Source organism: Python bivittatus, unplaced genomic scaffold, assembly GCF_059951505.1.
Source record: "Python bivittatus isolate LINGU-HERP-01145 unplaced genomic scaffold, Pbiv_v1 ctg000670_np1212, whole genome shotgun sequence".
In the NCBI taxonomy this organism is placed as follows: domain Eukaryota; kingdom Metazoa; phylum Chordata; class Lepidosauria; order Squamata; family Pythonidae; genus Python; species Python bivittatus.
Window position 1 is genome coordinate 11,569,829 of NW_028277094.1, and position 279,930 is coordinate 11,849,758.

The 279,930-nt window shown below is 46.7% G+C and overlaps 6 protein-coding genes across 18 annotated transcripts; 4 read left to right on the forward strand and 2 right to left on the reverse strand.

The window, feature by feature from the left end:
* The first annotated feature begins 25,402 nt into the window (after window positions 1–25,402).
* HS6ST2 (heparan sulfate 6-O-sulfotransferase 2) lies at window positions 25,403–116,064 on the forward strand. The gene is made up of 2 exons (XM_088151562.1): window positions 25,403–26,196; window positions 111,359–116,064. The coding sequence occupies exons 1-2, from the start codon at window positions 25,661–25,663 to the stop codon at window positions 112,056–112,058; spliced, it is 1,236 nt and encodes a 411-aa protein (XP_088007688.1). The 5' UTR covers window positions 25,403–25,660; the 3' UTR covers window positions 112,059–116,064.
* Window positions 116,065–129,235: 13,171 nt separating this feature from the next.
* On the forward strand, window positions 129,236–193,526 carry MBNL3 (muscleblind like splicing regulator 3). Of its 8 annotated transcripts, none has more exons than XM_088151736.1 (10): window positions 129,237–129,590; window positions 149,465–150,715; window positions 168,859–169,023; window positions 169,785–169,985; window positions 170,564–170,800; window positions 173,537–173,590; window positions 177,436–177,586; window positions 180,850–180,944; window positions 183,037–183,106; window positions 184,500–193,526. In XM_088151736.1, exons 2-9 carry the CDS (start codon window positions 150,542–150,544, stop codon window positions 183,091–183,093), a joined length of 1,134 nt encoding a protein of 377 aa, XP_088007862.1. In that variant the 5' UTR covers window positions 129,237–129,590; window positions 149,465–150,541; the 3' UTR covers window positions 183,094–183,106; window positions 184,500–193,526. The 8 variants fall into 8 exon arrangements, with proteins under 8 accessions (XP_088007869.1, XP_088007862.1, XP_088007870.1 ...); XM_088151741.1 differs by lacking the exon at window positions 129,237–129,590 and adding an exon at window positions 130,498–130,516; XM_088151740.1 differs by lacking the exon at window positions 129,237–129,590 and adding an exon at window positions 132,830–132,848.
* Window positions 193,527–199,676: 6,150 nt separating this feature from the next.
* Window positions 199,677–205,136, forward strand: RAP2C (RAP2C, member of RAS oncogene family). The gene is made up of 3 exons (XM_088151630.1): window positions 199,677–200,162; window positions 200,686–201,003; window positions 202,643–205,136. Exons 1-2 carry the CDS (start codon window positions 199,890–199,892, stop codon window positions 200,962–200,964), a joined length of 552 nt encoding a protein of 183 aa, XP_088007756.1. The 5' UTR covers window positions 199,677–199,889; the 3' UTR covers window positions 200,965–201,003; window positions 202,643–205,136.
* A 9,925-nt stretch (window positions 205,137–215,061) lies between these two features.
* On the forward strand, window positions 215,062–227,373 carry FRMD7 (FERM domain containing 7). 3 transcript variants are annotated; one of them, XM_007422396.3, is made up of 11 exons: window positions 215,062–215,280; window positions 215,775–215,817; window positions 217,010–217,088; window positions 218,148–218,245; window positions 218,554–218,668; window positions 219,680–219,827; window positions 220,862–220,957; window positions 222,141–222,304; window positions 223,480–223,548; window positions 225,057–225,132; window positions 225,952–227,373. In XM_007422396.3, the coding sequence occupies exons 3-11, from the start codon at window positions 217,036–217,038 to the stop codon at window positions 226,984–226,986; spliced, it is 1,854 nt and encodes a 617-aa protein (XP_007422458.2). In that variant the 5' UTR covers window positions 215,062–215,280; window positions 215,775–215,817; window positions 217,010–217,035; the 3' UTR covers window positions 226,987–227,373. The 3 variants fall into 3 exon arrangements, with proteins under 3 accessions (XP_007422458.2, XP_088007814.1, XP_088007813.1); XM_088151688.1 differs by having other exon boundaries at window positions 215,775–217,088; XM_088151687.1 differs by having other exon boundaries at window positions 215,775–218,245.
* Window positions 227,374–228,426: 1,053 nt separating this feature from the next.
* STK26 (serine/threonine kinase 26) lies at window positions 228,427–251,715 on the reverse strand. The gene is made up of 12 exons (XM_088151776.1): window positions 251,575–251,715; window positions 251,165–251,272; window positions 241,492–241,722; window positions 236,855–236,911; window positions 234,855–234,963; window positions 234,606–234,763; window positions 233,653–233,838; window positions 232,576–232,724; window positions 232,266–232,359; window positions 231,130–231,192; window positions 230,910–231,046; window positions 228,427–230,618 (listed from the first exon to the last, which is right to left on the reverse strand). Exons 2-12 carry the CDS (start codon window positions 251,204–251,206, stop codon window positions 230,597–230,599), a joined length of 1,248 nt encoding a protein of 415 aa, XP_088007902.1. The 5' UTR covers window positions 251,207–251,272; window positions 251,575–251,715; the 3' UTR covers window positions 228,427–230,596.
* A 7,142-nt stretch (window positions 251,716–258,857) lies between these two features.
* On the reverse strand, window positions 258,858–273,122 carry LOC103062434 (interleukin-13 receptor subunit alpha-1). Of its 4 annotated transcripts, XM_088151568.1 has the most exons (11): window positions 272,827–273,122; window positions 269,870–270,018; window positions 268,201–268,361; window positions 267,314–267,452; window positions 266,516–266,636; window positions 264,884–265,062; window positions 264,092–264,228; window positions 262,787–262,934; window positions 260,827–260,926; window positions 260,484–260,615; window positions 258,858–259,823 (listed from the first exon to the last, which is right to left on the reverse strand). In XM_088151568.1, the coding sequence occupies exons 2-11, from the start codon at window positions 269,931–269,933 to the stop codon at window positions 259,733–259,735; spliced, it is 1,272 nt and encodes a 423-aa protein (XP_088007694.1). In that variant the 5' UTR covers window positions 269,934–270,018; window positions 272,827–273,122; the 3' UTR covers window positions 258,858–259,732. The 4 variants fall into 4 exon arrangements, with proteins under 4 accessions (XP_088007694.1, XP_088007693.1, XP_088007692.1 ...); XM_088151567.1 differs by lacking the exon at window positions 269,870–270,018 and having other exon boundaries at window positions 264,899–265,062; XM_088151566.1 differs by lacking the exon at window positions 269,870–270,018 and having other exon boundaries at window positions 272,827–273,117.
* Between the last annotated feature and the right edge of the window lie 6,808 nt (window positions 273,123–279,930).

A 279,930-nucleotide genomic window follows, 5' to 3' on the forward strand; every position in this document is an offset into this window, starting at 1 on the left:
CGGGGTTCCATGGGGGCAATGACGCACCCAGCAAAAGTGCTGGTTTTTCAGGAACAGAGCCAAATTGGGGGGGGGGGGTTGTTGTTGCAAAAGGGCCCTTGACAAGGAGAGGTTTTGCCCCCCGAAAAGGGCCCTAACCCATCCTATTATGATCCCCATGAGAGGAGGCATAAAGCTATCAAAGCTGGACCTACGGCGAGGACTGCTTTAAATTGGGTTGTCTAAAAGGGGTGTTTGTGTGATAAGAGATTCTCTCTCTGTGCCCCCCCCCCCGTTTTTCCTTAAATCCCTCAGAGCATCCCTTTGAAAACCAGGTAGGTGCCCAAAGCTGATAGGCTGAGGGGGAACAGGGCTGACCATCAGATCGGTGGCAAATGCCCCGTGAACAGTCATTATGTCTTTTTATTCCTCCTTATCTTGCCCTGGCCACGTATTAGGGAAACGGCTCTCCCTTGAATAGGAGAGGGAAAAAGATACCCAGAGCGCCACGCTGGGACGCGTGCCCCCCCGCCCCCAAATCGCTCCTGATATCTTGATCGCCTCTGCTTCGTCCTCCTGCGCCTCTTCCTGGCACATCAGCGATGTCCCCGGCACACGTCGTCGCGGGCGCGTTTGTGGAAAGGACAATTTTGACTCATCTCTTCACATTTTAATAGTGGAAAATAAATTTTGCATAATAATCCCGCTCCACTCTGCTGCCTGTAATCGTTATCGGCCCATCTCTGACGGATGGCGCTATTTGTTTCTGATGATTTACGTGCCCTGACATCTTTTTGTAATGAGCTTGCCAGTACAAACTCATCCATGATATTCTAGGCTACACTAATCTATCACGGGCCGACCTTACCACCGTCGGGGTCATGGATTCAATCAGTAAAATGTTTCAGGGTGTAATTAATTACATTTGCTCTCGGCCCCCTCCCCCCACTCTACAACCGTTCCCTTAAAACTTGATGAAAGCCATATTTTTTTTTTTAAATCTCACCCGTAACATTTCTTCAATATGTATAGGGTTTTGCTTAAGATAATCAATCAGGCGCATTTTTTATTTATTTTGGCATTGGTGGGTTTGTACGGCTCACGACTGATAAACAATAAACAAATGCTTATTGGATAGTATAATTTAATAGTTTAATTAGCTCCGGGATGAGCAGTGCATGTTGGGAAAGGGCCCTCATCTCTTAAATCAGGGTTCCTCAACCTTGGCAACTTTAAGACAGGTGGACTTCAACTCCCAGAATTCCCCAGCCAGCAGCAAACGTGTCAGAAGAATTGGTTTGGTGTTCCTAAGCTCCCGCCTGCTCTCTGGGTCCTTCCTGCAGATCAGATCAGGCCTGAGACGCCGAGGTGCGAAGCAATGAACTAAATGCTCTTTGATGGAAAACCTATAACAGTTAAGGGAATCAATTTCACTTTGGGTGTAACAGATAGATTGCTTCAACAACGCCGCCTGTGTCATTAAAACCCCCGTGATGAGTTGAGTCCCACGTTGCAGGGGGGGGGAGCTGACTTGCAAGCTCTCTTGGATGTGGTTTAAAAGGGCTCCAACTTGCGAGGGTGCCACGTGGCGGCTGGGGAACCCAAGGTGCCAGCCAATACCCAACCTCTCTGCCCCACTTGGCTGTCATTTGTTCTGATCCTCTGAATGAATAAAGAAAAGGGAATTTGGCCTGCTGTAAATCAACCTCCATCATTATCTCTTTCCAAGAGCGCTGCATCGTCTTACTTAGAAAACAGACTTGGCAGGCAGCCGTCATCTCCTTCGGTGCCTTCTTTAGCCACCTGCCTGGAGGAGAAGCCAACGGATAGCTGAAGAGAGATGGGGCCGTTCTGGAGGGGCAGAGCAACTTTGCCCGTTTGCCTTTTGGTGAAGAGGTGTGGGCAACAACCACCATGCCTGCCCTTTTAGGAATGGGGGAGGCCTTCCCTGCAGTCCTTGTTTGAGGACACGTGTCCCCTTCCCTCTGAATGCCCAGTGATGTTGTCAGCTCTTGCCTTAAACTCTAGCCAGCTAAGGGTTACAGAGAGAGGGAACAGAATGCAGACTTGGTGCATTGAACAGTTTCATACAGGGAAGAATTCAACAGATAGAGCTTGATGTGGTGGTGAATTGTATTGTCTGCATGAGGCTACAGTGATGAAGAAGAATCAGGTCTTGGTTTGAGGTTATTAATGGGATGCCAAGCCAACCCCCTGCCTGGGCATCACTGTGCATCTGGGTCTCGAGGTGCTTATATTCTGCCCAGAGTTTCCCAGAGACCCTTAAAAAACCCCAACACCAAGATTATCTATATCCCTGTGCATTTGGACCAGAACAGCTGTAGAGCTCAATTCCACAGCAGTCGCTCTTCATGAAGGTCAACATAAATTACAGCTCAGAGCTGCTTTTTGGATTTTATAGAAGAACTGGGTATTGAACCTAAGGCTCAAGGGTTCTCTATCTGATTTGCTGAAGGCTGAAGATTAGCCTCCCCCTACTCCTCGTTTCTGGGAATATTAAAAGCCAAGAACTAAGATTTAGGACTGATTGGCAGCGACATCATTTTTCTAATACTTAGGAAAAAGAGAAGGAAAGAAATCTCTGAAACTGCAAGAGGGGTGCTGTAGCTCTCACTAGATCAGCAAACTTTAATGAAACATGAAAGGAGAAGCGAAGGGGGGAGGGAGGCCCTTGATCCAAGATTTGAACACTGAGCAGCTTTGCAAGTGTCAATCAGAAAGGAAGGATTTAGTGGTATTTAATGTTGCAATGCAAAACCAACCAACCCACCCAAATCTGCTTGGGTTGGAGGCATGGCTGCAACAATGGCAAATACCCCAAAGCATACAGAAATCCGGGCGTGGGATTCCACTCAGAGAAAGAGAGATCAAACTTGGACAATAATAAACAACATAGTTTGTATTTATAGTACTGAAATGAAACATATCATCACCTGGTTTGCATGAGATAGCTTGCTTGGCCACGTTTGGGTGGATTCACAAAACTCACCAGGCCATAAACTAAGGTTTACAAACTAGAATGGGTGGATTTGCATGACATGCTGAGCCATATCATGTTATTGCCACTGCTCCGGCTCCAGAAAGCGAGATGCAAAGCTGCCCAGCCGGCATTCCACTTAAAGGACCAGCTAAATCAGCTGAAGCTCAGGGGCTGGGAGGGAGGTGGGATCAAGAGTTCCCTCTAGTGGGGAATGGCTTTCCCCACATCCTGCGGAGTGTAGCAATTCCACCTGTAAACTAGTTTCAAAGCAGTTCCTCTTGTGCAGCTGTTAAGCCTGCTGATGGGATGCAGAGCTGATCCAAGACTGAACAGCCATGGTGGGAACATTATGTGACTTTCAGTGTGCAAGAATTCAGCCTTTCTCGCATGATGTGAGGCATAAACAGGCAAATGGATTTACAGTCCCAGTTCCGATGTTTCTTGTTTTCAATGTTTCCTGTCAAAAGAACCCTTCTGTCTAAATGACAGTCGTGCTCCTTTATCCTTCACGGCAGTTTGGTTTTGGGGTAGGGAACCAGATTATGAAGCAGGAGGAAGGCTGCTCCACGCTTGGAAAGGAAGCCAACAGGAAATGCCAGGTCTGTAGGTAAGATGAGGAAGCTGAAACAGCAGTTACATGTTGCTGCCCAGAAACCATGTTGTTGTATCTAAGAGGTCACCGGGAACCATTATCTGAGATGGAAGAATGTGATTTTGAGATGAACCCCCAAGACGTGAAGTTGTTCTTGGATAAGCCATGGGGAGAATGATCAAGGCATGGAAGAGAGAGAAGGCTGGATCTGCAAACCTGAAGATGTTCCCGCCCTTGGAAGTAAGTGGTGGAGGTCCTAGGTGCTCCTCAAGGACATTTCCCAGGCATGTGAGCAAAGGCCCTCCGCTCCGGATCCTGATTATCTGCATATTACAGCATCTGGCCCAGGTGGCTTTTTTTCCAATTGCCTTGCTCTAGGTACACTAAGAATTCACCAGGGGGAAATCACCCTTAGAGTAGATTTCTCCTCCTTTAAAGGATTTCAGAAATGCTCTTTCGGGACATCTGAAGGTCTGCCCATTTATTTTGCTTAGAGCAAAAAAGGGTACAGCAAACAGTAGCGGGGGCAGGGGGGAGACCTTAACGGTTTTCTTTTGCAATTACTACAACGAGCAGCGATAGGCAGGGCTAGCTGGAAGGGGGCAACAATGACTTTAATTGAGTTGCAATTGTTTATGGCCAAAGGGATGGCTTCAAACTTTTGAAATTTTTAAAGATCTGTGTAGCAAAGAAATCTGACAAAATTTGCTAAGCCGTTTTATTTCCCCCCTATTTATGGGCTTGCTTGCAGAAGCAAAGGTTTCTGATAGCCCTGGTCTCCTAGAATTGTCCTGTACGTAAAGAATGCAAGGAAGGAACATCACGTGCACACAAGGTTTTTGCAGCACTCTCCAAAATTGGCTCTGGATCGATGTGGTTTCGCGCTGTCATCAGTGCTTGGCAGTTAAGCTGATTTCTTTCCAGCTCCACCACAGTGTATGTGAAATTGCCCCCATAGCAGCTTTTGGGTTTAGAATGTTACAATTCTGCACAGTGTGTGGGCAGATCATTTTCCCACGCCCCGTCTCTTAGCTGCGGAGTTCAGCCTCTCCCCATCTTTGCAGAGATTCAGCCACTGAGGTATTATGCTGAGGCCATTTCACAGGTCTTTTAAGTGCCACAGAGGAGTGGTGTTTCGCCAGCTTTTCAGCCCTCTCTTTCATAGCAATCTTCTTTTCCATTGGGGAGGGGTTGGATTTTTACAGCTCTGGGATGATATAACTGGGGGGGGGGGCAGTCTGAATTTATTTATCTGTCTTTTGTTTATGGGTCATCTGGGGAGAACCCCTTGGCTTTCTCACAGTCTCTCAAGGTTTTGTGGCTCGTGCACATGAGGATGGGCACTGGGTGGCATTGAAATGCTTGACAGACTTAGAAGAATGGAAAAGGAGGTTGTCTGGAAGCGCCTGAAGATGCCCTGAGCAAAACAGCAAAATCAGACTCCTCAGAAGGCAGCCTGTTGGAAATTTGCAGCCTAAAGGCACATTTGAAATCAGCCTTTCTTTCCCGGGAGGGAGTATTTTCAACCATGGTTTTATCTTGCAAAAAAGAAGACAAGCATCCGATTATCTTTGGATTCCTGAGGCTCAAAATATCAAGCAGCCCAACCCAGAAGAGACTACGGTTCCCCTCAAGAGGCAGTTCGGATTTTGGCTGTGCAAGAAAGAAGCCCTCTGGTTTCACAGGCCTCCTGTTATTGCTTAGTTTTTACCTTGGCTCAGCCCGTTGTGGTCTGCAGCTGGTGGCTTGGCATCTTGTGCCAGGTGATCCCGTGAAGACTGGCTCGAACTGTGGCTTCGTAGGATGTATGAATCCAACCCAGAGTGGTGTTTTTACTTATGTTGACCACCAAGAGGCAGTCTGTGGCCAGTTTAATGCTACACGGGGACTTGTCAGGTGTACGTAGCCAGATCTGTGTCTGGGTCTCAATCTTCTAGAGATCATACTGCCTCCTGATGATCGATATAAGTAAAAACTCCACGGGATATACACGGTGTAAAAACAGAGTCATGGGGGGAGTGGAAGTCATGCAAGCCCTTGTAGACGGGGATGTGACTTAATACAACATCTGTATCTCTCTGCTCTGTTTAAAGGAAGGTGGGCTGTATATGCCATAGTGACAGAACCTAATCCAGCAAAACTTTAGCTCAGTCTTTCATTCTTCTTTCCATACAATCAGTGACAATGTCCTATTTCTTCTGCTGGTGCCACCGCAGAAGACGGCAGATGATCAGAAATCACTTGATACCAACTTAAAACACCGTTGGCGCTTCTGCTAAGTCACCCATCTGGCTTCAGAGGTCAAGGAAATTCCCTCACAGGTATGACATTCAAGGTTCACAAAGTTTGCCCGTAACAGCCCAGCTCTGGCTAGTCTAATTACACTTTGACAGAGCAATTAGGAGAAATTAGATACCTTTCCTTTCTTTTTTTTCCAACATGGTGCCATTTGTCCAGCATGGAAAAGCTACAAAGGTCATTTTCCAGCCAAGAATGTGTGAAGAATGTTGATCAGGATCGTTGGAGGAAGTGGAACTGGATAGCTTGGGGAGGAAGGGTTGAACCTGATCCTTCTTAGGGCTGGGAGACACATGGGGCACAATGTTCTTTTGTCTCCCGTCCATGCACAGTTTTTCTCATGGCACCTGATGTCCAGGTGATGTTTGTCTCTGTTGTTTTTGGTCCATTGACATCAATGAATCAGTCAGAAGAGAATGTGTGGGGAAATCCAAAATACGTATCTCTCGGGATTCTACCTTACTAGAAGGCAGACAAAATATCCTAACCCTAACAGAAGCTTGAAAGTGGCAAATTTCTAAGAAAAAGTTGGGCTCCCCTTTGCGGGATCATAGAATCCTGGGGTTGGAAGGCACCTCAGAGGTCTTCTAGTCCAACCCCCTGCCCAGGGCAGGAACCCTCATCCCATTCTGGACAAATGGCCGTCCAGTCTTTTCTTGAAAGCCTCCAAGGGTGGAGCACCCACCACTCCAAGAGGCTGCTCCATTGCTTCATAGTGCATGTCTTTAAGGAAAGGCTGGGGTGACCTAGAGTGGTGACGATGCTGGCCTAGAAACCAGGAGATGGTGAGTTCTAGCCCTCCCTTAGCCATGAAAGCTGGCTGGGTGACTTTGGGCCAATCCCTCTCTCTCAGCCCAACCCACCTCACAGGGTTGTGGTGGCGGGGAAAGTAGAGGAGGGAGCATTGGGTATGTCTCCTTGAGTTGTACAAAATCAAGGTGGGATAAAAATCTAACCAATAAATAATAGAGTCCTGCATCAAGCAGGAGAAGGAAGTTCTGCCCTTGGTTTCTGCAAACAAGGCTTCAGACGTGGTGGACGTCTGCCTAACTCTTCAGATCTGGTGTCACACTGGTCCCTGTATGCTGATGCTGGGAGCCTTAAGTGCTTTTTCCAAATGAAAGCTTGGAAGGTGCGAATTGGTTGTGTTTACCAACTGCTGTTTTTGAAATTGCTTCTCAATTGGACACCCTCTCCCCATTGTACTTAGCAAATGTCAGGTTAGATATTGTTTGTGGAGAAATTATCTTGCTCTTTTAGCAGAAAGGTTAGTTTAAGCTCATCAAGAAAATTAATTGCTAGTTTAGCCCTAACAGTGGAAAACGTTTCAGCTCGGAGCTGGGGGCAGCTGCCTGGCTGTAACTCTTTTCCTGGGTCCTCTTGGCTGGTTGTCTATCAATGCGCCAGCCAAGGACTTTGACACAAGAAGGCCCGTGAAATGGAAATTCTCCCTCCATAGATCAGGTCTCTGCCTCGAGTGAGAACAGCCATTGTGAAAAATCTGCTGGTGTCCTCAAAGGAGAGGAAGATGTGAAGCTGCCTGGCCATTGACCAAGCATCCATGGCTGGGTCAGGGTTGAGCAGAACGCCAACGCTGCAATTTTGCTCCCAGCTGGAAGCATTGATTGGGTGTCTTACTCCATTTAGACTATCTGAGCAGAAGAGCACTCAAGGCAGCTAGCAAAATGTTAAGAATGCCATTGAGAAAGATTGAAAGATCAGAACGTAGGCACTGGACTTACTGGAAGATTGTTTGGAGGGGGTTAGAAATGTTTGATTGTGATGTAGACCAGAGGTCCCCAAATGTTGGCCAGAGGGTGGAGAGCATCTTCTGTGTGGGAGGGAGTCTTGCCCATTCAGAACGTATCTGCTGCAACCAGTCTGAGGCAGGACCTCCACCAGGAACCCCAGGCATCTTCTGGCATCACCCAACCATTGTGGAACTGATTTAACAATCACCCTGTCCTCATTATAGTTATTTCAGCACAACGATGGTTGGATGACTCTAGAAAACACTGGAAAACCAAGAGGAAGATCTTGCCTCAGACAGACTAGCGAGAGGGCTGCCCCCCACCTTTAATGTTAGCCCTTTGAGATAGTCTAGACAAAAAGCACATCAGTGAACATTTGCTCTATCTTTATTGTAAGGTTACATTAGCAGAATCTTGCAAGTCTGAAAATATTCCTTCCCATCTTTCCTTTTGCTCTCCAGAAAACTAGGGAGGGTCCCTTCTGAAATGCTTCCCATGCCCCTCACTCTCCTGTGGATTGAGATAACTCTTGTATGACGGTTGCCTAGCCTGCAGCTCTTCCCCCTGTCTCCCAAGGTCATTCCCACAGACCATTACAGTACACCTCCAGGAGACCACCCACCTCTTCTCTTCACCCGTTCTCTTTTTCCTGGGCAGGTGTGCATGCTTCCAAACAAGACGCTGAGCTACAACAAGCCACCGTAGTTGTTTTCCAAGGCCTGGAGAATCTGGTAGCTTGGTCTGAAATGTCCTGGCTTTATAGTTATTAAGAGGACATGGGTGTGCTGAGAGCACAGTGGTGAATGGCATAAGTGAGTAATGCTTCAGGTGCCCACAGTGTAACTTTACCATCTATTCATTCATTCATTCATTCATTCATTCATTCATTCATTCATTCATTCATTCATTCATTCATTTATCTGATTTTATTATAGCTGTCCACTCCCATAGACTCTAGGCAGCTTACAAATACAAATACCGAACAATTCGAGTGGTTAAAATGTCCCCCTCCTCTACCCTGCTGAAGGAAGCCAGGTCTTTTGTAACAACTTGGAGGGAAGAAAGTGCGGCACATCTCTCCGGTACAAGCTGCAATCTCTTTTTCCCAGGCCTTTTCAGCTTCCTGAGTTATTGATCATGCAAATTAATTAAGCAGATTCTAACATCGATCCGAGTGGCACTCGGTGTTTGCAATTTGAAGTGCTTTTGCTAAAAACAACTCTTTCTCATCAATATCCAAGCCGGCTTATTATTCTCCAGAGCCAAAGCATTGTCCAGGTATTTAATGACCTTTCGGGACACGCTCGTACCGAATCCCTCGTGTGCTCCAAAGCCTCCAGCGAGGTGTTCCTAGCAGAGAATTCTTGCTTTGCTGTCGTAGCTGACTTGAAGCGAAGGCACTCGGGCTAGTGGAGCAAAATGCTGAGAAGGAAAAACATTAGTCCGGACACATGTTGCGGTTTGCTTTGGATGTCATTCAGCCTGGCCATTAAGTATGTCACTGCGCACACCTTGCAGATTATTACGAAGAGACAAATCCGTCTCAATCTGCCCACCAAGACGTGTTTTCATTCCTAAACTGGTTTCACCCGACCTGATCTATGACCAGAACTACAATGACGCATGGAAATTTGTACTGAAGCCAGCAAGGGGGTCTGCAGGGGGTGGTCAAAAAAGGTCAAGATGGCAACCACAGCCGTGCAATCAAAGCCCTACCCCTTTTTCACAGGGACCGTGACACACTGAAAAGGGGTGGGGCTCTGATTGCCCGGTTGTGGCGGCCATCTTGGCCTTTTCAACCTTCCCCTGAAAGTCAGCATTTTAAAACATTTGGTCTCTAAATGGCCCACATTTTCCTTAATGCATTTGATCTCAGTTGCAATTTTAAATGGATCTGAAATTCTAGCTTATTTTGCTGATCATCATGAAGAGGAACTCATGAGGTCAAATCCCATCTCAGGGTGCAGAGATTGTAATCCTTAAAGCACCTCTTGTGTCCCCCAATTCTCTTGTGGGTGTTTCAGCAAGCCTTGCTTCAAGTTCAGCCACAATGATGCATGTTGAAGGTGTTCGTGGCAACTGCCAAGGTGGTAGAGCTACGCGCTGGACCAAGCGTGCAGTACATGTAAGAAGGCGCAGATCTTTCATCTTGCAGTAGTAGCTGCCATCTTGACTTGACCACCCTTGTGGACATCCCTGGTGATTCAGCTGAATCTCAGAACTGAACTGGCTTTCCAGAATGAATCATAAAATTGAACTGGGTGCCCCCAACCTGATTGGACAATTCAGCCAGGCTTTCAGGGAAGTGCAAAAAGTCCTTTTTCCCAATCAGCTACAAAGATCGGATTGAGCCATTGAAGATGGCAAGTCGAAGGGTTGAATGGAGTGGACTCAATTCTCCAAACAGAATTTGATAGAATTCAGGATTTGCACGGGATTGGAGCCCATATGCACACCGCAACAGGAGATTCCTTGCTCTTGGGACCAACCCAAGGCCGAATGAACCAAGGATGAAAACAGTTTGCCTGGTGCTTCGGGTGTGATGGGCAACATAAGCCTCGGCCTCAAAGAATTTGCACTATGGCCTCTAGTCCAGGATCTCAAGGTTGTTGTAGTTCCAGTAAATTCCCTGCCTTTAGCTCTCTTTCATCTTCTGCAGTCTGTTTTAATTAGCAAGTCCATCCTTTTCTTCCTTACAGATGCACGATTTTCAGATGACTTGCTGCAGTTGTGTCCTGCTTTGCTAATTCCTTGGGAAGATGTAGCTCTTGTCCTCTCCCTGTCAGGAGCCGAAAGGGAATCCAGCTTCTCTTCTCTGATTCTCACCATCACTGCCCTTGGATCGATACTGCCACATTTATTAAGTTCTCCTTGCTCCACTTTCAGACGGAGGCCCCAGTTTTCACCTGCTCTGTCTCACCTTCACAGGAGAATGGTGTAGCCTTGCCAATTATTGCCTAGATAGCTTTATAAACTCGTTTCCCTCCACGTATACTTTAGCAGGAGGGATAACTCATAGGAGAACAGGTTCACCTTCCTTTGAGCAATGACACTTAAAGACGCTGCAGATCTGGGGATAGCCGGACACTCGCCAGACTCGCATAAAATCTGGTGCCTTCCGTTTTTTGCATCTGTGTCACCCCTCCATTTCTCATGGTGGGGGGAGAAAATCCACATTTCTAAGCCATTGCACCCTCTGACACGTACAATTTGTCTGCGTGTCCCTTAGGACTGAAGAATAAATGGGAGATGACTTTATTATCTTATAAATGAGATGTAAAACCAAGGTCTTGACCACTGGTGATCATTAAAAATCTCATGGCACTTGATGTTAAATGGAGCACAGCCATTTAGCCTGATGTCCTGGCTGCGTTCCAGTTTGGGTAATTCTAATTATATTCCAGATTTCGAAGTCTCCTCTCTACTCTAAAAGAGATGGTGGCTGAAACCTCATTTCTAGTTGCTGAACTGCTTTCCCCAACCAGGTGCCCTTTAGGTGTGTAGGACATCAGCTTCTGGATTCCAGATCAGTAGGTTGTGAGGAATGGGAGTTGCAATCAGCATCTCTGGAGGAAAAGTCGGGGAGGGATGGGGAGCATGCAAAAAAACCCCACAAACCAAGGAAAATAATCCATACCCGCTCTTCTTTCCTTCAGCAGCTTTTTGGGGGGAGGAAGCAGCAGAGAATAAAAAGAGAGATTCTGTAGGAAGTCAGTTCCATATACTGTATGAGGTCTTTCTTTTTCACACTGAATCATGTTGAGTCACTTGTGTCCTGGGCTGGGCTGGGCTGGGCTGGGCTGGGCTGGGCTGGGCTGGGCTGGGCTGGGCTGGGCTGGGCTGGGCTGGGCTGGGCTGGGCTGGGCGACCACCAGAAACCTGAGACCTGTGGTTGAGAACATCCTGGAGTAAGGTGGTGGCAGGTCATTTTGGGTTTGCAGCCAAAAAGACCTATATGGAGGTGTTTGCTGGAAACGTTTATTTTGTTTGTTTTATACGGCTCCAAGAAACTTGGAGTGACTTGCAATGGAAAGAAACAGGAAAATTAGCAATTAAAATTAGAATGAGAATACAACACAACATAATAAACATTCAGAACAGAGGAAAGAACAATAAGGGATCAACAGGGTAACCAAATAACAGAAAGAAGAGTAAGAGCAGAACTGAATGAAGCCAACCCACGCATATCTCAATCAAGACCTTTCATTCTGCATGGGCTCATCCCACCCAATGCCTGGGAGAAGAACCACATTTTTAAGGCTTTATGGAAGGGTAGAAAGGTTGGGGTAGGTATATGTGCATGTGCGTGTGGGAGATAAACCCACCCTTCCAGCCTTCCTAGGACAGCCTTGCCAAATGATCTTCTTCTCTTCCTCTTCCTCCGCCTGGTGAAGAATTCCGCCAGGTGACCTTGCTGAAGGGCTCATGATGTCCTCCAGGTTTCCTTGGAGAGAAAGGGCCCACCAGAATCTCGGTGCTGCTGATAAGGAAGAAGCCTGTTATGTTTTCAGCAGGGGCTTTTCTGGGGGAAAAGATCCACTGGGTTTTCTTATGCAGCACTCAGCAGGGCCAGCCAAGGTACCTTTCTTCTTGAATTAAATGTGATGAGTCTGAGTAGGGAGGAAGAGATGATGAATGGGCTGGCGGAGATGTCACTGTGGAAAACACACTTCTTATGGCCACTTATCTCAATGACATAAGAGGACTCAAAGGCGGGATAGAAAATAAATGGAAAGAGAAGCTTGTGTAAAAGAGTTGTCACTCAAGGAACTCGTGGTGGTTCTGGACAGGAAGATGCTTCCTTTAAACATCTCTGAAGATTAATAATTTGAAAGAAGAAGGTGGCTCTCCAACTCAAAAAGGGTCTGCTTTTGCAAGCCAGGAGCGCCTCTTCGGGCTCTTTGTTGAAACGGGTTGTGTTATTAGCGCCAATCAGATTTCACATTCAAGCCAACAAAAACAGAGAATCAATAAAAGTGCCCCTTCAAGAAGCAGACAAGCCAGCTTGAGAAATGGGAGTGGCACATACCAGGCCCTTCCTGAAGAAGAGCAGGGATGGGCTACGTCTGCCAGGACACCTCCATGACTCTCCTGGGAGGGGATTCTAGGCTGGTGGGGCGGGGGCCATCTCAGGTCCTGGATGGGCTGGCTTCTCTTTCTCGGAGCCAGTTTCAGGATTGTTCCCTTCTAACAGCAACTTGCCTGGGAGTGCTGACAATTGCTTTGAAACCACAGATGAGTCCTCGCATTCCCACCGAGTGGGAGAACGCAAAGATGATGGGATAGGGACATGCTTAGAGGACAAGGCTGGGTTGGAGCCTGAGATGTCTAGCAAAAAAAAAAAAAAAAAGTTTAAAACCTTATTTGGCTGCGATGCTTCCTAAATGTCCATGGAACAATCTCTTTGTCTCAGGCCTCACGTCTAAGTGCCTTAGAAAACAAAACAGCGAAGGAGGCTCTCTCAGCCTTGGCTTCCTACCCTCACTGGTCTTTTCCAACTGCTGACACCTTACCCAGAGGTTGGGGATAATGGGTGTTGGAGTAAGACAAACCCAGGGATTTCTTACAGTGCAATAGAAATGCAATCAAGCAGTAAATCTGTTGGGAGGGATAAACTTGGATAGCTCAGCCAGATCTAGAATAGGGCAGTCCCAAGCTGATTCTGAGATCTTGCCCAACCTGGGATCTTGAAGGCTGGTTTCCTAGAACAGTAGCCTAATTTCTCCACATGGACTCTTGAGTGTCTTGCCAGGCCCTCCTGGGGGTGTGCATTGTTTGTGTTAGCCAGTGATCCCAGGAAATTCTTCTCAAAGGGTAATCACGTTTGTACATCTATAAAGTAGGTCACCTGTCTTTTTTCTTCCTCACTCCGAATGGGGTGCGTGTCTCCTTTCATAAATCACCCGCTTTTAGTGCATCCTGAGAGATAATAAGAAAATGGCTCCTTCGGCTCAAAGGGGAAAATAATTGCTCCCTGCGTGTCAGGGCTCTGCCCATTCTTCTCAACAAAACGTCCATCCCCGTTTGCTGCTGTGCAAGTTTGCTCCGGCACGACTTGATGGGAAGAGCAACAAAGAGGCAGCTGTTTTGAACAAAACCAGGAGGGGAACAAGCACAATCTCTTGCTCTATTCCTCTCCGTTGGATCCCCATGTCATGAGGTTTAAGATTAACCTTGCCCATTCCCAGGGCTGTTCTGCTGAAGCCTTATTTCCGGCCAAGGGGCCGCTGGGATGACGTTCTTGCAGAGGTAATTGATGGAAAGGCTTAACCCCTCTGTGGCTGGGTGCCCCCTCAGCCACTGGGCATCCCACTGCTTTCGTGTCCACGTGAGCTGGAAATCTGGAGGAGTGAACAGGCACTCTGCGGATGTCTCTTCTCTGTTTAATTCTGCAGATTTGTGACCAGGAAATGTAAAGAGCCCCCATGGTGATTGAGAAGAGGATAAGTAGACCATAGATCAACAGTGATCCTGTTTGACATCTGACAGATTTCAGTTCAAAAAGGAGTGCTGCTTTTTGGAGGTTCCTCCAGGGAAGTTGAGTTATTTGGCCTTGTATCCAAAGTGGGAATGATGTAGCGGACACTCCACTCATTTATATGTGTGTGTGTGTGTGTGTGTGTGTGTGTAATGAAGGCATGGTTTGAAAACATATGGTACAGACACCCCATAGTAAATAAATCTTAGCAAAGATGAAAAAGTCAGATGCATAAATATATAAAATAACATGGATAAATCACCTTAAGAGAAACAAATGATGTGAGTGTCTAGTTTTTGGGGTGTCCAGGACTGCTAGTGTGCATCATATACTCAAAAATCTTGATGCATGGAATATATTAGAATCATATCAGGCCTGCCCTAGTTGTTGCATTTTAGTAACACATCAATAATGCAAAGAGGTTTAAAAAATGCACATGAATCAGTACATGAGAAAGCTATGCGAAATTGGGCATACTCTTAGTCCAGAATTGATGTAAAAGATTCTCTTAGTTAAAGCAGAATCCAGGAGGCAAACAGGTGACATCCCCTCTTCTTGGTTGGAAGCAAATGTTGGTGCAATTGCTTTGGCTACGCCCTCCATGGGTATCATGCAGCAAGAGTGGCTTGTTTGAGCCATCTCATCTGAAATGGCTTCTTGTTCTGCCTTGCATCAAAGTGTATGCAATCACACATTTCTTAGACTCTAAGGGGCCACACCATTGGCTGGGGCATCTGACTTCCACGGGGTGTCAATGCTCTGTAGCAATCCTAGATGGGTTCTAAAGTGACAGTTGCAAACTTGGCCGCTTTGCACATGGATGTGTTTTATGCAAAGGTGTAGCCAAGGACAAGCGAGGGGTGCAACTGCAATGGACACAATGGGGAAGAGCAATTCTTCCTCAAGTATATATTATATTGTGCTTCTATGCCATTGCTGCTGGAAAGGGTCCAGCTGCTATCGGTACTTTCTTTTTTCTTTGCTCTATTTATATCTGGTGTTCTTCCAAGGTGCTCAGGGTGCTGTGTGTGGCTTTTTCCTCCTTCCCAGATTTTATTCTCACAACCACCCCATGAGGGAGACTAGGCTGGGTGATTGGCCCAAGATCACCAGATGTGAAGCAATGGTTGGATGAAGGCCGCGCTCGGGGAGATAAGCATTCCCTTAGCCCCCAACAGGAGCATGGGAAGTTTAAGAAGATGAGACTGGCACTACCCTAAGGAATTCACAGTGTTGTGGCTTGCTGGCTTGGGAAGTTAGATTCAGTCTGGAGAGATTTCTGTCTTGAGGTGGAAGCTAATAAACGCAACACAACTGTATCTGCACTGTCTCGGGGAGTTCTTTGGGCTGAACCTGACACCAGATGAACTTCATGCCCAAGGGACTTTCTAGATCTTATCCAATGCTAACTAGGAATGGAAATTCTGTAGCTTTCCAGATGCTACTGGACTAGAACTCCCATCACTCTTGAACAAAAGCAAGGGGTGGAGTCGGAAGGAAGAGTGGACTCATTCTCTGTGGCTCCAGAAGCCAGGATCAGATGCTGGAACTTCAGGAAAGTGATTCAGGTTAGATATTAGGAGGAATTTCCTGACCCTAAGAGCTGCCAACAAGTGGATGCTCCACGACCAGATGCTTCATCAAGTGGCATGCTCCCCTTCCCTGGAGGTCTTCTGATGGCCATTTGCTTGAAATGCTTCAGCAGATCCTGCACTGAGCAGAGGCTGGCTTAGATGACCTCTGAGGAGCCTTCAACACTGTGGTTCTATGGATGCAGATTGTAGTTCAGACACAGCTGAAGAGCCAAGCTTCTGCTTTCTTGGCTCTAATCACTGGACCACAGGGCTGTAGGATTGGGTAGCCCATGACTGAAACCTGTTGTTTGGGATGTATCTTTAAACAAGTTGATTCTTCTTTTTCTTTGTAGGAGAAGAACCCCTTGGGCTACAGAGCAGGCCTCACCACTGGGGGTGGGGACACTGGATAATGGCAATAGTCCCTCTGTCGAGAGCCTATTCTGACCCACGTGTTTGACGTAATCCAGGAAGGGAGACAAGAAAACTAAACACCCATGGCGTTCTTCTCTAGTATTGCACAGTGGGGACTTTGATGTTGCTGCAGAATTAGAAAGAGCGAAGGTGGGGTCTTTGTCTTCATCCAAACCCACCCTGCCTGCTCTGCAGGAAACAAGTTGGAGCAGAATTTGCCTTGTGTGCCTCCCAGTTCCTGGTTAAGGGCTCGCTTGGCTACCTGTCTGGAAAATGAAGCCATGTGAAGGCTTGGGAACTTACCTTATGTGCGGTTCTAAAAATGAATTATTGCTCATGGTTTTGCTTCTGGGATATGGGACTTGTTTGGCTGTGGAAAGCGATGCTCTCTTCCTCTGGCAAACAAGATGAGAAAGTTGCTTGGTCTCCCTGGTATTTCAGATTCAGTTTTCCCACTCCAGGCAGGGTGGAGGTGGAAATGAAGCTCTCCAGCCCCTCACCGCCCCCAGTTTCCAGTCTCTGGTTCTCTTCCCCTATGAATCAACAACCTTGATAAACCTCTTTACCATGAGTCGAGAAAGAAAAGAGCAGAGAAGCACGTGCTCCTGAAATGCATGGAAATAAGGTCTTCCGTGAGCAAGGAGTGGGTTGGGGAAGTGTTTGGTTCAGCCGGGGCACAGATTTCACAGTTTCTTTAATTACTAAGGTCCAGGAACAGTCCTTCAGTTGATGCTCCACCCAGCTGCAATTGCCTGCTACGTTTGGGGTAAACCAATGTTTGGGCTGAGGTCCCCCTAGGCCTTTGAGTATCCTGCCCTGGGCTGCCCTCTGAACGTATGCAGGGCCAGGACGGCACGTCCCTGGATTGAAAGGCCTTGGCGCTGAACAAAATCAATACCGTTGATTAACTACAGCTAGACTCATTACTGGCCCATGGATTGAGAATAATGTTCCCCTTCTGTCACATTAGAAGTTGGAATTTGGCAGGGAAAAAAAGGGGGGGAACATGAAGTTCTCTCCCAAGTGGCCCATGGAAGGGGGGGCAGCATCTTAGTAAGACAAAGAGGGGGAGAAGAGTCCCTTTGTCTGCTATTTTTGTGGGTAGGGGGAATGTTGTAGACGTGGCCACTGGACTTATCTGGAAATGCAATGCTCTTCTTTGGTCCCATTAGGAAGAATGATGCTGTCCAGTCTTCAGATGGTCAAGGACAGTCTTGCCCAGAGGTAGAGAGTCAGGAAGATGACCCTGATGGAGATATGCGGGAACTGCTACCTAGGTAAAAAGAGCTAAAGCCCTTTTAAAGTCCAGAATGTCCAGATAACCTTCAGAAGTGGCTCAGAGAGACACCTCCCTAATTCACATAAGTATAAGAAGGGGAGGAGATACAGCAAGATTCTGCTGTTAGAGCCAATCCCAATTAAAGTAGCTTTAGCCCCCATGGAGTTGATTTCATGATCTGATCAGTGGGGCTGACATCAGAGCAGGGATGCCCGCAGGGTGAGGTCAAAAAAGTCAGGATTGTGGCCACAATGATGTGGTCGAGTATCCCTGATCCAGAGAATCGTAAATAACATCTGCCTAAAGAGAAGCCCCAGGCTTTCTCCACCCCTGGCATCATAACGCTGGAGGCACTTTTTTCTAATCCTTGCAAGCTGGTTCCTTACATGAAGGACACGGTGGCTGGAGGTTCCGTCAAGAGTGCCCCAAAGAGATGCTGGGCACGATGAGCGACTCAGTCCTGGATGGACAGTTGATCATCTGCAGAGCAAAGATGTTACCGGAGACCTCCGGGGTGCACCTCCATTTCCAGGCCCTCCCTCGGTACCAAGTGGTTGAAATAAACTCCAGTTTTGGAAACAGGAACAAAACTGTGCATTTTTTTCAGCAGATTGCGCTCAACCGTTTGTGTGTCCTTGTGTGCTTTGAAATCCAGGCATTTCTTGAGAGTGTGCCAGATGGTACGAACGAAGGCGCGGCCAACTTCTCTGTTTGCAGACGAGTTAAATTAATTAACAGTAATCTCTTTCAAATGGATGCCAGAGTTCTATCAGCCACGTTCGCAGCAGAGTTTTCAGGACCTAATAATGTTTGGGGAGAAATTAATTCCACACCCGCCCCGTGCCAGGAAGGTGGGAGGGATGTTTTTCTCGTCCTGCCTCCCAAGATGCCAGCTGAGCTGTGCGGCTTTCAGATGCCCAGCCGAGGGAGGGGGCCATGGGAGCACGCCGTCCAGCGGCAGCGCTGGCTCCTGAAATCCATCGGTACTTGGCAGAAACGCAGCGGCTGGTAGCCAGATCTGCTGCAGAACAGTCACGGTGAAGAAGTACTGCTAATTAAAACCCCAAGGACACTGCCAACCCTCCCGAGTCGCTGGAATGTGGTTTGGTTTAGCGGGTTGTCTGAATGCAGTCAGTGGTGATTTACTCAACAAACCCTGATTAACCGAACCATGGTTCACGGGGTGAATTCTGCTGAGACCCGCTCTATGTCTCCCAACGGTTCCAACTCTCCTTGGTTTCACAGCCGCACCGCCACACTGCTTGCAGTGTGTGTTCAATGCTCTGATCTATGAATGGCTCTGCTTTCTGAACTAGCTGAGTAACGGAAGATAAGGTTTGGGTTGCAAACTGGCTATCCTAAATAAGTTTTAAGAGGCTGAGAATGGGGGGGTGGGTTTCGCTTCTGTCCCTCCCCTACTTCATTCCCAGATCTTTTCCTTGCAGTTTGCCCAGGATTTGGAAGGCAAAGTATTTGAATTGATCTCAATTGCTGGTGACTTCCGTTGCCTTCTACTGAGATGATGGCTGTGTGACAGTCTAGCCTGCAGCCCTGGGGTATCCCATCCAAGTGCTGACCTGGGTCAGCCCTGCTTAGTTTCTGAGCCCAGTCCTGATTCAGCCACGTTTTGGGGCAACGTCTGCCCTAGAAAGCCGACCATTTCAGCATGTAGCAACGTGCTATGCTCTGGCCAAGGCACCGGGTGAGAAACTGTGTTTTTGTGGCTGAATTACAGCTCCCCTCGCCCTTCCCCACTGGTCGTGCTGACTGGAAGGACCAGGAGTCGTGGTTCAGCCAGTCTAGAGAGCCCTATCCGTCTCTACTCCCGGGAGACCAATCCTCAGTTTGATGGCGTTTTCATTATGTTCATTGCCGCCTGCAGGTTTTTCAGCCTGCATTTGACAGATCACCTTATGGTGTCCTTTCCTGTTCATGTGTTGGGAGTCGGTTGTTTACTTGGACTTTTCCCTCGCCCTCCCAGCCCAAAGAGCAAATATTGCTGCTGGAGACGAAGCAGTCTCAGAGATGATTAGTTGTTTGGAAAATGCAAATAGATGCTCCACCGAGACATCGTTGGGCCTGTTAAAGGTTGCTCCAGGCATCCGGCCTGGCCTCTTTCTAACTCAGGATCAGAGGAATCCAGCAAGCCTTTCCTCCACCTGCCTCTTGGCTCCTGCTTGGCTTTTAACAATAATATGGTTCTTTAGGGGTTCCCAAGAGAGTGGGCGATGTTATAAGCTTCTGCAGTGGGCTCCTTCCCACCACTTCTAAAGGACTATTTTTGCTTTTGCTTCAAAACAAAAACAAGGAGCAAAAATATCTGGATTTTCATAATTCATGAAATCTCTATCTATTTCAGTCTTCAGATGTTAAAAATGGATGCAAATGTTCTCGTGATGTGTGGAATCCCTGAGGGGTGTATGAGTGAAAATGAGATGTGCAGTTCCTGCCAAAGGCTATTTGAGGAAAACGCTGGATTTCACTTGGTTTCAGAGGAGATTCTGATCCTCCAGGGCCAGTCCCCTCAATCCACAAGGTTTGTGCCATGCGGGTTTTGTAGTGTCAAAGTTGTTTAAAGGAACAGTCAGGCTGGACGCGCACGCATGATCATTGTGCTTTATTGAATAAGCCACAGCTGGCTGGATTTGCACATCCTGCAGAACTGTAATCCATGACCTGCAAACCACAATGTTGGGTTCACATTGCCCACTGAGCTGAAGTCAGACAGAGTACCATGTGGCTTATCCGTGCTGTGTGAACCGGCTGCCATAAATATATCTAAATGTGCATCTGGTTCAAATGAAGCATCTGGGTTTGAAGGTTTTCCCATTCCACCTTCCCCTGGCAGAGGGGGCAAAAATACAGGGTGGCAGCCCACAGGGAAGTCCCCGACCCTCCCCCCCCACATTCTCCCCCAGACAAACTGGAAAGATGCAACCTCCTGATTCTGTCCCTACCATATTTTATGACTGTTTTAACAGCTTGCTTCTCGGATATGATGAAATTACTGCTGAACGGAGTTCTCCGTTATGCAAGGCTGGCGGTTCTTTGTGCTACTTTGCTAAGAGGGCATTTTTATCTCCAAGTAGGCCAGGCGAACATGGCTGAGGTTGCTTGCTGCAGTGAGGAAGAACTTGACCTTCCAGAGTTGGGGCCTTCTTGTTTAAACGATGGTTAAGTTTGGGGCCCGGAGCTCTAGAGCGTTCTGGGATGGCATCCAGCAAGGGAGGAGGTGTTGAGATGCCACAGGAGGCACCTTTGGGGCAGAGCAAGATTAGAGAAAGAAATGCCTCTACAAAACTCTCCTCTAGAGTAAAGAGGATGACCTTGGCAGAGAGGGGCAAGGTCCATTATCAAGGCAACATGTAGATAAACATTGCTTAAGTCCAAGATGAGGGAGGATTATGAAGACAGCCCCCCGCAACACGTATGAAGATAAAATAGGGAGGAAGGGAAGCACATTCAGACTTGCAAGGTTCTGTCGCTACAGCTGTTCAGATAAAAGGAGCTTTAGATCTATACGGTGTCTGTTTCTTGATCTGGTCTACCTCATTGGGGTGACATCTACAAAGTCTTTTTTATGAATGCTTGCACAAGGTGAACTTAAGCCTAAATTTTGCTGCAGAAGGTGCACCCTGGGGAGAAGAGGGTCGCTCTTCTCATAGCCTAGACTGGTTCCTTGTCTCCTGCAATCAGGTTCCATTTTTGAAAGCTGCTCTAAAGGGGCTTGAGGACCTCTTAATAATCCTAGCCGCTCCCCCATAATCCTTCAGATATGTTGAACCTCAACCTGGTGTCCTCCACGTGTATGGTCTTCAGGGCCCCAAATCCTGCTGCCTGGTTGGCCCAGGGGATTGTGGGACCTGAAGCTGAAGACATCTGGAGGTCACCCACTTGGGGAAAGATACGCGGAGCAATGTTAAAGCCTGTATTTCTGCTTGGTGAAACAAATGATTGGCAGGCACGCAGATGAAAATCTTGATTTCCCACCTCCTCCTTGGCCCTGGAGACAGAATGGTCATTCCCGGAGCCAGGAGGAGAATGGAAACCATGCATCCTTCGGTCCTGGCTGCCTCATTCAAGGAGCGACGGTGATGGTTCAGCATTTCTGCGGCCAATTTCATGCTGCCATTAAGAGCAGAGACTGACACGATCTCCTCATCTATTCAGGACTTGACAGAAGTCCAGGCTGCTTGGCGTCCCTCCAAATGCCAGCCCATCATTGGGCCCTCTCACGGAGAGGGCAGCATTCTCAGTTCAGAATGTAAAGAGTTGCCAGAGCAGATGTGCGGGAGGAGCTGTTTTTTGCAGAGTCTCCTGAAAATGGAGGGAGGGAGGGAGGGAGGGAGGAGGAGGAGGAGGAGGAGGAGGAGGAGGAGGTTTTTCTTCACTAGCATGCTGGGTTCCACCAAGGACAGTAGGACTCAATCACGGCTTGAAAACAGTCATTCCCATTGCTGCCTCCCAGCAACTGGAGTTTGGTGATGTGTGGCTTTTAAAACGGGAAGTTCTCCATCCATGGAAGGATTGTCCGGCCCCTCCTTTGCGAAGGGATGCAGAAAGCCCTAGGTTAGTGTTTCTCAACCTGGGCAAGTTCAAGATGTGTGGGCTTCAATTCCCAGAATTCCCCAGCCAGCATTCTGTGAAGAAGGGAGTTGAAGTCCACACATCTGGAAGTTGCCAAGGTTGGGAAACACTGCCCTAGGTTCACAACACCGCATTACTAAGACATCTAGCAGACATCGTACCAGGGGGCAGGGAGTTCCACCCGCCAGCATAGAGTGAAGAAGCATTTTCTTCTCTTCGTCCCAAACCGATTGCCCAAATGGGTAACCTGAAGGCCCTGAATTCTGGTTTTGGAGAGGTGGAGAAAAGCAACCGAGAGCCCGCCTTGCAGCCTTGTCCCCTTTTACTGAGATGGCTTGACCCAAACTGGCAACTCCTGCCCTTCCCTTGGGTGTCCAAATCAAAGAACTTAAAAAACAAAAAACAAAACCTACGATGATTTATCCACGCATCTGTAGAATCCAGGGGCAGTGCAGACCAGGGTGCAAATTTTGGAGCTCCGTGGGAAAGAAAGAGACAGAGAGAGGCATCCTTTTGTCTCAAGACCTGGAGGCTGCAGGTTTGAGGAGCAGGAGGGCAGCAAGAAGACGCAAGCGGCGAAACTTTTAGCGCAGAAGGTCCACCTCCTTATGCAGCAGGGCTCTGCTTGTCCTTGATAGAGAGCGGAGAGGCCTGTCCTTTCGGGGCAATCCCGTGGCCCCCTCAGTACGCCTGTCCTATAGAGCAGATATTCTTAGGTTGAGTTAAACCAGCTTCTGGAGGTTTGCTTTCCTCTCTGTCTCCCTCTCCCTCTGCAATCTGCCTGCGTTAGGCAGCCAACCGCGGACTGATGCATCGCGAGGGATTATTAGTCATCTCCTCTTGTGTTATTGCATCTGTGAGGAGTCCCCCCGGGTCACTGAATTCTGATGTCTCACTTTCTTCAGGCGCCCGGTTCCTCAGACGGGAAAAGAGCTGCTTCGACAAAGCCCGGTTTGGAGGTCCATCGTCCCACGGGCCAAGCAACGGTCGACCTTCGCGGTTCCGCCTGGAAGGAAAACCCTTCACCCAGCCGTGCTGCATTTCCTGGCGGGGGGGTGTCAGAATAGTTGCACCCTCAGTGACTGGTGGGGTCTCCATGATGATACCTTTGAGAACTTACCTTGGCACTTCGGCCTTTGTGCAATCCCGCCGGATTACTGGGTTTCTGTTTTTCTTCATCCACTCACCTTTTAATTGGAGACATTCTTTCTATACTGTTCTAATTTACCTTTTGTATTTTAATTATTGATTGTAACCTCGTGGAGGTTTGTAATCATGGGAAGCCTCACACAATAGGACATGACGAACTGGGCACGCGCATGCAATTAGTTCCCCTGTTGTGCAACAACAGGGTTTTTGAGCCAGGGTTATTGATTAAGCCATTGTTTATTCAAAGCTAAATGTTGGCAGGGCTAACCCAGCTCAGAACAACAAGGTGAGAAAGTTGCTGGCCCCTGGTGGGCAAGATCCTTTGTCAATTTTACTGCACAAGGACATATACTCACCCTTTACTTCACTATCAAAGCCATTTTATTTCTCTGTCACCTCATCTTCCAAAAACCGTGCCTAATTTTTGTCATTTTTCCTCCTTTTTTCTATCTATCTATCTATCTATCTATCTATCTATCTATCTATCTACCTACCTACCTACCTACCTACCTACCTACCTACCTACCTACCTACCACATTGGGATTTACTACATAAAGATCTCTTGATCCACTAAAATATTAGATCCACTAAAACTGAACAGCCTTGGAATGCCATAAATATATGGTGCATTGTATTTCTTAGGCAGGGGTTCTCTAGTATGTTAGTAGGGTTATTTTTTTTAATGACTTGTTGAATAAACCACAGGTTAGTCCAAATGCGATGCCCCAGGAGCCAAGTTATGGCTTAGCGTAAAAGGTGGAAATGGCAAGTTCTTTTTTGAAAGCATCCTTCTGTACTTCAGGCGGGGTAGATCTGACTTCCAGAAGGATACATGTTAAGGAGACTAGTAATTTTTGAGTTTCGGTGTGGAGATGGTGTTTGTCCCTGGTGGTCCCCATTCTGTGGAACAGTCTCCCCCAGAATGTGCTCCTAGAAGTCAACTAAAACAGCTTTGCCTGTGGCCCTTCAAATTCTCCTTGGCTGTAGGGAGTTTGAATTTTTACCAGTTTTTTCCTCAACTTCAACAACTTTAAGGTGAGTGGACTTCAACTCCCAGAACTCCCCAGCCAGCTATGCTGGCTGGGGAATTCTGGGAGTTGAAGTCCACTCACCTTAAAGTTGTTGAAGTTGAGGAACACTGTTTTTAGGCAGTGTGGGGGTTTTCCTTCATGGACCACGAGGAGGCAAGATATGATTGGTGTTGCCCTGTGTTGGGGCTCATCAGATGTGCAATCTTTGGGGGGGATTTCAAACTCTCTACTGGGAGCTGAATTCAGGGTGGTGAGCTTGTGGGGCGCTTTGTCCCCTCTTCCCTCCCCAACCCCCCTTCCTTTTGCACATCTCCTAAGGCCGGAACGCCTTTCCTCTTCACAGACATGACCCCCCTTGGCCAGGCAACTGGAAAGGCCGGTACTCTGTATTTGGGCTGGCTCTGCACGGGTGGAGTGAGAGATTTCAGGAGGGGGGAGGGGGGACATTGGTGCTTCTGTGCACAGCTAGAAGAGAAAGAGCACCCGTGATCTTGGGCCCTCCTGAGGGCATCAAGAGGGGGCAAGAGCTGGGAGCTTTCAGCCTTCAGCCGGGGAAAGAGGGTCTTCCCCAGGGGGCTTTCACTGGGCACCGGCATTGATGGAGGAGCAGAAATCCGCCACCCAGAGGGAGCCCCCCTCCCCACAAGGGCCATTGCTGGGGAAGGGGCAGGGAGGGGAGCGCCTCTCACCTTTCGCCCCGCTTGAGGGCTCCCCGGAAGCACCTCTGGGCCCTTTGGGCGAGGCAAGGCAGGGCCGGGCCCCCGTCGGGGTCCAGCGGAGCTCCTCTGCAGGGCTCACAAGGGAACCGCGGCGCGCAGAGCCGCGCTGCGCCTCCCGGCCATGCTGACGACGCGTCCCGCTGGAGCCCCTGCCCAGCAGCCGCGCCCCCCCCGGGTTCCCGGAGCCCCCCGCGTGGGGAGCGGGGCGAGGCGCTGCTCCCACGGAGCCTTCCGCTCCGCGCCCAGCTCGGCCGAAGAACCCAGCGGGGCCGAGGGCCGGGCGGGGGCAGCGCGCCTGGCCAGGGAGGGCGGCAGGCGGGGAGGGGGCAACGGGCAGCGGGACAGCGCAGACGCCCCCCGCCCCCCCCCGCGGCGGCTCAGCTCGGGGTGAGGCGCGAGCGCCGGGGACGGACCCGGGAGCCTGCCCGGCGCGGGCGAGGCGGCGCGGCGCGGTGCGGTGCGCTCGCAGGACAAAGGCTCCGGCGGGGAGGCGGGCCTGGGCGGGGTCTGGCCGCGGAGGGCGGGCCGGGGGCGGGCGCTGGAGCCGCAGCGGGCGGGCCGAGCGGCTGAGTCGTCGCGGGCAGCGGCGGGGCTGGCCTCGGGCCGCGCTCGGCGGACTGCGCTCCTTCGCCCGCGCGCTCCGGCCAGGCGCCGCGGGGCTGCTCCCTCGCCGCGCCGCGGGGCCTGCCCGGGCGGCATGGAGCGGGCGGCGGCGGCGGCGGCGGCGGGGCGGCTGGGCGGCGGCGGGCGCGGCGGCGGCGGCGGGCGGTGACCGGGCCGGCCGGCGGCGATGCGCCCGCCCTGGCCATGGAGGAGCGCTGGCACCGCGTGCTGGCGGCGCTGGTGATGCTGCTGCTGTTCGGCGGGCTGGTGCTGCAGTACGTCTGCCCGGGCAGCCAGTGCCGGCTGCGGCCGCGCCTGGCCGGCGGGGCCGCCTCGCCCGCGGCGCCGGCGGGCGCGGGCGGCGCGGACCCGTACCGGGCCGAGGACGAGAGCCCCGCGCGCTTCGTGCCGCGCCGGAACTTCTCGGCCGCCGAGCTGCTGCGCCGCGCGGCCTTCCGCATCGCCGGCGACGACCTGATCGTCTTCCTGCACATCCAGAAGACGGGCGGCACCACCTTCGGGCGGCACCTGGTGCGCAACCTGCAGCTGGAGCAGCCCTGCGAGTGCCGCGCGGGCCAGAAGAAGTGCACCTGCCTGCGGCCGGGCAAGCGCGAGACCTGGCTCTTCTCGCGCTTCTCCACCGGCTGGAGCTGCGGGCTGCACGCCGACTGGACCGAGCTCACCAACTGCGTGCCGGCCGTGGTGGACAGCAAGCGGGACGCGCGCCTGCGGCCCACCAGGTAGCCGGCGCCCCGGAGGGCGGGTGAGCGGGCGAGCGGGCGGGCGGGGAGCAGGCTGCGCCCCGGCCTCGGCCGCGCCCCCTGCAGCCAGAGGCGAGCAGCGAGCTCCGCGGCCGCCGGCGAGCCCTGGCGGCTTCCTCGCGGCGCCCCTCCCTGTCCTCCCGTTAAGCCACTGCTTTTACCCGCCCGCCCTGCCTGCCTCGATCTCCTCGCACAGTCTCCACGCGCTCCCCTCGGACCCTCTTCAGGGAGCCCCGCGCCCGCCTCGCCGCCCGGCCCGGGAGAGGCTGAGGGGTCCGGCGGTTCTGGGTCGGGGAGCGGGGCGCCGCTGCCCGAGGGCCAAACTCGGCTCCTCATTTTTGGAGGCCTTGTCCCTTGGGGAGCCCCCGCCGCCCGCCGCCCGCCGCCCCCCCCCCCGGTGATTCCGCTTCCTTGGGGAGAATCTGGGACGAGCGTGCGGAATTTGGGAGCTCTTTCGGTGGGCTTCGCGTGGAAGTTTGCGGGTGGATTTCCCTGGCGGGCGCCTTCAGGCCAGCGCAGAATCGGCTGCCGAATGGAGTCGGAAGCACAGCAATGCCCGGTACCGGAGCATCCTGGTGGCCGCGCTGCCCTGCATTTGGCAGGGAAAAGGCAAAGTTCGTCCTTTGCTTGGCCTCAGACAATAGCCGGGAAGAGAGAGGAGTTCCTGCTCTTAACCCAGCCCGCTCCGAAGCTGCTCGGAAGGGCTTTCCTGTTGCACAGGGAGGTGGACGTAGAAAAGAGCCACCTTTCCCCGTTCACCAGCATTGCTCTTCTTGAGCGACTCCAGTCGTGGAAGGCCGGCAGCAGAACGCCTGCGAATGCCTCCCAATAATAATTTAATGTTATGCCTGTTTGTAGAGTCGGCGCCCGGCTGGGTGCTTCCTTGTCACCGAGCATCCTCAGATCCCGTTTTGGCAGAAAAGCTAATTTAGCCAAATGTGCTACCAGGAGGTTTTTCTTCCCAGCCCCGGGATGCCGTTTCAGCCTTTCTGAGGTGAGAAAGGACTGGATCGGCTGCGGTCTGGGAATCTGGATTTGAACCTCCACGGCTGAGAGCTGACCAGGCCTTTGGGGAGGAGGTGAAAAGGAAAAAGGGTTACTGTGCTGGAAGCAGGGCAGAGATGCATGGAAGGGGATATCTGGAATGCAGCAGAAGGCGTCAGGGTGCATACTGGCCAAGTTGTCCATCTTAGGAAGAATGGTGGCAAAAGGCCTGTGTTTAAGGGATCAGCCCAAGATGGAAGGGATTGTGTGTTTGTTTAGTTTCTGACCTGTATTGATTGAGTGCAGTCTTGCTGCTTTTGATAGCCTTGAATGATGGATCTCAGCTAACTGGTGATGTTTCCCCAGATTTTCTTGGTCAACTCTTCCCCATTTCTTTGAGGTTACTGCGCCTAAAGTGGTGGCATTGGAACGAAAGATTAGCCATGACTCACGCACGACTGTATACAATGCCTTTGACTCTTTTTCAAGTAATTTTGCTATAAGAAATGAAGGGGTTCCTGTGGGACTGGAGGTTCCGTTTTATTCATTTTAAAAAATTGTTGCTGCTTTTCAGAGTAAAGGCCTTGTCTCCAGTGGGTAAAACAGGACAAGCAAGGAGTAATTCAAAACTAAAAGGGTCAGACAGCAACTATACCACCTCCCCAAAGTATTAAAAACTGGGGAACGATTGCATCAAAACACCCACTCAAAAGAAAATTGCGGACATTGAGGTAGCTATGAGGAATTCTTTAGCAGAGGGGGATAATGAAAGCGTTGAGGTGACATATTCCAGGAACATGTTTCCTTGGGGGGTTTCTGGGTCCGTAATTTGCAAGATAGGAAGGCCATTGCTTAAGAAAAGAAATAACATTGTCCATCTTTGTGGATGGAAACCGTTGAAAAAGAGAACTAATCCCATTGCTTCCAAATTCTACGAAAAAGTTTTTAAAACTTCTCCACCTAGGGTGCAAGCTTTTGGGTACTGCGGTGTTTCTCAACCTTTGCAACTTTCAGATGGGTGGACTTCAGCTCCCAGAATTCCCTAGCCAGCATGGCTGGCTAGGGAATTCTGGGAGTTGAAGTCCACCCATCTGAAAGTTGCCGAGGTTGGGAAACACTGGGATACTGTATATCATCGCTGAGACATTGTTAGAAAGTGGAAAACAGCAGAAAGAGGAATGCTTGTGATGGATGGAAATGTGGTCTGGACCATCCGGTCACGTTAAACACAGATCCATGCGAAGCCAGGGATGAGTCCGCCTTCCTAAAATTTATTTCCCGTCGGATAAAACCAAACTGCCATCTATGGAAAAAGCTTAGAATTGCGACAGCCCGTCTCCTTCCAGAGACAGGTCTCTTGTCTTTCTATCTGTTCCAGCCTTCCTTTGTCTTCTGTAGCCTTTCTGGCATTTTGGTTTCTTCAACCTGGAATTTTATTTGGATTGCAAATCCTTCAGGACAGAAGGCAGCTTATGACAACTCAATGCAGGGTCCTCAAGCCTTTTCTGTTCAAAGCCTGTGCAGAATTGATGGGCAGATAGGCTGCAGCCAACCGTGCAAGACACTTTTTAAAATATATATATATACTCGAGCTATTTTCACCCTCTCCTTCTTTAAATCTTGGTTTACCTGCTGGAGACTTCAGCGGACACGTTGCAAAAGGGCTTGTATTTCTGGGCATAGTTTAGCTGCAAAAATCAGTGTTGCGTGTATTATGCCAAAGGATGACTAAGAGCTGTTCCTGTTCATTCTCCTAACAATCTTGCAGAGTAGGCCACTTATTCCCATAATTGGAGAATTGGGTGATGAGGCCCTGAGGAGGAACTGTAGCCCTGTGGAGAAGACTCCATTCCCAGGACAAGGCTGAGTCTTGATTCCTAAAAATACTAAGCTACACTGTGATTTATTTACTTTGGACTACATAGGCTGCCATTGTGGCTTATAAACCTTGGTTTATGGTTTAATATGTTGCATGGACCCAGCCAGCAATAGCTTCTTCAACAAACTGTAATTAAAACAAATGATGGCTTAGGAAAATGTGTGATCCCAGTCGTGCTCTCACCTGGCATTAGGTTGTTCCTAAGTAATTGTGTAACCCAATTAAAGGGGGCACCTCAAACTTCCTGGATTTGCTCCTTGCTGTTAATGGATGCTTGAAAATCACCGCATGCATAGTCCCCATGGGCGATAAGAGTTCTGCCTCCAGGCAATCTTTTCCATGTGCAGGCCGTGTTGGTTGGTGCTGTGATCAGAATATTGGAGTAAGATAGATGAGGACTTTGCTGGGCTGTGGAAGCTCCCTGGGTGATTTTGATCCAGTTACTCAAAGCCTAACCTACCTCACAGGGTTGTTGTGAGTATAAAATAGGTGAGGGGAAACCCAGGACTGTGCTTTGAGCTCTGGGGTGGGAAAGACTGTGTCTAAACGAAATAGTATTGCCTGTTAAAGGGACCACATGGGGGTAGGGGGATCTCTTAAACTCAAATGACTGTTAAATATTTGTTGTTGTTTAGTCGTTAAGTCGTGTCCGACTCTTCGTGACCCCATGAACCATATTGCACCAGGCCTTCCTGTCCTTCACTGCCTCCCTGAGTTTGCTCAGTTTCATGCTCATTGCTTCAGTGATGCTATCTAACCATCTCATCCTCTGCCGTCCTCTTCTCCTTTTGCCTTCAATCTTTCCCAGCATCAGGGTCTTCTCCAAAGAGATCTCTCTTCGCATTAGGTGGCCAAAATATCTGAGCTTGAGCTTCATTATCGATCCTTCCAATGAGCAATCAGGGTTGATTTCCTTTAAGATTGACTGGTTTGACCTCCTAGCAGTCCAGGGGACTCTCAAGAGTCTTCTCCAGCACCACAGTTCAAAGGCATCAATTCTTCGGCGCTCGGCCTTTTTTATGGTCCAGCTCTCACAGCCATACATTACTACTGGATGTTAAATATGCATGCATGTAATTGACACAACTTACATTATTTGCACAACTGTGCAATTGACATCATTTGCTGCCAAGGACATAAACCTGTCAATTACATCCTTATGCACATGACATAAATTGCAAATTATTTTGGAAAGACTTTAGAAACATTGGATTTGTCTCTTCGTTCAGGGGTAACACCTGAATGGAGATTGGGCCCATTGTGTCTGGGCCTGCTCAGTAAATGTGAGTAAAATATACATTGGAGTATAAAGGCATTAACAAATGAACTGGGGAGGACTTCTGTTAGTTTACAGGATTGGTTCTGATGTGCTGGGGTTAGAGTTACTGGTTTGTAAATTATGGTTTATTCAATTTATTAACGTGGCTTGATTGTTGCCCAGTTCTTACAGGTTCTAGCCACCTTGTGCAGGAACCCAGCTGTTTGGGGTTTATGCAGACCATGGCTTAATGTAAGGTATAACTCCAGCCCTGGTTTATGACATCTGGACTAAGCAGAAGCCAGTTTCCAGCTGCGCTGAACTTTGTAAGAATGTTCCTACCTCTTAAGAAGCATAAGAGGAAAAAAATAAGTTTCATGGCCTTTCTTCCCTTTTTGTATTACGATTTAATACAATAATTGCACAGCCACTTAATAGCGATGGTGGCACTTTCTCTGAAACCCTGTCTACTTGACAAGCAATTATTGTGATTGCAGCTTGTGTGTGCTAAAAAAGGGAACATGGGTGTGAACAAGCATTTGCTCTCCCTCCTCCTCACACCTGTTGGCTGCACTTCTCTCGGTTTTCTTGCTGTTGTCAATTTTAACCACCAGCAGCTGGGTAGGGGCTAGTCAAATGTCTTTTCTAGGAGTTCAGGTAGAGAAGAAAACTTTTCTCAGTGCGCCTGGCCCCAGGCAGCCTCCTGCTTGTCATGTTTGCGAGAGGTGCAAAGCTGTGCGCCTGTTGCTTGGCAAGATAGGGAGACTCTTGTGCGGAGGTGTGTTAACTGGGAGATGAGCTGGAGTGTGGGCGGTCTGTCCGAGAAGCTCCTTTTTTGAGACTGAGGACAATCTCTTCTCTGTAGGGGCCTGATCTGTTTTTATTTATTTTGTAAATGGTCACAGACCGTAGGCGAGAGGGGAAAACAGGAAGGTCTGCAAGAAGTAAAAAAATATAATGAGTAAGCAAGGAGTAAAGTGTTATGGGTCTGCTTGTATGATGCACTGAACCACCACCTAGATAAATGTATGTTGTGTGAACTTGGGCCATGGGGTTGGTTTCTTGTGCAGTATGTTGGCTAAGTGGATAAACCATGATTCAGTTGGCCATGGTAAAGAGCACTGTGTCAAACCCCCCTCCCTATGACAACCCTATATTTGGACTGGTAGTCCATACTGTTGGATTTACCAGCAGCATGCGATGCTATAAACTCAATTCTGTAAACTATAGTTACTGGTTTTGAGTAGTTTACAAATTCCAAACCAAGCAAATGACATACTGGCTGGGTTTTCCATCATGCTAATCTTTTCTAGCCCAGCTGTGTGGATTTTAACTGCCAGAATTCTCAACAATATCCATGCTGACTGGGGGATTCTGGGAGTTGAAGTCCATGCAGCTGGAAGTTGTCGTGGTTAAGAGACACTTATGTTTCTTTGGGCTCAGTGCAGCCTTCTCCAGCCTAGGGTCTTCCATATGTGCTGGACTTCAACTCCCAGAATCCTTAGCTAGCAGGGCCATTGGCCGGCTGGGACTTTGGGTGTTGGAGCCCAACGCATCTAGGAGGCCCCACCATGTGGAAGGTGGGGGTGGAGTGTTCTGGTTGAACCCGTCAGCGTGCTTTGTGAATGCAGCTCCTGCTGGCAGAGGAAGCAGATCGCCAAGTTCGCTTTCCCTTTGCTTGTTGCAAAGGAGGAGCCATTTTGGAGCAGCTTCACCGGTGGAAACTTCACCCACGTGGCGCTTTTTGGAGCACTTGGGAATTCTCTCCCTGCAGCAGACGTCTGCCTGGGTATCTTAAGCACTAACAAGCCCCTGGGGGGTTATTAGGGGAGAACAGATTAGAGGGGAAAAAAGCAACTTTCTTGGGTAATGGGATTGCAGAAACCGCAATGCTTTTTTGGCAGAGTGCAGAAAATGGTGTTTTGCTTTAAAAGACCCACCCCGGCAGGGGATCTGAGGAATCCCAAAAACCCCTCCCCGAGTTGGCTTCGTTGTTATGGAAAGCACATCCCTAACGTCTGTAGTGATGAGTCCCGGAGCCACAGGATAAAGCGGGAAGAGACCCTCCTGTCCTGAGCAGTGGTGCCAGCTCCCTGGAGACAGACAGGAGTGTGTCACACGCAGTACATGGGTGCTTGCAAGATTCCCTGCAGAGTTTCCTGCAGGAAACTCTTGTCTTTGGGTTGTTCCTTGTTTTTTAATGTTTTGAACAATTTGTAAACTGCCCAGAGCCCCTGGGAGTCAGGCAGCATCTAAATGCAATATTACTATCGTTATGGCTATTATTGCACCATTCACAAGGATGCCTTTGTGTTGGCAAAGCATTATGGCTACAGTGACCATATTTTCTTGGAAAAAAATAAAGGAGAAACTGGGAAAAGGGGCCAATCTGAAAGAGGTCCGTAAGGATAAACAAGTTTTAATGGTTTACGTTTATCGCTTTGAGAATTCAAGAGCAAAACCAATAGATCTAAAGGACAGCTTTCTGAAATAACGGATGTTTGGTCACTGTAATTACGATGCATCTGAAGGGTACCAGATTGGGGCAAAAGGACTACTGAAACCATCCTGAGATATCAGCCCACCTGGCCTCAGGAGCCAATCGGGGCTTGTCTGGTCAGCTGACCACAACAGCCAATGACAGCTTGTCTGTCTCTATATATGCTGCTGCTCCAAGCTCAGGTCTTCAGTCTTGTGGCCTCCTTGTGGGAGAAGCGTCTGGTTTCAGAAACCTAACCGCTCCTTATTCTTAAGTTTCTGATTAGTATTTTTTTACAGTGCTTCCTCTGATTCTGGATCTTTTCTTCCTACCACCCGTTTATGGTGGGAAGGGGAATATTTGTGGTGGTACCCACCTTCAATATCTTTTACTGTCTTGTGCTGCAGTGGAGGCATATCTAGAATTATAATTTGGATTTGCCAATATATTTCACTGGTTCCTAATCTTCTGAACCTCTTACTAGCCAGAAGTAGTCATGGATTAGAACCGCTGCATCATCTCACTTTTACAGTTGTTGCAATTATAATACTGTAGACTTTTTCCAGGGGTGACTTGTAGAGGTCCCATGAAGGGGGTAGACCTCAACAGGAAGGAAAGAGTTGGGAGATCTTTTTTGGGGGGGATGACTGGAGAGTGAGCAAAGGAGGAAGGATCAGGGACTGTACTTTTTGAGGTGTTGTACCCCCAAGTTTTGACTTGGAACAACTTTTTCCCCCTTGGTGCTCCCAAATGAGACCACACCCACAAGTCCTACCTCGCCAACTTCAGATTTATTTAACTATGGTCAGCAACCAGCAAGCTTAAACACCACAACAGCAGTCTCTGAAACAATGACTGGAAATAGCTAAAACAGTATAATGATCACCTAAAATATTTAGATTTAAAACCAGAGCGAGAGAGAAATTGAGTAAAACAGACTAAGACAATATAAAACAAAAATAGGATGAAGTAGAAATGTCATCTTGTTTCACTGTTTACCTTTTCTGCTTTTGGATTCTGTTTGTTTTTTTTGTAATTTTTGTAACAAAAAGGAAGACAAAAATAGAAATGCAATCAAATCAAAGAGCAGAGAATGCCATCACTCCAAGCTTAGGACATTTTATGTCGTCTTATGGAAATTGCAGCAGATAGAAACTTAGCAACTCTATTGCTGATGGTCAGGTTAGGGTTAAATAAAATGTGGAGTCCTGCCTAGTGTTGGGAATTGGCCAGGATGGCTAGAAATTGGGGTCACAACGGGACGGAGGGATTCTGTTTTAAAATGTCTCGCGCCAGAGCTAGAAGCATTGGGTTACCGGTGCCGCGTGACCTTTGCTGAATTGCTGAATGGGGCAGATGGTTTTCAGATATAAATCTGTAAGTGGGTGCTATTCCTTCGCTGCTGCAGTGTTGTGTTTGCTTGTGATAGATGCAGATGAGCTGTGAATATTTCTCATTTCATTGCCGGGGTGGAATTTGCTGCCCTCAGCAAAAAGGGTCCCCATCTGCTTCGCCTGCTCCTCCTTCTTTTTCCACTTGAGTGAAGAGAGGAATTGGAAAGATGGTGAGGAAGAAGGCTGGATTCTCAGAAAAGGGCCCTTGTGAGCATTGGGGGACTAGCTCCAGTTTGGGGGGTCCCATCGAGCCCACTGCTGCATCACAAGAAGGCCTGTGTCCATTCAATGCATTCAGGATTGGTTGGCTGAATTGTGTTGGTCATTAAATGAAGCGCCGCGGATAGGCTCACACAACACACTGAGTGAAATCATCTGCTGGGACGATGGGTTGTATGAACCAGGGCAAGATGGTGGTTCGGTAGCTGGGCTGTGTTAACTCTGGGCCTTGCAATAGCTATCCACTAACAGGGGCACTCCAGGAAATACTGCAGATTCAGATCTAGCTACCCAGCTTCTTCTGGATGGAACCGCATTTTCTTTTTATTTGGAATCTGGTCGCAGCACTGCCTCTTTAGCGAAACGTTGAAAAGAAACTGAGGACAATAAGGCAAAGCCCTGGAAGGGGAGTACTGATTTAGGGCAGCGTTTTTCAGACGTGGCCGTTTTCAGATGGGTGGACTTCACCTCCCAGAATTCCCCAGTCAGCATGGCTGGGGAGTTCTGGGAGCTGAAGTCCATCCATCTTGGCCAGGTTTGAAAAACACTGGTTTAGGGAAAGACGCCCTGCTCGGTGAGCCAAGCTAGTGTGCATTTTTCATTCTGTTTCATGTCATCCCATCCGTTATCCCTGCAATCCATATTTAGCGGTGGGTAATTTCTACTTGTAAGCAAACCTTTGCGTGGTGCAGCTGAAGCCATTTCTCTCTGCATTGCGCAGCATTCGTTTTGCCTTCCTGGGATGTTATCCCTTTTAAAACGGTGCTGTAAAGGATGGCTTGCGATGGTCCTGAAATCCATCTACAGGAGATTCATATTTATAGCTTGCAATCTGTCCTGGGCTTGGCATCGTGTTCTATTAAATTATCAACCATCAGTGGAACACAGGTGAATAATGGGCGGGTGCTTCTATTTGAAAGAAAATAAAATATGGGTGATGGTGGGAAAGGCTCTGCAGATTTGGTGCGCCGAGCCTCATTTGCTCCTCGTGCATTTAAATGGGAATTGCCAAGACTCATGTTCTTCACTGAGGTAAATGGCTGCATGAGGAGAATATTAGTAAACTTGATTGCTTTTTAAATTTGACGGCCCGAGTGGCTTCAAGATGCCGAGGAGAATTGCTCTCTCCCTTGCAAGCAGCCCTGTCCCCAATGAATCACTTGGATGTACTTTCCTGAAAGAAAGTGGAGTAGCTTAAATGCGCGGTGCACTGATTTACATCCAATGGAGGAGGCCTTTTTTGCTGTCCCTAGTTGATTCTGGAGTAGGAAAGCTGGCCCTCGAAGGAACTCCCGATGGTTTTGCACGGACATGGCCAAGTTAACATAATCTGGGGCTGGAATTACACATGCCGCCCCCTCTACCCAGCCAGAAGGCTGGTGCTAAGCCTGCGGAAACTTCTACCAGCAGCTTCTACAAGTAGGATTAAATGCTCTGAGATAAGTAGAAACTGGAAGCTTTCCAAAAGTGTGTGTGTGTGTGTGGTGCACGCATGTTTTTTACGTGAGCAAAGCAAGCGTTCATTGTTTTAGAAGAGAAATAAACGGCTGGCAGCCGAGGAACTCAGGACCTGGATCATCTGTTTGGCTCCCAGGGTTTTAGGATTTTCTTTTTACATCTGATGGTGACATTTTGAGGGGATGTTCCGTTCCGACTTTCCTCTTTCCTGGCCTTTTCAGACTGCCCTGATAATTTATTGGCTCTCTTCCCTCCTCCCTCATAAATCTTGCAAGGCCAAATTTGTATTTCATGTGGGCGTTGGATGCCTCCCATTGCAGAATTGTTAATGAGCCAATTACAGGCCCAGATGTCCGAGAGGATCTGGGATGCGATTCAGACTGCATTCCCTTTCGGGCATCTGGTTTTGAAGACGTAGGGTAGCGTAGGTGTGCTCTAGCAGTATTTGTGTGTCTGAGAGCACTAATCCAATGGGATTAAGCTGCTTTGTTCATCTCGGTGCAGTAAAAGGCTGGCAAACACCTGGTTGAGGAAACAGCCCAAGAATGGACAGGACCCCTCTTGTGCGCATTGCAGAATTCACTCGGGGGTCGAACAGAGAAGTTTCCCTGAGCTTGGGGCTTGCGAGGCACCAGGATCCCAAGGAACCTGCAGTCCCACCACAGACTCAGGTCATTTGTACCTCCATAATGCCTTCATTGGCATGGGGGGTATTGTTTGCTCCTGCGTGTTCACAGATGATGTTGGGAACATTGGTTCCCCATGGTGCGAGAGCTGATTTGCTGCTTGTTTGAGGCTGGTTTCACTCTTCCCCCGAGCCTGACCCACCACCTCCGAGGGCTGGGGATGAGGAAGGGCAGTGCAGTGCAAGAAGGAAGGGGCTCTTGCGTTAATGAACCTGCGTCTTTTTTGTTCTGTCGGGGTCCTGTCGTCCTCTGTTAACACCATCTGTCCTTACCCCGAAAGGGACGAGGTTGAAAGGCATTGTCTTGCTCTCGTTCTGAAACAGCCCCAGGATTCGTGTGGTTGCACACTTTAATCTTGAATAAGGATCTTGGCACTTGGGTGACATTCTGGATTGGATTGTTGTGGGTTGATTCTGTGAATCGGAAGGGTGTGATTTGGCAGGATCGGTGCATGTTGAAAGGAACGTCTCTTGTTTGTCACTCTCCTGGGTGTGCACTTGCTCGCGGTCTGTGTGTGGTTTGACTTTTCCTGTTTATAAGTTTGACCTTTCTTTATCTTCCTTTCTTAGTTGATAAGTCCTTTATTACTGCATAAGATTTGCTGCTTATTATTTGGGTAGAAACGCATGACGTGGGTGTCTGGAAGAGGCAGCAAATCCAAATGGGCTGTTCTCCAAATCCCCCACTAGAGGAAAAGGAAGCATTTATAGAACGTCTCCTTTTTAAAAAAAAACAAAACTATGCTTCATTTAAAAATGGGGATGCATTTTTTTTTAAATACAATTTTCTCCTTGGCTATCCCAGCTTAAAAAGTCTAGATAAAAATCCAGGGCTGATATCACACTCAGGAGATGTTGCCAGCAGAATTTGTACGTAGAGAAGGGTTGCAAAACCATCCTTTTCATCTTTCAGCATCAACTGGATTGTGGTTAATTGGTGATGGGCGAGTTGAACCCATTTGTTAAAGGCATTGCAGCAGACACATAGCAGAGAATCAGCAGTTGGCAGTTTTGGGCTAAAGACTGGTGCCTGGAGGGAACCATCTGCTCTTCTCCCAACTCATGAAGAAAGTGGTTTGCATGCAGAAAAAGCAGAAGTGAGTTTCAAGGAGGTGGGAGAAAGGGTGTGACCCCGAACCGCACCTCTGACCAGTCAAATGCTTTGATAGCTTGGTCTTCTGTACGGTGAAACGTGTCGTGAAACGTGTTGGGGCAGCAGCCTCCTAGATTCCCAGTGTCCACAGCCAAGGACGTGTAGTCATGGCAAAGCTTCTTGGGGGGCACCTCATTGGGGAAGGCTTTCTTAGAACCACAGTAAAACAGGAGGGGGTTTGGGAATTTGCCCCAAGTTGGTGCCACCCTCTTTCAACCTTGCTAAAAATGTGCGCCGAAACAAGCTAAGAAGGTGAGGCTTAACCAGCACTTCGTTCAATACTGGACGGGAGACAGTTAATGGACACGCTGCCTCCAGGTGTTGGCCCTGCTGGCTGGGGATGATGGTGTTGAAATCCAGCACCTCTGGAGGAGGAGATTTATATAATTATTTAATGGGTGCACGGGGCTGTCCAGCTCAAACATTGTGACTCTGCGCAGCATACCATGACAACAAACAATAAACAAAAAAAAAAAGCCAGTACAAAATATTTTTTAAAAAAGCTATAAAATATGCCATGGTGACTGTAGGTTGGGGAAGGAGACTTTAAATCTAGTTCCTTGGAAGCTCACGTTTGGTGCCTTGAATATATGTAAGTGCAGGGTGGTGGAGGAGGAGCAGAAGGAGGAGGAATAGAAACTTGAGCTTCTGCAAAAAGAGAAGACGGTCCAAAGGGATCCGCAGCCAGTTTACCTAAACAAGTAAATCACACCATTATGCAGTGTTCCCCCTCTTTCCCCTTTTTCAAAATTGCTGAAGTGTGATTGAATTAATGGGCCCAGCTGTTCCTTTCTTTTCAGAAGAAGGTGGCTGAGGTCCTCAATGTATGCGAGGTGTGTTTATGCACATGGACGGATCATTTGAGGAGGCCCCGGCTGCTGCTGCCACCTTTGGGGACTGGAGCTGGCGGTTTGAGGTTAAGGCCCAGGAATGTCGAGTATTTACCTCGCCTTGGGCTGGACAGGAGCTGCACACACAAACACATGGCTAAACTCCATGCTGGCGATCCGAAAACAGGACGTGGGGCCCCTAGGAATGGAAAGCATGCTTCCACCCCGAGCGGTGTGGGTTTGGGGCAGGACAGACGCCAAGCTTTCTCAAAAGATTTCATTCTGAACACCAGCCAGGAGGAACAGGCTGCTTGCTCTGGGAACAGTGATCCGTCGGGATGATGGATGACTGCAGCTTTCGCACGTGGTTTGTCTCCTGGCAGGCATCCAGGAGGAACGTAAGAGGATCGGAAGCAGGAGCCCTGGTTGCCTCTGGGACTGGCCGCTGGGATTCCAAGAGCATGCTGGTGTCGCCGAGACTCGAGGGTGGATGTTTGGGGCACTGGAACCTTTGTGAGTGCGCACCCGAGGGTTAATTCGCCCATACTTGAAAAGAGTGTTGACTCGGGGCACAGGTGAAAGAGCCTCCTGGGTTGGTTTTTAGTTTCGAGATAGGATGGGCTGCCCCAGTTTTCCCTGACATGATGCCCTCCAGATGTTAGGTCTCCAACATCGCTGGAAACACCATATTGGGGAAAGCAGGGAGGCTGCAGGGAAGGTCTTTGCATTGACCCCGTCATTGGGATAACTGCCAGGTAGGTCTGCGCAAGCAAGCACGTGGCATAGCCCAAAGCTCATTTGTTTCTGTTCCAGTGGGAGTGGAGATATTGTTCTCCAGGCTAGAAGTGACATTCACTGTGGCAATTTGGGCAAGTAAGTCATGGGCTATCTTGGGGAAAGGTGGTGAGTCCTAAGCCGTTGGATAAAATAGTTATCCTGGAATCAAAAGTATTTAAAAGAATTCTGGGACTTTTTAATCAGGTACACTCCAGAGAGAATCTCAGTCAGATCTTGTATCTATCTAATTTAGTCTTGCCTGCATCTCTTCAGAGTTTTGGAACAACCTTCCTTAGTCCTACTTGGAGATGTCAGAAATGATTCATCGGTGGATCTCCTTTATGGAAGATCTCTATTCCATTAGTAGACTAGGTGCTGGAGTTTCTGCCTTTTCTGTTGTAATCCAATTGGATTGTGGCCTTGAGGGGTAGCAACGGCTCCCTAAAATCCTCAGGATTACCAATATGTTTTTCCTACTCCTCCAATTAAACATCCAAATAACACATCTTTATTTTTCTGCAATGCTTTCTGTGATGTACTTTCCAGACTAGTCTTTGCCTGCTGGCTTGTAGAACTCATTTGCAAGCCAACACAACCAGCTGTCATATCACTGTAAATGATGGGAGTTGTGGTTCAGCACATTGGGAGGGCAGCTAGAGTGGGGGCAAGCTCTTCTAAATGAACCAGTGCAGGAGGGGTGTTCGCTTGAACCTCTGATGACTATTTGAATACCGTGAGCATTCCTGTTTTCTAGCCGTGCATGTGAGAGAAGATAGAACTTCATGCTTCTTCAGTTTTTGTCAATAATATTGAATTTTTAAAAATATAGCAAGTCCTGTTGTGCATGGACATGAAGCATCAGGATCAGCAATGGATCCAAATGGCTGTTGGTGAGTCTGATGCTAGGAAAACCGGGGAAGCAGATGGTTTTGGTAGAACTAGCTTGGCCACGTGAGCTGCCTTGTGTCCCATCTGTTGCCCAGAAGAGGACTACAGCCTGGGGTCCTGTCATCCCAGAAAAAGGCATGGAAGAGTGATGTTTATAAGAAAGCAGATTCCAGCTGGACGTTAGCAAAACTTTCCTAAGAGAATGAGCAGTTTGGCAACAGAGCTGGTGACCTGGAGAAGTGGGCGGTGGGCTCTCTTTTGCTGGATGTATCCAGCTGTGGGTGGACTGATGTCACTCAGGGATGCTTTGAGAGAGATGCCTAGACAGTATAGAGAAGGGTTGGATTTGTTGGTCTCAGTGGCCCCTCTGTGAACGTGGGCTTTCTTTTATGTCAAGGACTGCATTGGAGGCCCAAATGCAAGCCTTGATGGGGCTCCACCTTCCTCTCTGCTTTTCTAAAGTACCCTGTTTGATGGCAGCTTGGTACTGTGTTCGGTGCAAGGACTCAAAATATGAGATCTCCAAGCCCATGGTCGTGATCCATAATTTCTAGCCTTTTCTCCAGCATGGTCTCTTCAGGAGCCACTTTTTAAGATGCTGGGTACAGGATCCAGAACTTAGCAGAACGTCCTTGGGGACCAGCAGCTTACTGTAGACCTCTTCCTGGGGAAGCTGCAGAGGAAAGGTTGCCTTGGGTCTTCTGGGTATGGAACGGAAGCAGCTGAACTGGTGGTGTGTCTCCTGTAATTTTTGCTCTGTGTTTTTCTTAATTAAGTTACATCAGCCTGCCTAGTTACTCATTTGTGACTTCATTCTTGGAAAGGTCCTTCTCTTTCTTTTTCTTCCTCTCCACTTTTCCAGATGGTGACTCTTCTTGTCTTCATTTAGAAGCACTTCTTTGGCAACAGAGCAGCAGGCTGATTCTTAAAAATAATATTAACAGTGACAAAACGGGAGGGATATTGGGCTTCCGCCTCGGTTTCATGCCTTCCTTTTCTTTCTGTTTCCTGCCTACTCGCTTGGATTTGCATTTTTTTTTTGCATTCAGAAAGGAAACTCTAAAAAGAAGGCTAAATTGTAGCCCCAGTTTTTGTTGACAAAATAAGGAGGGGAAATTTGGCATACTTCACAGACTCCATTTGTAGTGACGCAGCCTAGCGTTCCATTCATTTACTTTTGGATGTACGGAGCAAAGGGAAATGAGCAAAACTGATGGATCGGGGCGTGGGAAGAATGCCGAGAACTTTAGTAGTTCTCTGAAGAATTTGTAATTTCAGTCATCTGTTTCTGGTCCCCTCGGTCAGCCTTGGGCCTTTTCCATCGCTAGCCCCCCAGTTATGAAGTGTTCTTCGTGGAAGGTCTCCCTTTGGGGCCCTCGTTGGGGGTCTTTTTTGAACACCTGTAAAGACCTTTCACGCCTTTTATCATTTTGTCTAAATCCTTAATTCTGTTTTGGTTAAGCGGGGCTTGATTTTTCTTCTTCTGTTCTAATGATACAGTTAGTTGTTAAGGCTGCATGGGGGGCATCGCCAGTCTTCAAATGCCCACGCATTAGAGGATGTTCTCTTTCACTCCCTTTATCCCAGCCCTGCCTGGTCTCCAGGTGGGAACTTCTTGTGGCCAGGAAAGGTCCCCCCCCCACCCCCAGCCTTCCCTTTTTGCCCCCCCCCCCCAGTGTGGCTAAATCCGGAACGGCATGTGCGCGCACACTCTCACCCTCGCTGGAGGCACATGTCGGAGAGGGAGGCCGGAGGACCTGGCACTGTGAGGCTAGACACCAACCTGGCAATTTTACGCTGCTGTTTGCTCATTTTAAAAAGCAAGTAATTGGTAATAACGAGTCTCCCCACCTCTCTTGCTGTTTGTCCACCGTCACTGATTTCCACAGAGCAGTTGGCGGGCAAGAGGTGTGCCGCCGGTTGCAGAGCAGCCCCGGGTGAACTTTATTAAATAACTGCACTTTTTATGGCCGCCTACATTTTCCAGATTGCCTTCTCGGGGGCTGGCTTCAGGTTTTACGGCTGTTGCCGTGATGACTTCTTGCGGCACAAGGAGCCGGCTGTGGACTCCAGGTGGATCTGTCTTTGTAGGAAAGCACCGGCTTTCGGAATAAATTTAGGAATTCTGCTTCTTGGGTTTAAGCCGCCCCTTTCTGTGAAAGCCGGACAAGGTTTAGGGCTGGAGCACCTGGGCTGTTCCAGTCTGCAGGCGCGGTTGAAGTCCAGGCATCGGGAAAAGTTGCTTGGTGGCTTTGCTGATGGATGAAGCTTAATTGCTAAATGCTCAGTCATTTCCTGTGAAATATAATTATGTGCACTAATATTTCACACCCATGCTCTCCATTAAGCTGGAGAAAGGGGGAGGCTGTGATGCATATTAAAAAAATATTTTTGGCATTTCCTCCGCTTATGGTGTCCCGCGGGGAGTGCCATTTGTTTATTTGTGATAAAAATACAAACGCTTATCTTTCAATAACTCTACTGGGGTAGCTCATCATAAATACGTTAAAACGCAGAGCAAGATAATTGCTGCATATGAGAAACAGCATAGCCTGAAGATGATCGCTCAGAATAAAATAAATCAACAAAATTGAATTTGGTGATGTTTCCCTATTGGAAAGGGTACCACATCTTGAAAACAGTTGAACATCTGGGACCTGGTTCACACATAGAGCATCCTGGTTTGTTTGATCAGGGTTTATCAAATAAACTGGCTGACTGGGTTTGTACAGTACACAGACCCGTAAGGCATGAGTTACAGGTAGGTGAGGTAGCCTCAGGACATCTCCAAAGAAGTCCTTTCTACCAGCAGCACCTTGGAAGATATTATTTATGTACAAATATGTTTTTTTATTGTATTTTAAATAATATTTTTTGTTTTTACCGTAAACTGCCCAGAGTTACTTCCTAGTGAGATGGGCGATGACCAAATTTGAAATATAAATAAATAAATATAAATAAAAATCACTTTGGGCAAAGAGTTGAATAGGATTGGAGCCAGATCACAAACAGAATAGAATCAACATTGAAAATGGCAAGGTTGTTCTGGAACAGCTGGATCGAAACCCTCCCTGCTAACTCTTGTGGGAACTTTCATCCCCTGTTAGCTTTCGGGGGGAGGAGTTGATTTTAAAATCCTTTGGGATCAGGGAAGACTGTCCTGAAATGAAAGTTGACCGGAAAGATTCAGCAGGCTTGGTAAGAAATCCACCCCTGTGGGACATAGCTGGATATTCTGTGGTGGAAGAGGACAGCAGGTGGGCCTGGATCTGCATACACAAGAAGACAGATGAGCAATTGCAGTCATTTGGAGGGTTGCATTATTCTTGGTCCAGCCCAAAACCAAACTCTGGACTTCGATGTCACCTGGAATTATGTATGTAGTGATATGTGTGGGTGTTTTAAGAGCATATAAGGTCGATGATAATGAAGCAGCACAGAGAGTTTTTCTCATTAACACCAATAAGCTTAATATTACATTTTGATGGGGACACAAGTAATTAAATGGATACTCTGAGTATATTAAAAAAAAAAAAAAGTTAATGAGCTGAGTGTGATAATGGGATATGCATGTTTTTCCAGTGTGGTGTTTGCTAAGGATGGTGAAACCAGGTAGAGGAAGGTATCAAGGCAAATACAGGACGCAGAACTACAGCTCCCATCATTCTGAGTTATCACGCTGGTTGTGGCTGATGAGAGTTGTAAACTATGACATTTGAGAGTACCAGATTGGAGAAAGCTGAGTTATAGTGGCTAGGAGAATCTGTTCTTTCTGCGGGAAGAAAAAGTGGTTTTCTGCAGGATGAACTGGATTTCCCCTCTTTTTCAACATGATCCTATTCACTTCTGCCAGCTTTCCTCAAGCTCTTTCCAGATGTAGTTGAACTACAACTCCCAGAATTCTTAGCTAGTGTGGCTACCAGCAGCCACTGGTCATGTGGGCTCTACTCAGTTTTGGAATCCCGGGTAGAGGGTGGCTAGTTGAGTTTGCCCCACTGACATTTAGTGAGTGGTTAGACTAGGAGGACCCATGGATGCCAATGTGGGTGTGATGGACCTTCCTTGCCTGCTCCATCAGGCCCCCTCTCATGCAGCTGCTTGTGCTGACCACCCCCCCTTTGAAGGGATGTCCTCCTTCACTCTAGAGCAGTGTTTCTCAACCTTGGTGACTTTAAGATGGGTGGACTTCAACTCCCAGAACTCTCCAGCCAGCCAGGTGGAATTGAAGTCCACCTACTGCTTTAGAGATTGAATGAAGAAGGACACAGATTGCCCCTTTTCCAACTAATGAATTTTCTCAAGTTTCATGAGCTCCTGTCTTTTAGTAAAATGCATTAGTTGGAAAAGATGCTAATGGAGTCTTTCTGATTTTGGAATACCATGGACCAGCAGAGAGAATGAAGACATGGTGTGTATAGGTCTCTGTTAAGGAAGAACAGAGCTGAGGACAAAAGCACATTGCTTTTCCTTTTGTGTTTTCTGCCTTGAAAACGGATGCAGACTGACATCCTGCAGGGCAGAACTAATGCAGATGGTCTGTCCTAAATAACCGATGGAGAATTCGGCCTGGTCAGGTGAAGATCTTATTCGGGAGATTATTCAACAAGAGGAGCATTTGGGTCCGTGGCATGGTATACCTTTAAATTAGCATCCTGTGTGGGATTCAGTCAGGATGTTTGGAAATGTTTCAGATAAGGACCTCTTGGCACAAGTTCTTTGTCTGCTTTCTCACAACAAGCATGGAGCTTGTTCCTCAAGAGCTTTTGTTGTCTTCTCTGGGCAATGTCCGGTTTGCTGGAAAGTTGAATTACGTGAAGTATTTGTTGCTGAAACTCATATCTCTTTTCTGGTCTCCCTTGCATCCAGCTGAGTCTTCCCTCAGTGCTGCTGTTAATCACTCTTGGCCCAAATCTCAGCGGTGCTCTGCCCTTTCTGATGTTCCTTGGTTTCTGCCATGGATGCTTTCTGGAAGCCGTCTGCCTCCAGGGCCCATTAACCATGTCTCCTCATTAAAATTTGATTAGGTCACAAGGGTGTGTGTGTGCGCGAGATGTTTACCCAACCTCCACATGGTCTCCTTTTTGTTCATGTGGGAAAATGCCCCCCTTGTTCCTTTTGGCTGGCGTAGCATCAGATGGGAGTGCAAAACTTTGCAGGAAGCATTGACTTGGCATCATTAGGCATGTCTCAGACAAAGGTGGCTGCTGAGAGTTCGTTTTTGCTCTGGTCCTGCTTGCTCCCCTTCCTCCTGGCGCACCCCTCCCTCCCTCTCTCCCTAGCCCCCCATTCCAGCGTTGATCCAAATGATCTTCTGAGGCCTTTTTCAGCATTGCGATTCTAAAACAAATTAGGTGCTGATGCAGAGAGAATAAGCCAGCTGCAATTAGCTGTAGAGAAATTGGAGAGAACTATCGCTTTTTATCTGCAGTTTTCTTGCTATCCCATTTTGCTAATTCTATTTAATCCTGAAAAATGGTTGCATTTTTTTTCCACTAATGACTATGTACCAGGATATTGTTAAAAGCAAAGAATATAATTGCATTTGGAAGGTTATTCTCAGCCAAGTGGCTGTTTCTCACATTCTCTGTCTCAGGCCGGGAGTATTTGAAACAAGCGAACATTTATCTTCCTCCTTTTCTGAGCTTAAGGACAGCTTATGTACACTGCAATAAAAATGGGCAAGACCTGACTGAATGCAAAGCGTAGGGTAAAGGCAGAACATTTCCATCTGTGCTTCGTGACTCAGCCAGCGAGAAAGGAAATGGCCCTTTAGGGCTGTGTTACCTTCGTGTCAATCCGCAGAAGCCGCCTGGAATAACACCCTTTCAAAAGGGCCTTGGAGGAAGAGTGGATCATGACCTTCAGAGGTGGCCTTTCCAGAGCCTTGGATGACAGCAGTGAATTTAACACTTTATTTATTTATAATGTAGATTCATCGGGCTGCCCAGCTGACAGCAGCCCTGGGCAGTGGCCCAACTCAGTTTTTGTATTGCCATTTATTACTCAGTTTCTGTGGGATCAGGCACTTCTCCCGGTTTTAACTTCACATCATTCTTGTGAGGGTGGGCTAGGTTTGGGAAGCAAGACCTTCCCCAATCCTACCCAGAGATGATCGGATCTAAGTGGGGACTTGAAGCTGGTGTCCTCAGCCCAGCCTGCACAGGACATCTTTGTCCCCCGCCGTCGGACAGTGGCCAGGTTCACACAACACCTTTATCAAGTCTGTTCAAAACCTACCCTGCAACTGTTAAGCTGGATTTGTTTTAAACTTGATTGATTTGTTTGTTTCTGTCTTGGCATGTTGTATGAAGGATTTGTTTGTAGTCGAAAGTATTCTGCAAATGCAAAGAAATGGGTTGGTTCAGTGATCAGATCTGTTGAGTAAGCTCACCAATGGCTTGATGTTTTTATTGAGTTATCCACCATCACCCTCAGTCTTTTTTCTTGGGTGTGGTCTGTGCCAACGTAGCCCCCACTTACCAGGTGAAGTGCAGGACTGCATCTCCCACTAGAGCTGGCCCAACAACTTCAGCCGAGTCTGGAGAAGCGGTGGGTTGTCCCCTGTTTTCAGAACATTTGGGGGGCTTAGCTTAGGAGCACTGTTTTTCCATGATGGAGCCAGCCCTCCAGAATGGTCTCCTGTTGAAGGTCCACTTGTCTCCAGCATGATCAGATGTCCAGAAGAAATTGAAAACAGAGCTTGTCTGGAGGGCTTTTGGAGTCTGATGCTATGTATTATTCTGGGATGTTTTAATGTATTAATAAGATTTTTTTTTCGGTGAAATTATTGTGTTTGCTATTATGGTGAGCCACCAAGATTCTTCTATGATTGTGGCAGGATAAATTTTTTTAATATAGCTACATTTTTTTCCCCATATGAGTCTCTTGCTCCTCAGTTATGTTGAATTGCATCCTCCTGTTCTCCTGGCTTGAAAGGCACCTTTCAGAAGGCGATGCTGTTCGAAATCTTCCATTTTTCACAGAGGAATTGTCAGTGATGAGGGAAGGAAGGAATTGGCACGCTCTTCTTTGTGTTTCTTCTTCATTTGGGGGCCATGACGAAAGAGCAGTAAATTTTCAGCAGTGAGTGAAAGCGGTGATCGCTGGAAGAAAATGGGGAGCTAAAGTGAACATTTGTTTAATTACTGTATGCATTCAACTGTTTGCTGAAGGAAAAATGGATGCTTTCATGCAGAAAGAAAAGTATTATCTCCTTTTCAACACAGTGAAGTTATTAATTAAGCAGTAAATCGCCTGTGCCATGAGCACAATCACCGTGCATAAGATGGCTGATGGAAATGTGTGAGAGGACCAGAAAGTGTACCTTGAAGGGGAAAAGCTTGTAGCAAGCACAGAGGGAGGATAGGAAACGCACAGAGATGCTCTTGAGAATCATCTGCTGGGAAGGACCCAGGCAGGAAGAAAAATGTCTCTGTCTCATGTCCAACCCTTGAGAGGTTAAAAAGCCATGACAGGAAGGATGAGTGTTCTCCAACTCTTGGGAATGCAGTTCTCATAATCTAGAAGACACCACTTGGGAATAATTTGAATATAATGTTGGAGGTCTGTAACTTAATTTGCTCTTGAATCAGCCCAAGGAAAATTTGAATAAAGTAGATGGTCTTAGGCACTCTTTGGTGTGCACTCTGACTGGTAGGTCTCCACTCCATGTTACCTCTAGCCACTGGGCATCATTCCAGAATAATTTATTCAAACTCTGAAGTATTTGTGGGGATCCTATGCTGTAGGAAGAGTCGCTGCTGTGATATATTGGCCCTTGAACCTGTTTTGGTTCTCACTTCTGATTCAAAATTCACTCTCTTTGGGGGGTTTGTTTGGAACAGTTTTCTGAAAACTGTTCCAAGGAAGCCCCACCAGACTTGAAATGTGTTTGTCCAACCTGTCCAGGAATGAAGCTTGAAAAAAAATTGATTCACCAGTCCCACCTGAAATGAAGTCTAGTGCTGGATGCTGGAGTGGTGTTTGTGTGTAGTCTTATATTAGGTTAGCTATGGTGGAAGTTCATGCTTGTCAGTAAAGTTTAGTTCCAGACACCTTGAGAGAAATCAATATCTCTAGCTGGAAACATCTGTAACGGGAAAGAGTTGGTGCATTTTTTGTTTCTATGGAATTGTTGCGAGATTGGGGCAAAGAAACCCTTGGGTTTAAGGGAAGATTATTTGCTAATGTTGTGTTTTTTCTGTATCTGAGTGAACTGAAAACTGATCCTGGAGTTATAGCATGTGGACCAAATGTCTCTGTAGGGTTTCATTTGCCCCTATTTAGAAATAGAAGCTCTAACGCCCAACTTGGTTTCCTCAGACCCTGTGAAATTCATTAATATGTTCTTGTTATATAGCTTTTTCTTTTGGTGAGTATAGCAGCTGTATTTCTAGATTTTTTCATATTCCTGCGTGGCATGAGTATCGAGGATGATGACAATGACGACAATCTCCTGGTGGTTTTTTGTCTGTCAATCTGAGTCTTGTTTTCACTAGCTTCCTTTTCACAAAGATTCTACTAGGTGTTGGTCCTCATAATATTGGATAGTAAGTCTTGAAGATTGAACTCTTAACAACCATGCCTGGTTCACCAACTTGTAGTGTTCTAGGAAACTCTGTCTCCCATCATGTTCAGCGAGGGATCCCTGGCTATTTGTAGGGGTCCACCTTTCCCACAACAGCCTTCCTAAAGACACAACTCTTAATTTCCTTCTTCTTGATATTGACTGCAGACTGTTCAGTGTGAAGCCTTGTTCCTCCTTCAGCCTGCTTCCAATATAGAAATACTTTCATTACCATGAGTATAACCAATATATATCTTGTCAAGGCAACAGTAATTTCTTCCCAGAAGTGTTTATACAGTTCTGTCCTGGGGACATTAGATTAAATCCCAAATCAGGCAAAGTGTTTTATTATCCTGGGTGGCACCCCTCGCCCTCCCTGGGAAGAGCCAGGGGCTGCATTCGCTGAAGGCAGATTGTTACAGAATTAAGACATTGTTGTCCTTGGTATTCTTGTGATATCTTTCTTGACAACAGGGAGGGAATGATGCTCAGTGATTGCGAGTCAGCAATATCCTTGGGTGTTGGTTTTAAAGCTGGGCTTTGATTTAAGGTTTATCTAAGCCCCGCAACAGTGTTTGGAAAAACAGCTGCTTCAAGTTGGGATGAAGGGTACATTCTGATGAGTCTCCTTGTGATTGTCTTTTCAATGCACATCCAACTTTTGAACGAAGAAGACCATTTTTGTTCAACTGGCTGATCCCACTGATTTGTAATTCTGAGCTGCGTTACCACCCACACCTCCCCAACTCAGCGTAAGTAGAAAGAATGTTCCCAATTACACTTTTAGGAGTATAGACTTTTCCGCTTTGCATGCTCCAGAGCACAGGAATGTGATTAATGTGGAAAAATTGTCAAACAGCATTAATCATAGTTGATTTTGTATTGATTTTTCTCCCTTGCCCAAGATTTTGTCAGCTGCGTTTGTTCTCCTGGTGAACTCTTGCGCAACAAATAAAATAGGCCCAAAGGTGGAGAGAATAAATATCATAAATATATAGGATTTCAAAGTAAATAAATTGGAAACAGGTCTTTGTGAGTGAAAACAGAGAGACTCATGTGGGTGTACATAAGGTAAGACTATAGCACACGCCATACTGGCTTAGTTCTTTGACCCATAACAGCTTAGAAACATGATTGCTTAATCGGATCAAAGATCTGCTGTGGCCTTCCCCAACCTGATGTTCTCCAGATGTGGCCAATTCTGGGAGTTCTTGTCCCAAACTGGGGAAGCCTCTCACAGTTTCGCCGATATATTGTTTGCAGGGGACTTGTGTATGACAGAAAGGTGGCACCTTCTTTCGGCTAATGTTTTCTATTGGAGGCTACTGCCTTTGAATCTGAAAATAATATTTAATCATCATGACTAGTGGGCAGTGATAACCTTCTCCTTCTTTTTCTTGCATTTATCAAACCGCCTTTTAAAGCCATCCAAGTACTTGGCCGTGACTCCATCTTGTGGAAGCTAATTGTACAGTTTGATAGCTTGAGATGTTGGGGATTGGTGGCGGTGTTGCACCCTTAATCACCTAAGGCAATGTTTGAAAGGGAGACCGTGAGTTTGAATGTTAAAAGAAAGGGGGAATAAACTCTTTTTCCTGCATCATTTTTATATAGCTCCACTTTGTCCTTCTTTTATGGTCCTTTTTTCTGAAGTTCAGAATCCTCAAAAAGGGTAAAAATGTCCTTGTAGGGTAGCAGCTCCTGTTCCTTGTTTGTTTTGGTGGCTCTGCCTCTTTTCTACTTCTACAGTGTCCTTTCAAAGTACAATAAACAGAATTGTAAATGGTATACCAAGCATGGCCATATCATAGGTTTGATTAAACCAGTGTGATACTGGTACATTTTTTTTTTCCAATTCATTTTCTAATTATTCCTAGCATGGAATTTTTGCAGCAGGCCAGTTTTTTCATTGGCCTACTCATCACAATTCCAAACTGCTTTTCCTGATGGGTCAGCTTCAATCCAAATCCAATCCAATCCAATCCAATCATAAGTGTGTGAAGATCCCTCTTCCCCCATCACTATAAGCTTGCTTTACATAGTAACCTCACTTCGTTTTTCAACACTTGGTTCATGGTTGGCACCTTATTCATGATTTGAACTCTTGGATGGTGGAGAACAAGTCATCTTCCTAGTAACTTATTTTCAGGTTCTCAGAGAATGCTCTCCTATCTCCTTTTAAGGCTAAGATACTCAGTCTCTTTCCTTTGGATTGCTGTTCAGTTCATCAGTTTTCTTTTTAAAGCGTGACATCCAGAACTGGGCATTATACTCAAGGTGGATCTGGCCAGTGCATAATAGAATGGACCTATTATCTTCTGTCACTTGGGAGCTCTGTTGCCATGGCTGCAACTGTTGTTTCCCATCTTCTTGCATCGGTTTCCTGTGCCACATTCAGCTTGCGATCAGCTACAATTACAAGATTCTTTATCACGTCCCTAGAAACGTGGCCATTTCACTATTGACTTGTTTAAGTAATTTATAAACTTGCTTTATATAGAATTCAGCCTGTAAGGCCACGTAGACCCAAACTGACATCCCGTGATTGGCAGTGGTCTGTAGGCATCCTTGGGGGGGAAGGGTGGACAGATGACAACACATGCGTGACAATGTCATTATGCAAACGCCGTGACTTATGAACTTGTATCACCTATGGGAATGTAAGTCCCTAACGTTGGCATTCGCGTGATTATGCCATTGTGGGTGCGCCATTTTGTTATTGTTGTGGGGTATACTGCTGCAGAGTTTGTGGCAGAGGCCTTGCCCATCTTGGCATTTTTTAAATGGCAGCATGGGGGGCTTAATTTAATGGAATGCAAAGCATGGGGTCAACCACCCCAGCTGGGTTTTGATAAAAAGCAAAGGAAAAAGTAGAAAGATATGTGTCGTCATAGCAAAGTGGCTGAGTCCTGTTCTACCCTTCTTTCAGACTCCAACATATTTAACTTGAAGATCTTTACAGTCTGGCTGTCTTCACTCATGAGAAGTAGTTGGGGACAATCTCCTAATGGATTTCCTCAAACTTCCCCCAGAAGACAATCAGATGTTACATCTATATTCACCCAGGGTGGTGCTGGTCAAGAAATAAATAAAACAATGTGAATAAACTGCTTATGAAGGAAAGACAATGAAAACTCTGTTTTCCAAAGGTTAAGATGCAGTAGGAAGTACCTGTGTGTTGCTGAAGTTATTAGTCCTGTGTGCAGTGCAGAGCAGGCGGTATTTGGAAAGGCCACAGTAACCTTTTTGAGGGTGGCACATGCTAAAAAGAATATATTTCCACAAGGTTTTTGCATGCAAAAAAAGAAAAGGGGAATCCCCATCTTGGTTTAAAAAAGTAATACTGGAAAAATACCATAGATCTCTTTAGAGGGGGTCAGGCCTGTTTCCACAATGTATTGAACGTCACGTACATTTTCTGTAGGGTGAAGAACAATGACCAGCCGCTGTCTGTTAATAATGAAGGAAAAATCAATTAAAGAACAAACAAAAAGGATCAGATACTGCAGTGTGGGAGCGCAGATGCTGCATTTTTAAATTATGCAAATAGTGAGAATTGGTATATTTTAGGAGAGCGATTTTGCATAGGGCGTTCTAATTTTAAAAAGGGAGAATTTGAAGCTTCCAAACAGCATTGGGGGGGGGGGAATTAGATAGATAAGATTTAGAAGATGAGATGGTTCATGGGGATCAGAAACCTGAAAGGGCCAAAAATGCAAACTGGTGGGGAGACATCAGGTGCATCTTTAAGATCTATTTCCTTTACTTTATGGGACCTGAGCCTTTGGGAGCCTTGATCTCTTGGTTCCCAGGATCAAAATTTTGGTTTTGCAGCAAGGACCCTCTGAGGACACCCCCCCCCCCATCTCTGTGGTTCTTATAAGGTCCTCTTGCCCCTAATTTTTGCAGAATGTGCTTTTTTCGCCATTGGTGATCATGTTAGTGGTGGACTGGAGCTCTCCATCCTGAGGGTCCTTCCTGCCTCCCACTCTTCAGGATCTGACAAGCCCATCTCAGCTTTGGCTTTCTTGAAAAACAGTCATCGCTTTAATTATGCATGTGGCACAACGGGAAGCATCTTGGGGGCTCAGCCCAGCTCCGCTCCGAAATCTGACCGCCACAGGAAGTCTGAGGCCCCAAGAGAGGAGGCTGCGTGCTCCTCCTGGCCACCACCTCCTGGGCAGCTTATCTTTCCTGGCTGCTCTCTGGAGGCATCGTTTGCCGGCTCTGTGTTGAAACGCCCGTTAAGGCTCTGATAGCCATCAGAGAGGAGAGGAACTGAGCGTCAGGCATCCGACAGGGTGTCAAACTTGTCACTTCCCAGCCAATTCTCCCCTGTCCTTCCCCGCCCGCCTGGCGTGACCCCCTTCCCCGACAAGGTTAGTTGCTGACTGTCAAGGATGCAGCTGGGGACCTCAGCAGCGCCGCACGCACGGAAGGGAAAGGTTGGTGCTTGTGAAAAATGCAAAGGTTGAGTCGAAACACAGGCAAGCGCCCTGTTTTCCATTGTTTTCTGCTCAGAACTGTCACAAAACATCAGAGAGTAGCAAAGTAGGGGACAGAGTCAGGTTGATTGTCCTGAAGTCGTCACCATCACTTTGATGTCTCCGGGGGTCTTCTGTTTTACCCTCTTTTGTCCGAGAGTGGTGTGTCTTGGGGTGTTTTCTGTGTGCTGCACTTTTCCCCCTGCATTGGAGAAATGCTCCCAAATGTGGTGACCTCCTGAATGAGAAATGGTCTGTTGCCATTTCAAGGTTTCTCTCTGGTTTTTCTCCGTGCTAGACTGGTCTTCGGTTATTGCCCACTTTTTGTGTTTTCGCAACCCTTTACCCTCTTCCGCCTGGATTAATTACATTTTTATACCATTCAGTAACAGGAGTCCTTTAATCATATGGTTTTTTTGATGTGTATCCTTCCTGCCTTCATCTCCCACATCTTCTTTATCCATCCCCACCACCAGAGCACTGGTCGTTCTTGCTGTGTGCGTCTTAAAAAGCTGAGTATTTATTTCTCACAAAATCATAGGCCCCAAACAACTTTCCCCTCCGTGGGGATTGGGGGTGGGGTGGGGGGGGAGAGTTGTGATTGGCACAAAACTACAACTCCGTTGCCCTCCTTCTGTTTCCACGCAGGGAGCCTTCATATTTGCAATACTGCTTTGAGCGCCGCTTGGCAGGCATGGAGTTGTCATCTTCGGCTGCCAGCCGCCTACTTGGAGAGGTGACAGTTTTAGCTCGAGAAGGGCTGTTTGTCTGCATTGTCTGCTGAAATAATAGGGAAGATCACAAACCCACCTGCCGATCTTACCAGCCAGATGAGGGTTACATTGGAGAGGCAGTGTGTGAGTGTGTTTGTACACACACGAATGAGAGGTGGCTGGATACTCATTGTACAGTACTCTGCTTGAGAGAGTTCCATGTGCCAATGGAATGGAGAAACGTGAGCAGTGCCATTGAAAAGAGAGAGAGAAGTCTTAAAGGAATGGTGGTGAGAGGGTATGATAAGAGGAGTACCAGGTTTGATGTAGCGGGGTGTCAAATGGATCATTGAACAAATCAATCTAGAGCTCTTACTTGAGCCACAAATGACCAAGCTAAAATGATAATGCTTTGAAGACATTATGGGGAGACCCAGCTCTCTGGAGAAGGCTCTAATGGTAGGAAAGGTGGAAGGAAAGAGAAGAAGTGGACAACCAGCAGCAAGGTGGAGGGGCTCAGTGACAGTGGCGATGGGTGCATTGTTGGAAGACCTGAAGGACCAGGTTGGCTGCTAAGAGCCAACACTGACTTGATGGCACATAATGAATCAATCTGGAATAATATCACCCTAGTGAAAAAAGGCCCATCTTGCACCACTTCAAACTATAATTTGAAAAAATAGCTGTCCTGCAGAATTAATGGACTTTGATTTTCGGAATCCCCAGGCAGATTTGTCCATGCCAACTGGAAATTTTGCCTCACTGCATCCCAATTATTTAGAGAAGGTACCAGGTTGGGAAAGGTGGGTCTTCATTCCCCAAGGTAGTGACCACCTCTTTTGGGCCATCTTTTCTGCCCATTTCATAAGCTGTTTCATGATAGAATGACAGGAAACGCCTTACACTGAGCCTGCTTGTGTGTCAGATCCAGCAGCGTCCGCTGTTGGAAGGATGGGGGTGTAGTCTAACATTTGGAAGGTACCAAAGTTGGTCTTCACGATGTCAGGCAGCCTCTGACCCTTTTAAGAGGAGATGCTGGGAATTCAGACTGGGACTTGCTGCAGTTGCTCACCAAGGAGGCGAGACAAGCCTGAACTATCTGGGGCCTGTATTCCTTGAAGGAAGGAAAGGCATTAATGTAAGTTGCCCCTGCCCCTTGCCCCATGATATTCTGTCTGAGACTGGCTTGATCCAGGTTGTATTATCTGAAAATAACCAAGAATATATCAATTCTGTCCAATTGGGACTTGCTTTGGCAGTAAAATACCCTTCCCTAACCTGATCTCCTACAGAAGTGATGGACTTCAAACGCCATGATCTCCAGCCAGCAAGTCCCACCATGCGACCGTTTCTTCTGACAGTGGTAACAGGAAGAGCAGTAAGCAGAGCAATGAACAGATACCAATGCCCCATCTTCCCAAAAGCAGCAAGCCATCCCTCCTCTGCGTTGAAAAAATATGAGGAAATTGAGTTGTGCTGCTCTGAATTGCCTATATATAGATGTTTCATTTGAAAGTAGAGCACTTGCTGGAATTCTTATGTTGTATCCTTGATCTTCTTTCTAATACATACTCTTGATTGGAGCCCTCCCATTCTTCTTCCTTGGATTAACTGTTTCCGGTCTAGACTCTAGGGAAGGAAATCTGACGTGATAAGAATGAAAGGGTGTTGCAAAGAAGGCCTCTAAGTTTAGTTCTGTGTGCCATTTCCTGACTTCATTCCACTGATACCTTTGAGAAGGAATGAAGTAGTTTTTATGGAGACTGTGTGTTGTGGGGGTTGGATATGTTTATTATCTCTAAAAAATCGACTAGGGCTTGAAGGCTCCTGCGTTGTATTCACTTCACACGCCAGGCTGGTATAACCATTAGCACTGCCCATGGAAACAGAAGCAGTTCGATAATCATTATTGATACTGCCTCCTATTTATTATGTCATAACCATAAACTTCTACAGTAATTATAGGAAAGTGCTTTCAAGGGTTTCTTCTCCAGCCATTCATTAATGCCAGAAGAAGCTTCTTAGTCATGAAGTACAAGCTGCAGTGAAGGGCCTAGAAAGGAAAATGCTTCCACAAGAGTAGCAAAAAGTCCAGAACTGGGGAGACCAGAAAGTGAGTGTATTGCTGGTTTAGAGGTATGCTTCCTTGTTTCACATCTGCATCTCCAGGCACCCCATCTGCTCCTCAGGTGTATTCAGCAGCTTATGCAACTAATGAATCTTGATCCCCCACCCCCGGTCTATTTTGAATGGAGAAGAGAATCGCGGAGTGCGCTGCTTAAAAATAAGAATGATAAATCCTGGAAACAGGATTAAACTCTGCAGTACAGCTTTTACATAAGAATGTGAGGTTTTAGCATTCTGCGAAAACAGAAGTTGGAAGATGCCATTTAGGGTGTAGCCTTCAATCTTCTTCTCGTACAAAGCCACATCTCTGACAGACAGCTATCTGGCCTCTCTGTGAACACATCCAACAAAGAAAGAGCTTCCATCTTTGGTTCCACCGCTGTGGCAGAGGTATCAGAGATAGGCGAGGACAGCTGTGAAAAGCAACTCTCTCTCCTCTGGAAGATAGTCCTTGTTGTGTCCTGTTCTCCAAATATGGCCACCTGTGGAGGCAGTCATTGGGTTTCAGGAGAAGAAAATGCAGATTGCCTTCTCCAAGATGTCAAGCAACCCTTCCCTCAACCCGGTGTCCTCAAAATGGGTTGGGCTTCTTTGTTCATGGTAGCTGGGAAGTATGGAAGTCCCACACATTGATTGTGCTTGTTTCCCACCTTTGGAAGTGCAGCAACAGGCTGGTGGAAAGAAAGAGCAGAGCAAGCTGCAAGGAACGAATCAGGAGAATCGCGTCGGCTTCATCAGCATCCTACTTCTGCCTGGAACATCTCCCTGCGAGGAAGATTCTAAATGTTTTGCTTTTCTTAAGGGAGAGAAACACGCATAGACAAGGGATGGGTGGTATAAATAATTTACCAAGCTGTTATACGCTGTAAATAACAAGCCTCCTGAATAATGAATTAGTCCAAGTACTGATTCATACGTAAATTGCTCTTGTCAAGCAGAACTACTGCTACTACTTTTTTTTTATATATATAAACTTCACAGCCTTTGAGGACCTGATCACAAGTATAATTAAATTATCTTTTGGCAGGTAAACATAAAGATGCCCTCAAGTTGAGCTCGACTGCTGGTTGACTCTGAAGAGAGGTCTTTGCATGTTCTTGGCAACAGTACAGAAGTGGCTTTCCACTGCCGCCACCTCAGATTCTCTTTTGACTTGGTTTCCCATCCAAGGACCAATCCAGGCTGATGCTGCTTAGCTTCCCAGTCCCAACACAGTCAGCCTGACGTTCTACCTGCTAGTATGAATGCTTGAAAAGATGGGCTGGGATCAACTTGGTGGGCTAGCACATATTCTTATGCATGTAGCTATACCTTTAGGGGAGAAAAATAAGAACTGCTTGACAGGAAAAGAAATTGGCTCCATTTTGGTTATCTCTGCCTTCCTTGGCTGGTCATATATGCTTTCGAAGAGGTGCCCTATCAGTTGAATGCAATATGCAAAGTTAGGAGTATTGCCTAGCTTAAAAAAAAAAAAATCAGTGTTGGCTCATTTATTTTAATTTGCATACATTTAACTGAAGACCTTAATGAAAGAAAACCAGCACCTCCTATTTGGAGATGATGTATGCATAGGCCACCACAGATTTCATTTTAGAAGAGACATTGCATCCTTTAAAAATAGGGATGAGGGGAGAACGTGTCTTTGAGGGCAGCTCTCTGCAGTTTTTTGGAAGCTCTTGTGTAAAGAAGAACAAATGTAAAAAAACCCCACAGGGACTTTGGTTCTGTGGCTGGTGTTGTCAGCAGGTTGATCTGAGCCATGCTGGGGGCTCATTTGGTTTAGCTTGCTAGTCCGCTGTCCGTCCACACCTCGGTCAGCACCTGTCCTTTGGGCTCTTTTCAATGGTGGGGAGAAACGGTCTTGCAAGCATCAACCTGGGAGGGGTCATGAGGGATGCGGTATTCAGCCTCCCATTCTCGGCACTTCCTCTCTGACCCTGGAGAGAACTCTGCTCCAAGTAGGTTGCCCCTTGTATTTTTGGAGTGTATCTCTGAGTTCGTTCATTGCACTAGCTTCTATTTTAACCATGGCTTGTTTAATAAGTCTAAGCCATGTCATCTAAACAAGCTTGCTGAGCCCAAACCAGAGTAAGCCAGATCAGATGTCTTGTGAAACAGCTCTGTGGTCAGGTCCAGGGATACGCTGGTAGGACGGTCATTCCTGGTCTTTTGGGAAAGCTTCATCTCCAGCCTGTGCTGCTGGTTTAGAGGCTTGGCTGTTGGGCACTGATGAGCAAACCTAGGCTGTTAATTCCTGCGTAATAAGAAAAACCTTATTGCATTTTTTAATCTGGTCCCCAGGAGCCTCAGAAACAGGGAGTAGCAGCCGAAGAGACTTCACCCAAAGTCCTTGGCTTCAGCTTGTTAGCGTCTGAATCTGCTTGCTAGGCCAGGCCACATAGCCAACTTGCCTCGTGATTAGGTGCCCCTCTTGAGAAGTACCACGAGCTGAACAGTGGCCTGAATTTAGGCCTCGGTACCCACTGGGCAACCAGTTTTCATTGTCTTCTCCCTCCTGCCCCAAGAAGAGGCATTTTGACCCAGCTGGAGCAGTTGGTGAATGGAAGGGGGTCCGGAAAGTGGAAAAGCAAGCGTTCCCAAGATTTCTTCTCTTCTTTCTCCTTCCTCCTCCTCCTTTATGGCACTTCTGATAATAAATAATGCATCTCGCCTCCTTTGAATGTGCTTGAGGCACGGCAGGGAAAAAATATCTGTGTCTTCAAGGACAGGAATTTGAAAAGCAGCTTTTGAGTATGAAGCAGAACTGTTGCCCGCTGAGGGTTATTTGCTTCCCCCTGCCCCCTCCCCACATACCCCTCACAGTCATGATAGCCAATTCTTCGCACCTGTGGTGGTTCTGCCACTTTTTCATCTCTGCCAAGAGCGTGGAGGGTGAGTTCAGAAGCACCGTCTGGTCCTCCCTGCACTCCTGGCCCCTCTCTCTGTGAAAGCCAGACCTTAAGAGAGATGGAGGCGGTTGCTAGGCAACGGAGATGGGACCATCAGCATCCCCAAGGTTCAGAGACAGGTGTTGGGTTTCTCAGATGGTTTGCAGGTCCAGCTTTCAGGAGCTTGATCCATGATTTGATGGGAGCAATTTTTGGAGCTCCCAGGGAGTGAGACGGTTGCCTCATATCCATCATTTTATCATATTGCATTTCTAGGAGTGGAAGCAGGCAGAAATCCTATAGGAAGGTTATGCGTTGATTGGTGGATCAAAGATCAACAGAAAAAGAAAATACAGTACACAGTGAAAAAATGAACCTACCTATATTACACTGATTAAAATGAAAGGGGGGGGGAGTAATAAAAAACAAAAAAGATTCATCTGATATGCATTTAGTATCAATATGGAATTAATTAAGTTCTTAAAAGAGTCGTTAAATCTAGATCATATAGACACCTATTGTTTCGTCTTCTCATTTTGAAAACTCTTTATATTCTAAAAATGAGAAGATGAAGCAATATGGTTCCACGTAGCATATAATATCCTATCTCCATAGAAGGATCACTTTCATTAAGGTAGGATTAATGAAAGACCCTGAAAACGTGGTTTGGCCAACAGGTCTGGGGACGGCAGAGCCAGCACAGGGGTCGTGTTCCGTGGTGGGGTTAGATGCGATTGCCTCGGCTACGACTTCTATGAATTTTTTACGATTGGTTCTTTATATGCTTTTATATTGTTTTTCCCCTTTTTAAATTGTTGTATTGTTCGTTTTTGTTGTTTTTACATTCCTTTTAATTGTTTGTAGGCTGCCCGGAGTCATATATATGAGATGGGTGGCTATATAAATTTGAACAACAAACAAACACATTTTTTGTGTGCGTGTCCGTCCGTCCGTCCGTCCGTCTGTCTGTCGCCTCAGAAGTAAATTAAATTTTGCAAGACAGGCGCCAGCATCCTTTACAAGTAAAACCGTTTCTGACTACAGATGTTCGGGCTGCTGTTTCTGGCACCGAACTCCGTCCGCCATTGATTTTAACCCGCAGATTTGTGTCTCTTTCAATCACCCGAAAAACGCTTAGCTAATTGACTGCTTTTTTTTCTGGGAGGGAAAACAAATACAATCTGTTCATTAATAAAAAGGGGGGGAGTGGCGTAGCACGGGGAAGCTTCCTGTTTTTTAAAATAGAAAGCAAAGACTCCTCTGGTGAGAAGATGTAAATTCACTTTCTGAGCAAGAATGGAGCGATAAAATCAACCTGTCAGAAATCCTTAAGAGCTACAAAGAATAATCCTTTGGATTTAAGAGATACTGGCCTGCTTCTTTCAACCTTGAAATACCCCTCTTTATCTGGGCCCTCTTGCTTAAGCCCAGATTTATCTCTCATATCAGCCTAAAGTTCCCTGGAAGTTAGTGCTTTGCACCATTCATATGCATGAGAAGAAAAGTACTCACCGCTATCAAGCGGCTTCCTTCATGGAGTAGCTTCGACATTTGTTTAATCGGCACAACGCGCCTCTTACGTTTCAGGGCTGAACATGCAGCCCCACAATGACTCCAGATGGGCAAGCAGGTCTTCTCTGCAACTTGTCTCTGGGTCTCGGTTCCTCTTAGCGTTATCATTTATCTTTAGCAAAACCGTCTTCCCGCTTTTGAGTCCTCTGTGATCCGGTTTAGGAGTCTGCTCGACTTCCGTCTTAGCTCTTTCAGAGCTAACTGTAAAGCGGCAGCTCTCTGGGTGAAGGGAGAACTCCTTTGTGATGTAAAGCAGGGTTCCTCAACCTCAGCAACTTTAAGATGGGTGGACTTCAACTCCCAGAATTCCCCAGCCAGCATGGCTGGGTGGGGAATTCTGGGAGTTGAAGTCCACCCATCTTAAAGTTGCTGAGGTTGAGGAACCCTGATGTAAAGGGTCAAACCCATCATGATGTTCTTTTGTGCTTCCTGGTAATTGGAGACAAACGGACGTTGGGTGTCATCCAACACGTTCTTGGCATTCTTAGTATTTTACATTATTCACCAAAGCTCAGCAAAACAGATAGAAAAGCCAGGTTATTTTTTTCCCAAGCTTGGACAAAACTTTTGGAGGAATCAGTTTTAATAAGTATCTGGATATGTAGAGGTCTCCTTGTTGTCTAGGCTTCTTGGGACAGCTAAGATTCTCTTTCCTTGGCTCTTCCATATGCATGCATTTAATGTGGCTTGTGACTCCTCAACCCCACCCCCAATTCAACACTCTTGGGTTTTTCGTTGCTTGTATTCCTTGCTTGTAATCACTGGAAATTATAGCCAGATGTATCTAGTAGCGTTGCATTCCTGCTCTTTGTTTATGCTCATTTCTACTCAGGGACCAGATCTGCTGTATCCAATCAATTTAATTTTTTCTCCCTCAACAGCATCATGAATTTCTAATACTCTGGAGTTTCATTACTTTGTGCAGAATGTGAAATCCAACGCTATCCTTTTTTCTGAACTTTGATGCTCCTGGATATAGTTTTTACTTATTATTCTTTTTCCTTTGGGGACCGTTTTAGGGGCGTTTTTCTCTATTTTTGCTTTATTTTACAGGAAAAGAAAGAAAAGGAGTCATCTTGCAAATGGTGCTAGTATTGAAGCCAACGATTCAGAAATATATTTATTTAAAATACTTATAACTTTTCTTTCCCAGCTTGTCTCTCGGACTCTTAAGGGGCCTGCCCTTCATTCCCCGACTTTTGGAAAAGTATACGAGTTTGAAATTAAAAGCACAGGCAGGAAACAAGAGACGATGTTTGTTTGTTTGTTTGTTTATATTTTAAACATAAGCCACAGCAGTGTCTGTTGAAAGCCAACCTGTAAGGGAATGTAGCGATAACCTTGAGGGAAGGAATGGATGAGTCATTCAGGGAGGAAAAATGACAGCTCATTCCCGGGAAAGAGGAAGGGGTGAGAAAGAAAGTCAGCATCGCCCTGCCTTGATTCTGCTTGGTATCTAATGGGGCAGAGAGAAACTGACAGCCTTTCAAGATTCTGCTATTACATTCGAATTCTTGCAGTGTCTGTTTCCCGACCTGCCCTACCATGCAGGGCTAACATCACCCTTGAAAGCCCCTCTTTTTTCCCCATGCAACCCACTGTCCCAGGGCTGAGTTGTCATTTCTGTTCCCTGAACAGCTCTCACGTTCCTTCATCTCTCCGTTCCCTTACACAGCCAGGATAACGGTGGGCCCTGTCTGTTTCTCAGCCTGGCGCTGCAGATGTCTACTACATTGTCCTATTCAAAAAAGTAGGTCTAATACAGGATTTCTCAAGCTTGGCAACTTTAAGACGTGTGGACTTCAACTCCCAGAATTCCCCAGCCAGCATATGCTGGCTGGGGAATTCTGGGAGTTGAAGTCCACACGTCTTAAAGTTGCCAAGCTTGAGAAACCCTGATCTGTGCATTCATTGTTGGAGTGGTGTAGAATAGAGACATACAGATGTGTGTGTCTGTGCACACATACATCTAAAATCTGGGTTAAACGTTTGTTGGCTATATTTACAGATTCTTGCAAGGTTGATGAGTGGCTGTTTTTGGTAAATAGCAGTGCTGTATTTTCTTATAACCCTTTGGTTGGTCATAGGGGGAAGCAAAATACTTTTGGTCGGACCCAACCATGCTTATCTTCAAAAGGAGCTCTGGAGAGAAGGTTGGGTTCAGTGTAGCTGTAGGAAAGTGCCCAAGACTGGCTGGGGAGAGACATTGTGCTAAGCCTGAATGCAATTTGCTGAACCTTTAAGATGTCTGGCACGCTGGCTGGGGAATTCCAGGAGTTGAAGTCCTGACGTCTTAAAATTCCCAAGGTTAAGGAACACTGGCTTAGTGTGTTGTGTGATCCCACTGATCCCCCACCTTTTGGTGTATTCCAATATTTCAAGATGGTTTGTACAGTTGAGAGGGATAAGTGAAGCAAGACAATGGTGGATTACTGAACCAACTATAGATAAGGGTTTATTGTGAAATATCTTTCCCAGCTATCCCTGATGAACCCAGGTCTTGAATTTAGCACCATCAGCTTTGTGCTAATGACCGTTGCTGGGTCCAGATGAACGGTTGTATCTCCTACAAGATTGTTTCCTAAGTTCCTTATCTGACAGGTGAATCAGTTAAATCAGTTTGCTGAATGAAGACTGTTAATCAAAGGCCCCCCGGGGATTAGCCAGCCTTTTTTCCAAGCTTATTCTAAGCAGTTGTCTTTGCGGTAAAAGGAATGATTAAAACTGCAGCTGCTGCATTAGAAGAAGTTTGGGGATGTGAGACGAGTGGTCATAAAACCAGGGTCCTTCGATTGGGTTTCTCCAACTTGTGTCCCCACCTTGCACTTGCGTTTGACAATATGCTGCTGTTTGTTGTTTGGGTGGTATGGCGTGTTGTGCAGCCGGTCCATTGGTGATTTGGTGTATTGCACAAGCTCTCCGAATGGGGTAGCACAGTAGTCCAATTAAGCACGTTGAGTGAATCCAGAGCAAAGCTTGTCCCTTGCGGGGTCCCAGAATCTTGTTGAATTCCAGCAGAGTCGTGCCAACAGCTGCCTTGTTCAATATCTTAGGTTGGGCCTCTTCTTTATTTGCCAGCCATTTTTTTCAGCCTGAGGTTAAAATAAAATAAAAGTGGCACCTCCTCCTGCTGAGATAACAAATAATAATAAAAGAAAGAAGTGAATGCTGGCTCCCACTGGCATCCTCCCCTCCCATTCACTCACCTGTCCTGCCTTTGCAGTCCGTTTTAAGTACACTGCTGGCTTCCTCTTAAGCAAACCTGCCATATGTTAAGCCAAGATGTTGCTGTGCACAAACCAACCCTCTAGAACTCTCCTTTTGCTGAACAGGTTTGCATTCTTCAAAAGGTAGATGGCGAGACACGCTTTCATTGTTCCCAAAACTGCCTCTGTTCATTTGCTGTTCTTTCTTCCTCTTTTTGCACCAGCCTTGACATTTAGTTTCGGAGCGTGCCTGCATTCCTTCTTTCCCTCCTTGGGAATGCGCAGCCCTTTTACAGCATGACTTGCTGCTTCAAATGCGTTTCTTGCATTTGCCCTACAGTGACAAGCGTTGGGGAGAAATTCAGTCTTTGATCAGCCAAGATGTTGTACATTGTTGGCTCCTTGCTGTTTCCATCATCAAAGGCGTCTACAGCCTTTTCCTGATCTCCCTTACAATTCCTTGGGGGAGCCGGCTAGTCAACTTCTTACTGGCTTTCTTCAGCGACGGTTTCCTCCAAGCACCATGACATAGCAGCGGACCAGAGAGAGAGCCCCTTCTGATTAACGTGCATGCCTAACGTTACGTATTTGTCAAAACTCGGGATCTGAATCTGCAAATCTTAGTTTCCTCCTTTGGAAGGCCCTGACTAGATCAACGGAGTCGTATTTCGGCCACCTTCACCTTGGAAGTGATAGGAGGAGAAGGGCTGGTTGATTTTTGCTTCTTTTTGTGCCATAATAAAGCCACTTAAGATGTCAGCTTCCAACTTCCAGCTCCTTAAACACAGCTTCCGAATCGTTTAAGTATTTTTGGGAGGTCTACCAAAATAGAGCTCCAAACAGCGCAAAGGATCGTGTGTCTCTAAGCTTGTTCACTTGGAGTGCTAACACGAGAATACCCCCCCGACATGATAATAACCCCCCCCCAGGACAAACAGGTTCAGGTACCTATAAAATTGTTGTGGCTCTGTTTGACATCTTGGCTAGAAGATGAAGGCAGTGATAGCATCAGTGCAGTTTTAAGCTGTTGTTAATATCAAATTTATTCTGGCCGGCCACTCCAAAAGACTCTGGACAACTTAAAAATATTAAAATACACAACTAAAACAGTTAAAAATACAGCAGCAGAATGCAACAGCCCAGACAAAAACAGTCATAACAACAACAGAACACAACTGGGGCTCTGCAGCAGACCAACCCCAGGCCTGGGAATTACATGATTGCCTACATAAGCTTGAGAAACAAGAAAGCTTTTTCCAAAACATGACAATCAATCACTCTTTCTTTCTCCCCATCAACTATTTTCAAAATTAGTAGGTATGACTATTGCATTAGGCCAATGATCCAGTTGAAAAAAAAATATGTGTAAGTGTTGAACTCCATTCAATGGATTGATTATAGAAGTATAAAGACCAGATTTCTTCAGTCTTACACGATTGTTCCCAGAATTACTCTAGGCCATAGAGGTACAGGTTGGGAAAGACTGGTGAATAGATGGATGATGACCTCTACTCAGGTGGAAGGAGTGTGCCCCTCCAGGTCCCATTGGACCTCTAAATAGAGTTCGACACTGTCGACCATAGTATCCTGCTGAGTACCTGCAGACATTGGGGGTTGGTAATGGTTATGGTGGTCCTGCTTCTTCCTGAGTGAGTGGACTGCTTGATATATAGGTGTAGGTAGTGTCAGCTCCTTGTTTACTCTAGTGTGAGGTACCTCAAGGGTTGGACCTCTCGCCCATGGTGTTTGATATTGTCAGGTTCAGCCCAAAGAACTCCACGAGACAGTGCAAATACAGTTCTGTTGCATTTATTAGCTTCCACCTCAAGACAGAAATCTCTCCAGATTGAACCTAAGTTCCCAAGCCAGCAAGCCACAACACCATGAATTCCTTAGGGAGGTGCCAGTCTCATCTTCTTAAACCTCCCACGCTCCTGTCAGGGGCTAAGGAAACGCTTATCTCCCCGAGCGTGGCCTTCATAACACCATTCCATCACAGATATCTACATGAAACTGTTGGGAGAGATCATCTACCACTTTGAGGTTAGGTGTCACCAATGATCCTCAACTGTATGTTTTCACTCCATTGAGGTCTGGAGGCTGTGAAAGAGTCAAAACAAACTTCAATTAAATCTCTGCAAGACAGTCTTCCTGTTCACAGATGACCCATCTGTCATGAACAGGATGCAACGTACAGGATTTCCCTCCAAAGAATGCTTCTCATTGCTGTAGCAGAAAAGTGAGAAACTGTTTGCCTGCTAGCAATTAATGTGAGAGGGCTAGTCCATTTCTAGGTTTGAATCGAACGGCAGTGGCGGCCATATTTGGGTGGTGTCGCTTTCAGAGGGCTGTTATAGGATGGGTCCCTCCCCCACCTCTTTGTGAAGGAAAGGAGGAATGCCTGGGAGGAGAATCAATTATGTATTTAAAGAAAGTCTGGAGTGATATGCCTAATGCATGTCATTCCGTTTTAGGCATGCATTTGCAGGAGGTAGGTGCGGTCCCAGGAACCAAAATTGGCTGTTTCAGTGGAGGAGTGTTTCGCAGCTTGTCTCCACGCATTTTGTAATTCAGGTTGTATCTGAATCCTGCCCTGTCCCCAGGATCAGGATCTCAACAAAGCTCTGCAGAAAACTCCGAGTAAGATGAACTCTGGGTCTCCCCAGGACTCTGGCCATTTCCCTTTAGATAAACCCAGCCTGAGGATATCATTGGAGCACCTGGGGAAGAGCTTCACTAGCTCCCATGGTTCCTTAACCATACAGGATTCCAAAAATGTCATTGGCTCCTTAAGCCTCACCTCAGCAGCAAGCAAGGGGAGCGCTCAAGGCTCGTCCTCCCCACAGGGACAGTCGTTCTCTTGTTGAGTCCTACAGGGAGTTCTTGGTGGTGCCCTTTTTTGCTGGAGCTCAGATCTGATTTGTCTCTCTACCACTTTTGATGAGCCTGCATCTGGCATCCTTCTGGTCCTCATCTCCTCGACCCCATCCCACCCTAAGGAACTCTTGTCATGGGGACAATCAGGAGTTTGGGAGGGCAGAGTAAGATACGCAGAACTGTGTTTGTATTTGGGGAGGTCAGGATTCAGTACTCTACTCCGAGTCCCACTGCATGATCTCTGGCCAGTTCTGCACTCCCAGCTGAACCTACCTCACATTATTCGGAGGGTCACGTGTTAGGAACAGAAGACTGCAGGTCCTCAGCTTCTCGGAGTCAGAATAGGAGAGAGAGCGCAGATGCACCATCCACAGGTTAGAATCATAGCGTTGCTCCTGTTCCAACTAGGGAACAAAGGATAAAATAATACCCACTTATTGACATGGTGCCCTGCCTTTGAATTAGATTTCTTCTGCAAGCAAATAAGAAGTTCGCAAGAGGACTTTTTCTCAAGGTTGCTGCAGGATTGCAACTCCATGTCTGCAGCAGTCCTGATCATTATTAGCCCTCACCCCCACAGGGGCTGTCTGCAAAAGCCAACCAACCCTCTGCGTTAACTGCGAGGAGCTTTTTGAGGTGTCCAGGGGCTTTCGGCAAGAAAGGATTACATTGTTCACCTGGTGAAATAGATGTGCTAAATTGCTTTTGGGGGAAATGAAGGGAAAAGCAGCACTCGAGCAAAAGAAATAGATGCCAGACAAGCCAGTGTGAGTTAAGAGGGATGTGAGGGGAAAGAATATATTCGACAGTATTTCTTCCTTCAGCCACTCCCGCCTATACTGCCTTTTTCATGTATCTCCATGTGGCCATATCTGGCATTTTATCATTGGAACCTCAAGACTGGTGCCTTGACAAGAAGTCCATGTTTCAGCCAGGAAAATCTACCCACTGAAATGTGAGGGAATCAAACAAAAGTCAAGAAGCCATCTTCTAAAGCCAAGGATCATCAACTGGCATGTCTGGTGGGAAGAGTCCATCTTAAAAAAGAAATGCCTATAGTGTTGAATTGGCTAACAGTTACATGTGGGCGCTCGTATTGTTGCAGTGCAATCCATCATACGGGCTCTTATTTGGGTTCAGCTGCATTATCCAGAGGTGGTGGATGTTCCAAAGTTGGTTAAGGGATTGGAGTAGGACCTGGGAGGTTCTTGAGGTTCAAGCTGATGCCCAGCCTCGGAAGAGCAGTGGGTGACTTCCAGCTAGTTGCTCTCTCTCGTTTGCAGGATTGCCGTGGGGATACGGCTATGGGGAGGGGTTCTATGGAAGGCACCTTGACTCATGCAGGACAGGCAGAACAGAAATCTAACAAATCAGTAAGTGACAAAATGAGGCCTCCATCAGTTTTGTATCAGGCATCATTTTTTTGAACCCAAAAATAATTTTGCATGTTTGACCACTCTTACTCAGTTAGATACATCGCCTTAGTCAAAGGGAGAGAAAATTCTCTCTCAAAGAGAAATGAAAATTCTCACACAGCAAAATAGGGCAGCGCTGCACTTACTTCAAGAGAACATCCTGCTCTTCCTTTCGCAGCAGCCTCCTGGTTTTCCACGCTTCTAAGGAAGATCTTGAGACCTTCCCCAGGAGGCTTTTCAGAACAAGAGGGAGAAGCAGCCAGAGGGCTAGGAATAATGGAGAAAAACTGGGAGTGGGGAGAAAAGGCCCTTCTAGCTTGCAACCATCAAATAAGCTCAAAAGAACCCTGAAAATTAAGTTTAAAAAAAAAAAAAGTTCCTTTCTTGGGGGAAAAACTTGGAGGAAATTGAAAGACAGGTTTGAATACTATGTTCCACTGAAGATCAGATGTTCCTCAATTTGCCAGGTATACTGGGGGGAAAAGCACTAATTATGCCAGAGTTTAATCACCAGAGCCCCCCAGCTCTAAAATCATGTCTTCCCATTGGACGTGGGCCAGTGTTTCTCAACCTGGGCAACTTTAAGATGCGTGGGCTTCAAGTCCCAGAATTCCCAGCCAGAATTCTGGGAGTTGAAGTCCACACATAAGTTGCCAAGGTTGAAGAACCCGGACTTAGACTCTCAGATCCAGAAATTATCCAGGGGTAGCCTGTCAGAAGCCTGGAGGAGGAACTTCTCTTTCTTCGAACTCCGGCGTCGTGATTTGTTTTCCTTCCCCCGGGTGCCGAGAAGGCTAAATGCACCGGGCTGTCCAGTAATGGGATCTCGTTGGCAACGTGCCACAGCAAATGCGTAGGAAGGACGGAGTGGAGAAACAGGCTGATCACATTTCCAGGAAATGTTTTTGCCCCTGTCGTCAGTAGTTCCTGACGTGGTCTGATCTGGAAGCAGAGGCAGGCCTGAAACCCGAGTGGCTCACGGATGCTTTTGTCCCGGGGGTCTTCGCTTCGTCGGTTGGAGCTGACGCCCTGCTTGGTCGTCCCACTGTCTCCCTGCTGCAGGAGACCAGTGGGTCCCGCTTCACGGCTGTGGCCGGCCTGGCATGGGGGGTCTTTTCAGAGCTGAAAACTCACTCTTTCCCCTGCCTGGACTGGAGGCACTTAAGAGAACAAAGGTGCCAGAACGTATGTCTGAAGTTTATTTATTTATTTAATTTATATGCTGCTCATCTTCCCCAGAGGGTGACTCTGGGCGGCTCACAATTAAAACCAAACCTCAAAAACAGTGAAAAATATAAATACCCACGTTAATTTAGTTAAAAAATCAAACTATATAGAAAGACTCTATGCATAAAAAGTATAAAACATTCAAGATGACCGGGGGGGCGGTAGAATCAACTACCCCACGAGTCAGTTACAATGGTGCGAGCCCCCATCCGGCCCCCAGGCCGTCTGGCGTAGCCAGGACTTCACGCTCTTCCCGAAGGCCGTGAGAGTGGGGGCGCACCACACCTCGCGTGGTAGGTGGTTCCACAGAGCGGGGGCCACGGCAGAAAAGGACCCCTCCTAGACCCCGCCAGTCGAAATTCCCTGACTGGTGGGGTCCGCAGCGTGCCCCCTCTGCCGGACCGAGCGGGAAGGGTGGATGTAACGGGCGAGACGGCTCCTCGGGTAACCTGGACCTGCGCCATGAAGGCCTTTAAAGGTGATCACCAACACCTTGAACTGGACCCGGAAGCAAATGGGCAGTTGATGCAGCTCGCGTAACAGAGAGGTTATATGGGCCGGAAGGTGATGCTTTGGAAGGGAAAGCCGAAAGCTGAACTTGACCGCCCGCAAGGATTGAATATGAGGTTAACACCCATCATTTAATTAAACGTAAGTCAGAGACTAGATTCTCACACTTTGGCTTTGGCTTTCTAAATTCTGCCAGATGTGGTTTGTAAACGATGTATAGCTTAGTATGTTGTCTGTGCCTTGATAGGTGTGACTTTTTCAGTGAATCATGCTTTAATGCAATGTGACCTTCAATTCAGCTTGAGAATTTGTTTCTGGGGAGGGTACTAGAGTTGCTTCTGGTCACAAGTAAACTCTTTTCTGTTGCTGAATTTGTCCATATTTCAGTCACAGAGATGGACCCACAACTTTGGGGGATGGACTGGTGAGCAAGCCAAACCTTGTGGCCAACATGCCCTGTTCCTTGACACGTTGTGAGTCTGTATGTGATGTTGGTGACAGTCTTTTCCTCCTCTTGGAGCTCCCGGTGTCCAAAAGATAGTCTAGTTGCCACGACCTCCACTTTGGAACTGCAAGGTGGGGCTGGAAACCTTTCTCACAGCTGACCTACATGTCTGAGCATAGCAGCAATTTTGAGATTATTAGCACTTCATTTGGACAGGAAGGCTGCCCTTTCTCTCGACCTGCTCACCGTGACTATTATGGATCCTTGTAGATTCTCTCTATTTGTATATACTGGCTGTCATCTGGTACTGTCCAGATGTGTTGGGACAGTAGTTTCTGAAAGCTTCCCAACACATCTGGAGGGCATCAGACTGGGGAAAACTGATAAATTCCTTACAAATTCTGTATCTCATTCTAAGGTCAAGCTCATATAATTTATGAGATTCTGATGGTCTGGAGTAGACGTATTCCTGCTTACTTCTTAGCTGTGGTTTGTATTATTATCTTGGCACAAACTATGATGAATGGACATGAGTTTTTCTAGGAACTATAGTATTTCAAGGGTGGTTCCCATCTTTGGCTTGTGGTCTGCATTAGTTGTGGTTTACATGGCACAGAAATGCTCAAAGTGCTTATTGCTGAAAAGCAGGGTCAGTTGTGTCGTTCTGGAGCAGGAAGGAGGAAATGAAACACTCCACTTTTGAGCTTCTGATGATTGCTTATAGCTTCATGCTCTATCTGAAGCTCAGTAGATGACAATGACAGTCATGTCAAAGAAAAGCTCACGGTGTAGCTCAATAGGGCCACAGTTGCAAAGTGTGTTCAAAAGAAGTTATGCAGCCCAACTGAATTATCAAAAATTTGAGTAGCTTTGAAATCAAAACAAGAAAATCAAGCTGGAAGAACCTTAGAGACTTAATTAAGCAGTCTGAAATGTTTGTTTTTATTGATACCCATAATTGGACGCTGTGTGAGAGATGCTGTCAGAGGTCCTTTTTTCTCACCAGATAAATTGTATTACCCCAGCTGTAAAGCACAAAGTGTTCTCTGTGTATGCTTGTTCATCAAGGGGGAGAGTATTTTAACAAATAGAGAACGTTTGGCCCCAGACTTGCTTGTGGAAACAAAGAGGGGAAAGGAGGTTGGAAACATAAAATTAAAATGGCAGGTATTACAGTGTGCAACCCTTGGCAAGATGGGCCATTCATATTGTGGCATACTAATGAACAAGAAGCTCTGTGCTTTGTGACGAATAATCAAGCCGCCTCTGTGAGAAGATGCGTCATTGAAGCACGGAGTGTACGTACATGGGCTGCTTAAATCAGATTGCTTCAGCACCTTAAAGTGCTTTCCACTGGAGGGGCATTTAATGGCCTGCGTGCTCACTGAAGACAAGTAAATTGTCCCCTCTCTGACCCCCAGCGATACACCTGATGGACCACACCTTGGAATTTGTTTTGGCTTTTATGAAATGTGACTAAGAAATATCCCGGATTACATTCTTTGGGATCACACCATGCTGACCTTAATCTTGGATTGATGACTAAACTATGATTGACTGGATTAGCCCAATACTTTATGCCATAAAGTAGAGTTTACAAACAAAGATGGCTAGTTTGTAAGCATGCCAGGCCAGAATAAACAAAGCAAATGATGGCTTAGGGTGCTGTGTGAACCCAGCCATTGTCTGCTTGGCAGTGACTCACTGGGAGTTTAAGCAGAGATCTTTCCCAGTCTACCTGATTCTTCTCAATGGAGATGTGCTGGGTGGACCCCTGGACATGGTAAAGTTTGACTGAAGAATAACGGGAGCGTTTTATCCTTCCCATAGTTGAGACCTGGGGCCGTCCAGCAAGAAACAGGAGCAAGTTACAGCATGGATTTGATCCCGTATAGCTCTTCTGGTATATTATTGTTGGAACAAATTTATTTCTAGTGGTACATTATACATTATGGTTGCTTCCCCCAGCCTTGGCACACCTTGAACATGTTGGATTGTAAACCCCATAATTCCAATACTAGTTTGGGCGGGATGGACTCATGGCATGTTTTAGCTTTCTGGAAGAAGTCATCCAGTCCATGAGTTGTGAGCAGCATCAAGACTGTGAAGTTGGACCCCCTCCACAGAGGGCCGAATCCACATATTCCCAATAGAACATCGTCTAGCTTCTAGCAATTGGGAGCCGCTCTGCCTTGAATCATCATTTCTTTAGGAATGGTTTATTGGCAGAAAGTCGCTCTCTAGGATTTTGTCCTTCTTAAGGGCAGACAGTAGGGCACAGGGTGGAAGGTCGGTCTGTCGCTTAGAGACTTCCCTTTGCCCTCTGAAGGGACAGCTCCTTGTGCAGAGAAGGACACAACTGTCAGCTCCACTCACGCTCCCGTTATGCTCTCCCTCTGATCCACTGTGATTGTCCTCCTTTCCCCGCCTCTCTGAGGGACTCCGTACGTGATGTCTCCAAGGGCTTAAGCGTCATTTGGGTTAGAGCATCAGAAAACCTGTTAGGTTTCTCTCAAACAAAGAAGAGCATGTTTTTCTGCAGCTTGAGAAAGGGTGCTTTCTTGTTCTGCAGGCAGAGTTAACCTGTAGAGCAAGCTTTCATCACGGAGATGGGAAAGACACCAGCCTGCCTTGCTTACCACTTTGCAATGGTGCTTCTAAGTTAGCTTAGTCCCCGACCGTTCTGGTTCTTCTGTTGCTTTTTTTTTTTTTTTTAATTCTAGTACAAACCAAGATGTTTCTCTCGGTCTCTCCTCTGCCTCTCTTTCTTTGTCTGTTCCCCTCTCGTCCTCCTGAATGGGCTGAGGGTGTGCACTGGCTTTGGACTTTTAAACTTGCATATCGTGGTATTTATAGCCCACCTTATTTTGTGTGCTAGGAAGGAAATGACTTTCCAAATAAATATGTTTCTTTCTTTTGAAATTACATCCTTAGTTTTCTTTGGACCATCAATTCACTGCAGAGAAAGTTCATAAAATAACCAAAGGCAATAGAAACAATTCAGATTCTCATTGAAACAGTTCAGAAGGGTAAAAATCAATTCTATAAGAGAAAACCAAGGGTTAGATAAAATGGGTGAGACAGTCCTGTAGACCTTCTAAATTTGTCCTTCATACTTGTTTGAAGTTAGGGTGGGGAGTCTAAGGAGGAGGCATTTTAAGCCCCTGAGCTTAACACCTGAAAATAGTTTGGGGGTTCCTGTGTGGAACCTGTCCACTGTGTTCTGGGGGTTCAGCAGCCTTAAATTAAAATTCTTTAATTATGGTAATACATAGGAGAAGATGGCATGGTACAAAGTAAATGGCATCAGCTTTTTCTCTCTCTTTTTTTTTTAGGAATGCCTCATAATTATAAAAAAAAAAAAGTGGGTTAGAAAGAGGCAAAAACAAGCCGGTTTGGTGGAATGCAGCTTGGAGGGCTTGAGATGGTGTGAGGAACAGTCTCAGCAGTTTGTTTTCAGGTAAATGGGAGTCTTTGTGACTGACCACGTCCACAGGGTGTCCATTTTGTCAGAATGTTTTCTCCCATACCGGTCACTCTGTCAGTGCTCACGTCCTGCTCTTGGACTTCCAGACCTCTTCCGATGTAATGATAAGGGAGAAAGACCTTGAGGAACAGGGCGAAGAGACCCTGCCTGGGGAACGGTCAGATAAGAGAGGGCATAGCCCGGAGCTGCATAACGGGTGGAGAAAGAGGCTCAGAAGGGACCCTCCCCAACTTCTCAGGCTGTAAAAGAGGCAGAGATTTGTACTTTCAGACTGGCCAGATTCTGTTAAGGGAGCCTTACAGTAAAGTAGAATTAGCTCATCTGGTCGTGTTTCCTGTCTGGTCTACCAGGGAAGGCTGACATCAATCTTGCTTCTCCACACTGCCTTTGTTTCCAGCATTTGTGCACTGGGCAGCATTAAAAGTCCCCCACTGTTAAAAGACATGCATGTTTTTAATCAAATACCACCCAGTTGGAATCCCACAAGCCACAGACCAACGTGCTGCATTCAGACACGCTTCCTTTCTCACATGCTACGTCTCTTTCAGACGGTGGGCCTTGCCTCCCCCCACCCCCGTTTCTCCTACCCTTTTCAGAACCGTCTCACCACTTTTCCTCGTCCTCCAGAATAACAGCATTTTAAAAACACAGACCGGCAATACTTTGCAGCAGGTGGCTTCTGCTGCAGACATCAAGTGCTGCCTTTTTTTTCCAGAACGTGAACATTTTTGACAAGGTATATTTGAATTTAATGCAGAGAAGTTGCTTCCCACCTGTTCTAATATGACGTCTGTCTTCAACCTTAGAAGAGGCAACGAAATGAGCGAGACGTGTCAAGCTGATTCTCATGATGAGCTGATCCCCTGGGCTGATCCCACTTCTGTTTGAGTCTCTCTTCTGAAAGCAATTTTTCTCTCTCTCTCCTGATTATTTTACATGCCGTTTTGAGCGGGGGAGAATAATGTGTCAGCAGTGAATCAAAAGCCATCTTCCCAAAGATGTCTTCTTCAGGCATTTCTCCTGGAGAATTTATTGATTTACTTCCTTGCAATATTTGCACGCTGCTCATCCCCAAAGTAGGTGTGGTGAGGTGAGAATATTTAATCTGATGCAGTGTTTCTCAACCTTGGCAGCTTGAAGATGCGTGGACTTCAACTCCCAGAATTCCCCAGCCAGCATGGCTGGCTGGGGAATTCTGGGAGTTGAAGTCCACACATCTTCAAGTTGTCAAGGTTGAGAAACACTGATCTGATATGTGTTTTTTTCTGGTCTGCTAACAAGAGAATGAATCCTGAGATTTGAAAATGTTGCCTTCTCTCTTGTAACGCAAATAGAAAACAAGAAACGTAATAATTTTTAACTAGTCAACGAAAGAGAAGGGGCTGCCATGGATGACTTTAAATGATGTAGATTAGATTTAGAGCTGATGGTAGGATTTTCTAAAACACCAGGGATGCAGGAATCTAGTTTGAGTCTTGGCCCAGCATAACCTTGCCTTCCTTCATCTGGAAATCCCTAGAGAGGTTCAGCTACTATTCCCATCATCCACAGCCAGCTAGAGCGAAGCATTGCAGCATGGCTAAAAAGCAGCAGATAGCTAGACTCCAAGCTCGCTCTCAGTGGGAACAACATCTCACGAATAAAGGACGCTGTCTACACGCTGGTTTCCTTCTCATATATTTTGGATGGATCCTGTCCCCCTTTTTTGCTGCTCTAGAACTTGAATCGCTAAGATAATGGGCCACGAGCTCTACCCTCATTTTGAGGGCCACCTCCCTTGAGTCCAAAGGTGTGGATCCTAACTCTTGCAAAGGCTCAAGATGTTGAATAGTTTCTGGGGATACTGTAATGTGTGATGCACCCAGGAGTTAATACCGGATCCTGGGAAGATTGGTTTTTGATGCTAAATCAGGTAATTGGAAAAGTCCCGTGCCAAGACGCCATTTCCAGGGCCTGGGAGAAAGCAGTTGTCCATGTATTTCTTCTGCCTGGGAGAAGTGGAGCATGGAAAGTGGACATTTCCTCTAGCTTCCTCTTCCTTTTCAAGTTTCAAGGAGGACTACAATTTGGGGGCAGGCTTGTTCTGGGGATGGGGTAAGAAGGGGGCCCTGGCTGTAAGTCTCCCACTATTTGAGTGCCACCATTTCCCTGTTTTTCTCCAGTGCAACAGCACGAAAGCTTTCCATTGCCTGCAAAGAAAGACGTTTATACTTTTCCAAAATGGAAACACTCGAAGCCCCAATTGCACAAGCCAGCTGAAGAAGGACCAGGCTTTTGCTGTGAAACCACACAAATGTTTGTTTAGCCCCGTGCTCTCTTTACGCCCGTCAGGAAAAGGGGATTGCTCGGCAGGATCAGACTCTCAGTTGCTCGGCGGCTGGCTCTGCTTTAAGATCGTTGACCGGGGAATGTTTTTCTTCCTTTCTTTCCCCCCAGCCTTGTTCCTGCAGAACAAGATAAGGAAATGAGTTTTTGTTGAGCAGCGGTGGCAGAGAGAGGCAACAGCATGTGCTTGGCAGTCCGAAGCAGCCGAACAAAAGGATGCTCTGGGGAGAGGTTATGCGCTAAATTTAGCAAAGGAGCTGGAGGCAAGGACATAGCCAGCCAGGGACAGGCCAGCATTGGCTGGGGAGATGGGGGTGGGTGGGAGATGAAATGCAGAGCGTCCCTCTGTTCATGGCAGATTCCTCGGAAGTGACAGAACTCAGCCAAGTTTCCAAGAAGAGGCCACCTCTGGTTTCCCAAATCAGCAAGAAAAATCAGAGAAGGCAGGTGAGGTGTTCTCTGATGGAGAAACCTGTGTCCTCCAGCACAAGGTCGCTTAATAGGCCAATCACGTTTCTAGCCCTCATGAAAATCAGTGGGACTTGGAGGCATCGTAAAGCAATTCATTGTTCCCTACGCTGGTTAGTCTTCACGGTGCCTTTGAACTTCCTTGGAGTTGCTTCAAAGAACCAACAGAGCTGCTCCTTTTCGATAGCTTGAAAGGAAATGGCTGTGTGGGTTAGTCAGCCTGGGGTCCACCAGATGTTCTGCCCCACAGCTCCCACAATCCCTTGCCTGTGGCTAGGCTACCTGAGCTGAAGTCCAAGACAGTTGGAGGATCTCAGGTAGCCTTCCGTGAGTCTAGGGGAATCTGTGAAGTCAAAGGGAACACAGCAATCCACCTTCCATTGCTCCATGATGGGAGATGAATAAATTGCGCAAAATTAATCTCACAGAGAAAATGTATGCAATAATCCAAACTTTTCAGCACCAGATGAATTCTTTTGTTTTCCCTAGCCCTTTGTTAGATAAGATCCATGTTTCCCTATTTATCCCTGACTACTGCTTCTTTTTAAATTTTATTTTTCTAGTTTCGGCGAGTTTAGTCCCAGAAAGTTGTTCATCATTTTGTGTACATCTTATGTTATCTATTTGACATTGTGGATTTGTTTTATTATTATTGGGAAGTGGCTGTCATTCATCATGCAAATCAGGATATACAGCAGTTATTTTTGGAGGCCTTGAATAATTTCATTAGATAGCAATACAACGGTATTGCGCGCTTTCTCAGCGCAGGTTGCAAAACTAAGTCCTCTTTGTGTATTGCGGAATCTTCACCATCCAACACTGGCTAAAAGTGTCGGTGCACCGCACGGGGTGAACACGGATCTGGCTCAAGTTTTGAAAGAAGGGAGAATTTTCAGACTGCAGCTGTGCCGTAAGTCTCTCCGGGAGGCTAAGATAGATAGCCAAAGCCTCATAAAGCAGAGAAAAGATTTTCTCCTAGATAAATGCTGTGAAATATTTATCACTGTCTCTTTCCATGTCGTCCTACAGTGCTGGCTATTTTGATGTGTTTCTCGGGCGTCAGAGCATTCCTGGTCTGCCATCCTGAGATATGCTATGCAGACAAATTCCAGGGTATAACCAGCGGGGAGCTGGGGGTTCGTGCAGCATCTCGAATGAAGGGAAGAAGCTCCCTTCAGATGACTATAGACCTGGGTCAGTTCTCCAGTAAAACGAGGAGCTCGGGTAGTAAGGCTGTGCTCTGTTTAAGAGTGAGAACCAAGGTAGACATCTTCTAGGCGGACATTTTGTCTGGCCAGCCTGGGTCTCTGTAGCGCCCCTGATCTAGGCGGTCTGTTGTGTAACACACACACACCCAAATTATCCAGGGGGGAGTTGTTCCTTGTAGCGACCTCCTTAAAGCTTCTTTCCAGGCCCAAATAACCACGGGGTTGATGACTGAAGAGCAAAAACGGCAGTGGCTTCCCAACGTGCTATGAACTTGACAGGTTCGGGAAATCAACAGCTGCATCTTCCTGTTTCTTCCATGTTGGACTTCCAAACGTTGGGTTCATGAGATGGGTCCTTCCCAGGCATGGTGCTCCCCCTCTGGAGCGCAAGCACCCTTGGCTGCTTTCATGCTTACAGCTGCCCGTGTTTTGTCAGCTTTAAGCCATGGCCTCAGAGTTCTGTTTTTGCTGCAAATGTTTGTTGCTGCTTTGGTGATCAGCAAAGCAAAACGTGTGACTTTTTCTTAAAAGATGGGATTATAAATGACTAAGCCTCCCATTTAGAGATTTAATAGTAAGTATCACGTTGCTAAGCTAATCTACGTAAAGTGGATTGCATACTTAGTATTTTTATTTGCTGCTTTAACCAGATAAGTCCCAATAAGGATGGGATCAGGGAATTCAAGAACTGTTGAAAATCTGAAGTTTGACTTTCTTTCTCAAGTTTTCTGACCTTTAAATGCTGCTATTTTCCTTTATCCATCATGCGTGAGCTCTTTGAATCTGACCCCATGAAAATTGGTTTGTCCATTGAACATGCAAATAAATTACCTTCCGTGGGCTGAAATTTGAATTGACATTTTGGCTGGGGATAAAGTCTCTCTTTAATTATGTAGAAGGGCCAGAAAACTATTAGTAACCTTGAAACAGAGTGATTAAAAGTGAAGTTTTCCTTACAGCAGGAATTAATTTTAATCAGTTTTTCCCAGCCAGGTTTACCAGCATTAATACAGTAGAGAAATGCTGAATGGCGAACTGTTGATCAACATAGCCAAGATTAATTTTGGGGCATAAAATAATTCCTGCAGACAAAGATATTTACCACAGCAGTAGCTGTTTTCACACACACACAAACACACTCACATCGCCAATGGTCAAGTGTAGACATGAGTGTGGAACATATTAGAACTAATCAAGGCTAATTATTCTTCCGCGGAATCTTTGCTGTGACTACCGTCTAAACCCTACTTGGAGAAACCAAGAGATTCAGAAGAGTGGAAGGGATGAGAGAGGGTTGTTTATGATCCCCATATCCTTTTAACTTACAGCACCAATATAAGAATGGCAGAATTGATACCTGGAATTTGCTATTGACACCCTGTCAGCTTGGATAGGCAGAAGACTTAAACTCTCTAAGGAAGTAAAATAGGAAGAGAACCAAGCAGGTTAATGTTAAATATCGAGACAAAGGTAATGTCAGCTTGTATACTTGGAGAACATAGAGCTGATGGAGAAGAAATGAAGGTGATGGGTAATTTTGCTTTCTTGGGCTGAAGAATAAAGATCAAAAAGGAAAGAGGAGATTAATCCTAGTGAAGAAGGCAGTGCCAGCCTTAGACGAGATTGGGGAAGATAAGGACATTTCAATGACAGTAAAAACCAGGATAATTAAAGCAATGGTTTTTCCAGTGATACTATACAGCTGTGAAAGTTAGACACAGAGAAAGAAGGGGAGGTAGAAGATAGATGGCCCTGAATTAAGAATTTGATAATGCTTGCTAACAGTATCATGGACTGGGTAAAGACCAATAGATCCATTTTGCACCTGGTAAAGGAAAGATCCTCTTGAGGCAATGATCAGCAAGCAAAAATGCACATATTTTGGACATGCAGTGGACTGGACAATGGGCTAGAAAAAGGGCTGATGTGCGGGAAGGTTGAGCGAAGTAGAGGAAGGAGTCAACAGAGACGTTGCATGGACAGGCCAAAAGGGCAGGCGGTTGTCCATACCCTGATCAGAATCTGAAGTTGACTTGGAGGCCAGTGACTGATCGGAATAAATGATCTCATCAGTGAGCCATTGGCCAGCCTGTTGATTCTGAGCGTAATTCAGTACTAGAAAAATAACTGAAAACCCTGTGAGGTCTCAAAGTGAAGAATGGCCTCTTCCTGTGGGCACTTGCCCACAACCTCCCTGGCAAAACCTGATTTTGTTAGGGATGTTTAAGGTTGTAGAAGCCTTTGACCATTGCTGGTGAAATGTTCTTCTGAAACAATCTAATTCAAATGAATTACTATTTATTGCAGATATTGGGGGAAAGAGAATTGAGATCACTTGTATTTCTGATTTACTGACATTTTTTAACGTCGTCATGAATATTTGATTGTGGGCAGTTTTATTCTCCCCTTTCTCCTTTTTCTGTAGGTCGGAGTTCTGCTTTGTATTTTTACCACCCTGACCAACTTGGAAGCTTATTGAGATGCTGAGCTCGAAGCGTTTAGCCGGCTCATCCTGTGATTGCTATTTTGGTTTTATATGAATTTCAATGATTTGGTTTCACTGTTAGCGCTGCTTTTACTATTTAAAAAAAAACAAAAAACCGGGCAGGTATCTCATTTAAATAAGTCGTGGCTCTCTGCATCTGCACGTGCTTTCTGTGATTCTGACTTTTGGGGGAGCAGGTTGTGGATCTTCTGAGCCCAGATTCCCAACTATGTTGGGGAAAAAAGCATTTCCAGGAAGCCCAGCTCTGCGGAAAGACCGACTCTAATTCCAGGGTCTCCAAATGCAGGCTGCTAGCGTTGAGGACCCCTTGCTACTGGGGGGTAGGAAGGCCCCGGAAGGGCCGGTGGTCCTCTCCCCTCTTCCCGTGCTCCACGCACCCTTGTCTGCAGAGCACACAGGATGCGCATAGGTGATATTTAAGCTGACGCTTCTTCTGACCCGCCTCTTTCCATTCCCGTCCCTGCAAAGCAGAAGTGATAAATGCATCATTTGAGAATGCTCACTTGCAAAATGGCTTGCCGGTGGTTTCTGTTTGTGACTCACCTCCATTTTTCACGCTGGGCTCCCCGGTGCTATAGTGCCTTCTTTGCCCAGATTTATTGGACTGTGAATTTTTCAGAGCCTTTTTCCGAGTGAGCGGCTGTGCGTTTTGCTTTTGGCTTAGGGTTTTTGGTTCGTTTTAAGAACAGAACAAGCCAGCCCCTCAGTGTCAAACCCTCCCCCAGTATAAACTCCCCGGCTTTTTGGGCTGTGATTTCCTGCTGATTGATGGGAAGAGAAATGTTTATTTGGAACCTTAATTAAGTCGTTCTACAGGGTGAAGCGTGTGCCGTCTCTTAGCTGCATGTGGCTTTTGGGCACCACAGTGGGAACGCCAGTCCCCAAAATAAAGGATGAGAGCGAGAATTTAAAAAGCCCCAAATGTGATTGCATTTACTTTTTAAAAATACAGTTAATCTGATTTCTTTCCAGTCATGTATTAGATTATTTCCCGCTTCTGTCACATTCGAAGTGACAATTTAATCAAAGTTTTGAGGGTTCTGCGGGTTGTATTTCTGCATGAAGGAATCTGGGATTCTGGAGAGGAGGGTGATATCTAACTATGATGGCCTGCTTTGGTGCCTTCCCATCTTTAACGGGCATTTACAAAGGCTCTGTGCCACCCACGAACACCTTGGCAATTTAGTGGTGGATAATCTCATCCAAGACTCTCACATTCCAAGCTCTTAATTTCCCTTGAACATCAGATTTAGGTTAGTAACCTCAGACCCCCTCCTAAGAAACCTGGGTTTCACTGTCATCAACCAAGCAAGAAGTAGTATTAGAAATGGATGTTTAAGATAAGCATGGCTTGCCAATGGTTAATTTTTTGCATGGTGAGAAGCAAAAAAGGATTACAGAAAGGAAAATGGTAGAAACCTGGTTTAGAAGAGCAGGGAGACCTCCTTACCTGGAGCAGCTTTTAAACCATGGTTGTAATATTTTGGTTAATCCTGACGTAATTCAGTGATTGAGGCTGCGGGCACCACAGTTAGAAATATTGCAGGGAAAGTATTTTGAAGTTTTATATCTCTACCTGCGTCGGGTGCTGATGCTCTGATGGGTAACGAACACCATTTGCTTGAGATGATTCCTTCTCTCTCTTTTTTCCCCCAGTCATCAAATCTGCTCAATTTCTAAGGGGAATTTCAAAGGGAAATCTCAATTGGTTCTTTTCCTGAATGAATGTGGAGCAAATTTCCCCCCTTGGAACGAAACCAAGGACTCATCAATGTCTCTGGTGTTCATCTCCAAAATCAAGCAGTGGGCTCAGATGAAATGAATATGGGCAGAAGCTTGTATTCAATTTGGGAGCAGCCAGACTAGTGGTTGACGGGGGTCAAAAAAGTCACGGTGACAGTTGGGACGATGTGACGAAAGCCGCCGTCTTGGATCATTTTGACACCTACCGCCAGGTAGCCCTGAGCATGGCACGCTCAACCCTGGAGTTCCTATTGTTCCCTGAGAACACAGATTAAATTACTTAATCGCAGGTCATCATATTTCTGCCCTCATCCAGACAGCCTGCTTGGGCCAGGACGTGTTTCATCGCTGCTACCCGCAGGAGGCTTCGTCCTCCATGCACAGCCTTGGCTTAATTTTTGGCTGCCGGTTTTCCTGCTCTCTTTCGTTCCTTTCCCAGCACCGTCCGCCTTGCAGAATTCCTCCACACTGGACTTCTTCGATCCTTTCAAAATGGCATTTTCCTCCCCCCCCCTTTTTTATGTTGTTCATGAAGGTGATCTTCAGTTAGAAAGGTCCCGGGGCCTTGTGTGATTTTGGGGGCGCGCTGGGGGGAAAGGCTGTCGATTCCTGTAGCTCTTCTGGGCTTGCAGAAACTTTTTACAAACTTTCCGCGTTGATCCACCTGTGCGGGGAACGGATTCTCTCTTCCCATTAAGGCAAAACACTCTGAACGTGGAGTTGTTTTCCCACATGCGCCTCTTGTCACTGGTTGCCTAAAATGACCCTTCCCTGGGTAATAAAGCAAAACAGTTTATCAGACGCCTGACAGCTTGGAGAAATGCGGGCTGTAAGTTCAGCAGCAGTAAAAGACGGTGATTAACAACATCTCTCTTGTCCTTAATTTCTTAATTTAAAAAAGAAACGCATTGGCAGGGTTTGAGCACTGTCTGAAATTGCTGCTGAGGCTCTTATGGCAAAGGGGTGAGCAGGGTCAATAAAAACGGGGCATTTCGGCCGTTCCAGCGTGGAGAGAGAAGCAGGCTGCGTTCGCCGGTTGCATTAAGCTTTAGTGAGCTTGTCTGCTTTGGGCTAAGCCAGAAGCATGAACCATGGTTTCTCAAGCATGATTGATGACTTTGCGTGACGTGCTCCAGCTTACTCAACCCACAGTTAAAACAAACCATGGTCGATACAACATATCAGCTTAACCAAAGTAGCAGGAGAGGTAAAATGAGGTGTTGTTTGGACCGCAAAACAGGCTGCGTTTGTCTCGGTTAAGTTGGCTCGGCAGCCTCATTTCAGGTCTGGGTCCAGGATGGAGCTTCAGTTTGTGCCAGTTCGGCCCGTTACTGCCTGACGAGCGTGCTGAAGGGGAGCACGTGCAAAATGCATGCTTAGGAGAAAAGAGCTGCTTGGCAGGAGAACCAGAACTCCCTTTTAGCCCATCCCCAGCCCTTTAAAAGCAATCAGCTCTTTTCATCCAGGCATGAAATGTTGCTTTGTTTTTCTGAGAAGCTGGGAAATTGCCTTTGCTCAGAGCATTTCGTAGTCTTCGATGCTTTGTGTTTGTGTGAATATTTGTGATTGTTAAATGTTCGCTTCATTCCAGTCTGTTTTGTTTTTTTAAAGAAAAGTACCAACCAGGGATGGTCAAAAAAGTCAAGATGGCCACCACAATGGTATGATCAAAGGTCCGCCCATGTGATGCACGTAAAGAAATGGATTAGGGCCACCTTCCTTCCCTCCTTCCTCACAGTTAACTTTGATCCTTCCTTCCTTCCTTCCTTCCTTCCTTCCTTCCTTCCTTCCTTCCTTCCTCCACTAAATGCTGTGGGCAGCTTTAAATATACCACCCCCAAAATTGAGAGCTCATGAAATGCATTTATCTCCTTGCTTGCGCGAGCCCACCTTCATATCCAGGAATAATTTTTCCAAGTATTTGCAGTTGGGAGGGTGAGACCGTTGGCTAAATGTGTGTTTAGGGGTGATAAATAAAACGCTGTTTTACTGGCTCTTCTTTTTTTTAGAGCACTTGGTTACGGAGGGTTCACACACGCTACACCAAACCGTAGAGGGGCTGAAATAAAATGCTTATGGTCTAGTTTTAACTTCTATCGGGAAGAGAGGGTTATCAGGATTTTACAAGCCACCGTTCAAGCAGCGGAGAAGGGAGAGATTAAAACGAAGCCAAGATTTATGCAGGCTAGATATCAGGAACGCCCGCCGACTTATGCGGGACTGCCGCTGTTAGAGCAGCTTACACCCACGTAAGAGATCACAGGACACTGTGATCCTCTGAGGACACTGAGTGTGCTGATCCCTTGTCTTTCTATTTAAGGGGAAATTTCTCACGGTGATGTAAGCGCTCAAGTTGAAAATGCAGCAGGATTTGGCCAACTTTTCTTGGGAAAAAATAGGACTTGCTTTTGAGCCATGCAGAGCTCCTCCTTCCAATTTACGGACGCAGATGTTTTAACTGCCCCCATGAAGGGTCTGTGTCCTGCCCATTTAACCAGGCAGTTCTCCACCTCTTGGCTAAAGGTCTTTTTCAGCATTTACTTCTGATCGTTTAACCAAAAAGATTAGGAATTGGTCCCTGCCTCTAAGGTCTGACTCCTTTCTTCGCCTTCTAATTGGTCCCATACCTCCAGAGGAATTAAATCATGGGGGGGTTAAGGACAAATGCAGTTGTTGGCCAGACCCACAATTTGTTTGAAGCTGTAATGAAGTTTGGGACATTAATGCTGTGAGTGAACCTGCTCGTTGTGGTCTGGAAACGGTGACGTGGGGTTAAGCGGTAAGCGTGGCCTAGCACTTCTGATGTCTAAAGATGACATAGTGTTATACATAAGCTAGGTTAGTCTGGCTTCTTCAAGAAACCATGGTTAAAGCATGGTTTAGTGCAATATGTGAATTGCACTGAACTAGCTGTCATTTTGTAAGTTTGATTCTTATTTTATCTTTTCCTATAAAACTTGGGATAAGTCTTAAACACGTTCCTGTTGTATTTCATCTGGATCTACTTGGTTAGACCTTCTACAGGTGAAACTCGAAAAATTAGAATATCGTGCAAATGTTCATTTATGTCAGTAAGGCAACTCAAAAGGTGAAACCAATATATGAGATAGACACATTACATGCAAAGTGAGATATGTCAAGCCTTACTTTGGTATAATTGTGATGATTATGACGTAAGCTTATGAAAACCCCAAATTCACAATCTCAGAAAATTAGAATATTGCATGACATCAATAACACAAGGATTGGAAATAGAACAATATCGGACCTCTGCAAAGTATAAGCATGCATATGTATTCAGTACTTGGTTTGGGCCCCTGTTGCAGCAATGACTGCCGCAATGCGGTGTGGCATGGATGCTATCAGCCTGTGGCACTGCTGAGGTGTTATGGAAGACCAGGATGCTTCAATAGCGGCCTTCAGCTCCGCTGCATTGTTCGGTCTCATGTCCCTCATCTTTCTCTTGGCAATGCCCCATAGATTCTCTAAGGGGTTCAGGTCAGGCAAGTTTGCTGGCCAATCAAGCACAGTAATCCCATGGTCACTGAACCAGGTTTTGGTACTTTTGGCAGTGTGGGCAGGTGCCAAGTCCTGCTGGAAAATGAAGTCAGCATCCCCACAAAGCTCGTCTGCGGAAGGAAGCATGAAGTGCTCCAATATCTCCTGGTAGACGGCTGTGTTGACCCTGGACTTAATGAAGCACAGTGGACCAACACCAGCAGATGACATGGCTCCCCAAATCAACACAGACTGTGGAAACTTCACACTGGACTTCAAGCATCGTGCATTGTGTGCCTCTCCATTCTTCCTCCAGACTCTGGGTCCTTGGTTCCCAAATGAGATGCAAAAGTTGCTCTCATCAGAAAAGAGGACTTTGGACCACTGGGCAACAGACCAGTTCTCTTTTTCTGTAGCCCAGGTAAGACGCTTCTGACGTTGTTTGTTGTTCAGGAGCGGCTTGACAAGAGGAATACGACATTTGAAGCCCATGTCCAGGATCCGTCTGTGTGTGGTGGCTCTTGATGCACTAACTCCAGCCTCAGTCCACTCCTTGTGAAAGTCCCCAACACTTTTGAATGGCCTTTTCCTGACAATCCTCTCCAGGCTGCGGTCATCCCTGCTGCTTGTGCACCTTTTTCTACCACACTTTTCCCTTCCACATAACCTTCTATTGATGTGCTTTGATACAGCACTTTGGGAGCATCCAACTTCTTTTGCAATTACCTTTTGGGGCTTTCCCTCCTTATGGAGGGTGTCAATGATGGTTTTCTGCACAACTGTCAGGTCAGCAGTCTTTCCCATGCTTGTGATTCCTACTGAACCAGCCTGAGAGACCATTTAAAGGCTCGGGAACCCTTTGCAGGTGTTATGGATTCATTAGCTGATTAGAGTGGGACACTTTGAGCCTAGAATATTGAACCTTTTCACACTATTCTAATTTTCTGAGATTGTGAATTTGGGGTTTTCATAAGCTGTACACCATAATCATCACAATTATACCAAAGTAAGGCTTGACATATCTCGCTTTGCATGTAATGCGTCTATCTCATATATTGGTTTCACCTTTTGAGTTGCCTTACTGACATAAATGAACATTTGCATGATATTCTAATTTTTCGAGTTTCACCTGTAAATAATAGTAAAATCGTACTTTTTAAAATGTTCACATTCACGTCCCTTCCTCCCTCCCTCCCTCTCCCTTAAATTTCTGGCTGGATGAAAACATGTGTTCCTTCCCCAATGAAAACTGTGTTTGGACAATCCATCTTAAGGTAAGCAGACAAAAGAACGCTTAGCTTTGGGAGATGTTTCCTGATTTTATCATTTGAGGCCATATTTATAGGGATGAGTAATTACAGTCTATGATGATGGTAGATAATTCAGAAATTGCTGCTGTGAAATAACCCAGTCCTTTGATCAAGCATTAAACATTTCACATAAGGCCCCCATTCAGAAGCACCATCTTCAGTTCTAACCCCCCCTTCTCAGTTCTGCTCTTCCAACATCCTTCATTCCCCACAAAGTGCAGAGTTTGACATGTGATATTATTACTATTGTTATTATGTTTGCTTCGGATAACGTTGGAATAGTGAGATGCTTGGAAATTACCCACCTTGCAGAGCTCTAATAAATCAGCAGAAAATATATTGAAGTCTCAAGCCAAGTATTGGGTACCAGGCAGAAATAGCAATTCAACTGCATTATCACTGGAGAACAAAGGAGCTAAAATTGTACTGAGGTGGGAGCCAAATGGTAGTTTTGTTCCAGATCTTTTTTTGTCTTTCTAGCACTTCTCAAATTAGCCTGAATTTTGCTGCAGATTGAAAGGAATAGGGAGAAGGTCTTGACAGCATCAGTGTGGCACGAATTGCTGAGAACTCACATCTCGCCCTGGATTTTTTGGGTTGGCTTTCTTGCAAATGATCATGGTTAAGGTTCCGTGTTGAGCAGTGTTAATGTTAATTGGGGTTTGGTTTTAACCATGTTTAGGGCTCTTGGTTAAGAGAACGTTACAGTTAATTAACATTAGCCATCTTTCATGCCACTGCTAAAATAGCCCTAAGCCCTGATTATGGCGTTCACTTTTAGTTGTAGTTAGGCAGTACAGGCACACTTAAGCCACATTCACATATTGCACGGAGTCATCGGATATTGAAAAAGCTACCATGGCTGGATTCACAGCATCTACTGAGCCATCAGCTAGACATGCCCGTGACTATGTTTGCCCATCAGCCAAAACGAAGCAACCACAGTATGGCTTAGCCCTGTGATATATGAACCCAATATGTCGCTCAGTGGCCATTATTCTTGTTCTCTGTTTCTAAGCAGAGTCATGAGAGATTTAAGAGCTCCTATCTAAACAAGAAAGGTTAGAGCAGAGCTAGGTTGAGGACTTGACTATATGATGTTGGCCAGAAATAATTTCACAGTAAGAAGATATGCACAGAGGAGGGAGAAACAAGCTGGAGGAAATGGATAACTCCAGGCTTGTTTTTTTAGCGCCCAAAAGATATGAGCAGACAGGTATCGTGTGCTGCAGTTCACTGCTGTTTTAAAATGCGTGCCCACAGCTGCTTTGGGTTCACTGTGGGCACCAGGATGGATGAAGCTCCGGTGCCTTTGACAAATGTAGTGGAAGAAGCTCTCTGAGTAGGCAAGCACGGCCTTGGGAATGGGGTAAAAATTACACTTGCGGAAGTTTCTCCTCCTGAGCTAGGAAGAATGAGGGAGCCTGAAGTTGGAGAAGACCTGGTGGTCTAAGCGTGCCAGCATTCTGCTTCCACGGAAATCAACCAGATGCCTCCAGGAACCCAGCCAGCAAGATGCAGGGGTGGAGGAATTTGTTGTCATTTTTCAGCAGCAGAAAGTTGATGGTATGCTGGAAGTTCCATATAACTTTGGGCGGGACCTACTAAGTTCAACAGAAGTGTCTAATCTTCCTTGAAGCTGGCTTAATCATTACTTTTCCAACTCCAGGAGGAAGGGAGATTCTAGTTCGTTTTTGTTTGCCTTGATCAACTTGAATGTCATTGTTATCCTAGGAGGATGATCTCCAGTGCCTGTGGTCCCTGTTGTGTTTCAGCCTTGGGGTGGCCAAGTTGGACTCTTAAAATTGCAGGGTTTTTTTAAGGAAGGAAATGAACTGAAATGAGGAAACCACTGCTTTGTTTACCCCTGTTGTTCTGCACATGAGTTGTCTTAAAAGGCACCAAACTACGATTATCTCTCTTCTTTCATACTTATCCATTTGCATAACAACTCACTGTTCAAGTCCTATCAGTGCCTAGGAAGGATTTATTTAGCTGCCTGGAATATAAATTTGAAAAATAAATAAAATAAATAAATATATCTTCCTGTTACATAAAATAAACAATAGAAGTAGGAGCCGTCTCAGGGGCCGAGCGATATTTCCGGCAGGCGTGCGTAATTAACCACTGGGCTAATTGTTCAGCACTAGAAACTCATTTTCCTTTGTATGGTTTTGGAAAACGAGTGATTGTCTTGGGGCATTTAGTCCCGTCACCCAGAGCCAAGGAAGGCAGACCTGCAGTTCAGCCGTGAGCAGGGGAGTTGGCTGCGATTGCATCAGGCCTCCCGGGGAAGAAAAGGCAGGGGACAAGGAGGGACGGACGATGGAAGGTGCCTTGTGACCTCTTCATTGCGGGCCTTCATGGATTCCGTCCTGTAGAAGTTTTCACAGTTTCAGGTTCCCACATCACCCCAGGCTGGGACTGCAGTGACATCTTAAACATCAGAACAGCCCTTCAAGGACATTTTTTGTTAGCTTTGATGGCGGGAAATCAATATCTTCTGTCCTGATCTCAATGGAATTTCTGTGTATCCACAGTGGAAAAACTAGACTGACCTAGAACCTGATGAAGGTCAGTAGGTCATCTCCCACACTTACTCTAACCATTGTTTGCTGAATAAGTCTCAAGTGATTGGGTTGACACAGCCACTGAGCCCTGAACAAACCTTTCCCCATCAGTGTTGGACAATTTTTAGAATCCTAGGGACAGGCTGGCTGGGCATTCTGGGATTTGGTGCCCAGCGCATCTGGTGGGCATCGGGTTAGGAAGATTGGCTCCAAGTTGGAGAATGCCACCATAAACCATAGTGTTCAAGCCATGGTGACTGTATTCAGATCATGCTCAGGGGTTCTTAGTTGCCTCCTTGCCGCTGTGGGGAAGGACCAGCATCCCCCGTGGGAGACCACCTTTGCCTGCTGAAAGCCTCTGGAACCTGGGGAGGCACAGCTGTCTCTTCCTGATCCAGACGCCTTGGCTCCCCTCTGATCTCGGGGCGCAGAGATGTGGCATCTCAGCACAAAACCCTTAAAGCTGAATCAGCAAAAGAGAAAGGCAAGTTTAAAAAAAAAAAAAAAAGTTGGGGAAAAGACTGGGAACCTTGAAGGGACTGCCTCCCTTTCATTTAGGAAGCAGATTGATTTAATATTGAATGAACTGAGCGTCTTATTCGAATGCTCGAGCAGGTTGCAGACATGCATAAATCATTTTTGGGTTTGGGACTTTTTGCTGTGAGCGTCTTTGAGCACGATCTTCGCCCTCCTAATAAAAATACGAACTGTTGAAAGGGGTTTAATCGACCCTACTGCCTTGCAGTTGGGTCACCCATCCAAGGAATAACAGGCCTGACCCAGCATAGCTTCTGAGTCAGACAAACATCTGAGTCAGATGTTGTATCAACATCAATTCAACAAAATAAAAGGTATAATTAAAAATTAAATAAGCCAATAGGACTACTCCCCATGTATTTACTCATTTCTCCTTCTGTTGAATTAACAATCATATTGAGGCTTCTTTGCTGGTCTCCCGTTTTCTTTCTTCAAAATTTAATCAAACAATTTCCACTTTAACTAAATCCTGAAATCCCTTGATTGTTTCTTTTCTTTTTTTCCCCCCAAAATCAAATGTATCAGGCATGCTGGGAAAGATTTTTAGCTCTTCGTCTTTCACGCGGCTTCTTTTGTTGGAATGGTGAAGGCTGTGATCTAATTTGTCCTCATCTCAGATCGGGTTGAGAGACGTAGCCTCTCCATTATGGTAAAATGTGGATTTAAACTGGGGTGCCCTTACTGAAATTGCAGTGAGATACCCGTCATCAGATCGTCGGTAACGATGGTTCAGCCTTGCTGGCACTTTGAGGTAACTTTTGGAGCCCAAATATTTGACACTGCCTCCCTTCCTTTATGGAATTAGCGGTGCATCAAATGACAATTTTGCCCACATCTTCGTCGATCTCTTAAGCAGGATTCCTCCCACCCCATTTAAAATAAAACCCAAACTCCAGTGAAGGAGAAAAAAAATCAGTTGCAACGGTGGAGATGGCTTTCCTTTTTAATCTTGCAAACCATTTGCTCCCTTAGTTTTAAATAACAACAGAGTCGTGGGTGCCCCCCCCCCGAAACAAAAGCCAAAGGTTTCCTTTCTGTGCTGTTTCTCTCTGTCTCCCTGACATTGCTTTGAGGGCCCTTTAACGGGACAGCAGTCATGGCCCAGAGTTTTCCTGGGGCTATTTCATTACGCTGTTGACGTGAGTCGTTAATCCTTTCCTTTCCTGGGAGATGAAGGTCAGGGCCTGGTGGGGTCCTTATGTGCCAAAACCCAGAGCTTCCTCTCAGCTGGCTGCCTCCTCTGGGCCGGCCGGCTGGTTATCCTTGTTTGCTTGCACAAACGTTTCGGAAGGTCTGCCCATCTGGAGGTGCCCAGCTGTTGCTCGGCAATTGGGAACCGATGGATCAAAAAGCAAGAATGGAAGAGTAGGGGGACCACAGGCACGGTGGAGAGAACACGAGACCGTGGGATCCTGTGCCACGTCTTTAGAGATGCCAATCCAAATGTGCTTGTTTACCTAAATCTGCCTTCTATCTTGGATGAAGCTAAATTTCAGCTTCTTCCCCTAAGAAGTCTTGGACACATGAACTGGGACCCGTGAGAGTTGTAGTCCCAATAAATTGGGGGACCTCACCACCAGGCAATACTGCTGACATTGATGCCAGCACCCTGCTGCTTGAGTGTGGTTCTGATGCTGCCTTCCCCACCTACCTTCCAGATGTGTGGTGGTGGTAGTGGTCTAATAATAATATTATTTTATTGAAGTTTTTGATAAACATAGTAAAAACTAATGCAAAATAAATGAGAAGAAAAAAGTCATACATGCTAATACTGCTTTTATTATACGGTTGTAGTGACAGAATCTTGCAAGGCTGAATGTGCTTCCCCCCTCCCTCCCTTTATCTTCATGAAAACTAGGGAGGGGCTTGTCCGAGACACTTTCTCAGGTTACAGTTCTGGCCCAGACTCGGGTTTCTTTTATCTGACTCTTGTCTTGGTTGCGGCTCTTCCTCCTGTTCCTCAGGGCAGTGCCTTCTTCCCATTACACTAACTGGCATGGCCATCATGGAGTCTTCCAGGCATCAAAGTCTGCCCAGATAGCTTGAGCAGCCATGGTTCCATCTTGCCATATTTTGGCTTGATGGCCAACTTTGCTGGAATTTAGTTGATACAAGCGTTGCATGATTCTGTAAAATGGCTTGGAGAAATGAACATGAAAACTATAGTTCCAAGTCAAGGATATCGCTGGCAGGACTTGCTTTTTTAATCTTTTTTGCCACAGACGTTAGCAGGGGATGGAGAGATAGGGGGACTTGTGCTTATGAGCTCAGCTTAATTTATGCTCTCACCAAGCTCTGTTTAGACTAAGCTCCCACAAAGAGCAAATTCAGGGTGCATTAATTAGGTGAGATTGAACTGTACTTGCCATCACCAGGAAGATCTGGCGACTTCTTGTAGGCACTCAGAGTAATGGAAGGGTCTACAGCCTGCCTGTCTGGGGAGCACATTTGCTCTGTGATCCATCAAGGAAAAAGATAAACAAGCAGGCTTTTAGGTCTGGCTGAGGGAACCCCTTCTAGCTCATTCCAACAGTAAAAAATGTGTTTAATTTACTTCGCTTCTGTCCCATGTTTCCATAGGGCTCTGGGTCCAGCAGTCAGTCCGAAGCTACACTGAGAAAAGGAAGGTCTTGACAGTGTAAGACAAAGTTGGGGTCTCTTTCATTATAAATTCTTCCCTTTTCTTTTGCTCAAGGGAAAGTGGTGGGGTTTTATTTGCTGCTGCTGTTCCTCCTCCTTTTGCGTCCGTGCGACTTTAAACTTGAAGTTCCCTCAGTTGACTTGGGAAGATGTTGGCCGCCAGGAGTGGTAGAAGAGGAAGCTGATAGTTTGATCCCTGCAAAATGCTTGCCAAACTCCTGTTGTGTGGCCATAAAAGGTATCAAGAAACAGGAATTAAGGAGCAAAATGTTTTTACAAGGCGGAATAACTCTCATAGGTTAGATTAACGGGAAGAGCAATACTTCAGCATACACTTGGCTGAACCTGTGTTCTTTCTGAGTCTCAACACGGTTTTGTAATTAAATGAAAAACCAAGATGGCTGTTAACCTCGGCTTCGGAGGTCACCCCCATTGGCCTGAAAGAAATAAAGAAACCTTGCTTAGAGGCTGCTTGGAAGGAGAGGTTCGCCAGGAGCAGCAGAAAGAAATACAGCTTCAAGGTAATGCAAATTTGGTTTTCGTTGCTGTATCTCGTGTGCATCCAGATGATGTATTTTCCTGTTTTATTGGTCTTTGTTGCAATAAATAAACCCGGGAGGTCAAATATATTCAGGGCCTATAAATATGGATTGGACTGAAGAAAGATGCTTTCCAAGTCCACTGTCCTTGTGGAGAAATTTATGAGGATCACATTTTCTGGAGCTGATTTCATGTGGTCATGGATATAGGCTATGCTAAGAAGTAGGGTCTGACAAGTGGAGGCCTGGGGAGGAATTGAAGGAAAAGACTGAGTGCTTGGCTCACGGGGGGTTCCTTTGGCTGAACAAGTGGTGATTTGCAAACCAGAGTCCTTTGGTTGAGATGACTGGTCCCTTGAAACCCATGAAGGAATTGGATTGGACTTTGTCGAAGAGAAGTCATTTGCCTGGAAGACTGATCTGGTGGAGATGTATTGAGGATATGTTGTGGGTGGTTCCACAGAACGATTGGCATGGAAGAAGAGCTTGCAGATCCCCAATATGGTGGTCATGGTAGGCATGACCAAGTTACAAAAGGTCCCTTCACCAGAAAGCAGTGTGGGTGAGATCCTCTCTACCATCTCAGCTGCCTTTGTATATATATATTTTTTCTTTGAGTAGGCACTTTTCCAAACAAAGCCACCCTGCCATTTTTATTTTCTGATAACGCCCTGAGGACATATGTGGGGGGAAATCATGAGGACTGAGAGAGGCTAGTGCTGTGCTTTGCAGCATGACAGCTTTCTGCTCATATTTTTAATTAAAATCTAGAATCTTTTGGGACATCTCTTTACATTCTAATATAGCTTTCCCTTGGTCAGAGGACCAGGCTGGGGCAAACTGTTAGCAGGAGCTGTGTGCTTCCAAGCTGTGGGCCAAGAAAATTAAAATCAGATGGAGCAGGGCAAGCTGTCCATGATGTCATACTACCACCATGTCCTGAAAAGGTAAGAAGAGTCATGCTGGCGGTCCAACCTTTGTCATCCCCACAGTTGTCAGCCAGATGTCTCTGGGATGAAGACCATCCATGGTGAGGCCAAGGACCTTCTCTTGCCATTGCTACACAACATCTATTAATTCCGCATCACACTGCTTCTAAATTTGGCTCTGGCAAATTTGTGGAGGAACTTTTCCATAAAATTGTTTAATTCTCTTTTAACACTGTCTCAGCCGATGGCTCTCTTAAGTCATGTGGTGGTGAATTCTATAAATTAAATAAATGGTTGATAAATAAATTTGCTCCATGCATAAATAAATCCCTGCCAGATTTAGGCTCGTAGCTAGGAATTTGTGATGGTGTCCTTTTATCTGTTTACAGAATAAGGCAAACCAATCATTTATTTCGGATGTGTGTGTGCACGAATATATGCTGGGGGAAGGGATTGGCTATGAAGAGGCAGCTCCAGAAATGCCATCGGCATGTAACAGCTTTTTGTGGCTTCAGCCTTGGCTCATTTTTTTTTCACAAGCAATTAATGAATTAACCAATTAATCATGTCAATTAATTGGTGCCTTCAGCTCTGATCCAGATGTCTGTCTGTTTGAGGGCATGGGCTGAGGCACAAAAAATCCGTTCTCAGAAGTGTGGGTGGATATGGATGGTTTTCACATTCACTGTATAATTAACACTGAGAGTGTATCAGTGGGGTGCGTTCCTCTCCCCACCACCCAGCTGCAAGGACAGTGATGGCATTGCTTGGACAACTAGCCTTTGGGATTTGAGTTTTCAGCTGTCCAGGACCTGCCCTCGCTTTTCTCCTGCCCGTTTGTTGGTGCAAGGCTGCGAAAGATCAAGTGAAGGCAATTTTAACACAGACTGGGTTCACACTTCACATTCAGCTCCTGTGCAGTTTCCTTGCTTGCGGCTTTGTGTGCTGTGGGAACCCCACTGTGGTGAGTCAATGAACCAAACTGAAATGAACCATCATGCCTTAGGTATCAGAATGCTCTATACAGTCCAACTTGCATTAAGGTCTCAGAGCAGAGAGATACAGATGTTGCATTATGTCATGCCCCCATGTACAAAGTTTACATGACTTCCACCCTCCTGTTGGAGGTGTGTGGGAGGTGGGATTTCTCTGTTGTTACACAGCGTATGCTGTGTGTTTTCAGTTCCATTGATCACCAGGAAGGCACCACATGAGCAGCTTCGTCCTCTTTGGGATTCATCAGATGTAGGTAGCCAGATGTTAGAGGGGTTGAGCCCCATTGAATAATATCTGGATACCCACCTCTGATGAATCCCAAAGAGGATGAAATCAGCTACCCGGTGCCTTGTCACACCCTAGTGTGATATGTAATATACAGCCTAAATTTAATTCATGGACTATCCTGTTAGAAGATTAGTGTGTGGGTGTGTTTGGCCAGCTGTTGAGGCCAAGGAACTGGAAGAAGCTTTGTCTGGGTAGACCTGCCCCCGTGCCTTTTTCCATTGTAAGCCTGAGCAGCTGCTTGTAGATTCACCATCTATGTGAACTCCTGATCTAGCAGCCTTGGAAGGTCATCCAAGAGGGACACCTAAGTTGCTTTTCATCTAGCTCCAAACCTTTTGGGTTGGTGTGATGAACCCCTAAATCCTTTGCCTTGTAGCCCCCTCTCCAGGGGCATATTTGAGGGTTCTGGTATCTGTCACAGCTTCATCAATACACGGAGTTACATTTTGGGTATTTGCTGCTAGAGAAGAAATTAAGGTAAAGCACGTGGGCTGGATGGAGGAATTCATCCATATGCACCAGCCTGGAAATAACTATCTGAAGGAGTCTGTCCCCTTTTGCTTAATTATGGGATACTTTGAAGTTTGAGACTGATGTAACCTTTCCACAGTGGGGTTCCAAACTTTGGATAATAAATTAAGCAGCCTCCCCACTTCCCTTTTTAGCATTCTGCCCAACTTCGGTTCTGTTGGTGATGGAGTGTTAGATTAGCACCTTCAGTCTCTCTGGTGTTATGAGAGTATGGTGTTATTAAATCACTTATAAATGGAACATTGTAAATGAAGGGAGGAAGGTAGCTTAGCGCTGAGTTTGTGCACCCCACAGAATGCTGTGTGGTCTTCTGCCCCCTAATTAATACCCAGCCCCATAGAGGGTCTGACTTTCCTCTTCCCGCTATTTGACCAACAGGTGTCTGGCCTGAATGCACTGGGTTTTCCATAAAGAAATAAAAAAGGATGGAAAGGCTGCCATCTTGACCTCCAAAATCTGGCTGGCTGAAGATGGGGGAAAGTTAAGCTGGGGGGAGGGCATAGGTGGGGAAGGGAACTAATGTATGTATGTAGGTCTTTAGTTATAAAACGTGTATACCGCTTCAGCCATAGACTCTTAGCAGGCTATAAGTATTGCACTGAAGCCATCATTGTAAATTAAAACCAATGCCTGTTGCATGAACAGAACAGTTGTGAAAATGAGGGGTGGGGCGGGAGAAATTACCCAAACACATTCATTTAACACCCATTCCCTGAAGCTCCTGTCTGGTATATTAATTGCCCTGTTGAATATTAACAGGGAGGGAACTATCCTGACTTCTTAAGTTAGTCCTCTTTTGTTAAGCCTCGGTAGTCTTAATGTGCCCCATTTGGGAGGAGGAAACCATCAACCCTCCCAAGGGGACAGAAGCTGCAGGAGTCCCCTGTTGTAATCTTGTGACCCTCTGAGACAAAGGGCACAGCGTGACCCCCGGCCAAAACAGCTCCCCTCCCCCCCGCCAGCATGGAGGAGACCCGCAGGGCCGCCAGGTCCAAGAGCGGGTGGGCCATCTTGGCCATGATTTTCAGGGGGCAGTTGCGGTCCCCCCGTCTCAGTGCCGCAGCCCTTCTGTTGAAGAGGGTTCCTCTGGATAGGGAGTGAACAGTACAGCAGATAAAATTATATGAGGCATACAGCCATCGACAGCCACGTATTATACTTCAGAGGAAGATGGTGCGTTTTTCTTTCTGGTTTCGGCTCAGCTGTGTTGCCAGAGGTGCGAGAAAACATCCGTTTTTAATTGTTGTTTTGAAGGACTTTTGGAGGTGGTGTCTTGTCCCTAAAGCTTAGCGGGTTTTTCTCTGCTGACCGTTTGGCCCAGAGACTTTGGAGAGCTTTGGTTTCCCCGAGTATTTTAGAGAGTGCATCGGGTTTACTTTTCACCACAACAGGCCTCCAGTTGTGAATTTTTATTCTGCCAGATCATTTTCAGTAAATGGGACTTCAGGCTCAATTAAAGCTGTTGGCAGTAATTTTTTGCTACCTGCTCCAGAGCGTTGCTCTCGTGGTGCTTGTAGGAATTTACCAAATCCGGAGGCAAGAGAAGAGCCATGGAAACCTGTGGCTTTGCCTTCTGTTGTTCTCGCTTCACCCAGTCCCATCTTTCTTGGACCCTGTTCCCATAAGACGGAGCTGCTTAAGGTAGTGTGGGCAGCACACAGTCGCGCAAACTGGGTCGCGTCTGGCCTCTTCTGATCCAGGTGCACCAACCCCCTCTAGACAAAGAGTCTGTCAAGGTGGGGTCCACTTTGATATGCTAGCTTTCCACCTTTGGGGATCAGGAGCAGGGCTGTCCTCTGAGCCTACCGCCTCTGCCGGCATGTGCTGTCCGAATGGGACCACTTAGACCGAACTTTCCTGCTTTTGCTGAGCACCAGGCCGAAGGGCCCAAGGCTTCAGGATTGGTCCCACGTGCTTCTCTTCTCTTCTCTTCTCTTCTCTTCTCTTCTCTTCTCTTCTCTTCTCTTCTCTTCTCTTCTCTTCTCTTCTCTTCTCTTCTCTTCTCTTCTCTTCTCTTCTCTTCTCTTCTCTTCCTAAACGGAGCATTCAGGAAGAAATGCACTCAAACACGGGGAGAGTGACAGCTGCAGCGGTGCACCAGTATTAATTAACTCATCCTGCCAAGGGCATCTATTGATTTGTTTTTACAGAACTGTGATGAGCCCTGATTAGGATTCCACGGAGGGAGCCCACCGCCCCGGCCCTCCGAAGGGGGAAGCAGCCCGTCACGAGGAGCTGATGGCGCGGCGTCTCTCCTTGGAAGGGAAGCGCGCACTTGGCTAGCTGATGGATTTCTTGTTTGTACATCGCTGACAGCACAGCGTTGTGGAGTGTTTATTTGTCAGTCTTTTTTAATTTGTGCCCCCCCCCCTTGTAGAACAATGAGTACTGAGTTGTTTTTAATTTTCCACCCACCATCCTCCTCGGTGTTTGCTCCCATTCCAGCTGGCATGGAAAGGGGTCTGTGTTTTCCTAATAGGAAAGGGATGTTTCTGGGGTGTAGCTGCTCAGATGGAGATTCAGAGCAGAGAGAGTGACCGGATGTGGACTGAGCTTCCTGCCACCTCACCTTGAGTCTGGGCTGCCACACGGAACCTCCATGGCCAGGAGCAGTGTGTCACTGACTTCTCAATGCTGGGGAGCCACAGCAGAAGTGGGATGCTTCTTCAAGCCCTCTCAGAGAGGTTCCAAGGGGATCTTGGGCAGGGCGAAATGGTTACCCAGGTCACCTTCCATTCTTATTCTGCAGACCTCGACAGGTGTGACCTCTTCTGAGCTAGAAAAAGATCTTCGCTTTTGTCTTGAAGATCTGAGCTGAAATAGGACATGGGTCTCCAGACGAGGCCCTCTACCCTTTCATGTCAAAGTTCAGATCCCATCTGTAGTTGCCAGGTAGAACCTCCATGTCAAGAGGAAGTCTGGGACTCAGGAGAAAATGCCAGGGAAACGTGGAGGAAATTGCCGTCAGCAGGAGGTTCTTAATGTGGTGTTCAGTCACGTTCCTGCATGTGGGGATGTGCTCTGATGGTTTGGACTGGCCATTCAAAAGCTCTTTTGAGATGGTGTAAAAGTTCTGACTCTGGTGGTGGAGCAGTGATGGCCTTTGTGGTCTCTAGCAAGCATGTGTGCTTAAATCAACAACTCAGCTTGACCTGGGATGAAAAACTTCCTGTTGTGGACAGTTGATTTTCATGAAGGTGCAGAGTTTAAGGAAGCTGCTAAGTTGGCCCAACAGGTTTTTGTTATGGGCTGATGCATTCCCAGAAGATGTTTCGAGTGAGCAGTTGCCTTCACAAGATGATGATGATGATGATGATGATGATGATGATGATGATGATGATGATATACTTTATTAAATGTATATGCCACCTGACTCCCAGCGACCCTGGGCAGCACATGCATTTAAAAATTATTAAGCTAAGCAATTACTTCTTTTGGACTTTTATATACCTGTTGGTCAAGGTGGATGCAGCTTTCAGCAGGGACACTGTCCCCCTTCAAGGTGGACCAGACTAGGAAACCGAAGTCATGCAAGTCAGTCCTACTTTTATGATAAGGTTAAAGTGGCAGAATCTTGCAGGTCTGAATGTGCTTCCCCATCCCTCCCTCTGTCTTCGCAAGAACTAGGGAGGGGCTTGTCTGAGACGCTTTCTTGGGTTACAGCTCTGGCCCGGACTCAGGTTTCTTTTCTCTGATTATTGTCTTGGTTGTGGCTCTTCCTCCTGTTCCTCAAGGTTATTCCTTCTTCCCATCACAGAAGGAAGATAACATTTGTTTTCCTACATGTCATTTAAAGATTGGGCCAGTGGTTATTGCATTTAGCAAAAGGGAAATGGCTCCTTTAAAATGAAACATGTGCAGAGTATTGTACCATCACATACCTTTGGTGTCAATTTTGGGATTCTTTAGTAAGATCAGATTGTACCTCCAGGTTTCTGGACTACATGTTGCATGTGCTGGACTGGACTAAAACATCAATTTTGGGAGTTGGAGGCTGACTTTCAATGACTGCATTTTAAGGATAATCTTAGGAGAGCTTAACAACTTGAAGCTTTTATCGCTACAGTCTTGGGAGGAGGGGGTTATACTTATTGACTCTGCACCTGGAGGGGTCTTTGCCCCTTTCTTGCTTCGTTGTGTTACCTGATTGTTTTCTGTGGCTTGTGCTAGCAGTTATGTTATATGACACAACCCTTGTGTCATCTAGAAGAAATCACGCATGGGAACAGTGTAAGCAGAGAATGAAGAAACGGGGGTTACAAAGCCCGTGATGCAGTGCAGTGATAGACGAAGTAAGTGAAACAGTACAAATGAGAGCAACGCAAAGCAGCACAAAAACATCCCAGTTTGAGTCCTATCAAGTGCAAAATAGAGATTAGTTGGATCGTGCATAAACAACACAATAAACTCATACAGTACACACGAACACACCCCACTTTTGTCCATATTCTACTCCTACTTGGAGATAAATTTATGAGCAGACGTTTAGTGGTTTCTCCTTGCATCCAGAATGTTTCCACCGTGTTCTCTTAAGGTACCTGTAATTATGTTGTCTCCTTCTGCCTTTGCTTTTAAATTATCTCTCTGCTTCAACAAAGAAGAGCAGCAGCCGGCACTAATAAAATAATGCTATCTGTTGTGACCTCAACTATTTTTGGCAAAGCATTCATTTCCCCTCCCCACCAGAGAGTAGGGAGAAAAGCAACCTTGTGAATCATCCCATGGAGAATTTGGTTGCTGCCTTGATGGATCTCTAGGAGTACCTCTTGAGATCTTCTCAGCTAAAGGAAAAGGAAGATGAGGGCTTCCTGGGAAGAGGAGGTTGGGCACAAGCCGTCCTCTCAGTTGCAGCTCGGGTAAATACGGAATCCCTAAAGGGCTGCTATACAGTAAGAATGTTTTGTGTTGAGCTTCTCTTGCTGGGAGGTGAAACAACGTCATGCTCTGAGTAAGTTCTTGCCTGAGCTTATCCATGATACCGCTTGAGTTCAAGACTCCGTTGTGTTCAAGAACCTCTTGTGCCTAGAGTTCAGTGTGCTTTTCTTGCACACGTCCCAGCTTCCACCCTTTACTGTGCAATGGCATATGTAGCATTTTGAATCTGCGGTGTAATTGGTGTGCTGTCATCCATAGGAGCTGCACCTTGTCATGGGTTGCTTGACAGAGAAGAACTTTAACTGGAGTTAAGAGAATGCATGTTTTAGAAATTTAGGAATGTAGGAAGAGGCCACATAATGCTCAGATGATACAAATCATATTTGCGGTGCACGTTCTACACATTTGTTGCACACCTGTTGTGTGGAAGAAGGTCAAAGCCCATGTTTGTATGTTCAGTCTAGTGCGGAGACAAGATGGGGAAAAGGCAATTGTGTTTTGAAGGCTACAGCTACAAATGTCACCTGAATGTTGACTTATAGTGTATGATATCCTCTGATTGGCTGCAGTTGTGGTTTTATTTGTGCGGTAGACCATCAGAAACAATGTATGAGGAAAAAATAGAATTGCTATGCTGGGGGAAATTGTTGAGAATACTTTGGGCTGCAAGAAGAATAAATAATTCAGTGCTCGATGGAGAAAAACATGTTGCTCAGTGGACAATAATGAGGCCAAAGTGTAGGTATTTGGGATGCATAATATGAAAGCAAGAGTCATTGAGAAGACCCTGATGCTTGGAAAAATCAGAGACCCCCCCCCCAAAAAAATGGTTGTCAGAAGAGAAGTTGAGTAGATACTATCACTGATGACAGTCTCAGAAGTTTATCAAAACTCAAGACGTTGTTGACTGACACACTGGTCCCTGGCAAACTGATGTCTGTCAAATCTCTGAGAGTCAGAAGCAGTTGAAGAGTTGCCAGCAATGCAAACAAGACTCAAGATTCCTGCTGCAAAATGTGTGAAAGGCCCTAAGATGAACCCTAGGAGACTGTTCTCTCTTTTAAGAGCGCTTAATAGGCTTGGAAGATGCCTTTCCCCAACAGAGAGTGTGAGAGAGAAGATTGGATGGATGGATGGATGGATGGATGGATGGATGGATGGATGGATGGATGGATGGATGGAATATCTTTTTAATTTTAATGGACATTCTTTTAACATGGTTGCATCCCCCAACTACTCCTTAGGAACAGAATGAGGGTTGGGAGAACCACTCAAAAGATGCTGTTCTTGATCATCAGTAAGCAGTAAAATTTGTCAAGAGAACGATAGCTGTGTTGTTGGAATTCAGGGCACCATCTGTTTCTTTTGCTTGCTTGCAGTAACATTTATACTCGATAATTAAAATGTCAGGTGTTCATCCCCACCCCACTCCAGCTCAGGGAATTGCATGGCTTCTTAAAAAGTTCATTTGGCGAGAAGGACCCACTGAACGAGAACATTCCATTTTTCAAAGGTGGTTTACGAGCATAGGAAACTGATTCCAGTCAAATCTTTTGGTCCCTCCAGGCCTTGAGGTTCACACCTAGGTGGCATAATTGCACTGCACCCGAGAACAATGTGCCGGGACTGTTTTCCAAACAGTAGGCTGAGCTAAGGCTAAGACCGAAATGCAATTATAGATTTCATTTAGATTTCATTAAAATTAAATATGGGTGGTGATTCCTTTCCAGTCATGTATTTAATAAGTCTCTCCTTTAGTCACATTAAAAGTTGTAATTTAGAAACAATGCTGATGTCCATGGGAGCTGTGCACCCAATGCTTTCAGGGGCCAGCACACCCCTGAAGACTCAAATGGCACACTTCTGTCTTGCATGAACACAAAATTAGGTCTCTCCTCCATGGATTTTTCCACCCCACTTAAAACTGGACTTGAAGGGGAAGGGGTAGTATGGAGCACACAAGGTTGGTCACATCACATCTGTCGGCACCTCCTTAAAGAAGCTGCCTGGTTTTCTGAGAACATGGATTTCATAATTTGCCTCCATGTTAGCTGAATGGGACTGAAGAATGGGACACTCCTGCAAACAGCAGTTCTCCTCTTTTACCAATGCACAACTTTGGGGGAGAGACATCTGGGGTAGAGAAGTAGAAGGGGATGCTCCCAGCCCCCAAAAATCAGCTGAATAATGCTGATAATCAGTGGGGTAGCAATGTTGCAGCCCGATTGCCCTTATCTTGTGCAGAGAAGTCTTCCATGCATTGGTCCTGAATCTCTTCTCATCTAATTTCAAGGCATGATCCAAGGAATAAATTTCTCTTATTGTTCCTCCCCATGCCTGATTTGATCCAACTTCCAGCCAGTCTTCTCTTTCTTGCCTTTGCCCTAGAGAGATGGTCTCCCATTGGCCTGAACAGCTGATCCTATACTTCTGAACTAGAACCTTAAAAAAGGCATTGCTAACAAATCTAACAAGGGTCTTTTGAAAGTCAGCGAGCTCCACATCGAAAGCCCTGCAGTCTGTTGAATTTCTCTCCATGGAATGACATTCCAGACACCCCAGGACAACTGGGTCTGTGCATAGATCTCATGAGCACTCAGTTTGCAGCCTTCAGTCCTGCAAGAGGGTTTGATGGGTGGCAGGTGCCCTGATGGCCCTGATTGCTCCATTGAGACAAACCATCTCGGTTTCAAGGTTCCAAGTTCTGGTGCCGATTTGCAAGCGAAGGGTTTTGCGCCTCAGCGAAGGTCTATAGTAGAGGACTTGTGATCGATGATCTCAGCTAGCTTGCGTTTGAAATATGGAGCTGGGAAGCAACTGAAACAGACTAAATCAATCTGGAGTCTCTGAAATGTGTATCTCCTATTTTAAAGACATCTGAGGGTCATTTTCAGATGCTCCAAGGCAGAATATTCCTCTGAGTTTTCCTCCCTTTCTTACGTTATGCCTTTCTTCCCTGGTTTTTATCCCCTTAAATTAACATCCAATCAATGGAAATGTAGTCTCCCCAAATTCCTAGAATTAGAAGAGAGACAGAGGCCATGGAGACCTTCTCCGTACAGGAATCCGGATGAAAGCATCACTTCAAGCTAAAGCAGACCCTTCTTGTGATTCTGTTGGGAACAGATGAGTTTTAGCACCTTGAATGAAAAGTATTGATCCAGCTGACCATTTCCAATGGGGAACCCGCTTTTTAATAGGGCGACTTTGATGCGTAGGGCTGGGACTACAACCACTCCGACTCCCCTCCCTGCAGGCCCTGAGGATCTTTGGATTAGGAATTCATAAAGAGAGCCCTCCCTGATCCAGTAGGGCTTCCTCCCAGGCACACCCTTAGATTTGGTCTTCTGAACTCTGGAGGGGTAGAACCCCCCCCATGCCCTAAAATGGGGGGGGACTAGAGAAGAAAAGAGGACCCCAGCTTGCAAAAAGAAATGATTTGCTTCTTCCTGGCTAGCAAAGGTCTCCCCTATATCCAGGGGATCCCCAACAAATCCCAGGTGCGTCGGGAAGAGGATGGGTCCTCCGCAGAAGCCCAGCTCTCTTGCCAAAGACCGCCTCCAGAGCGGGGCTGTTGTGCCGCACGGAAAAACTGCCCTTTGAAATATTCTAATTGTCGGCTATAACGTTCCCGTTTCCTCCCCAAGGGGGACCGGCGACTTTAGATCATTAACACCACAAGCCTCTGCAGTTCTTGCCAAACTGCGAGTGACTTAATCAGGATGCGGGTTGTCTCCCTGCCCTGTTTTAATTTTATTGCGCTGATTAAGTTTCCTTAGCTAATATGTGTTGCTTTTCCAATTCAATTAAATCAGAATCCCCTTCCATTACGTGGGAATACCAGAGGGCTGTGCGGTGGGTTACAGCGATACTCCTTTTCTTCCCCCCCTTTCAATTGATACCAGCTCCCTCGTCGCCTACCCTCGCTGCACTAAATCAAATCAATGGAAGCTTAAATTAAAATTACTGGAGGCTGGCACTGCTGATTGCTCTGTCCGTTTTTTTGTTTTTTGCCACAAGGCGGTGAAGATATTAGTATTTAATGCATTAATTATGACTGCCAAATTCTCTAATAATGTTCCCTGCAAGAGGGGTCTCTGGTCTCCTTTTCCGTTGGCAGGGACAAAGAAACTTTTGCAGAGCTTGCCCAGGGTGACTTCGCCTGGCACGGAGAGGTTTGGGTGACCCCCTTGGGAGCACGCCTTGCTCCAGCATTTGGGAATGGTCAGTATCTTCATGAGCTTCGTGGCTACCTCGCCCCAGAGGTTGGCTTCTTGGAGACTCTTTAGCCGCTGTTGTTGGTCTAAACCAGGGTTTCTCAACCTCAGCAACTTTAAGATGGGTGGACTTCAACTCCCAGAATTCCCCAGCCAGCAGGAAGGGAGAGGCAGGGCAGAGCAGGATGGTTTGATTAAAGGGAATATAAACGTAAACTGAAATACAGCTAGTACGTTGACTGCACATCTATGTCATAATGATGTCCCCTCCCTTCTGTCGCAGGAAAGGTGGTAGTAGATGGGCAGCTTGGAGAAGGCGCTTACAGGCTGCACCCAAAGCCTGGGGGGACGGGGGACCTCAGGCATTGCAGGCTTTGTACTTCTGGTCTCAAGAAAGTGGGTCCTTCTTTCTGACCCGAGGTGGTTAAAGACAAACTTTTTCACTAAAGGATTTGATTTTTGTAAGAGTATAATGTACATCTGAGCCTTCATGTTACAGCAGCGGGTAAGAGCCATGCAAATTTTAGTGGCGCGGCTTCAGTCGTGTTTTACAGATGACTGTAATTTCCCGTCTGTTGACACTCCAAATTTTTCTCCTAGAGCAAACTTTTCAGTTGGCGGAATAGATTCTCCTCGGCAATACATCACCCCGCCTGCTGTTTTCCCTCACCAGGCCTCTCTGCCTTGCACGTGCACCAAATGAAATCCTTTATGTGTTGTATTATTAAAGAATGAGGCATTAGGCGCCTTGGGCGGGGGCCTGGGCTCTCAACAACGCAAAAGAGCTGCGCACCTCATTCTGGCAGCTGCTGCTGTGGCCGACGCAAGACCCACTCTCTGCAGTCCGCACGCTGCTGAAATATCCGATTGCAATCTGAAGGCTGTTCCTGGAACGGCTTTTAAGGTTGCATCTATGAGCTTTGCAGGTTTTGGGGGTGCGCATCCTCTTGGCGTTGATTTCTTTTTTCCTCCTTGCAAGGCTTTATGCACCCGTTGGTCACCCGCTTCATTTCAAGTGGATGGAACCGCCCCTCCTGGGCCCGAATCTCTGGCCCGAGTGGGAGGGGCTAATGCTGTGGCTCCGCCCCATGCCAGTATTAGCTCAGAGGCCACCAGTTTACCGTCAAACCCACCACTGGTATTACCTGGCTTAGGCTATCGCGAAGTGTGGCGGAGAGGACATTCCCTGATGGAAAAACGGCAGTTTGTGCAAAATGCAGCACCAGGAGGGTTAAACGTGACTCGATGTACAGTTGACAGTCTTGGAATAGCTTTGCTGCCAATTGAAAGCTCCGGTTTTTATTAAAATGCCCAGTGCTCTCACCTGTAATTAACTTTTGAACGCTTAACATTCTTAGGCTGTGCTTAGATATTAACTTTTCTCTCTCTTCATTTTTTCCCTCTTTAAAATTTAAACAGGAGAAGGAATGCTGCTGCATTGTAGGATCTTAAAATAGCAACAAGCATTTCAATAAAAACGATCTCCTGCTTTGAATTTGCTTGCATATCCCATTTAAAGCATGCTAAGCTGTGCTTTTTTTTTTATTCCTTCCCTTAATCAAATATTTGAAAAACTTCTAAGAAGAGAGGAGAGGGAGAGGATATATTCTGCAAACGTTTAATTAACGTTTCCAAGAGTGTCCATTTCTGCATACCAAAGGATGTCTTCAAAACTTTCTCACTGTTGTAGGGAAGGGTGAAGCGTGTTGGGTACGAGAAATTCCTAATGTCTCTCAAAATAATTTGGGATCACCATCTTAAACTGTGGAACGACCTAAGCCGTTGGTTTCATGGCCAGTTCATTTGCGGCAGTTGCCCACTGATGTTTAAACTGGACCCAGGTAGCAGAGTTGAAATTCTAAGAGGTATTTTAATTTATTGGATGTTAACAGGAGGATCTGCTCAAAGACCCAGAGGTGTTTATATGTGATAAAAGGCCTCTATTTGACACTGGGGAGAAAAGTGGTTTCTTTTTCTCTCCTGAATGGGGCATGACTTCAAACAGGAACTTGACAAGTCTCCCATATCACTCATGTAGTGATGGAGGAAATACAGGATGCAGATCCCTTCGTCGTCTTGATTCCATCACCGTGGCCTTGAAATAGCCACGGGTTTGCATGCAAGTTGCTTTAGCAACGCTGTCTCCACCGGGTGCAGTAAGCCCACAGTGCTGTGCTTGAGGGGTGGCCCAAAACAGCCTTTGACAAGAGGGCTTTCTGAAAGAGGTACCTTCTGTTTCGCCACACTGGAGATCATGAAGGGAACCTTTGGGTGAACCACTTCTTTTATCCATCAATTCGGAATACACGGAAACAAATGCTGATTTACAATTTGCATTGTTCGTGTTCTGAACCAAAAGCTCCATTCACTGAATCACTTACACGACCACGCGTATCGACCCAGCTCCATGTTCCGCTGGTTAGCCTAGGTTTGACTCCCTGAAGATGCCCACCTTTCATGATACCCCCATTCTGTATGATGGTTCCGAAGCACTACAGTTCCTAAGCGTGTGCTATAACTTCTAACGAGGGTTGATCAGTCCAACCTTGGTAGTTTTCTCATAGCTCTTGTGACTTCTCCATTTGAGTGTCATCACCTCATCTCATCTCTCTTGTTTTGAGAATGATCTCTTGCTATGTCATCTTAGAAATCTGTATTCTGGTAGTTTTCGAAATGCAGCATAAGCTGACATCTTCCAAAACCAACGCTTTTGCTTCTGTGACTTCTTTGGAGTGGGTCTATATCTTCACAGAAATACGTGGCATAAGGGTTGGTGTATGTGTGTGCATTTTTTATTCTTGAATTTACATCTTGCCTTTCTGTTTATTTCTATATTCAAAATGGCTTGCAGCAATTTTTAAAAATGCAAAACATAAAAACATAACAAAATTAAGAGAATTAAAATCCCTGTTACTGAGAGAGCCCACAATTTTAGCAAGCAGCCCCCTGGGATCTTTTATGTGGTGAACCACCTGGTCAGTTCTCTTTCCTGCCCCCAGGATAGGCGAGCTCTGTTGAAGAGGGATGAGATTTGTTCTCCTCAAGCAACTTTAGGCGGGTGCCTGTATTTGGAATTTCAGGAGCCTGCTGTGATCTGCTGCCCAAAATAATTGCCCAGTTGGATGGGGCCAGTTACAGAATCACTTATTTGCGTTAAATTAGCAGAAGACAAATGGAGAGGTTGCTTCTTGCTGGGCTTATCAACATGATGTCCATCATTCCTGGTTTTTCTTCTGGGCAAATGGGCACCTCCGAAGAGCTGAGTGACAGCCACCCATTGCCTTGAGTTCCTAGAAACTCCTGGGGGTCCAGAGCCATTCTTGGAAATAAAGATGATGTTGGATGCTTTGCAGAGCACCAGCTCCCCATGTATTGCTTTTAATTAAAGGGATCATCCGTTCAGGTGGGGCGTGGAAAGGTTCCTTGGAGCCCACATTGCCTGAACAACCAACATGGCTGAAAAAATGTACAGCTCCTCTTTCAAACAAGCAGAAGTCACTGCTGTGTCTTGCTTGGGTTTATTCTTTTTGTCAACCAGGACAAAAAAAATTCCTTTAGCAGCCAGTTCCCACATACATGCAGCATCAAAGGAGAGGAGTTTTAAGGACTCAGCTTGCCCTTTCCCAGCTGATAAGGAAGGTTCAATCAGCCTAAACCGTCTCTGGATGATTAGGACTACAATGGCCCATTATCCACCACAATGGTTGCCCATGCTGGCTGAGAAGGGTGGGAATTGTGGTCCTGCTGACCTGGCGGGTTGGGCAAAACTGGAATAAATGAACAGCATTCACAGCTCCCTTTCTCTTTCTTACCATGAAATGCCCTTGAACGATTCTAAAATTGCTAATAAAAAAAGCAGACGCCTGGGAAAAACTTGGCAGCTTGGCATTTTCTTCTAAGCAATCAGCCATCTCGCTTGCCTTTGCTGCAGATTATTCCCCGGCCTCTCTCGCTTCTCCGTATCAGCCGATTCCCCAAAGCGCCACTATCCTTCCATCTGCAGGCGTCAGGAACACCAAATCTCTGCTCTGCGTTTCGCGTTTCCTTGCACCAACCTCCGGGTTGGAAAAGCCGTCTGCGGCTTCTGTTCTCGCTGGCCTCAGCCCGCCCGCGGTGCCATCCCCTGAAGGAGCGCCACTGTTTTGCTGGAAAAGTTTCTGGGCTCTGCAGATGTGGCTTCGCTGCGTCTCAAGGAAGAGAGGAAATCTGTCTCATCTTTCCTTGCAGCTGTATTCCTGGGTATCTAGATAAAGGACTTGGGGTAGCAGAGTGGGGACTTGGGGAACTCTGGCTGTCGAACAGCTCACTGAGCGTGTCGCATCTTTATTTATGAAGTGGTAGGTTCCCTCCTCAAGAAAATCTTCCACCGCTTGCACTGAAGGCTGTATTCATCATCAAGCACACCCAGGTGACATTCAAGGTTCCACTGCTTGGGGGTCACTTCCAAGAGGGCCCTGCTGCTCCAAAAGTCATAGGAAGCTTCCTTCTACCTATTAAATGATAGAAGTTCTCCAGGTTCTTCACCAACATTTTTCCATCTGCACTACCAACATCGCAATGGTGTCAGCCAGGTCAAGACATAGACCCTGCAGGGATTCTAGGAACGTGACTTTAGGAATTCTAGGAATGTGATCTTGAAAGCCTCTCTGAAACCTTCACTGCCCCCTTTTGTAAGGTCAAAAAGGTCAAGGCAGGACAGTTACGAGCCTCTTTTTCACTCCATCTGCCATTTGCCTCCCCCACTTTCTTCTAAGGCCAGAGCTACCTTCCGCTGCAGACGGAGAGTCCCAGGATCCAAAGCGGGACCTTCAACATATATGGCATCCTACCATTGTAGAGTTGGACACAAGGATCATCTCGTCCAACCCTTTGCAAGGCAACTGATTCAAACGTACTCCAGAGGTGGCTGTCCAGCCTCTTCTTAAAAATCTCCAGAGGTGGAGAACCCAACCCACAACCTCCACAGATGGATTGTTCCACCCTGACATGCAGAGTGACACAGGGGTGTCTGCAGAGTGAGATCCAAAAGTCAAGGTGGCCATGATGGCATGATCAAACTCAGCCTGTTTATGGGCATCACATAAAAAACAGGTGGCGTTTTGATTGTACCATTGCAGCTGCCTTCTTGACTTTTTTGACTGCACCCTATGGGCATACACGTTGTGTAATTGGTGTGATTGTGCATAGGATGGCGTTGTTGAGTTTGCTGGACTGCTGCGCTGAGAGGGTGCCTGTTGGGTACTTGGTTTGGCTCTCTACCTCTCATTTTACAGATTGTGTGAAAGAGTCGATCAGCCAGTACAATCTTGTTATCCCCTTTTTGTTCTGCTTGAGTGCTGCTTTATTTCTACCACTCAAAAATGTACTCTAAAATCTCTTCAGTTAAAAGGAAAGTGAAATCTTGCTCCTCCCTGCAGATTTTCAGTCCATATAGGGAAAAACAAAAGAAAGCAACTTGATTTGCGTGGGATTTGACTCGCAGCTGCTTCCATCAGGGATCTCATAAATCTCTGTAATCTGCTTTGGGCACTCTCCAACCCTCCGTGCTAGGCTTTGTGCGTTTCAGTTTCTCTTCTCTTTTAGGGGTGTCTTATCAGCCTGCTTGGGCTATTGGCTCCACATTTTAGCAGAAGCTTCGTGGAGTTTACTGTTTCCTTCTGTTAAAGACTGTTGGACTGTGTTGTTTTTTTTCCATGGAGCAGCGACACCTGGCGGTGTGCACTAGCAAAGGGAGCGATGGGGGGATTAAAAAAGAATTTTAATTTTTACAGAGTTTTGCAGTTGTATTTTTGGGGAGGGGTGAAGTTCTTTGGGCCTTGGTTGGTCTGATACTTGTCTGAACTCTTCTGTAGCAGTTCCTTTAAGCATCTCTCCCTCGTTTGCTGCCCATTCAGTAGCTCAGCCTCAAATAGACAGACAGACAGACAGACAGACAGACATTTAGCTGAAATAGCCACACATTGTGATGGGTCTTTATGCAGCTTCTTTTGGGTCTTTCTGTTGTTTCTCTTGAGTCATATGTCTCAGACACCTGTCTGAGGGGATGATGCAGATTTGATGCAAACCTGGCACTCGGGATGGGTTGGAGTACAACTTCTATCAACCTTGGCCAAGCATGGTCATGGGGATTGTGGCAGGTTATGTCCAATGACTATTGTAGTTTGTTCATGAGCCTCTTTGGGCTTCCTGTTGGGAAGATCTTTTTTTTTCCCATCAGCAACTTGAAAGAATGCAAAGGAACTTTAGTTTGTCTACTTGCTGTTGCACAACACATCAACTCTTGAGATTGAGGCAGTACATAAATTTAATAAATAAATAAAATGTATCTGAATTGGGCAGTGATTGGACTCAAATCTTCCTAACTGCGGTTGCTAATAAATGAACATACACTGGAGTCCTTCTTTCCTTAAAGGTGCTCTGTTGTTCTTTTCCTCCTGCAGGAATTTCTACTACATTACCATTTTGAGGGACCCGGTTTCCCGGTATTTGAGCGAATGGAGGCATGTCCAAAGAGGAGCCACCTGGAAGGCCTCGTTGCACGTCTGCGACGGAAGGTCACCCACTTCCGAGGAACTGCCTAGTTGCTACTCGGGGGATGACTGGTCAGGCTGCTCTCTGCAAGAGTTCATGGACTGTCCATACAACTTGGCCAACAACCGTCAAGTCCGCATGCTGGCAGACCTGAGTTTGGTGGGATGCTACAACTTGTCCGTCATGCCAGAAGAGCAACGGAACAAAGTCCTCCTGGACAGCGCCAAGGAAAACCTCAAGCGGATGGCCTTTTTCGGCTTGACGGAATTCCAGCGGAAGACCCAGTATCTCTTTGAGAAGACCTTCAACATGAACTTCATCTCACCATTCACCCAGTACAACAGCACAAGGGCCTCCAGCGTTGACATTGATGAGGCCACCCAGCAGCGAATCGAGGCCCTCAATTTTTTAGACATGAACCTGTATGATTATGCAAAAGACCTTTTCCTGCAGCGGTACCAGTTCACAAGACAGAAGGAGCACCAAGAGGCCCGCCGGAAACGGCAGGAGCAGCGGAAAATCTGGCGGGCCAAGCAGGGCCGCAGCAGAGAGCAGGACGGCCGAAACGCAACCACAGATTACATTGGGAACGTGGAGCAGTGGCGGTAATAAGGGCTCTCGGTGTCCCGAGTGGAAAGGCAGAGCCGGACAAGAAGATGCTGCTTCTCCAAGAGATGCGGGGAGAGGGGTTGAGTGCGGGCGGCCTTTTGCATTCAGTGTTGTGCTGTAGGTGGGTTAACCTTTTAATCTCCGTGTTGTCTCAGATCTGTCCCTGTCAAGAAAGGAAGAAAGGTTGGCCTCTTGGGCTGCACGGCCAGCCATCCTTCTCGTCGCAAACGATCACTCAGCAGAATCAAAGCTGAAACGGTGAAGGCTGTGCCACAAGGAGAAGGTGTATTTTCTGAGGTGGGGGCGACACAGGGGAGCCATCCCTGCATTTTTGTAAAGTGGCCTGAGGCTCTGGTATTTTTTTATATTCCATCCAGGTCTCAGATATCAGAAACAGCATGGGCAGTGGGCAGGCTGAATGTCTAGTATTAGATTGGGACCTGCGTAGCTCTCTGTGGCTGTGAGTCTGTCATCCAGTTATTCATTTGAGCCTTGTACCTTTAATGAGGGAGGCAAACAGCTCCATTTAATACTAGACATTTCAAAGAGGGCTGTTGTAGATAAGACCTGTGCCTCTTGGGCGCAGCCTACAGGCTCCCTATTTCTTCCTGCCGTGGAGGGGGTGGGGACTTCCCTTAAGCCCCACCCCAGACATCCAGCCCACCCGGGCGGTTCCAGAAGGGGCTGCCTCTGGCCATTCAGAGAGTGGCCAATTGCGGCCAAAGTGGGTCCTGGTGAGGACTACCTGTCTGGGTCAGCGTTTCCACTCACTGTCATGTCATGTTGCATCAAGTCTATTTCTGCTTCTAAGGTCTGTTATAACATTGGGGATTGATTCAACACCCTCATTTCCCCAACTGTGGAAATTCAAGACATAATTGTCACCCTCCCCAAGTGATTTTCAGGTGGCTTCTACATGACCAGATGAACGTCCCAAAAAGAATGTTTCAGACCCTTTTTAAGAGTTTGGCCTCATCAACATATTTTTGAAAGGCTGCAAACGGTCTCTTCCAAAGACCAGCTGAGTTGAAGAGTACAGGAAAGGTTTGGAGAGGAAGCTGTTGATGGGTGTCTTGTGTAAGTTGGCTTTTAGCGAAGATAGGAAGATTTTGTCTATAAATATTTAATCTTTTTTTTTTATCTGACTACTGCTGTTGATGGATCTCAAGCTTGTTTTATTTCAGACTAGCAGAAGAGAGAGAAAGCCCCAATGATTTGCTGAACATTGGCACCAGAAAACGCAACTGTAGGCTTCTTTGAGGAGGCTGCATTTTAATGTATTTTGAAAGTATAGGGGTATATTTTAACATTTTGGAAAGAGAGATGGTTTTCCACGCCCTCTGTCCATTTTAATAATAATTCTTGCGATTTGTGTATGCTTTTAGAAGGGTGCCATAGCTTTTATCCTGGAAAAGTTCTCCCGTTTGTGAATTGTTATGGCAGATACTGTTTCCCAGTAGAAGCACTATTCATCGGAGGGGACAATGTTAATTTGTTTTGCTTTCAGAACACTTTTTATGACACAGCATGACATTTGAGCATTTTTGGGGATGGCTTCCAGAGATCATCAGATTTGAAAAGTGACGTATTTCTTGAACTTGGGACCAGTTCAACAAGGCATACCTTTGCAGTTGCGTACCTGGCATGCAAGGAGAATGCCAATTGAAAGGGGCTGCTTCCCTCAGGATCCCACTCGCAAAGAGAACCCTGGTCTTGAGAATATATCCTCTACTCTTGTAGCTCCCATTGAGGGTGCTTGTTCTGATCTAGGTTGCAAAATCCCAGGAGGGGATGGATCGGGTCTCCTTGCTGCTGTGAGAACCATTTGCTGGCTGTGCCTTGAGGATACACCGACGCAACCCTGCATTTGTCAACCCAATACCCATCGAATGTGGGGTGTAAGAAATTGCATGTCCCCATACATCTGACAACAAGGGAGAGACAGACACCTGCGTGTTGTGTCAGATGGCACCCAGCAATTTTTGAGTAAAGGAATTAAGTTTTTCTGGTTATGCTGGTATGGCGATAGTTATCTTGTTGGAAAGGAAGGAAGATAGAAGTCTTGAAAAACAAACTAAGTTAGGCTGATAAACCAAGGAAGGTGTCAGCAGAGCCATTGTGCTCTGGACATTTAGTCAAGGCTATTCTTAAATATCGTAAATATTCTTAAATGTCCAGCTCCATAAAGGGTCATTTCCAGTTGTCTAAAATGAGTGGTCATCTTGAATTATAAACTCATTTGTCTTGAGCTTTCTATAGCTCGCCAATCCTCTCCATTCTTGATTATTTTACCGTCCCAGACAGTAGGCCAATATATGTCGGTGAGAAAAGGATGCTAACCTTCCTTGTGTTCTGGCTGAAGATGGTGGGAGTTGTAGTCTTCAACACTGGAAGGCGCAGGTTTGGAAAGCTTGCCTTATGCTGTGGGCTGTCTGAGCTCCCTTCCTGCTGCTGCAGTTGTGTAATTCCAGGCATCAGATTTTAGAATCGGATTAGGCACCCCAGGGCCAGCAAACGATTGCAGCTGGTAGCTGGCTTTCTTTCCTTTTATCCTTGGCCCCTTTCTGAGAAACAGCCCTTCCTGTCCTGTGTGTAATGTCCATGTCTGGTATTTGCAACGTGGCACTGATGGAGACCAGCACAAGATTCCCAAGGCAAGAATCCCAAGCCTACAGCGTTAGCTCTCCGTGACATATGGGTATCTAGAATAGGGACGGAAGCTGCAGTACTCCAGATTTTTTGAAACGGGCCTGGCATCCGCTGAGGACTTCTGTTCCTTAGTCCCACCAAGGGAAGCTCCAGTCTGGCACTTTCTGTCTCTCTCTCTCTCCCTGATGCTAGAAAATAACCCAGAAATTGGAGGGCCAGGTGATTTGACGCACTTGGACAGTGTGAATCTCTATGCAAAACTCTTGTGAAGATTGCAGTGAAAAATAGTATGTGCTTTGAAGCTTTTCTATCTTAATGAGGACAGGGGTTCATTTCAGTTGTATGTACTTCGTTGCTGTAGGAGTTAACAATATGTAACTTTCCTTCTGAACTCTGGGGAGTGGAGACACTTGGAGATGGTTTCCTTGTTTCAGGCATATTCAGTGTTAACCAGGCTTTTTTTTTTTTCCTTGAACAATTAGTCTTTTAAAATCTGGGACACTACATTAATAAACCTTTATGCAAAAGACATAATTTTGAGTCTCTCTGTTTGGCAGGCCAATTCATAGATGCCTGCTCAGAGGTGGGCATAGGATGGCCTGTATCAGTTCGTCCCTCCAGATGTGCTGGGACTGAAGTTCTCAGAATTCTGTCCCATTTGACACATCTGGAGGTCACAAAGTTAGGAAGAAACCAATATAGAATTTTAGACTAAGTTATCTAAAGTTTCTTGCAGTAGGCATTCCTTTGGAGCAGTGCTCCTCAACCTTGGCAACTTTTAAGATATGTGGGCTTCAACTCCCAGAATTCCCCAGCCAGCAGGGGAACTCTGGGGGTTGAAGTCCACATATCTTAAAGTTGCTAAGGTCGAGAAACACTGCTTTAGAGCCCTAAACCTTTAATAGTTCAAGAGAAGGTGGGTGGGGCATGTCCTAGTAATATGCAAAAAAAGAAGTGTTGCATAGTGTTTTTAAATGGAACTAAATAAAATGCCATTCTAGCATCTAGCATTGGGTTTAACAGGGAGAAGTACTCCGCGGCCAACACAGTCCTGTGCCCTTGAACAGTTCTTTCTAAAGAGATGCAATTTTGTCCTTATGCTGTGGTGTGCATGGTTTACAGCAACAACAAAAAACCCTTTTCTTTGTGTATACTGTTTGTTGTATATAGGGGGTGGTATGCATATAAGGATATGATTTTATCATAACCATATTAATTCTTCTGGTTTCCAGTATAGGCCGCTGTGTTACTCTATAGGTTTACAACTGCAAAAGTGGGAAGGGGGGGAGCCAAATTCAACTGACTTGGATGGTGTAATTTATTAATAGAGTTGATAAAATAAACTTTAATTACTGTCTTTGACTGTGGGCTGATTATTGAAAGTGCTTTGGCTGGATCTTTCGGCCCCACTCTGATGTCGCAGAGCATGTCTTTGTTTGCTGGACCAGCTCTGTCAACAGCCACAGCAAATCTAGGCAGCTAAAACCACAAAGAAGAATGCAGAGCAAATCATCACAAACAGCAGTAAAGTTTCTGACATGCATCTTGGGGAAACAGCACAACCAGCTGCAGACTAGATAAAACAGGATCCCAAACCACAAGGCTCCAAGGGTTAGGCAGCGATTCCAGGAATAATCTTTATTCTAGTAAGGGAGAAAACAGAAAATTAAAGCTTGGCCAAATTTATCTCTGTCCCGTCTTACGGTAAACAAAATTAAGGTGGGGTTATTCTGAGTTTCTTCCTCATGCCTCTGTTTCCCAGGACTGTGTCACCTTTAACAGCTTGTGTATTCCTTCCCTCTCTCCAAGGTCAGCTCTAAATCCCCAAGTTGGCGCCATTCAGACTTGGGGGGGGGGTGTTCCAATGGGCAGGAGCAGCCCCAGAGAAGGCCCACAAGATGCTCCACTGACCGGATCCAGAGTATGCCAACTTGGCCACATCTGACTGCACTAGTTTCCTTCCTTCCTTCCTTCCTTCCTTCCTTCCTTCCTTCCTTCCTTCCTTCCTTCCTTCCTTCCTTCCATCCATCCATCCATCCATCCATCCATCCATTGTTTTTATTGCTTGTATCTTTATCATTCTTAGCTGCCACAAGATGGGCGGCCCTATCAGTCTTTTAACACATAAGGAAATGCACTGGATGAGATCTGGGACCTTCTGCGTGTTAGACAGCTTCCAGGTGCAGGAGTGTGCATCTTCTTCCTGAACCAAAGGCGGTGGCTATTCTTGAGTAGTGTTTTAGGGGAGCATGTTCACCAAAAGCGGGCAACCAAGAGAAAAGTAGCTCCCATTTCATCACATTTTCATTTAAGCCCCCAACTGAAATTACATTAAATAGAATCAAAACGGATTACTCACTGTGTTTCAATCTTTTCCCCCTTCCCTTACAGCAAACGTTAGATTGATATGCTGAGGAGGAAAAAAAATCCAAGGATATTCCCTTTATACACCCTCTTCTTCAGTATATTCGTTAGCTGGGATCACTGGAGTTTTAATGAGTACATTGATCTTGGAGAAGCAGCAGTTTTGAGATCCACCTGCTAAGGATCCTGAGGCTGAACTGCCACGGAGAAAGAGTGATCCTCAGGGAGCAGGATGACATTAAAGGATCCTTGAGGGTTATTGGGAGAAGGAAGGGAGCTGAGGGACAGCAGCTATTCCAGGTGTGGTTCCTTGGATGCTCTTGATGACCATTTCAGGGTACCATCAAAGGGACCGTCTCAATATACCCTCTCTTTGTTACATCCAGAAACGATGCGTCCCACAAGTCTTGCTGCCTGGAAACATTCTGGGCATGGCAGTCCTGCACATCTGGAGAGCAGCTGTTAAATGAAGCTGCCAGTATCTCTGTGGCCACAAGGGGGCAGGACACTTCTGATCCTAGATAAGACGATCACGCATGCTGTGTGTTTATTTTCTCCAGAGGGAGAGAAAGTCAGTCAACCTCTCCATCTGGATGCACTTGCAAAGAGCTGCACGGGGTCTTGAAAAATTAATCCATGTGATGCCAGCCTGCCTTTAAAAGGGAGGGGGGGCTGAAGATGTTCTGAGCATCACTGATGTCTGACTTCTTCCAGCACTAATAAGCAGCCAGGAATCTCCTTGAGAAGTGAGGAGGGATACGTTGAGATTTCTGTTGAACCAACTTTTATGGAGGTTGAGGGGGAAGATTTCTGCAGCCAACGAGAGCATTCCAGAAGCCAGTTCAACAGAGATTCATAAAGGTCATCCAGGTAGGATGCAGTATCCAGGGGAACAACCCTCTAGTCCAGTGTTTCTCTGGACTGGGGGATTCTGGGAATTGAAGTCCACACATCTTCAGGTTGCCCAGGTTGAGAAACACTGCTAATCATTAGACAGAATAGATTATAGAAAAAAGAGAGTTATGTTGCAACCATAGAGTAAGAGGTAAATTTATAATTGTACTTACACCTGCTGTAAAGAAGATTGGAAGCTACTTCTTGGTATCTTTTCTATTTTTACTTTTTCTTTTCTTTTTTTTTACTTTTTTGCACTTTTAGCTTTCTCTTTTCTTTTCCCCACTTTATATTAGTTTGTATTAGTTTTTATCTTTTGTTTTAATTTAATAAAATTATAGTTAAAAAAAGAGAGATTAAAAAACACTGCTCTAATCTATTACCCCCGAGTGGTTCTGCAAAAAAACAGGCCAGAAATTTAATTCCATGGGACGGTGACCTGTGTGTCACGGCCCTGATGCGGTGAAAAAAAGGCTTTTCAGTGCATCTTCTTGGTGACCAGGGAAGGACACCACAGACTCAAGGCCATTGAGGGAATTATTCCTCCGGGCCCTGACTTTAGACCAAGGCCATTACCAAAGATATTCCGCCCCCCTGAGATCCCGGCATGAAATTGAGAATAGGGGGGAGAAGGTTTTTTTTTTTAAGTCTCCAAATAATGAACACTAGGTTCAGCTCATTTGATGAGCCTTAAGGGGCTGGGGGGGCAAACCCATGTAATTTCTTAGGACATTTATTTGACTTAAGGCATGTCATATGTGCATATTTTTAAGGTACTGTATATAAAAATGCTTAAGGCATCAATTTTTTTTGCTTAGAAATATTTCCTTTGGTTGCTTTTTTGGCAAACTGAAAAATCCCCATGTATCTTTCCCTGCTCTAAAGTGTTTTTTTAAATACAAATGTGTGTGTGTGTGTGTCAGAGAGCGATGACAACAGTTCCCCATTTGAGCAGAGAATGCACCCCCCCACACACCCCTGCAGCCACATGAAACAGCCTGCAGGGGGCAGTACGGCCAAGAAAATGTGGTTTAGTTTCCTATATGGCACTCCCCCCCCCCCCATTAGTCTGATTCTAATCCGATTGTCCAAAAGACGCATTAAGCCTCCAGCTGCTTTCAGAATTGCCAGCCCCTCAGCTGAGGCTCTGTCTTTTTGAAAATGTCCCTGTGTTCTTTTCACATGAATTTTGAAATCCAGAAAAGAATTGCCAGACCTACTACAGCTTCCTCTGCTGAAAGTCCTGGGTTCTGCTTTCAGCCCCCCCCCTCCAAAGGCCTCTGTGGGACGGGATGGAGGGGGATCTGGGCTCCTGCCACATCCCAGCCTTTCCCAGCACCTGGAGGCCATCCAGCTGTTCCTCCCCATTCTGCTCACCTGCTTCCCAACACAAAGCTGGAAACGGGGCTGGGGGACGAGCAACACGGGGAAACGTGCGTGGCTTCCGAAGGAGCAGCAAGGGGAGGAATTCAACCCTTTTCCCAAAGTTTCTGAGTAGCCAGAATATGGCTTAGCTGCCTGGGATGCGCTGCCCCTCAGTTACAGCTACTGTGTTCAGCGCATGGTTTTCTGTGAACGGCCTCATGCTAATGCATTGATCGATGGGAGAGTTTGTTCCCCTGTCCTCCAGGAGCTCAAGGCAGCATTGAGATCGCTCCCCCCTTCAGTTTTTCTCACGCCGCAACCCTGTGAGGTAGGTTGAGCTGCAGGACAATGAGGACATCAGCCGTGAGCTTCCATGGCCAAGGGGCATTTGAATCTGGTCTTCCCTTGATCCCTACGGGAATGGGCAATAACGGGTAACCCTTGAATTACAGTACAAGTAGACTTTCAATAGCACTCACTTTTCCGCATCCGTCCTTTGGGATGATTCAGAGGAATGGCGTGGATCCTCTCCTCAGCCCATGGATGGAACTGGGATGGAGCTGCAGATCTGCAAGACAACCGCCACAGTCTGAAGTATGTGTCTGGTGGGAGGGGGTCTCATGTTTAAATGGGGTCCTTTGCAAGCAGAGGTTAGGTTCCCCATATGCATGGGGCCCACCACTTTCCTGCAAAGAAATTTAAGAGGTCTGTTGAGCGTAGTGTCTCCCTTACCTCTGCCAGAGACCTTCGTGAAACCCGTTCCCTTGTCCGCTCTGAGTGCACTGGCGTTCAGCGGAAGGCGAAAGGGATGACTGCCGGTGGAAGAGAATACTGTACCTCATGAAGAAGGGACTACTCCTGAGTAGGGACTCTGATGGCTGGCAGGTAGAGCTCGGAGTACTCAGTTGCCCAAGTTTTCTATGTAGACTGCAGCAAGTAGGCATTTGTGTTCCAGGGCTTAGTTTTTATTGCCTGTTTCTCCAAGCCAGTGCAGCTTATGCGATATAGGTAGTCCTTGTTTAGCGACTGCAGTTACGACCATGATGAGAAAGTAACTTTGCGACCAATCCTCACATTTACGACCTTTGCTGGTCTGTAAAGCAAAGGAGAGCTGAAGTCAGTTCGTAAGCCCAGTCAAGATTACAGTTAGCGACTGCTTCGCTTAATGACCAAGTTGCTAGTCCCAATTGTGGTCAGTAAACAAGGACTGCCTGTACCAGCATCCAGATAGCCAACCAAAGGCTTCTGAGAACCCTGCAAGCTGGCTGGGTGAGCCCTTCCCACCACTTGCATAACAAAAGGCATTTAACAAGCACACAGCCACTGCTGTTGTGCGATAGTGGCTCAAAGCCGTGGACGGGCCTCTGCCCGCGGAGCATGCATCAGGAGCACAACTGTCAGGGGGGTCTCTGACCGTTCCTCTCAATCCAGCGAAGGGCAAAGCATCCTCCAGGTGGCTTTTTCAGGACCGGCTCCAGATGCAGCGGCCCGTGCTGCTGCTCAGCCGGTCTCTCTTGGCAGCCTGCCCTCACGGAGAGGACAAACGTGTTCTGCATAGCTGGCAGCCTGGTTGCCGCTAAAGTCAGCCTTGGGCATTGCATTGCCCTCACCCCCCCAAGGCCTACTTGCATTTCCCAAGGTGCTTGGCTTGCACCCGCTCTCCCTCTCGGTGCAAAAGCCCCACATCTCACCCTGGGCAGGGGAGGTGGTCGGGCAAGTCAGATGAGGGTGGGGGGGTCCTTCATGGGTTTTTGTAAGACCCATATTAGCCTAAAGACACACAAACTGCTTGCGTGGATAAAGAGAGCTTTTGCACAGTTGTTACTCTAGTTGTAGCCCTTCCTGGTGAGGTCATCTTTTGCTCACTTAGGACCCTTGAAACATTGTGTGCGCTAAGCAGCACCTTGAGCAAAATCCTGCTGGGAAGCTCTTCGTGGGGAGGAGTTGGGAGCATTTTACTTTAGCCTCTTGGATATCTCTGCCCTCCAACCTCTGGGAGGGGAGAGATGATTAGGCTTTCCAAAGTTTTTATTATTTCCTTTTTCAACCCCATAGCTTATACGTCCCAATTCATCTATTGCGGGAGTGTTTAACCCATGCTCTCAGGAAAGAAGGAAACAGTTAACAAGTAAGTGCATCTCAATAAGAATGATACGCTAAAAGCTACAAAAATCACAAAAAGCAGCATAATCCCAGGCTGCAGGGTTTAAAATCATTATATGGAAAAGCTCCTCAAAATCCTATGGTTTCTGGCATCGAAAGGACAAGACATTAGAAGGCCTCGGAGGAGCCCGCAAGACTCCTTGGACGGGCTATGATTATTCAGTGAAGTAAACGTGGGAGCTGCAGTTCTCTAAATGCTAGAGGTGCAAACTGGGATCCTCCCCAGTCACCAGAACCAGGCACGGGAGGAGACTGGGAGCCTGTGCCATTGACGCAGCAGACGGATTGTTGGGTGGAAGACCGGTTTCCAGCATCCTGCCCGCGCTGCCTTTTCTAAGCCATCTTCCCCAGCAGCCCCCACGACTGCATCCTGCAGGTGTCTAGCTTAGCATTAGGCAGGGGGTGGTTTGCTGAGGCTCTGCAGAAAGTGGCGTGGATGGATGGCGCCACGCCTTGCCCTGCCCGGCCCTCCCCTCGTGAGCAGAACAGCAGAACCAGTTGGGCAGAGTCGAGGTCCTACTGCCAAAAGCTCTTCCATCATTTTAGGCGTGAATACTTAGCCCGGTGAATGCGCACGTGCGTGCCCTGAGCAGGGTCCCAGACGCCGGGCGAGGCTAAGCCGTGAAACTTCCCTTCAAGGGGAAAATCCTGTTCGATCCTAACCCTGTCGAGGGTATCAAATTTTTGGATTCCATGTGGCGCGGAGTCTCTCCCTCCTCTGGCCTGTATTGGAAACACCTTCCTTGCAACGTCCTCATTGAAGGTCCAATCAAATGTGGTCTTGGCTTTCTGCCTTCGGGCAGTTCTCACAATCATCCAAACTCGGTGTTGCTGGCAAGGTGGCTTTTCTCACGTTCAAAGCCCCCAGGCCAAAATTAGCTGCCCTCCTCATGGCTCTCAGCAGGGCAAAATGACGCATGTCAGTTGAGCTGTATGAGCAACGCCCCTGGAGTTGGAATTCAAGGTGGGTTCGGAGAGGCACCTGAAGGAACAGCTAGTTGGTGATTCATGCAAGCCTGCAATGATTCATCTAAACCAGTGTTTCTCAACCTTGGCAACTTTAAGATGTGTGGAGTGCAACTCCCAGAATTCCCCAGCCAGCCATTCTGGCTGGGGGATTCTGGGACTTGCACTCCACACATCTTAAAGTTGCCAAGGCTGAGAAACACTCATCTAAATATTAAAATGACTACCTTAATCAAAGATACATGCTTAGTTTTACCTCTTTCTAGGGATTTGCACACCTGAGTGAACTTTTAGAAAACTTGCAAAATTTCAGATAGGCAATCCATATAACCAAGTAGATGTGAAGCAAAGCCAAAAGGCCAACCATCGGTTAAGGCAGCCGAGGAATTTGAATCTCTTCTGCAGCTCTTCAGATGTGCTCACAGTTGCAGCTTCCAATGCAGGCTCTACTGACCAAAGCAAACCTTTCCCCGTGGATCAACTATGCAGGTCCCGGAATAACCTAGTTCCAAATCGTACAGGCCTTTAGAATCTGAGATAGCCCTTTGGGGGGGATCCGTTTTAAACAAAATGATGTCATGCAAGTGGAGAAGGGGATCTTGAGGTGAGAACCTGAAGATCTTGAAATGAAAAATAATCCATGCATGGATCACCGGAAACTGCTTTCAAGGACCACAACTGAAAATAGTTAAATCTGAGGTGGTGAAGGGGAAGTTGGTTGATTGATAGATAATGTGTAATTAAGTCATTTTTGACTCCTAGTGACCGCACAGATAGGGAAATAGATGGGTTAGATGTCTACAGAAGTCACTATGTTTGCCCGCTGCGAGGCCCTTCTAGCATGCCCCTAGAGCTTCACTTCTCTGCCCCATTTCTCTATTGAAAAGGGGGTAATTAATTAAACACTGCGCTTGTTGACTCCGGACTGTGCCAGGTCTCGGCCCTTCTCAACTTGAGAAATCCATTCTCTGAGATCTGATGAAGGGGTTTGGATGTTTTCATTGGGTTTCTCAGATTGGATTTGCAAAGCAACCTAAATTGTTCTTTGTTGTTGTTGTTCAGTCGTTTAGTCGTGTCCGACTCTTCGTGACCCCATGAACCATATTGCGCCAGGCCTTCCTGTCCTTCACTGCCTCCCTGAGTTGGCTCAGTTTCATGCTCATGGCTTCAGTGTCCTAATAGTCAGCTAAGTCCCCGTGGAGGATCTGGACAAAATGAAGCTGCGATAAGGCCGCGGATGCCCTGATCAGGCGTTCTTTCACAGCAGTGAAACGTGGGATGTTAAGCCTTGCAGTTTTGGAAATCAGTTTTGGGCAGGCAAAGGAGGTGGGTAATTTCCACAGAGCTGAGGGTGAGAAAGCAGATGGGCAGCACTGAGCCTCGGTGAAGTAAGTTAGCGAAAGAAGAGAAAGAAGGCCCGTTTTATTTACTTACTGATTCACATACTTAGTAGGGCTTGTATGTTGCCCTGATCTAAACGCGCAGCAAGTAACTTAATGCTTTCCTTGGTTCTGGGAATTGAAGTCCACGCTTCCTAAAGTTGCTGAGGTTGAGAAACACTGGGCCCACACATCGCTCACACATGATGGGGTTTCTTTGTCTTCAGCTTAGTGTCTTGTGGGAAACTCACTGTGCAGATTGGGAACCACGGTTTATGGCTTAGTGCAGTAGGTCTGACCCTCCCCCAACAAGCCATGGTTTTAGAAATGGTTGTCAAGCAAGGACACGTGAAGTCAACCGTTGTTTCTGGAACTCCAGTATAAAACAAGCAATTTTAAACGGCAGAAGGCAGGGCTGGTAACAGTGCCCGGTTAGGGAAGGTGCTTGCTTTTATTTTTTGCATTCAACACAAACGGCAGAGTGCAATCCTGTCTCGCTGAGCACTCGCGCTGTTAAAGCAGAGAGACTTGGGGTACATAATATGCAGAAAAGGCAAAACTGAAGGCATGCATTGCTATTAAACGCAGGCGCTACAGCCAAGGAATGCCAGATGTGCTCTGCTATGTCATGCAGGTCTTTTTCAGCGTACCTCCTGCTTTGCCAGGGAAGTCAGTTAGCTGAAGCTGCTCTTTGCTGGATAAAGGAGGGAGAAGCTTCCATTACCATCAAGCAGGGTTGGGCGGCTCTAGCTTCCCTCCCCTCCCGTCCCCCCCAGCACCTGACTGTCTGGATTTGTGTGATGACTGATGGCTCCTGGTAAGGGAGCAGACTTTGCCGCAAGATGTTATGGCACCGACCTTAATTCCGCTGTTCTAAGCCATCGTCCAAGCCCTCGCCTAGCAAACTCCATTGCTTCCCCTCCCCGGGTTGTGCCTCCTTCCTCTGTCGCGCAGAGGCCAGCCAGCTGTTCCTCGCGGAAGAGGCTTCACTACCGTTTCACGTGGCAGTGAATTCTGTAGGACAAGCCTGGTTTTGTGGAAGAAGTAATTTCTGCCCCTCCCAGGCTTGCTATTGCCAGCCCATTCAGTGCCTGCCAGGGAGTGAAGTTGGGGTTCTGTCTGTGCTTGGGAAAATGCTTGGGTTTCTGCCTGGCTGCAGAAACACTTCCCACCCCAAGCTTGTGCTTCCTCTCAAAGGGTTGTAGAAGTTTACAGCCCCAGAAACCTGAGAGATGGGCTCGTGCCTGCATTCATTCACTCGCAAAGTTACTCCCAAGCACCCAAGCCGGCGTTCCAGAATGGAGCCCCACCCTGCGCGTTCAAGGACCTGCCGACATCCAGAGGCAGCCTCACCCCACCCGGGCCCTTCGCTGAGAAAAGCGAGTGCCAAGACAGAGCGTGGGTGGGGGTGTGGGAGGAAAGGCGATAAGCAAACGGCCTGCAGACGGGGAAGCGGAGGCACGTCTGGAGACTGGTGGCTATTGCAAGCAGGCGAGAGGACTACTCAGCCAACTGCCAGGAGCCCAAATTGTGGGGAGCAGCATAGCCTGCCTGGAGCTTGGCTTAGGAGCAACTAGAAGAGGAACGACCCCACTGAAGCAGCCCCTCATCCCAACTAGGGTAAGAACGTTTGGAGGGAGGCAAAGGTGGTCTGCCACTTTACAGACTTTATAGACTATATATTTATACAGACTTTATACACTTTATAGACCTTTGCTTGAACTAAGCAATAAAGGACTGAGTATTAAAGACGTATTTACATGGCTACATCACCTTGCAAGTCCTGGAGGGGTGGAGAGCAACCGTCTGTGCTGGGGAAGGTGTGTGCTGCAATAAAGCATTGTGTACAGCTTTGGTGGTGTGTCCAGTCCTTGGAAAGCAAAGCACCCTCACCATGCCCCCCACTTCCCAAGCTCTAGAAGTGGGAAACTAAATCCATCTTCCTTTTGCGCCTTCCAATTGGCACCACACGGTGTGGCGTTTGACCGTTTAAGCAAGTCTTTTCCATTCCAGGTTCAATCGGCCTGTGGCAGAATTGATTTCCTTTTTCTTTCCCCTCTCCTAGCATGACCTATTTTGTCTCTGTAATGGATCTGGAATCCAATTGCTCTTTCTACGGACCAGAAAGTTTTTCCCCCCTGCACGGGTGTGTTTGTATATTTAAGATCTGTGTGCCGTAAAACTCACTTATGTTACAGTTTTACTTTAGAAGTTACTTGTGTGATGCAACTTGTATAATGTACAATTTGTACGTATATGTGTATGCCTATGGAATATTCTATCTCTCGCCACGTACACACCCACACACGCAAGTTGCATGATGCATAGGCCATTAATGATAAAAAGGGATAGATGTTAGGCATCTCTTAAGAAACAGCTAAAGAGTGGGTAGGAGGCCACGCCCCACCCTTCTGGACAGAGAGACACCCGCTGCACCGGGACATAGGTGCCCCTTTTGAAATGCATTGATACCATGCCCGGTGTCTCCCCCTTGTGCACAGCAGCCTTCCTCTTGCAGAACCAGGGTGATGCGCAGTTCCTTTGTAATAATTTGCATTCAGGGCTCGATACAGATTCAGTGAGACTGCCAGAACAATCCCATCACAGTGACCACCATTTGCATCTTTCCCCAATCGGCTCTCTCTCTCTGCCTCTCTGCAAAACTTGCTGGCATTGGTGGCCCACTTTAAACAACAGCTTGCAGCCTTTCCAGCCCTCCATTACCTCCTAGTTACACACCGACTCCCTCATGGATGGCAGTTCCAGACTAAACAGCCGGGGTCCAAAGCAGCTGTTAAAACCAAGCGACACCCACATTAAGAGTGTCTCTGGGGGAAGAGTCCAGGTGAGGCTCCCAACTCAGGGTCCTTGTATAGAGGCCACCTTAAAACTGGCTGCCTTCATGGGAACTGGAGCAAAGTGCCAAGGGGTGCCAAGAACAGGAGAGGGGCAAAGGCATGGCAAGCCTCCCCGTGCCCTCCCTGCTAATTAGAGCTCAGCCCGTCCTTGCAGGAGAGCTCACCTGCATCTCCCCTGAGTTGAACTGAGCCTGTACAATTCTATGCAACAGCCCTCTGAGTCGCAGGTAAACAAAATGTTCCCTGGAGACCTGGGTCCCGTTGCTACCAACTCAGGGCCCACATAACTGTCGAAGGCCAAGTTGCCATGATGGCAAGCTCCCCAAGGCTTCGATGGCTTCCTCGGCAAGTTGCTTCCTGGGCTGATTTGTGTGCCGTTTATTCAAACCCACCGTGTTTTATGCAGCGGAGGAGATTCTGTGGCAGTTTATGAAAATAGAAAATAGCACCTGCAGGGAAAAGGCAACCGATGAACAATCAATAGGCCAGCCTTCTTATTTTTCACCAAGGCGTATATAAATATGCACATACATATAAAAACCTCCACAGTGGTCCACTTTTCCCAGCAGGGTCTCTTGTAGGTCACACGGGGGCTCAAACTCCTTGAGCTGTTGAGCTGCAGTAAAAAGGCTCCGGCCAACGCCTGGCTTATTTCTTACCCTCGATTAACTATTTACCGACAAACCTGGAGAACGAACAAAGCACAGCCCCACAAGACGTGGGGCTGATTTACCTGAGCTACTGGAACTTTATGAACGGGATGAATAAATCTGGCTCTGCTTGACCACAATGAACAGCTGCAAGGGGAAATGCCAGGAATGCTCTTAATTTCTCGGGCCCCGAACGGGGAACAGCTGGCTCTGAAATGGTCTGTCCCAGGATGACCTCTGCTTCTGCGGAACGGATGACATGCCTCCTTCCTTCAGGCCTTTCGGCTGCAGTCCTGCCGTATTTGAGCCCAGCCTTGCTTCTTTTCACACAAAGGAGATCCTTTGAAACGGATCAGTCTTCTGGGGAATCAGCCCCCGTGGGAAGGAACGAGCAGGACCCACTGAAGCTGGGCGAAGGCACCACGCAAAGCCTGTCTGGGAGGTCTGTCCACTCAGCCAGTCAAGGGTGCCTGCAAGGTGTGGTCAGAGTCAAGATGGCGGCCACAAGGGTGCAGTCAAAGCTCCCCCTGCATCGCACCTCAAAGTCTGGTGGACTGCACCGTTGTGGCCGCCATTTTGACTTTTTTTACCATACCCTGCAGCCAGGGAACTCCGGGCAATGACACTGCCTTTTCTCTCATATACAAAGCTCACCAACACAAAGAGAAATTTAATCTGCTCACTAGCCCAAAGAGCTACCATATTTACTAAAGAACACCCCCCCTTTATTGCTTAAAGGGGATCTCCAACTCCCTAAATGGCGGCCATTTAGTGGCCATTTCCCAAATGTTTGGATTGCATTTCGGGCCTAAACCTGTTGCTTGAAAAAAGCCTGTTAACAGCGGGAAAAGAGAAAAGAGGTGGCCTTATATAAACATCTGGATGCACTTTGAGATGCTATCTGTACGTTTCAATCGGTTGTTCTCCAATTTGGGGGAAAAAAGGGTAATGGTCTTTCCTAGCAAATAAAAGTTCAGACCCTTGCTAAAAAAAACCACGATGGAAATCTAGTTTGCACAATAGATATGGGGGAATTTCAGGTCACTTATTGAGGAAGATACGGTAGATCAGTGTTTCTCACCCTCAGCGGCTTTAAGATGGGTGGACCAACTCGCAGAATTCTCTAGCCAGGCATGCTGGCTGGGGAATTCTGGGAGTTGAAGTCCACCCATCTTAATGCCGCTGAGGGTAAGAAACGCTGCTGTAGATAAACGCCTCAGACTAAACAGGTCGGGCGAAATTCCCCCGCCTTTTTCTCCTTCAAGGGGAGGAAAGGAAAAGGCCCTCTGACGCTTCTTTCGAAGGAGAAGAAGGGGCGAAAGGACCCTGGGCCGGGCGCAGGGCCCCCCCTCCCTGAAGGGCAGCCGGCCGAAAAAGGTGCGTGGCGTCCGCAGCTTCCCGAAAGCCCCCGTTAGGGGCGGGGCGTCCGCCCCTCACCGCGATGACGCCAGAATGACGGAGGGCCGCGCGCGCGTCTCCAAGCGAGGGCGAGGTTGCCGGGTAACGCCGCTCCTGGCGCGCGCTGGCATCCGCCGGCTTTGGGGCGGGGGGGTAGATGCCTGCGGGCTTCTCTGCTCCCCCCCCCGCGAACACGTCAGGGGGCAAATCCTCTCCGTCGCCCACCGCCGCGGTATAAGCCAAGCCCCGGGTGCCCTGGGGGCTGGCGCCCCCCCCCCCCCGCGGCGCTCCGTCCTCTCCCCGGGCCCGGCTGGACCGGCGGCTGCTTTTGCGCGGGGAAGACCCCCGCCCCCACCCCGCCCGGAGACCACGGAGGAGGGTCCGCCTGAGGCGGGCGGCGCGATGGCGCGGGGGCGCTTGGCTCCGGGGGGGCGCGTTGCTATGGCAGCACCGCGCCCCCCACCCGCGCCCCCGCGGTTGGCAGCCTCTCCGGCCGGGCCCTGAAGGGGCGGCCCGGCCGGAGAGCCGCCGCCGCCCGGCCCCCGCCTCCCCGCGCTGGAGTTCCCCGCCCGGCCGCGGGGCGCGCTTTGATTCGCTGCGGCGCTCGGGCAGGCGGCTCTGCGGCTTCCCCGCGTCCCGCCTCGCTCGGCCTGCCTCGCCTCGCCTCGCTGCGCCGCGCCTCCTCGGAAGATGGCGGCCTGCAGGAGCCCCTCATGCTAGGCGAGCGCCCGCAGCCCCAGCCCGCCGCCCGCGCGTCCAGGGGCCGCGAGCGCTGCCCCCCCGTCGCGGCGCCCCCCCGCCGGCAGCAGCAGCAGCAGCCGCAGCAGCAGCGGAGAGCCGCGCAAGGTACAGGCGCGAGGGCGCTGGCCTGGCCCGGCCCGGCCGGGGGCGGGGGGAGGGCTGGCAGGGCCGTGCGGGGCGCTCGGTCGCGTCGCCCTCCCTCGCGGGCAGCCCGATCGGAGGCCGCGGGCCCGAGCCGGGCGCGGGCGCGCGGCGGGGCCCGAGGAGGCCCGGCCCGCGGCGCCCCAAGACATGCGCACTCCCCGCCGCCGCCGCCGGTCTGCCTGGAGACAAAGGGCCTGGGACGCGGCGGCCGGGGGCCCGGCCCCCGTGCGCGGGGAGGGCGGGAAGGCGCCCCTCGGAGAGGCCGCGGAGGGCCGGGCGGCGGCGGCGGCGGCGGCTGCTGAATCATGGCGGGACGGAGGGGTGGCGGCGGCGGCGGGCCGTGGGCGCGCGGCGGGAGGGAGCCTCGGTCCTCGGGGCGACTTTGTCCTCGGGGCTTTCCTGCCAGGAGGGACGGAGGGGCCCGGCCTGTGCTCGGGAGGGAAGGAGGGACCTGGCCTCTGCACCTGCTCAGAGGCACGTTCCCCTGCCGGCTCTCCGCCCGGGAGCTGGAGCTGGAAGGAGGCCGCTGAGGGTCTCCCCCGTGCCGGGCCCTGCGGGGCTGGGTCATCGAGGCCGGTGTTTCTCCACCCGGGGCCCTTTCCGACGTGTGGACTTCATCTCCCAAGATTCCCCCGCCAGCATGGAATCCTGGGAGGTGGAGTCCGCGTGTCTGAAAGGGGCCCGGGCTGGGAAACAGCGGCCTCGATGACCCAGCGCTGGCTTCCTCCAGCTGCATTAGATGGGCGCAAATAGGTGGGGGGCAGGAGAGCCCAGATGGGCGGAAAGAAGCAGCTGCAAAGGCGCGGCGTAGCAAAAGGAGGCTTCTGCCAAGGTCGCCCCCAGGAATCAAGCAGGGGGTTTCTGCGTCTCTAGGAGTTTGATCCTGGGTTAGTTCGGCTTCCTTGTGGTTTATCAAACGGGACTTGGGGAAGGAGAGTCTTTTCTCTGCTTATTTTAGGGAGGTGGGATGCGGCCGTTCTCCCCCCCCCCCCGCACAGACGTTTCTGGACTGCTTGTGTCCCTCCTTCAGTTTTATACCCCGCTTTTTGTTTTTGATCGGTTGCCTTGACCAGGTGGTTTACTCAACTGAAAAAATAAACAGTGGAACAACAATACAGAATAAAATTTCCTTTCAGTAGAAACCACAGTTGGGATGGTAAGCTGGTGACAGTGTGAGCTTGTTCAGTAAATCCGTGGGGAGGGGGAGAGCAAACTAAAGCTCTTAAAAATATACATCTCCACTGTGCACATTCAGAAAGCTTAAAATAAGCTCTCTGGGCCCAGGGAAGGTTTTATGGAGGAGGTGGCCCCACTTTAATTACCCTCCCACCCCATTTCTGATGGGACGAGTCTGCATGAAGTGCTTTCTCAGCATTTCAGTGGCAGAACTGGGGGATGGGATGCCCTTCATGGTGGCTGTTGCAAGGAAAGTGCTGGGAAGTCCCTCATTGAAAGCCATTTCCCCCCCAGTACAATTCATTGAGTTTTTTTTTATGTAAAAGAGTTGTAGTGGTGCAGATATTCCAGCAGCTGAACTGTTTTCACTGGGGCACGGATCTATCTCCATGCATGTTAGGGTGGAGCCTCTCCGAGGCTTTTTCTCACAGCCTCGTGGTGCCCCAGAGGGGAGGCGTCTCTCTTCGCTGATAACAGGGAAGTTTGCAGCTGGTTGTTGCCATAACTGAACTTTCTCCATTTGAAAAACCAGCTCTTGCACAGTCCAGGACCATCTTGAGGTGTCTGGAGGGCATCAGGTGTCAGTCATTGAAGGTGTTACACTACAGTTTTTCTCATCCAGCATGACACTGTGGGAATTGTAGTTAGCCACATCTGGCACTGTGGGAATTGTAGTTGGCCACATCTGGAAGTCACCACATGGAGAAGACTAGATCAGCACCCTTGAGTTAGATTGATCAAAGGCACAACTGGTGAAGGCCACCTTGGGTTGGATTGGGGGGGTGCCTGTATTTCAGACTTGTCTTTCATGCTGGACAGTGCCAAGACAAACTCTTTTTGATTTCAGTTAACTGACATCCAGTCTTAGTTAAAAATTGAGCATTCTTCTTCTGTCCTGCTTAAAAAAAATAGCAATGTTTGAAGATCTCTGGGAGTTGTAGAATAGGCTTTTGGCCAGATACAGCCCTGAGATCTCAGGTTGAACGTCTCTGGAACAAATGGATAAATTGTTCTGGTTTCTTATGGGTTGCTTTAATAAACTGTAGGAGGAAGATTGGAAAAACAGCAGTTCTAGTTGAGATATAAAATTAACTGTTATCTTGAAGGAAGTCATTAAGTGTGAGTGGGTTTTCCATATGCCCTTGCTCAGTATCCAGCATAAATTTATGGGATGCGCACCACTGGGTTCATCTGAACAGAAAAGCAGAGGGTAGACCAGCAGATTTTCAGGTGGCTGTGTAGACGTTAATGTGAAGCTTGGATGTCTGTGAAACAGAGCTGAAAATGTCACTTGACAGAGTGAAGGTGGGAAGCTTAGCCTTCCGTCTGGCTTGGCTTTGTGCATTGCCACATAGGTCAAAGGTGATTGATTGTAGGATGTTTTCAGGAAGCTTTTTGGGAAGTTAAAAACAAGTTAGGCAGCTCTTGTGTTAACTTACAAAGTGGGATGCGGAAGTCCCATTCTGATTGATTGGGGCCTGGTTTTATTTCCCCTGGATGGTAGAGCCCTCAAGGGCCAGCGATGCGGCTTCCAGAGCCTGTCAGCAGTCAGTTGCTGATGAAGGCCGAGGCAGACAAATTTCTCCTTGAGCTCTTGCGTCCTTTGCTTTCAGTTTGGTCAGAGCTTGCAAGATGAGCTGACGGTCATAGCTGCATTACATCTGGGGAGATAGTTGCTAGATGCAACATAGTCAGAATTTGGAAAAAACTGAACAGGGATTATCACTGCATACGACTCCTAAACCCAGAAGCTTCAGGTGAGGAGAGGACCCAGAATTGTGCAGAAAAAGATCATTCCGATCTGTACACATTTGGACCAAGACTGCACCTAGTCTGGGGTCTTAGATTTAAGCACCATTCTTCTGACATGTTTATGAGTCGGGCACAAAGCTACAGGCCTGCGACTGGCTTTTAGGGAAGCGAATATTGATTTATTAAATTTCGAAACAGATGCAAGTCTTTCTGAGTGAGAAACAATCTGTCTTTGTGGAAGAAGACATATCACCTTAAGAGGCATTTCCACCCACATGGGAAAAAGGAATGGTGAGTTGCATCTTTCAGTCCAGACAGTCACATAAACAAACAGCATTTGAATATACTTTTACCAGGGTATGTAAACTTGAGAATCAAAAGCCACAATTAAAAACCATTCTTGGCATCAGTTGCCTTCTGAACTATTCAAACCAGTTCTGCTGATAGTAAAAATTCATTCTGAGTTCCTTAGCCTCTGTGGTGAATTGTTGCACTAAGTGAATCTCTCCCAAAATCGACATTCTGGAATGCTGAAGGTAGAGTTTGTAAAACTGATACCTGTTAGAAGTTCTACTGTGCCCCATTCAGGTGAGAAGGGGAGTGTATAAGAGGATTATTGTGCCCTTTGGCCATGCATATTGTGGGCAAAATATTCAACTGTATCTTCAACACACTTTTCACATCAGCAAGAAAAAAACGAGAAGAATGCTTTATAACTTTGGATATAATTGCAATCTATATCTAATAGTTTTTTGTCAGTTTAATGTTCTGGATCTAGCTTATTAGCATCACTGTGATCATGTATCAACAGCAGGCATTGTTAGAGGCTTTATAGAGCTTTGTAAACAATTAGGTTGTGTGTGTGTCTTGTGGCTATATGGGTTGGGAATACATGAAGGTTGGATTTAGAGATGGTATTTGAAACTGGTTTAGTCGAATCTCTGAATCAGTCTCTAGAATCGGAAAGATGAATCAAGTGTCCCAAATTGTTCTTTGTGAGTCAATCCATTACAGAAGAAGTGCTTTCAACTCACATATATGTGACATGCTGTGCAAAAAATGAAAAAAAGGACACATCTCTGTTCTTGAGCTGTTCCTGATGGGCAAAACGCATCAACTTTTCTTTGCCTGGCTGTCGTTATTTTAACTGACAGTGTATTCCTCTTTTGTCAACCTGCAACATCTTTAAAACATACAAGAGAAGACAGAGATGCTGAGAAAGATTCCCCAAAGAGGCAGAACCAATTTTGTAAATCCATAAGGCACATATTAGACTCGTCTGGGTGAACAGTTTAAGCCTGTTTCAATGGGAAGGAAAAGAAATTGCCAGTAAAGTTAATATCTGCTTGGCCCTCTCCAGATCTTTTAGGATCACAATTCTCCCATGCTTGTAGGTCCCTTCCTGATGTGCTGGGACTCCAGTCCCCACCATCCTCAGCCACGGTGGTAGAAAACACACCTGGAGGGCTCCATTGGGGAAATTGATGCAGAACGCGACTCGACCCACCCCTGGCTTGACTTTCTGTTAGCGTCACAAGTCACTTGGTGGGGTGGGGGGCTTCTGTTCCTGGTGAACAATTCACATGGGGAGTGGGGCACTCCATGCCCTGAGGACTAAACTGGGGCCGAATGCACATGGGGTGTGTGTGCGATCCAGTGATTTATCGTGTCCTGTGCAGCGCTGCAAGCAGGAGCAGTCAGATTTGGGTTCATTTCTGCAAACAGCCGCGTGATCAAAGGGCGGCTGGCAGGTTTTCCTAAGGGAGGGCCTTTTCTCTCTCCTCTTTAAAAAGGAGTTGGGAATTTTGGCGGCCCTCCCAACCAATTCTGGCTGCCGTTTGCCCAATGCCATTTATTGTTCTGCTTTTGGCATCCCCTTTCCCCCCAAAGCCAGTTCACCACCCACTGCCAAAGCTGCCGAGGCTGAAACCTTGGACTGTGTCAAGAGTATGAGGCCCAAGAAAGGGTTCGTTTCGTGGAGATGCAAACCAGTGAAGAGGAGCAGCATTCTGACGGAAGGAGAAGGGAATCGAATTTGGAAGGATGAGGTAGAAGGGGGGCATCTTTCTTTTTCTTTTCCGGGTTCAGATCTGGCACGTAGAAGAAACTTCTTTCTCTGTGGCAAAAAGTCAGGAGGAATCTGGGAGCACCTTTTCTGACTTGTGCGTGTTAGTAAAAATGCATGTGCCTTTTGATAAAATTTGAGAGTTGGAGAAGGTGCTCCCAGGGCAGTCCTGATTTTTTGACCACCATATTCTAACCTGGCTGTCCTCCAAGTTTTTTTGAGTGGGATTCTGACTTTCGGTGATGTCCGGCCTGGAGCACCAAGCCCTGGCACAGAATGGATGCATCATAGGCCAAATGTCCTGTTGTGTGGAATTGCACAGTTGGCATGAGCAGATGTGGGGCTTGGGAGGGGTTTTGCAAATGTCCCTTTTTCCCCCCACTTTCTGCCATTGCTTGGAAGCGATTCATCTTGTCCCTTCTCTAAGAAAAGCCAGAATCAAATTCCTCTTGCAATTTTCCTGGATTTGGAAATTAAAAAGAATAATTAATATGCATATGCAGACACCAAATGCAGCAGCTTCTCGCTGGGCTGCGGGGAACAAAAGCAGCTAGTGACAGGAAATGCTGGTTTGGTGAACTTGTTTGCAACATGCAAGACTGGAGCTGGTTAATTTCTTTTTTTTTTTACTTCCTGTTCACAGTCTGTTTAGATCAGTAGTAGTTGTGTTTTTCCATGTAGCCATTCTGTGAATGTTCTTCTGTTCAGGCAAGCATAAATCTGACCATTTGGTACAGTATGTTCCTTACTACTACTTTCTTTTCTTTTTTTTTTAAATAGATAGCCTCCGACTTTAATTGGGAAAAATGTCGGCCCGCTATTTATGGCCAGAAGTTTTCTCCCCTTTTTTTTTCTTTGAAACGCCCTTGCTGTTGGACAGCAGGAATTGTGCAAAGCGCAGAGTAGAACAATTTGTATTCAGTCATGTGGAATCACATGGGCTTGGGTGCAGGCCTGGCGAAAGCATCCTTGAGGATTCGTTTTTATCTGCAGATTTTTTTGCATGTAAGGCTTGGATGAGTGGTGCAGTAGAAATACACATTGTGGGTACATCACCCAGTCACAACTGTGCATCATCTATGCATATACGTTTGTATGAAAATACAGTTCTTGACAGAAAAAATAAGCTTCAGCTTTCACTAGTAGAAGAGGCTTATAAAATACCAAACTGGGGGTTTGTTTTGGAAAAAAGCTTCCATGCAGTCCAAATATATTTACTGGTTTCTGCAAACATGTATCCATCCATACAGGCACAGGTCTCGTCATGATAGACACAGGTTGATTAATCCTGGTTTCTTAAAGAGCCATAATGGCTAGCTTGGCTTGTTTATAGCCCAGAAGGCCACCAAAGGCCTTTCGAAGTGGTTTATCAGTTTGTAATTCTTAATGTGGCCAAAGGGAAAAATCATTAAATACTAGGGCTGTGCAGTGCTTCAGATCAGATTCCAAAAAGGTGGTAGAGATGTGAATGTAGACTCTGTCAGCAATTCTCTAGAGCAACCACATCTTTTGTGTAGCTGCCCTCTCCAGCTGCCACATGACCCTGCGAAAAGACATGGCTGCTTTCAAGAGTTGCAGACAACTACTGCATATGAACCTATACTCTTCAAAGTGGCTTTTTGCAATCAGAGTAGACTTGTTTGCACATCCTCTTAAATATTGGTTTTTTTTAATTCACGATATTTAATTTTAATTAAATGGAAATAAAATTAAACCCTTTCCTGGTTCCTGACCTCCACTCTTTGAACTGCAGTGCCACCCAAATGGTAGTGCAGCCTTGAAAAAGGGGTTGTTCCCTGCATGGTTTCCAAATTGCAGTGATGGAGTTTGCATACTCTGCTAATCAAGACCTGGCTACGTGATCTGGCCTGGGGGTCTCGGGGGACCAGGGAGATTTTGCGATAGCTCCCTTATTAATATTATCCTCTCCTGTTTTGTGTGCTTTTATAGTTATTTTCACTTGTGATTGTTTTTTATGTGTTATTTTTAATTGTTATGCACCACCCAGAGTCACTTTTATGTGAGATGGATGGCTATATAAATACAATAAATAAATTAACTAACTAAAACTGAACCAATTATGTCTTAGTGGAATTATGGCTCAGCCAGATCCCTCTTAAGGCAGGGAGCCCTTCCTTCTTTCCTTCCTGCCTGCCTGCAAGACTTTTTTGAGCTTTTGTCTCCTCCCTCAACTGGTAAAACTGTCCCCATTATCCCACCTCCAGGCTGAAAAAATAGCCCTATGTTAATTTTGGCCTATGCCTTACTTGTTGGAACATTTTCACAGTGAACTAAAAGTGCCACTTAACCTCTGTTTGAGCAGGTGGTAAGCATTTAATGCAGGCTGTACCTAAGAAGCAGTATGCTGGATTAGACCAGAGCCTCTCTAACCTAGTCTCCTGTTGCCCCAGTGGTTACAGGACTAAACCAGAGGCAAGAGTCAAATCTTCTTGCTCAGAGACTAGTGTCAAGAGGCCTAAAGTTTTCTGGATAGAGATAATAGAGGCCATAGTCAACTCTTAGCGACCACCTAGGTAGATTTTCTCCAGGAGGATTTGTCCCCAGCCTTGTCCTTCAGGTCTTCCAACGTGCACTCATCACCACTGCAGGCATCCCCCCCCCCCGTGTGAAAGGTATGGCACCCAACGTGTCTTTGCCTCCATTTCAACCCATGAGCCATCCGCCCTTCTTTCCAGTAGTACCTAGCTGATAGGAAATAAAATTAAAAGAACAAAACCATTTTTTAAAAAATCATGAGCTAAAAGCCACCCTGAATACGTCATTGACTCTCTGTGGCTGGTAGATTTCAGAGGGAACCATATTTTAGTCTACATGTCAGTTTTGTGGCTGTGGATCGGATGAAAACAACACCCCAAGTTTCTCTGTCACTTCTGCCCCAGAAAAAGATCTGGTATCCAGGCAGTCTTTCAAGGGACAGTATTTCCAAGATTGTCAACCACTGAACACAAATTATATAGGGCAAATAGTCTGAGAAAATCCAAAAAGGATTTCAGTGCCACCTTCTGTCCTCTGGGTTACAGGCAAAAGATGTTAACAAGAAGGTCAGTGTTACCTCTCTAATTCCATAAGTTGTGGCTGGAGTAGAAGGTTTGTTCAGAAAGGTTAGAGAGCTTTCTGAATCAGGCAATAGATTTGCGCTCCCAAAGAAGAGAGGTACATTCAGCCTTGCACAAGCTTGCAGCTGTCAAGATCGTGTAACTAGCAAGCCTTGGCTTCTCAGGATGATGAGACAGACCAAAGTTTTTGTGAGAAATGGAAATCGGGTTTTTCGAATGTCAGAGAAAGGGTCTGGTTCCCCATGTTGGGTAGGGCTTGATAGAACATTAGGATCAGGAACAATATGTGACGTGTAAATTTTTTAAAAAAATTTTATCCCACCTTTATTGTTTTTATAAATAATGCGAGGTGGCAAACTTACTGAACACTCTTTCCTCCTCCTATTTTCCCCACAACAACAACCCTGTGAGGTGGGCTGGGCTGGGAGAGTGACTGGCCCAAGGTCACCCCTCTGCCTTTCATGCTTAAGACGGGACTAGAACTCACAGCCTCCTGCTTTCTAGCCTGGTGCCTTCACCACTAGTCCAAACTGGCTCTATTATTTATCTTTGATTTAGAACATTTATATCCTTCTTCATCCTGGAAGGTTTCAGAGTGGCATACAGAAGATGAAAAACTAAGCTACCTGACCCTTAGACATCTAGAGGAATCTGAAAGTGCCTTTTCCAACTAACAGATTTTATTAAAAGGCCTAAGCTTTTGTGAGCTCCTTCTGATTCCTGACATGGCTCTCCCATTGCATCTAAGGACACAACGCTGAAGGAGAAGGACAGCTAGACAAAGGCACCCCGTTCATCAGTTTGTGTGACTCTGCTGTACTTCTCTGTGAGGCAGCTGGGGCTGCTGACCTCCAGGAGAAGGGGCAAAATGCTCTTCAAAAATGGCTGGCCATCGTGGAGGAGAAGGTTCCATGCACCATAAAAAGTAGGGTTGGGGCCCTGTGCAGCCTGGACTCCAATTGGGTGCTTGTACCCTAGCTGGGGAGCTGTTGGTCCATCGACAGCTGTGCAGATCTCAACCATATGCCAAGGTAATCCAGCAGTTGCAGGCATTCTCTCGCTGTGGGAGAAGTTGGCATGGTTTCTCTGCCCTTAGGGTAAAGGGTTACATCTTGGCTAAAAGGCCAAGGGAGACCAGTTTAGGGCAGCCAGCCCAGGGGTGAAACACATGTGGCAGTCTTTCTGATTCAACTGAAAGGCAGCTGATGTGTGTACCTCCAGCTGGATTCACAGGGAACCAAATGCATGCTCAGAGAAAGAGCAATGGACATCATATAAACGGGATTGTAAAAAGGTGTTTTTTTTTTTTTTTGCGAGACAGAAAACATTCCAAGCTGAATTGGAAATTTGTGACCTTACCAAGAAGCCCCTCTCCTGTCCTTTTGTGCCTGTGAATGTGGCCCTATACTGGCTGTGACCGCCAGCCCTTCCTTCGCCCTGACCTTGGTGTCTGTGGCGGCCCCCACCCATCAGAGATGGAAAAAGTGCCCCTCACTCTCTACCTCTGTCTGCTAGGCAGGGCTGTTGCTGAAGGTTGGACGGGGGGAAAGCTGAGGGAGGGGCTTATCAGTACATCAGAACCCCAACAAGCCCACCTTTTCCTTCCTTGAAGACTCATAGGAAATAGTTACTTTGCCAGATGTTGCATCTGGGTCAACTGCTTACAAATCTCTGAGTGGCTCCATTTTCTGTTTCTGTATTTTTTTTTTAAAGGTCAATACTGTAGTGTTTCTCAACCTTAGCAACTATAAGATGTGTGGACTGGCTGGGGAATTCTGGGAGTTGAAGTCCACACACCTTAAAGATGCCAAGGTTGAGAAACTGCTGTAGTGGGTGAAGAGTTCTGCAGTGCTGGTCATGGACAAATCTTTTCAGAGAGATTTGCCTGTCATGGGTGCAGGTGCAACACCTGTGTGAACACACAGGTGAGCTGCTCCAAGAACCGGGGTGTTGTTGATCCTGGCAAATACAGTTAAATATGCCTGACTCCCATTGCACTGGCTTTGCATTCCAAAGGTGGAATAGAGGGGTGTAGGGGGAAATCCTGAAATCAAATAATAAAAATAATAGTATGAGGTAGTATAATTTCTCTCTTTGTACAGTGCCTAGTAGATGATCAACATTAGCTCTTGCAGATGGTGGCAAAGCAAATTTCCTGTCTATTCCCCTTACCAAAGTGACGGTGCTTATTATTTTTGCCCTATGTGAAAACAGTTTTAGTACTTATTTATCACACTCATGCATGTTTATTTTCTGCTTGTTTAGCCTGGTCCTGAAAGTGGTTTATATATCAACAAGTTCCAGAAGGCAGAGAAAATCAGGTTAAATAAATGTACATGCAGACCCTCCAGGAAATAAAGCAGAGAACTGACCAGGTTAGCCAAAAGATGACACAGCCAGATCCAGAACCCCAAGTGGACCTTTCTAAAAATGGGGGGAAATTGTTCAAAAAGTTATCTGAAATCTGGGGGAGAAAGTGAGTGCTTTTGCAGGTAGACCTATAAAGGGGGTGGCTCTAAGAAATAAAATGAAAAGGTTGCCTACGAGGCTGGAATAGAGATCCTGCAGAGCTTGTTAGCCACGATGATGCAGCTAAAACAAGGTTCCCTTTTAGAAAACAGGATTCAGGAAATGGTGAGCAAGCACACTTCCCCAACCTGGCTCCTCTCAGAAGAACTGGAACAAGAGCTTCCATGATTTTTTTAAAAGCGTCAATTCATACAGGATTTTTAAAGCAGAAAACCTATATTCTCTATGTACATTTTTTAAAGACTTTTAACACGTGTGTTTTCTTTTAAAGGAAGAGCTTTCATCTTCTCCAACTTTATCTGAAGTGGGAGCACTCCAGTGCAGTCTTAAAAGTCTGGAGGGCTAGAAACAGGCATGGCAGAAGTTGAAAGGGGCTGTTTACTGCTGCTTCCTAGCAAGATTGGGGTTCCTGGCCTTGGGAAAAGCTGATTTTGGAGGCCAGAAGGGGAAATTTGAGGTTGGATTTCCCACTCTGACATAGACAGGGACGTTCCCCCCAAAGCTTTAGGGACAAAAGGGCCTCATACCTTTGCTGTGGGCCTAATTTTAGATTTTTAGGGTCTTTCATGAAATGGTAATGCTCTGGGAAAGCATATCTAAGGAGAGCTTATCTAACTAGCATCTTGCACACCCTCTCTGAGTACCCTCTTAGCCTCCTCGAATGGTTTGATTCCTCCCCATTTTCTCCTTTTTGTCTCCAGCTCTGGATACAAAGGTACTCGCTGTGGAATGGATTCCAAGCATGGCCTAAACAGGGAATTCTATATAGCTGGAGAAAACCCATGGAAAAATATACCCCTGCACGCAAGTTGAAACTTGTGCAGTGTGTCTTCTGCAGCAGATCAAGCAAGGTCTCAGTAACCTTGGCAGCTGCACGAGGCAGCCGCCGTTGCATAAGAACAAATTGTGTTTAGTATACTAGAGAAATTGCTCAGGAACGAATAGGCTTCCCTTTTGCCCCGGCTTATTTTATCTGCAGCATGAAATTTGCAAATTGTAAATGCCACTGTGGGGAGAAGTCCCATCAGATACCGCACCCTCCTCTCTGCTTCTCCCCAAGGACAGCAAGACCTGAATGTAAAAACAAAACAAAAATAAACTACACCAAATGAAATAATTGACAAAAACGCCCCAGGATGTAGTGTTTTCTCCTGTTGTGTCAGGTGGTTGGTTGTAAATTCTCTGGACTAGGGACCGCTCACTTTTCACACTGTAAAAAACAGAGTATCTTTGGTGCTGCAGAAGCAGTGGTTTAGCGTGAATCACTGCAGGCCCCGTAGAGGCATTCCTCAGTATAAGTGTTGGTGCAGAAAGATTCTCAAATTTTTCTCCCCCTTTCAAAGAATTTCCCCTTTAACTAAAGAGATTTTGAGCAGCTCTGCTTCATCTACCTAGGCCAGAAACCCCATCCCAAAGACATTTTTCCAAGCTCTGTTCCAGCATTTTTCAGTATTCAGAAATATTTTTTTCCTCCCATTATTTTTATGTGCCTGTGAAATGTCATTAGCAGGCTTTCCAAAAAGCTCTCTGAAAAACAAATGTTTGGATTTCATCTGATAAGGAAAGGTCTGCATTTCAGGGAGGAAGCGATAAGAGAATGAGCTGGTCGAAAAGGGCTGGAGGTTGAAGGACCCTGGCCACATTTTTCAGGATACTGTCCTGCTTTTGTTATGGACCACCATCATCCAGTAAACCCTAATTTATAGCAACAATGCCATTTTGCAAGAAAAAAAGAACATTCGGCTCTTGAATGAGACATTCTGTCCTAGGGCTAGATAAATAGATTTGCCTAAAAGCTAGTGCTGTTTCATTCTCCCCCCACCCTCCAAGTTGCCAGGGTGATTTCTTTAGAAAGCTTCCCCACCCCCCCACCCCAATTTTTTACCAGGCACCAGGTGACAGCAGTTCCAAACTTAATGAGATTAGTTGCATCTCCATCAATTAGCAGCAAAGCAAAGCATTACCTGCTAGCTCAGTAAGAACAAAACCAAGGTTTTGCCATTTTAGCGGCAAAATGCCTCAAAAATAGTAAATTAGAGATGTCAGCAGAGAAAGTGCAGCCAGCTGGTCGTGGGGGAGAAGCTTCTGGGATGTGGTGGATTGTTCTGTCTGCCACTGTTTGCTGGACTTTGGTGCTGAGGTGGTTGTTCTCCTTATGGCCCATCGGCACTGGCTATCATGCAAACTGGAACTAGTTTGTGGACTGCAGATGGGATGTGTCAAAGGGGGTTGAGCCTGTAACTTTTTCCACCAATGGAAATCCAGTGACATCATCCAAACTTAGAAGGAGCTCTGAGGCTGGATCTGACTAACAGCCTTTCTGACTAGTCTAGCCCTCTGTGTTCCACATTGGCCATCCCAATGTATTTGGGAAGCTCACAAACATATCAGCAGAGTGATTGCATTCTTCCAATTTGCGTTGCTCCATAGAAGCAGCTGCTCAAGTGTTGGAAGATGTGACTTTGGAGATAGCACAAAGCCATCAAGACTAATAATGTTGATAGCCATTTATGGAATTGGTCTGTTCCCTTTTAGGTCCGTGACATACACTACTTCCACTTCTCCCAGTCTAGTGTCCTCCTAAAATGCTGGGATCAAAGCTTGCAGACTTCTCAGAGGGTATTCTTGGTGTTGTGATTTCTACATCTGGTGGGTACCAGATGTGCTTAATTCATAGGGATGCTGCACAGAGAACCCAGTTCATGTGTCTCTTTTTCCACTTTTAGAACCTTTGTTGATGGCATCACTCATGAGACTGTTATAATGACACTGTCTTTCTCAGGATGTTTCTTTTGGGGTTAAAACTTGACCAGATAAGGATTGAAGTCTTAGGCCCAGTATCACCAAATTGTAATCAAAAGGCATATACATGTGTCCAAAACATGAATGTTCAAGAATCCAGCATTTATACATTGCTCCTTAGCCTTTCTTATACAAACTCTATGCCATGTAATTAACCTAGATAACAATAATGAATTGAAGGCTGGGACAAATACTGAGATCTTGTTAAACATCTCTCTCCCCATCCCCCATCCCAAATTAATCTTGTGCTGCCCTGTAGGGATGCAGAATATTCATTGGAGAGCAAGACCAGAAATGGGCTGGGTTGGCTTTGAGTTATACGCCAGGGGCACCTTCCAAAAAGGAGGTAGGACCAGCTCCAAAGCTAAATTGGATTTCTTTCCTATCTTGTTTAATGCCCTCCCCACTTACCAGTGAAACCTGGCAATTTGGTAAGTGTTAGAGGTCTCTGGGGGCTCGGCCCATCGCTTTGTGGAAAGAGATCTATCCCTGGAGAGTCATACTTCTGCCTGGAGGAGAAGACTAGATGGTACATCATTTCCCCTTGCAGGTTGCTCTGCCACCCAATATTTCTGAGCTTCTGGGAATTGAGTCAGGGATGCCAGTCCCCTCAAGGCTGTGCCCATTCCCAGAACTCTGCTTTCTCCTGGGTGGGACAGACGCTGCTGCCCAACATCTGTCCTCGCTCTGTCTCTGCTGGAATCTCCTTTCCATGCCTTTGTCTCCCCTCCCCCAACAGTTTTCAGCTTTCCGATGTTCACAAATGCAGTCATAAACAAGTGTCGCAATTGTGGCATTTCCTACAGGATGGAAATTCTGTCTTTGGGCTGGCTGCCGCCCGCTTGCAGCTCTACCACTCAGGACAGCCTGCTCCCGAGTTCTTGTTTTTGGAGCTTTTAAAACAGTCATAAATTGGGGCCATTTTTGTTCTGCTGAATGCTCCGTTGTCCGGTGATTGTTTGAGTGTTTATGTTACAGCGAGGTTGCTTTCCTCTTACAGCCAGGCTATAATTCCTCCTTCATGATGAGCACACCAGAAATTGAGTTGGGTGGGCCAGGAGCCTCCTTGCGAATTTGAAATGTGGGGCTGCCCTTAGGGGAAAAAGAGTGAGTTTGGAAATGTGCCTCGGTTAGACCTGTGATGAGGACTGTTAGAAGGAGCAGGCCACCCCCTTGTGCTGCACCACTTGCAGCAGCTCTGTTTCTGGTACGGGGGCAAATGCGACTCCTCCAGATGGCCTCCGTGGGACCCTACATTCAGTAACACTTCATTGAACTATTACAATGGCCCCAAATTGCAAAATCATGGCATTTTGGTGCTCTCATCTGGAATGTTGCAAGATTTTGAGGGTTTGGTAAGTTTTTAATTTTCAATTATTATTAACTATTTTGGTGGTTGCACCAGTGGCCCCAGATCGGAGGGTGGGAATTTTTGTGCTAGCCCATAATTTAAGGTCATATGCATGGATGGGAATTCATCCTCTCTTTCTCTCGGGCAGTCAGGGGAGGGATGGGCCAGCATTTTGTTTTGTTTTAGCAGATTGTGGGTTTATTTCATTCAAGGGAGACGGTGGTTTAAAATTAAAGCCAGGTCAGTTTCTAAACAAACTAACTTCAGAGCCTTGGCTCTCTTGTAGTTTGTTTTTATTTTCCAGCAGGGTTCTTGGTAGCACTTAACAGCAGGCCAGGAATCTGCTATATTGAAATAAATGGTGTCCTCGTGGCTGTGCCAGCAGCCAAGAGGGTCCGTGGGGCAGCGCTTTCCCTTGGAACGTCCTCCTTGTGGCTGAAACGCTTGGCCAGGCCAGGCCAGGCCAGACCTGTGGGTCGGGCAAAAGTCACTCCAATCTGAATGGCATCTTGCAACCAGAGACGCAAAGATTTCTGAAACGGGTGCACGGGTGAAAATTAAACAGTCAGCAGTTGCATTTTAACAGATGCACATTTGCTGGGGTCTCCTGACCCAATCCCAGCTGATCCCCACATTTCAAATAAACTAAGTAAATACATCTCTCCAATATGTTCCTGGATGGCAGGTTGTGCACCTGTACATTTACCATGTGTGGGGGGGGTTCTCTGCAAAGTCCGAGAGCCTGGGTGCTGTTTGGAGGACTACGACTGCAGAAAGTCACCGGATTCTTGGGGACGGTCTGCTGCAGTGCAGGGGAAGAGCCGTAGGGTGTGGCTGTGGCCTCCAATGTGGGTCGAGGGTGTTGCACTAGAGCTGATTCCCTGCCATCCTGGCCATGCCTTTGACATCCTTTGGCTGTGTTCCTTGAACCATACTTTCAGGCACATGCATCTTTGGGGCAGGAGCCAGGTTAAACAACCAAAGTGCTTTTCTTTAAAAAAAAAAAAAACTCGTAGGTTGCCAAAACTTTACCTTTTAAATTAAGTAAACTTTCCTCAGAGAGGGGAAGTGTTTGGGTACAAAGTGTTCACGGAGAAGTATTCCAAGTGTCTATCCGGCCTGTGAAGTGTTTGTGTTAACAGAGTGGCTCCTTCGGTTTTAAGCAGGAATGTGTTTTCTGGAAATAAGGAGAAGAGAGGAAAGAGGGCTGTTACCATGTCCTGCAGATGCTTATACATGATCTCTGTTTGCCCGTCAGTTGCTGGGCACTATCCCAAGCTTCTGGCTCTCCTGCATGCCAGAAGCTTAGATTTGCCAAAACTGCATCATTCCTTGCCCTTCATCCTCTCTTGTGGAGATTCCTCAAAATGTAGGAGGTTAATCTTGGGTAGAGAAGGAAAGAAAGATTAACTTGGCACAATATATTCATTACTGAGTTGATTTTTTTTAACCACCCTTCCTTTGTTGACTTCTGAATGGTGCACACGGATGTGACTTAGGCCTTCCCCTTCACCACAGCCCTGTGAGGTTGATTGGAGTATGTAGTGAATATAGAGGACAGAAGAAAGATTTGCTACCAAGGCAACAATTAGGTAAAGGAGGCTTGAGCCCAGCCAAGAAAGTGGTTTGTGAAAATGACCCAAACAGCCGTCCCCCCTTAATTCACATTTTTATTTTAATAAAGGAAGGGAAGCTCATCTAGATTAAAAGATTGGTGTCAGCCCAGACTAAGGTAGCCCAGACTAAGAGACAGACACTCTGTAGACCTAAAACTGCTTTTATTAGAACAGTTGTAGTAACAGAATCTTGCAAGTCCGAATGTGCTTCCCTTCCTCCCTCTTTTATCTTCATGTGAATTGGGTGGCGTACAATAAAACCAATGTTGGGATCCTGATGTCATGTCCATTACTGATGGGTGTACTAACCCCACTGCTGCTGGTCACCATGGCACGGCCACCCAGCATGGTTAGTTTATTGGGCTCTTTAAAAAGATGGCTCTCCCTCCCCCATATTTCCATATATCTTAGTAATACAGGCTTTGTATTTGCTTATAGCCCCCCCCATCTCTAAGTGGCCCATTTTGACTGCCCAGGTACCAGCCTCCAGCTGCACAAAGGCTGAGTAATTAAACAGGCCAAATGTCAGCTTAAAAGCAAAGGTTTTCCCAAGGTAATCAGAGAAAAGTGAGGCCAAGCTGTCTAAGTTAGGCAACTAATACACAGTGGGTTTCTTAAATATTTCAGCAGCAAGCCATCTAGAGCAAACGTCCTTGGCTTGGTGCCCTCTGGATGTATGAAGAGACAGCATCCATGATCCTGAGTTGAAGCTGCTGGCTGGGAACCATAGGTGTTGTGAAGGGGCCTGTCGCTTTGTAGAAGGCTGGAAGAAGGCCTTCACCCATGGATTCTGATTCAAATGAAAAGCCTACTCTCAATAAAAGCTGCCCAGTTCTTGCTTTGGTTTAGATGGGTGTGATTCCTAGAAGAATTCCACCTTGTTCCAACCCACCCAGCAGCCTGTTGCGACTTGTTTGCAGGGCTGCGCCCACTTTTTTCCCAACTCTCCACCCCTCTTCTCATGTACTTGTTGGAAAGAAGTACTACAGGAACCTTCAACATGATGAATTGTGCTTTTCTGTCCCTCTCCCATAAGAGATCATCCATCAGGGTGACTGAGTGTCTCCAAACCAGGCCTGAACCCAGATTGAAAAGGGTATAATTGGGTTCTCCAGAACATGTGCAGCTGCACAGACACACCTTCTCCCCGCAAAACAGAGTATTTAGGATTGGGCAGTAATTGACATAGTCCTCTGGATCTGGCGAGGATTTCTTCAAGAGGGGACAGGTTGCTGCCTTCTTTAAGGCTGGTGATATCACTCCGTCCCACAAAGATGTATTCACACCTCCATAGATTCATCCAGTCACCATCCTCAGGTTGCTGGAATAAGCCAAGGTGAGGAAGAGGCTGAAGAGCATAGGGTAGGTCAGACAACTACAAGCATTTGGTCCAAATCTTGAAAGGGATTGATCTGGTTACGCCAGATGGTGCATTAGATACATCAATATGTATTGCATCATCTGGTCAGCATGAAGTTGAGCCATTTTATCTTCAGAGGGCCTCGCCAATCTATCACAGCAGGTCTGTGAGAAGGTCAACATAATGGTGGTGGGGAGCAGGTAACAGGTCTTTGACTGTTGCAGTTGGCTACTTGAGGATGCAGTAGAGACCTCAAACTATCTTTGCAGGCATAGCTGTGAGCACTTCATTTGACTGGCATCGTACTGAACTTTCCCTGCTGTGCTCCAGCTGTCTTTTGGCTTCTCACTGTCCTGAGCTCCCCAGAGGACCTGGGAGAAGCTAGGGCTCCAGAGCAATGAATAAGACCCTCAAGGTGATCTTACCAGTGCCCTGTTTTGCTTCCCCAATGATATAAGTACCTCTAGCTTCTGGAAATTGCATTCAACAATCCATCAGATTCCAAAACACTCCAAGGGTGGACTGTGTTAATGGTTCCCTCACTCCCAAGGGAGGGGAAAGACACCACGAAACCAAACTTCACTCTTGGCCATGTCCGTCGGGGCTCCTCTTAGGCTGTGCCTTGTCATCATGATTGGGAACTAGGGCAGTCCAGTAGCAGTAACTATTGAATGCCAGATGCTGAGAACAAACAAGTTAGGCTAATGTTGCTGGTTTTGTTGATGGATCTCCTAGAGACATTTGGTGAGGAGCAGAACTGCAACATGGGTACAGGTGAACTCGCTTCTAGCCAGGATTGCCATAACTGAGAATTCTGGAGGGCTGAAATCAGTGCATCAGGATGCTACCCATGATTGGGAAATAGATCGATCCTCGGGTCAGTTTATCCAAGCTTTTCTGAAGTGCTCTGTTTGGCGGTCAGGGAGAAGAATTGCAGACAACGGCCTCCCCCTTTAGAAACAACACTGTTTCCTCCCTCTGAAGTTGCACGTGTTGCATTGAGAGGAAAACCTGACTCATGGTTGTATGGCAAAAAAGCCAGAGCTGGAGAAGAGATTGTTGCTGCAAAGTTCAGTGGTTACAAGGGTGAATTTTCTGAGAAGAAAAGAAACATCCCCCTTTCTCTTCCGGTCAAGGCTGAAATTTCCGTGTGCTGTTGTGCTGGTTTTTCCAGGAAAGGGAAAAAGAAAACACTTGCTGAAGGAAGGACCTTGTCACTTATCCTAAAACTTAGCTTCTGTGTCAGCAAGAAGGGGTTAAATGTGAAATAGAGGCTAGCTTGCATAATGGTTATCAAGGGCTCTCCCCCCATGCCTTCTTGAGGCCACACAATCCAGGCCCTCCGTAAACAAGCAGGAGCGCAGAAGCCAGCAGCCACTCGCCAGGAGAACGGCCGTTGCTTTTTCCTTTGTCTATCTGGACCCCTGGCATCATGACTTCCCCACCCAATTTTTTTGTCAAGCTCCAATCTGTGGCCATTCTTCTCCCGCCGCCCTGCCCCCCAACCACTCTGGAGTATAAGTTTGGATTTGGTGGGTGACGGGAGGGTCAAGAGAGCAACGGAGCCATTTCCAGCATGTCTGCAGAGCCAAGGAGGGGTGATGGGTGATGACACCCATTCCATGTGCCAGAAGCATGTTCAGATAGAGACCAGGCAATCCAGAGACACCTCACAGTGCACCAGGGGTGTTCATTGGGACAGCAGGCAGAGGCATTTTCCATACACTGGCACAGAGGAGGGAGGGAGGGGGAGGCGAGCATGAACCAGCTGGGGAAACGAGAGCCAATGTGTGCCAGGATGAGATGAATATGGAACAAGGTCCTCTATTGGTTGTCTGCCCAGACGTTTGGTTGCAAGGAGAAATGTAATTGGCTGCTTCCTCTTACCATGTGCAGCTTCTTGTAGGAAATGCCCTTCTTTTCTCTCTCTCCTTTTTTGCAATAAAAAAAAAAAGACCAATATCAGACAATGGCTGACTTCAGTTTGCTGCTGTATCAGGGATGGAGAGGTTCTGTTAAACTGAATGTCCAGGGGCTTCTCCGGGTGAGATTTGGGTGTGTGAGGATCCCTCATGACTGAGCTGGTATTTCTTCTTTTTTTCTACAGGTTGCTGAAAAGTGCCTTCTTTGAAACTGGCATCGCTACAGCTGCTTCGACCCCTGACTTGGACTTTTCCTCACTTGCATTCCAAAGGGGATAGAGAGTGTGCACGATCCACGCACTCCGTGTATCTCTTCCTCCTTTTTCCTTTTTTTTGAAAGAAGCCCAACGTTGCTTGCGGCGCATCTTGGCCAGCAGTTCGACAGCCACCTTTCTTTTTCCTTCCCTTTTTCCACTTGGTTTGCTCAGCCATCTTTGTGCCCCCCTTCCCAAATATGTAACAAACTTGATTCTGGAAAAGAAAAGAAAAGAAAAAAGAAAAACACAAAACAAACAGAAGGAAATAAAAAACATTTCTTCCACCGGTATTAATACTTGCAGCTTTGTAAATGTTTCAGGCACAGGATGAAAGGATAGAAACTTGCTAAAGATTTCTTCTCTGCCAAGAAACAAAACCATTCTGCTCAGTCTGTACCGCCGCAGCTGTATTTTCTTGGATTGGTTTGGTTTTGTGAAGATAGTTGAAACCCGTAACTTGAGAGCACAGAAACCTTTGAGGAGGGAGTAATAGAGGAATGCAAGTTGTTTTGAAATAATTTTGGCAGTGGCACAAAACATTACACACACACACACACACACACACAAATATATATATATATACACACACATATATATACATATATATATATATATATACACACACATATATATATAAAAACATATATAAATATATAACATTTCTATTTTAACTTTGACAATTGCACTTTTAGGAGCTGGCCTCTAATTTGATTTTTTAGTTAATTCTGATGAGATTTCTATTTTATGATTGGCTAAAAGTTTAACCTTTTCTTTTCGACAAGCATAATTTGAGTTTGATGAAACCTAAGTGCTGACGAATAGAAATTTTACCAAAGCAACAAGTTATTTCTTCACATTTTTAACTTGAATTTCCTTTTGATAAAGAAATCCCCCCACGTTTTCCCCCCTCTTCAAAAAAAAAAAATCATTAGTATTCACCTGAAGAACTTTGTGTTTCCCTCTTCCTCCCCTTTTTACCCCCTTTTGGGGGCAGTTTTTTTTAATATGGCTCTGAACGTTTCTTTGGTTCGTGATACAAAATGGCTGACATTGGAAGTCTGTCGGGAATTTCAGCGAGGAACCTGCTCTCGTTCTGACACGGAGTGCAAGTTTGCTCATCCTTCCCGGAGCTGCCACGTGGAAAACGGACGCGTTATTGCCTGCTTTGATTCCCTAAAGGTAAGGATGGTCTAACACCTGTTTTGCTGGGGTGTCAGCTGTACTCTGGAAGCTGAAAAGTAAAAAAATCTCCTGGTGCACAACCAGTTCTTTCCCCAACTTTGGGGAGCTCAGAGATGAACCGTGCAGGTTGTGCGTGCATGCAAATCCCCAACCCAGTTTTTATTCTCAATAAGGACAAGTAAGGACCAGAGGGTTTGGAATGCAGCATATGCAAATATGAAGGGTGCATATTTGTAAGCGTGTGCATGGAATCTCACATTAAGGGCCCAAAACTGCAGGGGCAAGCATGTTGTACAGGCTGTCACGAAGTGGGCATGAAAATCGCAAATACTGGCTTAGCAGAATGGGTCTTCCTAAATGCCCTCCGCGTGTCTCATTGCTTAAAAAAAACCTCTACTTTCAAAATGCAGCCATGGGCTCCTTTTTTTTTTTTTTTTAATTTATTATCAAACTTGTATGCTGCCCATCTCCCCCAACGGGTGACTCTGGGTGGCTCACAATAATAAAAAAGAAAAAACACAAGTCCCTCCAACCATGGATAAAATCTATAAATAATTAAAAAACATATATTAAAAATGCCCTAAAACCTCCTATAATTTTTAGCCCTAAAAACCTGCAAGATGCTGGGGGGGGGACAAACCCATCACCCCACCAGCCATCTTCACAGGTGCGGGCCCCCCTCCGGCCCCCAGGCCTTCTGGCAGAGCCAGGATTTAATCCCTTTCCTGAAGGCCATGAGGGAGGGGGCACACTGGATCTCAGGAGGCAGGATGTTCCATAGGGCGGGGGCTGCAGCAGAAAAGGCTCTCTGCCTAGACCCCACCAATCGAAATTCCTTGACTGGTGGGGTCTGCAACCTGCCCCTTCTGCTGGACCGAGTGGGGCGGGCTGAAATGACGGGGGTGAGGCGGTTCCTCAGATAATCTGGTCCTGTGCCAGGTTTTATTTTCTATAATGCCTGGGGGCTTCTGTGGGACAGATGTTATCATCCTATTTATTGTGGGGGGGGCTAATGGAATTCTGGCATCAGCAGAAAGCTACAGACCCTGCCTTGGTGCCACTGGACAATTAGCAACAGACTGATTTCCACTGATTCTTGGTGGGAAGGGATAGTAGGGCTGAAAAGATTAAAGCAAGCTGACTATTGCATCTGGAAAGGTAGGAAACAGGCTGGAAATTTTGCCCTGTTCCTCTTCAGCAAAATAACAACAATACAGGTCCCAGTCATCAGAAAGGGGGCTGCAGTGACCTTGGAGCATAGGCTGCTTTGCAGAAAGGAAAGCTGGGGTAGAATAGTCACTGGTGGAGGAGTTTTTATCCCAGATATTTTATGAATGACAGTTGCCTTTGCCACCGGCCTACACGTTCTATCACCTTGTTACTTGGCAAAGCCAATTTTAGCTGGAAATGCAGCTTCTCATCCTTGTATTTCACCCTGATTCTCCTAAAAAATTTGTAGCGACCGCAGAAAAAAAGTTTTAATTTGGTAGCTTTAGAGATGGCCTGCTGACTTTCTAGGTTGACTTCTTTGAACATATCCTTCATTTATTTCTCACTGCCTCAATCCAAGAATGCAAGAGGGGGTTCAGGAGGCATACATTGCGTAAAATGGCCTCTAGACTCCCCCAGTCCAAAAGACAGTCTGTTTACTTACCTGAAACAGAATGCAGGTAGTCCTCCTTTAGTGACTGCCTCATTTTGTGACCATTATGTCAGTGATGAAAAAGTAACCTTGCGATGAATTCTTGCATTTACGACCTTCACCAGTCTGTAAAGCAAAGGGCAACTGAAGTCAAATTGCAAGCACAGTAGCAGTTTCACTGAGCGACCACTTCTCTTAACAACCAAGTTGCCGGTCCCAATTGTGGTTGCTAAATGAGGACCACCTGTAAGTAAAGCTGCTTGTATCAGAAAAATACATGGAATTGGCTTGGATGCCCACAGAGATGTACACCATTGATCTCCTTTTCGTCTTTCCCACCATATGTAATTTGTTGTGGATATTTTGTTTTGTGGAGTATGTTATGTTCCCTTTTTGGGACTGGGTGAATCAGAAGTTAAAATAAAAGTTTGAAGGGGAAGGAAGGTGGAGAAAAACCCATGGAGACATGTGAGGTTCTTTCAGAGAGGGGTTTAGCCATCTACAAACAAATCACAGTTCACTGATTACTTGATGGTGATTGTCTGACCTTGTCTGAATATTCAAGTTAGTGAATATGTTCACTGTGTTTGAACTGGAACATTCTGAATGACAGGCAGCAGTAAAGCAAAATGAATTGTGTGCTCTTTTAATGCTGCATTTTTTAAAAGAGTTCTGGTTCCCCTTCCATCTTTAACCTTGTTAAAGCAAGGCTGGAGAGGGGGGAATAGTCTGAGGTCACTCCAGAAAGGTCCATGGCTGAATGAAGATTTGAAGCTGGGTTTCCCCAGATTTCACCTGATCCTCTGATCAGTCTAGGAGCAGCAGTGTTTATCTGAGAGAGGAGGGAAGTCAAGAAAGTCAAGATGATGGCCATGATTAGATGATTGAACAGACCATTTTGATTGCTCCTGAAATGATCCAACTTGAAAACACACTGCTGGAACACTCATAAGCCTATTTTATATATGCTTGGGATACCAAGGTGGACACAGATGGTGTGGCTAAAAGCAAATTGGAAGAATTAAATTTTATTACTGTTGACACCAGCTGGTTATTCCCTGTCCACCCCCAATCAGTGCACTTTCATTGATTTTTAGCTAAAGAGGGTTTGAGTCATAAAACACATTTAGGTTCCTGCCATGGGAGAACCATATGAGTGTGTGCCAAGAGTTTGGCATGTGTTACATATGTCTACTGTTCACACATGTGTGTCCAGACAGACTTGGGAACAAGTGGTGGTTTTTCAGAAGCATTGTGTGTACACACACAACAAGCTTCATGCAGTCTGCTCTAACCAAGTGGGGAACTCTAATTTGGAGTGTAATAGCTCAAACAGCTGCAAGTGTAACATTCCAAGCTTTTTTTTTTAACACGTGTAACACAAGAAAAATCAGTTGGTTGAAATACCTGGTATTTCATACTATTTCTAATATTTGTAGGAAAGGGGAAGGTCTTTGCTTAACCATTATGATTGGTCTCAAAATCAGCGGCTCTGGTTTTGATGCCCCCACCCCATTTTAGGCACCTCTAAAAAAAATCCAAACTCACCAGTTGTGCCATGTGATTTCAATGGATGATGTTTGAGTTAGACTCCGTAGGTGTTGTCTCAGGGAAGAACACTTTTGGCTTGGATATAAAAGATGGTGAGATCTCTGGGCGATCAAGGCGGTTCAAGGGAAGAAATTTTGTGGGTGAGGAGGTGCATCAGAGGGAGAGCAGAAATAATGTGTAGAGGTATTGCAAAGTCTGCTGATGGTGTTCCTTTCATCCTTGAGTTAATTGTAAATGTGGGCTAAAATCTGCTAACGTGCTGGCTATGTTCATACAACATACGTAACCCACCCCTTCTATTTGTGCAACATACTAAGCTGGGTTAATTTTTTTGCAGCTTGGTCCATTGTGAGAAGCCAACTCTTTTCGTTCATTTCTACCTCAGTGTCTTGTGCAAATCCCAGAAAAGAGATTAACATAGTACCAGGGTAAATGTGTGGGGGGAACACAGCAGAAGGAGAGGCACTCTTGCCCAGTTTGAAGGTTGTTCTGGGGTTCTGATTAAGACGGTCTGAAGTGTCAGCCATTCTCCTCAAGGTGGTGCAGAACAAAATGGGCCTTTCCTTTGATCCTGTGGGTGGAAAGGATGGGGCTGCATTCCCATGGGCATCCCATAGAAGTCAGGGTGATGTTGCATGTATCAAGAGGTCAGTGGGCCAATGATGCAAGTCCGGCACTGTGCATGCAGGAGTAATGAAGGTGCCCAAAGGATTGGCCAGTCAGTTGGCCAGTAACGGGTCAGTGCCCTTTTCCCTGCCAAGGCTAGGTCATGGCTAGATTCTTTTGCCATCTGGCCCGTGCCTTGGCACTAAAGGGGTTTGCCCATGCCCTGGGAGCAGCTTCTGTTTCGTCAGTGGAGCATTGCCCTCTTTCACCGCCAAAGGAAGGACAGGGCACTCGGCTCAGGCTCTGAGACGCCTGTCTGGCCCTCACAGCCTCCCGCCGTTCCATCCTGGCCCAAAATGGACCCATGAGCTAAGGGAGCTGAAGGTAGAAGGCAAAAAGCCATTTGGGGACAGGAAGGGCATCCCCTACTTGCTTCATATTGTACTTTTCCCCAACTCATTTCAGTTCCAGGGCCAGTTCCTGATCACAGAAGAAAGATTTGTTTGTCCTGTCCGGCATGGAGCAGTTTAAAATACAAAAAGCAGTGCAACCTGCACGATCTAATCAAGCCTTGATGGACACATAAGAAAATTTGGGTGCAGGTGAAAGAAACTTGGAGATCTGAAGACTTAACATGGAGTGAAATATTTGTATTTTAGATCTTGTTCCACATTGCTCCAAGGAGCTCAACAGGTTCTGTGTTTTACCACCCAACAGCCTCATCAGGCTGTGCGAGAGAGGGAGAGCATTGACCCAATGCTTCACTGCAGGCTTTTATGGGAGGAAAAGGACTCACATATGGATGTGGGCATTAATTAGTGCAAGAGATGTTTCCTCTCTGAAATGATGTGACCGTTAATTCGTCCTGTCTCTGCTGTGCTTTATTCAGAAAGCCGAGAAGCTGGAAAGGCCTGTCCTTTGCCTTCTCAAGTGGATATTTGATAGCTAATTCCCTGATCCTTGAACAATGTTGGGTCAAACTGCTGCTGCTGCTGCTGCTGCTGCTGCTGCTGCTGCTGCTGCTGCTTAAAAAGGAAGGGTTTCTGAGTGTATTTTCTCCTGTTTTCCTTTGTTCTGCTGTGTCCTTGAATGCTGTGAGTTGCAGTATCCATGCAAATACTTTGGATTTCAAGAGTAATATGTTTACCTTGCTTTTCTGTGACGTTTGTTCAGTGGTTAAATATTTTGCGTGGCAAATCAGTTTGACTCCTGTATTTGGGATGCAGCCAACACAATGACTGAACTAGGTTTTTTTTTAAGACCTGTGAACATGTTGGGTTTTGGACTTGAAAACAAATTAGCTCAGCTCACAAAGCAGAACTGATCCAGCTCACCTCCAAGAAGGCAGCAGGGATCTCCCTTTGTCTCCTGTTAAATTTGGAGCTCCTTTGCGTGCTGGTTCTCTCACTTCTAGGGATAAACTGAGTTTATACTTGCAGCTTTCTTCTACTGATAGAAAACTTATTGCATTTTCTGGCTAATGAGAAAAAGGAAAACGAATCTGTATATCAGAGGGAAAAAGTAGTGGCAATTAGGAGGTTGTAACCAGCCATCTCCTTTTGGATCATGTTACATTGAGCACAGCCATGCAATTAAGGTAATTGAACCGACAGTAATCCTTAAAAATGCACACGAGGAATTGCAGAGAAATGCTGGATACTTATGTGGGAGCAAGCTGTGACAATAATTATAAAAGAAGGCAGTCCTTCCTGCTGAAGGGTTTCCAAACCATCTAATTCCTGAAACTCTTTTTTTTTTTAAAAGAAATGGAGATGCCCTTATCTAAACTATGGCTGACGTATTCCAACGGTTCTTCGTTGCTTTTTCATTTTCCCCACTCTGCCCCAAACAAGCATCAGTTGATGTTTTTTGTTTCTCCCATAATGCAGTTGGAGTCAAGTCCTGTTTCTGCTACTCACCTTGGCATCTGTGGGAAACAAGATGGTGGCCTGGGGTCATATCCAAGATGGTCTCACCTTGAGGAAGGAAGCTGATGCTCACAACAGCTGTATGGAAGGAATTTCCATGCTCAAAGACAGGATGCCACTAAAGTTTCTAAAGGGGAAGTCTCATCTCATGCATGGCTCTTCAGTGTTGAAAGTAGGTTGCTAGTTTAGATGGACCTTTGAATTTGCCTGCAAAGTTCCTCGTAGGTTTTGTAGTCAGGGAACTTGATATAGGAGAGCCATACATGTTAGAAACCTCAGTATTCATGGGTGCCTTCGTGGTATGGTCAGAAAAGACAAGATTGTGGCCATGACACTAGAAGCTTTGATCATGCTGTTGAGGTTGCCATCTTGAAGATGCCCTGAAGATGCTCCTATCAATATCTTTATCTATCCATCAACTTCTATCTGTATACCACTAAAACTCTTGTGTCTGTTTGTAACCTTTAACTGGGCAAAACAGTGCATCACAGGCCAACAGTTTTTGAATCAAGGTACCTCAAATGGGCTAACTTACAGAATGTGTCCAAAATCCAGGACCCACAACTCCCATGGAATTGAAATTTGGCAAATTTTATAGAATATTTTATGACATAAAAATTATAAAACATTTTATGACATAATACAAAATGTCATAAGACATTTCCTGTGGTCAACTCCTGATGCTTGACTGTGCTGTACAGTTCAATATGAACGACATGGGCTATTTTCAAGGCAGACACATCTCTGAATATCTCCCTGAATTTTTAAGAACTTTTCCAATGAAGGCAGCACATTAGAAGCTTTGCCATTGTGGAAGGCATTGAGGAATATCTCTGAAATGATGTTACGGTCTCTTAACTAGGTAGGTAGGTTATCTCTACCCACTTGGGTTACCTGATCCATGGAGGTAGATATAAAGGATTTGACTGTTAGGCTGGTAGATTCTTGGGCAGCTTCCTTGGAAGGATCTCCTATTCTTCTAGATCTCTGAGAGTGAACACTCTGAGAGTGTTTTGATATTCTGTGGCCAGCACTCCTTTCCAGTCTTCATATTTCAGCTATTTCTGCTGAAAGGGTGTTATGGGGACAACCTTGCAAACTGAAGAGCAGAAAAATTACCATAGCGCTGAGCTTGAAGTCACATAAATATTTCAGGAGCTCTCGATAATTTCATGCAGCATCCTCATGGTTTGCACGTAGGAAGCAAATGGCACTTTCTTACTGATTGGCTTCAGCGGACCTGCCTGAGCTGTGCGAGGCAGCTTGCGCCCGGGCCGTTGGAAAGGAAAAACTGCTTGTGGGCCGTGCAGTTGCTCTCGTTCTGCCGAAGTATCTGCAGCAGCATTAAGTTTGGAGAAGTGAGACTGAGGTGCCTTGTTGGTTGCCCCCACAAGAAAATTAGGGCATCACTGGGTGGAGACAAGATTTTCACAGTTAGGCCTGCAAGTAGGTGACTGATAGACAGATGCATAGCACAGATTAGGCCAAGGTCGAAGTCCAGCACAGCAGAAATCAGGAGATCAGACAGATTGTCTCTGGCCCATGGCTTCTTTTGCATTGGAAGGGTTATCTTATGTGTGAAGTTTAGCAAATTGATCTGTTCTCCCTTGCAGTAGCACTGGTTATGTGTTCGGTGGCTGTGAATGCCTCGGATTCCCAAGCTACAGTTACTGTAGTCTGCTATTTTTTATGAGCTGTGGTCGTTGCTATTTCATCATAATGTTTATTTAGGTTTTTAACCCAATTTACAGTGGTTGGGATGCCTGCAGCTCAGAGCTGGCTTTGACTGCAGCAGCATATAAACCCAGTAAAAGAAGATGGAAGAAAGGAAGGAATTGAGATGAAGCTGGATCTGAAAGGAAATCTTGAGAGGCGACAGTCAATGTTTAATATTAACAAGACTGGATCCACTGGATCCTCCAAAAAGTTGGAAGTGAAGTGAAGTGGGGTGATTTCCCTGCCCCATCTGATTGACCATCAAGATGTTCCTGGATTCACCTCTAGTCTCTTAAGATGTTAGGAATGGCTGACAAATCCTGGACACTATTTTAAGTTTGTAATCTTTCAAGCATAAGATAAACCTACATTTGTTTTAATTAAGATTTTTCCCCCTTAGCCAGCAATAAAAATGAGGGAGAAGATTAGGGAGAAGTTTCTTTTAACCATTTATTAGCTGGCTGTGATTTTTCACAAAACGGGGTTTCCCCTCTTGATTTGCTGAAAAGATCATTAAACTAAATGCCTTTTTATGGTGGTGTTGGGGCAGAGGGAGAAGTGAGAGCAGTGAAACATAGCAGCAGTTGGGCATCTCGGGGTGTCCTCACTGGGTCTGCTAGAAGCGAGCCTGGCTGAGAAACTTCTCAAACTGGAAAAATTCCCAAACTGCCCTTAAATGCACTAACTCCTCAGGCCGGGAGAAATGGATTTAAAGAAGAAAGGCTGCTGTAGGACCACCCGTGTACAAGGAAGTCCGGTGGATGATTCCCAACTGCATTGTTTGTTTGTTTCTTTTAACTTGGTTTGAGTAGCTGCAGGGCAGAGAGATGATTCATCAACTCCGATTGACACCTAATTGCTCAGTCCCTATTGCAAACAGGAGATACGGATCAGGGTCGGGCCTTGTTTTCCATCCTGGTCTGCTTCAGCAGTTCTTCTTGAAGAAGTCACAGTTGGCTGGGGTCTCACAACTCACCACACAAGAAATTGTAGTTTACAAGTCACAGCCTGGGTTCCCAAAACACATTCAGCTAAAACCAGACAGGTTGTGGGATGGCTTGGTTCAGCGTGTGAATCCAGCTATTCTCAGAAGCAGAGATTTTATTCCACTGAAAGCAGACACACAGCTCCAAAGGATTTAGCGTCCCTCCTATATTTTCATTTTCTATATACTGTTTCGGGCTGGAGTTTAGCTTTTGGCTGTGGCCATATAAGACTTTTATGAAAGAATTACATGTCTTCGTTCAGGGAATTTTAACAGGTGCTGCAGGGGCCAGGTAAAGGGTTCCTTCAATTTGTAATCCTTCTTGGGTTTCTTGCTGATGTTTCTAATTTTTTCCCTACAAAATAAGTTAGTTATGGAAGAAAAATCCAGATTTCTAAAGAGCTGGATTTCTGAACAAGCCAACTGGAAGCCCCCCACAAATGAGGGTGGGGATAACAGAACAAAAACAGGATTTATTAGTAAAGGATAACATAGACTGTTATCAGAGATAGTTTAATCTCTCTAGTATGAGCTGGTCCCACAGTTGACACTGGGAACTTAATGGGATTGCAATAAATAAATTGGGATTAATTGGAATTTATTGGAATTGAAAACCAACTTTGTTGACTCTGACTTTGGCACGACTGTGGAAAGCAGCACCAAGGAGGATTAACAGTTCCTGGAGTTGTACTTGACATGCTGTGTTTCTAATTCACTGGTGGCTTCTCATGGGGAGGAGCATTCACACCGACATCCCATGCCCTCCATCTCAATCTAAAACAGCAGAATCAGAAAAAAAAACCAAACAAACTTTACTATTTGATTCTTCTTATAACCCAGCCTCAGGTTTATATCTTAAAGGGACTCTTAAGACGGTTCTCAATTCCTTTTAACAGGGCACATCTGACTTTTCCCTAACCTGTTTCTGTTTGCAGGGAGGTTTTCCCCAAATGAACATTGTGCACTTCCCCCTTCCCCAGTCTTTGCCTGCATTTGTACCCAGTTGCTTCTGTAATCCCTTTATAGAAAAATAAAGAAGGTGCAGCCAGGTTCATGGGTACAGTTGAGCCATTAGCCCCGTCTTAGAAATGGTCCCCACATCTTGAACAGCTGGGCTCGCTCTTCCAGCATTAATGTAACAAGCCTGTCTCCGTCTAGTCCTTTGTAAATGGGCCAAAGGGGCCATGAGGGTCTTGTACAATTTGAATTATAGTTGGAAGGGGTCGCAAGGGTCATCTAGTCCAACCCTCTGCAATGTGCAGGAAAGCCATTTAAGCCATCCTGGAGAGGTGAGGGCTCTCCAGCTTCCTCCTAAAAAACCTGTCGAGATGGGGAACCCACCACCGCCAGAGTTGGCTGCCGACCACGCCTGGCTTGTGCCCAAGAAGTCCCAGTTTCCTGCCTCGTTCCCCGACTTCCCTACTGACGATGCTTAAGCGGTCTCCTTCGCAGCGGCTTTGTCCTCTTGTGACCTCTCTTTTCGCTGGAGAAGCCTGGAGAGTCGGCTTTCCTTGTCTTCGGCAGGCTTGGGGCAGCCGACTCCTAATTCTGGGCCTCTAAAAACAATTATTTGGCGCAGCAGGCTGAGAAACCATCTCCCGGGGATTAAGGCTTTTCAAGAACGGCCTGTTGCCACTGTGCACAAGCGGTGGGATAAAAGGCCCAGTGAATACCAGCCCGTCACATCTCAGACCCCTCGCTGTTGATTTGTCGAGGTTCTCGGGGCTTAAAAACCACTTTTCTCTTGGTTGCTCTCCCTCGCGTGGGATTGCTCACCTCACGTGCAGCCGGACGAATTCAGAATCCATTCTGTCTCCGCCAGAGCCAGAATGAGGCAGCAGGAAGGGTATTACATTTTTCATTTCTATGCGATTTATTTTTATACTGCTCTTCCTCCCAAAGGAACCTATATCAGTGTACCAAAAAAAAAAAAAAACCCTCTGTAAACAGTTCGTGGATAAAAACAATAAATCAGACTCCCATTAAAAAAATCATGGGGCTACAGTAATTTAGAATTTAGATGCAGAATGAGGATGTCAGGAGATAGGCTGGCTAATTTGAGTTTAGGAGCTTAAGATGTGGTGAAACTGGTTTGGAGGAACCAGAGTTTTGGTTTTGGACAGATTGGTGCAATCTGCGACATGCTGAGATGCAAGGAGGACGCGCTGGGGTGGTGCACCCGGTTCTTAACTCCTGCATTTATCCAGACCTGGGTCCACACGTGGTGCATTTGCATCCAAGGCCTGTCTAATCAGGGCACGAAAGCAGGGTCCTCAGCCCTCAGCAGCTTGGGCTATCCATCTGCCTGCCCCCTGCACTTATTTCTCTTCTTGTTTTGCTGCTCATTTTGGTGGAAAAATAGTATTTGGATGTCTGAAGTAGAGGGTTGGTGGCGTCCAGGGTGTAAACTTGCCTGTGCACGGAAGTCCCTTTTGACCCGTGAATAAAGCAAATCCTCCCAATCAGATCTGATTTCCCCTCTCAGCATAAGAGGATGGGCAGTTAGCAGTGATGGGTGGGCTGCAATATTTTGTCCAGGCCATATTTGGGCCCAGCGTCCATCATGCAACAACAGCCTACAGGCAGCAGGGAACAGCCTGGGCTTGTTTTTTCATGAGGATGTTTCTGGAAGCCTGCTTTTTCTTGAAAGGTTAATGGGCTCTTGAGAAATAGAGCTGCTCATTTATCAAATGTCCCACGTGCTTGTTAGAAATTAGGATCGAGATGGAAAATAATAGGGGGAAATGGCCGCAGAGGATATAACAAGGCTGATACACATCTCTCGGATATCACAATTCCATCTTACCAATTTACATGTAAATAGAATTACTGACAAACACTTTGCGTATGTCTGTACAATTAATCTTGTTAGAGCAAGAACTTGTCCATTGCAGAGGGAAAGGAAAAGCTCTTCTGAGCTAGTCCCTTCATAGTAGAAAAGCTGTCTCCTGGCTGGGGATGATGGGATGTGTACAGAGGTCCTGGTTGAAGAGGGCTTCACTACAAGTGGAACCGCAAAGTGTAAAGAAACTCCTAGTTGGATCTAGTTGTGACCTGGTAGTCACAAAACTTCCAGCAGAATTAATAGGATGGGTTTTGTGTCTCCCAGAGAAGTGAGCATGACTAAATTTGATGGTGTACAAACGTTGTTTAATGGCTTATCTGTTATTTCTTTGGGTCATCAGGGCCCACAACTTCCACTTCTACCATTCTTCAGATTTCAACTATGATTGTTTCTCTTTTGGGCAGAGGGAGCTTTAGAGGAGAATCCATTAGTCTTAGCAGAAATGGGCTTATGGGGATAGATCTGGAAAACGATACCTTTTGGTTTCCAAACGCCCTGCTGTATGGGCGCTCCTTCCAAGGGAAGGAAAAATAGCCCTTGCATGCTTTGATGTAGAGGAGAAAAATGGTGGTGGAAATTGGGAAGCAACAGTACAAGGAAACCAGGTTTAAGCATCATACTTGCTCAAGAGATCCAGCTGCAGATGTTCTCAGCTGGTGCACCTTAGATTTTCTTGGCTTGTTGTACGAGCACCTTGTGGGGAAGGAGAGAATTACGGCTTGCATCTTCAGCATTAGCCTTCCAGCTTTGGAAGTTGTGATCGCCACTTAATCTGCTTCTTTGCGCCGGGTAGATACAAGAGCTTTGCGCGGCTGGGAAAGTAACAGGTATCTGAACATGTGAGCCAAGCATTAGCCATGCTTCCTCGGGGTGGTTGGGGGTTCTGGCCAATGTTTAAGGCGCAGGGGATTTGTTTTTGTTTTTGTTTTTGTTTGTTTTACTGTTTGATTGTTTTACGGTGGTTTTTATAGTTGCTGGTTTTACTATTGTTGTGAGCTGCCTAGAGTTGTTTAAGATGGGTGGCGATGGATGGATGGATGGATGAACGGATGGATGAATGGATGGATGTTTGTGCGGCCTCAGCTAGATGGTTGGATTGGAACCACTCAGTTGCTTTTGAAGCAAGACCAAGACCAAGACAAAGGCTGACCCAAAACAGGCTTTCTGGCATCGTCTCTGTTGGCATTCAACACCTTGGGAAATTTTTGAGAAGATTGGGGCAGTTGCTTTATGAATTCACATCGTTTCCTGGGACATGATTTCAAGTAGTAGCATAAAAAAGTTGTTTACTTTTTGTGTTGGATTGCAAACCAACTTTCTTTATGCTACAACTTGAAATCATGTCCTATGAAACAATGTTGTTAACGTGAGAGCTGAAGGCTTGGCAGTTAATATGTTTTTTACCCAAAGTTGATCTCATTTGACAAGAGGAGAGCATTGACTATAGAAGAAGGAGCATCTGTTCTTCTTTTCATAGTAGCTGTGACACTGGCATTTTGTGTTTGAAACAGGTGGGCCCTGTGGAAAATGAAAAGATGTGCTGTTTATAAGCATCAGAGGACAAGAATGGCCAGGATCGCTCCATTTTAAAGCATTATTGGGAGAGCGAACAGGGCATTTTGCCATCCCTTTAAGCAATGCAGGAAAGTGGAGAAGTACAATACATGAACAGCATAATTTCAGATTTTAAACTACTGCAGGAAAGAGCTAGCAGCTTGTGCATCTATGTGTGTTTGTGTTTGTGCAGACTTTTGTTTTTTGTTTTTTTAAAAAATGGCATTTATACAGGGCAGTCTGCTTGTTGGCACGGTCTCGTTTCTACTTTCTCATTTCTGCCACAGGTGTAAACCAGATTCTAAACTGAATTATTTAATTCCTTGCCAAGAGAACTCTCCGATTCCACCTCTAAATTTCCCTGTCAAATCCACTTCTTGGCAAACCGTTTTTGCAAGTTAGTTTTTGCATATTAATCCCCGTTGCTTTCCTTCCCTCCAGCTGAATCAGTGTGATTAGAAAGTGATTTGAGTTTAGCTTCCTCGCCGCAGAAAGTTTCCCTGGCTGATTTTTGTACAGGAAAACCTTTCTTAACGGTTCAGGCTGGGAAAATTCTGCTCCCTTTTCTAGTTTGTCTGTAAATTCATTTGTGCGGAGGGCTGTTTTGATTAATATTACAATCCAAATTTCTTTACGGATCACCCAAAATAATTACTAATCTTGGAGAAGTTTTGTTATCTTATTTACTCAGTGGTTTGTAGCTGTTACCCCCAACCCCCGAAATGAAACAAAAATGCTCTCTTTTTTTTGCAGAAGGAAGGCCCATTGGCTCTTTCATATCATTCTAATTCAGTCGAAGAGACTGTTTTTAAGTCTGGCTAAAATAAAACGATTGAGTCACCTTCGTGTCTCTCCTTCTCTAATCTGAGGGAGTTATTTTAAAAATGCAGCACATTTCTTGGCGTGGATTTTTTTCCCAGATTGAAAACAAATTGTCAGCTCAGATGGATTGTTATTTTTAAGTCCGGGAGCTGTTTATGTTAATTAAAGCAGTTGATTTTTCTAAATTATGTGACAACGCAAACACAAATTGGCCCTTGTGATTTCCACAACCTGTCCTTTCAGTTGAATAGGCTCCTTTGCAACACCTCTTCTTCTCTTTCCTTTTTCTGTTGGGCTCTTGATATCTGGAGGGGCTCCACAGGAGCTGAGGAATTAGCACGCCCAACTCAGTCACACAAGGAGGAGGTTTTCTCCAAGTTATGCCCCACTGCATGTGCTTCCTATATTGTAAAAGATGCATTATTGTTATCAGCTTAGTGGCTAGATTGTCATTAATAGAACACTTTCTCCAAAAGTTGAAATCATAAATTATCACAGGCTCAGGGGGTTCTGCGGCGGGGGGGGCGGTTTGCCAAAAACTCAAGATGGCAGCTAAAGCCATGCAGCACATGTGAAAAAGGGTGGGGCTTCAATTGCAGGTTGTAGCCACCATCTTGACTTTTCTGACCCCACCCACCCCCTGCAACTAATTGCAGGGCAGAGACCGTCTGTTGGGGATTGGAACTTTCTTGGACTCTGTAAGACACCCAGAGTTTTTCTTTGATTGGTATCAGGATTGGACACTTCTTTTCCAGGTTGCCACACTTGGCCCCTGAGAGTTGAGTGAAGCTAAACTGGCTTCGCTGTGATTTACGTTTAAGGACAATGGAATAGAGCTACTGTGAACCCCCTCTTATTTAGTTAATCGTTTCTCCTTTCTCACATTACGGTTTGAAGACCGCTTGGCTCACAGGTCTCAGGCTGCGTGCCTGTGTAATGTAGGTAATAATTAATAAACAAGCGAGCAAGCAAACACATAAATAATATACTAATAATAGGTTGTTTGGTGCTGGAAGCCGTTGGATTGTGAGCCCTTCTGCCAGCTGCTTCCTTTTCCCCCTATGTCTGGATTGCATCTAACCCAAAAGATGCTTTCAGACGTGGGATGGCTCGACATCTCCGATTCAGAGCAGAGCAGGCATCCCCTGGGCAAGACGCCAAACTTTAGTTAAGAGACCCTGATGCCAAACAAAGGCAGTGATGCCTGCCTTTGCGCTCAGGAATGCTGCGTTTATTCTCTGGCGTCTGGCCATTCTCTGCCCAGGGGCCGTGGGCAGTGGCTGTGCCATTTGTAGCAGACCTCAGGGGCAGCACCATCCCCAGATGACCTTCAAGGGAGAATCAGGCAGGGAGGGGGAGAGAGTTGTGGAATGGGATTAAGAGATTTGCCCTGGAAGTGTCGGGGTCATTGTGTGGGTAGAATGGGTGGGGGAGCAACTCTCCCTTCCTCTCATCAGGACCATCAGAGTGTCATACATACAGTGAAGGGGCTGTGCGGGAGACTTGCAGAAAGCGTGGTCTTGTCTTACCTCATATTAAAGTCTCAGCTGCAGCCAGCCCTGCCCAGAGTGGGATTTAAGTGTAGTCACCTCGGCCATTCAGGGGGTCCATCACAACAGGGGTCAGCCTCTAGCCGAACATGGGGATCCCTCAGAGGTGATCCAGGGTTCATGGCAAATACCTAGTTACTATTTGTGTGGGAAAAAATCCCAGAGCTATAGGCTGAAGTGGGAAAGCTAAAAAATCCCCTGGAGAAGACGGTGGGAAGCCCTGTTGCTAAGATGACCTCATGGACATGCCCACGAAGACCCCAGCAGTTGAGCTCTTTTCTAGCTTCATGGATTCTGCAACGCAGCCCCAGCTGAACAGCAGGAACTTCCTACAGAGCTGTGATACGATGGGTAATAGGAGGTGGGGCATGGATGTGTCATGATTCGCTAAAAGAGAAACAGGCCACATATTTTTGAAACTGACCAGAAAGGAACAACTGGAATCATTTGTTTTATTGGACCATTGATATCAGCCTGATAGCAGAATCGTCTGTTACCAAAACAAGAGACAGATGGAAGCCAGGCCAGCTCAGGGCCCTCTGAAAAGACACAAGCATTTAGCCTGTTGCATTGCTCAGGCAAACCTTAATTTCACTATAAATAGGGCTCACGTTTGCTATACAGTAGTCACCGGAGTTCTTTCCTAATGGTTTCCAAACTTTTAGGAAAAAATCTACTTACTTGCGCTTTCATGACCTTGGAAATCTATTTGGGGCGGGGGGATTGCATTGCCAGCTGAAGAAAGCCTGACATTATACAGCACTCCCTCCTCCAGTTTTTCTCTACTACAGCAACCCCGTGAGGTGGGCTGGGTTGAGAAAGAATGATTGACACATGGCTGAGGATGGATTTGATCTTCCTGGTCCTTGTCTAGCACCCTAACCACTACACTGTGTGGTTTCTGTTAGTCAAAAACAAGATTCCAATTAAAGGAAGGCAGGAAAAACGCAACACACACAGGCTTTTCTTGAAGTTAGAATTTATTAACACCTTTGAGTCAGCGGATTGCTTCCAAGGAATATCATTTTTTATTCCAGCGTGCTGATTCAAGGGGCCCTGCCCACTGAGAGCTAAAATCCCCCACCCCTCCGTCTGTGCTGCATCCTCCCCCCTCCACTCCAGCCACATGGAATCGCCAAGCTGATTTAATGTTCTGCAAAGTCGCCAATTAAAACAACGCATGTTCCCAGTGAAATCTTGGCTTAGGAACCCAGTTGCTTACGAAGTTGATAGCGTATTTTCACATACATACATCCAACCAAACCAAACCAATCCCCCCAAGAGAAATTATTCTAAATTTGGCTGGGAGGCTTTGTGACCTCAGTACAGGGCTGGGATGTACAGTTCTCGCCTCAACTGGAAGAGACTTGGAGACGTCATTCCGAAACGATTCTCTCTGTAATGTGTTTCGGACCGGCTTCCGATGGGACACAGGTTTTGCGGATCCAGGTTGAGCATCGGGAGAGGGAGTACAAAGAGTCAGAAACCCTTTGCAGGGTACAGAATTGCTAGCACCTTGGGGGCCTGGCTTACACATGCACCCTAAGGCAGGTAGGAATATGGTGGTAGAATTTTGTGGATGGATGATCCTATTTGAGATTAAGAGGTTGAAAGTTCTCCCTTTTGTTAGAATAAATAAAGAAGAAAATGAGCTCTTCAAAGAGATGTGGATATTAGAACCTGTCCCCAAACCATTTGGAATGGGGTCATGTTGATGATACTGTCACCACATGGCTGCCAGAGGGTCATGGCCAGTCACAGAGTGACTGGGATCCTCACAGCTCTTGGTTCTCCCTGGATCCCCCCCCCCTCACCTCTCTGGCTTTTGTAATTTTTACTGGGATAGGAGGGCACACATTCAGATCAAATGCTGGATTGCCGCTTTCTCATATTTTTACTTTCTAAGAATGCCTCCAGAGGTAGTATAGGAAGCTGGGAAGCATCTCTGGAAATGGAGATCATGCTTCAGGCAGGCACGCTGCTATAGTATTATTATTATTGGTTGCACAGTCAGCCAGATGTTTCGACTGGATTTGGCATTTTTATCCACCTATTGACTCCTTCTCAAGGACCTGGGATAGGCAGATGTTGTTTGATGGTGTTAAAGGTATTGTCTCAGGATGTAAGCTGTTCCAAGTCAAGATGCCTTTTGCAATTGACTGATGGTGATTTTGTCAGTGCTGATGGTCTTCGAGTGGTGCTCCAGATGTTTTGAATTACACCCAAGGTGCCTATTACTATTGGTACTATCTTTGCTTTCTTTTGCCACAGTCGTTCTACTTCTATTTGCAGGTCTTTATGTTTTGTGACTTTCTTCAGTTCTTTCTCTTGTATTATTATTATTGTTGTTGGTCATCCAGTTATTTAGACTGGATTTGGCATTTTTATCCACCTATTGACTCCTTCTCAAGGACCTGGGATAGGCAGATGTTGTTGTTCGATAGTGTTAAAGGTATTGTCACAGGATGCCTGTTGCAAGTAAAGCTGCCTTTTGCAATTGACTGGTGATATTATTATTATTATTTCAGTTGGATAATGGAACCTGGCAGGGGCCAGTGAGGATATATTCACATTGTAGCCCTAGATAGCTAATTTTATTTTTCAGGATAGAACACCCAAATTGTATATTACTGCTTTTAACTTTTTAAAAAAAGTTTTAGTTTATTTTTATGACTGTTGTACATACTTCTTAATTACATTCTCACTGTTGGAGTGTTTTTATTTTTGTTTGTTAAATTCACTAATTAAGTTAAAAAAAAAAGAAATTTAAAACCAGTTGCATCCTGTTGTGTATATTCTGTGCTAATGTCTTGTGTAAAATCAGAAGTAAATGTGGGATAAATTCCCCTCTTCCTCCAGGCCCTGAGTAATCCATTTTATCCTGGTCTCCCAGGGACTCTGCTTCTGAAGATCTTCTTTTCTTTTTTCACAAACCTTTTAGGGTCGATGCACTCGAGAAAACTGCAAATACCTTCACCCTCCACCACACTTAAAAACACAACTTGAAATCAACGGACGCAACAACCTGATCCAGCAGAAGACAGCCGCTGCCATGTTTGCACAGCAAATGCAGTTCATGGTCCCCGGAGCCCAGCTGCAGCCAATTGTAAGTGGCAGGAATAATTCTCTGGATAAGGTCCAGCTTGGGGATACTTTGGAAAAAAAAAATTGCAGGGTTAGAGGTAAAATAGGGCTGCATTTCCAACAAGATTAGGATGAACCGCGGGTTAACTTCCTCCCACTCTGGTACTGTTGAACTGCATAGATTGCATTCATCAGGGAGTCCTCAACACCAGTTCAAAAAATTGTATTGGTTACTTCGAGGTGGGAAACTGCATTGGAGTGGGCGCTATATCAGCAGAACCCCTGACCTTCCCAAAAGCCCAACGTAAACATTCAGGATTGGCACTTTAGTGAAGAGATCTAAGGTCGTTGTGGTCCATTCACCACCTACCCATCTAGGCTATTTCAGGATAATGGTCCATGTGTTGAAGAAGTGGGAGATAGTCTACAAAAGTTTATGCCATCCTAAATCTGATGGTCCTTTGACTGCCACAAGACCTGGCAGATTTCGCTCCAGTGACACAATGTTCTAACTTTGTAGACTTAGTTGCTAATGTTCTGGACTGTGCCTTGTCCATGCTGACAAGAATACTGTGTGCTTCCAATATGTGGCATCCATAAGAACAGGCAGAGGGATCAAATCCCCCAAAATGTAGTGTTGGATTTATCTTTTCAACCAGCATGGTGCATCAGTCCATCTAAAGACCAGGGAAGGGGCGGATGGTGGAAGGCCTACTGGCAAATGTTGAAAGTTGGCATTAATAACTGATAACAGCCTGTCCTTTGCTTACTCTTCCCCAACAGACAACATTTCCTGTGACTCCTTCGCTTGCAACTAGCCCCACCATGGCGTTCAGTCCCTACTTAAGCCACGTTTCTCCAGGGATGGGCTTGGTGCCTGCAGAGCTCTTACCAAATACACCTGTCCTGGTGTCCGGGAACCCCACGGTTTCAGTACCAGGTGGCTCTGCAGGACAGAAACTAATGAGGACAGATAAATTAGAGGTATTTGCATCATTCTGAATTTCATTGCCTTATTTCGTGAGGGAATAGGTATGAGAATATTTGGTGGAGATTGCTTTCTGTCAGCCTTGCAAGGTAGTCCAGACAAGAAGCACGCCCAGAAGTACTAGCTCTATCTTATTGTAAGGCTACATTAACAGAATCTTCCAAGTCTGAAAGTACATCTCTCCCCCTTGCTTTTACAGCCCAAGACCCTAGGGAGGGTCCCTTCTGAGATGATTGCCATGTCCCCATTCTTACTGTGGGCTCAGCTGCCTCTTATCCGACTGTTGCCCAGCCTGTAACTCTTCCCCCTGTCTCCCAAGGTCATTCCCACAGACCATTACAGTCAGTCAGTCAGTCAGTCAGTCAGTCAGTCAGTCAGTCAGTCAGTCTGTCTATCTAGCTATCTAGCTATCTAGCTATCTAGCTATCTAGCTATCTAGCTATCTAGCTATCTAGCTATCTTGCAAATTTATACGGCCACCTATCTTAATCAAACACACCTGGCAGAGCCATTGGCCGGGAGTTATGTCTGGACAGCAAGTCATCCCTGTTTGAATCCATGTCTGTCTTTTCAGGTGTGCCGAGAATTTCAGCGTGGAAATTGCACACGAGGTGAGAATGACTGCCGCTACGCTCATCCAATCGATATTGCCATGATAGACACCAATGAGAACACGGTTACGGTGTGCATGGATTACATCAAAGGCCGATGCTCTAGGGAGAAATGCAAGTACTTTCACCCCCCTGCGCATTTGCAAGCTAAAATCAAGGCAGCTCAACACCAGGTGAATCAAACGGCTGCAGCCGCAATGGTAAGGGGACCACCTCCGGCGATGGCTTGGCTGAATGTTGTGTTGTTCCACAAAGTGGGGGTGGGTGGTGGGGGTTCAGGGGATGCCCCCTTCCTCTTTTTAATAGAGTCACCCTCCCACAATCATCAGTTTGGCCCCAAGCATACTTGGTCAGAAGGAAGCCCCACAGATTTCAGAACCCACAAGAAGCAAATCCTGCCATTTCTTTATCAGAACCTCCTCGAGACACATTTGCATTTCAGACAGATGGAGCCATGTCTGCAGAACATCCTCCTGTGCCCTCTTTCTTTCTCTCACTCTCTCAGCATAGAAAGTTTACAAGGAAGAGTCGTGGAGAATATTCTGTTAAGATCTAACCTTTCCCCCCTTCCTTTTGTTCTGCTGCTCTCCTGACAGTCTCTGCAATCTCTGGCATTGCTTTTTGGAGGCGCTTTCGTTAGTCCCAAGAGAGGAACTCAATTGTAGCTTCCTCGGGGACATCAGTGGGCCTTGCTGTTGTAAGGAGGTGCAGCATCCTCCTTGAAGTACCTTCGTCAGAAGAGAAAGATGCTGGATGCATTCTGGCCATTTGTACAAGCAGATGGTTAAATCCGACCAGTGGTTGGCTGTTGATTCAGATTTGGATTTATCCTGCTTGCTCATGAACACAACTTGTTTTTCTAAGCGTTCTCTGCCAACATGGCTTGTTCTGAGCTTCCCACGTTGGGCTTTTAGCTGCACATCCCCTCCATAGCTTTGGGCTTCCAAGGCCTGGCTGATCCAGCCTTTACAAAACCAGTTTATGCCATTGTGCCCATACTTGCATCGCCCAGTTTCACACTAAGATGTAAAGCATCAACTCTGTGTTTAGGGTGGTTCTTGTCACTAAAAGATGATTCCTTCTCATCAGAAGTAGGGTTTGGAACAATTGGCTCACTGGTTCTTTGTTAATCAAACCTGATTCCTAAAATCCTACCTGTGACATTTATTCCACCCCCCAGTTCATTTTGAATTCATGCTGTCCTTTGTCAGCATAAACTTTATTAGTAGTGTGCCATTTAACCTCTCTCCACCCATTAAAATATTTTATTGATTGCTTGTTTTCAGAGCTGGCCCATCAAAACTGTCTTGTAATATTCATTAACTCCCCACCCCTCCCCTTCCCCAAGTCTCCAGGCTTACATTGGAGAGTTTCACTTGTGGGAGAAACTTTCAAATCCAGCTGCCAATTGGTGCTAGTCAATCGCAGAGTCTGCCCTCATGTGCCTTTTAAGATAGCACAGTGATTGATTGATTGATTGATTGATTGATTGATTGGTTGATTGATTGATTGACTGGCAAAACAGAGAGAAAGAGAAAGAAACATTCCCCATCAAATTTTCAAAATGGTTTTGTTTCAGCAGTTATAAGCAAATGGCTTTCTGTCAGTCAGGGTTTTGGAAGTCAAAGCTGAAAAGAACAGGAGGCCGGTCTCGAGAGGGGTATTTCAGTCTTGTCTTTACCCAAGCCATGCCATGAAAAGGCTCAAAGAAAGCTGGTTTCAGCCTGAACAGTGTTTAGATGGGACACTTTCCTGAATCATCCTTGTGTTGGTAATCTTGAAGAAAGGCAGGGTGTGACTGGAAATGTGTCCAGAATTCCTGGAAGTTGCCTCAAAATTCTTTGATAATATTCAACAGTTATAGATGGTTCCTTCCTAAGTTTGGAAGAAATCTTTGGATTTCAAACATACACTAATCACCCATTTCAGGACAAGTACTGTGCTATTTATTAATATTTCACATACCCAGTACATCCCTTTTTTCACAGATAGTTTCTAGATTTGGCTGCACGCCTCCAGTTGCTTGCTTACTTAGAAGTAAGCCACACTGAAAACAGCGGGGCTTGCTTCTGAGTAGGACTGCATTGTAGGCCTTCTGATTAGCGCTAAGAATTCAGCCCTGTTAATCAGCCCTAAAAACCAGATGCTATCCTCAAAAGGCAGCTAAGCAAATCAAGAGCACAATTTCACATAATCTAGTCTTTATGCCCTGTGAATTTTAAAAATAAACTGTTGGGGATTTTTATCAAAGAAATGCTTAAAACGGGGGGATGGGGGAGGCATGGGAAAAAGCAGGACACAGTTTTTCACACATTACAGAGGATTAGAAACCTGGGGTTTATTTTGCAGAACAGCTTTATGGAGGGATCCATAATCTGAATCCTTCAGCAAAAGGGTGTCCTGTATTCAGAGGCATCTGCAGTGGGTCAAGGGAGGCCAGTGACGGAAGCAGCATCCTGACAGAAGCTCCCTCGCTTTTCCACTTGTGCCGCAATGTCGCGCAGACCCGCAAAAGAAGCAGAGCTTGCGGCCTGGGGCTGCTTTTGTTCCTTGGAGTGAAGCATCAGATCCTGCAGACCCTTGCCCCGCATTTCTGCATTACCTGTGAAAATGGGAACGAAAACAAAAACTCTCCTGCCCAAGCTTCAGACCTTTCTGCTCAGGGTGGATAGACTGGGGGTGGTGGCAATGCCCCAGTAGTTATTCTTTGTCCATTTTAACTGTTGCAGACCTCTCTGTAGTGCATGCATTGTCTGTTTTTTTGTTTTTTCAAAAAAAAATTATTGTGATAATGCATTCATTTTATTTTTTTTTTCTCTCCACCTTCTCCACAACGTTGCTCTCCTTTTTGACACATCTCTGCTTGCTGTTTTTTGTTGTTGTGCTTCCAACCCCCTTCCTCAATACCGCCATGTACTCGCTGCCTGCTAATTAAGACTCAGCCAGCTCTCCGATCACAGAAGCGACCCCTGGAGGCAAACTTTGACCTGGTACTTGGAGCTTTGCATGTAACCATCCTTTAGATTGCATGGAATACCTTATTATTATTATTATTATTTTTTCACTCTCTCCCTCTCTCTCTCCTTTTCTCTTTCGGGTGTTGTGTCCGGAGACTGCCCATCCCACAAGGAGCAATACTTTTCCAATCCGATGATTCAGTCCATACTCTCTTCTGCCCCCTGCCCCCTAAGATGGAAAAAAATATGCCGCTCTCTGCTGGAATTGAAAATCCATTTTTGAAATAGCAGGTGTCTCTCCCTCCCCAAAAAAGTGGTCCAGATGCAGCTTTGGAAGGATCTCTTATCGTGGCATTTTTCAACCCATCTGTTTCCAAACATGGCAGCTGCAGGGTGTTTGCACGAGGAGGATCTATCTCATAGCTGTGATCTGGAGAGACTGGGAGGAACCCCTTGAGGCACTTCAGGGGCATGAAAAAAAGATGGTCCCCAGTCCCATCTTTTGGAGGGGCATCCACTCTTTTTGCTAGCTGTTTTTCATAGTTTAACAGGACTCCCCTTGTTATACTGTGATAGGTAAAAACGAGGTTCATGGCTTCCAAAACACCGAAGCCGGAAGGGGGACAATACTAGTTCCTGGGCTTTTGAAGATGGAATGCCCTTTATCCCCATTCAGAGCTATTGCTTCATCTTGGCTTTAGGGAGTGGTACCCACTTCTGCTTTTCCATGGGAGGGGGAGGCCTGGCAGGGCCTGGTTGAAGGAAACCCAAAGGATTTTTCACCCTGATTTTGAGTTTCTGCTTCTGCTTCTCTTGCCTAATGGCAGGGCTGGCCTTGCAGCTGGCTCTGACTGATGAGCAGTCTTTCGAGGCCAAGGCATTAAAGGACCTGTTAAGATGGGGGCTTGTCCTGGCGGATCCAGTGGTTCCAGTGGGCCCCCTCCAAGCTCAGGTGTCAGTCTCAGATCTGCACTGAGGCCCCCAGTGCACAAAATCTGATGATAGTCCACTCTCAGCATCCAAGCAAAGAGATCCTGCAACGCTGCATCCAGTCTGCAACAGCGGGGGCTGCATTTTATAATCTGGGGGGGGTGTTAATTGGCTCTTTGAGAATCCCAACTCAAACTGTTGCTTGTCTGGTTTAAACCTACTGGGCTGATCGGAATCTGTGCCCAGGGAGTGGATTGCAACATTCATATAATGCGCAGTCTCCTTAAAGAAAAAAACCTTTGGTGGGGGGGTGAAATCCATTTCCACTTGCACTGTTTGAAGTTCACACCCTTCTGCCCATTTTCATTTGTCATTTTTCCTTGCCTGCTTTCCCCTGGTGGGGGCAGCTGACTTCTGTACCCCGTGCTTAGCTTTCAAGGTGTCAGTTTTTAAGAAAGAAGAAAACAATACACTGGGTTGCTGTTTTACAGAAATAATAGGTCTTTCTTAAAATACAAGCAAGAAAGAATAGATGGTTGTAAAAATGTGTGACCTGTGTGTGTTATGGGTTAGGGTTGGGGTGAACATCCCTAAATTTGGAATGAATTAAGTGTGCAGTTTTCCCAAATAATAAATCCAGTAATGTACTGGCTGTTTTTGCTCACGAGAAACAGTCATGTGCAGGGGGAAAAGAGAAATTTTGTAAGTGAATTAAATGGAGCGGGATTGAGGGAAAAAAGAAATAAATGTGTACATACATAAGATAAGAAATATGACGGGGGTCTGCTTAGGATCTCAAAATGCACCTCTATTGTTGAGACACATTTTGGGGGGATGATGAGTAACAAGCTGGGTGAAAGCCGCCATGGCAAGTGGAGAGCATTCTCCATTTAAATGTGGTGGTGAAACAGGTTTGAGGATTAGCGCACTGTGATGCAACAGATCTACAAGATAAGATGTGCTGGTTTGAAAGCTGGCCAGCCAGCCGAGGGGCAGAAAATTCCAAGGAAATGTACCTTTGGGCCAAATTCATCCTATCGCAAGTTCCACTAAAAGGCACGCAGATGTGCCTTATGACAGAACACGAAGGGACCCAGGAATATTTTGAGTTCTACAGCCTTGGAGAGCCAAAAACAAAAACAAAAATGAAGGGAATTAGATTTGAGTGTGTTGATTATGGGTAGTCCCCGGTTTAAGGACGAGTTCCGTTCCCAAAGTCTGTCCTTAAGCCGAATTTGTATGTAAGCCAGAACAGTATTATTATATAATACTGTATAAGTAGTATTGTGTATTTAACTCAAATTATTGTGTCTTTAACTCAAATTTTGCTACAAGAGGCTCCGTTCTTAACTATGGGTGGTCTGTAACCCGGGCGTTCTTAATCCAAGGACTACCAGTACCCCTTGCAGCAAAAGTATCATACAAAAAGGCATAGAACACTGACTAACTTACACCGAGTAGTGAATATAAGCTGGGATGGATTTCACATCTGGACAAACCTTTGCCAGTTTCTCCCCAAGGCTAGAAGTATCCCTCTGGCTTAAGTGGAGAGTAAGCTTGCATTTGGTACGTGTATTCCCTTAGTGCACCTGCCTTCTCTCAAATGCTCAGCACGGGATAGTGGTTTTTGATTCGCTTTGCTTTGCCTTTGCTAAAATTGTCTCTCGACACTTGCTCGACTCCCTCCTCCTCTGCCTACGCCAGACTCCCCTGCTGCCCCTGGCCAGTTCTTAAGCTTAGCCCGGAGCAGAAGCCGTCTCTCTGTCCTCATATCGAGGGGAATTAAGTCTTAGAAACAGTGGGGTTCTTCAGGAACTCGAGTGGTGCAGAGAAGCTACTGCCATGGCATGGCCCCCATAATTCTGTTTTGTTCCTGTACCAGATGCGTTTGCGATTTGGCTGTTCTGTCACAGTGAGAACAAGACATGCCTGCAGACTGTACACACCACAGATTCTTTGCACAAAGGAGTAAGAAAAGGCCTGTCTTCATCCACGCCTTACAAATGTACATAGGGGAAGCGAGTTGCACGGAGGCCAACGCCAACTGCTCGCAGCGTTACGCTTACAATGTCCTTCGGTACAACACCAGCCCTAGAACCAGAAGCTGGCCTAGGAAGCGGGGTGAAGTTTACACCTGTGAGCTGTAGCCAGTAGTAGCAGCATTAACATCCCAGTTCCCACTTGTTTCTGCTAATCTTCTCCTGTTAATAGCCGTATCTCTTACTTCAGCTATTAACGTTCTCTGTGTGTGTCTTTCATGCTCGTTGCTTGCACACCTCTCTGCAACTGCTCCTGAGCAAGTGAAAATTGTTCTTGATTCCCCCTCTTCTTTTTATTCCCTCCCTTCTTTTTCCTTTTAAAATCAAACTATTATCACATTTATATCCCACTGTAATCCAAGGATTCCAGCGGCTTCCTTGATAGTTGCAATTTTGCGTTAAAAACCGTGTTAGAATGTCAGTGGGTTTAAAACTTACTTAACTGTCAAAGCTTAACATGGAGAAGACAAGCAGTGCTGCTTTAGTTCTGGGACCTTTTTTCCTTTCCCTTAATTGAGCCTTCCCTGGCCCAGACGTTCTCCAGATGTGTGAACTTCAGCTCCCAGAATCCTCCCGCCTCCGTGGCCTTTCCTGACCCTTTTGGAATTGAAAGACCGTATTTGGGGAAGAACTTAGCCATGGCAGTTAAGTTTGCTTTAAAAGCAATCTGGGATTTGTGGCAAAGACAATTGCTCGCCCCGTTCATTTATTGGCACAATTTCACTTCTTCCAGCTGCCCTGGCTGTCAAGTGGTGAATTCTGTCCCAGTTCCCTTTTCTCAGCAGTTGCAAGTGATTTGAAGATCACACCACTTCTCCTGTTTGAGCCACGCTTTGACTAAACCTGGTTTTCCTTTTCTCTCCCCTTCCCCGTCCCCTTTCCATTGGTTGTGGCTCTTCCTCTCTGCAGGCGTTGCCACCTGGTGCCCTTCAACCTTTACCAAAGAGGCCAGCACTTGAAAAAAACAACGGTGCCACCACAGTCTTCAACCCAAGTCTTTTCCACTACCAGCAGGCCCTTGCGAACATGCAGTTGCAACAGCCTGCGTTTATCCCAACAGGTAGGTTTGTAATCTCGGCCTCTTTGCTCTTCTTTCAGCGAGGGAGCTGACATCATCTTGGGAGGTGGCCTGGAAACTCCTCCCGTCTCCTCCGGGGGCACCGTCTGACTCTCGAAAGTGACTGCTATCTGCTGAGCGGTGGCTTTTGCCCAGAGCAGCTGTGCATGACTTCCCTCCCTGCTGTGTTGCCAGAGCCTTCAATTTGCTGATCTGATCGATTTGCTGGTGCTGCCTGAGTCAGGGGTGTCCTGTGAGGGTTTGGGAGGGGAAAAGGTGCTCTTGCGAAGACTGAAGGACAGCACTTCATCCCTCACTGCCCAGGGAAACCCTGTCTTGCAGCTGGAAGCCCAGATGTGAACACTGCTCTTCACCAAGCAGAGATTCAAGCGTTCCACCTGGTTTTGTGCATCTGGTGTACAAAATTACATGGTGCCTTTCAAAACTTTTCAAGAGGTTTATGATAAAACCATTGCCAGTGCACTAATAATGCTAGGCTAGCTAGCAGATGGTAATTAGGGGACAGTCATGAACAGTTCTTTTCCTTTGGGACGTGTGGGAAATCTGCATCACCAGGGTTTCCCACATGCAGCTTTCCTGCAGAATTGGCAAAATAAATTTGCAAAGTCTTGCCTGTATGAAGGGAGCTAAATTAAGCAGGAGCTTGGAGAGTGAATTCAAAACTCACCCAGCACAAGCCTGCTGCCTAGAATCCAAGCCTATTTTTCCCTTTTGGCCACAACGCTAACATTGAAATGCCACAATCAGTTCAATTACTGTCAGATCTAAGTTCTGCGTGATCATTGCCGCGGGCAGTAGAGAAACCCCTGAAAAATAATCGTGTTGCTCGGAATTTGTGCCTGTTAACACACTAACAGCTTCACTAACGAAATATCCCTTCTGTTCATCTTTTCCACGCTTCACTGCATGACGTGCAGGGTCTGTGCTGTGCATGGCACCCGCAGCAAACGTTGGTAGGTCTTTCTCCACAACCTTTTCCTAACCCAAATGAGGCCTTTGGATCTGCTGTGTCACTGGTAGAGGGAGGGGAGGAGGAGGAGAATGGGGGCGGGGAGGCTAGTAGTGTCCCATGGTATGTCTGGCTCAAAACCCACCATCACTGTAAAGGCTTGAATGGTTGCGTCCTTTCCACATCTCTGTAGTGCGGCAAGTGTGATTATGAATCAGTAGAGCTGAGCTTAAAGGAGTGCCGAAATCAGTCCTCTTCCTTGTTGTTTTCTTTTAGCAATGCCGTGACAATGTTTCTGTGGCCCTCTTCTTGTCTCTTTTACTTGCCTTTCTTCAACTCTTAGTTGCCTCCTGAGATAACCAAATTATTTTGGCTACAAGCTGGCATGATGTCATCGAATTCATTCCTTGATCCTTGCCCTTATTCTTGGACCCTTGTCGACATCTCCGTGTAGCCCAATCTGATTGGCTATGTAGTGCTGTGATGTCATCTCATCTATGATGTGATTCCGGATTGACTACAACCCCCCTGTGACTTAATCCAGAAAGGAGCAGGAAATAGAATGGAAAAACTGTGCCAAACTGCCCACAAATACGGGGAACATAGAGAGCAGACCTGTTTTGTGTTCCCCCCCCCCCCCGAATGGGAGTATTTTGGCATTTAGGGTTCCCAGGCATATTTCCACTCCTCTCAAACTGAACTCTATTTAACATTCTTATTAGGAAAACATTTGGTAATGCTGTATGATGAGTCAACCTGGAAAAGGATAATTTATAGCACTTATGCTTATTCTTGTGAGAAAAAGAATTATTTGAGCTTACCCTTACTCTTGTGTGCAGTGCTTTGGATAACATAATTCATTACAACCACTATTTTCTGCAGTCAGTCCGTTTGCTTTAAGTGCGTACATTTTTTCTCTGGGTATTTTGTTTCCCCTGATGAGAGAGAAAAGAAGGCGGGCTGTGGAAGTTGACAAACAAGTTCAACAGAGAATGTAAAATTGGGTCACTGATGTAGCTTTCTTCCTCCAAACTACACAGGGGATGTTAGCAGTTGATTGAACCCACACTGGCTTACCCTTGCTAAAAATATAAACCACTTTGAGACTAGTTTCAGACGGCTTTCATGCTGTTAATGTCCCTCCAACCTAACCTGGGATTGGTAATTTGGCGATGATGTGGTTCCAGGATGCCCAGGGTCCTTTTAGAGTTTTAGGCTCCGAAGCTTGTGGGGCTGCTACTGGGATAGTAGGTGGACCTTTCTGCTACTTCAGGTGTCGGGGGGGCATGGCATTTCAGCAAGGGACCCCCTTGGATCCCAAAACCAATCCGAGTATTTGTGCTCTCCCTCACCCCTCAGTCACCCGTGGGCAAGAGAGACTCAAGCTTTGGGCCTCATCCCTTGCAGTCAGTCAGGAACCTCAGGGCCTCCTTTCCTTGGTCTCATCCAAACGCAGCCCTCCGTATACCTTGCCTAAGAAGCCAAGGATCGAATGGCCACATTCCATTAAAATCCACAGGCTGCTTCTAGTCTTCCCGTTGGCTACTTTGCCCCCACCCCACACTCCCCATTATTTTTGTTCTTTTCTAAAGATGTTAGAGGTTGCAAGCGTTGCTTTTCCCCTCTCCCTCTCTTCTCCTGGGGGAAGAAAAATCCAGGCAGCTGAGATGGGATGCATTTGCACCCACAACACCCTTGTGACAGAACCAGCAGAGGTTGCATCTGGGGCTTATGATGCAGCTGGAAAGAACCCCGAGGGAGTAACCAGGAGGCGCACAGACATGAACAGGGCCCATGAGGTCCCTTGCTCACAAGTAAACTGTGCACTACAGTTTTTCAAAGTAGGATGGGATCCCGTCTGCCTGCAACTGCCACTTCCTCTAACTAGTCACAGACAACACCCACGCATATATTGCCCCCCGAGACAACTTGGCTTGGCCATTTGTTCCTTCTCCACCCATCTTTGGAAATTTGACCACCACGCCCCTCCCAGAGTCTTTTATACATCATTGTTCTGCTTATAAATGTTTACTGAGTGTTGAGAATATTTTAGTTTTTTTTTTTCTTAATTATAATTGTAATTGGCTTTTTCCCCTTTTTTTCTCTTATTATTTTCTTGTTCTCTCCCCTCTCCCCGATGCTGTTTTGCTTTGCTCTGTGATTGCATGCCGCATCCTGGTGTCTCTCTCCATGACGTCACAATGGCTTGTTGCTGTGATTCCCGACACGCCCCCACCACGTTACATAAACGCTCCACCCTCCTGTTTTGTTGCTTCCATGGTTCCCTACCGAAAAGTTCCCATGATGCACGGTGCTACGCCCACCACTGTTTCTGCAGCAACTACACCCGCCACCAGCGTTCCTTTCGCTGCAACTGCAACAGCCAATCAGGTTTGCCCCCTTTCAATAGCTTTCTTTCATGGGGTCGGAGGTGCCAGGAGCTTGCCCAAGCCCACATCCCATGTGGGGCCCAGTGCTTTTTGCCAGGGGTCATGTAGAGGTTGGGACATGCATCACTTCTGCCACAAGGGTGCTACCCAAACCCACCTCGGTCAGGGGCTGTTTGCCTGCCTTGCAAGCTCAGCCAGTCCTGAGGCTCAAGCTGATGGCCACTGGAGCAGATCTGAGACTCTTAACCAAATGGTGTGTAGGGGGTAGTTGGTGACCATTCACAAGGGCACCCTCCTGGCAGATGGGAGGTACACTGGGTTCCCAAATCTGTCCTCCACCACCACCATCCTCACCATCTCTTCACTTGCCTTGAGGAGATGGTGGCATGTCTGGCTAATGCCTGCACCCCATGAAGGACAGATCCTTGGAAATGCTGTGGATCTGTGATGGAGCATGGGCTTTCTTCGTGGATGTGGGGCGGGATCACTTCTGAAGCAAGGGATTGGGGAGTGCAGATGATCCAGAAACATCGCGCATCACACTTCTAGACCAGCCCTGCCCTCCAGATGTGCTGGGGCTGCAGCTCCCAGACTGGCAGGCTAGGAGCAGCTATTCCAGCCCATTTGGGACCCCGGTTTGGAAGAGGGGGCTCAAGATCAATGGGGGAAGAGGTTCCCAAGAGTTTTCTGCTAGTTCATCAAAACGAGACTGTGACACGGGCCTTGGCGTGACAATGTCATCCCTCCAGTCTCAGCAGCCCTCCGTTGGGAGTGGCCCTTTTCCCACCTCAGAAGTAAACTGTGTCAAAACATGGGTCAAAAGGGAAAAGAGGACAGCTTTATTCCTAGCCCTGTACTCTCTGCCTCCGTTTATATTTTTTAAAAACGAAGCAGGCTCCCTTTTAGGGAATCGGAAAGACAGCAGTTTCCTGGGGCAGCCTTTCCCAGCTGGTGGCTGAGGCTGAGCCGAGGGAAAGTGGTCCTCCGTGCTTGCTGTGCCACTCTTTGAAAGGCCTTCGCTGGGGCAGGGAAGGTAGCTGGCCCGTAAGAATTAACCTAAAAGATACAAGATGCCAAGGGTTGGGGCCATGCAAAAATGTATTTATTAGGAAAGACCAGCCCATAACCAGGTTGCCTGAAGGATGTGGAGTGCCACCAGTAGGCTTTCTCCAAAAAGTTGTTGCTGCTATGATGTAATGTTTTCATGAGAGCAAAGGGGAAAAATGCTAAATCCGTGAAATCTTCCCACTGTGTTTTTAACTCACTGAAATTACAATTTAAAATGAGTTTTTCTCCTGGCCCTGGTGGGGCTGTGGAGGGAGGTGCAAGCAAGAGTCTCTAACCTTTCCTGGGGATCTTTTGCAATCTGGAGGGGCCCAGTGCCAGGGCAGTGGGAGGGACCAATTTTCAGTCTGCTGAGATGATGTTGATTTCCCATCTAACAGAAAACTCTGCTTTATGTAGGCTTTCTGTATTAATATTCCTACAACTGCTTGATGGCTTTTATGCACCATTAATGTTTTAGCCAGGGCAATGTTTCTCAACCTTGGCAACTTTAAGATGCATGGACTTCAATTCCCAGAATTCCCCAGCCAGGCTGGGGAATTCTGGGAGTTGAAGTCCACACATTTTAAAGTTGTCATAATTGAGAAAGTTGTCATAGTTGGGAAACATCTCTGCATTAAAGGTGATACCCAGCAAATGTCAAGTGATGCTTTCTCCAAGGGTTCTGGTTTGGTCCGAAAAGACCAAAGTCTTCTCAGTTAGCCATGTCTTTTTCAGCCATCTAAGCCAGCAGGTTTTACATAAATCATTGAGTCCTTGTGAGCATAGGAAGAAATGGCAACGATGTCACAGTGACATCACGTGCATTATGATGTCATCACACAAATGATGATGTTGTGTAATTGCAAATTATATGACTGGCTTTGTGACACCCATGGTGTTGCTAACCTCCCCTGCAGATACCCATACTTGTGAGCTGCCCTAGAACTCCTGGTGGGTCTTGAAGTTAGTGGACAGAGTTAACCATCAAGGGAATGTTTTAATGGGACGTCCTTCTTCTCTCCACCCCCTTCCTTGTTTTACTGCAGATCTCCCAGTTATCAGTAGATGAATTGAACAGCAGCATGTTTGTTTCACAGATGTAGAAGCAACGCAACAGTAAGTTATGGTTCAGCTGTGTTGGCATGGCATGCTTACCCATTGTTAACTGAACTGCAGTTTATTCAGCTAACTCAGTTGCCTGGTTTCACACGTACTGAACCATTGAGCCAAGCATGTGTGCTGACAGATTTGTGGGTTCAATGTGTTGTGTGAACCCAGTCACTGAAGGGTTCATGCTGGGATGGCTGGATCTCACTGGACTTCCTCATGAGAGGACTCAGAACGACCCTGCTGGGTCTGAGGCCCTTGCTGGGTTTATTCAGGAATGTTGGGGGTCTTCTGGAAGTCCCCTCCAGGTATCCTTGGCTGAACCCTCTGTTCTTCTTTGGAACAGCCCAACAGTGAGCCATAAGAAGTGGGAGGCATGTCTCACTCAACAATTGATTTGTGTAAGGGGTGGACAACCTGAGGCAAGATCTGGGGAGATGTAATCCATCACTGATCTCAACAATGGCACGGATGGCTTCTTTTATAAGAATCTAAAATTTGCCTGAGATCTTACTGCAATTATTCCATTTCATGATTTTCAGTTATTCCATCTCCAAGATCATAGCGTTCTTAAATCTGGTTTCTTTTTCTCAAATGATCTCATGCAAGAATGCTGGAATTTTGTGACAGTCTACAGTCTTGCAAGATTTTGCCTTTTTTAAAAAGGAGTTACCTCAGTTTATATTCTGCAAACCTGTGGGGTGGGCACAGACTTTGCCATAGTGTAAAAAGTGTACGAAGCCAAGGAGCAAAGCTTACAGACAGTCCAACTGAGCTCAACACAACTTCTTCCTCGGTGGCCAATTCTTTTTCGTTTAACGTGCCTCTAATTTACAATCCTTGGTGTCACCCAGATGTTTGTTCATAGCTTTGAAAGCAAATTGGACACATGTGAGAAGTCTGCTAGCTCCCTATGGCCATGATGGCTGGTTAGAACCTTCTCATTCAGAAGCAACATTGCACTCCTGATATGCAACTCAAGTGAATGAATACCAGTTGCTGTAGATCCTAAACTGGATAATTGAATAACGAGACAGATATATTATCAGCAAGATATGCAGAGGTTCAAACCTTTCTGGGAAGGGAGATAACCAAGGAGCTTCTACCACCCAGAAGAAAGCCCAAGGAATGCCAAAGGGGGGGGGAAGGATCCCCAAATCAGGGTGACTATTAACATACATCAACCCTTGCACCATTGCATACCAGTTGGGTGTGCCACGAGAGAGAGTGGTGTCTGCCCTTGCCCCATGCTTGCAGGCTTGTTCCTGGGGGAAGTAGATTATGGGAGAAGGTCAACTTTTGGCCAAATCCAGTAGAAGGTGTTTTTTTGTTGTTGTTGTTTTTGGTGTCATCTTTGTCAAATGTCCCTGTTGTCACTGTTTTCTTTTTCCCCTTTTTCCAGCATACTGTTGGCATCCTGAACCGGAAATGGTGGAATTCCCTGTGCATTTTTTTTCTCCTCTCCTGGTGGGAAGCTGAACTGGGCTCTCTGTGCTTTATGCCCACCTTTTCCTTCTCTCCAACATCTACAGTAAGCCTATGGCAGCATCCATGTTAACCAAAAACTGATCTGTGGGAATGTCAAAACATTTTTTAAAAAGCACTATATATATATAAAAAAAAACAATTAAGAAAACAGTGCTCTGTTATATGAGACATAGAAGTAGAGAACTATAAAATAGACTTTTATAACACCTTACTTTAACACACTTTTTAAAAAGTGGGTTTTTTTTCTGTCTACCATCAAGACAAAGTGCTCTTGCACAGTGGACTTAACTAGGTTAATTGTTCTATTGTCAATGGATAAATGTTCGTCTGTTTTTCAAAGTGTTATCTTAATGTTTTGTTTACATCCTAGTCTATATTGACTTTATTTGGAGAGACAAAAAAGTTGTACATCATTATCAAGTATATTCCACACCATTTTTTCATGATCATGATATCTTACATTTTCGTAGAGGACAGTTGTTATCTATTTCCCTTTCTCTCCCTTCCCCGTACCCTTTATTTTAAATGATATGCTAAGAATGTTACAATGGGAAACAGGAAGGATTTGCTTTAAAAAAGGAAGACCTGAAGATGTTCAGACTGGCTGCAGGTAGAAGTTGATTTCTGAGCATTATTTGTTACAAATAACAGAAAAAAGACAACCACTCAGCCAGAAACGGGCCAGAAATTAAAATGGACCAAGGACCAAATGCGAAGAATTTTCACTCGAGGGCAGAAAATATTGGCAAGAACAAAAGTTGTCTGCCGCCAGTTACCATTTTATGCTGGACGTGGCCTTCAACACTTCTTAATCCTTTAGTGGCCAAGTTTTAAAGAAATCATGGTGAAGATTGATTCTTTAAAAAAAAATGGGGGCTTCTTTACCCTGAGAATCAAAGACTTCTGCTAATCTACTGGGATATACACAGAATAAGAGGAGAAACATGCATTATCCTTTCAAACATGCGTAACCCAACCCCATATCTTAGATCAGATAAGTAGCACCAAGCAGATGCCTCAGTTCTCCATTAGCTACTGCTCTTGCCAGTAATAATAATAATGAATTTCCTTGCCTCTCATCACATAAAGGAACAAAGTAACTGTTACAGCTTTCCCAGAAATTTTCATTTTTCTTATAGGTTAACAGTTTCCTTTCCATATACCGCTGATTTACTATACAGAATTTAGGAAGGGTCAGGAGATAATTCTGGAAACAGAATTAGTCCTGAGAGCTTGCTCATTTTAATTTGGTGAGTTTGGCATCTTCTGAGGGAAGAAGAGGAGGAACAGAGAATTGAGCTACTGTGTTGTTCTTCTGTCAAATCCTTGCCCTCTAGCATTTTGTTTCGCTCTGTAAGACTGAACAAAGTTCTCAGGGCCCTTGAGGAACGTTATTTTTTTGGAGGAAGTGGTTTCAGATGTCCACCACCACAAACGTAGCTCCTTCAGCATCCCAGTACAAGAAGACAACGTGGCTGGGTGAAGAACTAGCTGATGCTCAGTTCTGAGGCGTGGGATTCTTTGGTGGTTCTACTTTTGTGCATGAACTGAGATGCATTTTCAAAGTTGGAACCCCATAAAATCCAACAGTATCCAGAAACAATGATACCCCGCCTTTGATGACACCCCCACTTAGGGGGGAAATGGAAATAAGCCTTTGAAGAAATAAGACCTTTGGTGCTACTTTGGAGGCTTATCGGAATGTACGGCCAACCATTTTAATTTGGCATCCTTGCCCATCTGAATCTACTTCAGGTCCTCATCGCAGACTTTCTGTTTCCTGGCTTTGTAACTTTGTTAATGGGAAAAAAATGGATTTGAGTACTCCTTAGCTGCAGATAGTTGTATATTTAAAAAGGATGATGATGATGATGATGATGATGATGATGATGATGATGATGATGATGATGATGATGATATGGGATTTGCACAACCTGTGGCAGTGCCTCTACAGAGAACATCCCTGATCTCTAGTTGGAAAGGTTAGACACATGCACACACTCACGCATTTGTGTACACACGCTCGTGTTAGCTTTATGGTTTTCAAGGAGGTTGAGTGTCTGCTTTCAGTGCTATATACGGGGATACGTGTAATCTTGTCACACTGACGTAACTCTCTCCAGTTTTCTCTGAATGATGTTGAGAAAAAAAAATCTTGCGTAGATGTGCACAGAATGTAAGCCTAACACATTTCCACAGCATTTAAGTCACAGTTTTAAAGTGCTCAAAAGACAAAACGTCAGGGGTGCAATTTCTTTATTTTTCTTTTCTTTTTTTCCTTTTTTGGCAAAATGTAGGAGCCAAAAAAAGTAGAAAATCTTGACTCCCAGCTGTCGTATCAAAGTGTCCTATAGCGTGTTGAGAATTTTTGTACTCCTGCAACAAACCACATTTAAACTGATTATGTGGCCACACACATAGCACATCACACACACACACACTCTCACACACACACACACACACACTTTCTTATATGGAGATCCAGTGATAGGTGTGTCAGGGTAACTTTCCTAGGTGCCACAAGAATTTTTTCTTCTTGTTTTTTAATATCAACTTTGCAAATTTAGTGTTTGTTTGTAAGAGAAAAAAAGTTTGGAGGGAAAAGCAAAGCTTGAAGCTTTGGAAACTTCACCAAATTCAACCCAAGGGTGGGAATAGAAATGCCATTTGCGAGGGTAGCACTATTGAAGATTGTTGTGCAATGACTTCTTTATTCAAGAAAGAAAGAAAACACAGTCGGCAGACTATAAACTCCTTAGGAGCTGCATTCTGTCTACAAAGTCGCTGAGCTGTTTGGTGACTCTAAATCGAACCTCCCAAACCCGGATTCAGGTGTGACTTGATTCCCGAGATGACTGTAAAGATTGTTCAAATCTGTGTAAGTTTAACAACTTGTTACAAGCTTGTGCAGGTTCATCAAACCTGTGTATTCCTTTTTAATTTATCCAAAGTTCTTTCTCTCAAAAGTATGCATGTGCTTATAGATTGGTGTACGTGTGCCCATTTTCTCTCAGCCTTATGCAAATAATATGCAAGAAGTGCAGAAACTTGAGTAAAACGGGTCATTGCAGAGGGAAAACGGAAAAGCTGATTGAACGTTTTTGAGGGGGGAAATTTGTTAGCCATTCCATGAAAAAAAAACATGTGTTCCTAAACCTTTAACATACATGCGCAAAGAAAGGGTTTTAAAAGTCAGTGGATTTGTAAAATTATTATTCTTATGTTAAAGTACAGTGTTCTAACGGATTAGATTATTTTTTTTCACAATCAGCCCTATTGACAAAAATTGTTTAGCATAAAATGGATTCAAGGTGGATTTTTTTTTTTTTTGAAGTGGTGTCATTTTTTGCATTTGCGATGCTATGTGAAATTCTCCACCCTGTTCCCCCGGCCAGTCCATCCCTCGACCATTTTTTGTGGGTCGCACTGTGCGTTCTGCACTTGGGGGTTCTCGTTTAGCTGTTGCAACTCCTGGCAAAAGAGCCCGAGTCCTGGCGTGGCCAGGGTGGCTCCAGATTCCCCACCCCACATTTTTAAGTCTTGCTAGTCATCCTGCCGCTTGTTCTGAGAAAGCAAATGAAGAGATTTGTTAAGCGGGCACCATCACGAGAGACGAGATTTATGTTCCTTTCCCCTCCTTCGTATAATGTCAACGGAGAACTTCAAAACTCCGTTTCTGAATCTCAACCACGTTGAAATGCGGTGTGGAGTTAGGCTGTTTGCAGAAAGCAGGACCCTGGTGTCTTTTTTCTTGTTATCCCAGTCTTAACTGGCTCCCTAACAAATCTCTGAACTCGAGGGCAGTTGGCTGGATTTTTTCTCAGAAGCAGACAGCTGCTCGCCTGTCAGGAGCTTAGCTGGCTGACTTCTCAGCACAGCACGGTTTACTTGGAGAGTAAACAGCCGTGGTGTTTAGCAAGATATTTGAGCCATGATGTTTTTTCATGAAGTTAGGCACGGGGTTGGGGGGAAGTACGTTGGAGCTAGTCATTGCTGGGGGGGGGGGGAATCTTAAGAACCAGGTCTGCACCCTCATGTAAGGGGGTCTGCGGAGAAGCAACCTTTGGGAACTTAGGGGGTTGTGGTGCAATCCTATCCATGCTTCCTCAGAAGGAAATCTCAGCATTTCACTGGCGCTCTCCAGTCCCTGTGTTTGAAGGCTGCGGTCATGCAATCCAGGCCTGTAGAAATGACCCTTTTTATACACTAGCTAGTTATATAAACAGTGATGTATGTTGAATGTTGGAAGTCTAACAGACTGGCGAGAGGCAGGCTGGCTTCCTGTGGATTCTCAACCTTGCTGATTACTTAATACAGGAGCGATCTCGAGGACACTTTAGTAGACAAAGTTTTAAAAACTGGAGTTTCCCCCCCCCCTTTTTAATCCGTAATACATTTCACTTACTTACAACTGAAAAAAAAAAGTGAAATATATGAGGAAAAGTCTTAAATTTCCCCTTCCTCCTGAAAGGATGTACCGAAATAATTTTTACCATGTGCCTCATGAAGGCCTTAGAATATATTGTATGTTTAAGACTGTAGTAATTTTTTTAAGGAAAAGATACCTATTAGTTGATAGCCTAAAAATAATTGTAAATAGAATTTAAAAGACATTGTTAATAGGCTACAACAAGTTAATTCATGTTGCATTACTTTCCATTTCTTTTATTGTTAGTTTTAACAGATTTTATTATTGCTTTTATATATATATATATATGCACACACACATGTGCGTGTATACATATATAAATATATAATCTTTAGTAACTAATGAATTTAATTTTTGAAGGAGAGAGAATGTTAAGATTTTTAAATACATGTATTCAACTCTTTTAGTTATCTTCTAAGACAACACTGAAGCGCATGCCAAGATATAGAAAAAAAATACAGTCCATAATTAGTTTGTATAGTTTACAGTTTAAGAACAAACAGAAGAATTAACTTTGTATGTAACTCCTTACAATGATAGATTCATTGTTAACTAATTATAATTAAGTTGTTGTTGCTATGGCAACAAAACTACAACATGGCTACCTTTGTATACATTATTTGTGAAATTTTCACATGTAAATTAAAAAAAAAGTAATGTGTAACAGTATGGGTTTGTTTAAGGTACAGTTCAATACTGTCGGAGAAAGATATGACTGAATATTTTTAAAATCCCAAAGTCCCATGTGAACGCTGGATTTGTGTCTTTTATGTCACTTTTTCAGTCAAAAGTTTACAACACATGGATTTAGAGTCAGGTTTTATAGCTTGTAGAAATTGTTGTGTGGGTTGGGTTATTCCACAGTATTTTTCTCTGGGATGATAGAAATGAGAAAGGGGTCACCACAGTGTTCAAAATGTTAGTTTCATTTCCAAATAGTAGAGATTATGGAAATCTCTGAATACAGAATTTGGTCAACAGACTCTCAGAATGTCCAATTTAACATGCAAGCATGCACACACAAAATCAAGGGAAAGTAATATTCTGCAAAAGAGACTCCTTTGCTTTCAGTTGGACTTGATAGAATTTTGCAACCGGTCTCAATTTTTGTCCTTTTGCAAGGGACTTCACAAGGAGAAACCAGTGGGTTTTTCCATCCTTGATGTCTAAAAAGCCATCAGTCAATGTTCTGAACGCAGAAGTGAAATTAATTACACTTTCCTTTAGTGTTTAATTTTGTTACTTGTTTAGTAGTAGTAAATTTATACAGCATTTTTAAGTGGGAAAAACCCTATGGTTAATAAAAAATCAATATGAAGTAATTATGTCAAAATCAGGACCAGGAAAGAAAGAGAAATCTATATTTTTATTTATAAGCAGAAAGAGGAAAAGTAAAATGTGTATGTGAGGCCAAAAAATACTGTGGAATAACTCTGTAACAGTGTTGAAGAAACCAATATGCTGCAGTTAAACTGATTCAGTTGGTGTACGAATGTGTGAGACATGTCTTTTTGCACTTATGTACATAGTCCACGAAAGAAATCCTTGGAACTTATTTTGAATATATTAAAAAAAAAGTCTGTAATAATACAAGGAAAAGTTTGTAAAAGAGATTACTAAGGCTTTGAAAAGGAAGAGATTTTTTGCTATAAAACTTATCTGAACGCATGAAGTTGCTTTGCTGTTCTCCAAGCTTTGTAGTTTGCCATATAGTTTATAATACAGCGGACTGGTCACTTCAACCTGCAGCTCAGAAGAAAAGTAATATGGGAAACAAATGCTTGACTTGGAAATCAGGGTCACCAGCAACGGTTCGGAGAAGGTTTCCGAGCCAGCCCAGTCGGGCGTTCAGAGAGGAGGGTCTGCTGCAGAGCAGGACACCGAAGGCTTGGCCCTTTCGCGATTCATCCAGGCTCGCTCTGGATTTCAAAAGGCCAGAGAAGGGCGCTGGACAGATCTGGCCAATTCGAGGCATGCCTCCTCTCCTACCTAACCCTTACCCAGATTCATGTTTTCTTTTTTTTAAAGATTTTTATCCCACCTTTTTTTTCATATACAACTCAAGGCGGCAAGCATACCAATACTCCTTCCTTCTCCTATTTTCCCCGCAACAACCCTGTGAGGTGAGTTGGGCTGCGAGAGGGGCACTGGCCCAAAGTCACCCAGCCGGTTTTTCACGCCTGAGGTGGGAGTAGAACTCACATCTCCTGGTTTCTAGGCCACTACACCAAACTGGCTCTCAGTCCAAATGGTGGATCTGGTTGACTGGACAGTCCCATCTAAGGCCTCCCCAGGGCCGCCAGGATCACGCTAGGAAAGGGCCTGAATTGGGGAGTTCCCCTCCCAACCACCGAGGTCCAGAGAGTGGCTTTGCGCATAATACGGAGGTGAGGGAGTTGAACCCACAAGCCAGGTACAGCTCTTGAGGGAATTTGTGCAGAGGCTTGTAATTATCTCGGAGAAAGATGCCCCAAGAAAATGTGCACAAGTTTCACTTACGAGTCTGGAAACTTGAGCAGATGAGTGTGAACCGTGTGCTCAGACGCACGTGCTTCCAGCATAAGGAGTTTGAGTCATCTTGATGAAACATTATTAGCCAAGAAACCTTTAAGGCATCTAGATTTCAATTACCCCCCCCCCCTTTTCTGCCCTCTCTTGGACCATAGGTCCAAAATTTGACAGTAAAAAATCAGAGTCTGGTAGCGTTTTTTTAAGACCAACATTTATTTTAAGGGGTAAGCTTTTGCGAGCGGGAGCTCACGTCATCAGATGAGTGGCTTAACTGATGTTGGATTTAGGCTTTAGGCTATTTCAGAAGGTCTAAACAAAGAAAGGGGTTTTGACACATTACAAAGGTTAATTGATAAGGTATCTGTAACCTGTCCCCCATGGAAACATCATCTCCATAACCGCCCTGTCTTCTGCTCCTGTTCCCCCTCCCATGTATTTAAATCCAAAATCAGTTTAGCCACTCCATGCATCTGATGAAGTGAACTGCAGCTCACAAAAGCTTGTGCCTTATAATAAATGCTGTTAGTCTTAAAAAGTACTATCAGACTCTTTCTGATTTTTGGCTACCATAGACTATCGCATCTGTCCTTCCACAAACATCTACAATGAGAAAATTTGACAGTGCGGTTGCCAAAAATTGATGGACCACAATGGGCTTAATGCAGTTTTAAAATGAAAAATTGGCCAACTTGAAGTCCTCCAGTTGTGTTGGCTTTCAACACTCAGAAACAAAAACGGCTGGTTGGGGAGTAGAAGAGCTGAAGTCTAACCTAATCAAAGGAGGACACGCATCTCCTTAAGGCCTCTTTCCCCAACTAAAGACCCATCTGAAGGTCCCCTGTGTTGGGGAGAGGCTTCTTTTGGAGGTGGGCGTCCTTTGATTGCAAACAGAGGGACGTAAGCCACTCTCGTAGCTCATCCCAGCGAGCTCGGCAAACTCTACCTTTGCTGGTGACCCTCATAGCCACGTGTCCTACAATCAGAAGCTTCGTGCCTTCCAAAGAAGGCAACTGGAAATGCAAAATAATCCCCCAAACTGCCAACAGTCAATAACAACAATTGAAATGACAAAAAGTGGTCTTTTCCAAACACACAACAGAGGGAAATCACCTGACGTAGAATTTACACGGTTCCAGATCTTTGTTACTGTACACAGATGCTATTTGATAGTTGTGGAAGCCAAATGATTTTGTTGCCATGGCTCTTGGTATCCAAACAGCTGAGGGGATGACTGGCCATTTGTCTAATATTTGGGGGGAGGGGAGAGGGTATTTCTGTTAAATTTTGCTTTCTTTCAGGTTACAGTCACCAGGACTGAAAAGAAAATCTTCCAAAATTCAGAATGTGAAAATAACCTATAAAGGGGTGGGGGGGGTTGCATTTAAAAAAAAAAATTGTGGGGGGAAACAGAATTGCAGATTTTAGTGCAGAAATGTGAATTCTGCTACAAGGGAATCCATGATCAACAGAAGATTTTTTTAAAGCAAAGAAAACCGCAATCTTTCCCCACATTTCAAATTCAGATTTTTGCCCTAAACCTGGGCGGGGGGCGGTTCTGATCCTAAAGTGTAGATTTGTAATGGGTGCATTTGGACTTATTTGACTTGGGTCTCTAAAAAAAAACAAAAAACCTCCAATTTCGGAAATTTAAAAGTCCAAAGTTAATAAAGAAAAAACTAGACTGTTGAGTAAAAATATAATCTTAGGGGCACCTAAAGGAGACTCGATAGAATCAGTTGATTCGCTCTCAGTCTGGTTGCACAGTGATGCGGATGCAGATTAATCCAGTCGATTAGTTCCGGCCAGTAAGAGATCATTCCCTCGGTTGTTATGGACAGCATATATGCTTTGATGTTTTTTTTTCTTTTTGCCACATTTATATTGCTAGAGTGCTTGTTTGTGCTTTCTAGAAACTTGCATAATGCAACTCATTTTACTATGTTACTTCTATATTGTTATTGTTTATTTTTTTCCGGATCTTTTAATAAAGTGTATAAAATTCTCTCTGTATGTTTTTTATGAACCTATATCAACACATTTAATAAATAGGACTTTACTTTTTAAGTGTCTGGTTGATTAGTCACAACCTTGAAATGGCTGTTCAATCATTTTGTATTGCAGAAACTTTATATTATTTTCTCAAAAAAGGAAAGAATAGCGCTGTTTGGTGGTTGCTGTGTAAATTAAACAGAACAGCTAAGTGCCACCACTCTTGTCTTTGGAAAGGGAAGAAAAAAGATTGATTATTCATGTTTTTGGCTTTTAAGCTGATACATGTTTTTTAAAAAGTTTTAACTGGTTATTACTTATTTCTTTATTATGGATGGGTCTTTACCAATAGAAGCGAAGATGTGCAGCTCAGGGTTGCACTGTGGAGTCCTCGGGGTTCTCTGAGCTCGGTTGTTTCCTTGCAAACGTTTCGTTACCCGGCTAGGCCACATCTTCAGTGCTGGAACGGAGTGGGGTTTGCCCTCTGTTTGTATCCTGTGGCCTGCCCTGCCGGTGGGGGTGGGGGTGTCGGTTTCGTTTTACTTTTTACCTCTGCTAGTTCCTTCATTAGGGTATTGTTTACTGCTGATTGTATGTCTGGTGATAATCTTGGTGTTATTCTCTGCTTATCTGGGCGATGATTGCTGGTGAGGAGATGTTCTGGTCTTTCGTTTTCCTTTCTGTTGTCCCTTTTGAATAGTGGGTAGATGTTGTTTATCTCCATGTGCCTATGTGATGGGGTTTTTTTGCATTTTAATTGCATATAAGTATCTAATGGGAAAAGGAAAGAATTTTGAGCACATTAAATGTCAGCGGGACTGGACAGGACAGCAAAGGTGACTGACTGAGGGATCTTTTAGCTGATGAGTTTGCCAAAGGGAAAAACACTCCTGCATTGTCCCTCATGTACAAATTAGATTTGGAGAGAGTGATATTAACATGTTCCCTTCCTTATTTGCAGAGTCCTGTTTTGAATAAGGTTCCAATCAGGTTAATTGGCCTGTTCTAACAACCCACTTTTTAACAGTTTTTGCTAAAAGGACACAGCAACCGTGCTGCAAGTTGAACCAAACAAAATGCAAGGCCGTGCTCCGTGTATGTGAATGTGCTCACTCAACAAATAAGCAAGAACCGTCTCTCCAAAAGATTTCATTGAAAAATATTTTGTTTAATTTTAAAGTACCAGTGCGACCTTTCACTGAGGAAAATAACATAAAGTTGCCTAATACATCCAATCAAATAGAGCAAGAAAAGAAGTATATAAACTAACACTAGAAGAATGTTGAAGAGAGGATAGAGCAAATCCTTGAAGCTGTTGACAAAAACATACCGTGTGTTTTGGAAAGCCTATCTAGAGACTCAGACTGAAAACTCCCTAAGAGTCTTTAAATTTGCAAAAGCAGAATGTTCCCGATAAGACGGCATTCCTGTTTTCTTTTACTTTTTCAACTGAAGCATCTGCAGGACTTTGGAAATAGTGCAGGATCAGCTACTGCAACATCATGGTGTCTGGCTCCAATTTCTGAATTGTGCAACCAGAAAGTTCTTGTGCCAGAGATTCCAGAGAAATATTCTCCTGCTAGCATTTTCCTCCTGACCGTCTGAAAAGAGCGGCAGACAGAATGCACCATCTTCTAGTTTCCTCTTTTGGGCAGAGAAAAAGCTTGCCATTAATTGATCCTGTTCCGCAGAGGTCTTCTTGGAGATGAATTTGGCAACTGCAGGCTAAAATCATAGCCCAGCTCAAAAATCTCTGAACTACAATGCCAAAGTATCAGCTGTATTGATATAAAATTGGCAAGTGCATCATTGAGATCCTTCATTAATACCTGGCAGCCATTCTGGTTCTCGGCCTTCTACGGCCAAGGTCAAATGGAGAGAGAGGCACAGAAGAAAACAGGATTATTGGTAGATTTTTGGGTAGTTTGTTGGCGATGGAGAAGAGATTTGGACTTCCAGCACCAATGAAAAATTCAGTGCCCTCCCTTGTGCTAGTTGGGACTTTCTCAACCTTGAGAGTTTCACACCTACAAAAGGAGAGCTCGAATTGGCTGCCCTTGCCAGATCTTCGTCTTTGATGGCCAGTTTTAGAGTTCTGTAAAAGTTATTCCACCGTTTGGCTCATAGGTAAGGATTGGTTGTCCCTTCTTTGTCCGCCCTTACGTTGGACCACGACTGGTAAATGGCCGGAATATAGCAGAAACGACAAAGCCAATTTTGCGGGCCTGACTTCTGCCCACTCCAATTTGCCTTAGCAGGAGAGTATCTTCTGCTCCAGAATCACAAATCACAACCTGTTTTCTGCCTCCCGAAATCTTGCATGGTCAGTCTAGTGGCTCAGTCTGCTTGCAGGGTCACAAAAGTGGCACCCTTTGGCACAGCTGCCTGGGGGCATCAAGGGGCCTTGGAACCAGCCTTATCCTAAAATCTGGGAAGCAAGAAAGGGGAGTAGCGTTGGACCCCCTGGCATCGTTCACGCCGAACGAAATCATAATCCTTGCATTGGAGTGGGGTGGAACTGTAGGTGGATTTCACATTTACTTCAGCATCCCTCCTTTTGGAGGCAGCTGTTGGTTGATTTGATGTGGACCAACTAGTGGCTGAATCCCACCACATCAGAACCCAGGGCCAGAAACTCTGCCACAGAGCATTTGTGAGGATTGACCCCTGGAATTGGGTTGATAGAGTTTAGTTAGCTCTTTGGGTTTCTGAGCTTGCGAGTGACCATTCGCGCTCCGCCAGCAGGGCTCAGTTACAAGAAATCTTATAAGCTTCCTGCATTAGTACATTTAAACACCCGACCGCATCAGGATTTGGCAGGGAACAAGTAGGAGGGTGCCTTTTTCAATTAATGTGGCTTTGAAGGCAGGGACCAGCTGCCAGGGAAAAAACAGGCCAATGGAACAACCAACCAGGCCTCAGCCCTGCGCAGGAGGGTTATGAGGGAGATCCCAGCCTTGCAAATTGGCTGGGTCAGGAAATTTCCCCAAGCCATTCTTCTCCCTGGAAGCGGGGGGACTGGACTGGATTTTTTTTTCTATGACAGAAGGGGGAAGTGATTAAAAACATGGGGAGTAACAGTATTTTATTAAACAAAACAGATAAAGCGCAGGGGCTTGTGGTTTAGCATTATTCAGGTCTGCGAAAGATTTTGCAGCTGCACCTCCTAAGCTTGCTCAACTTGTTTGCTTGCTTTTCTGCCTTCAGCGGTATGCAGATTCAACCTGCTTAGCTTCCGATTTGCTGTAATGTAGAATGACAGAAAATTCAACAACTAGGTTAAGTGTAATTGTGTGTGAACACAGCTCTAGAGCGTCCCTAATAAAGAGCAAGCCATCTGAAATGCGGAAGTAAGGAAAGAGAGAAATCAGCACAGCTGCTGGGATTAGGAATCACATCAATTAGTTGCTGAATTCAATTTAAATTGCATTCTAAACAAATTTTGCTTTGGTCTTGGCCCTGGTCCCTTCTTCACCCTGGCCCACTCCAATATAAAAGCATCTGATTTGTTCTTGGAGAAAGCTGCTCTCTTCCATGATTGGAGAAGTTCCTCAGCCTGTAAACCGGGGCGGTGACCCTGCTCTGAGTAATGCCAGCCCCGCCCTGCTAAAAATGGATCCATCCACGCCCTACCGCTATCTGCCAGCCATTCTGTTTTGGCAAGCTGATGGATGCATTTGCAAAGGGGGGCTGCCCTTGGCCCAGTCTTGCCCCAAGGAAGAAACACCTGATTGTTTTTCGTCCAAGCAGAGGAGCAGAGATTGCAGATAAGCAATGCGTGACTCTTACCATCCTCGTTCAGTCACAGGCTTCCAAAAGAACTACAAGCACGTTCTGATGTTCTGCGGCGCAGCCCTAGTCTGCATTGTTAACTTGCTTGGCTTGCATAGCTGAGCAGTCATTATACGGTGAACCGAAATGACCGTGCAATCTCTTTATCGTAACCTTTCCTCTCTGCGGCACACTCCTTCCTCCCCCCTCCCCTTTGCCGGTTACTATCATTCTTGTTTGCGTCAGGGCTAAAATTACACGATAAGCTGGTCCAGATGGGACTCGGGGCACAGTTTCCTCAACCTGCTTCAAGCCTGTTTCTCCACCCGCTACTGTTCTGCCCCCCGCGAGGTACATGCTGCACACTCAGCGGTGTGGCTCCTGGACGGAAGAAGAGTTTGTCCAACAGGCCCCTCTCCAGGAGCTCTAGCAGATCCACCAAATCCCTGTAGGGGGAAATTAGGAACGACTGAGTTACACAGCTACAAAGAAAAGCACGGCGTGTGTGCAGAACACACCTTTACTTCCACCGCTGTTGCCAAGTGAATCTCCTGCCGTGTTTCCATATTCCCACTGGAACTCCTGTGCCTTTTGTAAATGTGTATATAACAGATAACGTTGGGCGACGTGTACCATTTCTACTTCGGCCTCTTCCCCTGGGGAAAAGCACCCAGTGACTAACCCTCGAGGAGTCAGAGAGGAGAGAGTGACATACCCGTAGTAAGCTCATTGCACTGATTTGGAAACACCTCTGTTCTCCTGTCCTGCCTAAAGCAATCTTTGGTACTATTCTGGGGGTGGGGGAGGGATAAAAGCAGGGTCTTTTCTTCCCACCAAGGAACAAAGAGCTCTATTATGCCCTTAGAGCAAAGCGGAGCACCCAACTGGAACGGGGGAGAGAGAGGAGCCACGTATTCTAGGAAATCCCCCTGCTCACTAAGGAATGCGGGCATGTGCAGAGCCATTCAAGGTCATGATTGCTGTGGCTAGGACGCTCGGGAGGAAACGGCGTGTTGACACCTAGTGGTTGCAGAGTTTGCATCTGCGTGTATCTGTGTTGGTGTGTTGGTGTGTTATATAGCAGGGTTCCTCGACCTTGGCCGCTTGAAGGTGGGTGGACTTCAACTCCCAGAATTCCCCAGCCAGCATGGCTGGCTGGGGAATTCTGGGAGTTGAAGTCCACCCACCTTCAAGCGGCCAAGGTCGAGGAACCCTGCTATGTAGCGCCAGCATGGTGGTGTGGTTCGGGTGCTGGCCCAGAAGCCGGGAGATGGGAGTTCCAGTCCTCCCTCAGGCACCAAAACCGGCTGGGTGACCGGGCCAGTCCCTCTGCCTCAGCCCACCCCACCGGGTCGTCGCCGTAGGGAAAGCAGGAGGCGGCGGGAGCGTCAGGCGCGTTTGCCGCCTCGGCCAACTTTTAAAAGGGGAAAGTCTAATGACGATTCGGAGGCGGCCTGGTGGCAGGCGGCTGGAAGGGACGGGCGGTCGCCCGAGGGGTCCTCCGCTCGCTCTACCGCGGCGCCGCCCCGAGGGGCTCGGCCGGTCGGGCCTCGAGCCCTGGCCTCGGGCGCCGGGCGCGGCGCCCCCAAGAAGGGAGGGGTCTCCGCGGACGCCGCGGGAGGGGAGCGGCGGAAAGGCCGCCCGGCTGCTCCCCTCGCTTGGGCGGGGCCGGCCCCACGGGAAGCCCCCCGCTGCCGCGCTGGGGTCGCCTCTCCTTCCCGCCAAAGCTTCCGCCTTCGTCTGGGGTGCCACGTTCCGGCCGGCCGGCCGCCCGCCTCAGGGCCTTCCCGGGATCTCCTGGTGGTCTCCCATCCCGGGGCTCCCCGGCTCGGGCCCCGCCCAGCCTTCCGAGGCGGAGCACATTTGCGCCCCCTTCCCGGCAGCAGAGGTGCCAGGCCCCGCTCAGCTGAGCCCGGCTCTTTCGCTCGGGGTTACACTTTTTAGTTTCCCTTTCCGGAGGGTCCCCTTGGAGGGTCACCCTCTTCAGCTTCCCCACTGACCAAGCATTTCCGGGAGAAAGCTAACTAGCCGGTCTGGCCCTTGTTTATCTATGGTAGTCGGAAGGCGTCGCTCAGCATCCCGCCCCCGCTCTCCCTTTCATCGGAAGCTCTTTGGTTCCACACCGGAAGGATCGACTGCGGGTCCGCAGCCTTTCCGGATTTCCAGCCCCGCCCCGGATAGCCAATGGCAGCGAAGCCTTTGTTCAGGCCGCGCCGCCGAGAGGCACCGCCTCTCCCCATAGAGAAGTCCTGGGATGGCTAGAGCGCCCCGCGCCGTCTGGCGGGCCGGGCCTGGGCGCGATTCACGCAGAACCCCCGACCTCCCTGGCTGGGCGGCAGGGCGCAGGCGCCCTGAGCTCCTTCCGAGTGGGCCTCCGCCCCTTGAGCCCGCCCCTGCGCCCGGAAGTGGCGTCAGCAGCGCCGCTGCCGCACTCTTCCGGGCGGGCGGTTCCCCAGCCCGGCCATGGAGTGAGGCGGCGGCCGGGCCTGGGCGAGCGGGCCGAGGGACGCGGCGAGAGCGGTGCGAGGCGCCTCCTCCCTCCCTCCCTGCCGCCCGCGGGCCGGCCCCGCCGCCGCCGCCGCCGCGGGGCCGCGAGCAGCGCCCATGAGGGAGTACAAGGTGGTGGTGCTGGGGAGCGGGGGGGTGGGCAAGTCGGCGCTGACGGTGCAGTTCGTGACCGGGACCTTCATCGAGAAGTACGACCCCACCATCGAGGACTTCTACCGCAAGGAGATCGAGGTGGACTGCTCGCCGTCGGTGCTGGAGATCCTGGACACGGCCGGCACCGAGCAGTTCGCCTCCATGCGCGACCTCTACATCAAGAACGGGCAGGGCTTCATCCTGGTCTACAGCCTGGTCAACCAGCAGTCCTTCCAGGTGAGGGCGGCGGCGGCCGGAGGGGCCGGGGGGCGGGCCCGTCCCGCCCACACGGGGAGCGGCCCGGCCCGGCTCCCGGCCTGCCGACAGCGGCTTCGGGAGCCGCCCGCGCCCGACAGAGAGGCCCGAGTGAGCAGGCCGCCGCGCTCAGCGGCCCCGTGCTTAGGCCTGCGGCCTGCCGGTCAGAACGCCGGCGACGCGGGGCAGGTCCCGGGCCTCTCCCGGGCCTCCCCCTTGCCCAGGCCACGCTTCAGCCGAGCGGGTTGGCCAGCCCAGTAGGTAGCGGCCTCGTGTCTCGCAGGCCCGTCTGATTCTGCCGCTTTGTACCGGCAGAATCCTCTTCGGTAGTAGGATACGCGACTGCACCTGTCGCGGCCTTAAACTGTCTTTGGGGGCCTGTTTAGCACGGCCGGCTTTGGATAAGGGGCGCTGCGAAGCCCTCTGAGGGGAAAAACCCGCCCTCTGAAAGCCGCGGAGGCCCCTCTGCTGGGGGAGGACTCACAGGTTCTGATTTCTTCCCCAGGACATCAAGCCGATGAGGGACCAAATCGTCCGCGTGAAGAGATACGAAAAGGTTCCTCTCATCCTGGTGGGAAATAAAGTCGACCTGGAGTCAGAGAGGGAGGTTTTGTCCGCAGAAGGCCGAGCGCTGGCTCAGGAGTGGGGCTGCCCCTTCATGGAGACTTCTGCCAAGAGCAAGACCATGGTGGATGAACTCTTTGCAGAGATTGTGAGACAAATGAACTATGCATCCCTGCCTGAAAAGCAAGAGCAGTGTTGTACAACTTGTGTTGTCCAGTGAGGGAGAAAGCAGAATCTCCATCATGGCCATACAGAGCAGGTAGGTAGAAGGTGCTCCCCCCCCCCGCCCTTCCTTGAGAGACAGGCAGAATATAGCCTCTCTGTTGGTGATTAGGCTGTTCCTTGCAGCAATGCCGGGGGTCAGGTGTTCAAGAGAAGAGCGGCTCTTTGGCTCCCCTCCTGAGTAGGTCCTGAACTTGGGTTACAGCGTGGCCCCCCTTGGCTCTTGCGGGTCTGAGTACAGAGAGGCACAATCTACCAGCTGTCCTGCCAGCTTAACTTTGCTGGCTGCCTCCAAAACACATCTGACAAGAGCCTTACGTGAATCGGTTGCGATCAGCAATAGCTCTCTTGAGTTCTTGGGTCTTTTAATCCACCCTGCTGCCAAAATAGCCTGGACCCGGGATCTGTTGCGTTGCAGTGCTTGGTCCCAGCGGACATGGTGGGCCCTCCCTGTAAGTAGCAGGGCGAACAGATAAAACCACCTTAAACCCTCTGGCTCAGGAAGTAATGACCAGAAGCAAACTTCCATGGTCTTTGGCAGAGAAGGTCCTGTCATGAGATGAAAGGGGGTCTTTCTGTTACCTATCTCTTTTCAGCATTCTTATTCTGCTTGACCGTTTGCTTAAATGCAAACTCCATTGACTTATTCTAAGTACTTACTATCTACTGTGAATACGTGTGGGCCTGCTGCATTTGATTCTACCCTGACTCCTGAGAATAAATGTTGATCTTCTTGTGAGGGCAATATCCTCCGGTGTACTATTCTAAAACATGCAGATTGCTTTGTTTCTTGAATCATTTGAAGAAGGGGGAAAATTACTGTTGATGACAAACCTCCTTCTTAACCTGAAGCAGCCTATTAGCTCAAAAGAATTGAGAGGTTGTGAAAGTGTTGTAACATGTCAGCTGTCATTTGAATTTTCCAGTGGCTGCGGACGTGTGCAGCAGAAGAAGTCATGTTGAAACCACATTGATTGCATAAAACGAAATAAAACTGAAGCAATGACGTTATATTTTTTTTTCCTATTGTCTGGAGCCTTCCCTCTTTTGAGAGGCTGAAGAGCTTCCATCTCAGTTTTCCCCCATCCCTTTTTGATATAGCTGCCATTTTCTGAATTGTCAGCTTGTAGTAGGTAGAGTTAAAAGGCTGCCTTTCTTCATTCACCAAGGTAGAGGACCTCATCAGCTCACCAAAGCAGTAAACCGTTGAGGAGCAGCAAATGTTCCTGCGGGGGAAAAGGCCCCTTTCTGTAATATTTTTGTCATGAGGCAAATCATGCAGACAGAGTCACGAGCTCTCTTTTTCCCCTGAGCTGCTGCAGGATGGAGGTGGCTGCTCTGTGTGAGATGTCCTGTTGGCGGTCTGCTGGATTGAACGTTTTCTTGAAAGCGCTGCTACCTAGCTCTGCTCCACTGGCACTTTCATAAAATACTGGCCCTCAACCAGCTTCTCTACGTGGCTTGGGGTAATTTGTCCTTTCCAGCAAGCCTCTAGGAAAAGATGTAGAAGAGATACAAGAAAAACCTGCAGGCCAAAACTGAAACAAACCGTGTTGGGGTTTGGGGGTGACAGGAAAGAGGGCCCTCATATTGGTGAGTTGTTGACACTGTCAAAACAGCTCCTTGTGCCCTGTATAGTCTGGGCCTGCCTGACAGATTCTTTGTCTTAATTACAGATAAAACTCAGAGGAAATTTGCACAGATGCTGCGTTGGAGAACCCTTTTAAGTCCAGGTTGCCGAACTGAGCCTCGCTAAATCTCGTGTCTGTCTTCAGAGCACATTTCCAGCCATCGAGTGCAAAAAGGCAAGCGGCAGCTGGGGAGAGGCGCGGGCCTGCTACAAACCCTTAGCATGTTTACCATTTGATTTGGGAATCTGTTCTTGATCTCTTGGGGTTTTTTTTATAGCTTTCTAAGTTCCTATTAATGGCTAATATGCAAAAATTCATTTTAAAAATATTTTATTTCTTTAATTGATTTCTAAATCTTGTATTTATTAAACTTTAAACTCAGTATTACCTACTCAATGCCTTTTTAAGAGAAAATTTTAATGGAGAATAAAAGTGAGCCTTAAACACAAATGGTTACTTCTGTATATTACCTCACATCCATGCTTGATTTGCAAAAAAGAGAGAGAGAGAAAGAAAGAGAGAGAGAGAGAGAGAAAGAAAGAAAGAAAGAAAGGAAAAAAAAAAGGTTTCTTCTCTCAAATGTCATTGATTGGAACTTTGAAACATTCTGTTTACATGTGATGGTGTCATAGAAGGATGCTTAAGAATTGCCTGATACGAGAGGATATGACATCCCTTTTCTCAGCAGCTGTGGTGGCATGTGATTGGCCTGATAGGAAGACAAAAGCTTTTGGGTGGGGGCTGGAGACATCCAGCAATTTGTATGTGTGTTCTCTGTTGTTATATGGTATTCAGATTTGGTTTTTTAAAAGAAAAAGCTGTGTTGAAAATCACCTGTTCATCTGCTTATTCCATTCATCTTACAAATTCTGATAGACTTTTTCTTGCAAACGGATAACACATCCTCATAGAGTTTGTGTTCCAAAGCAAAAATGAGCTTGAGATCCCCTGACAGGATTTAAGGTGACATTGGCAAGGAAAAATGACTTTACGCCATTGTTTAAATATTGTTTCTGTCTAAATACATTGAAGCAATATATGAGTTGGCCTGGTTTGGTGCTCTGTTGCTTGCTTTTTCCATTTCTGTTGGATTAGTTGGTCTAACAGGGCAAGAGCTGAAGCGATAGTTCCCCAAACAGGAGCATTAGTAGCCCTTGCCTTCCATGGCCCGTATCTCATTTAGGCTGCGATTTAACTAATTGTGGTCTTCAAACAGCAACACAGATCTTGAGCAAAATGAAGAGTGCATTAGTGGAAATGTTAGCACCACAACTGTTGTAGACATTGGAGACCTTTTCCTAGCACTGACGTAGGAAACGGCTTTTCTCCCCTCCAGGGAGAGTGAAGCTGCTCCCGAAGATGGAGGTTTAAAAGCCCGTCTGAAGTCATTTGACCGTACCTCTAATAAATGTTGACTTCTGTGGAAGCCCAAAACTTAGTGTTAACAAACTTTCATCATTAAGTGATTACCTGGGTTGGCACATGGCATCATCATGCTATGTCTTTAACCTGATTTGAGCCTTCCTAGTGTTTTAATCTCTAGACTCAGAATTTGCAGTGAAATAAAGCTTAGGCTTGCACTTTAATGGAAGTCTTCAAACTAAAACCCCTTTCTGCAGTGCTTTTTACATCGGCCAAGTATTGGATGTGCCAAGGGAATGCAGAATTCACACGGTGATTGTACCTTGTTTCTTAAGTGGTAGAAATGTTGCATTGCTTCTAAACTTCTCTGTTGGTTGACCTTTTAAAAAAAGTCCCACTCTTTCTAAATTGGAGTTGGGAGCGGCAAAGAGTTGGCACCTGACCTGGGCTGCTTCCGCGCAGCTTGGAATAAGGGACTGACCGTTTAAAAGAGGCATCCTTCCTGGTTGCGCTGTGTATTGCAAGGTTCAAACCCAGCCATCCTCTGCCCTGTGTGCCCTCTTGCTTCAGGCCCCCGATTCCAGAAAGACTCGGTGGACCTGCACGAGGCCTCTTCTGGTTCAGCTGAGAGAAGGCGCTGGTACACTGGTCCCACTGCCATTGTTGAACCCCTGCAGCGGGGGCTCTTGAGCCACGATCCTTTGCAGGCCCCACCAAACAATCCCAGGTGATTCGTCTGGTGGACAGAGGAAGAGGGAGAACCATCTCCCTCAGCTTCAAATGCCTCTTTCTCCATGTTGCACAATGGGAAGCAAGACAGTGCTCCTTGGGGTGGGGTGTGGCCATCCCGGTGCACAAACCCAGCCGTTGATAGGAGCGATTCCTTCCAGGGCTGCGATTGGCATCTCCTGCCTGGATATGGTACCACAGCCCTGATATGCCTGAATGTTCTTGCATTTTAATTCCGTGTATCAAATGTACTGTACCTCTTCCTGGGGAAAAGTAAAAATCTGGAAATTTGGCAAGTGCAAAACTGAGACGGTGATCGAATGCTTTGTAAACGTAAACCACCATTTTTCTCTCCTTGCCCCTCCAATTTCATTCTTATTTTGTAAGACAGCCCTACGTCCAGCTGTTTGTAACTTTTTTAATAAAATAGATACCTGTATTACCAAAATTGGTTCCCTCTCTTTCCTGGTTTAGCTACTGTAGAACAGTGGTTTTGTGCTCTTTTGCTGTAATGCCTGCTAGTTTCTGTGCAGTGTTTAGATGGTTGTGGGGACACACACATACTGTCACTCAGGTAGCTTTGAGTGCAGATGCAGCCATCTCTTTTCTTGATTCTCTGATCTAGCATTGCACGAGCCCCTCAGAAGTTGTTACAAATTTTACTTCTTTGGGGGAAAGAAGGAGAAAATGATTAAATACTCAGGGAATAATTAGATTAAATGTTAATCAAATCAACTTTAACTCTTATCTTATTGCACCCCCTTCTATTTTGCCTATTTTGAGGACATGGCCCATGACTCAAGAATCAAACAGCTTCTGTTGCTCTATAATTATTTGGAAAGATGGGGGGGAGAGAAATATGGTTTATGGGATGGTTTTGGTCTTGTCCTGCAGGGATTCTATGTATCTATGGGCACATAGACCCTCTCCTTGTAAACATTCCCAGCTAGACTAGTTCTCACACTCCAAGACACTGGAGGAATTGATGCGCAATGGAAGCTTTGTCCCTCCCCTGGTGGTTAGAGGAGACAGAGTAACCAGGAAGGATATAAAGTATGGCAGGCCTACTCGGTGAATTCTTATGAGAAGCACTGACCAACTGGGGCCTTGGAAGGGCAATTTGTGAGCAGCTTGGCCAATCTGTGGGAGCAGTTTGCTCAGACACGCTATGTTGTGAGAGGACCAGCTGGAGAAGTTTGGAAGGGTCCTCTCCACAACAGCACTTTGGTGAGGAGAGGAGAAGAAGTCAGTGACTGAAAAGCATGGGGGTTGCTTTATGATCTGCACTTTAGACATGCAAAAGATGAGGAAGGGTGGGAACAAGCTGACTACAAAACGGAAATGTCATTTCCTTTGTCACTTCTAAAAAAAAATCTTCAGCTTGTTCTTCCAAGACCGCACTTCTTCCAAGACACACATTACTTTATTGTCATTTTAATTATGTTAGATGATGCTTATTTATGTTCCTTGCCTTTTGAAGTGGTGGGGCCTCTGTCTGGCCACCCAAAAGTCAAGCAAAAGCTGCAGTGCTCTTAGAGGTGAATGCAGTTGATGGCTTGGGGGAGAGTCATCCATAACTGCACTGTGGTTTTTCAGCTAAGTTCAGAGTGGCTACAAGGAAGCAGGAGAGAAGCAACATTGCATTAGTTGGCTCCTGTCTATGTGGGTTGTGGTCTCTCTCCAACCCGGGTTTTTACCCTGCCAGTAAATGGGCACCAGCTGCCTTTGCCCTCTTGTGAGGGCAAGGCCCAGGATGGCATGCCTTCTGTAGAGCAAAGAATGCCATGCTTTGCAGTGGCTCACACACTTCCTCTTCTACCGATTGAACTTTAGATATGCAAAAGATGAGGAAGGGTGGGGACAAGCTGACTACAAAACGGAAATGTAATTTCCTTTATCACTTCTTCTAAAAACATCTTCAGCTTGTCCTTCTTCCAAGACCACGCATAAGCTTTGTGCCTATATCCAGCTTATCCTCACAACAACCCTGTCAGATAGCAAGTGGTCCACCTGAGTTTCACGGCCGACTTAAGGCTTGATTCTGGAACTTCCACTGGTAAGGCCAATAAAGCCTCCTCTGCCTTACTTTGGTTCTTGAGATGGTGAATCACGAAAACACAGTGCTCACCGTATGCATGCATAAGAAGAAATCAAAAGTCTCCACCAGTCTCTCCAACAGTTGCCCTGCTTTCTTGAGAACACCACCAATGGGGCACATTTGGTGACATCACCAATTCCATGTAACTAGCTGAGCAATGATAACGCCTCCTGCCAGTTGAGCTTCAATGGACACATTCATGGAGTTTTCGACGATAGGGGAGTGGTTTGTTAGTGGGGGGGGGGGGTTCATTTGTTTTTACTTCCTGGTCTCAAGTTTTCTCAAACTCCCTCCAAGGGCTAACTGGGACTGTCCCTGCTGAGCTTCTGAGATCACACAAGGATGACTAGGTGCTGCCACCTGAGCTGACAAAGGTATCAGAGCACCTTTGAGCTGAGCTCAACTCCTGGTGGCACAGTGAGACACCACCAAGCAGCTTTCTGGGCAACACTGCAGAAGAGATTTGCCACTGCCTTCTGGTTGTCTTTATGGACTCTCCAGTCTACCCTTCAGCTGTTAGGCCTCCCAGTGTTCTGTCATCCAAGGACTAACAACTTAATGGCCGGGTTGTTACAACAGAAACACGGGAAGAAGGATTTCAATCCAAAAGCCCTGGAAAGAGTGCACTTCCTACGTCCCTCCACATCTCTTATGTCCTGAACGTCTGATTGTAAAGCCCTGGAGCAGAAAGTTGCCCTGTTACAGTTTGGTCAACACTGTGAACTTGGTGTTGCTATTAGTAAATGAGGGTAAGGAAAAGGTTTATTCTTAAAGGTTCCTTGAATGTATATAAAGGCACATAAAAATAAGAGCCCTTCAGATTTTTGACTTTTTTAGGACGGAAAAGTCATGGCTTGGAGTGGCTCATTGTTCTACAAACCATCATTTTCCTTGAGCAACGAGAGCCTGTCCCTGGAATATAACAACAGGATACCAAGCCAGTCATGTACAAATACCCATGCCAACGTCCAATGTAATTGCAATTAAATACAGGCAATTAAAATGGAAAGTTTGTGTTTCAACACAACCAGGAGATGGTGCTCTTTCCAAAGCAATGATGGCAGTTCAGTCTCCCTGTTGAATGGAATGGTGGATCTTCGCTGCATCTTCCACCAGAAAAGAAAAAAGCTTTCCAATTAGTGAATGCTGTTGTGGTCAGAGCAAAATCTTCCCGCGCAAGACATTGACCCTCTTTCAGGAAAGGAGGACACCTCTGCACAACTTTTAGCTTTCTGTCTGTGTGCATGGGTGTATGCATGACAGCAAGAGGAAAGACATGCTTCCATAAACATTTTGCAAAGTTGCTTAGATCCTCCTGATTGATAGGACCACAACGTTCAAGGATTTAACAGCGCAGCTGGCTGGGGTTTGACCAGCCTGTGATCCAAAAGTACATTGAAAAAATTTTCAGCTTAGGGGTAACATCTCAGAGCAATACACAGGAACTGCTAGATCAAGCCTCCTTTGGGGTCTTTGGACCCCCTGCACACACAAAGGTTCCGTTTCTCTGGTGGGATGAAATTAGAGGTGGTACAACCAAGGAAGAAAAGGCATCATTAGAATTTGTTGCCAACATAATTTTTAAAACCATGAAGTGAAATGCAGTAAACAGGGATATTTGGAAGCAAATCCATTCCAACCTCCAGTTGGATAGCAGGTGCTGGTAGGCCCAATTCATGAGTCGTTCTTCTAAGGGGGAACCAAAAGCCAATGAGAAAGGAAACAGATTTCTATCTAATTGCCGCTTACAAGTAGATTACTCCCCTCTTACGAAGAACCAACCTGGATATACAGAGACAATTCTCCAAGGGAATTCCTATAGATGGTCCTGCCCTGTTTGACCACGCATTGACCTAAGTGTTTAGGGAAAAGGACCTTTTTAAGACAATTCAGGTACAGAAACCCTGCAAATTCTGAGCCAACAGTCCTAAACTTTAAAAATTGAGAGAAGGTCCTTCCTGTCAGTTGCCATTGCTTAAGCAAAGTCTTTTCGTCTTGAGGACTGATGGAGCCGTGTGAACCAGCTCCGGATAAAACCTGGGTCTGGCTCACATGCAACACAATCTTTATCTCTTTGCCTTTGTGGAGAGAATGTTAGCCTCTCCACAAGGGAGGCATTTGGAAAAGAGGTGAACAGGAAAAAGGCATGAACAAAAGAAAACCTTTTCAGGCTCTGTGATGGTTGATAGGGGCATGTATCTTTTCGTCTTACGCTCCTTTGCAAAAACCTGCACTTGAGGCTCCAGTCCTTATCCAACCAAGAATAAAATTCTGTATGAATCGGAAGACTTCCTCCCTCCGCTCAGATTCCACGGAGCCTCATCTTTGCTGGCTGCTCAGCCACTCACCTAACGATGCTACATCTCAAAGTCCAGTTTTTGGATGATTCTCAGAAGATCTTTGTGGTTGATGTAAGTATATTCACTACCTCTTATCTCTTCATTATCTTGTCTGCTGAAATTTGTTTGACCTTCTTGGGCTGTGTGGCATTTTAAGAACAACATTGTTCTTTTTAAAATCATAATTGGATGTCAGCATCTCCCCACATTTTGAACAATTGCTAATTCACAGTCTGGACTTGGCTATTTCTAAATATTCATTGAACGACACCCTCTCCAACAAGGGTCATGGTTTTAGCTGATAATAAATAGGTCGCTTTAATGTTTAAAGACAGTGCCCACAACCAAGTCTTCTTGAATGGTAATCACCAAATTGCTAAGAATTTTTAAAGTATTATTTTATAGATTAGCTTCCGCATCATTTGTTCTATAATATTAACGCTTCAAAGAATGAATTAGATGCAGGCACCGAAAAAGAGGCTTTCTGATTGTTAAAATGACAGTATTGCAGTAGTAAATCAAAATGATATTTACCACCAAGACAACTTATTGTTTTGGTTAATTGAGCATTGCTGCACTTTATAAACATCATATTTGCCTTATAGTTAAGTCTGGATTACCCAATGCCTTTATCTAAAGGTAGATATTTCTGAAAGCTCTCTGTCAAAGAGAAATGTCTATCAGAACATAAAGGCGCCTGTTTGAAATTGAAATCTTCCATGCTGCAGGAAAAACATACATTTTGGAATCCAACTGCAGTTGAATTTTTGCTACCCTCCATGCGTATGTGACTTTGTTTTTAAGTAGCAACATCAAAGATCAGCAGGAAAAAAATGTATGTGGTTTTAGTGCTAAAAAGTAAACAGAATGGAGCACAAGTTCAAAATAATTTAGCTTTTTTTCTCACCATCTAATCTCTATCTTGATAGGTTGTTGATGCAGACCATTTTAGATTTATACTTCAGAAGCCCTTGGAAACTAATTGCAGAGATAAAGATAGGCTAAGAGAGTGAGATTTCTGGATTGTAATAATAAAAACCCTATCTTCTTGGGATTGTTTATCCCTGGGGCTGGGTTTTCCCCATTTTGATTTCAGTTTCAGCATTTTTCACTTCCTTCTTTTCCAACACACCTTCCTGCCTCTTCTCTCCTCTGCTTTAGCTTTGTAGGCCATGTTATTGCAACGAATAAGGTCCATTAAAGCCTGGGATTGAACTTGCTTTTCAAAACCTCCAAAATGCCTTCGAGGCATGCAATGCATTTGAAGCCAAACGGTCACAATAATTAATGCTCTGGAATTAAAAAAAGGGAGAGAGAGAGAGAGAGAGAACGAGTCAGCCTAGGGTTACTTTTCCAACCAATTCTTTACGCAGATGGGGCTCTTGTCAGAAGAACCAGTAGAATGAGGCGGAAGTCTTTTAGGTGGATTTCAAGGTCCATAAGCAGAAGCAACTGGACAGGCTGAACCTGCCAAGTTCAAGGGATTTTAATTAATTCTGTATGGAGAGAGCATCCAGCAGGGCGAAAAGCAGAGTGAAAACAGTAACAATGCCCCTTTTTGTCTTAATTATATGAAGGGGTCTGAAAAAGGGGTCCAAGTATCACCCTATGGGGAGACCTATGTGCTTCAAACATCCATGCTGAAGATACAAGTGTTGGGAATGGCGAAAAGCATATCCCACCTTATTCTACACTGGTCAGGACCCTGAATCCAGGACTGACTTTAAAGAAGGATTCAGAGAAACTGGAGGAGGTTCAGAGGAGGCAACAAGGTGGATCGCAGGATTAAAAAATACATCTTACGGAGGGAGAGAAAGTGGTTTGAGAATGTTGAGCTTGGGGAAGAGAAGACAGAAAGGAGGATATGATAGCACTCTTCAAATACTTGGAGGGACATTTGAAAGAAGAAGGTCAAGACCCAGTCTTTCTTGTCCCAGCATTGAGGACGTGGAATGATAGATCTAAGTTGCAAGAAGGCAGGTTCTGACTGGATGGCAGGAAAAGCATCGCAACGTTGCAGGCCAGCGGTGGAGCCAGTGACCCAGAGGAGTGCAGGTTCCCCTTTGCTAGAGACCGCCCAGCTGTCGATCAAGGAGAGTTTAATCTGGGTTCTAGCAGAGAGCAACGCGTCGGACTCAGAGTCCAAGTGGCAACTCCGGGATTACGCGATGGCTGTCAGTGGCCAAACGGAGAGCTTCACTGCTCGTAGGATGCGCTGAGAGCCGTGGTAAAAGCGGTTTGGTTGACAGGATGGCACATGGTAGATATTCTGCCTTTTATCCTGATCTTATACTGATTCTTCTTCGTGCATGGTGGCAGAATAAAACCAACAATAACTTCCAGACGGCCTGGGCCTAGCAGGGAGTTTACTCATGTTGCCCAGGCCCTTTCCAATCCGTAGTCATGATATCTGAACTGCCCATCTTTTACGCAACACTCAGGTTCACAGTAGATGTGGAAAATGGGAGAATAAGAGACGTGCAGACCGTGCAGACGCAAAGACCGGCCACAGGTCACCTGCTGAACTTAATGCGTCTCGCAGGCTCCACGTGTGTCAGACGACGTAACCGATGTCTCAAGCGAGGTCCTATCTGGCTTAGTGGCCTGGCTCCAAACCAGGTGGGCAGCTGGTTTCTCTTCCTAAACCAAAGGAGGGGCCTTGGCAGCTACACCCTTAAGGGACAGTGCCCAGTGAGGTTGCTACTCCTCGGCACCAGACAACTCCACAGCTGAGGATCACACAGGTTTCCCTGGGGACTCAGGAACCATGAGAATTAACACATGCCTTGGATGGTGCAAAAGATCAGGAGGAACACTCCTGTCTTTGAACAAAGTGTGTTCGTCGGAAAAGGTCTACCAGTCTCCTCCTGATGTGGGGCTGCCCTCATCTGACACGGCTGTCCTCCTACAACACCTTGTATGGTACAAGAATCTCAAATGTCGTGCCTGGGCTTGGAAAGAACATGCTTCTCAGGCACGAAGCATCACCTTTGGGCTGTTACTTTCCTATGTGAAAAAGGCCTGTGCTGATCTCTGACTCCAAGATCCTGCAGCAGGAGGAACAAACAGTGATAATTGTTTTAATTGCTGTTGCAACCCGGCCGTTTGTAAGGAAATAGGACGGCCCCCCAAGAGAAGGCGGTGATTATCCTGTCATTTCCCCAGCTGCCTCCTTCTGCGAGGGTAGCAATTTAAGCCTCCTTGAGCGCCACAAGGGATTATCTGCAAAATGTTAGCATGTACGCTTCACACGGAGCACAATGCACAGCGTGTCAGCAACCCCTCAATTTCTCCTGCAGCCGAAGTCAGAAGGACAGGTGCGTCCGGATGCATGCCAGTTGCAATTTGCCCACCACCGCTCGAGAGGTGGTGGGTCTGGCTCTATCGTCAGGCAGAGATTAATCTTTACAAAATGCCGGTTCTAGTTCTGGTCCATTTCAGTTCCCCTCAGATCTTCTTTTCTGCAAATCTGACAATTTCAGGGTATCAACTTTGGAAATCTCTCAGCGGTTGATTCTCATATCTTCCTTATGTGAATTTTTTTTTTAAGTTTCCATTAAAATGTGCATAAAATGTTGTGCACATTTCTTCCAACATGGGCATTTTTGTTAGCAGTTTTGCGTAATCTACACAGTCTTTGGAAATGTGTTTCTCCAACAGAATACATTGTATATACTTTTCATAAATAATACCTTTGTACAGAATAGGCTTTTCCTTAACATACTTAGTTGTTGTTTTTTTTAATTCTATATTTTCTCCTATTTGAAATCTGGAAGCAAAAACAAATGGTGTGAAATTAAAGTGGAGTGCAATTTTAATTTAGTAAGTGTATAACTTTAAAAGTAGATAGTATTGGCTTGGAGGTGTGGGTGCAAACATGCTACTACAGTATACACAGTGTTCTTTTCCTTGTTATCTAAATAAAACCTTCTCCAACTTGGGGGACTCCAGATGTGTCCTAAGAATTCCCACCTTTATAATCTTGGAAGCTGTAACATCCCTGGAAAACATTGGTTGGGAAGATGGTCCAGCAGGTTTATCAAGGATTGAAATGTCTAGCTCTGTTCCATCATTGCCCTGAAATTACAAAACATCTTGAAGAATCAGGTATTTAACTCTGTCACTCTTCCAGCTTCATGCTGCTTAATTAGCCCTAATTACTGAGGGGTTTATGCTGCTTAATTAAGATTGCCCTGGCTTTCTCACAAGCATCACTGGCTCATGTTAACAGGGAGGTCAGGACTGAATGCATTGTGCAGAATCAGGAGCATTTCCTGATCACGTTAACAAAGACTTCTTGGTAAATTTTTGGCCCCAATTTTTGGCATCTGGAAACTCAGGAAATAAACTGGTTGAATCCAAGACTTGTTTCAATAATCCAACTCTTGCAAGTCTCCCTCAGGTTCAAAGACGCACAACTTATGCTGCAACGCCAGAAAAGCTGCATGAGGTGATGAACTAGGCCTTCACGTAAGGGAGCGGTGGGCACCTGAGGGTGGCATTGAGTGTGATTGGTTGGCAAGCAGCTGTCCGTTGGTCCCCTTTAGCTGGCTGGGTTTAATTTGCAGTTTTGCTCTTTACAGCAAGAGTTTATCCTTTCAGAGGTGAGATTCACCTCATATCATGGACTTCTTCTGTGCCATATTGGCAAAATTCTTAGGCAAATTAAGTGGATTTCAGATAAAGAGACAGGAAACAATTTCAGAGCATGTTGGTTGTAGCCCAAACGTCTCAGAACTAGGGGTGGAGCAGGGATGCCCAAACATTTCTCTCACCCTCAAAGCTCCCTTCCAGCCCTTGGGGGTTTTGTTCCAAAAAGAACAAGTTGGACAAGTCTTTCTCTCTTGGGAGCCAGCTCTGAATCCCAAGGACCATCCTGAAGACAAAATTTGGAGGGCCGCCAGCTTCAGGGGAGCAGAATTTCTTTTCTCTTTGGAAGAACAAAGTAGCAGACAGGCCTCAAAGTCTTTGAGCACCAGTTCCCACAAACTCTGTTTAGCCTGATAGGGGTTCAAAGCTCTGTTAATCCCAGCCTACTTCTGTTACAAAATTGTCTGGATATGAGGTGCCTTGCTTCCAGAACCTGCTTCCTGGGCTTGCAAGATGTCTTCTCCCAGATTCTAGATGAAGTCACTTGAGAACTGTCTCTGCCCTCCACTAATCTTTAAGAGCTCCATAAAGATACACCTTTTTGAAGGTGGCATCCCCTTGGAGTTTGGTTTCATTTCCTGGGGATTGCATGCACACGTTCAGGTCATTTTCCTGGCAACAATACCAAATAATTTGCTATTGCCACCTTCTGGAACACTTTTGAATTGGGGTCTCTAGGGTCTCCCATCCAGATACTAAGCTAGTTTGGCCTTGCTTAGGCGTTTCAAGGTGAACCAAGTTCGGTTAATAACTGGAGCTATAGAAGTGCTGCAATATTGCTAGAAAATGAGGTGGAAGCATTGAATAAAAGAGGAACCCTCTCTTTACACCAACGCTCCTTGAATGCGATCCCTGGTCTTGGCAGGCCCTTGGGCACATTGAACTTTGGTGCCGTGGTCATACCAAACCACTGGCGCAGCAGCAGCAGCGACTCCAGTCAATCTGACTGAGTCCAAAGCTGATTCGGTTGCTTTATCCCACTCGGAGACTGAGTCTGGCAAATGGCTGATGAAGATTTCTGCCCCTCTCGCCCTGCTAAGATGGGGGGGAGGGTTGTGTTATTGGCAGAGCTGGCAAATCCAGGCTGCCTGAAGTTCTGGTCTTCAATCCCTACCACCCATAGCTGGCCCAGCCAATGACAAAGGACTGTGGGGACCGTAGCCCCAAACGTCTGCACCAGTCGAGCCCATAGAAAAAGGAGGCATGACGCTTGGGTGTTTCTCTTGTGGGAAATACCTCTATTTATCTCCCTTTATTATGTCTGATCTTCCTTCCTTCCTTCCTTCCTTCCTTCCTTCCTTCCTTCCTTCCTTCCTTCCTTCCTTCCTTCCTCCCTCCCTCCCTCCCTCCCTCCCTCCCTCTCCCACCATCTCCTTTTCTTCCCCTTTTTGGTCCTTTAGCAAAAGTCCTCCGGGAAAACATTATTTAACCTGAGCTGCAACCACTTGAACCTTGCAGAAAAGGAATATTTTGGACTGGATTTCTGGAGCCCTGCAGGGCATGCTGTAAGTTGGGGAGGGGGAAGGGGAAGAACCACCTGTGTGTGTGTGTGTGTGTGTGTGTGTGTAAGGATGCCACATGGGGGGAACCAAACCAGACATGTGGCTGGCTAGGATGGGGGTGGAGGTGAGAGGCTGAGGGGAGTCTAAAATTGCATTAAGCCTGCTTTCGGGTTTCATGGGTCTCCCCCTCTCCAAATGGTAGGAAGCTGGCAGTGTGGCTGAAACGGGCAGAGGCCAAAGGGGTGTTGGGGGCTGCTTGGCTGGAAGTGGGGTTTGCCCTCTCCAAAGGACCCCAGCGAGCTGCAGGGAAGGCAGCGGCTCACGCAAGGGCTCTGCACAAGAAACGGTTCCTTGCCCCGAAGGCGTCTCTTCTGCTCTGTGGGCAAGACTCCCAAATCAGGCCCTTTACCTCCTGCGGACCCTCCCGGTTCCTTCTCCTGGCCTTTTGCTCCTGGCTGAGACATTTGGCCACGGTTTCTCTTGGCTTCTCTTTGCAGGCCTGGCTGGAACTCCTCAAGCCCATCACGAAGCAGGTTAAAAGTAAGTAGGCTGCAGAGAGCGGAGGGAGAGGCGGGCAGGGGGAAGAAACCACAGCCCCTTTTGGGGACCTCTGTACGACCAAGCCCGGCAGAGGGTAAGAAGCGGCGCTGCTTCTCCCCAGCCTCCCTGGCGGCCACCTGGCACCCCTGGCTGCCGGCTGAGCAGGTGATGCTTGTCTGGCCGGAAGGGGCTCTTCGTTGTGCCTCAGCAGCCGCCCATCCCGACGGCCTGCACCGTGCGGTGGAAAACGGGTGCTGGAAGGCACCGGCAGGAGTCAGTTGACCACATGAATGCATTACTTCCATTCCCAGCTTGTGGGCCTCTTAGAGGGCACTGACCTGTTGGAGGAGATGGGGGAGTCTCTTTCTGGGTTCTTCTGAGCAGGAATAGCTCAGGGTAAAACCTCCATCTCCCTGCCAGTATTGCCTGGCGTGGATTTTAGGCCTGAAGGGCTTTAGGGCGGGATGGCAGGCAAATTTCCATGCAGACACCTGCTTGCTGCTGTCAAAGGCTTAAAGAAAAGGCAAAAAAAAGTCTAGGAAAATGCAGTGCACTGGGTGAAAAAGGGCCCTCAGAAACCTGTGTGTTTTCACACACACTAGGAAGATGGCACCAGGCGCAAAACGTAACAGAAACGCAGGATGTTCAGCTCCCCTCTTCCAGTGCGATTGTCCTAAATCAGATGGGGAAGGGGGGCAACTGCGAAATGGGGGGACTCAGACCTTGGGGTCTGCACCCCGAAACTGCCTTGCTCAAACGAGACGCGCCTCCCAGCCTGGTCCTCTGCCCTTGGCCTGCACTGCAAGTCCAATCATCCAGCTGGGTTGCACCATGGCTCCCCAGCTATTGCTGGTGATGCTGGCCCGGGATGTTGGAGATTGTAGTCCCACCCATCTGGCGGTCATCTAGGTGTGGAAAACTGCTTTAATCGGTTAGTTGGTTGCTTTTCCTGTGGCTAATGACCGGGCCCGGGAAAGAATACTTAGTGATAAAGGATACGGGGGAGGATAGGGTCCTTCTCAGGCACTGGTGCAAATGGCCGGGTGGTGTCAAGACGCTGGGAGGGGCTGGTAGGTCTGGCACTGCTGGTCTTTCGAGAAAGCGACGCGGCAGGCTTTTCGAACGAAAAGATGTGTGTAAATGTTCCCGACAGACTTTTGAAACCAAACTTATGAAGATGTTGTGTTTTAAGATCCTAAGGACATTCTTTTCAAATTTATGGTGAAATTTTTCCCAGTGGATCCGGGTCATCTGAAAGAAGAGCTGACGAGGTATGTTGCATTTCGTATTTTATTTTATTTATTATTTTTACGCTGTTCTCTTCAGAAAGTGCTTTTCTGCCCATTTTCTGAGGTGTTCCATTTAAAATAAATAAATGAAAAGTTGCATCCCGAAATATTGATCTCCTTCTGCATGTCTGTTTAAGAAGAAGGCTAACTAGATAAAATAAATCTGTCTTGTTCAATTGTTTGTATACAACTCAGTGCTGAGGCAAAGAAGTTTATTATTCTTACTTATTGCTGTGACCACAATAGGAGGCAGGAAGTTTAAGTGCATTGTTAAATATATAAACCAAGCAAATAATGCAGTGAAAATCAAGGGAAAATTAGGAACACGGGTCCCTGTCCCTGTGTAGCAAGCAATGCAGGACTGGGACGGGATTCAGCACCTTGAAGAAGCTGTTTCTCTCCCATTCACACTAGTCCCTTTTTAAATTCAAGTTTCTTGTCCTTAAGGCTGAATGGCTTGAAGAAGTTTGGCCACTGCCCAATGAAATCAAAGAAACTGAGTAGGGTAGCAAGGGATTCAACATGGTTTCCATCCATCCATCCAGAGACTTAAGTGCATCAGAAAATCCCGAGGCCCCTCTGCAGGCTTGGCCATAGCAGTTAAAATAATTTGCTGCAAGCAGATCCGTGCAGTTTGTGCAAATGTGTTTAACACGCGTCATCCGAGAGGAGAATCCTTCTTTTCATCCTGCAGATAAGCCAAAAGAAACCCATTCGACTGCACCTTTATGCGTGAAACTGCCTCAGCGTGGTCCCTGCAGTTCTGTCAACAAACAGCGTTAGAGGTGCAAAGCCGAGTGTAGAACCAGGAGAGCGAGAGTCCACCTTAAAAGAAAATAAAAGCCAACCATAAGCTGCATTCGGGGGCTGTAGATTCTCTCCCAGGGTGCAGCGTCTTGTGGACAAGATGCCCGTTCCGTTTCCAGCGGCCTAAAGCCAGCTGGCGACAGGCGATGCAATGCTTCGAGGGAAGCGTGTCTGCATCGCGTCCCCAGAGGAGCAGGAGCCCAGGGCCGTGACAGCCCTGAAAATGTTTTTCAGGTACCTGTTCACCCTTCAGATCAAGAAGGATCTGGCCTGCGGAAAACTCCCTTGCAGTGACAACAGTTCAGCTCTGATGGTGTCACATCTTCTGCAATGTACGTCCGTTGCGTTCAGTCTTGGAGGTCCCTTCTGCAGGAGAGGGTGATGGTGACCAAACGGGCAGTGACGTTGCCGGGCCTTTGAGCAGAGGAATGTCCCGCCTGGCAACGGAGCTGCACAAATGACATAGGCTGGGAGAAATCATTCCTCTCGGCTCTTCCCCTGGACAGTCATTTCTACAATGGGGTCTGGGCTGGCCATGATTTGCTCCTGGCTTTTGTTGAGGGACTGGGGGGGTGGCAGCCAAATAAAGCCGATCCCATTGATCAGAAGCACCCTTGACTGGAATGATTGCTTCCTGCAGCCGCGCTGGGTGATTTTCATGAAGAAATGGACCGAAAGCACCTGGAAACACACAAATACTTACTGAACCAAGAGGATCTGATGAACAGCATCATGCATTACCATAAGAAACACATGTAAGTCTTTGATTTTCTCCACTTGCTGTTTTTTACTTTTGCTCATAATTCCTTGAATTGAGAACTTAACCAAAATTAAAGCTTCCATGCGTGGAAAGTCTTCATTCTGCCACTTGTATAAAGTGGGCAAATGAAGTCAATCTGCAGGTGGTTACTCCACCCACCTCCCCGAAACATATTCAACCATTTCACAAACTCCACAATTTCTGTAGCTCTTGTCTGGGCACCACCAAGCGTATTTCACCAGTCATAAGGAATAGAAATGCACAGCTGCCATCCTTTGGAAGTTGAATGATGTATTCTAGGCTGTACCCACCTTGGCATTTCCCAATCCAGTGCCCTCCATGTGTTCTTGGGCTGGAATTCCCTTTATTCCCAGGCAGCCTCAGCCAAGTCTGACGTGACTGGAGGACGTGAGATTGAGGGATGGCTCTGGATTTAGATGTTAATAGATCTTCATAGTTGCATCCTACCTTTCCTTCAACATTCGGTTGATGGTTTTGGTTGATGGTTCCATGAATACCTTGGCATTGTCTCCAATAACTGAGGGTGATGGGTGTTGAAGTCCAAAATAGACCCCAGATTGTGGGATCCTTGTGGGGTCCTGTGAAAGTCACCAAGATGTGGACACATCTTCACCACGATCCCCTGAGGCTGGATCAACTTCGAGATGGCAAATGGCCCCTGGTTCCAAAGAAGCTTTATACCCCAAGTGGGGTTTTGAACTCAGATGTTTCCAGCACACTGATAACTCCTTGTCAGCCCTTTGAGATAGGCCAGGTCAGGCGTCATACACCACAAGGAAAACTGGAATGCTACTTCGTTGCTGTAGGGTCTCTGACTCTCATCACACAACTTTCTGAATTGGAGATCAGAAACTTGAGAAGAGACAGGAGACTTCCAGTCTCCAAACTGGGGGCATCAGAAATGGGAGAAAATGTCCTGGTTGAAGGCGGGGGTATGAAGCCTTGGGTGGGAGGAGAGTTGCTGACCCCCCCAACTTTATTTTAGGGGCAAAACTCCTGCTGAATCAGATGTGCAGCTCCTGGACATAGCAAGGAAACTGGAAATGTATGGGATCCGACCCCATCCTGCAAGCGACGGAGAAGGGACCCAGATCAACTTGGCAGTCACGCACATGGGGGTGCTGGTTCTGCGGGTAAATGTGACCCTTTCTTGTGACAAATTTCTGAGCAATACAGAACAGTATGTGACGATGCTAATGCGATGCCACACCCATGAATTATCTTGGCTGGCTGGATTCTGCGACCTGGTACAATCAGCATGAAAGCAGAGCTTTTAGCAGCTCTCTGTTGTCCTAGATGGACCTCTTGGATAACTCGTGTCCTTCTAAAAGAGGCCATTGGAAGCCAGTGCTGTTCAGCAAAAGTCCTTTCTAATGTTAATTAAAAGCTTCCTGTTTTAAGTATAGCCTGGTCAATTGCCTCCCGGTGACCCAGGGTGGGCATTAGAGAGAAATCTTGGTGGGGACTGCTGGATTCTCCTTGCACTTGCGGCTTCACCCAGCACCCTTTGATGCGGGCATCTCAGCTTCTGTCGTTCCTTGGTAAACCAAACTGCTGCGATGTCAGAGTGTGGTGTTGCACAGCAGGGAGACATCTCTTGACCATATAATTTTCTGCCAAGAATAGCAGCCTCATTTTGCGGCAATTACATGGTTCTGCAGCTCCCCAGATTTCTGTGCAGGGGAGATGCAGACTTTGGCGAGCGCTGGCTGGCAAATGTGGGCGATGCAGCTCGACAGTCCTGCCTTCGGCTGGGGGAAGAAGCAGCGAAAAGGGGGGGGGGCTTGCTTTGTTTTTATGTCTAACAAAAGCCTTTGCCAAAATTAGGGTTTTCTCAAGCAACGCTGTATTGTTGAGAGAAAAAAAAAGTAAGAAGACAATAAATGTAACTCGGCAACCACTAAGCATTTCTCGGTAGAAAGAACTCCAGGGGTTCATGTTCCATTTGCACAAAAGAGGCAGATAGCAATGGGATTAAGCAGCACTAAGCCCAAACAGGGTTTTGGAAAAAATACCTCTTGTGCCTTTTGTCCTGGGCAATGAGAGGCCTCACCCCGAGCAGCCGAACATGGTTCTCCTCAAGCCGCATTCCACAACTGGCCCCCGTCGGGTGTCGTCCTCCCGGTGTTTTTTTCCTCCACTTGCTTCTCGGCCCTTTATTTTGCAGGGGAACACCAAGATTAATACGTTCAACTGGTCCAAAATCCGCAAACTGAGTTTCAAACGGAAGCATTTCTTGATCAAGCTCCACGCCAACGTTTCGGTACTTGGGGGGGGGGGTTGGGGGATATGTGGGGGGGGCGGGGGGTTGGGTTGGGTTGGGTTGGGTTGGGTTGGGTTGGGTGATGTTTCTCTGGGCTAGGACACACTTCTTGCAGAAACTATGGGCCGAGGTAGCAGGAAGGCTGAGCGAATATGGCTGCAACCAAAGCGTTGAAGTTCCAAATTGTGTAAGTTTGGGGTGGATCGTGGGGCAGAGCAGGAAGGATTTCTGGGGTCCCCCAAGATTCCCTAGCCTCACTGTCCAGAAATATTGGACACCGGGTGACCTTGAAGAATTAAGCAGAGCATGGGTGAGAGACACCTATGAAATTCCAGGCTGCAGGCTAGACTGGAATGGAAAAAATATCTCAGAAGAAAGCCACAGGAAGATGCTTCTGTACGATTGCTGAGAAACCACTTGATAACGATGTATTATCTCAGTTGAGGTTGGCTTGAGGGCAACCTACCTCTTTTTGCCTCTCTTTCCAAGTAGAGCAGGATCTCTGAAGAACTTAATGGACAACTTTTCCTCTCCCTTCCAGGATCTAAAGGAGTTTGGTTCTTTTCCATCTTACAGATTTTGCTCATGAAGCTGCAGCTCACGGAAGCTTCTGCCTTCAAATAAAATTTTTGAGTCAGGGAAGATGCTACCAGGACTCCTTCTGATCTTTTGACACCATAGATGGACAGGGCTGTCCTCCTACCACTGCAGGATTTGTGATTTATTTTTCCCCATTGGCTAACAGAAAATGGAGGTCTGCTCAGAAAGACCATTTGAATGGAGCTAAATCTGCTCCTGCTTCTAGGAGACTTACAAAGTTGAGAACGCCTCCTACTTGCTTAGCTTTGACCTGACTTGGCTTTCTTGGCTACAACAATCTGTTCTTCCCTAGTCTGGTCAGGAATTATAATTCCCAGCACCAGGTTGGAGAAAGGCTAAATTAGAGATTTGGACAGGGATCCGGAGACCCAAAGTTAGATCCCTCCCTTATTCAGGGTGGCTGGTCTTCCCAAGGATTATTGTGAAGACAATATTTGCAGGTTAGGAAAAGAATGAGGTGCAGTATTTGGGATTCTGGGATGAACTGAAGGATATAACTGGAACAAACGATTGTGGTTTGGAAAGAGCATTGATGGACTACAGCCATTTCCTCTGTTGCGTTTTCCCTCCCTGATCCCAACAGGCTTTCTGCAAAGATACACTGGAGTTCACCATGGCGAGTCGGGACAGGTGCAAGGCCTTCTGGAAGATGTGTGTGGAATACCACGCCTTCTTCCGCCTCTCCACGGAGCCAAAGTCAAAGCCCAAAGCTTTTCTTTGCAGCAAGGGCTCCAGTTTTCGTTACAGGTAATTTAGGGGGTGGGAAACGGGAGCTAAATTCTCTAGTCCGGTTTTCCTTGGTTGGGTCTGCCAGTGGCATTGAAGCAGTCCTGAGGAGAAGAAACATGAGAACTCTTTTACTCCTCTGGGAGTGGGCAGCTGATGGTCCAGAGGTGCCCCCCCCGCCATTTTGTGATTCCCAAAACTCCCCCCGCCCCAAAGAGTAGCAACTCACTGGTTTTTTGCAATTCTATTTGTACCACTGCCAGTCAGAAGAGATGCCGCCACAATCTCCGAACTTACAGAAGAGAGTCCAGTTCGTGCACCCCTTGCCTGGACCAGCCCTACTATTAGAGTGTTTTTGGCTGGCTGATACTGCAGTACCATTACATGGTAGCCAACTATTCTTCAGATACAGGTCGTCCTCGTTTAGCAACCACAACTGGGACCAGTAACTCAGTCATTAAGCAAAGGGGTCACTAAGTGAAACTATGACTGAGCTTATGATCTTACTTCAGCTTTGCTTTACAGACCTGCAAAGGTCATAAATGCGAGGATTGGTTGCAGGGTTACTTTTTCATCACTCTCGTAATTGCGAATGGTCACTAAATGAGTCCACTGCTAAACGAGGACTACCTGTAATTTCTTTTTATTATCCAGCCACCACACAGCCATCGTTTAGCTATTCTGCTTCTAGACCTCACTGTGATCCTGAATATGAACGCTTGAAGAGATCACTGAACTCCACATATAGAAAGAGATGTACAACACGGGGATATTGTAGCCCAAAAAAGCGGGGGAAAGAGGATAAATGTCCTAAATTAAATTCACAGTACGGCTGTCCTCTTGTGCAGGCCTCTTCTTTTTCCAGCTGATCTTACTACAGTCACATGAAGCCCAGGGTAGTTTCCAGCTTCTCTTCTCCAAGCCCACTTTTTGGGTGGGTCTGGAACGACCCACCCTATCCTTGCATCTTCTCATGATCAGCCCAGAGCCCCCTTCTCTGAAATCCGTGCATGGTCTTGCTCTTCGCTTCGCTTTCTTTCCCTTCTCTTCCCTGTGCGGAATTCTAAACTGTAAGCTCCTGGGAGGCAGGGAACTGTCCCTCTCCAGCGAACAGCTGGTGGAAGCAGCTGAGGCTGCCTTGGGTGAGTAAGGGAGAGGCAGCCTCTTTTAACTATTGCCTGTCTTTGCAACGACAGTGGAAGAACCCAAAGGCAGCTGCTGGAACACGGGACCAAGGGGAAGCAGAAGAGCTTGCCGTTCGAGAGGTATTACCTTTCTGAAGAACGTTCTTTCCTCTACCCAACCCACCCATCCTTCCAACCTCTTTCCTAGGTTTCTGCTCGCATCCTTCTTCCCCATAAAGGCCTTGTAGGGTTATCTCAGCAGCAACAGTTCAAGGGAAAGGGCAAGACAAAACTAAATGAACTTGTTGGAAGAACAGCTGGGTTTTCTTGAGGGTTAACGCAATGAACAGCCCAGCAGAAATTGGCTGCACTGCTAACTCACGAAGTCCCAAATCGTTGGTATAATCTTGCTGGGCGAGACGGGTTGGCCCCGAATCGCTCCTCGCTGTGCTAATAATCCTCCTGCAAGTATCATCTTGCAGGGCGTAGAAGGAGAAGCAGCTAGTCAAAGGGCTGGAGGAAGGATGGCCAAGCTTCCTCTGCACAGAACGGAAAACAGTTTAAAACATCAGCACGCTATGAAAGGGAAGCCTCGGGGGGGTTAGAATTAGACATGGGGCAGAACAGGATGGTTTTGCCCTGTTGGAGCTGCACCGGTTCCCCACTGCTGAAGAGACAAGCCACCATGCTGGGTCCAGAGCAGTATTTCTCAACCTTGGCAACTTTAAGATGGGTGGACTTCAACTCCCAAGTTTGAAAAACACCGTTCTGGCTGGGGAATTCTGGGAGTTGAAGTCCACCCACCTTAAAGTTGCCAAGGTTGAGGAACACTGCCATAGTGCATGGAAATGGATTCCACACATCCACCACAGATCTGACATCATTTTGCTTCCAACTCTGGTAATTTATGCCCGTATGTAGAAACTTAAATAAGTTAATAATAAGTTTAATAAGTTTCTACACATGGGCATAAATTGCCAGAGTTGGAAGTGCTACATGAGCTAAGGCTTAACCGGATCAGTATTCAGTATAATATACCTCAGCTTTTCCAAGCCAGGTGTGCATGACATAGTCATGCTGGCTGGGAATTCTGGGAGTTGTAGTAAAAAATACCTGGAAGATGCCTTCTTATGCATTCCTCCATCAAGTCTTTCCTTCACCTCGTTCTCCTCCAGATGCTAGTGGTCCGGCATCTGGATCTAGCTCAGCTAAAGCTGTTTTCCAACTAGCAAATTCTTTATATTAATTTGACTGAGTAATTAACTGAGCTTGCAACTGGTTAGTGATTTGGTTGGGGGCAAATCATATGGAACGTTGAAGTTCAGTTGATGTCAGTGGCAGAGATGAAAAGTATGGCTTACTTTCACTCTTTAAAATCAGTAAAATTCAATAGAGGCACTTTTAATGGTGGCTGACTTGACCATTACCTTTACAAAAAATATATATATACTTTTTACAAACTATTTTTCTATGGCTACAGGACTGCAGGAAAACTGTGGCAGATGTCTGAACACAGGAGGTTTTCACATTGGCTGAATAGGCTCCCCTGTCAGAGCTGAATCTTTTTTTTTTTTGTAAGCCTTAAAAAACAGAAAACTTAAAGGAGTGACTTATGGGTTACAAGGTGTTTTGTTGGTTTTATATTTCAGGAAACGCTATTCCTCTTGGTACCATGACAGGCAATGCCGGTCCTCCCCGGATCTCCTAACAGATGTTTCCAAACAAGTATGTAATTTGGGTCAGGGTATCTGTTGGTGGGGTAAAAGCAAGGGTCGAGGTGGCAGCCATCACTGCATGATCAAAACACCACCCTGATGCATGTTAAAAAAGGAGCAGAGCTTTGATCATGCTGTCCTGACCACCACCTCGACTTTTTTGACACCCACCCCCCGTACCTCTGCTTTGAGATGGGGGTGAGGGGAATTGTCTGGAATAAAGACTGGAGATGATGTAGATGATTTAAGGCCATGCTTGGAAGACAAGCCCACTTAGCTTGACCAGCAACCACAAAGCCCAAATAAGTCTCACCATTGTTTACACAGCTGGTTTCCCATCTATGTTAACCTCTCCCTTCTGGCTATGTTGGACTTCAGGTCCCATAATTTCCAGTAAGCATGGCTGGGGATTGTGGGATGTGAAGTCAAGCACATCTAGAGGTTTTCGGTTTGGGGAGAGGCGCTAATTCAGATCCAACAATATAATAAAAGACAGGACATTCATACCAATGTCCCTAAATTCTGTCCCCCTTTGAAAGACGTCTCAAATCAAATTACTTAATCAAGTGAACAATTTCAGCCCATTTTCTTGGATTTGGTGTGGTTGAAAGGATGGGACGGGGGTGGTCTGCCCCTGTTCCAACCCCTCCTTACAGTCTGGCCCAAACAAGCCTAGAAGGAGTTGCTGAGCCCCTCTTGGTGACACAGCGGCATCATAAACGGCCTGGTGAGGCCCTTAAGAAGGTGGGGAGTTGTGGCCCGTAAGCCTCAACCTAGCTACTCATTCGTGCGTCTTAGGTGAAGCACCGATGCCTTGCTTCTCCCACAGATGGAGGACTTGCGGCTCGTCTACGGCACCATGGGAGGCTATTATGGTACAAATGGCATCCACACTTCTGAACCCATGCTAGACCATCGGCGGAGGAACTCGGCAGTGGAGGTGATCTTTGCAGATGAATTAGAGCGGTCTAAGCCTGAAGCCGATCCAACGCTGCTGCTGCCCCACTCTCAGAGCAGCTCTGCCTTCCCGGTGGTCTACGCGGAGCTGGAACGTGATTGGGAACCAGCCAGTATCTATGGGCAAAGGAGCCCCATGACGTCTTTCCAGCCCAGCTCCAAGCTTGGTGGCAACACCAAGAGCACTTCTATGAGCAACGTGAGAGACCTGAGTCCAAGGCAGCAACTTATGTACACCGATGTCCCCTACATGGCAGCTTCCAATCAACAGCTGGACATGGCTTCTCCACCAGTGCTCTTCTACATGGACAGGCCACCTCAGTACCCCAGAGGTCCTACCATTGACCATGCCGAGGAAAGAGTGGTTGAGGTAAACACCTGTGAGACACCCATGAAGCCACAAAGAAATCCAGGGGCAACCCAGACCAAGTCAATGGAGCATAAGACCCTGCCCCAGACTACCTACATGAGCAACCTTAGCATGGAACAAGATGACGATGAGAGTGTCTTTGATTATAGTGTTCAGGAGGTTCCCAAAAGATCTTGGAGCCAGGCTGATGTCAAAGCCATCAGATTCCCTTGTGGCTCTGAGTTCCGCCCTCTAGGCCCATGCCCTGTCTTGACCAGCAGAAAGATTGACCTCTTGCAATGCATGCTAGCCCAGCAACCATTTCCAGAGCCTCCCGGAGTCCAGCGAACCATGGAACGCTATGCGGGCAGTGGGACCGAATCCAGTGACTCTGATTCGGACCTCCTCCCAGACTACTATTCACTCTATGGGCAAGTTCTCAAAAGACCCAGGGTGCGGATCCACCTGTCTTCAGGGAGCCTTCAGCTTGAGGGCGATGAATCTCTGGTTCCTGCCACCATTGACGACACTGACAGCGCATCCAATTATTTTATGTAGGCAACAAAACAATGGCACAGGTCTAAAGTATATGGCGTATTGCTAGATTTTTCAGGTAGGATATTTGCAAATAAAAACACTGTCAAATCCATTGACACGGATCTGTTAAAGGAAAAGTAGAATTGGTTTTATATATCAGGTTTTTTTTCCCTAAAGGGACAATTCCAATGATCTAGTTCATATTTGGGGGGGAGCAATAAACATAAATCTACTGTGGCAAATTAAGAGCCTTCTGTCAGATTTAGGGGGACAGTTTTTCCCCCCAGATCAATAGCTTAAGTCCAGCAAGTAGCCTATTAGTGGTGGGGGGGGGGGAAGGAATTAAGTTTGCTAGAACCAGGTGCATCTGAGCAAGTAAAGAACTAGGATTTTGACTAGCATCTCTACTTTCCGTGTTTTCTTTTTTAAGCTACCAATTGTGCACTGCAGGGTTGCTAGAAATGCCAAATATTTTGTAATTGTAAATGCATCAATAGCATAAAGGAGTTTCTCAACCTGGGCAGCTTGAAGATGGGTGGACTTCAACTCCCAGGATTCCCCAGCCAGCTGGGGAATCCTGGGAGTTGAAGTCCACCCATCTTCAAGCTGCCCAGGTTGAGAAACACTGGTGTAAAGACTACTTTGGTGTTTACCCAGAAGGAAGGAATCTGGCCATTCGTAGGACGTTGCCAACAGCTCAGCCAAATCCAATATTCACCTCTACCGCATGCAGTTCTCAGGTTCATACAGGGCACGGCTATTTTCCAGTCCTGGTTATCCACTTTTAAATCATGGATTTCAAAGGCGGGAGGGTGCTTTCAAGGGCTTTTTGATGCTGAACGGATGCTGCTCCATCCTCACTCGTGGCATCGTCTACGTACCGGAGCCCAGGTGAAAACCACAGCGGCTTTTCTTCAGGGCGTCTTCCAACCAGCAGGTTCCGTCCTGTAGCAGCAGCAGTCCTTCAGCCGGCTGGATTTCCAGCAAAGGGTCCGCGTGTTTGGGTCCTCAGCCCCCAAAAGCTGGTTTGGTACACTGGAACAAAGAGCTCAGAACCAGCCCAGCCAGGTTTATGTACCATGCATTATTTTAAATTCAATTTACATCCTCCCTTTTAACAGTGTTTCGGAGGCTGAGTCTTTTCTGCAAGTGCTTTCCTGAAGTTCCTTTAGTTTGAGCTATTCTTTAAAGGTGGCACTTGTCTTTAATCACCGAGGAGCAATTCTCCTTGCAGACCAAAAAAAAAGCCTTCTTCAACCTGGTGTCCTTTCGGATGCACTTGTCTTCACGTTCCATAATCCCCAGCCGGCACAGCAGATTAGGGATTATGGGAGTTGACATTCAACATCGCTCGAGGAGGACTGATGGAGACGGAAGGATTGTGAAAACGTCATTTGTCTCCTTGCTTGACCCTGTGGCTCGGGGGTTTCATAGGACACAATCACACGACGACCACAAAAAATTATAGAACTTAAATATTTATTTATTTTTTTTAAACCATTCGACTTTCTGCTGCCCCCTTCCTCAAAAGTGTGAAAGAAGCTTAATCTATAAACAGATTTACAGAACTAACAGACACCGGGAAGAAGGAGCGCTACGATTCTGGTTGGGTGATACGGTTATTTTGTAAAGCTTCAGATCAACTGTATTTACAACTTGTACGGCTTCTACATTTATAAAAATATTTTATTTAATCCATAACATTATTGTTTTCAAAAACTATGTCCAGACTTTCCCCCCCTCAGATATAAATTCTAATTGTGTTTCAGGTATATAGCAATGAAACAAGTTTTCTTTAAACAAACATTTCTTTAAAATTAAAACAAAGGAGTTAAAAGTTTTTTGTTTTTACAGTGTAGGCACCATTGAGAATAATTGCCCTTGGCATTTCTAACCACCATCTCTTGCCAGTGTCTTTATATCTTTTTTTCCTTAAAAAGAAAAGGATGCAATAGCAACTTTTAACCACCACAACAAAAAGATCATTGCTTGTTTGCGCTCTATTAACTCCTTTCTATATTTGGCTGATACATTTCAAATCCTTTAAAATGAATGTTGTGCAAAAACAAAAAAATGTGCAGATCTGAACTATAAAATTAAACATATCCAGACTTTTTATCAAAAATAAATTTACACCAACACTTCCACAACTAAAGACTGAAATACAATACACTTCAATAGCATAATATACATACTGGGTTGAAAAAGAAAAGAGAGATAATCTCATCTAAACAGTACCATAAATATATAGTTGAAAGCAAGTTTATAATTTCTTCTACCTTTTATGAAAAAAAATCACTCTGTACTGCACAGTACTATCTTTTTTGTGAAAGAATATCTATAACTCAATTATTTGCATATTAACTGGTAAATATATATTTAAAATACACTTTGGGATGGGGGGAATTAAACAACTGTTGATGCACTGTATGTAAAGTACTTTAAGAACGTAAGTCTATCGATATCTTACAAGGAAAAAAACATCGCACACGACACTGGTGTCACACACTTCAACCTGCGTGGGGATTAGTGATCCCATGCCCCAGACACAGGCCCGGCTATTCTTTTTCTCCGAGTCTGCTCAACAAGAGACAACTCAGCCAAATTGTGTCCGTTATTGCCAAAAAAAACCCAACCCTTCAACAGTATTGCTTTAAAATTTCTTACCATGATGAACGTTTCTTGGATGCAGGGGCATCCGGGTGGGGCGGGGGTCAAGTGAGTCGAGATGGCGGCGGCCTCCGTGGGACTGAAGCCCCACCCCTTTGTGTGCAATGCATGTTAAAAAAAAAAAAAGGAGTGGGCTTCAGAGACGCGGCCATGGCTGCCATCTTGGTGTTTTACACTCGCCCCTTCCCCCGGGGACGCTCCTGCTCTGCAAAGGAATACATACAAACTGTACACTGAGTTACAGGCCAACCTGCCAAGCTGCTGACGTATTGCTTCCAGACAGAGGTGATCCCAGGTAAAATACTGTACCAAATTTCAGAAGAGCGGACGCTGCGGCCAGTTTCTCACACTTACGCAGGCCTAAACAAAGACGGTGGTGCTCAAACTGGTGCGGTAGCGACATCCAACGGGCGAAGTGCTTTCACACATCTTCTTCTAAGAGCGACTGCGACCCTGGCCTTTCGGGACTTAGAAGACCTGCAACCGAGGCGGACGAGAAGACGGCCGGTCTTCTCCGAAAACAAACGCTCTTGAAACGCACACTGCGCGTGTATTTTCTATCAACTCAAGTAAAAAGGGGTGCGCGTCCACAGATTTGCGGATAACGCAGATCCCACCCATGGTGATTGGCAACTGATAGCTCCTGGTTACATCTAGAAGGAAACTGCACCTCTCTGTTTGTGTTTTGTTTCAGCTGGATTAAATAGGTGGAAACTGAAATAGTAAAAGTCGCTCTTTACAAAAAAAAAGAAAACAAAGTAAGTCCTGGAAATACAAAAAAAGGATGCATGCCATTTACAAAATAGTGGAGTTAAATCCTTTCAGATCCATGATCATCAAATATATTGCGATGATCCAAAAAGGCACGAGGAACTTAGGAAAACAAGCACTGCCAAGCCGAGAGTAGGATTTGGTGGGCTGTAAGCAGGTCCGTGCGGGCCAACGTCGCTGGGGACCTTTCTCAGGAGTCATTTGCAGAGAATCTGTGGGGACAGAAAGGTGCGGGGAGCAGATTCGGACAGTGCATCCCATCTGAGTGGTCTTCAGGAAATAACTGATCGGGATCTGGCACGCAACCGCTCCCCTCTCCCCGCCAGCGCTGCTTCACCTCAACTCTCCCCATCGCTTTCATTCTAGCTTCCCTTCCCACGCCTGTGCTGCTCCTTCCGCTACCTCTCCCGGATCTGTGCCTCAGACAGAAAGCAACGCGATTTTCAGACAGGAACCCTCTGCAATGGATGAGCCAAGTTCAGGGATGGAGCCCAAAGGCTTACTTCTGAAACTTCTCCATCAGCTTCTTCACCATCTTGTCCGTGATCCCAGGGCTGGCGGCTTCAGCCAAGTTGATGCTTTTCTCAAGTTCTTCAATCGCCTTCCTCCTGCCAACATTATTGGTGTCTTGCTGCTTCAGCTGAGCAGAAGGCAAAGAGAAGAGGGTGAGATTTCAGCTGCATCTGCACAGGCTCTGAAGGGTTAAGAGGTCAAGAGACTCACCTCTGCAAACACAGGATTGATTATCATAGTTAAACAGCCCAAGGTTTTCATGAGATCTTGGTCCTAGAAGTTAGAGAGTATATTTTCAGACAGATCCCTTCAAACACTCTGAAATCCCCAGGAAACGTAGCATCAAAACATCATAGTCAAGTCATGCCCAGCTGGCAATTCCAGTCCTCTTTCGGAAAGCAGTTAAGCCAGGACCGTTTCCATAAGCCTTTGGGGATGCTTTTGCCCGGAAATGGCTGCCAAAGTACCATCTTAGCTTGGCTATATTTTAATGAGCATCATGGCCTGGTTTTAAGGTTTTTAATGTTTCCTGACCTGGGGTATGAATAATCTGGAGATGGATAACTATGGCAGTACGCAAATAAACGGACATCAGAGGCTGATCCTTATTCTCTAATCTAATAAAATTCAAAGAAATATCCTTTATCACAGTCCCTTTTGAAGAAATAAAAGAAGTGGGAAAATGCCAGTATAAAGGCATCTGCAATTGCATGAACATTTTTTTTTCCAAGTATGATCATGACTATCCAGTTCCCATTATTCCAGGCAATGCCAATTTAGTCTGACCTTATCAATTGTTGCAAGTGGAGAATCCCCAAAACCAAACAATAAACACAGCAATTCAAATTAGGAAACCTCTGTGCAGTGGGTTTGCTTCCAACCCGCTGGTCTACCTCTGCCTTCCCCAACTGGTGACCTTTCAGATGTGCTGGACTACAGTTCCCCAAAGGGCTTGCTGACCAGGCTAGCTGGGAATTCCTAAAACTGCTGCGACAATCCAGAAGGCACCGAGTTGGAGGAGGTTAGCACATACAATTCTAATTCACGTCACCACAAAGAACAGCCTAAGAAACATAGGAGAGAGGAATTTCGAACAATTTCTTTATCTCAGCAGACAATTTTTCAGCATGATCCTGGAGATCTTAACCTTCATTCAGTCATTATTCTCAAAAATAATCCTCGTTTTTGTACAGGTGAAAGGGAAGACGCAATGGCTAATATGCCCATACAAGAAGATAGAACCCCCCCCCCCGGTTTACAAGCAAGGCTAACAAGGCAGAAATAAAGAAGAAGGGGCAACAGCCATGATCCCAAAGAGGTTATTAAGAGATGCTGGCCATACGTACTGTTCCATTCTGCACTTTCTTGGCATCTGGCTTCTTCCGAACTGTGGTAAAACTCCACTCAGGGTGAGAATTGTTCTCCTTGTTGCTAGACTCGCTAAGGGACAAGAGGGGAGAAATGGCAAAAAAAGAAAAGAAAAAAGATTAGAGAACTAGGCTAGGTGGGTTGGTTAACCTTTTACAAGAGCGCATCGGCCCTCCTGATCCAGACCCCGTGGGGCTAAAGCAGACATGGGTACCTAGGAGATGCCCCTGGGCCCTTCTGCACTCGCAGCCCCCTCCCCGCCATCCATCCGCACGAATCCAGACTCACGAATCTGAGCCGTCCGAGTCCGTTTCGTCACTGCTGTGTCCTTCAGCTTTCCACCTTTTAAACCTGTCGATCAGCTCCGTCAGGTAAGAGGTCTTCTTGGCGTTTTTCAGGATGAATTTGTGCTTTAGCAGCTCCTTGGCCGTGGGACGCTGGAAAAGGTACGAAGCGCCAGTTAATTCTCAAGCAGAATTCCAAAGCGCTGGGGATGACGGGGGCAGGATGTCGAAAGGACGGTCTTCTCCCGCTACGATCTGCTTATCAAGCTCTCATCTGCGTCCCCAACAACCACGGAAGGAAAGCCCGGGGGTGGGAAAAGGCCTTCTCCTGGAGAACAGCTCTCCAAAACCCATCCAAGACATATCATCCTGGGAAGCCTTCTAATGATTCATCTCCCTTGCTTTTACTGCTGCTGTTCTATTATTATTTTGTTTTTAATTCTGCAAAATAAACTGGCCTCAGCATCCCAATAACATGAAAAATAAACAGTTTATGCTGGCCACCATTCTGGAAGCTCAAATCACATCAGTTAAATCTTGGAACATTCTGAGACCTAAACAAGTGTACTGCTTGCACACTAGAGAGCAATGACCCCATCTTTTTCTGCCTGAACATTAACTTCCCCAAAAGCAACGAGTAAGACTAAACTCTTTAATGTTCTTTCGCTGGCATCCGCTGGGTCAACAGATGTTCTCTTGTGATCTGCAACAGCTGTCCACCTATATTAGGTTCTGAGTAGGAAGCGAGCTTAAATACAAATCCAACAATAGTCACCGCAAAACTTTTATTATATATTTCATCTAGAATCTGACTCAAAATTAAGCTTCAATCACCTCTGATTCGTTCTTTAGCATGCTCCAAGCATCCTGTGTGGTTTGAACCATCCTAGGCCAAGCCACACAACATCAAAATGCCTGAACTTATCCTGCTGCATTTGGGGCATGGAGAAGACCACCACATCCTTCAAAATCCCGCAAACACGATGAACAGCTCATGCCACATTCCACCCTCTTAGAAGGCACCCCCAAGATGAACCTCCCTCCAAAGCCAAGTGCCTGCAGTAGCTGGAAGCACACTCACAAACGTCGGGTCCTTGTTCAGACAGGCGTCAATAAACTCTTTGAAGGGCTTGCTGAAGTCTCCTGTGAGGGTGGGGGGGTTATTTTTGGGAATAAGAAAGAGGACTCGCATCGGATGCATGTCTGAGTTGGGAGGCTCCCCTTTGGCCAGTTCGATAGCAGTGATTCCAAGGGACCAGATATCCGCCTGCAGGAAAGGACAGAGAACCCAGCCAGCTATTTTGAACAAGGTCAAGGATTCCCACCTCACAAGCTGCAGGTTTTAAACTGAACTGAAAGGATGTGCCACGCAGGCCTGTGTGTGCTGTGGGACAATTCACGGCGAAATGCTCTTTCGAGTATCAGGTGCATCTTTAAACTCTGCTATGTACACACACCTTTCAGTTTTATCCCCTTGGCAGTCAGGCTTATGATCAACTGTGGAAGTGTTTGCTCTGGGGAAGAACAGACCAAGCTGATGGGTGTGATTAGGCTACGCGAAACAGAGATCAACAGGAACCCTGGAAAATGCACTATTGCAACTCTACTGTGAAGGAGGAGGAACGCCTGTCTCACTACCCAGCGAGAACTGCTCTGTGTTTAAGCCAGCAGAACATCCTCCTGATTATATATTGGATTGGGTTTTCTGGAGAAGAGCCACGAGTTCTTTATTTAAAAGCTTCAAGGCATGGATAGCAAAAAAACGTTAAGCCTCACTGAATCAGGAGATGGGACAGGCACCAAGGCTTCCTCGGCACTTGATAGAGTCACCCTGTTATTTGGCACACAGCTCCAATCCTGTCGACAGTCACTAGGGCTAGCAACCTCCTCTTAAGTCTTCAGAGACACAACAAGTATCGCTACAAAGTGAGTTAAGATTCTGCCCCTGGAGCCCCATGGCAGGATTACGGCTATAGACACCTTCCAACGTTCTTAGATAAAACGAACAACCCCTTCTGGGCCTAAGGGTCTTACTTTTGAGTCATAGGCTGACTGCTGGATGACTTCAGGGGCCATCCAGAATGGTGTGCCTACAAAAGTATTCCTCTTAATTTGAGTATCCGTCAGTTGCCCGGCAACTCCAAAATCTGCAAGCTTTACATCTCCTTGCTCAGACAACAACACGTTGGCAGCTGGTTGGGAAGAAAAAATAAGAAAACTTAATTAAACAACAGAAGAAACTTGCGTCTGAAGAAGTCTTCTTCCCTCACTATTTATACACACCTTTTATATCTCTGTGGATTTTCTTTTCTGAATGCAGATAGTCGAGACCTTTCAAGATCTCCTTTAGCATCGTAGCAATCTGGAACTCATCAAACGGGCCAGCACGGAGCTCAAGAGGGAATAATCACATTTTGTAAGCTTTAATGAAACCCTAAGCCCTGGCCTTAAAATGCATTCATACTGATTCTGACACTTTTTTTTTTAAACCTGTTTTGTTTTTTTAACTTTTGTTTTTTTAAAAAAAGATCTTAGGGCAATGAAAAGATTCCAAATAGGTGTTCCATTTCAGCAGAAAAATGCTGGATAACTATCTAGAAAGAAGGCTAGGCAATTATCGAAAATGGATCTGAGCATTGTGAACGTGCTTTTTTTCCCCCAAGTCTTCCTCTCACTTCATTACCAAGAAAATATCTGAACTTGTCAAGATCAGGGGAAGTGCCTATGTGTGGACAATTCAATGTACTACCCGCGTGCAATGTTTCTCACTAGCACAAAATACAGTCTTTTATCAAACCTCAAGGTGAGAATCTGTCACCCTCAAGCCACTCCTGCCTCCGTGGGCACTTCTCTTGGCAACAAACCCCATCAGAAGCGCCAGAGACAGAACAGAGGCTACGACAGAAATATTCTCGTTGTTCAGGGGGTTATTCTATGATGCCTGCCAGGTCCTGCCCGTTGAAGAAGTGATTCCCTGGTGGAGCAGGCAGAGTCTCTTCTGCTGTCTTGACATCAGTTCCTCTAGCCTAAGGAAGAGGCGCTCTGCTTTCCTGGACATCAGCTGAGAGCCACAAAAGGCAGAAGCTCGGGGCTGAACTGGGCTGCAGGCTGGAAGACCTGCACTGTCCGAGCTAAGCTACGCATAAGCAGATGCTGAAATTCTAAATGAGACAAAAGCAGGGTTCAAGCCATGCTAATAATATTTCAGGATCTCCTAAATGTAAATACTGTAGCAGTATTATCTTAGAGGAAAAGGGTGGGTCTCCCATAGAGGCCTGTGGTGAGGCTGGACTGGGGGGATAAGGGAACACTCTGCTTTTTTAGCCCCTCCTAAGCTGCAGCCATCATGAACGCCGTGTTTGTCATAAGCAATAAGCCCTTTCATGGTTCAAATTTACAGAAACCCAAAATGGAAAAGCCAGCTCAGTTTTAGCACTAAATATTAACTGTGCTTTCTTCTACAACATACTCTCCAGATCTCCTTCCAACAGAAACATCTGTGTGTGTTGAAAGCTGATTAAAAAAAAAAAAGTCCACCTTTTAGTTTATTAACTGCACTGGGTTGTTTTTCATAACAGCAAGGTTTCCTCTTCCTAAAAAGCCAAGTAACATATACTCTTTATTCTAATATCCCTTTATTTATAGGCCGAGCCTGAGGAACTGCAATCCTGTTTCTCTACAGTGAGACATAAAGGGACACACTGAAGCCACTGTGTCAACGGGAGGGTCCTGCAGAAAAGTCTGCGCTAATGGAAAACATGTTTGACTTGGACTAAGGAATTCCAGTCCCTGCCCAAGGACTGAGTCACCCGGGAACCTCAGTCAAAATTCACACCCTCTTGAGCCTCAGTTGCAAACAGATGCGACACTTCTTTGCTTCTTGCAAGCCGCGTACACTTATTACTGATGGATCTTTCTGATGTACTACAAATGTTAAACGATCTCTCCCTAAGGGTATCATAATCTGAAAAAAGTGACATAAAACTGTGGACAGTGATATGTTACTCTACCATTAATACAGCATCAAAAACATCAGGTGTTTCCAGAATCCGAACTTTGGAACGACATGCAAATGATCAGACGCACCTTTTAGTGCAACACACGCTTGGCAGGGACCTGCTTTACTCAGGCACTGATTATCTTTAGAGGACCTGAAATCGAAAGCATCTTTACTGAAAGGCTACAGAGAGTGCCTAGGCTGACTAGCAACTCGGGAATTATGAAATGGCACCGTCAATAAAAACGGAAAATCAACAAACTCATAAAGTAACTGGGATACTTACCAAATCCAGGGCCGATCCCCCACCTAAATATTCCATTATTATCCATAACTTTGTGCCCTAAAAGAGAATGCAGGTGAAGAATTAGCTTTTTCCTCCTGATTTCTCTGGATTTTACCATGAAGTCTGCAGACAAGCAAAACTCATATCTTATTTTTATTTATTTATTTATTAAATTTGTATGCCGCCCATCTCCCCCAATTGCGGTGGGGGGGACCAGGGAAAGTGGAAAAGGGGGTAGGAGCAGTGTGGAATTTGGGGACTTATAGTCCTAACTCATCTGGAACTAGCACTAAGTTGGTGAAGGATGGAACAAAAGATCCACCATGACCACAGAAAGAACAAACTGTGGAGTCCTTGGTGCTCTCTGAGCTCAGGGGTTGGCTTGCAGACGCTTCATTACCCAACTAGGTAACATCTTCAGCGCAAGGGAGGGTGGGGTTTGCTCCCTGTTTATATGCAGTAGCTTGCCCTGCCAGTGTGGGTGGGGTGTGGTTTTCTCCTTGGTAGTTCCTTGATTAGGGACTATTCAAGTACCCCTGACTGGAGACTAATCAAGGTAGTTCCTTGATTAGGGACTACCTACCCTAATCAAGGAACTACCAAGGAGAAAAGCGCACCCCACCCACACTGGCAGGGCAAGCTACTGCATATAAACAGGGAGCAAACCCCACCCTCCCTCCACCGATGATGTTACCTAGTCGGGTAATGAAACGTCTGCAAGCCAACCACCGAGCTCAGAGGAGCACCAAGGACACCACAGTTCAACCCTGAGCTACAGATATTCTCTTCTACTGAAAGAACAAACTGTTCCTCCATGAAGACACTTCTTCCATGTCATACACACAAACGCTTGTCAGCTAAAGGCCAGGGTCACAAATTCAGACTGCTAGGACACACACGTGCTGTAAGTTTAAGGGATGGTGGAATGCGTGCCTGTGGCAACATGACCTAAAGATGAGCAGTGGCGGATGCCACAGCTCTCTTTCCCAAAGGTACAGACCGCCATAACCACAAAAGCATAATCAACAATTCACTTATTGGGCTACGGAACTCCCCCCCCCAATTCATTTCCTATATAAACTCCAATGCATCCCATTATATGACCTGTGCCAGGATCAAACTGTCATAATGCCATTCATCATACTTCCTAAATAAGAAACCTATGATTTCCAAGCAGGTTAAACCAGTCCTGTTTTCAATGCATAAAAAAGAAATTAATTCCACTGGAATCTGAGTAAGTGAATTACTGGTTTTTAACACGCATTCTAGTAAAATTTTCTGACATCAGGATGTTAATTTGCTTCATAGCGTTGACTAACTATTCTCAGTTTGTGATAGCTTCATGAAATGCAATTTCCTAAAGCATTGTTCAACACTCTGGGAAAGCAAACAAGCCTTTTTTGAAAACAATTTTAAAGAATAGCTGAAAAAAGTTAAATTTGAAAAGGCTATAACCCACAGTTCAGGCAGCAAGTAAAAGAAATACAGTGGTACCTCTAGTTACGAGCACCCCTCCTTACGAATTTTTCAAGATACGACCAGCTCCGGCCCCAAAAATTTACCTCTACTTGTGAACTCCGCCTCTACTTACGAACCGGATCCGCGGCCATTTTCCCTGCTGCCACGCGGTCACGGCTTCCTGTGGGCGAGATCGCGGTAGCAAGGAAACGTACGGTGAGGCTTGTGGTGTGTTTTGTGGAGTTTGGAAGGTTTTTGTGGTGTTTGGAAGGTTTTTGAGGTTTAAAAATAAAATGCATATGTTTCAGAACTGTTTAGCCGTATTTACATTGAACCTTATGGGGAAATTTGCCTCGTGGTGCGACCAAATTCGGAGGGCAGAACGGATTAACCGTATTTACATTGAACCTTATGGGAAACTTTACCTCGACTTGAGACCAACTCGAGTTGCAACCAGAGTCACGGAACGGATTAAGTTCGTAACTAGAGGTACCACTGTAATATGTAGTTAGCCTAATTTAGTTAGTTTGTTGGCTGTTTGTACTTTGCTTATGTAGAATCTTTGCAGACATGCCCTATAATTACAGCAAGGTGATAAGGTTACTGGAATAATATTTACTCTTTGACTAGTATAAAAGTTATTACATTACAAAGCAGCTGATGGGTGAGGGCTGACATATTATGACACCTTTGCTGCAAATTATTTTCCCTACCAAAGCAGCTGTTGACTCAAAGTCAAGAATATCTTGCAAGCAAAGTTCTTCTCTATGACTTGAGATCTTCACAGACAATAAGATGGAAAAGCTGGGATTTTTAAAGAAATGCTTTAGGCTGTCCTAGATCCATCGCCGCTGTGGATACTCAAGAGGGCAGAGGCTACAAGGGCAGGTGCTATTAGTTTGAGGTGCTCTGCTGATTGAAACTCAACCTGCCCAAAAGAAGCTCATTTGGACTCCAGCATCCAAACATTGCTATCACTAGACTGCGCTCTGGGTGGAGGCTGTTTCTGAAGACAGTCAACTGACCAATGAGTGGTAGCTATCAGATTTCCTCTCCTGCTCCAAAATTAGAGGATATCATTCCAATCTTCTATCAATTCTTTTAACAGTCTGCTCCTGTTTCTGGGCTCACAATCTTGCCAACGGCCCTTAAAAGCTCCCAGATTGTCTCTGGCCAAGAATTAAGACCAGCACCCAAGGCTTGCTCCTGGTACAACCTGGGGAGATCCAGGGACTTCTTTTCTGGAATGGCACTACTTTGAAACTGCCTGCCAGCTAAAATAGGGATGGGCTCCTCTTTGGGCCATTTCATCAAAACTGAAGATCTTTTTATTTTCATGTTAGTTTTGCTACTCCGCTTTTATTCTTACTACTCCTTGGTTGTTGTTAATGCTTTAAATACCAGTTACATGTTCTTTGCTACCACTTTTAGAAAGTGGTAGCTATTTGTAGTGGAACATTTTACTGGTTATATTGTATGATTGTATAATTATACTAAGTGTTTTTAGAAGAACCACATGAAGTATGTCCACAATAATTTATGAACCAATTTTTGAGTTCTCTGACACATGATGAACCAGCTTGAAGGAAAAAATTTGTGTACATTTCAGAAAGTTGCTCTGTGACTACTGGTTATTTATAGTAAGAAGGTATTTTCATCTTTTCAAACAATGCCACGATCACAAGAGTTTCACCACTCAAGATATTTACATCAGCAGCCAACCATGATATTTATAGCTGTGAGCTTATCAGCTTCCCACTTTCCATTTACAGATGAAGAAATCTGCATATCACAAAAGGTGACTTATGCCTTAAGCTAAAAATCAGTCCAACATCTGGGTGAACAACCCACAGCCCATCTATGGGGGCTGATACCCTTCCCCTAGTCAAGAGCTGCCATTCAAGTGCTAGAAGGAGCAGAGGCCGCTGGGTGCAAGAACCTGTATGGTCCCACCAGACACCAATCTATGAGCTTCCTGAGGCTGAAAAGGCTACCCCCCCCTCCTGCCAGATTAATAGAAAGGTCCACCCTTCCTTTGTACCGCTTGCTCCCTGCAGCCAACGAGCGAAGCCAAATGGAAGATTTGGGGGAACTTCTGATCAGGAGTCCCATCTATGGATGAGTTTTAACCTGACGGCATTTCCTGAACACAGACCAAAAATCTGGGCACTGCAGAATGAGGCATGAAGTGGTGGATCTAAGGCCAGCTCCTGAACAGAGTATACTTTGTTGGAAGATTACACATTGCGTTTACCCTCTACGGGCTTGTTCCAGTGGTTGGAAATTAAGATGTCAGGTATTTGCTACTTTTAGCACCTTCCACAAAGCTCATCTGTGCTAGTAAGTAAAACTTGTAATAAACATTCATTCTATTGCACGGCTGTGGTTACACAGATACCTTTGGTTGGTACAGTGTGATTTAGAAAGCCCTACACAGGAAAATGCTATGTTTTTCCAATGTCTCAGAGAATTTGCCAGTATAAACTGTAACTGGGTGTGTATCATTTGCACCTTGGCATCCAGCAAGATGCTTTGCTGACTGTACAGGCCAAGAACGTATAATACAGGCAGAACAGAGGACACACTTAGTCTTTGGGGGAGGAGAGATGGGTTAGTTTATGGTTTATTCAAAAACCTGTACCTATGAATAAGGTTTGTTAGTCAAAAAAGGTGTTGCAAGACTCCCCCTCCTGATTTTTTGCCATCACAATCTTGAATCCATAGCAGAAATCAGTTGCAATTCTGGTTATGCTTTGTGGATTATGACACAACTTAGGCATTAAAAGAAAAACTCTTTATATTGCAACTCCTGTGGAAGGTTTGGGACTGTGACAGTCTACACTAGGAGTTCATACGTAAACTGTTCCGTACAGGGAAGAGCTGATTTTTGATGGATTGCATCTGAACTGAACGTGCATGTTTAGTCCACATCTGGAATAAAATAGGGTGTTTGTTCCAGATGTGTACAGAAAAAGTTTGCCGCCACCCCCCTGGGTTAGAGGGTGAAGTATCTGTGCTCACCCCAAAACATGATCAAGAACAGGTAAATGCTACCACTGGTTTCCATAACACATGTGGCTCCACGTGCTCCTGGAGACATCAATTTTGCCCCTCCCTCGCAAAATCATCCGTCCAGATGGCCTTTGTCCCAAGGAGCACAGAGCAAAGGTCCATGTTACCTTCAAATAGGAGCCATAATATTTGGTGACATAAGGACTGTCGCACTGGCTGAGAACCGTGATCTCCTGCTGGATGTCTTCAATTTCATCCTCAGCTTCCTCAAGGTCGATGATTTTAATAGCAACCACGTGCTGCGTTCGGTTATCGATACCTTTAAAGACTTCCCCGAAGGAGCCCTTCCCAATGCGCTCCAGTTTGGTGAAAAGCTCCTCAGGATCTGCTCTGTGATTCTGAAAAGAGTCAAGAGGAGGCACAAACACAGCATTTAAAGACACCCCTCCGACTGGCAAGCCAGGTTAAAGACGCCAGGGTCACCATTTCAATTGTGATGCCAATAACAACAGAAATAAGAGGGCTTCTTCTTGAAATTCTTCAGGGAAGACATTCCAAACCCTTGGACATAATTTGTATCCAAGTGTGCAGTTGCACATTTTTCAACATTTGCACTTTTATTATATTCATTAGAAGTTTGGAACATAGACACACGCCTTACGATGGAGGACAAAGTATAAGACTTCCAGAGTGGCAAGAAACGTTTTCAGTTTCTCTTTCTGAGTGTCAGCACACAAATTCCTCTCTTAATTGGTTCTCTCTAATTAGCCACAGAGGTGGTTGGAATATCTGGATCCCCGACATGGCACCTAGGGCGCCTACTGCCTGCAGACTTCCTTGACTCCTACTGCAATTCTGGTTCCACCTGGCTTTTTAACATTTAGAAAGTATATTTAAACTAACTGAAGGTGAAGTTGGCCAACGGCAAAGCAAAGCACCAGCCTTGGCCATCATGTTCATTTCCAAGAATCCCTCAAAATAAAAATGGTGGGTGGTGGCAACTAAGACTCGCTTGCCCAGGAAAAGGATAAAAGAAAGGAAGGGCGGGGGGAGTCTTTTATGTGAGAGGGGAGAGCAGGTAGCTTCCTGGTACTATACAAATGGAATACTTCTCTGTGGCAGCCGCTAGACCAGAAATCAGAAATCCAGAGACCATGTCACACCATCAGAGAGTTTCAGCGGACCCCCTCACACACACTTTGAATTAATTAATGGCTTAAAGCAGTGTTTTTCAAACTTGGCGACTTTAAGAAGTGTGAACTTCAACTCCCAGAATTCCCCAGCCAGCATGGGTTGAAAGGAAAGGAGCCGTTGGAGAAGACCAAAAAGCCTCATCAGTATTCCAGAAAAGCAGAAGGCAAAGGAACTCTTCAGATGGTCACTGAAGCCATAATGTACCATGAACTATGTGCGCGTGATCTCTGTCTACACACCCAAGCATGTATTAAAATTCTGTCTTAGAATTCTAAATAGATGACTACAAAGAAGAAGCACACAGCTGCACAACATGCTGATGGAAGATGACCCTCTGTGCCCTTCTACAGAAGAAAAGGGCAGAGCAACCAGCTTGGCCAAAGGGATCTTGACACAGACCTTCAGGTCACAGTTCTAGGGCTAATGTGCTGGAGGAACAGTCACATATGCTTAAGGTCATGTTCCAAGTCATGGAAAAGGACCACTAGGATAAAAGATCATGACAGCCACCCAGACAGCCCAGGTGAATTCAGGGGCTGCTACTGTTAGTCAAACCTACCCCCAGTGAGATTCAGTTGCCATTTGAGTCTAAGATACAAGCTGGGGACCATGAGGGTGGTAGTCTATCTAGAAGGCCTCAGGTTGAGGAATGGGGCTCTGCTGATGGCACTGCAGTGTCTGCAGAAGATAGGCCTTGATGTCCTGCAGCTCAGGGCTTCCACAAAGCCTCAGGAATCTCGGCCCTGCTGAAAAGAGCCTCTTCCTGGAACATGTTCTAAATTGTCCTTTTCAAGTATAAGCAGCCACGGTTGTGCAACGTTTCCCGCTTGCCTAATTGTTTCTCTGTAGAACCAGCTGATAATTACACAGACGGCCTTCCTTTCATGCTGGAAAAGCTCAATATCCTCATGGAATTTTCCATTTCTACATGTTCAGCTCTCGCTCAGCACAATTGGACAAGGCTACCCAGCATACACAAAGACGCTATTGCAAGAATATCAAGATGTTCTTACAAATCACCTCAAACATTTGAAAAACAAGCACATTCCTTCAAGCCACCACTACTCTTTTTTTTTTTTCTTCTGAAGTAAGTAAAGAGGTGTCAATACTCATGGTTCCAGACATTTGGAAATCGGGCAGGGTTTTCCAGAACTTGATGTATTTTTAGAACACTGCCACTGAAAATCCTGTTTAAAAGAGCAATAGCAGCTGTATGCAAAGATCACTTCAGTTGAAAGAAACATGGAAATGTAACCACATTAGCTAATCCAGCATTCAGCACAGACTGGATCCCGGAACCCTTTACAGCCCAAATTTGCATTCGTATAGTTCTCCCAATGCACTCTGGGGTCCGAGAAACCAGTCAAAATGAGCGAGAAAGCAAGATGAAGGATGATACTCTCGCTACACAACAACCAGTACGGTGGGAATTCTAGTTTGGGATTCCCCCCAGTCTCTAGTCTGTCTGTGGCATGCCCACATTCTCTCCTGAAGAGCTCTGCTTGCTCACAGCTCCTCCAGAAGTTCCACAACACACGTTCCTGGGTATACAAAGAGCCCTTTGTGCTCCAAGGAGGACCTACATCAGAGACATGAGCTGAAGAGGTTAGTCAAACAATAGTCCCTGCCCCCAAACAATGAGCAGGCAAGGAAGGTGTATCATTACTACAACTGTGAGGAATTTAAGTGTGGCATGAGGTGACACGCAACAAGGAAATGACTTCCTGTCCCCTGTACACATTTGCCATTTTACTTTCATTGCTTGTGTTGGAAGTGCATGGAATTCTAAATGCACTTTCCAAGCTTTTTCCCGTTTAGAACGGCTCAGCGACTTCTCTCGTAGACGGTTCGAAGCTGAGATTTCCCCAAGCGCCGATGCAGTTTGGCCTTTGTTTCCATTCGGGCGGGTATCTAGCAGCTACCCAGCACCAAGGGAGGAGTCTGCTTGGGCCAACCATGCAACTTTGCAAATCCAGTAACATCTCTCCAAAGACACTGGAGAGAGGAGGGACAGCGATCAGCCAGGGTGAACGGTCCAAGCGACTGCCAGCAACACCGAGGCCAGGCTGATCACCACAGTCAAGATGGATCCTCTTCACGGGGACAGAGAAGAAAACATGGGAGAGAACTTCCATCATACTGGCAGGAGATGATGGCCTTGCCTTCTTTCAAGGGAGGAAGGTCCTTCCTCAGATCATCGGTGTTTGTGAAACATTAAAAGTATGTTTGTAGGTAGGCCCCCATAATTGCTTGGCACTGATGGGGTGGCTGGGTTCTTATCCCTCCTTGGCAAAACACAACTCCTGTCTTCCCCTACCACGCTACGCCCAAATCCCATGATGTCCAAATGTGATGGTCTGGTTCAGGCAATGGATGGATTACCCCAATAGGATGAATCAGTAATTACCCAACCCTGGGTCAGTCTTCTTTAGCGTACTGTGTGAACCAGCTCTTGAATTTCAATGCCCACGAACCATCTGAGTCACTTATGAAATCTCCAGGATTAACTAGATCATTTATCTTTTGCTGTAGCCCTGCACAAGCTGACTGAACAGCTTCACTAAGTCGCATCAACTTGTTAAAAGCTCTCGCGTTTAAAAAAGCAGAAGTCTAACGTGCACATAAACTCCTCCTCTGGCCCTCAAAAACAGGAGGATTGTTAGCTGTAACTGCGCAGCCTACGCAAAATTAATTTGGGCTCTGAAATTGAACATGCTAACAAGCCTCAGGATTACATATCCATCCATCAAGACTAGCATCAGACTGGCTGCTTCAGAGGCCAAACTGGAACATAAAGCGGCTTTTCAGAGTGGGTTGTCTGAGCTTCAAGTCAAGAACAAGGCTTTATGTTTTCCAAGCTCTCTCTTTTGTGAAGACGCACTTTCATCAACAGTGTTTGATCCTCCCTGTTATAAATGCAAAATAATCTGGAACTCAAGAGGAAAAGTGCTTCTTTTCCTAACAAAGCTTGATCAAGATAACAACAAAGCAAGAACAACAAGAAGAATCTTGCTCTTATAAAATGTACAGCAAATCATTGCCCTTCATTAAAACAGGGCCCAGAGACTGCAAGCTTAAATAAATATGGATTTCTCACCCGGTGAGGATTTTTCAGGAACTGTTAAGACACTATTTTGCTTTCCACTGTTAATGGATTTTAGTGGGAAGCAGTTCTAAGCATTTTTGTTAGATTTTAGCATGAGCGCTCATTTGAGAGAGAACAGGGAACATCCAAACAAGTATTTTCTCTGATTTTACCACTTATAAGATAAATAGGATCGTCAGCATTATTTCTGCTACTTTTCAAGTCTATAAAAATGGAGAGAGAGACGCTGAAAGCAGCAATCCTTATTTCATTTAAAATCGTCTTCATTCAATTTATTTATATGTTTGTAAACTGCCATAAGGACTCCACAAGATTTAGGAGTCATAACTAAGCAATAATTTCCAATATTATTTAATTACACTAATACTCATGGTAATGCCGACACATTACTTAAAAAAACATCCACATAAAGTGTAACTTTTAAAAATGGTTCCCAAAGGGGTATGCATGTGACCAGGCCATTCAATTTCTTAATAACTACTGTAGAACACAGTTTGAAAATGGCTTTTAAAATAGTACTCTGCCAAACTATTATTTAATGACAAGATCCACCGTTGAATTCCAACTGGCCAAAATGGGAGTGGGGTGTGGTGGATTTAATTTGTTGGCTAATTTAAACTCCAGTCAAACTTGAAGAACCAACCGAGCCGTGAATTCTACCCCAGAATTGTTTTTACAAATGACAGAATTGCTGGTCAGATTCCAAGTTTTTCCACAGGGTGCCAGCGACATCAGGATCTGAACTAGAGTGTTATTGCTAAAGAGTAAAGACTGTTCCCCTAGCTTCACCCCAGGAAAAGGAGCTAGAGAGTCTTATCCCACCAGAATGCCCACTAAGATGTGTGGAACTGTGGTTGCAGAATTTGGTCCCCAGGATGGCCAATGATGAGCATTCGAAGGGCAGAAGGCTTTGTATCTAAAGGTGCCCAGATCTGGTCACCCAATATCAGGTCCACCCAGCTCTTATTTTCTGGAGCTGCACACTCTCGACACCCTCCCTCTTCAAATGGGAAGGTCCACTCTTATCTGTCAAGAAGGGATCAATAAGGCTGCAAGTTCTGGATCTCTTCCCTGCTGCCAATTCGAGAAAGAAATCCTGAGCACTGGGCTCTTGATAAGATCTAGCAAAATTCTGTTGGTATTCGGAAGGCAGGTAACGCTGATGCGACCCTCTCTTGTTCATTGGAACTACCTGGAATGTCAACAGTGGAGGCCACTTCTCAATACAACTAATGATCTCCGCGAACAGAAAATAGGAATATGTTCAATCAACGCATGAAAGAAATGAAACAACTTGTTTTGTGATCATTTCCGCTTCAAGGTACACGGTACAGACTGAAAGTCCAAATGTCTGCACAGCCACATTTTTCCCACAGGGCCAACTTCCATGAAACTATTAAAGGACACTGAACTGCAGATCAGTTTACACTTCCGGCAAACAAGCTATACGGACTTCAACACCATCCAGAACCAAGTAACAGGATAACCGAACAGGCTTCAATAATGGTAATAATTAGAAGTGGGCAAATCCCTTCCCGTCTTTTAATCATATAATGCTCCCTTTCTTTATCGGGAGTGTGGAGGAAGCAAGATGGCATGAGGAGCAATTTAAGTACTTGGAAGAAACATTTGTTGATATCATCCACTTTCCTTTTAAAAATAATCCAATCTAATATAAATTAAGGATCTAACAGCAACGAAAAAGAGATGTCTTATTAATAGTATTTTTATTATATTAATAGTATGGCAGAGTACTTTAAGGGAACCCACAAAGTTATTCCAGGAATTCAGAAGAGCCCAAGAATAAAAATAATTCAAAAAGGGAAAAGACTTTGGGGAAAACAGAAAACCGGATTTTTAAAATCTGAACATCAAAGGGGTTCTTTGAACTCGCTGATATTTACTCACTGGCTAGTCCAGGAGGTAAACCAAGGAAAATGGGGTACTTTTTTCCCTTTTACACACTCTTTTTTCAAGACGCTATTCTGCCACAATCTTTTAAGCTAATAGAACTTGTAATGGACTGTTAATTTTCCTATACATTAAAAAATTATTTGAGTTACATATATTATTAGAGATATATATGCAGTGCATTTTGGGAGGGAGATAAGTTTCAGAAGAAAAATGTGGTCGGCTGAAAAGTACTCCCTGATCAAGTAACTTTGCCTGTGTCAAGTTCCCATATTCCTCAGCATACGTTTTAAGATTACAAAAACGTAGTTAAATTGAGCTACCTGGCTAACGTTGAATACTGCACACTTTGAACAGAGATTATATAGCACCAATATAAGATGAACTGAGACCCAGAAGAGCTCATAATCAAGACACATTAAAGTTAGATTCCATCTATGTTTAGAAGACTGTTTCAACCATTGGTGAGAAGTCACATCACATATTATTCCAGTGTTTTTCAAACACTGTGTTATTCCTAGAAAGGTACTTAGTTCTGGTGAGGGGGGAACGTGGTGGAGAAATATCATGGCCACCCAATAATCCTTATTTATAATTAAAAGGGGCTGTATAATTACTGTCTACATACCAGAAAGCCCTACATCATTCTCCATTTCTCCTACATTGATAAACCAAGGTTTGCAACTTGGTGCACTCCAGACACTTTGGACATGTTTCAAATTACATCAGCTCAGCCAACTGGAACCGTAGAACTGGGGCAGAAGCAGCCCAAAACATCTGCAGGGCACCAGGTAGGTTATCCTTGGGGGAGAGGTGGGGTGTTGAAGGCAAAGCTAAGCTGTGCAAAACTCAACATATACAACCAGGATTAACCCTAATAATATGGGTGGAGGAGCAGGGACCAACCTGCCCCAACTTGAACCAACCAGTCTGCAAGTTAAAACATGGATATAAATATAGCCATGAGATAAACAACAGCTTGCTCCCTGAAGGATCACTGTGCCCCTTAGAACTGAAGGCTTTAATGTTCAACAGAAAGCAGCAACAAAAACGTCTGTTTCCACAGCTAGTTCCCTGCATTTGTCCCAGACTTTCCTGATGCCTCTCACATCAAAGATCGCTTGAAAAGTTCTTGAGTGCTTGACGTTCATGGAATCTGAGCAGACCTGTGCATTCAACACAATCGCTTATAATCAGCAGCTTCAAAGGCACTAATTCTTAGCAGAGAAAAACTAACAGGCCTTTTCTCAGTGTTTGGCTTTTATGGCATGCTGCTTTGAACAAACAGAGCACTGAACAGATCTGCACTTCCTGGAAGCACTGCAATTATAAATTTGCGGCAAGCGCACAGTAGCAAGGAACATGGGTGAAGATACTATAAGGCATCGACAACATTGATTAAATATACTGTGGCTAATAGGGAAGAGCTATCCCATTCACTAGGAAGGCAGGGAGCTTAATTTTGTATACTGTGTCTTCTAAAATACTGGAAATAATATCCTTTTCAAAACATTAGGCTTGTGAAAACAGGAGACCCAAACCAAGATTGTAAATCTCAGCTGGCAAGTTGCTACCTTAAGGTTCACACCTATTCTCAGTAGATATTTGATTGATTCACATGAAATACCAAAACATCCACTTCCTGATTCCTTCCCTTCAAAAGAGGGATCCTGAAACGTACACGAATTCCCGGGAAGAGTCCAGGGCATATCACCCAGTGATCTCTCTATCAATCAAGGAAGCGGCCTTGCAAACAACAACGTGGGTTTGTTAAGCACAGATCTTGACAGCCTAACTGAATCTTGATTTGGTAAGTGCCGTAGTAGATTGTGCCACAATTGCCTTAGTCACGAGGTATCTTCATCTGAGCAAAACCTTTGACCACACCATTGTGGTAATCAAACTAGATAAGCGTGGGCTGGATGGCATGACGATTAAGTGGACAGAAAGCTAGCTCAAAAAACATACTCAAAGAGTATCCTTCATTAATGGTTCCTCATCAAACTGGAGGGTGGTACCACGTAGAATATCAGAAGGTTAAGTCCTGGGCTGTGTACATTTTAGGTGGAGGGAGAATGCTTATCATATTTCCAGATAACACAAAATTGAGGGCTATAACTAATATCTGAGACAACAGCAATACAATTCAGAATGATCTTAATAGAGTAGAGAAATGGGCTGAAAATACCAAGATGAAATTTAACAAAGACAATGTTCCAAGTTAGGAAACTGAAAATCAAATGCGCAGGTAGAGAACAAGGGACACCATGCTAGACAATATTTGTGAAGAATGTCTAGGAATAGGGGTAGATTACAAACCAAGTATGAGGAAGTAATGTGGTGTGGCTGCAAAAAAGGCAAATGGAATTTCAGACTGCATCAACAGAAGAATAGTTTTCAAAACACAGGAAGTCACCCTTTACGCTGCATTAATCAGACTCCATGTTGATGTTCAGTTTTCAGCAACACGCACATTGCACATTAAGGATTCAAACTGGAATAGGTTCAGAACAGGATAAAGAGAACGACCAGGGAAGTGGAAAATAAGGCAGAATGAAGGCCCTGGCGATGTTTAACTTGGGGAAGAGAAGATCAAAGAGGGTTTTAACAGCAGCCATCAGGGTGTCACAAAGAACATCAAAGCCTGTTCTCCATCACCCCAGAATGCAGGACCCGGAATAAGGCCTTAAGGGACAGGCAAGCAGATTCCAAGGGAATATTCCGAAAAGATCACAGGCTCCAGCAGAAGCAGGCCAGCCATCCGTCCGGATGGTTTCCTTTGCACTTCTGCGCAGAGCAGGTCCTTGGCCTTGAGGGCTTCAGCAGAGCCCTCCACCACCACAGCCTTCTGGACCTCGCTGGAACAAAAGCCGCCTGGTTTGGCAAGTAGCAAATGATGGTTTACTGGATGAGGAAGCGAGCTGGAGCACAAAGGCTGGGTGGGTGCGTGTGCGTGTGCGTGTGCGCAGAGAAGAAGGAAGAGGAGAGAAAGTGTGACTTGAGCCTCATCATGATATACCCCGTTTGCGAAGACTCCCTGGCCTGGACGGGCCCAGATGGGCTGCGGCGGAGATCCTTGTCCCCTGCTTATTACAAGCAGTGCTTAGCTCAACTGTGCCTCGCGGAGAGTCCTGCGGATGAAGGCTGCAGAAAAGGCTTCCGAGCAGGCTAGCAGAGACGCTGTTCCTGGGCTGCGGGCAGAGCCGAGCAGGCTGAGACCCCCTCCGCCGGGCATCTGCTCCTGCCTACAACCGCCCCGGCAGAAGCAGCAGCGGGATTTAAGCCGCCAGAACGAGACCGAGGCGCGATGGGGCTGATCCCAGAGCCCCGCTCCGCGAGGAGCTCCGCAGGAGACCGAGCCTGACTTGCCCCGGAGAGACGCCGGACTCCGGGCGGCGTTGCGGCTCTCGGGGACTTCCGTGAAGGCTCCGGGGCCCCTCGCTCCCGGCGCCCGGAGGAAAGCGAGGACCCCCGGAGGGCTCGCGGCCTCGGGGCGGCCGGAGCCGGGAAAGAGAGCGCGCCCGCGGGGCTCCCGCCGCCGCCGCCCCGCGCCCCAGGCAGCGCCGGCCCGAGGGGCGCCCCGGCCCCGCCCGCCCGCCCGCGCGCACCCACCCACCCCGCCCGCTCACCTGCATGCCGGGCACCTGCACGGCCACCGGCGAGTGGGCCATGGCGCGGCCCCGACGAGGAGGAGAAGGAGGAGGAGGAGGAGGAAGGCGGCCTCAGCTGCGACGGGCCTGCGGGGAGGCGGCGGGAGAAGCAGGCTGGGGGGGCTCCGGAGACGCCCGCCCGCCCCCCGCCCGGACCCGCCCCGCCCCGGCCCGCCCCGCGACTCCAGAGCCCATCCTCCCCGCCCCGCCGGCCCGCCGCCCCCCGCGTCCCGGCGGGGCCGCGGCCGCGAGGGAGGCGGCGGCCCCGCCCGGCCCGGCCCGGCCCGCCTCCGCGGGCGGCGGGCCGCGAGGGGCGCGGCGGCCGGTACCCCCGCCGTCCTCGGGGGCGCCGCCGGCCCGCCGCCCCGGCCCGCGCCGCTCGCGCTCACCTTTCCGCCGCGCAGGGGAGCCGGCGCCCGCCGAACTACAGCCCCCAGCGGCCCCGCGCGCGGGCCGGCCGCCGCCGCCGCAGGGGCTGCCGGGAGTTGTGGTGCGCGCCGAGCGAGCGGGCGGGCGGCGCTTGCGGAGAGGGACGCGGCGGCGGGGGCTTTGCGCGCCCGCCCGCCCTCTCCCGGGGCGCCCCTCCTTGGCGTGCTCAGACTCGAGCAAGGCGGCCCGGCGCGGCCCCTTTCCTCCTCCTGAGCAAACGGGGGGGCGGTCGAGGCTCTGCTCCTCCCCGCCGCGCTCGGTCCGCCCCTGCTGGGCGCCCGCTCCGTGCCACCTGCGGCGCTGGGCGCCGGGGAGGGGCGCGCCTTCCTCCCCTCCCCTCCCCCTCCCCTCCCCCTCCCCCTCCCCCTCCCCCCCGTTTCCGAGAAAGGGCAGAAAGGCGGCCGGTGCCCGTCGGAAGCCCCGTGCGAGGCGGCGCTCCGTCCGCCTTCGCCGCCTCGTTCTGGGAAGACGAGCCGGTCGGAAACCCGAGTCGCGGCGTCGTTGGGGCCGCGGCGCCCGCTGCCCCCGACGCCTCCGTGGGACGGGAGGCCCTGCCGGGGGCCGCCAGGGGGGAGGCGGTGCAGCTCGGCCTCTGAGGCGGTCGGGGGCGCTCATCCGCAGCCCCGCGGCCCACCGGGTTCGCCCGGCAAGGCCACGGGGGCCTGCGGATTGAAGTCGTTGAGGAGGGTGGGCTGCGCCACCCCGCAAGCTCTGTCCGGGGGCTCCAACCCTAATGCTGGCCTCGGCGAGGTTTTCATGAGGAAGGGGGTGACTTGAGCAGCGTGGCCAGCGGTGAAGAAGCTCAGATGCTGGCCGGGAGGTCGAGTGCCGCACTTCCCGCTTCTTTCGAAAATAACCCCCCCCAAAAAACTCCCTTAAATGAACTTCAGCCGATGCGGGAATGGTGCCATGTTGGTGAAAGTCTTGAGAGACAAAGACACTCCTAGGCGTGAGTGACTCTTGAGAAGGGCCTCAGGAGAGCAGGCCCTACTCTGGGCGGCGAGTCTGAGAACTGGGTCCCCGTGATGCCGCCACCGCCGCCTCAGCCTTCTAAGTCCTCCTCAGTACCCTGGGGCCAAAGGGGCATTTTCCCCCTTCCTCTGACCCCATTCAAGGGAGCCCCAAGGTGCATAAAATCCTCTCTGCTCCGCCACCCATTTCCTTGGAGAGGACTGGCAATGAATGGGAAGAGAAGCAGGGGTGGAATTGACGATGGGGGTGGCCAATTTTATGCCAGCAGGGATGGATGGATGGATGGATGGATGGATGGATGGATGGATGGAGAACTGTAGCCCCACAGATGGGAAATCTAGGGGTGCATCCTTAGACAATTGTGCTGAGCCTTGAGATGCACCGTTAATTAACTGCGCGTCCCCTCCCCCTCCTCACTTTGTCTTTGCACTGGAGCAGCAAAAATTCTGACCTCTTGGTCTTTATGCTCCTCCATCACTTCAAAAGCAGCATTCACACCAAACGGCAGCCTGAGAGAACCGCTGAGAATGCAAAGAAGCTGTTTCCATTAAAATAAACATTTGTGGCACGCTCTGTATCTCAGCAACGGGGCTTGCAAAAAGGAAATGTAAAAAAGCAGAGCAGAACTCCCAAGAACTGCCCGGTCAGTTCCAGGCACTGAGTTCCAGTTCCAGTTCCTGCAAACCGAGGCACAGCCTTCTTTCTGCCCTGAGCCGAAACGAAAAAGCCAACAGCGGCGCCCTGGCCAAAGACAGAACGAAAGGTATAGGTAGCCCCCAGTTTAAGGACGAGTTCCGTTCTCAAGGTCTGTCCTTAAGTCGAATTTGTATGGAAGCCAGAACAGTATTACTGTGTAATACTGTATAAGTAGTATTGCGTAATGAACTCAAACCCTTGTGCATTCAACTTGAATTTTGCTACAACGGGCTCAGTTCTTAACTATGGGTCACCCTTAAACTGGGCGTTCTTAAGCCAGGAACTACCTGGGGAGTACCTGTCCTAACCAGTTGTGTTGGTGTCTAAAGACTTTTGTTTTTTAGTACTTTAACAAGAGGCCACAGTAAAGTGGGGGGGGGGGAGGCATTCTCAGGAAGCAAGGTATACTTCTCCAAAAATGTTAATTAACTATTTACGAAGGCAGGATCTAAACAAGTTTCAAATTCTGGAAATACGAGAAGAGCAAGTGCGCAGAAAGAGCCCCTTGCCTTCAGGACCCTCGAGGATGTCTCCTCTCGCTCTCTGAAATGTCTCGCAGATATCCAAGAGATGGTCTTCTTGACCCTTCGAATTCATTTTCTCTGGTGAAGAGGTAGGGCCATCGTCTGAATGCGCACGCTTCTTAGGCCCGTGGGGCTGGCCTCCCGGAAGGACTGCCGTAACCGTGGATTTGGGCATCTCTGCAGAAACAGGAAGGGGGGCTCTTCCAAGGGCTGCCTTGGGTGCTGATGATAAAGGCTTAACCAGAAGGGAGTCTCTTCAGCTCAGCAGTGTGTAATTCAGGCCAATGGTCGACTCAAGAGTACTGGATGTCCAGGTGTTCCAATACCTGTTTATCAGGCAGAAATCCAGCAGAGAGTGACTTTGCCCATGTAAAGGTGCCTTGCTAGAAAACGTAGCATGCTGGTTGCTTTTTAAATAACTTCCTGAATTTCCCCCTGCATGAGATGCATCTAAGTCTGTGCAAGACACATATTGGTGTAGTCATACAGGACTTCCTGCCTGAGAAATCAACTTTCTCTGCTTCCTTTTCATGAAAGCTTACCCCTCTTCCATCCACTGTCTTTGGGCCTCCAGTGCAGGTCTCACTCACCCTGGCGAACATCCTACACTGCCCTCCACAGGTAGCTGATCAGGAGAGATGTTTGTGAGGCATAACCCTCCTTGTCTCCAGTCCTTCCTCCGATCCCGGCTTGAGGCTTTGCGTTGTGAGAAAAGTTAACCCTTCAGAAACTCTGATCAGCAACATCGCTGCCCTCTGCATCCCTTGTCTCATTCCAATTCCACGTTGGCAGCTTGTTTCTTGCCAAGACGAATAACCCTATTTAACCTTCCTTATCTTTTCTCCTCCTATCCATTGGCCAAACTGACCGTTTTCCAGGAAACAGATGACGCAGTTGGTATCAGTCTGTGCTGTCAGAACCAGCTTCTGCCTAACCACGTTTTTTGCTCCCTGTAGTGAACTCTTCCCCAATTCAAGGCCTTCAGCTGTTGGGCATGCTGGCTGTGGATGATGGGAACTGTAGCTCAGTTCCTCTGGAGGGCAGCAGATTGGGAAAAGTACCTGTAGTGGAATCTGACAATGCCCAGCCAGCACACAACATTGGCAGGTGTATTTCTGCATCTAGCATGAAATGCAGGCCTGGCTCCGGCAAGTGGCCGAGGGGCCCCTTGTTCAGAATTCGAGGAGCACCAAACAAACTTTGGCAGCACCACCTGACTCCAAGAACAGCCGGCCATCCTTGAGGGGGCAGAAAAGCAACAACAACTTCTCTCAGCCCAGAAGTGAAGAATCCCTTTTGACAACCAATTCACCTCCTGGCTTGGTAGATGCGAAGGTCTCCATGCGAGCGGGCTAGAAAAGCTGGAGCGACTCCAAAACAGCCCCCCAAAATGTATAACTTGTCAACTCCTAGAAGTCCAGTGAGAAGTTGCTTGCTCTAAAGCCAGGAGGCACGTCATGGCATTCCTTTCAGGGAGGGGCTAGCAACACCCAAATGCTCTTCTTAGCTTTGAGGGTCAGCACCCAACTCGGTCAGAAATGAGACAGCCGCTAAGGCAGAATGTCATGAGATGTGGGGTTGAGGCAGAACCCACGCCATAAAAGAGGCTGTTTTGAATCTCCCCCTCTCTCTCCATTTGGGCTCTGCTGACACCTTCTGAGAAGAAGAAAATCCAGGGCTGTTTGCAGGGTGTGGTCAAAAAAGTCATGATGGTGTGATCAAAGCTCTGCCTATCTTTTGATGTCTTTCTCTGTATTTGTCATTCTGAAAGCGAAGCAACATTATGAGGCATAAAGAGAGTTTAGGACAGTGTTTCTCAACCTTGGCCACTTGAAGATGGGTGGACTTCAACTCCCAGAATTCTGGGAGTTGAAGTCCACCCATCTTCAAGTGGCCAGGGTTAAGAAACACTGGTTCGGGATGATCTATCCCGTAACTATCCAAACGTGTGCACCGCAGACGTCCAGGAGGCTGATTCAGCATGCCAATCGTTCTCCAAACCTTAGCTGGAAGGCACAAAGCTGGATCAATTCGGTTTAATCACCTGGGCTGCAACTTTATGCCTACCTATCTGGAATTAAAACCCCATTTCATTCTTACTCAAATTCCTTTCTTGAAACAAACTTTCATGAGTTTGCAGTTAGTTTTGCCCGTAAGTCCTTGCTGGTCGAGTCTGACATGGGCACTGCTTTCTGACGGTCCCCTGATGAAAAAGGAAGCATAACGCAGCACTGATATGTGGAAGGAAAGTGATAGGGCAAAACCGACCCAAAGGTGAGGGAGGGGTCTTTTATTAAATGTCTAGGAGTTTATTGTGGAGAGAGACCCCCATCTTCCATACATACTTGCCTGGCGCTCTCAAGAGAAAAGGTGGGATATAAATGCAATGATAAATAATATGTGCTCCACCCTCTGTTAGTTTAATTTCTTATAGATTATGCCAATACCTGCTATCTTAACTGCTGAGCTTTCCTCTTCTCACCCCAATGTCCACAATAAAAGAGAGTTTCTGAAGGGTGGGATCATTTTTGTCATGGTGTCATATACAAGATTAAAAAAAAAGTTCCCATCGTTAACGTACAAGATAAGTTGCATGAGATAAAGTTTGCGTGATTAACATACAAGATTTTTAAGAAGCTGCTGGAATGTTTTACACTGGCCTCCCTAAAAATTCTTTAAATTGACATTCCTCTAAGTTTAGTGCCGGGAGGGTGTTGAAGAGCTGTCCGTCCGTTCACGGTGGTTCTGTTCTGCCCCCTGGCGTCGGATGTTACTCCTATAAAGTTTATATGACGCCATAAAAACTCTGCTTCTGGCTTCTCAAAGGAAGGAAGGTGATGGCTCTCCAACTTTGTGACATGTGCAAAGCTCGCAACATACAATGCTGTGGCTCTTTTTTCAGAGAGATGGTTGAAAAAGGGGTTGAGAAATGGCCTCTTTTCATCACGCCCTATGCAAATAATCAGATCTGAGGCTGTTCTTTTTCCCCACAAGAATCTGTTTGGGTTATCTGCGATCCGTCCTGCAGACCTCCAAAAATTACACAGAGCTACATCTTTTTGAAGCAAGAAAGCACCATTCACTGGGTGAAGGGCTTCCACCCTCTTCACGAGGTTTCAACATCTGGGGAGATCCCCCATTTTCACAGACACGTCTCATTTATCTGTTGTTTGGGATTTTGAGCAATTAGTTGATCCGGTGCCCAATGCTCCTATTACAATGGTATGCGGCGGGCTGCCCTGTTACCATATTTGGAAGCTGAACAGAGAATGAAAAAAGAGAGGCTCTAAAAATAAACAAACGAATAAATAAATGGGATCCTGCGGGAGCACTCTGTGGCCAAAGTGAGGCTTGACACCTCTTTCTTGCAAAAAACAGAAAGGATTCCTGTGCTAAGAAATGGTGTGGGAAAAGATGTAGGCTGCTGTACGAATCTCTAGCTTTTGCTGGAAGAGGAAGTGAGAAAGAGGAAGAGAACCAGCCATGATAGTTCTACGCCACAATGTACAGCTGAGTATGTTAGGGAAACTCAGCACATTGTGGTTTATTCAACAAATCATGATCAAACCAGGACATAGCATGACGTGTGACCCAACCTGTGTCTTGCCCTGTGGATAATTATGTTGAGGATGGGGATGAACCCTTAACAATTCAACAACCTTATGGTGTTTCCACCTTCATCCACCTCAAAACACGTCACCTCAAAGAAGAAATGTAATGAATAAATTCAGCCAGGCAGGTTTATAAAACAGGAAGGGGTATAGAAGAAACAGCAAGCAGAAAATCAGAGTTAGGAAGCTAAATGAAATCAGTAAGTTTTTAGATGGTGTTTCGACATTTGCAAAGGCACGCAGCACATCCCATTGTAGGAGAGCTGGATTAGTCTACGGTAGCCAAAAATCAGGAGTCTGGTAGCAAAGCTTGATAAAATCGGTTAGTTTGCAAAGGTGCTACTCCTCCTGACTTTGAGCAGTTCCCAGTATCCTGCTGGGGCTAAAAAAATCCTATGCTAAGCCCTTGGGAATTATTTATAGTCCTTCAAACATCCAGACAGAGCAGACAAGACTTGACAGTTCTCCTAAAGCCCCTGGGGAGGGAGGTTCAAAGTGTGGGGGTGGCTATTGAAAAGCCCATTTCCTGTAGGCATTCTCGTAGAGGTGGGACTGAGATTACTCAGACAGGCAGATGAAGACCGGGGAAGGCAATCCAGCAGATAACCAGGACCAGATCCGTGACTGGCCTTAAAGGTGACAGCCAACATCTCAAATCACACCTGGGAGCCAATCAACAACCAGCGCAACTCTCAAAGAAGTGAGGTTGCTGAGATATATCGTGGTACACCCAGCGCTATCCAGATTACCGTATTCTGCGTCAGCTGTAGCTTCTGAACGTTCTTCAAGAGCAGCCCCATATAGAGCACATTCCAGTAATCCAGATGGGTGGTGACTAGGGCGTGCATGTTGCAGGTGATGACCCAGTAAGATTAGTCGTATGGAGTCCAACTGAAATCAGCAGAGAGGGCATGGATGATCCCTAGAAAGCATGAAAGCTAAAGAGAGAGAAGTCTGACCGTCTTGGGCTTAAAGTCTCCTTCCAGAATCCTTTCCTGGATGCTCCCACCACCTTCCAGATGAGATGGTTGGTGACTACAGAGAAGAATAGCTGCCTGGTGCCTGCATCTTTATTCACCAGGGCTCTGAACCATCAGTGACACTGTTTAATCTGACATTGTGTTATGCTGTTTGGAATATATTATGCATGTTGGGGATTTCTGCTCAGCAGACTATTCTTGTATAAGCTGTGCTGTGAATGTGTTAAATTAAAAGAGAAGCGGGGAGGCTGCCACATGGTTTACTGAGAAACTTTAGACCATTATTGCCAAAAAACTTGCTGCTTGGCCTGGGAACCAAATACACCCTGGGAACAAATCAATGGGAAAAAGTAAGAACATCCACACTGGGGGTCTTTTAAGTACTAAACTGCAAAGTATATCATAAAATCAAAACAATTTCTTCTATTAGAAAAAAGTATTGTTCATTCTTTATACAAAATTGTACAGTTCAACAAACTTTTTATAGAACCTGAAAAACATACAAATTAATCTCAAGCCTTTTCCCCAGTTGGTAAGGAAAAAAAATACAAGTTTGCTGGAAAAGAGAAATTCACCAGTTCAAAAACACCCCTGTAAACACAGATTTGGACACACACTCAAGTCATTAAGCACAATGTGTTGGTTTGTGCAACTGCTCAGGCTTTGGGCTGTAGCCAGGCTGACGATGGTCTTGTTAAGCCTCATATTTGTGGTGCTATTTTATCATTTCCATGGTCTGAATGCTCCTATCAGTGCTACTGCGTCAAAACCTGAGGCGATCAAGATAGGCATAAACTCCTTCCTATACTTTCTACATTCATGCGCTTGTGACAAGAGCGCGACACGAAACCGGAAGGAAAAGTTCATCCCTTGGGACAACTGTGGACGCAACCAGTCTTGCCTGCCACTCTGCCTCCTCTTGAGTGATTCTGGATTTATCCTGGTGGGGCTAAGTTGCTACCACAAAGTTTGAGTATGGCTAAAGGGGAAGTCAAGCTTTGGCAGTTCGATTGTGGGCAACTCTGTAGCTGTTGAAGGGGCACGCATATATATAAACACCAGTCCTCCAGAGCCAGTGCTACTTCACAGAAGCTACCACGTGGCTTGAAATTCAGTTCCTGATGGGATAACCTTGGTGACGAGGGGGAAGTGAAAGTTCCAGGTGAAGAGAAGTCATTCCGCTCCTCCTGTCCGCATTTGCTGGAGCTTCCAAGGGACAGACCCTAGCGAATGTGTGCAAAGGTGCTTCTCCAAGAGGCTCTCTGTTCTCTCTCAGATCAGTCCCTTTCCCGCAGTATTTGGTTTGTTTGGTTTACATTCAAAAGTCATTCGATATCAAGACAGCAACCTGATTTTCTCATTTCCTGAAGGTGTCATGAGTATAAGCGAACGGTTTTCCTTGGCTAGCTCATCTTGTGTTCTGTTTCTAGAACAAGAGACAAACACAAGGCCAATGAAATGATGCAAGACATCCTGGGGACACACAGAAGGAAAATGAAAGATTCCTCACTCGCCCAGAAATGCATGATAGCCAAACGTCTTCGAAGAACTACAATTTCTGCTTAGGAGCAAACCTGGTTAGATTCACTCAAAGGTTGTACTCTGAAGATGTTGGGTTGGGTCAGGAAACAGATTCCAGAAGGACTACTCTACTTAACTCTACTGTTAAGGGGTATAATAACAAAATCTTGAAAGCCTGACACAGTTTCTTCCTCTTCCCTCTTCTACTTAAGAGAATGGAGTCAATCTTGAGTTTCTTTTTCACCCCCTCCTCCTTTTCAGGGCTAAGCTGGTGTTTATGTAACTGCCCTCGCATTCCCTCTTCAAGGTGACCTCTGTCCTCCTCTACACTAACAGCTATATTCACACACTTGGCTAATATTAATTCAGATTTGCATTTCTGTGGCTTAGTGTGCTGAGGGAAGCCAACCTATATGCTTCATTTCTGGGTCAGTGTGTTCTATGAAATGGGTTAATTCAGTAACTAGTTATTTAGCTTTTAAGTGTGAATGTATTTCACAGAGAAACCCAGACTGTCATCCCCATCGACACCCCTCCTCGTATTTTGTGTCTGAGTTTCTTTCACCTACTCATTCTGTCAGGTTTTATGAATTCAGATGCATGCCCAACTGACTGATACTCCTCTCTTTGATCTTCAAACATTCGTTTCAGAACTTTTTCAGGGTCAGGAATTACTGGAAAGATCAACAGCTGAATCCTGCAGAGTGGAGAGAACAAAATAATTAGAATATTCCAGATCAGAAGGTTTGAGTTTTTCACCCTTTGCCCGTGGGCTGGGCAATGCGATAGAGGCCCTCACTAAAACCCTTCAGTTCTCTGCCTTAGTCACAAATGCCCAGCAACAGTGCAGTTCATAGAAGGGATCCAACAGATAGGAAGTCTCTAAATCTCTGTAATCAGTTTCTTACCTCTTCAGATGAACAAGGAGAAGGACAGTCAAGACTGCAGCACATAACGGAATGATGACGAACAGAGCGATGGTCAACGTTCCATTCTTCTCTCGGTCATCTAAAAAGGCAAGGACAGTGACACCATTTCTAGATTAAGATTCAAAAAGCTACGGTGATGCTAGAATAGCTCACAGGTGCTCCCCCCAATGCTAAATTGTTTCCTTAAGACAGTAAGGGAAGCTGGTGGAAAGTCTCATTCCTTAGGCTAGTCAAGTACAATTTAGATTTCTGGCCAAGAAAACATAGATGCCCTCAAAGGATGTGGCTGGAGCTTCACACATCCAGATAAGGACTTCTTGCAACATCACGTGTTTGGAACACAGATTCCAATCCTCCCTGCAAAGGAACAGTTGAGACAGGCTGGCAAGGGGAGCAGGGGGGATTGCCATGGCAGCTTTAACTGCTGAAAATCCAAATAGTAAATTAGGTGTGCCCAATCAGCCTTACACAAGATATGTGCCCCTGATTTGCAAAGGACAAAGTACAGTGAAGGAACACATGCTTCTTATGCAGAAGACATTTCCAGTTAGAAGAATCAGGGAGTAGGCAACATGGAAAATTCCACCTGGAAAAGCTGTTTACGGTCAGGAGTAAATTAATGGACCAACAGCCTGACCCCGAGTAAGGTAGCTCAGTGGATTCTCCAATTTCACGTAGCTTTTAGACAGTGGTACAAGGATACTACTATGAGGCATATGGTCATTTTCATCACAATGCTCATGTCTGTATACTATGGCTTCAACTGGGCAAACATGTGAACATGTGAAACCTATGAAGCCTACCTACAGCTCTTCCTCAGATGGAAGGGGTCTTGCTTACTCTCCCGTTCCAGCAATGTGGGAGTGACGAGGCCAATCCTGTGTTCAGCGCATTCAAATTACAACACTCTTGACAAATCCAATTTTGCAAGTGTTTTCTGGATTCCAATATCAAATGGTTTTAGAAATGTTTTTCTACCATTCAACCAGAATCTGCCTTCCTATCATGTAAGCTTTTATTCTGCTTCCTGCCCCTAGGACAATGATCCTAGGCCTTAGGATTCCCTAGTTGTCCCCTAGGACAACTGGATCTTGGTCTTCTGTGTGACACCCCTTCAGAGACTTCAAGAGTGCTCTCCTACCCCCCAGATGTCTCTTCTCAAGGCTGGTTCCATTTTTAAAATTTTGTCACTATTGTAAGCCCTCGACTAGCAACCAGGGAGGAGTAAACCAGATCAGAAGGACTGATCAAAGGCACAAGCTCAGAGAAGCTATGCCCAGTTCCTTGCTCCCATCCCAGCAATCGCTTCACAGTCAGATTCATTTGAGGAACCAGCTGCTTTCATTCTAGGCGACAATGGCAAAGGCAGCATACATGGGAACCAGAGTCAGGACACTTGATGCTTATCCCCTCATTAGGATGGGACAAAGCTAGGTGGTGTGTCTCTGTTCCGAGAGACATCATTGGCTCTAGCTGAACTTTGGCTTCAAGGGAGGTGGCTACTGGCTTGGAACTATCCAAGGTCCTGCAGTTGTAGCCTCCGGAGACCCAGGTCCCAAGGATTCTGCTCAAGGTCCGTAACGCAAATCTGGACTGGAACCATTTGAAAGAATCCCAGAAACCAAGCCCACCCACCAAAGTCATCCTTAGATCTGGAGTCCCTCTCTCGTCCTACCGGATTCACTTTGGGCCACCAAGCCAACCGATTACGCACTAGCAGAAAAGTGTGATGTAAATAGTCCTTCCAAATGAATTCAGCTGAATTCATTCCATAACGTTAAACCAGATACCCAGAAATGTTCGGTGCAACACAGAATGATGCCCTGGAGTTAATTCAAAGGCAAAATACAGCCAGTGCAAGGTACTATCTTAGCGGTATGGTGTTCACGTTAAGCAGAACCAGCTCGGGCGCTCAGTTCCTGAGAAAGAGGTTCCTCACCCCAGTGCACTCTTTCGCTCCATTCGCTCCAGGGCCCTCGTTGTTTGGAGCAGTGTGTGCCGACCTCATCCAGCACGGCCCTCACTCTCAGGGTGTGATACTTCTTAGGCTCGAGGGTGATGGTTATGTTGGTATTGTCTTCGTAACGCTTTAAAGGAAACAGGTACAGCTTTTCATTGTCTACCAACCAATCATGAGACGTTTTAGTGGACTGGATAGAAAAAGGATCTTGACATTTGACTTTCAGGAAGAGGAGGAAGAGGGAACTCTCTGGCCATGAATCCACAGTCCGTCTCATTTGTATGAAATAGGACTTTTGTCAGGACCAGCAGACGGGCTTCTTGAAAACGAGACGCTAACCATCTCTTGAGTCTTCTTTCTCTCTGGGGAAGAGACCCTTTACCTAGCGAAGAGCCAATCCATGCGCTGATGTCTGGAGGATCAGCTAATCTCAACCTCGCCCTCTGAGACAAGCCGTACTATCTATTAAAAGTCACACACAGTGAAAAAAAAGCCCCCACCTGAAATTAAGCTCGGGAATTGCATGGAATATAAGGAAATTGAGACCAAACCAGGGCTACGATCTCGTTGAAGGGATCTTTTTATATACCAGGGTTCCAAGATCCAAGTAATGTGTGTGTGTGGGGGGGCCCTTCACTGGACCAGAGCAGGAGGTCTTCCCCACCATGAATTAAACCTGGTTCTCTCCATTTCTGTTGGGGCTATTGACACCCAGAATTCCCCAACCAGCATGGCCCAGGGGGATTCTGGGAATTGCAGAGAGAGGATTAGAAAAAAGAGCCACGGAAAATCTAACATCCCCACTGCCTTCAGAGAGGATATTCCACAAAGGGGCACATATAAGAGTCTACTTTCAGTCTTCCTGGGTGGAACTCTTCCTGGATGAGATTTGTGATCAGACTGTTGTGGTCACCATCATCATCGTAATACCATCTAATATATTTTTATATTGCTACCTGTATAAACAACCTCACCATCTCTACTTAGTCTTCTTAATTTGTCGCAGCATAAGGTGGCAGAAAACTTTCTAACCGTGATGAGCAAAATGGAGATTAAGGTTATCCCAGCTTTTGCTACGCTGGCTGGGAATTATGGGAATTGGAGTCCCAGTACCCCTCGAGTGCTCGGGATTAAGCAACCGTGGTTCAAATGCACAAGTGTTGGTGCCGTTCTCAAAGACAGCTCAGATGCCAACATCATTATCTTTACATCCCATGAAGGGTATTTCAAGCGGTGCAACCCTGTTCTTTTTTAAAAAATAAATTAAATACAAAAACAACTTACGCTGCCAATTCTGTCATTAATTTCTGCCTCATAGCATATGCCATGCCACGCGAGAGGAGGAGTCCATGTGAGAAAAAGTACGTCATTGCCCTGTATGACTTTCAGATTTGATGGTGGGTCAAGCTTTATTAGATAATCTGGAAGAAAATAGACAAGCAAATGCTGCACTATTGTTTCAGTGCCACAATTTACTATTCCTACAAACACACTAAGATCAGTCAACTGTGATTTCATTTCATTCCATTTTCATTTTTTCTGACCTGAGGTTTGGTGGCTCAGTTTCCAAATTTTTTTTAACGAAGCCCATGCAAAAATATATATTCATTTTAATGTGTATTTCTCCCTAATATACAGGGTTTATACACATTTGTGCATCTCACCCAGAGATGCCCACTTTTGGTCACGCTTTCCTCAGAACATGCTCCCGTTTGTAGCTTCAAACGCACGGCCGCCTTTGCAAGCGGCAGGCATCAGCCTACGACAGCACTTGGGTGCGCGAGTCAGTTGAGTTTGCAAACCGTGATGCGAATGAACCCGTCTCCCATCCTACGTATTTGTGAGCTTCAAAGCAAGACGCACATCGAAGGGTCTCCAGTGTCTCCTGCACATCCTGTAAAGTGCCACAGATGGGGAAGAGAATCCCCCTCATCGCAGTGGGCCACTCCTTATAACCCTCAGAGTCAGAACCATCAAGATGGGCCAGAACAAGACACTCCTTCAGAACTGGGACCATCCAGCTCTTAGCTCCCCCTGTTCCCTACAGAGGCTGGACCCACCAAGAGGAAAACCTACCAGGCTTTTCTTTACCTTCCTTTATAATCATGCACACAGGCTGGACGTCTTGAGAATCGCTGCGAACAGAAATGGCGATCTTGCGTTCTCCAGAACAGTTGATCGGAAAAGCGCAGTGGAACATGTCTCCGTCTATGGTGTAATTTCTGCACTGCTGCCCTTCTACCAGGCGTCCGTGACTGAAAAAGTCAAGAGAAGTGAGCAAAAAGATCTGTTCTTGCAGGCCAGAGAGAAGAGATCGAACGGGGATGAACTGAGGAAGGAGCTGAGCTCACTCGCTCAATGAGCTCACTCACTCATTGGCGTTTTCTCCATTTTCTCCAAATGCAGCCACATTTGTTTGGACAGTGTAGAGAGTCAGGAAGATGACCTTGACAGAGAGATGCAGGAACTGTTGCCTGGGCAAAGGGGACTGAACCTTTTTTCAAGCCCAGAGCAATGAGATAACATTCAGAAACGACTCCGGCAGACGCCTCCGTCACTGAACTGTAACAGGGTTTCTCAACACTGTTTACTTCAAATGTGTGGACTTCAACTCCCAGGATTCCCCAGCCAGCATGCTTTACGATGTGTGGACTTCATCTCCCAGGATTCCCCAGCCAGTATGCTTTAAGATGTGTGGACTTCATCTCCCAGGATTCCCCAGCCAGCATGCTTTAAGATGTGTGGACTTCATCTCCCAGGATTCCCCAGCCAGTATGCTGGGTGGGGAATTCTGGGAGATGAAGTCCACACATCTTAAAGTGGCCAAGGTTGAGAAACACTGAACTATAAGAAGGAGGCAGAGCTGCAGCACAAGCAGACTTGCAAGACTACTTCTATTCGTAGGCATTTATCTTTTACAGCTAAAAACTATATACTGCCATACCGTAGGTGTGGGGCAGAGGGGAAAAAAATGACCGAAACAGGTACCTCCCCACCCCTCTTAATATTAAACACAAAATCTAATATTCCCCATTTCACCAATATGGTTCAAAATAAGATAAACTTTTGAGAAATATTATGAATCACTAAAGTATTTGGCATGTAGCCGCTCCTCTTCTGGTTAGACACGGTTCTTCAGAAATGCCATCCTGAAAACTAGCGACTCATCCTTTGCCCAGGCTTCAGATGGACCTCTGCTGCCTGAAGACGTTCAAAGAACATTTTGAAACTTAAATTGTTTCATTTGCCTTTAAAAAAACCATGCCATCATTTTGTTTTAATTGATCCAAGAGGTAGTCTGCAACATAATCTTAAGGGTTGGGAGAGGGCAGAAAACAAAAAGAACTAAACTTGATTTAAAAACAAAACACAGCTGGATTCCTCCTCCCAGAAGCAGGTGTGAATGAAGGGTTGTGACGGGAATCAGTTTGAGAAGCGCTACGGACGGGCCCCGGGTGCAAAAGAGAGGAAAACCATGTTTTTCCACCAGTATCTCCCCTGAATGAATCTGCCTCTTAGAGCTGAAAAGCTATTCCTGGATTTTCTTTCAGAGTTTCCTAACGGATTTCAAGAGTGGTAAACACAAGATTAAAATCTTTTACAGTTCTGCCCTGGAACTTTTGAGACTGAAAGAAATCCCTGAGTAATGAGGAGATTAAATTGGCTCCCTTTGGGGCCAAGAAAAGAACAGGATTTTCAAGTACAGACCTGAAGGTCAGATTATAGTTGGTGCCATGACTGGCATTTCTTCCACGCTTCCACGAGCATGCCATCCACTGGGTGTTATGACAAAGGCAGCTGAGATCAGCTGCTCCTGTCTCTGCAGTCCCTGCCAGGGCAAAGCGAGAGGAAACCTTTTCTTTATCCCACACATTTCTCTCTGCCCATGAAACCCCTCTCCCAAAAGCAAGGAGGAAAGGCTGACACTCCCCAATTCCGAAATTCCAGCTCGAGCCCAGGCACGCAAGTGAAAGACCCCTGCCCAAATCGCCTTTATGTAAAGGGGCTAAGGGGCTGGTGATAAAGGGACGAGACAGGAAATGGTGGGGAGGGAAAAAGCAATTCCCCAACGTCCCCCACCCTCGCGCCTCCCGGTAGCCGAGACCAGCTCTGTGCAAATCAAAGCATTTCCCCCAGCATTCAAGTACGTGCTGGAATCTTGTCCTTGCTCCTTTCGAAGCAGCAGCGAGCTGTGGCTCCTCGAAACAAGCATGACTTTTCCCTGGAGGGCACGGCAGCTGCTTTAAGGAGGCCCCGAGACCCCCCTCCTGCGCTCGCACCCGGCGCCTTCCCAAACACCTTTTCGCCTTCGAATCTGAAGCGCTGCCCAGCCCAATTTCCGTGCTCGCCTTGAAGCCCCTCCAGCCTCGTTGCTGGTTCGGCTCCAGAGACACAGCAACCCCTTTCTAGCAAACGACTCTCATATATCTATAAGGGTGCTATGCAATTATTGGAGACACCAATCTTACAGTAACATCTGCATAAGCCAAGCGGCTGGAGGTTTACCATTTTGTGCCAGAGAGATATTAAACCATTCTCCTTTGAGGCGCTCGATACTGCCTTTCATACAAGATGTTCTGAGCCCAAAAATCAGATTTTTCCCCAGAGGAACCACCAGTGTCTTGAAATGGTCCGGAGTCCACCCCTAAAGTTGGAAAGGGAAGAGCATTTAGGCATAACAGGACAATCCCACACGTGCTGCCTGGGAGGAAAATCTCACGGAGATCCCTGCCTCGTTACGTCTCTCTCCTTCCTTCTCTCTCAGCTTCCCGGGGATTCTCTAGATGGTCTGCCCCAAGTTCAAACTCCTTCCAACCTTTCAGCTTCTTCAGAGGCCCTTTTCTGAAGATGCCTCCCAAAGTTATTTTAACTTCCAACGTTAGAAAAGGCAGCAACTCCAGCTGCAACCTCTGGATCGTCAAGGACAGGGGTGGCCCGACCGCTATTTGCAAGGGGCTTGTGATTCAGCATTTATTTTCATCCATGTATTCATTATTGACAGTGTTGTGTCACTCTGCTCCAAATAGCCAAGTGGCGTACAGTAACAATAAGTATTAAAAGCAAGACAACCCACCAAAAACCATATGAACTGTAATGATGCAAACCAACCGGGGCGGATTCCACATTTAACATAACGCTCTCTCCCTGAGCCACGTTTTACTGCTCCACAGAAGCTCATCTGGAAAGTGGTGGTCTGTATATATGGGGGCAAGCTTTTCCCCGGAGGGGGGCCACCCCTGAAAAGGCCCTGCTCGAGGGTTCCTGCAGAAGGAGCCCTCTCCCGGATCTTACAAGATGGGCATGTCCCCTCCTGAGCAGGCGGTCTTGAAGAAGACCAGCCTCCGTCCCGCCGACAATGTTTGACCAGAAGCCCAGAGAGAGAGGACGCTTACTGTTTCAGTCCACGTTTTGCCATTGTAAAGAGCAGTGTGATACATCAGCTTGCAGGAATCCACAGAGAAATTGACAGGATCCCATCTGACGCTCAAGTTACAGGTGCTTTCATTGAAAACATAATTGATGTTTGACGGGGAAGACAGGATTGACAGAGCTCCTACAAGAAGGCAAAGGGAGGGGGAAAGGTAAGCCATGGTTCGCTTGGTGCTTGGACCTGCAAGTTGGCAGGCTGACCCCCATGTGCAGAGTGAAGCCCAGGTACCAACTTCAACGGCAGGGCAGTTCAGGCACCGCCCGGCTCCCTGCGCATGGCACACGCCTCTCCTCCTCCTGAGTCAGGGTCAGCAGTATCCCTGCCCCCCCAAGTCAGAGGAGGAGGGGGAGCTCCACCTTTGGCAGCTGAGTGATTAAGTCCAGAAGACTCCCTGCCAATCCTCAGAGAGGCACAGGATCTAACATTTGCCCAAAAAGGCATACCTTCCCCCCAACCCACATCTTGGCAGTAAAACACATGGCATCCTCTGTCGCAATTACACCTGGACCCCCAGGAAGAGATCAGGACTGGGGGACAGGGGAGGGGGCCTATCCCTTTGCTCCTGCCAGGGTCTCTCTCAAAGCGCCCCATCCCTGGAGCAAAGAAGATGCAAGCGCTTGAAAGGAGATGCTCTAACCCAAGCTTTCTCAAACATGTCAGCTGTTCTGGATGCAAGAAATTGCTTGGATGGTTGGCCTTATGAAAAAACCACCAAGGAGTTCAGATCTGTGACACCACCAAACTGGGGACAGGGTTACAGCCACCACAAGGCCCTTCCTTCCTTCCTTCCTTCCTTCCTTCCTTCCTTCCTTCCTTCCTTCCTTCCTTCCTTCCTTCCTTCCTTCCTTCCTTCCTTCCTTCCTTCCTCCCTCCCTCCCTCCCTCCCTCCCTCCCTCCCTCCCTCCCCCTGCTCTCCCCAGTTGGCATGGGAGGACCCTGCCCATTAAGCTGATTCCAACTTGACCTCCAGTCGCCTGTGCATGCAAAGGAGCTAGTTTCTGAAACTGGAAGGATTTCTATCTCCTCCCCTCTCAGGAAAGGCAAGGCAAGGCAGGGACTGTGACTCAGAGCAGGATGATTCAACACAGCCTTGGTTTCCAGGAGATTTGTGAAGGTCAGATTCAGAGACCTGATCTTAGAGGACTCTCACAGGATGGGTGGGGAGAAGGACAGGAAGGGGCTGACTCCTTGAACCTGAGCAGGCTGGTCTTTCAGCCCAGCAAAGTCCAGCAGAGGTCAGAGGAGAGGCTCTGGAATTGGGGAAGGGGGCGGGGTGAGGCGAAGACCCTTCTCTCCTCCCCACGCGGAGCCAGAAAAAGAGCCCACTTTAAAATGGCCCATTGATGAAGAGGATCAAGGAAGGGGGTCTAAACATGTCTTTTAAATTGATCCCATTGTTTTGATTTTCATTTTTTATTCCAAGGGCTATCAACTGTTGCAAGGAAAGCCTCAGGTATGACAATTAAACCCAGCAGCTGGATCTACCAAGGAGTGGGCGGCAAGCCCCTTCCGAACCCAGCATATCTAGGACGAGCGACAGGAGACTGATTTACAGGAGGTGCCGGGCTAGAACGGGAATTTCAGCATACAATGAACTGTGAACAAAGAGGTCAATAAACTTCAACTTCAACCTGTGGCTTGTGGTTTTCTTGCTGATTCCTGCTGTGGCTTAGCGTGATGTGCCAAGGGAGACATACATTTGGCTAGTGATTGGCTGGTTTATTCTTGGTTTGTCTTTGCATTCCCCAGAGACCCTCACAGAGGGAGGAAAACAGAAAAGCTAAAACAGAAGAACAAACCGGGAATTGGCCAGAGAAGCTACGAAGAGTCTGCATGACTGATCTGGCTTGTGCAAATATGCACGCGCACACACACACACTGCCTTCACGTCAGTTTTTGACTCCTGGCGACTGCCTGGACAAGCCCCCGCAGTTTTCCTGGCAAGGGTTTTCAGAAGTGGGTTGCCCCGGCCTCCTTCCCAGGGCTGAGAGAGCGGGCCTGGCCCAGGGCCTCCCAGCTGGCTTGGTGCCTAAAGTGAGACCAGCACTCAGGGTCTCTTGGTTTTCAGCCTGATGCCTTAACCATGACACCAAACTGGCTCTCCAACAAACCACTGTTAAGATAAGCTATAGTTTAGCTATGTGAGCTTGCCCGGTCAGTCGGTCTGGTGCCAGCTTTCGGAGAGGTGTCCCCCAGCCCCCCCCATGTAAGAATGGGATCCAACAGCATCCAAGCCTAATTATTATGTTTTAACTGAATTTACCGCCTGCCTTTCTGCCTAGTAGTTATGCAAGCCCCGTGCGCAGACAGAACATGCTCTCTGTCTAAATCCCAACATAACATCACAATGTGCAATTCAGAAGACCTGAGAAAGTTGCTAGGATAAGCCCTGCGGTTGTGCCCTTGGCTAGAGCTGTTGGCCGGAGGAAAAGGGGCCGCACGGCACAGGAGGCGCATGGGCCAGGCCAGCACAGCGCAAGGATGAACAGGAGATCCAACAGAAGAGCCTCCGTGTAGCTCAGGGCTGAACTGCGGAGTCCTTGGTGCGCTCCGAGCTGGGTGGCTGGCTTGCAGGCGTTTCATGACCCAGCTAGGGAACATCATCCGTGCGAGGGGGTGTGGGCATGTTTACGAAGATTCTGCCATCCAGGTGGAATCGTCTGGAGGCTGAGTCATGGCAACCGGACCTCTTTTCCTTTTCTTTTTGGTTAGAGATGTTTTGCTACTTGGGGTGGGGTTTGGGGCGTGGGGTCTGCTCCCTGTTTATATGCAGCAGCGTGCCCTAGCAGTGTGGCTGGGGGTGTGACTTTCTCCTCGATAAGAGTACTGTTTTCTGCTCGATTGTTTGCCTGCATTAATCCTTATTTATCTGGGATTGGTGTTAATCCCTGCTTATTGGGGTGTTGGCTGCTGGAGAGGATGTGTTCCGGTCTTTTTGGTTCCTTCTTAGCTTTTTATTGTCTCTTCTGAATGGTGCATAAATGTGGTTTACCTCTGTGTGTCCACTGATGGCTGATACATCTAAGTGCCTAGCTTCCAGGAATTTCCTAATGTTTTTGGATGTAGCTTGGTCTAGGATGGTCAGAGTTTCCCCGTTGAAACTGTGGTTGAGTCTGTAATCTCACAACACATGGACAGACCCCAGGGAGAAAACCCCACCCTACCTCCCACTGATGATGTTCCCTAGTTGGGTAATGAAACTTCTGCAAACCAACCACCAAGCTCAGAGAGCATCAAGTAATCCACATGAACAGAAGTGCTCAGAGGCGTCCCCAGCTTTGAGCAGCCGTTCCTACCCCTTGAATTCACACCGGGGCCGCCAAGGGCCTGCATTCCTGCCTTTCACTGGCTCTGAGCGGCTTTTCCAGCCGAACCCGTGATTCTGAGCAAAAGGAAAACCCAGTAATTTCCAGTAATTCTGGAATTACTGCAGGGTGACACTGAAGTCCCCTTTTGCTGCAATGTGCTACAGGGGCACAACATTTGCTCGCTGAAGTGCCCCGACTGGGAATGTCCTCTCCCTGTCCACAGTCCAGTGGGGCCATTTCAAGAGCTGGGTTGGACCGTGGCCCTGAATGGCTTTGCTGCAGTCATGCTGGGACAACAGAGACGTGTTTCCTCACCCGCAAAGCCCTGGTGGAGATGGCCTTTTCCCTCCCCTGCTTCTGCGAAAGAGGGGCAGTGAACTTGCCCTTGGAGAAGAACCCAGGTGGCCTTCCCAAACTGGATGCCCTCCAGCTGGAGCTGGGCTACAAGTCTGATCATCCGCAGCACGGCATGGTGGTGGTGGTGGGGCAGATATATCAAGTTGGGGATGCTTCTGTTTCAGAGCCAGCAATTATCCCCCCATGGTGATTTTGACAGCACTTCTTTGCAGGATCCCCTCACACAAAGGATGGGTGGGGAGAGGGTTGCTTCATGAGGGAGGAGTTCATGAATGTGCTAGGGGATCTGCTCCTTTTTAGAGTCAGCACCACCAAAATTAGTCTGCTTCGGGGAAGGACAGCATTGTTCTGTGGCTGGTCACAACTACCCCTCCCATCACCACCAACCAGGCATTGGACTACACCACCCATCAGCTGGGGAGAATGGCCAGAAGCTGGACTCCCCGATGCTGTTTCGAGGAAGGGGAGGACTCCGGGGAGGGGGAGGCGAGTAAACTTCTGGGCTGCGGTAAACTTTGTTGATGTTTTTGTTGCAATTATGTTGTCCTCGTCGTCGTCATTATACTGGCATTACTGCTATCGTACTACTATTATGAAACATTCCCACAGGTAAGATCAACTGAACATTAGAAGTTGCAAAAACGAGGCGTCCTTAAGCGCCCTGGTCTTACTCCTGGGAAGCAGCGCCCTTCTCCGGCCGGATGCCTGGCGGGCAGCGGATGGGATTGGTCGTCTGACTCGCCGGGGGGCTGGGGGGAAGGCTGGGCTGGGAGGTGTCGGGAGCTAGACTCCGGCCGGGGATGATGGGGGTTGCAGTCTCTCCCGGCGAGGCAAGCGGAGCCCGGAGGCGCCGGGGAGGCCTCCTTCCCTCGGCTGCAGGCGCCCCAGGCCCCCCGCCCCCGCCCGCCGGCCCGCCCCCTCACCTGCGGCGAGCACCACCCCGGCCAGGTGGGCGAGCAGCAGCGGCTGCGGCGGGACCCCCATCGGTGCGCCGCGGAGCTCCTCCTGGATCGCTCGTCCGCGCTGGGCTGCCGGGGCGGGCTCAGACGGGAAGGCTTCGACGCTGGGGCCGCCCCGGCCCGCCCCGGCCGAGGAGGGGCCTCGCTGGGCGGCGCAGCCTCCCCCGGGGGCGAGGGGGAGCGCGCAGGGCGGGCCCGGGGGCCCTCCGTCCCTGGACGGAGAGCGAGAAGCCGGGCGCCCCAACGCCTGGGGTCGTGCGCGGCCGAAGGAGCCGCCGCGGGGTCCCGCCCGCTCTCCGGCTGGAGTCGGCTGGCCCCGGGCCGCGGGCCAACCTCCTGCCGCCCCCCGGCTTCTGGGCGCCGGCAGCGGGCTCTCCCCGGGGCTGCCTTTGAAAGGCCCTTGGAAGGGGGTCAGCCCGGATCGACGGCCCGGGTGCCATCCAGGGGACGCCCATCCCCTACGCGTGATCGGGCAGAGTTGGCCCGCTCTGGGCGCCCTCGCTAAAACCGTGCCATCGGATGGGGCCCTGGGCCTGGGGCTCTCCGGAACAGCCTCCCGCCAGGGATCCCTACAGCCCGCGCCCCCCCTTCGTTGGAAAGGTCCTTTGAAAGAGGGCTTTTCCCCAGACCATGGGTGAGGCTGGCTGGTGACTTCCCCTGTTCTGCTGAGTGGTTTTCTCCTCTGAAAACTCTCCTACTGTATAGGTCTCCTGCCGTAGTTACCGCTATAAATCAGTGTTTCTCAACCTTGGTCGCTTGAAGACACGTGGACTTCAACTCCCAGAATTCCCCAGCCAGCCAGCCAGCTGAAACACTGCTGTAAATCATCAGGGGGCAGGCACCCTTACCAAGCGTACAAATCCGTCCATGTCGGCCGCTACATCTCTTTTTAAAGGGGAGCCTTCCAGTTGGCCAAAGGGAAACGAGGAAAGGCAGAAAGGCATCTGGTGGCTGAAGGGCAGTGAATCACCCAGGCAAAGGGGCTTTGCGCAAGTGAGGCTCTCCAGGAAACACCCCCACACTCTTGAACAAGAGCGGCTCCCGTCACAGAGCTGCTCTGAAATGTCAGGATTAACATGAGAATGGCGGTGACTTTTGCATAACTCATCGGTAATGGAAAACTATCCCTGTGTGGTTGCTGGGCTGTTGGGGCGGGGGGGGGCTGCTTCAGGTGCATTTTCCCACACAGGATATGACAGGTTTTGCATTTCAGTGGGTGAAGTTTTCCATGGCAGAGTAATTTCTGCCAACCTCACAGAGGCAGGGAGAACGGTGCTTCTTGTACAGAAACCTCCTCTCCCCTCCCCCAGATGGGAACCAGAAGGCAAACATCACTGCTATCAACTTAAAAACACAAGTTAGCACACCAAAGTGCCAAAGGAAACTAGAAGGTGGCGACTTTCCAAAAGAAAATGTTCTTGGCAGGGTGTTGCCCCAGTGATCCCAAATGCAGCTCAGGACCTTGTCTACCACGCCAGACGACTGCTGGCTCCCCAGCTGAGAGCCAGCTTCCACGGGGCCCGCATATTCTCAGTGAGGATGCCAAAAAAACACTGGCCACGATTCCAAAATTGTGAAGGAATAGGTAAGGAGAGAAGAACGCACAGGAGTCACAGGAGTAAGACGTGGATCACCCTTGGGGGCCACGCGCAGGCTCAATGATGCACTCAGGGACTGACAGTCAGTGGGGTTGTTTCACCTGGCTTGTGGGTAAAATACTCAGCCGGGTGCCTGTAGGAGGTCAACAAAAATCAGGAGGGCAGCCTTCCCCAAGCACTGATCAGCCGGAGAACAGCCCGAGTCGGTTGCCAGATCAAGTAAGGACATAAAGCTAGCTACAAACCCCCCTTCACCCCCACCCCCCCACGAGCTCTGGATATCTGGAGCTGTTACAAAGAAGTTCCTAGATTTCCAGCACACTTTGTAGATAGTATTCAAACCTAGATGGAGGTTATGTCCTTTAAAAGGCAGTCCCTGCCCCCCCTCCCCGAAAAGCTATGGCTTGTCTGGGTGATGCAGGGATTCCTCCCTTAAAAGCAAAGGAAAGACAGCTTTTGCTTCAGAATGTCCGCTTTTCAATGTAATCCTTCCATCAATTCATGCATTTAATTGATGGCCTTCTCTAAAAAGGGGATCAGGGCAAGAATCATCACAGTGAACAATTGCTTTGCTCGGTTTCTTTTTTCTTGGCCAGGCCCAGAGCGAACGCTCATCCTCTCAGACCCGCTTCTGTCCCTCCTGCCAGGCACATGCATCTTCCGAAATACCAACCCCCCACCCCCCCGCCCACCTCCTGGAATCCCCTGCCCTCCCCAGTTCAGTGCAAGCCTCTGATGAGAAAAACCATAAACTAATCTGTAATCACAGCTCCAGAAATCTCCAAACTCAGCTGGCCTGCAGATGATCCCTTGCAAGAAAACCACAAGTTTCAGACTGCCTCGAGGCATGCAGAGCCTTCCCAACCTATGGTAAAACCCCACAAATATCCGCCTTGCACTGATACTTGCCCATAACAATGCAACACCTGTTTCTGCCCTCTAATGTGCTCAGCAGGCTCAGGAGAAAAAGAGGGGCCAGCCTGCTTCCTTTGGTGGTAGGGAACTTCTCCCTGTGCAGAGATGCCTCTCCGCTTCTAATCTTGACATCTAGGAACTCCCAGCCTGGGGGGAGGCGGGGAAGTACTCTGCCCCTGCTCAGGAGCTCCTTATCTTTCCCAGGACCACTCAAGCAGTGGGAAGGTGCTGCAAATTAAACTCAGATGTGGCTCTACGCTTTTGTAGCCTCCTGGCCCCGAACTCCTCAATCTCTTTATGTGCTATGGCCCTCTAAGTTGGTTTGCCATCACGCTATCCTTTAAACAGACAGTTACACAGACCCACAATTACACACCCTAAAGTTATTTCACAGAATTAATAGGAAGCTGACTCCCAAGTGAGTGTCCCCAAGGCTTAAAATCGTTCTTGTACAAATGTTTACACTCCGTTCAGTTTGGAGTATAAATTCTGCATCGGCTGGATGCGTTACAGATGTTCTTATCATCTCCATCGTAAGCAATCATCCAATGTTCTGCTAAAGAAGCTGGGAACAGTTGGGGAGAGAGAGCTGAACCACATCTGTCTAAGCATCTTTACCCCGATAAGATGTCCTTTTCAGGATCTTCAGCCAGTCAAGAAAGTGAGCCTCACATCCAGCAGTTGGGTTGACACGCCTTGCACAAAGCCATTGTGGGCTTTCTGAGTTTGGCTTAGCTCGTTGTGCAGACCTAATCATCGGGGTTTAGGGCTTCGTCCAATGTGTAAGCCAGCCAATTCTGGCCTGCAGTAAACCTTGATTAAGCAAATAGGCAAACCAGGCCTATGTGTGCATATCATGGTTGTGGTTTTAGCCCAATAGTTTTTGTTTTTCATGTGATGTTATCTTCTTCCCAACTGACGATAACACTTCCTGCATCTGACAGCTTATGGCCTGTGTGAATTTATACAATATCAAATAAGCTATTTTAAAGATGTCACTAATGCTCTTTGCTGCTTTGGGGAAAAAAAGGTGTGATATTTCTTGGTTAAATCATGCAGAACGCAAAAGAGACACATTTGGTGCAGGCTTCACACACTCCAGGCTGATTTCAGAGGACAAACATGATCTGGCAGTTTCCTTCTGTCCAGGATGAGGGATACCTGAGTGCTAATGCAACAGTGTCGGGGGGGGGGGTATCTTTCCCTGAACTGCTCCAGCTGTTTGCTGCATGGAGCAGAGAGGGTGTGCTGTAGCGCTGCCACATTTTCTCCAGCCGTGGAGCATGCTTTCGCTCCTGCCTCCCACTGAACGATTGCATTGGTTTGCACTCACTTTCTCTGGACACAAGTAAAGGAAGAACGCAGCGTACTTTTCCCAGTAAACCTTTCCTCTCTTTTAGCCTTTTAAGACCTTTCTTTCCCATTTTAAAACCATTGAAGTGAGGAAAAAGTCTGGAACCCTCACTGTCTGAAGGCCCAACAAACTGTTTAGCTAGCCCAATGTTTTTCAAACTTGGCAAGTTTGAAATGTGTGGACGTCAGATCCCAGAATTCTGGCTGGGGCTGAGTTGAAGTCCGCACACCTCAAAGTTGCCAAGTTTGAAAAACACAGAGGTAGCCGAAGCATTCAGAGCCAAACGCCACAAGGAAGGTGTTTGGTGAGCTGTTCTAGGGCAGGAATTCCACATCACAGGAGCCGCTGCTTCAAAAAACAAGCTTTTTCGCCGCCCTTGTTTCTCTTTCTCATTTTGACTTAAATGTGGATTACTGGGAAGGTACCTCCCCAAAGGCCGGCCTTTTTAACATGTTAATGATTTTAGAACTAGGGCAAGAGTCCCCACAACCTCAGGGAGTGCGAGCCAAAATCTCCCCAATGCTCCTCAACGACCAAAATTACCTCTTCTTATTCATTGGGTGGGTTTTGACAAGTGTTTGATGCAAGCTGGGCTTGCTTCAAAGGACTTCTTAGGTATAAAAAGGAACTGATTCATCTCTACCAGGAAGTGGAGGTTCTCCCCCCCTTTATTTGAATATTTAGCTTTGGAACAAAAGAAAAAGAAAAAAGAACACTCTGTTGACTTTGATAGAAAACACCCGGAGTTTGCATCCAAGCCGTTTGTTGAAAAGGGTAAGAAATGAAGGACAGGGTGGAGGAACTGGTGAGGCTTCCAAGCTAAAACTTCTCACGCGCCACCTTCCGCTACGAAAGAAGGTTCTCTGTGTGGGTGTGTTTCTGTTCAGGGGGTCTGAACATTTCTGAAGGATTTTTTCCAGCAGGTGTTTCTGAGCGGGCTTTATTTTTGGAGACAGCGGAGGGGGGCCCATCATGTGGTGTGGCTCGCTCGTCTTTCTCTCTCCTAAGCCTCCCTGAACGCCACTTTCCTAACCTTTTAAGGACTGAGCAGCTCTTTAAAAGGAGGCCCCTGCCGATGTCGTTCTTGGGGACTGAACAGCAACACGGGCCGTCGACCAGGCTGCAGACCTTGAGAAGGGTGGATGGGCAAGGATGGCCCGTCCCAATATCTCCCCCCCCCCCCCGACATCTCTTGTCCTTTGAAGAACGTTTCAAAAGCAAATTCTCACTGGAATGAGCAAACAAACGTAGAGGAGAAAAGTCAGGGACGTTTTCAGTCCAGTTTGTTTATCCAGGCTGCCTGAGGGAGCCACAATGGCGGGCTCCGCCGAGGGAGGGGAGGCTCTCGGATGCTTCCGCGCGCGGCCTGGGAAAGACCTGGATCTGAAATCCAGGAAGAGGGGCTGAAGTCCAGGACAGACTGCCAAGCTGGCCTTGCTGCACGATAACTTCTTTCCTTGGAGTCACATTAGGATCTCTTGCAACTGCAGCGGTTTGACAGTTTGACCTACGCACCTATTGCATGGCAATTCACCACCAGCAGCTGGCTTTGCTAGTGCAAACATTTCAGCTGCAAAAACACGGTGAATTAAGATCTTGGTCATGCCAATGAGCCTACTCACACTGTCTCGAGGGCAGCAACTGTGTCCTGGCATGCCCACTTTGCAAAATAGAAGGATTGGCCGTGGGGGCACGCATGGAGTAGCCTATGCCTAGTGGATTTGTTTGGGACAGATGTTGGGGTACCCCAGCTAGCCAGGAAAGGCTTTCTTGGGCAAAACTGAAGGACCAGAATTGGTTTGAGCAATAGTGGGATTAAAACAAAAGCTGAAAAATGTAAAGCCACGCATAAAGATTTCTAAAAAGGGATTTCCTAAAATAAATGGCATGTATTGTTAATTTAACAGGGCACTCAGTCTTGAAAGATGATTCTGCCCATTGAAAAGTAGGAGAAGAGGGGAAGAAAGTTGGACTTGGTCATCCAGGGCCTCTGTAATAATCCATTATTTTTTTCTTGGTTATCTTTCTAATCCATTTGGGCATCTTTTGAGTTCTGAGATTAGGGGGTTAGGGCTGCAGATCTGTATTCATATTTTCATTTATATTAAAATAAGTTGCAGTCGACAGGATTTGAAGCCAGTGCCCAAATAGAAGCAGGGTGATTTCACTTGGGCACGTACACACCTAGCAATGGCATTTGTGCAACAGGGCAGGCTTGATCAGTCTTCGGCGGTGTGCTTAGTATCGTACGCATATCCAGGACATGGGTTAATGCATCAAAAAGGTGAAAGGTCTTGTATGAATGCCCTGAGTCACCCAGAACGAAGTGGATTTCTTAGAAACAATTAAGAAGGAAGGAAATCCAGGGAAAAATCAGGCTTGGCTGGATGGGCAAGGATGATTCCATGTGAAAGATTCAGAGAAGACTGAAAGCAAATATTCATGGAAATCGCTTCTCCCCTGCCCAGAAATACCTGCTTCCTTCCTTCCCGCCAAGCAGCGTTGTGCGTGATGGGCAGGAGAGAGAGAAGAAACGTCATCTGGTATTAATTTTGTTTGGAACGCTTTTGCACAATTCAGAAGTCCCAACAGAAAAAAAAGTGAACGGCCTTCCTGTTTTCTTGCATATATTTCTATACAGTTGGCCAAAATTTACCCTTGTGTACTTGTGCCCTCCCCATAAACTTCATGGCTCCTGCCAGGATCACTGGGCCAAAGGATTCAGGGAGAGAAAGGGGGAATCTGCCTGGGCACAGAGCCCCAGCGGAGGGGTGGGGTGTGCATCTTACCTTTGGTGGAGCAAAGTGGCGCGCAGGGGTCCGTCCAAAAAGATCCACGTGCAAAGAAATCCATACGCGCTTCCTGCTGTGGCTGGGGCAGCATCTTTCCCCAAATTTGACACCGGCTCAAGATGCTTGGGGATTGGGGATTTCAATCTCAGCCTGCTTGAAGAGTGCCAGGTTGGGGAAGGCCGACCCAGAGACTGGGCATTCTTGAGGGGTGGATGACAGTGAATAAGGGGCATCTCCGGCTGAAGCCAATTCCATAGGCTCTGCTCTGGGAAAGAGGATCAGTAATCCCGCCCCACTTTTCCCCCCCCCAGATTTCAGCGAATGATTGCCACCCTGACCTTGTGTAATAAGGGAGACTTTCTGCATATCCCCCCTTCTTTTCTTTAAATGCAAATCATCATTTCTTCTC

Coding starts and splice junctions, on each gene's coding strand:
- RAP2C (XM_088151630.1), top strand. CDS start 199,890: ATGAGGGAGTACAAGGTGGTGGTGCTGGGGAGCGGGGGGGTGGGCAAG. Junction 200,163..200,685: donor TCAACCAGCAGTCCTTCCAG/GTGAGGGCGGCG, acceptor TTTCTTCCCCAG/GACATCAAGCCGATGAGGGA.
- STK26 (XM_088151776.1), bottom strand. CDS start 251,206: ATGGCCCACTCGCCGGTGGCCGTGCAGGTGCCCGGCATGCAG. Junction 234,764..234,854: donor AATCCACAGAGATATAAAAG/GTGTGTATAAAT, acceptor CTTCCCAACCAG/CTGCCAACGTGTTGTTGTCT. Junction 231,193..232,265: donor AGAAAGTGCAGAATGGAACA/GTACGTATGGCC, acceptor TCTAACTTCTAG/GACCAAGATCTCATGAAAAC.
- LOC103062434 (XM_088151568.1), bottom strand. CDS start 269,933: ATGTCTCCCTTGGCACATCACGCTAAGCCACAGCAGGAATCAGCAAGA. Junction 264,229..264,883: donor GGAAGGTAAAGAAAAGCCTG/GTAGGTTTTCCT, acceptor ATTTTCTTCCAG/ATTATCTAATAAAGCTTGAC. Junction 262,935..264,091: donor TTAATGACAGAATTGGCAGC/GTAAGTTGTTTT, acceptor TTTCCTTTAAAG/CGTTACGAAGACAATACCAA.
- MBNL3 (XM_088151736.1), top strand. CDS start 150,542: ATGGCTCTGAACGTTTCTTTGGTTCGTGATACAAAATGGCTGACATTG. Junction 169,024..169,784: donor GAGCCCAGCTGCAGCCAATT/GTAAGTGGCAGG, acceptor CTTCCCCAACAG/ACAACATTTCCTGTGACTCC. Junction 177,587..180,849: donor GCCTGCGTTTATCCCAACAG/GTAGGTTTGTAA, acceptor CCTACCGAAAAG/TTCCCATGATGCACGGTGCT.
- HS6ST2 (XM_088151562.1), top strand. CDS start 25,661: ATGGAGGAGCGCTGGCACCGCGTGCTGGCGGCGCTGGTGATGCTGCTG. Junction 26,197..111,358: donor GCGCGCCTGCGGCCCACCAG/GTAGCCGGCGCC, acceptor TTCCTCCTGCAG/GAATTTCTACTACATTACCA.
- FRMD7 (XM_088151687.1), top strand. CDS start 218,065: ATGCTTCGAGGGAAGCGTGTCTGCATCGCGTCCCCAGAGGAGCAGGAG. Junction 220,958..222,140: donor AGCTCCACGCCAACGTTTCG/GTACTTGGGGGG, acceptor TGATCCCAACAG/GCTTTCTGCAAAGATACACT. Junction 223,549..225,056: donor AAGAGCTTGCCGTTCGAGAG/GTATTACCTTTC, acceptor TTTATATTTCAG/GAAACGCTATTCCTCTTGGT.